Genomic DNA, 220,089 nt, shown 5'->3' with positions numbered 1-220,089 from the left:
CACTGTCTGCAGCCCAGCGGAACTATGTGGAGGATTCTGCACTGAAACTGGATATTATTCAAGGCTCTTCAGAAATTTTCCCCACTTCGCTTTTTAAATATGGACACAAGGGAAGGAAAACTGTATCTGAAAAATTTCACTGTCATCACTTGTAGGAGTGTTTTTTCTTTCGTTTTGCTGTAGCTGCACAGTATTTTTCTCCTTTGTAAAGCAGTTTTAAGATACACAGATGGAAAAGGGCACAAAGTGTGCGTTCACATTAAGTATTACTAGTTATTGTAGAGAGCTCATGACCTGGATGAATCTCCCAGGTGAGACCCTGACCTCACAGCAGTCAGTAATAACGCTCCACTGACATTGGGGGGTGAGATTCTGCTTTCAGGGCCTTACGGACAGTGTCAGCTTGGCAGTCTGCATCTGTTGCTGCACTGTGGGATGGAAGTCTTGATGCCAGGTCCTGTGTTCTGTTTATTCCAGTGGAAATTGGGTTTGGGGTTTCTTTGGTGATTTCCCAGCTAGATAATAAAGATGTAAAAGAATGGAAGCATGGCGTGAAAGCAAGCTGATGGTGTGATATTGTCGGTGTATCCTCTTTTCCAGAGATCCTATTTCTACAGAATCCACACTGAGCAAAAACCTAAGCAAACCTTAGCCTGACCTGCTTCTAAAAGCTGTGCACTCTTCCCACAAGCTCGTCGAGTGTCTTGTCTCAGACGTCCAGAAAATGAGCTTCCCCACTGCTGTCATATTGATATGTTAAGAAGGAGATTTTGTAAAATACTAAGAGAGTGAAAACCATACATGACTTTGTAAATTAAAAAACAGATCCGGTACTGTGTCTGAGCAAAAATAAATGAAGAAGCTAGTATAGGTCATCCTCACGCCAAGAGATACTGGAGGGCTAATCAGAGGACTACAGAAGACACCTAAGCTGTCATACTGTGAAACTGATGGATGTCGGGATTGTGTACATTCAGCTTTTGACCTTTCATTTGCATATTATGATGACTTTCTGTGTTGCCTATCACAGTGATGCAGGTATTCCCAAATCTGAGTAACAAACTAGAAATTCACAATGAACTGCAAGGGCTGCAGCAGTAATTAGTAAGATTCAATTTCCACCCTTCGCCTGTTTCACATTAAAGTCATTTTCCATTAGAGCCGTTTCTGTGGCAGTAGGTTAATTACCTTTTTTTTTTCTTCCCCTTTTCTAACAAGTTATTTCAAACAGCTAGGTAAATTATATGCACATTCCAATTCTACTTATTTACAGCACTGAATGGACAACTCCATAAATGTCTAGCTTAATTTTGCAGTGAATTATGGAGGCCACCCCAAGCTGTCCTATATTAGCCTCGACTCAAAAGCTGTGACAGTGATTGCTGAAAGGTTGTAAAGATTGAACAAGGTGTCATAAAAACACAACAGTGGCAATAAGAAATGTAAGTATTTATCGATAGCTGGACACCAGCTAGTGTGTGCAAGTACTGTATTGCATTCTATACATCTGTAATATTTCTCTACGTATGGCTCAATTCGGCTGCAGAAAACTTGAGACTACAGAAAACCTGACTCCAACTCTCAGCAGATCACTCCTCCTCAGAACTGCAACATTAATTTATAATGCTAAAAGTAAATAACTCATTGAAAAAAAATAGGTATTAACAATAGAAATATGTTTTGGTGGAGGCCAGGTAACAACCCACAGCAACACTCACAGTCTATGCAAAGAAACTGCCTGTTTAACATGTTAAAAATATGTGAATGCCTCATTTCTTATGCTCTTTCCTTAAGTATTTGTACACAGAGCTGGAGACAGGATACTAAACTAGACAGACCTTTGGTCTGACTCAGGTATGTGTGCTTGGACATAAACACCAAGGCATAAGCACACTTGGGCATAAACACAAATCATTCCCCTCTGCTTCCGGTTTGCATACCACTTGCTCACTCCCCATCCTGTTTACTATCTCTCACATGGACTAACCCTCACTCCCGCCCAAGTGTACATGTGTTTGACGGAGTTAACTGCTATTAGAAAGTTGTCTTTCATCAGGTCTTCCCAACCAGGAAGAGGGCAGTTAGACCAGGAGCTTATGGTCAACAAAAACAGTAATGGGAAAAACAAACAAGGCCAAAGTCAGGGTGTTGAGGACCTTGATGAGACTCGAGGCAGATGAGAAGTCAGGAACAGTGATCCAGAGGGTCTGTGCATGCTGTGTTCCTATTCCACAAGCAAAGAACCCAGCTCCTCACTTACCTTGGCCTTCCCTTCAGCCACTAAGCCAGAGGAGTGTTTCTCCCCAGAACATGTAGCTTAAATTAAGGAGGGGTATACAAATAGGAATTTTGGCTTCCAACAGCCCTTGGTGAAGGCAGAAGTACCTTCAGCACAGAGGAGGCAACTCTGCTGTTCTTGGTCCCAGCAAGGAGAGCAGCAGAGAAGAGGGGTGTTCCTGAGAAAAAGCTGAGGAGTGCCCTGTCCACAGGCACCAGGGCATGGGCAGTGCCTAGTCACATCTCCTGTGACGAGCCAAAGTGAATGAAAGTTATCCTCTCACATTGAGGAAAAAAAAATCACAGTATATATGCTTTGTCCACTTGTCAGTTGAAAAGGGCTATGTAAGCTGAATAGCTAGGAAGGCTATGGAGAAAAAAGCAAGAAAAAGGGGTATTTGTGCTTTTCAAAAAAAAGCCAGCTTCTATTCACCGCTTTTTGTGTGTTAGGTGTAAATGGTAGATTTATAGCCACACTGTCATGTAAAAGCCCCTGAAAGTCAGCCTCTTTTTTCCTAATATACCAAATGTCCTAAGAAATATGAAATGCAGTAATGAGTATCTAGCTCCAGCCCTGCTCTCCTGCTGCAAGCAAGCACTACTCTGCAAGAGCTAGAACGGTGCCTCCGCACACACAGACAAAAATCTGCAACATTAGAGACCAAACACCTCAATTTTGCTGGGCCTCTGAGTCATAATCCTTAATGAGGTACAAGCTGTGTAGCTACAGCTCCCTGAGCTGACATTAAGGAAAATAAACACTGCTCTGCCAGAAGCAGAGCTGAGGAAGCCCGATTTTCTATGGGCTTGCATCCTACAGCCCTACTCTCTCCTCTTCACGCAATATCTCCCGATTCCTTCCATACGTCACCTGTGGTTCACCCTTTCCCTCTTATTTCTCCAGCTCCCCTCACATCTGCTGATGTCCACCACCCCTGGATGTGCACATCCTACATCCGACCTCCTCCCCTGTCCCCATGGACCACCTAAGCCAAAGGCAGTTTTCCCTGTGGCCATCCCTAAGCCACAGCTGTGCTGGTGCCAAACACAACCTGCAGCTGCTGGTGCAAACTGCAAAGGGGAGCACATATGAAAACTTCAGCAGCTCTATGTTTTCAAGTTATTTCTTAAATTCGGATGAAAATGGTCAGTTTTGAGGGCAGAAGTGACAGACAGCGTGATCGCATGAGCTTTGCTTCCTCAGGAGATTCGTCCAGAAAGCACAAGAGGGTTTGCAGTTGTGGTCGTGCAACTGGGTGATGGCAAGGCCCAGGCCTGCGTGGTGTTATCCAGCCATTCTCTGACTTTCTTCTGCCTGCCTACTTTAAAGTTGAATGTAGGGACCCAGTCCTCAGAGCTCAGTGAGGTAAAAGCTGGGCTAATACCAGCGTTGATCATTTTCCCCAGATAATAATGAGGGATGCTGAAGCTCTTCCTGAGCTGGAGGCATCCCTGCCCTGCTGCAAGTCTCTGAGGGCTTATAATCCTGGCTGGGAGACTTTTATGACTTCAGGAGCATCACTGCTGCTCAGAGCATGAGCAAACTCAACTCACCTCAGTCTGCAAAAAGCCTATGTGGACACAGTCACCTGAGAGCTAGATTCGCAGAGCAGCTGCCGCCACTGCTGAAAACAGCAGTGATTGTCCTCAACCAGGCGAAAAAACTCAACCAATGAACTAACAAAAGAAACGAGACACAAAAAGCCCAGGGATTTCAGGAAACATCTTCTGGGAAGTGGTGAGGAAACCAAACGAACACAGCGTGTCCATCACCAAGCCAAAGTCACTCTTTTGTGGAGGTTTATAACAGGAATAAGTCTGGACTGAATGAAGCATGAATGGAAATGCATGTGCAAAGCACCAGAAAAACAGCATCACCAGGGTTAACGAAGCAGCCTCTGCCAGTACCCAAGGACCCACTGGCAGCAATGATATGCTAATGAAGATGTTGTTTATGCCAAGACCAGAAGGCCTGTGCTCGGATAAACCCACAGCTCTGATGATTCGTCAACAGAAGATCCCACTGGAGGAAAGCAACAAAATTACAGCGCCCTGCCTGTGCCATTCCTCTCGGTGGCACCTCTGAGATATCCCAAATGTGAAAACGCAAACAAAGCGTGGCAGATTTTGTTAAACTTTATGGAGGATGAAGTAAGCAAAACTGTGTCTTTTCCAACCTAGGTGATTCATTCTATGAGGCCAAAGGGCCATACCGTAACTGTTGGCCTCTAATCATCCCAAAACCTATTTGCCATCACCAATGAGGAGGAACTGCTGGCCCGTGTCTCTTTCTCTACATAACACACGAGCAACCCTTGGCCAGAACACTTGGGTTCACGCATCTCACTGCACACAGCTGGAACATGGTGTGAGTGTCAGTGGGTGAAATCAGTTGCATTTAGTATAAAAAGCTTTGCATTTCACTGAAATCTCACTTTGAGCTCTGCTGTGCTGATTTCCTGCATCTGAAAGCACAAAGACAAACAAATTAAAAAGAGTTCCAAATTCTGGCACCAAATGGAAACACAATCTATTGACCAGTTGACCCCCTCGCTTGTAGTGCTATGTTCTCCTAAATGATTACACTTACCAGCTAATTTTTAGTATTAACACTTATGTTTATGTATATCTGGAGGTATTTGAACAGGTAGAAAGGGTTTAAAAGTGGAAAGGGTTTTAAAATTGGCAGCTTTCCAAGATCATCTCCTTTATCTCCTGGGTCTTTTCTTCCACTTCTGCTGCTGCTTTATTGGAAGGAGTGGGCCGTATCCCCCGTTCCTAATTCTCCTCCCTAACTTCAGCTATAGACCACTATATCTGGGAAATGTCACAGTAATGAGGTAAATGATCCTTTTCTTCTAAGCATTTCCAACTTCTGCCTTCATCTAGTGACAACAGCAAAAAATGGATCTGCAAGAAACCAGATTTCCATCAAGATGACTGAAGCATCAGGCTGTGACCTGTCATATCCCTCTGAAACCTTCTCTTAATTGCTCTTCAAAGCAAGTGCTTCCTACAGAGTTCCTTCTTATGTTCAGTGCTCCTTTTTGCCCAGAGTCTGCCTAATGCTTAATGAAATCTCCAATACCCCGTGACAGTTATATACACAAAACTACCCCATTTCTTGGATTATGGATCATTTTTCTCCATTTAACAGGTGCAGAGTAATCCTAAATTCAATGTCTCTTCCTTATTTTTCAGGAATTTGAGATGCTCTGTTGGGGTCATTAGAGAAGAGCTACCATCCCATTGAGCAACTTACAATCTGGTAATGCAAGGTGTGAAAAGGCTTTTACTGCAAAGTGGGTAAAGCAGAGACATGACATAGGTGAAGGGGATGAAGGCATTTAGCAGGGGTCAGGCTGCTTGAGAACAAGTGGGAGATCTCCCCTCCCAGGACCCTCTGTGCTACGCCCAGCTGCTCACTAGAGCATTCCACAGCTCCCCGGGGTCTTCACTGCTCTTCCCTTCTCCACTCATGCCTTAGGGTGGTCCAAAACTAAGCGCCTTTTTCCTCTTTTGGGAAGAATTGAGCTGTCTCCCCATTCCTCCCTGTCCACTTGAAGAGCTTTACACCACGCACAGTCTGTGGTCCTTTTTTTGGAAATACTCATCTGTATACCTAAGCTAAGTTTTTTCCTTGCTGCCCAGTGGACTGTGATAGTGAGGATCTGAGCTGACACCTAGGCAGAAAATTCCCTGTGTGAATTCTTATTTGGAGGTTCGCTTAGGGGGAGCGGGAGAGGATTAAGCTTTATATCTATGCTGCAACCTCTTGTAAATATAAATAGTAGGAACAGGAAAAGAAAAACTCCTTATTTGATCCCAGCTTTTTCACAAACTTGTTTCGTGACTGCATGTAACTGGAGCCAACTGCTCCCCTATACCTACTGGTGGAAGGGACAAATAACACGTGTGGTATTTGGTTTGCAACCAGCATGAGCTTACTGAAATGGGACCACTCTGATTAACAAAAAGGCTGTCTAAATGCAAACGTATGGCTCACACTACTCAACAAGAAGAATTGTTTTATGGCATTGCTTGCCAGTTGCTTTACAGAGACAAGTTCTGGCTTTGAAAACTGCTGTCTCTGCTCACCAGTGGAGTATTCCTATCACAACAGTGGTAGGCCTTCCAGAAAGAACAGCAACTTTCACATTTCATCTTAAATATTTATGTATCTATGATAGCACATCATTTCTGTAGAAAATGTTGATACATATTATTAAACAAGGGTACAGCCAGGGCTCAGCTTGGCCAAGACTTTAAAGCGAACACCTCCACAAGCTGAAGGCCGCTCTACCTACTTTTATCTGAACCTGTATAAATTATGGAATAGTTCATCTGTATGATAGTGTTCTCATACTGAGTACATATCAGTACTGAGTTCTCATAATCCATATTAACCCTGCAGATCATGAGCCATCTGCGGTAACTACAGTACTTCCAGCTAAACAAAGATCTTTTTCCCTCCCCTGTTATCCATGCTTTATGGAAGGAAAAAAAACAATTTGTACTTCAGTAGTTTTCAGAAGATGAGAACTCCTCTGAGCCACAAACGACAGAACTGACACTCACATTTCTGGAAAAATAGGATGGATATACTTCTTACAACTGTTTTACAACATGTGTTAGCAAACCCACACAAGAGGAAGTTGCTTATTCTAAATATCAGAGACACGGTGTAGGCTTGCTAATACAATGAGAGTCTTGTCTTCTATGTGTGAGAGTTGTTTTTGTTTGTTTGTTTGCTTGTTTTAGATGCCATGTAACATTTGGACGCTACACAGAGAGGTCTGGGAAGAGTGTTTCTGCAGCTGAGTTGATAGCACTGCTATTGTAGAAATCACAGTTCATCTACAGAAAATCTATACAGCAGAAGGTCCATGACTTAGAGTAGCCAGAACATGCACATGGTCTGCCTCATTTCTCTTCACGTGCTATGAAGAGCAACAAGCTATCCCACGTAACTTTGCAACCCAAATGAGATTTTTAGACACTCACACTGGCTTTTCTCTCTTTTTTTTTTTTTAATTTTCATTAAAAGATTTCTTTACTCTTTGTGAAGAAAAAATACCCAAAACACCTGGGCAGGATTGCCACGAGGACTTCCGTTGCCAGCAAAGCTACAATGCATCTATTTCCCCTTCCTCCAATACTTTTTTCCAGTTACTTGAACACATAGCAATGCACATTTTTTATCTTACTTAAAAGAAAACCAACTCTTTCAGTTATTTTTTGTACTGCCTTGACACATTTTAGTACCAACCAGTGGCCTGTGCATGAGAGGTCTGAAACCACTGATTTATACAACTCATCCGTTTCACAGTTTGACCATTAAGACTATTAGAATGCTGTTTGGAGAGAATCTCTGCTAGCTTCTTGCACTTTTCTGAAGATAACAAATACTTGGATGCCCCAGCTATCATCAGCCTCTCAGGAAACTTTCACTTAAACCATCTGGATTTCATTTGTGATCAATTGAACTGGCATCTGGGTCTTGTCTTACCACAGAAAAATCATTACTCTTTGTATAATTACATTCTCTGTAGAGAAGATGAGTGTGTTTCCAGGTAAGAAAAATTAAGAGAGAGACATTATATTATCTCAGAGTGTTCTCTCCATTAAAGAGAATTTTATCTACTTTTAAATGCATCAGAAATTCACTAAAGCCTATAAAATAAGCATGGGAGGGGCTAGTTTTGTCATATAGATCAAAAACAAAAACAAACAAACAAAACCAGAAAACACAGCAGAGGCAGAACATATATGGTATTGCAGCTTATTGCAAAAACAAAACCAGAGCCACTTCTGCAAGCCTCAAGATCCTGCTGAGTTGTATAATGTCAAGTATCAGACACACCAGGCAGAAACCTTCAGACCCAGCAGGATCAGCTGCTCTGCTGTCCTATGAGTCAGGTGGGAGGAACTATGTCTGCTTTCCCCCACTTCTGGAAAAGGAAAAAGTATGATCACATTTGCCAGCATGTGAACGCCAACCATATAACTCCACAATTGCAGTGGTCATACAGATTGACGATGGCCCCTATAGCATATAGCTGTTCTGACAGCTATTTACTCTCCAGAGTTGTTTCAAAACTGATGAAAAGAAGTCAATTGGAACAACGATGTTACTTTTCTGCAAAGTTTTAAGAATCTTCCAGAAAGGGTTCCTGAAGCACAATGCCCTCAAAACCTGTGGCTCTCAGAAGAAATCCTTCTAGCATTTTAAAGTCACTTCTATGGGAGAGGGGGAAGCAAAGAAAGACAGACAGTTTGGAAATATCCTTTAATTGAAATTGTGCCAACCCACAGCTTGTGCCCAAGAGCAAAATTCTGTGCCTAAATGTGGGGTCACCTGTGACTGTAGGACCTCAGTCCCACCTCGCTTTTCCTCACCTGCAGGGCATGGCACTTCTCTCCTTTCTTTCCGTGCTGGTGTCACAGTGAGAGCAGGCAAGGTTTGTCCCAGACTGATGTTCAGCATTCTTAGGATGGACCTGTAAAAATTACTAGGAATTAGGAAAATGTTCTGGTTTCCCCTCAGCCCAAACCACTGCCTTCTCCCAGCTGGTCGCTGGCTGCCCTGGCAGTTCCCGTGCAGCTCCAAGGTCGCAGTTTTCCACCTGACACTTCCCCAGCACTTCCTGGCAATAAACATGCCGAGCAACTTCTAATCTGCTTTCTTCCAAGAAACAATAGTTTTCTACTCTCATTCCCGCTAGTCACCCTGCTTTTTCCCTATTTGCATTCATCACTGCTTCTACTGAGAACAAAAGCAAAATATTCATTTCATTTTGGTGACAAACTGGCTGTATTTATTTCCATCCTGCCCTCACTACATGACAGCCCCACTTCTTCATTTTCCTGGTGCTTCTTCATTTTCCCAGTGGCTGAAGTTTTTTTGTTGTTGTTGTTTCTGTGGTTTTTTGCTCTTTTTTATTACTATTTCTATTAATATTTTCAAAATCCATCTCAGTTCAATTCTTGGCAATTTTTACTTTCTTTTTGCACTTTGTTAACCTCACGACATCAGTCTTGCCATAGGCTGGATGTTTACTCTTAATATCTGTCCTGCAGCTCTTATTCCCCTCGTATGACCTTAGCCTTTTCTTAAATATTTTTACCTGTGAACTTGGTTCCAAACTCCACATTGTCATTAAATCAAAGAAGAAAATACTTGCAAGGCCTACTCTGCAATTAAGCTTTTATGCACACCAAAACAGCCAGCTTCACAAAGGTTGACCCTTTAAAATCAAAAGCACTGTTTACATGTCCCTTAGCATTACCCCTTCCTTTAATCTGAAGAAATCATTTGATCCAAAGTTGATTTCTAAAACCAGTACTTTCTAATATACTTATTTTTTACCAACTCAAAGCTTCAATAGATCAGCACATTTAATTTGTTCAGCAGCCATGTGGAAAAGAAGAGGTGGGTGTTCATTTCCCAGAATACCTGGATTCTACTATAAAAATGAGCATGTGCTCTAATCTGGAAGGTTAGACACAGTTCTCAGAAGGATTGATCCAGACGGTGTTAGGAAGCCCATTAGCTGCATCCAGGGCTAAAGTTGGGGATAACAGTCCCTTGAGTCTTCTCTAGTGAAGCTCCTAAAGTTATCTGGATGCTTTCCTCTTTCCCTAGGGCGATTTGGGTTCATGCATAGCACCATTTCTTGTTTCTGTACTTTCTGACCTGTTGCAGAATGTAAATTCTTTTCCTGTGCTCACCTCGGAAAGTGACAACACACACCTACACTGAGAGCATCATCCCAATAATTCATTTTCCAAGCGTCCCTAATTCCTGTCTCACATAGGGAGATTTTTTAAAATGCTTGTCAGACTCTTGCTGGGCCTATGAGGGCATCCTCTGAGGGTCAAAAAACCTGGAAACACACCTGCTTGCTCAAGACTAGGATTCATTTTTTGTCAACTTCTGAGGGTATAACAGAAGGATAGAAAGGTTCTTTTAGGAAGTTCGGAGCAGAAACAATTCTGCTTTTGGTCTCTAATCCTTTTGTAATTTTTCTCTTTTGTAGAGGGAAAAGAAGTGGTTTACTCTCTGTGAATTTTGCAAGGCTGACCTAGAAAGATTCTTGTTGCCCATAAGCATAATAAATAGACTTCTTATACTGTTATAATTGTGAAGATGTTTCAGGAAAAAATAAATAAATAAAATCTGGGCTACATACACCTCTGAATAATCACTGTAAACTTCATCTGAAACTAATTAATTCCCCTCTTCACTTTACAACTATTTTTCTTCAAGAGTTCTTTATGGCTTTGCATGATAGATTTAGGTTCCTCTAGTTTCCCTTGCATACAATTTCATACAAGCATTGAGGACTTCTTACCGTGTTAAAACAACTACATCAGTCCCATAACTGCTCTGGAAATGTAAAATAAAATCACTGGGCTGCAGGCAGTCCCACAGTTATGGAAGGAAAGCCTCCTTTTCAGAGTTACTTCTGTTTCTAGGCATCCCACAGTTTTCACTCCAGGTACACCTGGAGTCACGGGGTTCTTCTTAAGAGGCAGAACTGACATTCAAGAATTAGAGCCAAACTTAATTTAAATTATAGCCTGCAGTGTAGCTTGGGGACACAGCTGTTTCTGACTTCTCTTTACTCCTCTAATCATGCAGCAGTGTTATGTGGCTAATATTAGCCTCGTTAGAAGGCAGGAGTTCCAGTCAATGCCCGAAAATTTGTGTTTGGACTTGGACATGCCACAGAAATGCCTTCTGGTACTGAATGGCTCAAACCTGCCTTTCCACATGCTGAAGAGTGTCTTATTCCTCACTGAGCCATGCTGAAATGAGGAGGGGTACTGGACGAGTGAGGCATTTCTTACAATAAGAGAAATGAGAACAGGGAAGGGATAAGGGATGGATGCCGCTCCCCCCCGACACACACACAGAGCACTGTTTGACGAGTCAGGGTGGGGTTGATGCCTCCATACTGAAGATAGCCCCCTATCACTATTGTGCACATAGTTAAATGGTTATTCACATACCGTGATTACATCCCTCTCCCTGCAGGCAGGGCAACTTCCTTCTTTCTGAATGGAAACACAAGATTTGCTGCAATAAACAAACCTTGAGCTAGTATGCTTGTTGAATACAAACAACAAAAAAAAAAACATTTTTTTTCCCACTAGACTTTATTTTTTTTCCCACAGAAAAACAACAACAAAAAACATGACATTTTTGTTGTTTCTGTTGTAAAACCAGCAGCAGATTATAAACCTTCCAGCCACCCATGGAGAGCCCCTAGTGACTCATCAGTACCACAGGGCGGTACCTGCCTCACCCGCACAGCTGCCCAGGTGGTGAGGTTTGGCTCTCTGACGGGATAGCATTACAGAACCACAGACTGGTTTGGGTTGGAAGAGCCCTTAAAGACCATCTGGATACACCCCTCCTACCATGGGCCAGGCTGCCCAAAGCCCCATCCAGCCTGGCCTTGAGCACCTCCAGGGATGGGGCACCCACAGCTTCTCTGCGCAGCCTGTGCCAGCGCCTCACCACCCTCTGAGTGAAGAATTTCTTCCTTATATCTAATCTAAATCTTCTCTCTTTCAGTTTAAAACCTTTTACTCTTGTCTTGTCACTGCACTCCCTGACACAGAGTCCCTCCCCAGCTTTCCTGCAGGCCCCCTTTAGGCACTGGAAGGCCGCTGTAAGGTCTCCCCAGAGCCTTCTCTTCTCCAGGCTGAACAACCCCACCTCCCTCAGCCTGTTTTCACAGGAGAGGTGCTGCAGCCCTCTGAGCATCTTCATGGCTCTCCTCTGGACTCGTTCTAATACTTCCATGTCCTTCTTGTGCTGGGGCCCCAGAGCTGAACGCAGTGCCCCAGGTGGGGTCTCACAAGAGGGGCAGAATCACCTCCCTCGCCCTGCTGGCCACGCTGCTTTTGATGCAGCCCAGGATATGGTTGGCTTTCTGAGCAAGGACAGTGTCACACAGGTGACAGTCCCAGCCTCACTTTAGACATGCTTAATGCAACAGAGAGGGGTACAAAACCAGTTACAGCCAGGTCAAAAAGCTTGATCAGACACTATCAGGAGAGCCTGCAAGACAGGAACACGTTTTGGAGGAAGGGGCTGAGAAAGATGACCTAAATCCTGCCTTGAGCTGGAAGAGAGATTGGAGAGGAGAGGAGATAAATTTAATGAATACAGAAGATAACATCTAATGACCACACATGCCATCAGATGCTGTACTTTACATATGATCACAGGTTAGTATTCTTGCTTAATAAGAGTCATAAGCCACTGAACCTTAGCAGAAGCAATCAAAATGATCTCTAATTCTGGGGACAATAATCAACAAATGCTTGCTTAGAAATACTCTTGCAATTTATAGCTCCTTCCTTCAAAAATACGTTCTCTCCCAACTGTGCAGCGACTGCACTGAAAACACTTGGGCAAAAGCAGCAGTGGCAGCTGGAAGCCGCAGCGTCATTGACCCCATGCATCATGAATTCAGGGCAGCCACAGTGCTCTGCACAGCTCAACAATCCCAGCTAAAGCACCACTGAGCTACAAGAAGGGTAGAAAGCAGTCTCATGTTCTTTGCGATCATGTTAGGAGCGTGGGGGCAAGGCCCATTTGGCAGGGATGCTTTTGGGATGCCCTCACGTTTGGCTGCGGGTACCTGTTTGGAGCGAAGGGCCAACTAACGAGATTGCGCCTGAAAGGCAGGCTGCAGGACACTGCAACCGACTGATTTGGTAGCCATGAGTACATTGTCCCTACATTTTTGACTGTAAACTAGTTGTTAATCCACAAAACACCCTTGTGACAACTCATTTTCTTTAAGGAAGAGATTTCATCAGAAGCTTTGAGAAATCCAAGTACACTGTGTCTACTGGATTAACTTTATCTGCATGCACACTGATTCTATTCTCACCAAAAAAAAAAAAGGCAAAAAAAAAAAATACTAACAACAGACTTATGAGGCATAGTTTCCAAGCTGTGCCAGCTCATCCCCATTATTTTAAATTTGTCCATATGTCTACTAGTTCTCTTTTTTATAATGCCTCTCAAAAATACCCCTCAAATCAAAGTCAGATTTATGAGTATGCAGTTCCTTGGGTCCTCACAGGGGCCTGCTTAGAAGTGGGCATCACGTGTCCCACTCCTTCTAACCTTAAGCTTAATTAAAGCCAATTTAAGCGGTAAGTTCTTCACCACAGTTAATAGTTTGGCAGTATCGTATCAGAGCTGCTCTGGAGCTCCTGTGCGAGTGCCATCTGGTCCTGTTGATCTGTTGTTGTCCATTTTACTGGTTTGTTTTAAAAAGGCTTTTCATGTCAGTTCAGTATGAGACCTTTCCTCAGACTTGCCCAATTGAAGTTTTCAGGATGGTGATGCCACTGAACTCTGGAATTGGGGCAAACACCAACACGAGGATCCATTTGGCTTTCCTGCCACCACTTTGAGTCCCTTTTACTCTTTGGTCATTTATCAGCTATAGTGAGTTTCTTCCAGAGACCTTCTGTTTCTAACATGATGGAATTTTTTTTTATTATTAGCTCCATGCCTTTAGTGTGCTGCTACCAAGAATTTTCTTATTGCTTTCTTATGGTTTTATATTTCCTTTTACAGAACATGTATTCTCTTCTAATTTTCTCATTTGGAGGACATTCTCCTCTATTCTGAAAGATATCATTTTTTAATTCTGTTTTAATTTACTTTGCTCTTTATTTGTAACAACATAGAGAGCCTTTTTTCAACACATAATATATTCCTCCTCTGAATTTTCAACATATTTTTAAATGTGTCCATGTGTCTTTTAACTAAAGAAATTTAATTATATTAAATCAAAAAACAAATAGATACTTAAGGTTTAATTCTAAAAGGTTTTCTCATTTGTACATTTTTGTCCTTTTTGAAGCTCTACAAAGAGATCTTTGAGTATTTTAGTTCCTGTGGACTTGCTGAATTTGGGTGCATTGTGGTCTCTATGCTAAAACGGTATTTGCGTCCGTGGCGAACCTCTGCTCTCAGCTCAGGGTGACACCAGGAGCTGCTTTTTCTCAGCCATGCTCTCTGCACCGCTGCTGTAACAAGCAGTTATTTGTGGCATTTACAAATATAATCTCTGCCTCATACTTCCTCATAACATTTACCAGGCTGCGGGACATCACCGAGACCTCCGATTCCCTTTGTTCTCTGCCCTTTCACGCTTTCTAACTCCTCTCCCCGTTTCTCAGCCAAGGTCACCAGCCTGGTCACGCTGTTCAATATTCTTCCTTCAGGCGCGGTGTTTCAGGCCGCAGGGGCTCTCTGTTACCTGTGTGCCACAGATGACTGATTCACCCGGTTTGACTCCAAGCTCTTTTTCAACACGGTGTAGCACAACGTCACCGGCAGTTGCCTCATCAGCTGCAGCCTCGAGCTGTGCTGTCCCATGGCTCAGCTTATTTTCCACGTTGCTGCTATGTTCATTGCACCAATACCATCATTTAGAAGTCCTCCCGCTTTATTTTTTAGCCCCTGCCCATTTATTTTTTGGGCTTGAAGTTTAGAAAAGCCAGCACGTATCTGTTCCTGACTTTGACGATAGAGGTTTGGGGGTTTTATTCATGACTGCTCCTTGCTGCCTGCCTCATTAAATTAATCAGCTTCAGTCCTATCTTTTTCACGTTGTTGTTATTTTTCCCAAATATGGGTGTGATTGAGCACTGTACATGGTCAGGAAAGATCTTCGTGTAAATCGAGAGAGCTACAGGATGTTTGCTCACTGACATCTAAAAAAAAAATCTAGAGAGTACGCTGCCAGTGCCTGGCCCCTGCAGCATGATCTGTTACCCTCTTGTGCTATTATTTATTAATTAACAGCGCAGAGTTGTGCAAAATCAGTCCTGTCAAGAAGCAAACTAAGCAGGATAGCTTCTAAAAATGCTTGTGCTGAATCCTCAGAGGTGGCCTGTAATGAAAAGCATCTAACAAAGCACAGACCTATGCCAAGGTGCCTGTGCTCCCAGCTGCAGATCCCGAGAAAACCCGTGACTGCGATGGGGACGTGGGCAGGGGCTGAAGGTTTGACAGCTTCAGCCCTTCCCCTGAGCTGTGGTCACAGACCTGCTCCATCAGAAAATCCCCCTGCAGCTGTCTCACTGGAAAATAAAAAGAGCAAACTTCCAAGACACCATGCTTGACACCAGAGACATCGTCACAGCGCACTTGCTACGCTGTCAGATCCCATTACCCCAGGGAAAAAACCTATTATTTCCCGTTACAGGACCAAACCTACAGATTTTAACAGATTACTTTCACTACGGCAGCAGGAAATAGTGTTGAGCTCCTTCTGTCGTGTCTCAGCCTGCTGCAAGCCACAGTGAACGCGTGGCCATTACTCACCTCTTGCGAAACAGCAGCAGCAGCGAGCCTCCCCCTGGCCAGATGCCCACTAAGACAGGGCATTATACAGAATTGTAATGCCAGCCCCCCCCCACCCCCCCGCCAGATTTTCCATACCATGGAGAAAGCAAACCTTTTCGTGGGTCAGCTGCACATATATAACCTCCTCTAAATTATCTAGGTTGCTAGCTAGCCTCCACCAAATGCAGCGTGGGATGCAAAGAGCCCTGAGAAAGTCAGCGAGCATTCAGAGTGGTTGGACCACACGGGCACTGCTGTGGTTTTTCAGTGCTGGAGAAGCAAAGACAGCTCGTTGAGAGCTAGCCTAGGCGTGGTTGCATTGCACCCAGCTGAAGTGTGGGGGAACAGTCAGACTCGTTAGCATCACTGCTAAGCACCAGCCTGGGGCACAAGGAAGCTGAGCATCTTGTTCTTGCTTATGTCTTGTACAAACTCTGTGGGTGAAGGTCCGCAGGTTTGGTATGAGAGGTTGCCAAAGGAGGGAGTCTTGTGTCGGCGGCCCTGTTTTGGCAGCAGAACAGAGTCTTGAGGGCCACAGTGCCTGAGTGAAACCTTTTGCTTCATTATGTGTAAATGAAAATTAAAGGCAACACCCCTGAATACGATAATGAGCTTAATGAAGTACACGCTAAGCATATATGACTACAGTACTCAACTCTTCACCCAAATCATGCTAAACATCACCCCAGAGAGGGAACAGATAATGTTAGGATATAAAAGAGTGTTAGGAGATAGTAGGAAAAAAAAAAGTTAGTGTTAGGAAAAAAAAAAATCTGAATGAGGGAAAAAGAAGATCTGGGGGCGGGGGGGAGAAGAAATTGGAAACCTCAAGGAGGCAGTGAATGGACTGTGCTCTTTGTCCTCCACCAAAGCAAGGATGCCTTCCTGGTAAGCTCTGTGCCTTCACCCTTTTGTGAGGAATACCCAGGATAGCATTTTGCTAGCACTGTTACCATATATTAGCATTATTGCAGTAAGTGTATTTATCAACAGCAATTCCAAATCTGTTATGTCTGTTGCCTTATTAAATACGTTCTCCTTTGTGAAACTGTCTCAGTGGAAGCCGTTGGCAGGGCTCTGAAACAGGCAAACACCGGACTCTGGTAAGTCCCCTCTAACGCGACAAAGTGCAAGAGTGCTCTCCAACTAAGGCACACTCGATGGACATACAAGAGGAACGTGAGGGAAGTTGAGAGATGCTCAGAAAACACATCTGACTCTTGTCCTGGCAGACCAATGGTACACTTGTGGTCAAGTTCATTTTTGGCAAAAGAGACTTTGCAAAACTTTGCAAAACGTGAAATGGATTTGCATATAGTTGATGGGAACGATTCCCCATTTTGAGGAGAGGTATGGGGAGAAATGCATGAAAGGGCATGATGTTATAAACCGCCAAGATTAGATAAAGCTTACTGGCAAGTAAAATATCATGACTCAAAAAATCCATTCAAAAATTCAAAGGGTATCAACAGTACAGCTTGCTATGGAGAGTAAAGAGCTGACCTTGCACCTCCATGCCTTGTCCTTCCCCTCCAGTGATGAAGCAATTCCTCCTTCAGGTTCAGACACGTGCATGAGCTCCACAGCTTGTAAAACTACTTTAAAGTATAAAATCGGGCTGTGGAGGAAGATGTTTTAAAACAAAATAATTGAGCTAAGTTCTTCTCATTCCCCCAGTCGCATGTTGGAAATAACCCCCAGGAAGGTCCTCTCACAGAGCTCTTCTGGAGACGTTTTGCCCCCAGGATAGTCACGGCTTCAGGTAGGGAGGGAAGGGATGGACCCTTCTGTCAGCACAGAAGGAATACGCTCTGGGACCCCTGGTGGAACATGAGAGGATGCACTTTCTCCAGTTTTTTTGGCTTTCCTCTGTTCAGTGGTGAAACATCAACACCAGAGAGGGACTTCCCGAGATCCACAGCTGGGGGTGGTGGTGGGGTTAATGTTAGGGAAGTATTTATCTTCACTTCCCAAACCACCATCCTCCCAGGTGCCTCGTGCTGGCTGTCTTGGGAGGCTCCTTTGCATCTCCCTTTTTATTGGCAGGATATCTTGGCCAGTCGTAAGTACACCTTATTTGGAGTCTTCCAGTTATTATTTCTCATTAGTTTTTAATTTGAGAGAATCGGCTTACAGCCTCTTAAATGCTGTACTTGCTCTCTTGCTGGGTCTCATCTGATGCACTGATGGGTTGTGAAGACTTATTGATTTTTCTTTGCCATTTTGTTATATTATTCTCATACAATAGTAAAAAGATTAACTGTGATCAAGTGGCTAATGCAATTACCATGCTGGCAGAGGTAAGAGAAGCCAGGCTAGACCAAGAGAAAGCCATTCGGGAGCCACCAAAGGGGCTGGCTGAGGCACTGTTCCAGCTATTAACAGTTGCTTCTGAGGCTCCATCAGTGATGGGTGGGAGACACTGTGAAGATTTTTTAAATCTTGGAGTTTCATAACATACCTGTGGTTGTGGAGGGAGGGCATATCAAAAGTTTCTCAACAGTTGGGTGAGGCAACACCGCTGACACCAGGGAACACAGCAACCTCACATTCACCATTTGTGTGGGTAGAGGAGGGCTACTGGGCTGTTTCTTTATCTCTGAAACACCAATATACCCATCTCCTGATACTTAGGGAAGTCCTTTCCCATGCAGCCCTTGCACAGAACACAGAGTTAATCTGTAAATTAATTCCCAATTTGAGTTTATTTTGTTGTTGTTGTTGAAACAGCCCCAAACTCCACATAGCTCTTGCTCCATGCAGAACACAAAGGAAATGGCAAGGGGACATCCCATTTGGGACAAAGGAGATAAATTTGGGCAATTAAAATAGACATACCAACAAAGCCAGAATGAGGAAAGAGGAGGAAGAGACTTTTAGAGGGAGGCAAATAAGTAAGTAAGCATGCTGCAATAATTAAATTATTTGACCAAATAATGTTGTTTTTCCCAGACTAATTAGTATTCTGCTCACCTCAAGGAGCAGACCAAAAAATCTCTGACTCCAAGCTCATTTTGGTTATTTATATCATCATATTTTCAAGAGCACGCCAATTACAGCAGTTCTGCCACAGCCTTCATATTCCAGTGAAGCCCTGAAGAAGAGAAGCTGGCCAAAAGGGAGCATGACAAATCCTGTATCTTTTGCTCTGTTCAGCCTTATTAGTGGTGGGCGTATTTCATATCAGTAATTTTCAGAAATTAAGTATGTTTGGTCTAAGATGTGCAATGCAAAAGGGAATAAAACCTGTCCGCTTCATTTTGGCTCAGTCCCCGTCCTCCAGCTCTTGCTGCCCATAGCTAAGCCTACTTGAAGGCTGCCAAGCACAGCCGACAGTAAGCAACGCCAAAGCAGCTGCTCTAGAAATCTTGCTTCCCTGCTTCCTTTTTCATTTTCTTGCATATTCCCCACTTTTATAGAGGCTGGGGCTCAGAGCAGCTGCTCTGCGTGGCCAGCCACTGCACACTGGCTGTTGAAGCTCTGTCATTCAGATAAAACTGAAGGGAGCTGTGAGAAAGGTGGAAGTTTCTTTCTGATCCAAACCCCAAGTCCAAGCATGATGGAAACTGTCCTGAGAACATAACTGAAAGAAGCACTGCAGAGTTTTATGAACAAAAGCAGTGTTCAGCTTCATTTTATGAGCATCCTTACTCCTCTGAGAAAAAGCAGCAGATACTGTTGAGGGGCAGTAACCGTTTCTAAGAAGAAACATACTTTTTGCTTTTCCTAACTATTGCATATTTATATCAGTGATTTTAATAATACAAAAATGTGTTGGATGTATGTGGCGAAGTTTTGCTAGCAGGAGGTTTTGGTTATTAGCTGAGGTTAACGTACCACAAAAGGCAATGTGTTTTGCTGTAGGACCATTTAATTTAGGGTACATTCACTTTTTTTTTAGGTGTATTTTCTAAAAGGTGGGAAATGTGCACATGAACACACCTACAGCTTGTGAAAAGTTGCTTATCACGCCATGCATTGGAGGATAAATACGATTGTAAGAGCAGCATCATGACTATGAGGACAAGCACTGTCTCTCCTACTTACAGTGACCAGAGCACCCCCAAAACCTGACTGTGAGCACCTCTGTCAGGAGAGAGCTCTCCCAGGGAATGCCTAGTATAACGGGAACCTGAGAAGATAACCATGAAGTATGCAGAAGCAGTTCTCCAGATGTAATACTTGGCAACAGACTTTTTTTTCTTTTTACTGCATTTCAGCTCACTTTCAGCCCAGAAAATCATGTATTTCTTTCACCAAGTAATTGTTGATTTGATAGAGCTTCTTATGCTCACTTCATTCAGCATTTTGTGTGCTATTCATTTTAGAATGACACTCTTCTGTTCTTGGCAGATGGAGAATCCTGTAGTTGAATACTTCTGGATGTTATCCCAGGACTTTTTTTCTCCCTTTCTCGTTCCCCTTCTCTCCTACATCTCCCCCAGACTGAAGCAGGCTTTGCATAGATTTGGAGTGTTTTGAATTTCACAGTGTGTTTGAAAAATAAGAGTGACTCAAGGGATACAAAACATATGAAATGAAGTAATGTATTCAACTATAAAAATATGAAAGACAGTTCTTTCTTATGGAGCATCTACATTAATTTGGTTCAACAAATCACCAGTGGTTTCTGTATTCCAGCTATTCCCACAGACATGTTTCTGGAGATTCATTTTTGCTGCAGTGACAATGGCTCTAATCTCTTCCTTTTGTGTTAGGATCCAGCTTCTCATCTCTTACAGAGGAATATATCTCTAATGGACTCAGTGAAAAGAGCCTAAATTATCCCAGTTTAGCAGCTAGTCCAGCAGTTTATGGATCAGAGAAATAGCATTTTCTTCAGCTATTCCCACCCTTCCACCCCCATACACACACACCTTGTCTCTATAAATTTTCTTCTGGCAAATGTCTCCCTCTGACCACATTTTTAAAGTGACGAAATATTTCACACATACATATTATTGAATATACCTGTACCCATCTCAGATTTCCCAAGCCCATTTCCTCAGACATTCCTTCTGAATGTCTGTATTTCATGCACATTTTCAAATTAAAAGAAAAAAAAAAAGTTAAGAAACCATTTTCCCATCACCTCAACATACCTCACTTAATGACCTTCTCACTCAGTTCATTGAGGCGAATATTCGCTTCAGATTTCCTAAAGAGTTATTAGGGACAAACAATTTTTTTTTCTCCAGTTAACTGACTCTGAAAATAACAGCTTTTGCTTTCGCCTTTTGTTACAGAGAGATGCCATGACAGATCAACACATCTAGAAAAAAAATAAAACCAAGTAAGTGGGGAGGAAGGAAAGGATGTCCCAAAAGGACAAGGAACCAAGAAAACACTTTTTATCTGAACACAATATTTTTAATCGTGTTACAGCTATTCAGGAGCTCTAATTGGAGTGTCTTCACTGAGGGACTGCAACACACCATGCTTGTTTGACCTTCTAATGAATGCAAGCAATGCCCATCATCTACACTGGGAATCTTTCATGGCCAATCTTTCATCCGAGCAGCCTGACTACCCAGTTGGTGCCCAGTCAGTGCCCTTCCAGTGTCTTGGTCTCTTCTCCATGCCTTGAATGTCATCTACTTCTCCATCTCCCCAAGGAGGAATCCCACAGACTGGCCACAGGCATCAAACTGAGCCCCAGAAGCCTCCCAGATGTTACTTCAGTGGTGATCAATTGTTTGCCCCTTGTAGTGTTGACCAGATCTGACTGCAGGCTGAGTTTGGACCATCTGGCTTGCATGATATGATCATAATGCTGTCCTTAGCTATTAAAATCATACTGTGTAGATACTGAAAACAGTCCTATCAGCTTACACAATACGCTCTGCAGGGGCTCTGTGATTGCCACCAGCAACCTTCTCCTCCTACATACCAGACCCCCCAAAACACTAAAAATAAAAGGTTCTTAAAGTGAAATGAGTGCTATAACATCTTCTTGCAAGTAGGTACTCCCACACATTTGTGCAGTTTCTCCCTTCAGAAACGTGGTTTCTCTGAAAGGAGGTTCCTACTTGCCCCACAAACCGAGGATAGCCAAGACCCCAGCCTTTGCTTTTGTTCTTTTCCTTGTTCCCTGGTTCTCCCCAACAGGCTGGCTTCCTTTCCTTTCCCTGTGACTGGTTTGTCATGAACACATTGCCACAAAAACACAGAATGAACAGCAAAGAAAAGCTATTGCATATGACTGGGCCCTCTCCACCTTTCTGGAGCTGCACCAGGGGGTAGGAGTAAGGATAGAAGGAAAAGAAAGAAAAGGCAACAAATCAGAAGTTATCAATGATCATCACCTGAGGGAGCACAGGGAAATACAGAAAAGTGTCTGGCTCTTCAGAAGAGTATTCTTAAGCACACTGCAGGATGAACATGGCCTTCTCAAACGGAAGAAGAGAAGGCTCTGGGGAGACCTCATTGCAGCCTTTCAGTACTTAAAGGGGGCTTATAAAAAAGATGAAGAGTGACTTTTTACTTGGGCAGATAGTCATAGGACAAGAGGGAACAGTTTTAAACTAAAAGAGTGTAGGTTTAGATTAGATATAAGGAAGAAATTCTTCACTCAGAGGGTGGTGAGGCACTGAACAGGTTGCCCAGAGAAGCTGTGGGTGCCTCATCCCTGGAGGTGCTCAAGGCCAGGCTGGATGGGGCTTTGGGCAGCCTGGTCTGGTGGGAGGTGTCCCTGCCCGTGGCAGGGGGTGGAACCAGGTGGTCTTTAAGGTCCCTTCCAACCCAAACCAGTCTACGATTCTGTGTTTCTGTGACTCTAAATGCCTACACAAGCTGGGTAGAGGTAGGGGGGCTGGAAGGAGGACACTACAAGGGCAGCAATTACTAGGCATTGTGAGGAGAAAACAAATGTATTCTTTCCTCTCTATTTTTAAGTGTCAAATTCAGTAGTCTATAATTTAAAAAGGAGTATGTGCTGTACCATAAGGCCATTGGACAGCAGTGCTTTCCAAATGCACTGCCTCTGGGCAATAAGAGCCAAGGACAACTTCAATTATTTCTGACTTATCGGCCACAAGAGTCATAGTAAGGAAGAGTTGTGGAGTCACAGGAAACATATAGGTGGCATATGCTTATTATAACAAGATGTTATTGACCAAGGAAGCATATTCAGGAAGCAAGCCAAAAGCCGGCAGTCAGAGATATTGTGAATAAAAGGGGTGCGTTATCCAGCTCCCTGCGCTCAGCCGTGGCGTGCTGGCTTGGAACAGAAAGAATAACTCATTCATTTATAGAAAGCCATTGCAGGGTCCAAGACTGGGGAAAGGATGTGTAGAAAATAACTTGTGGCTATTTTAAACTTAATGGCTGGTTCCCCAGTTGCTGAGCAGCACGCTGATGAGAATGACCTTATGCCTGCTGCCTTCTGCCCACCAAGGAGCACAGCAGGGGAACCTCTGAGACCAAATAATTGTTTCCTTGAGCTCAGTGTTTCATGTCAAAAAGTAGCAACTCTAAAATCATTACGTAACCCTCCTGCTTATTCCTGCCTTTTAAATTTCTCCAAGCATCTTCATCTGCAGCTACTCCACTGATTTTAATGCTGGGAAAAGTTGTCGGAACAACTGTAGAGGATGACAACCTTGATACGTCTGGTGAGCAGTACCTGTGCAGTCTTCCTTGCAGAGCAAGATCAATGAGCTTCCCCAAAGACAGATGAGAGCCAGCAGAGCTAATGAGGGTGGCTCACTCCCTCTGCTCACGCACTTCTTCACTTCTTTCCTGAGATTAAAAAGAAGAATGGCACAGCGACTCTGATAAATGTGGTTTTCGTGCTGCCTTATTTGCTAATGGCAAAAGGCAAGAAGCTCAGCTCCTGGAGCTTCAGTTCCAGTGAAGCAGGCCCTTGGTTTGCTTTTTCCTATCAGGGAACTCCAATTTTTTAATTTTTATACTTCAGATAACAGTGTGGGAAATTTCTGGGAGCCATTTGAAATGCATATGGCTTCCATTTCACCTTGCTATACATTTTAGTAATGGGAAAGGGTATCAGGAAATAACCTATTCTCATACTTTGTAGAGTTTTCCCAGTTATGTGTATAAACACCCCTGTACCTGATCATTCAGTCTTGATCATTGTTTTGACCAGCGCCCACTGGAACCTGCCAGTTATGTGGGAACACCTCCACAGCCGTGCCTTTGCCTGCAGCTGTGGCTATTGACACTCATGCAGAGGTTCGTGATCAAGTCCCTGGAGAAATTCTCTCCTCTAGAAAACAAAAACATGCTGCTGTTGACTCAGAAGTTAGGAAATGGTTTTGAAAGGGTAATTTGATTTTCCATTTTTCCCATCTTTAAAAAAAAGTCCTCTCTCCTGATACGTATTTTTTAATCAGAGAAGTAGTTACCTTTTGTGTTGGTTATCACTTGCCAGGGTTGAATTTGAACTGATGAGAAGAGAGTAAAACACTTGATATCAGCTTACAGTGCATTTGAAAGATCATCTGTCCAAATGAACAACATGCGCACACCTGATATGATCAGTTCACATTTTAGAGCACATGTGAAAGTTAGTGTATATATTAATTATTTTGCACATTGCATAGAACATTCACATGCTTTGCATTATTTTCACAGCACCTGGTTTGTCATGCCTGACTTGACAAAAGACAACTTGTTCAATATTTAAATTATCTAGATAGTATTTTCCAGTAAACATACTGACCCATTCTCTGCTTTGTAGTGAGAATATTTGCTTTTTCCATAGAACAATTTTCTTTATGAAAATAATAATGTTTTATGTAAAATGCTTAGAGTTACTGGTTTCATTTCATAGAAATGTGCACACAAGTAAGATAAATGAATTAAAATGAACACAACTGTTAATACAGCAAGAATCAGGAAACATCTAGAGACCTGTACATGGGCACCATTGTATATTTTTGGGAAATATGAGAGGCAGCTACAGAAGTGACTTTAAAACTTACAGAACTTCATCAGGAATACAAGCTTTTGCACATCTCCTTAATCAGCCTAAAAGAGCAAGGATGTTGTAAGTGATCAGTGTATATCATAAGGTATTTTTGGTGGTAGGGAACTTTGTTTTGTATGGTGGATATTGTTTTATTTTGTTTAGTTAGCTCTCCTCCTAAGAAGAAATCATTTTGTACGTTGAAATACTTCAACAGGATTAAAATATAAATCATCAGGCTGGCCTTGTTAAATCCAATGGCAGATTTCCGAGCCAGATCATAACAGGACCAATATTTCATTTATAAATGGAAAATGAAATCCATTCAGCCTTCAGCAAGCTATAAAGCACCTCTGCTTTGTCTCTGGCATTTGTAGGGACCTAGAAGATAAAGAGAGTCCTTAGAAAGAAGAGCAGCAGTGAATCAGGTTTATGCTGTGTGGCAAAGCGATGAGCACCGCCTGCAAGCTCCAGGCTGCGCGCACAGCCGGGCTCGAAGCAGAGCAAATGATGCTTGCTCACCCTGCCTGGCTGGACTGCCAGCACACAGGGGTCTGCAGAGGGGTCCCGTAGGAGACCAGGGGCTCAGCATGAGCGGTGGGGTGGAAATCCACCTCGGGAAGCCTGGGCAGCCCCAAGTGATTAGGCGATGGGAAGCCTAGGGGGCTTTTTGGAAATACCATTCCTCAGGAGTTAAGCAAAACAGGTCTAGGCACAGCATTTGGTACCATGGCTTTGGCAACTTCGACGGCTGCTGGGGAAGAGAAAGGGAGAGGGGTGTATCTGGCAGAACAGGGGCACAGACAGTAGCAGCCCGGGTGAGGCTCGTTTCCCAGTTAGCAGTCATCTGTGGTTTTCTGCATCATTTTGATTTGCCAATGTATGGGCTGGGCTTTTAAAAATAATAAAATAAAATAAAATAAAATAAAATAAAATAAAATAAAATAAAATAAAATAAAATAAAATAAAATAAAATAAAATAAAATAAAATAAAATAAAGTTTGAGCACTCTGAATAGAAGACGTGTTATTAAAATATCACCGGAGGTCACAGAAAAAGCAGTTTCAAAGTTAAGCAGACTGTCCTGCTGCAAAAGCTTTCGGGTTTTGTAGCGCTGCCTCTGCAACTGTGACCGAGATACCGCTGGAGAGTGGCGTCTGTGGAGCTCGTTGTGAGCAGCTTGGCAGTAACACGTGGTTTCTGGCAGGTGAACAAAACCCTTGTGGTTGGCAGGCCTCTCTCAAGACTGTGGAAGTCGGGGATATAAAAAGAACACTGTTTTCAGATTAACCAGAGAGACAGGGCCACACTAGCGGACGCAGAGTCGGTCACTGCACGGTGCAGGAGGGATGCAGGAGGGATGCTGGCAGAAGCTGGCTGAGGTCCCTCATTCATTGCATCTGCTGCCTCTGTGGATCCAGAAGAAGGCAATCGAGGGCTACTACCAGAAAAGCAGAAAGCCTATGTGAATCTTCTGAAGTAGGTGATGTGATGTGAAACATGTTATGAGAGTACTTTTCATTTTATATACAGCTCTGCAACAAAACCTTTTACTTTAATCTTCTCGTTTCAAAGTGCCTGGGGTAAAAAACAGTCTCACCCAGGTAAAGCTTCAGTTTAAACCAATTTTATGGCAGCTCCATTGGGTATTTAGGTCCAGTTAATTCCATATAACGTGAGAAAATTTTCAGTAATGTCTGGATTCCCTTCTTTTTCCTGCAGGCACAGACACCAAGCTCAGCCTATGTTCTCACAATGAAAGTTCAGAGCAGGTTGAAACACAACCTGCAAAACTGTGAGGGAGGGGGCAGTCTCTGACTGAAAAAATATATATATATATTTTTTTTAATGTTAGCCTTTGCTCCAGTTGTACCCACAATCAGTTAATGGCAGCCCCCATCCTCAGCTGAAGAGCCCCTACTGAAAACTTCAAGACCCTCTTTTCCCCATGAGAGGGATATATCATTGTCTCTAAATCATTTATTTAATGGACATAAGAGGAAAGGCTTGGTTTTTCATCACTGAGCAAAGCAGAGCACTACTAGGCTTTTGGATTGATCTGTCTTCCTAGTCTTTTTTTATCATTAGTTTTGACTGAGGCACTCAGGTTACTCCAGTTGTGAGAAGAAACAGAGAACAGCATCTCATGAATTTGCTGTCAGTTTATTTGTTAACAAAACCACAAAAATCCCTGCTCTCCCAAAGAAATCAAGTTTTCCTGCAAGCCAGACTAAATCCCTTCTAGCCAGCGTCCTCTTCTTTGGGTCATAAAAGCTTCTTCAATCTCTATCAAACTCTTTCACACACTCATGTGAGCACTCTTACACATCCCACGTCCTGTGTAATATTCAGCTAAAAAAAAAGTCTACACAAAGCACTGGATTCCCAAGCATTTGTCTTTAGTAAGCCCATAATGCTGACCAAAAACAGTTTTGCACAGTAAGCTCTGAGGAGCAGCATTTGAATTCAGATTCAGGAACGTGTTCAATCTGTAGCAATGCTTTGAAGACAGAAGGTCTCAGCTCTCCTCCGTCCTTCTCTGTTAATGAGCACATGCATCAAGAGGCAGAGCGGTGGCCCATGCTACCTGCCGAACTGACTACTGCTGCTAATGAGCAGCCCTGATTAAAAGCTGTTCGTTTCTGTCTATAGCAGATCCTGGAAGTAAGATCCTTAAAGAAGATCCTGTAGTAAATTAGATTGCTAGTGAAATGATCATTAGAGTGTGTAGGTCGTTAAAGTCTGTTTGAAAGCTGCTATAATGGGGGTAGAGTTGAAAGTACTTTTAATTAATTTAGGGTGAAATAGTCCCTAGAATGTGGAAGTGATCTGTCACTATTTCCCCCAAATTATGCATCCAAGAAAAGGGCAAGAGTGGCATCAGGACTGATCAGATAACAAACAGCGGGAGGTAATTAGCTGCCCCAAATCTAAAGAGGAGGCAGCAGAGAACACCATGCACGTTCACATGAGTGCAGAAGGTATACAGGCGGTGACAGATGGGCTGCCTCTGCTCGGGTCACCACAGGCTCTGCAGTTCAAAGCACGTGAGTAACATTCGGAGCGCCAAACACCTCCCAGGGGCTGGATGGGGCTTGGATCACTTACCAACCCCTTGCATTGGCAAGAGCAATATGAAACAAGAGGCGTAAAACAATAACGAGCTGCACACCTTGTATCTGTAGGCACGACATAGATCTAAGGAGCATGGACAGCAGTAGCAGGGAGTCGTGCAAAACAAATTCAAAGCTTTAGAAAGCAGTCGGCGTGGGAGGTATCTCCAGTGAGTTGAAAACCGTCAAGGAAATGGTGGAGAGCTAGCTGCAGGAGAGGAGCACTGCCTGCCCCAGCTGCCCAGGACGAGTACTTCGTGGTGGAGTTGCATCTCACCCCACTGACTGTCCCCAGCACTGCCCACAGCACTGGCGTGGGCGAGGGAACCTTCTGCTTGCAAGGCAGCCAGGTAAGGGGGGGTTTTAACAGCTCGACTTGATGATCTTGGGGGTCTTTTCCAAGTTAAATGTGATTCTATGATTGATTCTAATGAGCTCCATAGGCATGCAAGGGAGAGAAACCAGAAAAACAGGGGCTAAAACTGACCCTTCATTCCTCAGGCCAACACTTTTGCCATGCTGGTCCGGTGCGCTGAGTTGGTATGGACTCCAGAAAAGCTCCTCGTGCACCACGTATGTTTGAGATCTGAGGGCAGTGTGATTAAAATGCATAGATTTTGACAGATCTGAATGAAGTGGGTAGCTGTATCTCGTGAGATAGCCTGGGGTTACAATGGAGTAGTCTGGGAACCTGCCTGAATGGTTAGCAGAGCGTTGTGTTGAGGAATGAGAAAGCAGCAACGTCTGTCCCCTTGCCTCTAAGGAGGCACCCCTGTCCTGCAGTTCTTTGCCCAGGTAACCCATTGGTCCTCCCAATCTTACAGAACAGCAGGAATTTACTTGCACTAATTATCTGGATATGTTTATAAGTTCTCTGCTATGGCTAGATAGTTGCAGGAAGCATCTAAGACCTTAAGAAATGCATCTATAAAATCAGATGCTTGGTTAATGAGGTCTTCAAGAAGCCCAGCTAACAGATAACAAGTTTAACTTTTAAGAGCACCAGTAACTAATTTATTTCTTTAACAAGCAGATACTAAATGAAAAAATCCCATTCTTGTTCTTTAACTCAAAGTCAGTAGCAGAAAAAGTAATGAAAGCAGATCGCAACACCTTTGCACATCTCAGTATTCAGTATGAATGCAAAGCAGGGAAGCAAGGAGGGAGGACAAGCAAGCATTGCAAGATTTGAAGCAGAATGAGGGGTGACTAGACACAGAGGAAAGTATGTGGAACAGATCAGACAAGACACTGCAGGAAACTTATCAAAGTATTTCAAAATTACAGTAGATAGGGTGATGGTGACTCATGGAGAGCAAGATCTGAGTGCTCCTAATGCGAATTACCAGCGGATGGAAAAAAATACATCCTCCAAAGGCAAAGCTGGTGGCACAGGGCAAGGAGCCCAGGGGGTGGGAGACCTGGGCAGTGCTGGGCTGAGCTGCAGAGACGAAGGCTCCCCATCGAGTTTCCCATAAAGGATGGGATGTCGGCCTGGCAAAAGGAGGTAAACACAGGTCTTGGGGCTCCTCATCAAATTTCCTTCTGTGGGTGGCTGGAGTGTGAGATGGCCAGAGCCAGGATCAGGTTGACAGGAATGTCTGGCAGATTGGCGGGGCCTCAAACAGTGAGAGGGCAGGTCAAATGATGAGGGGAGGAGGCCCTCGTGGAGGCCGGTTTAATTCATGACTTTTCCAACAGAGATAGAAACCAGTGCCAAACACTGGGCAGGGAGCAGACTGAGGTGAACACTGACCAAGCGGGACTGAGGCCTTTCTATTTTCACCTCTCTTTTAATAAAATAAAATAATAAAGAAATATGGTAAACTCATGACATGAACTACATACAAATCACCTTATTTATTTATTTATGTTAGGAAAACAAGTGTTAAGACTGAACAAGAAAGAGGAGAGCTGGTGGGGACAGAGTTGTCACTATGAAAGCATCTTGGAGAACCAGGGAGGTTCATCAGTGTGCCATCAATAGAAGTGTCTGTTGCGTGAGTGTAAGGGAGCAAGGCTGCACAGCATTGGTACCTTCAGGTGGTATTGCTAAATAACCTTGCAGAGCAATACTCCACATTCCTTCTCTGTCTTTTCGATGACCCTGTGTGGCAAGTGCCAGGTGGTTGTCCAAAGGAGGAATTTGACCCTAAGCTACAAGAAACAACCTGCACCATGAACAACTCTGCCCTGCATTTCTTTAAAACCACTGGGATTCAATTCCCAAGTTATTGTTTAGCTTGTCCCTTGCTCCTGGAGCAAGCATGGGACAAAAAGCACCCTTCACCTCAGCACACACCATGAGAGTTCAGTGAGGTAAGAGGTTTTGCTGCAGTCCCAAGGTCAGTATGAAACTGCTCCTGAACCGCTTGCATGTCTTTGAAAGTTTACTTAAACAGGGCACAGTGTCAGTAGGCTAGTCTAGAGGGGGTGAAGAGCTTTCCAGACCTGATAGCCCTCGGGGGATGGAATAACAGAGATTTCTGCCCACTGAGCATCACTTGGGAAGCACCTGAGCAGAACTGCTGCCTGCAGCTGCAACACTTTCAAGGGGCAGCGTTGGAGGTACCCTGCACATGTATGCACAGGCATTGCACCCTTGCAGCTCCTGCCTGCTCCATCCCCCCTCTCCAGGGCTTATAGAAGATTTCCCCAGGCTGATTCCACAGTCCTGAGGTGGAATAAGAGCCTTCAAGAAAAAGACAAAGAAAACCCCAGTCCTTTAAAAATGAATTAAGACCAAAATCAATTTATAATCATGAAGGTCGTGGGTTAATGCCTTGGATTATGAGTCACTTCATTTTGAAATGGAAACCACCATACATTTCTTCTCTCTCAGCCTTTCCTTGGCTCTTAGCAAGCCCACACAGAGTGTCAGTTAATTAAAACCACGCTTTGAGATGAAAAAAGGGTAAAAGGACTCTCCCAAATCCAAGCTCCATCTTCCTTCCCAGCTACACTGCAGCTCCGTCACTGTGCACAGCACGTGGAGCCACATGGTGCCCTCAAGGTCAGCACTTCAGGACAAGGTCCACGAACTGCTGAACAATCTGAATTTCTTGACTGCACAGCACCCTCGAGATGTGTGTTCCTGGAGTGCCACGGCAGGCACCATGTGTGTTTCGGGGTTTCCCATGTGGGATGCAGCTTCAAACAATTAAGCGCATGCTCTACTTGTCAAGGTTGTATTTTACAGAGAGCTCACTCAAGTGAGTTTTTTGCAAAGGACAGAAGGGGGAGCCTTTTACTTTATCATAATTTCTCCTGTTTTTCTGAATGTCTGTTATAACAACAACTTGGTATTTTTAGATGAATTTTGTATAGTCTTGGGCAGTCAGCTAGCTAGAGCCCTTTCAGTTTGTTTTCCCTTTGCTCTCCAGGACTGACAGAAGACCAAAGGATGAGAAGGGTTTATCAGTATCAGCTCAGCGTGACTATGCTGCTCTAATGATAACTTGAGAGTAAACCCTGGGCCCAGTCAGTAACACACACTAAGTTTTAAAGCATTTAGATTATCACTTGTGCTTGTTCACTTAAAATGTGCATTCACCACGGATTAACAAAAGTTAAGCAGTAACCAAACTGCAATAAAAGCACTCAACTTGGTCCACAGCCAAACCCTTTTTCTTCTGAGGTATGGGGACCTCTGGAGCCTTAAGGAGATTTGCTGCATGTTGATTCCATGAGGGGACAAATGTGTACCTATACACACACGTCACTGAGGTACATGAGTGCCCCAGAATCACTTGTACAGCTATGAGAGAAAAAATATACTAATTCCACAGAAAATTGGAGGCTGCAGAGTTGTTAAAGGAGAGTAAGAGGTGGTTAAAACACACACACACACCCCTCATATTGATGACAACCAGCTGGGCGCAGCAGCACAGAGAAATCATTGCCAGCAGGTTGGTCTGGCCTAGCCCCGGCGCTGTGCTAGCCCATCTTCCTTTAGTTGCTGTTCAGGTGAGGTAGATTTGAACGCTTGTGGTACCTCTGCACAGCCACCCCAGCACCAAACCCAAACAGCAGGGGCCTGCCTGGAGCCTCTGTCCCACAGCAGGCAGGTGTGTGTCCAGCTTGGTCCTGCTGGGTTCACAGGGTCATAGCATCACAGAAAGGTTTGTGTTGGAAGGGACCTTAAAGCCCACCCGGTTCCACCTCCTGCCACGGGCAGGGACCCCTCCCACCAGACCAGGCTGCCCAAAGCCCCATCCAGCCTGGCCTTGAGCACCTCCAGGGATGGGGCACCCACAGCTTCTCTGGGCAGCCCGTCCCAGTGCCTCACCACCCTAAGAGTTCCCTGCACACCATGACTGTGGCTAGCCACAAAATAGTTCTGGAGGTGATATGGGTGGCTGGAGTAAGCCTGGACACATCTGGGTGACAGGGGAGGTTGGTGGGGACTTTTGTTCTTTCACAGACTGAAAATAGGAGGATAATGCCTGAGCAAGTGTGCTGTGAAGCCACCAAAGGTGAGCAAACCCAGGATTTCCTTGAGAAAAAGAGGTTCACTCATGGGCTCCAAAATAAGGAGGGTGAGGGATGGTACCCCAGGCATGCCCTGACACCCCCAAATCCACCCCATTGACTGCCACATTTGCCCACCTGCTTGCAAATCCCTCATCTCTGTGACATTCAAGTGTTTTACACACAAGTGAGTTTACCTCGTAGTTCTTTACGACACAGAAATGTTATTCCCTCTCTACAGGGCAGAAGTATGGGGACGCAGAGATGGCACTGACTGCAGAAGATCACATAAATTTTACCTTCACTGGACCAGGACACTCTGCCTCTTTTCCGAAAGGATGCTGAAGAGCCTCCCATCGCATCTGGGATGCTGTGTGGTAGCTCATACACATGCTTAACTTCGTGGCGGGGAAGAACCACTAACTTCTTGTGGGAGTACTCATCAGCTTCAGTTCAAGCACCACCTGTTATTTTTTTATGAGACTTTGGTAGATGGGGATGACCTGGACATAGCCTTTTTACCACGAAGGAAAAAGCCCTGCCATTCCCACCTTTCCTAGATGAACGTGTGGCACAGGGGATGTTCAGCCAGAACAGCAGCACTGCCACCAAGTGCCGAGCCCGACCACACCGTTCACTCTATGGCATGATCAAGAAGTTACCAGCCCAGATGCAAGTGCAGTGCTACCATAAGAGACCAGGAAAAGGCAAACTATCTCATCTGTAGTATTTTCCAAAGCCATTAAATACATCACAGTAAAGGTCACTTCGTTTTGAACCCTTGAGAACAAAACTCAGTGTGGTTTTGTTTTGTTTTTAAGACTGTTTTTATTCTTATTTTTTTCCTCTCCATTTCATTTTTGTCTTTTTAACACTGCAGAGATTTTTCTTTTTAATTTTTCTTTTCCATTTCCTGTTTCCATTCCCTTTTGTCTGCACAAAGCAGGGGGCTCACTGTCAATGTCTTTATAGACCACCACAACTCCTGAAGAAAGAACCTTTACGCTGGGAGTTGAACCTATCCCAAGGCCTCCCAGCAAGCTCATAAGTTGCTGTGGGCTCAGCCAGGTGCTGAGAATGGTTTTCACCCATTTGTGCCTCACCTGAGCAGGTGAGCCTGGGAAGGTATGTGGCAGCTCCCCAGCTTGCTCTAGAGAAGGAAAACAAGCCTCTCAGAGATGCTTTGAAGTAACATCCCAATACTTTTTTTTTTTTTTTTTTAAGTCTGTGATGGATTTATTTAAAGAACTTTGCAGTCATTCTGACTGTTGTGGCTGTAATAAATCATAGAACCACCTAGGCTGGAAAAGTCCTTCAACATCATCGAGTCCAACCATCAACCTGACCTACTGAGTCCCGTCACTAAGCCATGCCCCTCAGTGCCACGTCCCCATGTCTCTCATAGTGCCTCCAGGGATGGGGGCTCCTCCACATCCCTGGGCAGCCCTCTCCAATGCTTGACCACCCTCTCCATGAAGAAATTCTTCCTAACATCCAATCTGAACCTCCAATAGTGCAACATGAGGCCGTTTCCTTGAGTTCTACTGCTTGCCACCTGAGAAAAGAGGCCAAAACCCACCTTGCTGCGACATCCTTTCAGGTAGTTGTGGAGACCAATGAGGTCTCCTCTCAGCCTCTTCTCCAAACTAAACACCCCAAATTCCTCAGTTGCTCCTCATGGGTCTTGTTTTCTCATCCCTTCAGCAGCTTCATTGCTCTTCTGTAAATGATACCACATGCTCGAGCTATTCATCTCTGCCTCCTCCTGGTGGGAGGGCAGACTCTAATGAAAGGCCCACCTTCAAAGCAAGTCACACCTGTGTGGGTTGGCTTCAGACCTGGTCATGCAGGGATCTCAGAGGCAGGGAAGGGACTTTGGCTGGTGAAGAAGGGAAAGCTCTCAGGCACGAGGCCAGGCGTCGCTGCGCGGCCCAGCAGCAGTGCCCTGGCTGAAGCCTGGGGCACCTGGCCTGATGTCCCGGTCCCCAGGGCCTGCGGGATGTTGCAGCCAGCCCTGAATTGCTCTCCCTCCAAACCCTTGCCCCTTCCTGCCCGTGCTGCTCCCGGCATCATGTGTCTCAGGGAATGGATGCAGCTCACAGAGCACCTGGAAAACAGTTGAAGCCTCTGGAATTACTCAATTCCAGGGAACAACGTCGGTGACCTCCAAAAAGGGGCCGTAGATTGCTGCGGTGTGTTTGCTCGTACTGACAAGGGCACCAGTTTTTCTGTGGTAGTAATTTAGCCAAACTTGGTTTAAATATTAAACACAAAACTTAACCTTTGCCAGCATTAGTAGTGTTGCTGTTTGGGGATTTTTTCACAGTCGGGCTGCTGGCTGGATCGAGGGTACAGCTTCACAAGCCAGCCGTAGGAGCACAGGATGGAGCTGCCGGGGGGGTTAGCGCCATCCCTGCACACACAGCACCTGGCACCCCTCTTGTGTTGTGTTTGAAACAAAGCTTACTTCCCAGAGGAAAAGGAGAAGAAAAGCCCACTGTGTTCCTAGGACAGGGACAAGCAGCCTGCTCCATGGAGAGGGCTCTGCTCCCACTGGCCGCTGTCCACTGCTGGGGCAGAGAGGTGAGGGATGCTGACGTCTTCATCTGCACCAGCACTCCTGGGGCTTGAATAGGATGAGCAGAAATCAAAGGCAGAACGGTGCCTTTATGTAGGAGCTAAATACCCTGTTCAATGCCAAGTTACAGAAGTATTCCTCCCTCTCCTGACAGAGTCACTTACCTCATCGCTTTTCCTCCTGTCATTTTGTTCCTTCTCTCTGCCTGGTCCCGTCACCACTCCTGAGTCCTGCCAGCTTCACTGCCTTCCCCTCTCCATTCAGACCGCTGAGATGATGAAAAATGTAGTTTCAAGACTAAGACATCAGCATGTGAACCCACAAGAGAGGAAGCACAGACAAAGCTTTTCACCTCTCAGCTCTCCAGGCTGGCTCAGGGAAGCACCTCACTGCACTGGTGACCTCTCGTGCACACACACCAGAGGCAGATGCTTCCTTTTCGAGGAGACGCGGGAGCTGAGTGTCTCGCATGGGACACACAAGTTCCCCAGGGGCAGTCACTTCCCCAAAGACCCCACAGAAGACCCCTGCTGCAGAAGAGGGGCCTGTGGCAGCTCTGCCAGATTGCCACAAGAGGAGGCACCGCTCTTCTGAAGGCCCTCCTCACTTATTCTGCTGCTAAAAAACACTACTAAGGACAAGAAGAATACAAAAGGGCTGCTGCTCATGGTAGGAGAGAGCCTCAGCTGGTACAGCAAGGACAACAGGGTTATAAAGGATGCTGGGTTAAGCGCTTCCCCTGATGTTTTAACATCGGTTTGTGTATCTTTTCCGTCCCATCCCTGGCTCTGCTCTCTGGAGCCAAGAGCTGGCAATGCAAACTGGGCCGTGGTCCCTTCGCCTCCCTGCTGCAACCGGCCCCCGATGCCACCAGCTGGAGGACACAGCCACGCTGGTCCAGTACATCTCTTCTGAAGGCTGTGCTGAAAGGCTGCTGCCAGCAATAAAGCCCATGTTGAAGCACGGGTTGGGGACAAGGTGAACAACCGCCCAGGCAGCGGTGACAACAGCTGCTGCAGGGGCAGCACCCGCTTCAGGGGGGATATTTCAGCAGGTCCCAGGAGTTAGGAAGGCTGAAATTCTCCGGCTGAGTTACACTGGTGATAGCATCTGCAATTAATGCACAGAGAGCACTTTCTAATACTTTGTTCTTTCCCATGATGTTGGATGTCACCAGATAATTAGCAAGGAGATGCCTTGATCATTCAAGAGCATACCTACACCTGTGATTAACATTGAAGTGTCTGGATTTGCTGTGTAAATCAAGCAGAACAAATCAAAGACCAAGACTAAAACAAGACAGGATCAGGAAGGGATGCGGCTGTTGTTGCAGCTCTCCTCCTGGACTGCTGTTGAAGAGATCCAACCCAGCAGACTTTCCCCTTCAGAGGCTGGTGGCAGCAGGCCAGGCGAGCAACGCACTCTGCTGCACCTCCTGAAGGAGAAAGGCAAACGGATCAGCAATGCTCTGCTGGATGGACGTAGGGCTTGGCTCCAGGTAACACAAGGGAGGTATTTGTGAGAGGGGGGCAAATGCCAGCATGTGAATCCCACAGTCCTGACCTCCAGGCAAGCCAGGCACTCCCAGTTACCTGGAGAAAGAGAAACATCACCAGCAGAAAAATAAATGAATAACCATTTAGGAAAGGAAATTAATTTTATTGAAAAAAAAAATTACATTTCACTTGTACACCATGAAAATATTGAGTCATGTATTATTTTCATCGGAAGAGGTTAAGACTTCCACAAGAAGACCACATTCTTTATTACAGTGTTACTCTACGAGATGAGGCTCTGGTGGCATCTGCACTGGGCATTTTCACTAAACAGTAGAGCAGGACTAAATGTGCTTTGGGCAAAAACCCTAAATATTGCCCTCTTCCAGGTGTTACTCACTGTTGAAGACACGACACTCATTTGGTCAATATTTAATAATTTTGAATTAGAGACAAATGTCGGTATTTCTCTAGTCACTTAGATCTTACAGAAATTCAGTTATCCCTCTCCTCCATTTTTAACAATCTTTATTCGTATTTCCCATTCAGCCAGCTAAAAGCATACTGAAATGGCATACATGATGTCACACCTCATATTTTGGTAAGAAAACAAGACTGAAAGGGCTACCTGGCACTAACAGTCCCAGTCCCTGGCAGTAAATTATAGCATCACGGGATGGCGCTCAGCTTTCCAGGACCTCTTTAAGCATCACATCTCCAGCAACAAACCCTACAGCTTCTTCCCTATCAAGGCATGTATTCACAGTGTCTATTGGGCACAGGAACACCGAACAGGAGCACCTGCCTGCAAGTTGTTTTCCAACGCCAGTTACTACAGGCATATCGCAAGAAGCACGCTGAGCTCCAAGCCACCTGTAACAGGCTGTATCACATCGCTTGGCAAGGCATCTTCTGAAAATCCCTTATGAACTAGAGACCTTTGGTGTCGTGTGATTTAAAAATAAATAACAATGCCACGTATATTCCCAGATAACCTGCATTACTTATTTATTTATTTGACTATTTGCTAAGAGTAAGATCCAGAGATCCAGACCTGGACAGTTCTGATACCATGCAAGTGCTGTGACAGCAGACTTTAAACTTTCTCCACCTGGATGTAAAGTACTATGTTCCCTAGTTGGGTAACTGCCTTATTATATGCTATTTTCTACCCTGCTAGGCATAAGTATCATATAGATGATACAAACGGTCACACCAAATCTAGAATGCGTTTGCACTATAACGGTTTTGTGGCACAGGGGATGGGCTGGACTGAGAACACCAAACTTGGATCACTACATCTGTAGCTCTTCTTTCAACTACTTAGCTGACAAGGACTTCTTTTCTTTACTGCTAACAGTGCAGCTTTGCAATTAGGCTCTGCTTAGCCAGCATCTCACTGTCTGGAAAAGAGGCAATCTTATTCTCCCCTCTTTTGTCCAGCTGTATCTTCCCAATCCCTGCCTTGCAGCAGCACAAACACTCATCTGTTCCCAGGATGAGAAAGTTCAGGGAGCTAAAGGAGCTGAAAGCTTCAGGTTTTTTGGCTGGATGAGCTCCCCGTTGGTTTAGCTTCTTCACTTCACTCATTATGGGGTCAGGCAAGGACTGGGGCCAGCAGAAGTGATGGGGGAAGAAAGTTAGGGTGCATTTGTATGGTGTAGCTGAGCTGGACAAGAGAAAGCTACCAGAGCAGCTGATGTTTCTGTACCTTTCCTTTCCAAAGAACAAGAAAGTAGCCTAAATCATCTGAACAATTCACGTGCAGATTCTCTTTCCCTACACAGACTATAGAAGAAGTTTAGGGAAATCTCACGGTGAAGCTAGGTTCCTAGAACGGAGAGGAGAATGAGTACCCTGCCACCTTACGCCACAGGCAGGAAAGCAGCGTGCTGCTCATCACGTGCTGTAAATTCAAAGTGCATAATCTGTGCTAAACCAGAGCTTTGGAACAGCATTCAGAAACAAACAGCCCAACAGCTTCAGAGCTTTCGTCTCCCACTCGCTCAGAGCAACACCTCCACATTTCCCCAGGGGCGGGTGCACTCTGCCACCACCATGGGTACGGTGCACCCACATGTTCCCAGGGGAGAAAAACACAGGCACAGCCAGAGAAGCACGCAAAACGCTGCTGTTCCCTTCCCTAGCCTCTCCCCCTGACAATGCATTATCCGTCTAAGTGATGCATCTTTTTGCTAACTCAGCAAGGCAGAACCAGTGCTTTTAACATACCCAGAACTTGGAAACTCTTGAGACAAAAACTTCTGATAAATTCTCGCCCCCTTTTTTTTGCAGCAGTGCTTTACTCAGACCCGTGGCGAGGATGCTGCCTGGTTTCTTAAAAAGAGACATCACTAAATATGCTCACAGATCACCAACTGTTGCGGTAAGAGCACATCGCTCAGCAGAAGGTCATACCCACAGACTGATTTATGTTGCAGACTCTTGTAGACTTTCTAGAGAATCCCCAAATGTCCAGCCACATAAATAAATAAATAAATAAATAGAATAAAATAAAATAAATAAATAAATTAGACTGAAGTGTATGCTTTAAGCCCTGCTCTCCCAGCCATAAGAAAAAAAATCAAGTACAGTAAGATAAAAAATAAATCGTGCTTTTGCTTCCAAACATGCTAGCAGCTTCCCTTGTGACTGAATGGGATTTTGTTGCTAACCGAACTCTTCTGAAAGCCAATGTATGTATCGAATTTAAATTCAGATACTTTCCTTAAATTCTTCATATTAGTACCGCTGACAGACTGGAGGAAAAAATTTTCATTTTCGCCCATTTAGCCTACTCATCTATCTGTTGCACTCATTCAGCACAAGCAATGAAGTTAGCTTGGCCAGCTTCATAAAATATGAACAAACTAGTGCAGTTCCAGTCTCTAGGCTTGCCTGTTTACATGTTGCTATTAAGGACTTGTGAGATTTCCCAGTCCTGTTTCATTAAATAAACAAATCCTTCACCTATTTTTAACCTGCCCTATATGTATTGGGTATATTATTCCAACTCAAAATCTAAATGCCAGGCTTGTCACCACTTACCTGATTTTGTAATGGATAAGGTAGCAATATTTAGGGTTTTCTTTTTGAACAATGGTATCTACCATCCTATTGCCTCTCTCTACAATCAAGCGTACAAGCCTTACTGCAGAAAGAATACAACTCGTAACTGCCAACCAGAAGATACACAAACACTACAAAAGCCTACAATTTCATTAGAAATTAAATCATTTGCTATTACACAGAACTTCATTGTTTTTCTGGCATAAAATTCATTGAATTACTACATACACCTCAAGGACAATCATTAAGATGTGTAAACATATAACAGGTTCACCTAGTTAGTACAAAGCACCACACAAACTTTAAATACATAGAAAGTTTGCTCATAAATATTTATTTAACAATTCGGCACTAAAAAAATATTACTTAAAAAGGCATCTTTTATTAAGTTCTCTTAGTTTGTCCAGGGCTGGTGGGGTTGTACTATCCCTACTTTATTACAGCCACCTGGCCCGCTTTCCATGCCATTTTACTTTTCTGGAAGAAAAGCCTATGTGTGGCTGGGACCCAAAGCTTCATCACAGTCTATAAAAATATAACTCTTTAAGACCTTCTGCTTACATCCTGAAGGCCTACACAGCCAGCCCCCAAATTCTGTTCCCCAACCTCACCGCACAGCAAATAAAGCTTCAACACACACACACATACACACACGCACAGAGTACATATATTACACCCCTCTACACACAGATTTTTCTAAATAGCAATGCAACCACAAGGGCAATAGGTAAGAAGTACACATGATTTCGGTGGTAACATATGGCACAGCCTTCTCATATTGCTGGTTTTCGCTTAATAATGTCTTAATAATGTGCTGCCTTATTCACTACTCTGCAAATTGTGTGTTTATTACTATTACTTGCATTGTAGAGGCACTGATTCAGGAACGAGTGCTTATCAAGGACCAGACTTGGGAGCATCCCATTTGCCTCAAGATCCACTGTTGCTGGAGCACCAAATGGGTGGCTGGTGGCTTTGGGGCTGTCACCTGGTACCAGTCTCAGTAAAGCTGATGGGAGCTTTCCCGGGTTGCTGAAAGCCAAACCACGTCCTTTTCCTTTCTGGAAAATGTGGAAACTGGCTTGGGCTCCTCCACCCCCACCCCGCCCCAAGATTGTACTGGCAATAGCAGCTACCTTGCATCCTGCATTCAACGCCCTGCCCTGGCAGTTTAGGGAACACCCCAAGTTTCTGACTGAACCCTTTGGATTTACCTTCAGCCTGCTCCTGCGCACAGGCATAAATTCAGTTTTACTCACTTATTTAGAGAGAAGAGCTATTTTCAGGGTTGTGATTGAACACCTCATAGTTTAGTTCCCATGGTTGACATGTCTTTAATTGATGTGTGTTAGAATGCCAGTGGGCTATGGAACTGCACAGCAGTAAGTTTTCCATTATCAAAAGCAAATGTCTTTCAAAAAGGACAGATCTTCTCTGAATAATTTTATCCTGGGACTCTAATAGGAGCTGAATGCCTAATCAATGAGTCAATAAGACTGCAATGGGATATGAAAGAAAGGGTTGTGTTTCAACTTACGAAGAGATACTTTGGTTTCAAAGTGACCAATATCTGTAACATTTCTCTCACAGCTTCTAAAGGCATTATTTAAATGGGCAAGGACCATGACTCAGGAGAAGTGGTTTTCTTTAGTACAAGCCTAACTTCTCCAGTGGGCATAGGCATCTGATGTGCCATCTTCTCCAATAACCAGTGCTCTCATTAAACTGGACACTTGCTCTCCTCCACTCGCAAACTGCCATAGCACATACAATGTAGAGCACTGATGGAAGCACTTGTTCTGACATGCAGAAACAGTTGTTTCCTGCTGTATACTCTTGTATGCTCTGATAAAAATTACTCTGTGTGAAGGGGTGTGCAGCTAAATTCTGCACAAGAAACAGACCTGGAAACAAACTGTGATCCTTATTTAATGCCCCTCTTCTCACGTGCTTTGCAAGAATAAAGAGCATGTCACAGAAAGGTCCTGCACAGGCAAGTACAAAGCATACAAGAGCTGTGGTCCAGACTGTCAGCAGTTGTTTTCCCATGAAACTTCTTAAAAGAAAATCTAAGACAAGGATGTTATTCTCTTCTACAGACCTACTTCCTTAAAACGAGGTGACTACTGAGCACAAATGTACCTTCTTTCATTAAATATCCATTCTCTGTACTAGGGTATAGCTAACTGAACCTTAATTACATCCACTTACTCGGCAAGACTATCAAACTGTTCTTGATTTGTTTAATTCTGAAATGATTAACATATTCAAAAATAGGACCTAACAATTTGTGTGTGCACAGTATATTAAATGTAGATGCTTTTATTACAATCTTCTTTGCCACATAGTTTAAAATAAAATATATCAATACAATCACCATAACAGTCTCAGACAACAAATTAACACCATCCAAACAAGATACAGTAAGATACTCCAAAAGGCAGTATGAGTAGCTGGAAACCTTGGTCCTCTGACTCTTTTGTACAGCACATTGATTATAGATTTTTCAATATAAATCAGCAAACAAACATTAAAGTTAACAATTTCATACTGCAGATTTCTAAAATGTTTATACCCAGTGTGAATAGCGTTGATTCTAGGACATCTTTATGCATGTGTCTCCCAAAGAGGTAAAAGGGAATTTAAATCATGTAGACTGTATCCGGGCCCAGAATAGAGTAGATTATTTGTAAACAAGTTTTGGTCTTTCCTGCACAATGGCTCCACAAGCGAGTGCACTTGCAGTAATCAAAATGGCTGACCACATACACAGAACAGTTCGCCCCAGAAAAAAGGATCCAACACAAATCACAGTAAGTGGAGAGAAGGAACAGTGGGGAAGCCAACTGGATGCAAACACAAGCCATTCACCACTCCCATGAGGACACACACTTTAGTGTCAGACGTGTACTTGACAGCTAACTTGATATGTACACGTGTCCTCCACACGTACACCTGGGAGTACAGACAGCAGTGAAGTAGGCATTCCCCAACCACACCAGTCTCAAGGCTGAGTGAGAGGCCTTGGACTGGTGGGTGACAAACACTCTTCGTGCTGTTAGGACAGTCATGGAAGCTTCTTTATAAGTTATTGACTCCACTCTCTGTGCTAAAGTGCTTTTTCTTCTGTAATCAGTTGGGACCTAAACTCATTTAGACTAACCATTTTTCTTTACCTAAGGATCTGCAAGTGGATCAGACAACCCTGATGAGTCTCCTCCAAGGCCTTATATAAATAGTGGGCAGCTGTCTAATACTGATACACTTTATAGCTGCACCGGGCAGTAGCTGTTCATACTCTACAGATATTACCTGCAGGAGGAGAGGTGGGAATGAAGGTTGGACATGACTGTTCTGAGTCTTTGAATTTTGTTCTGCAAGCATTATGAAAAAGTGCTGTATAACTCTGAACCAATAAAAACGCATCTCAGTATTACATATATATACCTTGACATTTAAAAAAGCCTGTTGTGACTACAAAATGTCAGCTACAGAATATATTTACAGGTATTTTTTGATGCTTGTTCCAGGCAAGAGATGTTAAGCACAATTCTTCACTGAATACATAAACCTGACCTAATTTAGATCAGGTCAGTGGGAGTTTAAAACAGATGCCACATGAACAACTCCCAGGGACTTAAGCAGAAGCAGCGAGCAGCCAACTGCTACAGAATCCAGCTAGTGCAAAATAGGAATTTTTGCGAATTGAGCACGTGAGTATTGTTATCTTTTTTTCTGAAGCTCCCCTTCCTTTATCCATCCTTTGTACAGTATGGCTATGTCACAGAAAGGTGTGAATTACTGGAGTGATCCTTCTTTCTTTGAAGACGTAGGGAGAGATCACAGCTGGCGCATATAAGCTGCTCCAGCAAACACTCCACTTTCTCTTTTATGGCAAGATCAAGGCTGATTATGGTTAACAGAGAAAACCTTCTTTGTAAGGTAACTTTGTGTTTCCTAAATTTCAAGCTTTTTACTTCAGAGAAAAGCAGCCCTGTCTTTCTTGCAATTCCCTTGTGAAAGTCTATTTTTTTTTAGTGCCAGAAACAATTGTGCTGTCTCACACTTACTAAAAGGGCTTTTCTGTAGTACAGACTTACAGCAGGTAAGGTTTCTTTGACAGCAAATTTTGACAGTGCATAGTTAATGCTGCTAAAAAAAATAATTAAAAGGCCAATTTTGATCTTCTTTCTCCTGTTGATCCTCTGACGTGAAGAATTCAAGAATCTTGATATTTGAATATCTCTGAGGATGGTGACTCCACAGCCTCTCTGGGAAACCTGTTCCAGTGTGCTCTCACCCTCACAGTGATTTATTTTTAAATGTTTAAGCGAAATTTCCTGTATTTCAGCTTGTGCCCACTGCCTCCCATCTTTCCATCAGGCATCACTGAGAAGAGTCTGGTTCCCTCTTCTTTACTCTTTCCCATAAGATGTAGACACACTGATAGTTCATGTCTTTTCACATGGTGGGTATCTGCCATGAGCTCATCTCTGTTACTGACTGCTAATTTTAGTGACTGTTCACATCACCAAAATTATTATTGCTAGGAAGTTATTTCATGGCAGTGGTCACTCTAAGCTGTGGCAGTAGAGTCATGTTTTGTAGGTCTTTTTCTTTTTCCTTAAAATTCTCAAGTCTTTTTTTTTTCATTTTTAACTTCAAACTCATGAGAGGAAATAAAAGTATTAGCTGTTGAGAGTGAAAGCTTGAGCTTTGCCTCTTATATTTGCTGCAAAATTTGTTCATCTCTTAAATTTCATTTGCTTCAGAGATACCAAAAACAAGGGATTTCAGAAGTGCATTGATTACAAAATCTTACTCTATTAAAAAATCTGCTGAGCTAAAAACAACTTTAAGGATAAAACACTCTTCTACTAGGTGAAGCCAATTAACTTTGTTACAATGGCAAAAAATCCACAAGATGGTGGGATAAGTGAAGTCTGCAGTGTCAAAAACAATCTTCAAACCAGCTCTACTGGGGACTCCCACTCTATGCAAGTGACACTATCCATTAGGCAGGTATAATGAGGAAGAGGCAGGAAAGGTATCCAGGAGAGACCCAAGAGTGAGTTTCCTGAGCCTACTCAGGTCATCAAGAAAAACTCAGAGCTGACCTTTTCTCTAACGAAAAATTGCTTCGTGTAACTGCAAGCCAAAATGCGGTTTCTGTCTATGCAATATCTGTCCATGCCATCTAAGACAAATAAAGCTCATCAGCAGAATTCTGATATAACAACACACTAGAGTTCCTCTTTGGAGAAGCTAAAACTTCAGTCCCATACAGAAATCAACAGGAAGTACAAGTGGTCAGTATTTGTCAGTGCGTCTGCCCTACTGGCATAAGATGTGGCTGAGACATACAAGATACTGAGATTAGTTAAGAATCCCATTTTGAAGGCTAATGAAGCAGAATTTTGAAATGAAAAAAATTTTGGTAGACAAACAATAACATTTCTGTGATCTCTCATCAAAGCAGGTTGCAGAGAATTACATTAAAAACAAACTTTGTGCGTTTCTCTGAATTTGGGAAAAAATATTTTATGCTTCCCTGAATATGCAACTTACTAAGCCATACCTATTACTGTTATCACGTTGCTTCATTGATAAGCCCGCCTATAGTGCTCACTATTGCTAAGTGGAAGTGCCCTACACAGTTTGTAAATACATCCATCCACCCATGAAGAACAAACTAGGGTAGTCATCTTTCAGAGTAGGAGCTGCTTTCGCTTTTGTCCTTAAAGAACAATTGTCCTTAGTTAAAAAACAAACAAAACATCAAGCCTGGCCTTGGAGGTAGAACTACAAACTTCTAATCAGTGCTACTGAAAAAAAGATACTCTTTTATTAATGAATATGTTTCAGATTTTTGGAAGAATATCAGGGGGGCACCTGTGGACATTAGAAATTAGCAGCCAGTACCTGCAAAAACTGAAACCGTGCAACTGTTCATAAGACAAGAAACAGGAGCAGTTATCAGTAACATGAATGACACCTCAAGGTCACTTCAGAGTACTTAAATGCCAAACATCTCCAAAGTACTCCTACACACAACCAGAAATTTGTGTGTAGTTTTAACCCTGCTTAGTTTCGTAGCAGCTGAGATACTGAACACCAGAGTAGGTAACCAGATCTCTCCAGGAAAAGGGAGCATGTAGCCAGCTCCATTGGCACTAAATGCTGTCTTGAAATATATTCTCCAGTTAGTCAAGCGTTCTGTTAGCAAATTCACATCTGAAGTCTTTGGCAAGGCAGGAACATTGTACTCTCTTGCCCTGGGTAATTACACAGACTAAGTGAATTTGACAGCCATTTTGATACCTGGTAATATGTGTCAATGCATACTAACTCTGTTTTGTTTTTGTTTTTAAAACTGAGCAAGGCCAGCACATATGTTTGAGAGTGGATATCTGCCTATGCTGGGCGCTATTTCATGAAAGTCAGGTTTCTGTCACAGATCTAAGGCAAATATTACAATTTACAGGAAAGAGATGAGGACATCAATACATTGTGCGTTATTGGAGACATACAGCCTTTATAACACAGTAGCTTTCACTATGATCTCTGGGTTTTCTATGTCCTTTTTGCTTTGGACCATTCTCAGTTCCAGATGGGCTGAGTTTGGTTTGTTTCCTTCTCCAGCTTGTGCTAAAAAGATGACATCAGAATGTCAGTATAAACAGCAGTATAAAAATTAACAAGTTGCATTGTCTGATACCCCATTATATTTTTTCTTCTCCACCCCAAACCCCCTTACTATCCCTGCTAAAGACTTCCAAAGTAGAAGATCAGCACTGTAATTTCTCAGCACCCCTGCTCTGCAGCACCTCTCTCCAGGAGAGGAACACATCTCTGCTGTCAATTACAAAGAGACAAAGACATGCTTTGGAAACCCACAATTTCCATCTGGATCTCCTTAAAAGTTGACAAACATGGGAACTCAAAGGTGGGAGAATTTGAAAAAAATCATTCTTCGCATGGCCAATACATCAAACAGACTATTACTAGTTGATAATCCCTTCTCAATGTTAAGCACATGCACTAAAAGGGAATGTGAGCGAGCTATACTTAAAGCAGGATCTCCTTTGCACGTGAAACTCAGTGTTTCCTCAAGTTGTTCCACCACTGCTTTGCAAAGCAGCTAAGCACCATCAGCGTAACTGTAGTCCCAGTGTAAGCTGAACAGTGACATCTTCAGTCTGGTGTTGTCAAAAACAGGGTTGGAGGACACAATAAAAATGCGTACTGACAACACTACCTAGCTCTCCTGTACATTCTCTAAATCCTCTGAGTGTTTCCACACTGAAGGATACCTTTCTGAGTCAGGAAACTCGGAAAGCTCTATAAATGTTTCTTCTGATGCAAATCCAAACAGAACAAGGGATCAAAGTTTGAATAAATTACCTTTTGCACTCTTAATGGTCCTTTGCAGAACATGTTGCATGGCTGACACAGTCTTTTCACATGCCACCTGCACATTAACATAATATATCCAGGTTGTAGTAAAATTTCAGCTGCTCAGTTTAATAGCAGTGCTTTTGAAATAATAATATTCAGGCAAACACAACTGGCAAGACACAAACAGGGTGACAACTATGTAAAGAAGAGTTTGGAAAAGTGGGTTTAGATTCTCTTAATTCTCCCAAAACAGGTATTAGAAATCATACACCCATATCAAGGACTCTGTGTGCATAAGGGAAAGAAATGGGATAGGGTAAATAGTTTTCAGTGTTTATTAAGTGAGGATAAAAAGATATTTACTAATGTACATGCAGTCTCTCTTTCTCTCTCTGAACATCTTATTTAGCAAAATTATATAACTGAAATGTAATCATCTGAAGTTGTACAAGATAAAATCTTGTAGGAAAATAAAAATTCTGTTTTTGTTTTAAATAATGTAATAGATTAAAAATAATAAAAAGAGGCAGTCTAAACTTGGAGACAAATGAAAAAACTCTCCCATACCTTCAAATTGTTTGGATGCTTATGTGTCCAGGCCAAAAGCATAGCAGCAAACAAGTCTCCTGTTCCAACAAAGACAGCATCCACTTTAGGAGATTCCACTCGAATTCTTTGCGTCATCTTGGTACCATCTGCATTAGCTACAACACAGTTAGACAGTTAAGTAACAGACCCAGCAACTAATATGATAGCATTTACCGTGATTTTAAAATGATAATCAGATTTGAATTCCTGTGTTATTTGGAATGTAAAGATGCTAAGGAGCATTGAAAACTTGTATCAATTCTATTTAGATGCGCAACCTTCCAAAAATTTGCTGAGTTGGGACAGCATTTACAATTTATATACTGTACATACTTCACTTAGGTGGGAACAGATGGCTGACACTTTCATGAAAGACTAAGAAAGACTAAGAGCAGTTCATTTAGACTGCAGCAGCAGCTTGCTCAGGAAACCACATATTTATGGAGACTGCTGAATCCTAGGTGGGGCATACCCAACCAGAATCTAGAGAGAACTTCGGGGTTTTATGGAGTCACGAGAGCAGCTATACACTGCAGCAGAGAGTATCTGATCCACGTGCCATACTGGAATCACCACTGGAATGACCCAGCATGTACCAAGTGCTAAGAAACACCAAGTGGTTCTTTGTGGAGTCTGGATGACATAACGAGAGTTGTCTTTTTTTTTTTTTTGGTCTCAGCAGTCCAGAATGTGATGCCCAGATTGATAACACATAGATGAACAATTATCAAAAAAGAAGAACGATTATGAAAACAAGATTATCCCACATAACTATGCCCTTTGCATGTAAAAAAAAATAAAATCCTGTGAGACTCCAAACACACAGTGAATCTTTGTGATGATACAGAAGGGGATGGAAAGAAGAAGTAGAAGGGCATTTTACAACCAATGCATCAGAGCAGAATAACCTATTAACAGGACAGTGTAATTTTTCATAAAAGCTACTAAACCATCCACAAGTTCTGTTTTATACCACTACTACTTGTCAGGAACACTATTAGGGGCTTTAGCAGCCCTGATCAATCTCACCTAGGACATACACCCATGCACCCTCTGCCCACTGGTCCAGGAGCTGCACAGAAACTCAGGCATGGGCACTAGCATCCTCTCCTGAGCTAGGTTGTAGGTGTACCAGCATCCAGTCCTGCTGTCCTGACTTACTGATTAGATTTCACGGATTAATCTCTGAACTGACCTGTTTCATCTCTCTTCAATGATCACTGGACTGTCAATGGGACCTGTGTTGCCATCACCACCCCATTCTCACTTTATTCAGATATGCTATGGTCACCCCCAGCTCCCAGCCTGTATTCCCTCTTGGAGAAACCCCATTCTTACTGCTCTCTGATGTTACTGTAGAAGAATTTCACTTAGGGAATTAAGCTCCTTCCATGCACTACATATGGATCTGATGAAACCACTTCTTCATAAAGAAGAAAATTCGTTTAAAAAAAAAAAAGTATATTTTAATGAAGCAGTTTGCAACTTACATTTTCTGTGGCTTCCCAGGGCAATCAGGTAGTCATTTCCTAGAGGTGCCTGTAGATCTGAGCTTGTGATCACCACAGTCTCTGGTCCCATGCCATGGAGCATATCCATTACCTTCCCATGTGCAAAAAGGAAGGAATCAGTGACTGCAGTGTGTGTTGATTAAACTTTGCATCATTCAGAGTACTAAGGATTTTTCTCAAGCACCTTATTTTGGTATCTTTTGTAAAGAGAAAGAACAGTTTCTACTCAAAGAACTCACTTGAATTAGGGGGGGTAGTTTGAAATAGAGGAATCAAAACATTCATATTTAAATGCACACACTTGTTAAAATACTCAAGAATCTGTTTGTATTATCTTTGGATGCTCCTCTGAAAAGAACACACTGTTTCAGATCTGACCAAAATTTTTGTCTGCATCACGTTTTCATGTATCAAAAGTAGTATCAAAAGAAGAGAACAAATATACAGATACATGCACTCAAACTGCCATCTTTAAACAGTTGCTAGAAAGCCAATAAATCCAAGCCATGATTTTTTTTTTTAGCTAAGACTTTAACAGTTAGCAAAAACAAAGAATTAAAGAGCTAAATCAAAGGCACAAGTGTCTGTCTTAATCTTTGCTTCTCATTGTTTCAAACCCAAAATGTACACCGTCATGTACCTTTGCAGATATATTTCCTCCACGTGTTCATCACTTAAAATCATTAATGCCTTAGTTCTGACATCACAATTGGTTGCTACAAAAGTGATTTTCATTTCACAGAAGAAAGAATGTCTTCAGTAATGAGTTTAGCATAAAACACTGATAAAATATTAATTCTTCCGGAAGAATTTAACTAAAAATCCTCTCAGGCTAGCTATGACTCATGAACAGCTGAATGATAAGGACTTGTATCTGCTGTTTTTTAATTCTCTATTACTTTTTTTCTAGTCTCAGCCTCTAAGTTTCTTCAGCTGTCAGATCTCTTTGCATAGATGTTGATTGGGTTTTAAAGAAGCAGCAAGTCCACCAGCATATGCTGACATAATCAACCTGTGAAGTAACATTAAACTCAATTTCACTTCTCATCCACAGTTCACCAAGGACCTAGTCACTGGTATTTCTAGTTGTAGGACTCAGCCCCTTCTACACCAAAAGTAGGTCATATTTAACTAGATGTTAGAAGACTTTATTGTCATCACTAGTTTTGCTGAAGAAATCAATGAATGCTTATCACCACGGAAACAGATGGCAGAATTCCTACCACCTCCAAAGGGGACAAACTGCAGTATGGATTATTACTTGGAAGGACAGACCTACCTATGATATGCAGCTGAAGAGACAAACACATTAAGATACAATATCCTGCATGCAACTGTTTTAAAATGTTTCTATTCCTAACAATAATTCCACCTTCTTACAGGGGATTTAAAAAAAAAAACAACATCATAAAGAAGAGCTAGCACACAGGAGTCGAAGAGACTGGCAGATAACTAACACCTAAAATTGTTTATAACATCCCACTCAAGCAGCTGTAATTTGCAAACCTAAAACTAAGAGATGCTCAGGTAACAGTGTTGTTTTCAAGACTGTGGTTCCATCAGCAAGGACAAGAATAGAAGAACAGAGTTACAGGTAGCAGTTTGTAGCGTGAAGTACAGTTCATAGCCCTCTCCCAGCACAGTGGAGTAATGTAAAACTGGTGTGGAAGGGAGAAATTAAAAGAGCTCAGATCTTTGGAACTGCTTTCTGCTGTGAAGAGATGGTAATCCACTGATGTTGCACGATATTGCTGAAGGAAAAAAAACAATAAACACCAGGGCTGACAGAGCCCAGTTACTCTCCAGGGTGCCAATGCAGCTGCTGTTTGTTTAAAGATTTTGTATTCTCTGAAGTTCAAAATCAAACTGGAAGAAATAACATCAGTCCATTATGAAAGCACTTGGCTAGTTAGCAAAACAAAGAGCTCAGTTCTTTTTAATAAACCAATAAAATCATATTTCTATTTCATCCTTCATCACCAAGCCCTGCAGCTTTTTACAGTTCTGCAGTTTGCATAAAAGGGTGAATCCTTACACCTCCATGCAGCACACTTGCAGACAGGCCATCTGTCATCCTTGTAGGATGATGACAGCAGCTGTCAGCACTCTGGATGTGTCCACCTTTCACCAGGAAGGACCTGAAGGCCATCACTCCCATTCAAGTTTCTCATCTATTCACTACTTTTGCAACCCAGGTCACGCGGCCTTTGAGTCAGTTTAAGAAAAAGAAACGAAACACCAGCAAACACTGCCAGGAAGAGATTCAGAGTGTATTCAGTCAATTTGCCTAAGAGTTTCCTAGTAAGATCTCTTCCTTGCAAACTGTCTCAATGGGAGTAAGAAATAGCGGTCCTAACACTCAGCACTGCTGCTGCATGACTAGGATGTGGACAGCAGAGGGAGCGACTTATGTGGGTTTCTAATGCCCTGGGTTATTTGGGGTTTTTCACCCCAACCACTGCATTTCCACACTGCTGACAGTGTGGTTATTTGTCAGGTGTGCTGCTGCTTGCCTTCTTCACTGCAGAAAACAAACTCACAGTGATCTGTTCATTACCACTACGTGCCTTTATTTGTAGTTCTTTCAGGAAGTTTCTTCAGAAGTCTGACGCAAGAACAGAAAGTGCTTTGCACACTGAGAGCACAAGCTTTAATGACAGACGGATAGCAAGGATAGAGGCTAAAGCGATTTCAAGGTTAAAGACAAATGATAGACATTGCAGGTAGAATTACAGAACGAGATCTTACGCAATCTATCCCTTACCTACTTACCTCTAAAGCGTCTTTTTCTGTGTGAATCTTCCTGCCAGTAAGTAACCTGAAAATGAAACACAAATCTTGAAAGAGCACATGTTCTCCAGGCAACAGCAGCTTTGTTTACTCTTTGAAAGGATGAAAGCTTGGACTGCATAATAGAGGCTTAAACAATCTGGTGGTTACAGAGTCTGCTGTACCAGACCGCTTTTCAAAGTTATGTGCACAGATACACAGTGCTTCTGAAGCAGGCTTGTATCAGTCCTAACCCATCTCCTATACCCAAAAGTTGCCTCACAAGTGTCTTCTCTCCATCTCCCATGTAGCTGCTCCCTCCCTTTAGGCGGAGAGTCTGTAATATATCATAACAGATTATCTCCTGACTAAAAAGAGTCACAGCTATGCAGACAGGGTGGGCATGGGGCATGCAGGTTTAAACTCCTAGGAGATATCACCATGGTGGTATTTCTAAATACAATTTTGGGGCTTTTGAGTCAAACTATTTCAGATTTGATATTCTGACATACAATACAAATTTTCTCAGGAATGGGTAAGAACAGGAGAAGGAAATGAAGTACTTTTTCAGCCTGCCCTAGATACAGGTCTCTGGAGACAGTAAGAAATAATCATGAAAATGAGAGACTGGAAAAAACAAGAGAATTCTGTTCCTCAAGTAACTCCCAGTTTCTTTTCTGCTTTCAGTATGGAACAATGGGAGGTTCGCTGAAAAGCACTACTTTAAAACAACAGCTAAAAAACAAAATCCAACATATACATACATACAGCACTGTACTGAGAAAAATGAAACAACAGATATCAGTCTGCCCTGTTTTTATCCTTGAGTTTATTTTGTTATAAAGGGAAATTAAGTACTTACTCAGCCTCGAACTGGTTAGGAGTAATTATATCAGCAACAGGTACAACTTTGTCCCTGTAGACTGGGAGGAGGTCTTTGGGCACATACTATGGAAGAAAAGATGGCATCAAATGTCATCAGCAGCCATATCAGATGTGGGAGTAACACTCTCCAGTCAACATAAAGCTACCAGTGTACTGATATCCAGCAGGAATTAAAGAGGCTGTGCATCCTCCAGCTGGTGACAGTGCTGCCAACAGCCCTTTTGTCACTGACAGCGATGGGAAGCATCACTAAGCAGGCCTAAACTGGTAGCATTTAAAGAAAGTGGTGTCTAGATGAAGAGCTTTTGGGTTCCCTCTTACCAAGATGACAGAGCAGCACGAGGAAATAAAGTGTCCGAACACAGGAACTCTTTTTCATGTCCTTACCTCCAAACTAAACTACTTTGTTGTTGTACCAATGGAACAAAAGTCCTTTGCTGCCTGAGTGTGCACCCACATTGATTGTGTCACACTTGTGGGACTTGAGGAACAAGTAACATTCATGCTATGTGTTATTTTATCCCCTCCTTTCAGTGCAATATTTCTGGGGTATGCTGTACATTAATATGCCAGAATGGGAATCAGATTCCACTTGCATGGTACAACTTAATTTATAAAGTAGTTAGATAAGTACATTAAAAACATTTGCTTGTGTTGTACACAAGTCTAACAAACCATCGCATACTTTGCTGACTGCAGACTCAGCTCATCCAGTAATGAGGGCCAACACTCCCCCTTCTGCTTTCCTGGTCCATCTCTATCACATCTTCTTCAGCTAAATACAGCCCATTAGCAAAGGGAGACTTGTTGTCTAAGCAGGTGACATACACTAAGATGTAGCAGGAGCCTACCAGTCTGTATGCTCTTCAAACTAGGAAGAAAGTTGAAAAGCATCAGCTGTTCTGGCATGTACTGGAGTTCAGCTAGGAGTTTGAGTTAAATTGCAGGACTCACTTCACCTTCTTATGTCTTATTGTAACTCTATTTAACAAAACCTTTATTAAAGTTCATAGTTTACAAGTGGCTGATACTCTTCATCAGCACCCCGTTTTCTAAACCAGCATTAATCCTTCTTTTCATCTATGTTTTAATTTTTATGTTAGGCTCATATGATGTGTAAGGCAGGGTGTATTTATACATGTTCCCATGTGCTACTATCTCCCATTCCAGTTATATCAGTGACAGATACAACCTTATCATGGTGTTGACCATCAGGTGCTACTGGAACATGCATCATATTGCTACTCAGCTCGCTCATGTTTTTATGGTGACATGATGATGTCCCAGGGACCCTGCCTTTAGACAGAAGTTCAAGACTAGATCACATCTAAATCAAACCATTTTAAATAATAATTTTATTACTTTTTATGGCAGGAATGAGCTGGTGGGTTGCATGTTGAATTTTCTCCTCTTTTTCCACCTATCTTGTCTTCCACCCAAAAGACATGGGAAGCTCCATAGTTATGACTTCTCCCCAGAGCCAAGGCTTTGCAAGGTGACTCTACAGCTACTAGATCTCTGCCTTGTTAGAAAAAGCTAAAGACAATAAATATTGCAATAGTCATAAAATGAAAGAATAAGACCACAAAAGCAATGGCAAATTTATTACTAAGTGCTATGCCATGTGATTTTTTATGAGCAGGTAAACTGTAAAAAGGTACAAGGACAAAGAGGAATTCACAGTGCATGACTATCTTAGGCAGAAGAAAATATAAAATATCATTATTGCTGATCTCTTCCCACATTGCACTTTCACTGCAACTATCTGCTAGTGTTGATTAAAAACAAATGTCTCTTTGTCAGTATGCAGTCTGGAACTGGCACACACGACCTTTCTGTCACTACCACAGCCCAATGCCTAACAGCTGCTGGATCTCACATGAAATAAGTCATCTTCATTTAGGTTCAAGTGGTAGGTCAATTTGTGTGATCGCTGACAATGTGAGCAAGGCTACCTGCCAAAACTGCTATCTTCACAGAAAATGAGAGAACTCCAGTGAAAAATGAAGGGGAAGAGGTGGATATTTTCCTGTGGACAGGGTCCGTACTCTACCTGTTCTCTCAGCAGAGAGAGTTAAAAATAAATCCTAGGGGTATACAACTATTATTCTCCCCAGATGATAAACTAATGATAAACAGGAACAAATGTAGTTGATGCTGGGATCCAAAGCCACACCGAGGTAAAGTAGCTTAGTCTTTGTGTTTAAAAATTAATAAATCTTTACACTTACACATTTATATAACAAAAAATCGCTATACAAAGAATCTAAACAACTAAGTACTAACCATGGAGCCTTCTCCATTCCACTTGTCACCCATCACTGGATCGCATACTGTAACAGAGAACAAATCTAGCTTTAGAGATGGGGGGCAGTCATAGAGGCCTTGGTGGGGGGTAAAAGTTTTAAGTAGCAGTAGCAGCTATGTTACAGCATTGTCCCTTGATAGCTCATACACTCACACAGTTCTTGCAGCATACTTAACCAACATCTTTTAATTGGTGGCTGAAAGAGTAAGGCAGGTGTAAAAGAAATCTTAAACAGGTATCAGAGGGCTGTAGTCACCCTCTGCTACCTGCTTCCATGTTGTTACATCTGAAAGCGATGAGGATGAGAGGGTCTGATCACTGGGACAGAAGAGGCTTCTGTTATGGAAAATGCACAGAGCCCTCACCTTCACTCCCCAGTCCAAAACTCTGGTGTAGTAATACAACTGTGGTGGGAAAGAAACACGGAAGAAGCTAATATTTGTGAAAAGAGACCTATTTTTACTTTAGTGTAAATATATACATGCAAAATGTTGTGTTGTACACATAAAAAGTACGTGTATTAAAATGAAACAAGAAGAAAATCCAGGCCAAAGTACATAAAGTCATACTTGATGTAGTATTGACACACATTTGGCACAGGTTCTGAATCATCTGCAATATTAACAATGTAGACTAAGTGCCCTGAGTTTCAAAGCAAGAACGGAAACAACCTAGGCTTCTACTTGAAAAAGAATACTGTTCACTGTGTTACAAGAGCTTTCAGCAAGATAAAAAAGAAATACAAATCCCAACATATCAAATCAATGTCCAATTGGTACTTAAGGAAGTTTCTATGAGCAACAAGAGAGATATTTGTTTTACATTTTAAAAGTATTTTCCTTACATTATGATCTGTTTATTAAATATGAAGGATCTTAGAAGCTTAGTCATGTTCCCATTATCTGACTACTTCCTTCCTGTTCTATACAGTTAGATATTTCTTTCTGTTCACACTCCAATACAGTTTTTAGTTTTCACTTGCTAGTACAAGACTGTGGAGACCCTGCCAATACAACAGCTTTACTACAGGCTAAAAAGCTATAAAAATCAAGCTCCTGGTGATATCTCTGCTACATTTTTCAAAATGAGAACTGTGCTTTATTAATTCCAAGTCCACTATCACACTATGCAGCATGCACCTTGTAAATCCTGTGAACCGTTCTAGATTCCTGACCACAGGGTTTATTGAACCTGAAGATGCCAAGCTCAAACTCTGATTCACAGCTCTTTATCCCAGTAAATCCCCACTGACTTTGCTGTGTTACTCTGAACTCTTGCTCAATTTAAGCCTACACCAATTGTATTCAAAAGTCCTGAAACACTCAGAGAGTCCAAAATGAAAAGAGGGGAATCTTTGCTCTTTGAGCACTCCTGGGTAATCTTAGCACCAGTAACCAGAATTAAAAATCTCTTTAAATTATTAAACTTACAAGGCACATTGGGACTGTTCATCTGGGGTGAAGAAGAAAACATGGCAAGGCTGGATGGGTGAGTCTATCCCGCTTTTGACTGACTTGGAAATCACGAAGAGGCTTCAGCTATCAGCACTTCCAGCCTATGCCTCAAAACTACAAACAGCAGCAGCCAGCTGGGATTTTACAAGACTTCCTTTGATACAATCACTCCTTAACGCACGCTCTCTTTTGGATGGCATAATGCAAGACATATACTGAAATGCGTAGTATCAGAAAGATAAAATCCAACTCCCTCAACACTTAAGCAATGTTGAAATGAAACTTCACTGGTGTCTCAGCTGGTCCCAGACAGATCTGAGCACAAAATGATTGTGAAATGCTGGGTAGCATCAGAACAACACTTTCATCCTAAAACATGAAAATGATGGGGACATACAACAACGGAGCAGAAAGAATTACAATTCACGTCCTTACCATACACTAGGTTTGAATTCTGTTGCTTCAACTCCTGGACAATATCCACCACCATTGCAAGAAATGATGTGTCCCTTGTATAACCTTTGTGAAAAAAAGACACCTTTAAAGTTAATTTTCCAATAATGTTTTGCTGGTGTGTCTATTTATTTATTTAGCATAGAAATTTTGCATACTTCTCATTCTTTGGATCCATGCATATGAAAAGAAAGGCATTTTAGTATTTTATTCAGGAATAATAGGTGAAAGAAAAGTCAAGACAGTCTCCACTACAAATACAACTTTAAAAATCCATTTGCTAAGTACATTATACATGAAGTGTTCATACAACTTCAAAATGTTTGAATATATATACAAAATAGTCAGGATGTGTTTCCATCACATTAATGCAAGGAAAATTAGTCTTGAACATTTCAGAGCAATGGCCAATATGCTAATAAAATTCCCAATCTTAGGCTTAGCAGTGAGATAAGCTGGAAATATGTTATTTTTACATCTCAAGGCCCTAAATACAATGTTAGCACTACAACATTCTAGTTTTAATCATCAATTTCTTTAATATATTTTTATTTATATATTTACTTATTGTATTTATTTTATGTATTAATTTTATTTATAACACATTAATTAATAAGTGCATTTTCATTTACTCTAGTTCATTTAATAGTATTATTCCAGCAAGGTAGCTTCTTCAACCCTTCAGCTTAGAAGTGCCCATTCTACTAATATATTTAAGAATACATTTTGGAGATTTCTTTTCAGTCATAAAATTGTTCAATTCTTACATGTTGAGGACAAATGGAAAAAGATTCCAAGCTTTTGGGCCAAAATGCTTTGTCTTATTTCCATTAAATGCTGATTATCATTGAAAAAAGACAAGCAAAGATTTTTGTTTTAAATGACCTGTCACAACAGACTGGCTTAAAAACCTATAAAGCCATATTATGAGTAACATTATTGATAGAGGTACTTCAAAAGCATTACAGAGAACTAGAGTTTATCTGGCACCTCAAATGCTCTACTGTAAATGAAACAAATATATGAAGACCTACAATTAAATGACAGTCACAAAAGTTAATGAAGTGTCATTTTATATAATCACCCTAAAGATAATCATTTCCATTTCAGCCAAGATACCTACAGTAATTAGACATGCAATTATAGTCAAATCCTAACTGCTGACAAATTAATTTAAGTGTTTGATTAATTATATCCAGGTCACTGGCGGTAGCAAAGTATGGCTGTGCAACATGGTGAATAACTGTTCCGGTTTGAAGAGAAAAAGCTGTCTTTTGGCCCTGAATGAAGAAAGCTGATTTTCAAGTTCAGCCATAACTCAATGCAAGAATACAGAGGGTGTTATTAGATCATAAGAAATGAATGTCATTTCCACCCATTCCTTCTCTTTCTCTACACTTCTCTGTGTCTATACTTTGTCTATACCAGCTACACTGAGCAAGTTTTTTAAAGAAACCAGAACAAAATACTGACCCATCTATACATCTATACCCACAAGTCATATTTTATAAGGCATTTAAATATTTTTTGTCTTCAAAATTTTCAAAAGATTTCAATTTTTCTTTCTACTGTTTTTAATCTCTTACATCTGTTTTGGCAGTTTAAGATGCTAATAGGAAAGGAGCTGGGGACTCTTCTAAGAGTTGAAAGTAGAATAAAGAAGGAACATTTCAGCAAAAAGAATATTCAAGCATTATTTACCAATGCTGTATAGTAACATCTCCTGAAAACTCCTACAATACAGTGAGCTTTTCCTGGAAATGTCCTCTGTGTGACATCTTTCAAGGAAACAAAGGATGTTCTTTCAGTTTGCAATTACAAAGAACCCGTTTATGCTGAAATTAATTTCTTAACCTTAGCTCAATCTATTTTCTTATTTAGTCTCCTTTACTTTGGAAAGATTCCCTGAAACAGAAGGGAAAATAACTTTTCAGTCATGCCATACCCTTCAAGCCAGAATGACTGCTTTGGGGTTATAATCCATCCAGTTAAACTCTCCAGTTTTCCTTTTGTATAAGGAGAGCGCTTTCCTACGTGTGGAATCTGTGAAATTAATTAAACCTGGCAATTTATTTCTGTTTACCTTTAAAAAGTGACAATTCACTGCAATAAAAAAAAAAGATACTGTAATCTAAACCAGATGCATAGCTCTCACTGAGGTGAAACCCCATAATTAATCTACACCAAAGAAGCAGGAATTGGATGAGAAGCAGTTTGTAATAGGAACTACTGATATAATCTCCCCATTCTATACAACGTTCTACAAGAAGCTTTCTTTGCCTATATATATAACACTTTCCACCTAGGAGTGCGTAAAGTCATTATGTCCTCCAGAACTGTATGCACTTGGGGAAGGTAAGAGGAGCTACGTAGCAATGAGAGCAAATCAAAAATTCATGACAGAGAGAAAAACAAAATCCACCCCTCCTTATGCTTTGCTCTGTATCCAAAGCACAATCCCTTGAAGATCAAGTAGAAGAAACAAGGACAGACAACTGCATATAACTCATTCTATTATACCACAGAGTGCTACTAATGCAAATTTAGGTGAAAGGGTTAAACCCATGTCTTCAGAATGATTTTAAAAATAATACTCTGACATTCCTTACCCTTTTTTTCTGTAGTCACTCCCAAAACATTAACTAAGTCTGTACAAGACTGGCCTGTACAAGTCTGTAAACTATACCAGAGGATCAATTTACCCACCCAATTACAACCTTCTGGCTGGAGAACACTGGCTGTTTCAAACTAAATAACATGAGCAGTCAGGTCTATAATATGCAATTGAAATCGCAGGACAAATCTAAGGAGGAAACATGTAATTGCTTGGTTTGGGATATGGAGGAATATGGTTTATATATCTCTACGCTCATTTTACTTTTCATGTGAACTCCAAAGAAACAAGCTCTTCTTACCTGTGAGTACATAATCATACTGGTTGACCTTGTTCAGCTTAAGTCCTTCATACAGTTCATGAAGTTCATCTGAATTTAACACCTGACCCTTCCAGTGTGCATAACCTGCAAAACAAAAGCCAGATAATTTTTCAAGAGCCAGGTTTTCTAATTAGGATCACAGAGATCAAACATATGGAGGAACATCATATGCATCAGGAGGCATTTCTAACTTTCTCTTCTGTAACGCACTACTGCTGAATGAAAGCTGCTGTTGGCAGAACAGTTCCATCCTCAACTTCTTCTTAGCATCTCTGTCTCCCAAAGGAACTGGTATCATTACTCTGGAGTTTCACATCGTCCATTTATCAGCACTTCAAGCAGAGTACACATAAGCTCTTGCAAGTTTTCACATGTAGCCTTTACAACTTTTCCTTTCCTGTTGGGAAGGGGACGAACATGTTTGAGACTTCACCGAGGTGAGGCTGCCAGTAAAATCTATTTTTGTTATGTTACATTATTACAGAAAAAAAAAGATTGACAGCAGGATGCCACATTTAATTATCAGCCATAAACTCTGGACTATGCAGAGCCCAGGTTTCACTCAGAAGAAAACAGGTTTGTAGGTATGGGCTTGTGGGGTCTATCTGAACACAGGTATGCAGCACTTTGACACCTGACATGGCTTTCACTGGCACCTGCGTATACCTAATAGAGTGACCACAGCAGAATAGCATCATGAGAAGTTCTCTAACTGTACAATTTCATCTGACAGAGTGCCTTCCAAAAATAGGACAATTTTAATGCTGAGAATGCTGGAAGAGGCAAACAAATATCAGAAAGACACTACAAAACAGACAAATAATATCCATACATTATCCTTGAAGGATCTCTAGGAATTATAAGCAAGTATTTTTGGCTGAGAAGTGGGTGGAAAGCAAAGTTATAGGGAAAAGCTGAAATGACTTCAGCAAACAACTGACCAAGCTCCAGGACAGCAAAATTGTTAATAAACAAATAAATAAATAAATAAATTTCACTGTCAGATGCTAAACATTTATTGAAAAATGTAAATGCACCTTTCACCTTTTCATCAAAGCCTGCCTATCTAGATGGCAGCCATCACTCCCTTGTATATATATATATATAAATGGCATTTCCTCCAGGACATTAGATGAGGTACCCAAAATTTAAATCTTCCAACCTTCATAAATTCAGGGTTTGTTAAAAAGTTCATCTTTTTATTAACCTGGATTACAAAAAGTGAAACGTTACACTAGTATCTTCTTTCACACCACCCTGTGAGGAGACGATGGTATTTTGTTTTAATTTCTGCGTTTGGAGTTAGAAAATTCTGTGATAAAAACTCCTGGCTTTGATTATCACTCTAAACTGTGTCATTAGAGTAACTGCCAAAAGGTGCCTAGAGCCTAGGATAAACACATTTTTCAGTTTTCGTTCTTACAAATGCAAATACACCCACAGCAGGGTGAGCAGATGGATCATTTTGCTCTCCTCATCTCACAAAGACCTAGTCCCTAAAACATGACTCTCTGCCAGCTGGTGAAGGGACTGACTCACATCAGCCACTCGGATTCTCTCCTTAGCAAATGCTTTTTTAAAAAGTCTTTGTGAAGAAAGGGAGAAAGTGGATTCCCACACGCAGACAGCAGTTCCGCTCCAGAATACAGTGATATTCAAAGCAGCAACGTCTTACACATAGGCATGCCCACATAGGCATGCCTCTAGCTCCAAGCATACAAGGAACCCTTGACTACAGATGACTCAAGCACTTGGCTTGCTTAGGCAACCGTTTGTACTGCCACATCATGGCTTTAGAGAGAAATAACCTGCCCTCTCCTCTTCGCTGAATCTAAACCTCTCTTAGCACTCAAAATCCAGTCCATACAGGGGCATGACACGGTCCTTTGTACTCCACTGTGCCCATAATTCATCAGTAAAGTTTAGCTTGTTTCCACAAACATGGAAACTCATTGGCCACATGAGGAGAGAGCGGTTTTCACCCAGAACCGAGGTCAGCCAGCAAAAGTGCTGCCATTCATCTTAGAGTACACACATACAGCCACACAAATCGCTGCAAATGCAGACAATTGTGATACTCTTGGAAGCCGTTCCTACAAAGCAACCCTGTCCATTCACTATTTAACTGTAAGTTACTCTTCCTATGTCAAGCTACCTTAAATAGTCAGTGTGCAGGGTCCATGTCACACTGATAATCCACTGAGGGAAAGAAATCAAGTATGGAAACAAAATGTCAGGTAGCAGCCTGCTTAGCTCAGGAACTGGGAAATTACCTAAAAGGGGCAGGGAGATTGTCTGAACAATGAGAATTGTCTCTAGCAGTGGCTTCCAAGGGTACCTAAAGGTCCTTTTTCAATCTGGTAACAAGTGCAATACAATCTAAAATGCAATCACACAACAGCTGGAGGAAAAAACGCCCTACAGGAGAACTCGGGGAAGCCCCAGCTCCTCAGACAGAAGAAAAAAGACAATGCCTTCACTGGATCTGCAGGGAACTGGGATTTCACTGGGAGCTGAATTATGTTTGAGAAGAGAGAAACGAAAATCAAAATTGACAGTGACGTGGAAACCACTCTAAGCCCTTTCCCCGGGGAATCTTCATATAACATGATGAATAAGGGCGAAATCCCATGACCCTGGTAGGGTCCGTGACCCTGATCTTACTCTCCTGGTAGAACCTAGAGCCAAAAAGCTTCTGCAGAGGGGCAGAAGAAAATGCCAGCTACTCATGTTTAAAAACGCTTTCAGTGACAGAAGAATGGACACCTTGGGGTCCCAGAAAGAGGGAGAGGGACTGCTCTGAAAGAGGAAAGGCCTGGGTAAGGTCTGGCAAAAACCCAGACAGATACTGTGAGGTCAAAAATACACTGCATTGCCCTGAACCCAAAGAGACTTAGCAGGGAATGCCAGCAGCAAGCTTCAACATCTTAAAGCCCAATGGCTTTAGGGAAAACCACCAGAGTGGTTGGAAGTAAGGATGATAATGAGGAATCACTGTCCTTCTTGGCTGGACATGAGGGCTTGGCTAGTGAGGAGCACATCTGAAGGCCCAGAATTGCACTGCAAGCCTTGCAAGACCTTAAGGAAATTCAGCTTAGTAATCCCTATGATTGCACCACTAAATATGCATATTTGGCAAACAGCAAGAGAAAATTGTAAATCTTCTGTTTAACTGCCCACTTGCTATAACCCCTGCTCTGTAATAGGAGCAGAGTGGCACTTAACACAAAAGTTCAAGGTCTCACAGTATCTGGCTACCTGCACACGTTATACAAAAACCACAGCCAAAAAAACTTTAGGATGAGTTTCAAGTTTGTACTTGGCAAAACAACTGCATCGCATTTGGAAACTACGCAGGTGGTTAGGTTTAGCAGCTGGATCAATCTATTAATCTTTTATCCGGGATGTTAAGGTCAGATTTTGGCTTGTATCTTCCACAAAGGAAGAAAGATGGGTCCTACTTCCTTCAGTTACAAAACCACTAAATAATTCTACTCAGTGCCAGAATAAGAGAGCAGAGAGAATGCTGCCAGTCACGATACAGCTCTCCAAAACTGCACTTGGCAAAACTGCATCTGGCTTGAGCTGACTGCATTAGTTTTCTGGATTAATAAAAATTTTAAACATATAAAAAATTTTAAACACATTAAACAAATTTTAAACACATAAAAATTTTAAACACATAGTTGAACATAAACCATTAAACATCTGTCTACCCCTTCTACTTATCTGTATTATAGCCTTTTATTGCAGTTAAATTTTATATGCTTGTTTTTAAACAGCTGAGGGAATGAAAAACATGTAAGATACGATGCTTCCTGCCTCTAAAATGATAAACTTCCCTCTAAAATGATAAACTTATTCATTAGTCTCTAAGCAAATGTCTTGCTTCACCTGTATCTTAAAGAATAAATAAGAGGGGCAGCTAACACTGCACCCAAGATACATTTACATACTTTTCTTTCTTGCCTTCTTCCAATGGTACTTTTTTTTTTTCCTTTGGAATGTATTTATAAGCTTCTTAATTACTTTCAAAAACAATGAGAAAAAGAACAGAAAAAAAATCCTAGGCATACCAGAAGGAAAACAAAACCAAACCAAATAAAACCAGTTAAGTATAGCAAGGCGTGTAAGATGTCTTTGTTCTCCAACGCGAAACATTCTGTTCTGAGGTTTGAGTTCTCCTGTGGTGCTCCCTGCAAATCTGTTCCGACGGGCTTCAATAACCAGTATTTTACATGGGGAAAAGGAAGAAAGATGTAGTGTTTAAGGCACATGGCGGGCAAGCAATCTGGTTTCAGCTGTGCCACAAAATTCACATGCAAACTCTGCAGATAACCTGGTCTAAAAACATTACTTAAATCTTCAGCTATCAGGAGGGCTTCAACAGAACTAGAAACAGAGTACCTAATTCCCCCCTGGACAGAACTAGAGGATTATTTACAGCTGGTCAATGTGGGAGGAAAATATTACCACTGTTAAGCAAAAGTGGGGCTTTTTTTCTTTTTGTCCCACACATCACAGGCGTGAATGAGTGCATATGGGTGGCAGACTGTGAAGAATCACATCAACAAGATATAATTATAATTTCTCATGTATCAGACCTACCAATCAATCCAACCACGCACTACACACCCACTAAGTGGAAGACAAAAATGTTTTGCTTTAAAAAAAAAAGGGGGGTGGGAACAGGCTATTTGTTCTGGAACAACTTAAAGGTAAGATTTAGATGGCTAAGTAAGCACATAATATGCTTATTATTAACAAAAATACAAATCACTTAAGAATTAAAGATGCACCCCCCAAAAATAAACAATGATGGAGTCAAAAAAAGACAACCTAGATTTTTATTTTTGCACATTAGGCAATGAGATGCTTTTGCAAACAAAACAGTAATAGAATAAAAAGCCCAAAATCTCTGTAGGTTGCATGACAGCTTTTTTTTTTTTATTTGTACAAGAAGCACGATGCCATTCAAGGGTGAGTCACTCTAATCATAGCGTAAAAGTTCCTCACCAAGCAATATGACAAACTGTTCTCCCAGGGGAGCTGACTTAAAACACATTTTCCGAATTTCAGGATTATCAGAGACTAAAGAAGGCTGAATTTTCTGAGCAGAAGTCAGCAGAAATAGCCCTGAGGTATCTTAATCATTTAAAAACAGGGCAAAAAAAGAGCTATAATGATTCACTGAAGAAGGCCTGTTAGTCATGAATTCTCCCTGTGTTTTATCTTTCGCTGACATGACCAAGTTTAAAGATGGAGATGAGGAAAGAAAGAAGGCCATGTCCAAACACCACGTCACACACTTTGCTACCTTTGCCCCCTCTGGCATGTTGCACTCTTTTAGAAACCAGCGTTCCCAGCTAGACTTTGAAGCACAAGTTTACTCTTCAGCTTTAATCATGACCACAGCAAAGTTTCTCATAAGATGTTGTTCTCCTAAGTAAATCACCAGTTTTCTTCCCAGCTTATCCAGCACATGATCCCTGTGTGTTGTGGCACTGCTCCAGACGCAAGTCACAGCCCAACACAGCACATCCTGTTCACTAGTCCCAGCAGTAGCACAGGCTGCACGTACATTGACTTGTGTGCAGGCATGCATAAATAAATGTTCAGGCTGGACAAAAGTCTCCGTGAGGACAGCACTGGATGTTCCTCTAGCACAGGGAACGTGCAAAGCCCTTTGGCTTTGCAAAACTGGGCTTAGAATCTACGACTTCAGAAAGGGTGGAAAAGATTTCATGGAAAAAGAGTGCTAGAAAACTAGACATGTCATAAAAGAGAATACATCCCCTTCCTTTCTTTTCCATTCCTTCTTTTTTCATCCAAATAACCAAAACTTCTAAATAGAACCTCCTTTTATTTACTCTTGACAAGTGCCAAGGACTTACTGTATTTTGATTTTCTTCTGAAAACTTTGTTTCCCAAAGTCAAGAGATTGTGCACCAGTCTTTGTTGTTTTGCTTTTTTTTTTTACCACATTTACTAAGACAATCAAGACTAAAGAAAAAAAACCAAACTGATAACATAACTCCTAAATTCCAGAAGACAAATTAAAAGTTCCAAATATTTTAAAGGCTTGTGATCTCAGAGACATTTTTAGTTTTTGGAGGTTCATTTAGGCCTTCTTAAAAATAAATAAATAAATAAATAAATAAATAAATTGCTAATTTATTGTTCCTTCTACAATCTTCATTGTCTGGTCATCCTACTGGTAATGTAATTTACCTACCTTTAGACACATTCAGTTTTTGGTCCAATATAAGCTCTATAAAGCTCTTTTAATGCCCTATGAAGTTGTTTTATTCTTAAAACTGAAAGCCAACAAATGACAGGTGCTAATCCATTTTCAGTTTTTAGTTATTACTTCAGGTGAAAAAAATGCTTAATTCCTGGACGATTACAACAGTTTTACCCAGCTATCAAAAATGAAACAAAAGAAAACAAAATAACAAAATCTCAAACTCCAAAACTAAATACATTAATGAAATAGGTTGATCAAAAGATCTCTCAAAGCATGATCAAACCTTTGTACTGTGCCAAAGGTTGCAAGCAGAATAAATAGCTTTTTGCCTGAGCCAGGAAGAACCCCCAAGTCTTTGTTTAATTATTACTTCTTTCATGCCTTTCCTCAACAAGAAGAGATGGCTTTCTACCTACCTTTGAAGTATTTGTTTCCTTTTTCCAGGGTGAAACCCTGCTGATATGAAATTCCTTCCATGATAGAAACATCTTACAAGCTTTTGAAAGCTGCCTGGAAATGAACATGCTAAGAGAGAACAGAGGCTTCCCGATCTGCTCTCTGTTCCTCTCTGTTCCAAAATTTAGCAGCTGATTAATACAGTTGTACCTCTAAGAGACTAGGATATTATCTAAGTATTTGTCTTTTTTTTTTTTTTGTCAGAAACCACTTTGCTCTTTTCTAAGTCACTGAAGTCAAGATTTGTTCCTTGATTTTACCTAGAGTACATCTCCCCTCAAACAATCTGCCACCACCATTAAAGTAGATGTGCCTTCATTGATTCAAAAATAGCAAGGCACTTGGAGCTCCTTTACAGGCGAAAAATTTTTTTAAATAAAGAAATTTCATCTTTCTTTTGAAAAATAAAGTTTTCTAGCACTATGCATATTAAAGAGTCATATTAAAGTATGAAGAAACATATTAAAGTATGATGCAAGTACATCATATTTTGTTCATGTTCAGGCTTAGGACTCAAGTAAAAATACACCCAAATGTATTAACACCTCATCCCTCCCTCCAAAATGTGATTTAAGGATAATTGCTCACCTTCTGGATGGGCACGAAGAGTGGGAATGTTTTGTTTAGCTCAGTATTATTCTGATGTTTGTGGTTGGTAATGTGATTATGAGCATCATAGGGCCATACAGTACAGAATGCAGTACTGAAGACTTCCCTGTTCACAGAACTGGCTGTGTAGCTGGCCGTAGTTATGTTATCTCACTGTCTGAGCTAATTATATTACTGCCTAATAAAAGAAACTCACACTCTGAAGTAGCAGAACAGGCCATTACCATGTCATATCATGCTCTAATCCCAAATCCACAGACTTCTGAGAGACTTGAAAATTACATTTATGTTTGATATCCTGAAAATGGGAGTGAAAGAGAACTCCTTTCCACTGTCATGTGATAAGCTGAGCCACACGTTGAGTACAGCTGAGTGATGGTGCGGTGGTGTCTTTAAGGTACATGTAAATATTTTACCTGTATGGTTTGAAAACTGGACTGAGTTCACAGTGTCAACTTCAAATCCCAAAACCTGTAATAAAACACAGCAATATTTCTTTTACTAATACAGCTTTGTCAATATGTTACTGGAATCACAAAACATAAGACAGCATTCTTATTTCTCACAGCACATTTAAAAATTTTTAGTGCTGTTTCACAGTGAAAGCTGAGTCAACATACATGCAACGTAAACAAACAATGCAGTACTTTAGCACAGAATGGAAAAAGTGACATTGGCAACAACACCAGAAAAACAGAGCCCTGAATCCTCAGGCAAGAGTTCATCTGGGGACAAGGATGGAGAGGTTGTCCCAGCAGCAATGACAGAAGCCATGAAGAAAGCCTTGGCTAGTTTTTCTTGGCAAGAAAAGCAGTCTGAATTTCAAGGTAATAAATGAATGCAAAATATGGAGGGAGGATGCTGCTCATATTTCAGAAAGCCAATCTTTCTAAAAAAAGGACAGAAGAATCCTTAAATGGGATCAATGTGATGAGCAATACTTGGATTTCACAAGTAGGTTCTTTACAGCTCAGTGCTAAGAGAATAGAAAGAAATCAGAGAGAATTAATTTGGGGAAAATTAGGCAATCAAAGGGAAAGAGCTTCTAAAAGGACAAACTAAAAAAAAAATAAATCCTAAAGCATGCTCCAAACCCATCTGCTACCTTGCATTACCAGCAATCCAAATACTGAAAGAAATAATTTGCTAGTGCAATCAACAAACACATTCCTGCTGCCCAAAAAGAGATAAATATTTTGAAAATAAGAACACCAAGTCAGGAGAAAACTAACGAGGATTATTAGCCTGATAATACCTGTTCAATAGAATTAGGGATTACTGTTCAAGCCATTTTTAGACATTTTTGTCTACAACCAGAGAAATTCTAATGCAACAGTGACATAACAGTCTGACATTTAATATTTGCTTTCACATCCTACTTGCTCTGAGTAAGAATTCTCCTCAAAAGAAGAGCTGCTATATATGGCTCAGTGAGTCATACCAGGAGATAACAGTAACGATGCATCACTGTTCATGATCCATTTTCAGGCAATTTGCTGAGGAGGGGGGAATGAATAAATGAGGCTTTTACCAGTCACGTTTTTCCCTGAGAAGCACATCTCTCTCTCTTTTCATCACGAAGGCAACCCCTTCACATGCATTAAAAACCTCTGTGTGTATTGTACCAGACACGAGATTTCCTCAGTGCTTGTACCTTCTCCCTCACATAAAGCCATTAAGTAACAAGCCCTTTATTTCAAACCCTGGGTCATTACAAGATGGAGGTATGTGCTGCAATGGATAGCTCCTTCTGCCTGCAGGCACTGCATTTCTGTCGTGCTACAGCTCAGTGTCTAAATGGGTCTTACTAAGTCTCTTACTGCAGTATTTAATAAAGCTTTCTGTTCATTCTTAACTAGGCAGCTAAGTAATCTTACAATAATGACAGACAGAATGGTGGGTTGTCTCAGCCTGATCAAGTTAAAATTAAATTCAGCTTCTACTCTTGCTCCAGTTTCTTGTTTCCTCTTGGTAGATTTTATTTTAAAGACCAAGGAATGAACGAGGTGAGAACATGGCAATACTACTACAACCTTAACCTTGATGTCTGCATGTGCATTTTTGTTTATTAATAGGAAACACATTTAAATTACTTATTTTAATTCACTTATTTAAAATCAATTCACTTTGGTTACTGTCTTATCTACACACAGAAACAAACCTACATTCATGTTTCTGAAGTAAATACATACATAAATGTCAGATAAATCGTCACCTCAGCACCTCCTCTTATTTTATAGGCAATCAAAATGCAGTAATTCAGCAAAAACTGCAGGTGAAATGGCAAATAACTATAAGGTTAGATCCATACAGCAGTTTTGCGGTGTTCAGTCAACAGAGCACAACTTCAAGCTGGTAATGGTTTATCATGGTTCACTGAAGTGTGCAGCTGTCTCTGTGCTTGGCTTGATAAATACGGCAGAAGCCACATACGTGCCACTTTGCCAGCTCCACCAGTGTGACAAATGCCTTTACTGACATACCTCACACCCGCTGATATACCGCGTTTCTACTGTTTCCTGAATTTCTTTGCGTTATCAGCCTGTTATGTACAAAAAATGACCCAACTTTGGATCTTAAAACACTCCCTGGTCTCTGTGTGTGTATATGCATGCATGTGTTCCTCTCACTTCTGTGTAAACAAGCTGAAGGAAATCACTCTGCTTGGATTTTGCCTATATCAGAACTAACACCTTCAGAAACTAGGCCCTGGAGCGTGCCCAGGGAAGGGCTACGAAGCTGGTGAAGGGCCTGGAGCACAAGTACTGTGAGGAGCGGCTGAGGGAGCTGGGGTTATTGCGTCTGAGGAAGAGGAAGCTCAGGGGAGACCTTATTGCTCTCTACAGCTACCTGAAAGGAAGGTGTGGGGAGCTGGGGGTCGGCCTCTTCTTGCAGGTAACTAGTGACAGGACTAGAGGAAATGGCCTCAAGTTGCGCCAGGGGAGGTTCAGGTTAGAAGTTAGGAGATATTTCTTCTCAGAAAGAGGGGTCAGGCATTGGAACGGGTTGCCCAGGGAGGTGGTGGAGTCACCGTCCCTGGGGGAGGTCAAGGAAAAGCTGGACGTGGTGCTTAGGGACATGGTTTAGTGGGTGACATTGGTGGTAGGGGGATGGTTGGACCAGATGATCTTAGAGGTCTTTTCCAACCTTAATGATTCTGTGATTCTATTTGATTAGTGTGAGGAGTGAACTTACTACGGAATGCACAACAATGCTTAATTTATTGCTTCCCATACGTGCTTGTAAATAGTGCGTACCTGGCGTTGCTTCCCCTGTCCCCCTCTAAGAAGGGTCCTATGGTGACAGTCCTGCCACCGGTTTTGGAAATGTGGGTTTCAGCAGATACTTTTCAAGTGTCCATGCTCCAGCTACCAGGGACACACATCTCCCACATTATCCTTATTCCCTTTTTCAGATGACCTGGCCTCTCACAGACCCTCCAGCAGAGATCACTTTCTGCTTTCCCTCACCTCCTTCTACTGTCAGTCTGTAAAAATATCATTTGCCCACAGAGCTGCAAATCCTGGGGGAATCTAAACCCACCGCCTGTTTGGGTAAGGATGATAAGCACATTTCAAAGGAAAAAGATAACTGAGTTCATCCCAAATCTCTCAGCCTCCAGTTTAAGCACGTCAGACTAAGTTCTTCTTAGTTAAGAAACTCAGGTTGCCTCTATCACGTCACATAGTGATGTTTACTTTGACACAGGTCTCAGAGGGAAATGGGCAATTCCAACATTTTTTTTAAAGTATCTTCACCAAAGGAGGCAGAACTGTTACATTTCTAAAATTAAATCACAAAACATCAAGAATAGAGGAGTCTTGTGTTTGGAAGGCATGGCTGGCAGAGCTGAATGACAGATTTCAGGAAAATATTTGGAAGATTAAATAAAATACACACACTGGAGCAGAATGCATTTCAAGAAAGAGCTGGCATGAAAAACATACTCCAACATTATGAATGAGATCCAATGAGGCTGAGCGCTTCCTCACAAATATCTGAAGGAAAGGGCCAAATGTCATCCAGTCCTGTCAGCCCCCAGTGCACAAAGAGCCCTTCCAGCCTCAGGAACAGCAGGTGCATCACCTGTGCAGCACCAGGTCTACAGATCTACAAGACGACACATCTCCCATGTAGCAAGGGGCTTCAAGAGAAAAATCAACACAATAGAAAGGAAGATACTTTAAAATACACAAACAACATTTTGAAATGTTGACTCTTTTTGGAAAAAAAAAGAACCAAAAGCCTCGCTTTCCTAAAAGCACAGAAGTAATTTAAACTTACATCCAAGCAAATAAAAAGACAAAAAAAAAAAGATTTCCCTGAAGTCCCAGATAGATAGAAAAGATCTTGTCGTATAAATATATACACAGTTAGTTCCCAGTTCTGGTTCACCTCCAAAAACGCAACCTTTTGGATTTGCCAATGTTAATGCATTTCTTGGTGAGATAGTTTTGTTTAAAATTTACTTTCTGTCTTCCTTTCCATTCTAAAAAACTTTTCAATCATATATATGCTGAACGATGCTATCCCCTCACTGCAAAGAGCTAGTAACAGAGACTGTTAGAAATGACAGATTAGAAAAATACTTTTCCTTCAAGAGGTAAAAGTTGTGCCTGTTGTGTAAGGGAGGATTGTCAAAACAAGAAAACTATTCTATGTTACAGAAAACGTGACCGTAGCAACAGAGATATTAAAGATTTTGAATGTAACATCTCAAATTCAGCTTTAATGATCGTTAAGCTTTGTTTTTATATTTGTATAAATCACATTATGTACCAATGGTCTGAAGACAAATACAAGCAACCATTTTAAACTCGTAATCCTATTTGCTATATGATTGGTAATATCACTTGAGACAGAAAACGGCTAACTTTCAAGATTAGCTGGGCTGCAGAGTAAATACTAATATAAATTCTCATTTAATAGTTTTATTTACTCTGAGGAATGCTTTTGAGAAATGATAAAAGCTGTTACCGTAGCTGTTTCTGCATAAAATCTGTATTGCAATTTTACCACGCTTTTCTGGAGAAAAAAAAAATTAAAAAAAAGTTTTCAAAAGTATCACGCTTCAAAGTATTCCAAACTTACCCTCTTCTCTCTTTGCATTCAGTTTGGAAAAAAAAAAAAAAAAAGAAAAGGAAGGAAGACAAATCTGTGTGTATCCACGTGTAAATGACACCAAATGTATCATCACCTGTTTCCCATCCTGAAGTTTTGGTTCTAAGGATAAAATCCAGCACAACGGTATGTTTACACGATTAACTATGCTGGCTTTGTCAGTAAAGACACTGTGTTCTTCATTATTAAACGAGCAAGGGACCAATTTGACTAGAATGCTTTAGTTTGTACTTAATTCAGACAATCTTAGAGAACAATGACCTAGTTCTGCTGGAATGAAATTCAATTAAAAATACCTCTCTATTTCGCAGCATAGTTTGTACGTGCCTTCAACGGTGTTTCATTTTACAGTCCAAAACTAAGAACACCAAGCAGTACTGCAACTCAAGTTGGAGGAAAAATCTGCAACAATGAGTGAAAGGCAGAAAGAAAAGCAGTGTGAGGGAAAAATAAAAGATTATATAAGACTATGTAAACTGCTTACACTTTTCTTCCATATTACTCATGTCCCCTAATAAATGTTCACAGGTTGCTACCTGTATTTCATGAAGCAAAACAGAGACCTCCACCCAAAGTCTCCAGTTTTTTCAAAGTTCCTGATTTTGGAAAATGTTAGTTTTACCGTACCAGACAAACACAGCAAAACCAATTTTTCCAAGTGATCCCATAAACCAGAAAGTTTGTAAACCACAAATCCAGAGAAAATATCAGAAGTCAGAGCTGTAAACCAAGCTCTGTCTATCATTCATGAAAATTCATTTGTTGTGAACATAAGGTAGCTTATTTCTTGTATGCACAATTAGAGCTTCATATCCAGATCTGAGTTACAAATGTGTCACTGGTGAAAATCTCGCTATACAAATTGTTTGTTCACAACTCTAAAAGGTGATTTTATTTCCAAGGGAAATGCAATTTGGCAAGAAAATGGCATTGGCTAAGGAGAAAGAAAGGACAAGATTCTGCTAAATAAATTCTGCTAACCAGACGCTCAAGCTAAGAGAGACTTTTGGACTCCACTTTTGAAAAGAGGATTTGACTTCAATGCACCTAGTTCTCCCCAAAATAAATTCAGCATTAACTCCCTTGCATATCAACTCTTCTAGTTTTAACTAGATATTCATGTTATACGGAAGGCTTATGGAAAAAGGATGAGACTTTCAACGAGCATTTAAATGATGAAAGGTAGATAACGCCCCGTCCTTTATGCCAATGTGTGGAAATGGACTGGTGAGTTAGAGCAAAGCAGCAGTAAATATTAATAATAGTGAGAAGGTTAACACAGATTAGACAAGCGAATCAAACCCATCCAGATAGAGCCTAAAAAGGTAGCTGGTGAGTTACGTGCAGAATTCCTAAGCACAGATTGAGATATGTAAACTCCTCTGTACTACTAATTTGCATTCCTGTACTGGCAAGATCTACACGCAGGTATATTTTCAGAAACAGTCGCTAAATTCAGCTGCTTTCCTACCTGATGGCTAAAAAACCTGGGATGCCTGGGAATGATTCACAAAGTCATAAAATCCAGGCAGATCTCACTGCTTTCACTTCATGACGGTGAGGTAACTCTCTCGCAAGTTAGCAAATAGTCTGACCCACTATGCTCCATGAAAATCACTTGCTTGAATGTAGAGTGATTGGCTCTGCAGAGAAAACACATTCTCGTGGAGACGCTGAGTAGCAAGGAAGCACCACAGATGGTAGGATGTGGTTTTAAACCGGTTCTAAAAGAGTATACTGTGTTCAAACATCTTAGCGTATGCACTCCTCCTCCTGGTCAAAACAAACTGCTAGTGCTACTAGAAGGTTTCTCATCTGTCTGGGCTCTTGATCAAGATACGCAAGTTGTAAAGCACAACAGGATCATCACAATCTAACCTCTAGATCTTGTAATTCCAAACCCTTTCTAACCATGGTGCTGCCTTTTTGAGAAGGAAGACATCTGGAGGACGTGGTCTATCAGCCTGCTATCTTAAACATAGCACTACTACAGATTTCAGTAATGGGAGTTGTGAAAAATAAATCCTGTTCCAAACACTGAATGTGTGCCTCCTTAAAGAATTAAAAATGCATGACTTCTTATAGCCCTGAGAACTGGTCAAGTGTTACGCTCATCTGAAACAATATTATCAGCAGACAGTGACAAAGTAATGGCACCATCACTCTGCAAACCCTCGTGCTTAAGCTAGCATCACTTGACCTCATATGCAACATGCCAGTGTCCCGTTCCTCACACACTTGCAAGCAAGCATACAGCTTGGAACAAGACACTGCTCCCTCCCTGACACCAAAGAACAGCTTGTGGAATTTATGACGTGCAAAATCAACCATCCTGCACTATACGTACTCCATCTGTGTGCTGTAAATGATCTGTACAGTACCATATAATACGTATGGTATTGTACTTCATTTTTCAGAACAGAGACCGTGCCACCTGCTGCTGCAACAACTACATCAGACTCAAAACCCCTCTATTTTTCCCCACAAATTCACGGCTTTTTATGAAAGCCTGCCAATATACTCAAAACAAAATGTAATGTTGAATTTTCAAAAGTTAATGGAAGCACATGACATACACACACACACTTTTTATTAAGCGTCAGAATGTGAAGTTTATGCCAACACAAACATCTTAACTATGACTGTGAATTTTAATTAACAAACACTTAATAATTACCTAATTACAGTCTTCCCTGCCTCCACAAATACAGCTGTCATAAGGAAATTCAACATTAAGGTGAGTTGGCATAAGGCACTTGAATAAACGGTCCTGAGCCAAAAAAGAAGCTAAAGGTAGATGGGTGCATGAGCAGAACGTGTGTGGTGCCCCATGCGAGGGGCCAGCACCTGAAAACCATTAAGCACGAGCCCATCAGAACCAAGATGTAAGCGCTGAGAGCAAAAGCTGCCCTGCTCAGGACTGCACAAGGCACGTCTCATTAACCTCAGAGGGCCTTTCTCTCACACAGCAATATAAAACCAAAGCCTAAAGAGCCCTGCTATATGATCATGCGTTCTTCCAGAGGCCCTCCCTCCTCATCCACATTTAGATCCCAGCTGGCTTTACTGCCATGAACAGGACACGCATACGGTTGTTCTACAGTTTTATAAGATTTCTATGCAAGCTTTATAGCATAAAGACATATTTAAACAAGTGGGGTTACAGAGTTTTAAGTAGACAGAATTTATGAAGAATTTTCAAGAAATCTTGTGGTGTGTCCTTAAACTGCTGGCTTTCAGCCGAATATGTGCATAATCCACAAACTGAATTTGCCAGTAATACCTGTGCTCTTTTACAAAATCACTCTACCACATAAACCAAAACCACGCCATTCCATTTTTTTAGATATATTAATACTGAGCTTAACTGAAAGTCATTAAAGCCATTAACAGCATTAATATTAATGCCACAGTTAAAATTACCCTGTCAAACTGGTTAATTGAGTTGGTTTTGTGTATTTTTTTTCCCTGCTAAGCAATGGCAGCACTACTTTCCAGTAAAAAAGTCTCTATACCAGGCCATGAAACATTCTTACGTATCCAATGTGTTACAAGTGGTTTGCATAGACGTGCTACAGTTTGGGACTTTATCTCATACAGCCATCCCTGTCATTCCAGTGAACATCATTTCTCCATTGTATTCCTTTAGACTTGGAGCAGAAACACAGTTTAAAAGGCTAAACTTCTGTCATCACATTAATTTGGAGCAGGAGAAAGAGAAAGGATTTTCCAGTTGCTGCTTGCACCTCTCACTGTCTGTGTGCCAGCTCTTTCACTTAATTGCACCTCCTTCCATTTGGTACAGAATCATAAAACATACATTGTACTGGATATGGGAAATCAGAACACAAATTCAGTTGGGGAAAAGGAACCTGGGGAAAAGAAAAGGCATGTCCTGGCAACTAGTGAAGCAGGCATAATGGCTGGCGTGGGTTGATAAAGTGAACTGAAATTGCTATTGACTAACCCAATCTTTTTTTCTCTTTCTGAGCTTTTAATAATCCATACCAAGTAGATAATGAGAACTCTGTAGGTATAATAGAGCCGTATTTTAGTACAACATTTGACAAGGCACTGCAAAGAAAAATCATTAAGACATTGGAGATACTGTTCCAAGATAAAAATACAAGAGCATATAAACTGGCTCAGAAACAGAGATGCTGGAGGTAATTGTTGATGATTCTTTAATCTGGAGCCAAGTACCAACAAGGCCACTTAAGATCCTGGGGTTAGAAACAGACCATCACAAAACGGACAATAAAAAATAAAGAAGTACAGCAGAAGACCTTGAGAAAAAGTTATTTCATAAAGGCAGGCACCAGAAACACAAGAAAGGCTATAACAGATATGAAAAGTAGTATTGGGATAGTCTCTGATACTCGTCAAAAAAGAGACTACTTTTAAATATACTTTAAAATAAAATACACTATGCAAAGACTAATGATACAAAAATACAAGTATATACAAATAAACTACCTGGTTAGAACTGTTCACCCTCACAGTAAGAAAAAAATCCCTAAAAAACCCCAAACCACCATGCCTTTCTCTACCTGAACCTCAACTCAACTTCTCGCATTCTCAGGTCAAACTTGATGCATCTTTTATACTGTTTTCTTCCCTTCCCAAGTTAGGTTTCCAGTTACAAAAGAATGCACACGAGAGGAAGCTAGGCATGAAGTAGCCTGGGATATTTTATATATGTTGTCACCGCATTTATTTGATAGTTCATTGTTTCTCTATGTCCACAAGTTCCCACGTTCAACAACTAAGCATGTGCCAGCCAAACAAGATGATCACTTCAGGTTGTCTTATTTCTGCTTCTGGAGCAACATCCCCTTTTCCCCTCTGACCAGCTGCATACCAACCTGCAGGATTTACAAGCTGACTTCAGCACTGCACATGACAGAGGACATACTGAAGACCGGAGCTGAAAATGAATGCCCCTTTCTTCTTCCAGAGCAGACTGCAATTTTTGTCGAAGTGCTCCGGCAAAAGCAGTACATGTGAATTGAGAATTCACAGATGGACAGATCTAGCTGTAAGATCAAGACCATCTGAACAGAAAAGACTGGAACAGCCTGAAACTGCAGTGAATTTGTTCTCAGATAGTTTATTCCCTGATTTTTCTAAACATGTTCACTACACAAGTGTGTACCTGAAACATAATCAGGCCAAATTCAAGAGAAGGATAATACTGCCTTAACGATGCCCCTTCAAATGAGCCTCAAAGACACAATAATGCTTCAGAGAAAATTCACCAGATCACTTAGTTTTTTACTTTCCACCCTGACAGATTGGTATGCATTGTTATCTACTCAATATAAGGTACTAAGAAGACAATATGATATGTCTCCAACAAAATTCCCTCTAAGCCATTTTGTCCAGCACTACCAAATTCCTTGTTCTACATCATCAGCATTTTTTCAATGGTTTAAATGAAATGCATCAGTTTAAGGAAGGAGATTTATCTATAGTTCATAGTAATTCTATATATAGCCAATTGCTTTGCAAGCAGTGCTTTACAGGAGTGTCCTCAGTTTATAGCACTGGTTCTTCAAAACCCTTACTAACTGCTGTGCCTTCTACATCCACGACCTTTTTGTTATAGTTGAATCACTTCAATCTACTGCAGTGGTAAACAGTGAATGACTCTGGAACTCTGGATCCTGGTTCAGGGAAGTTATTGCAGAAAGGGACCTGGTAATATGATGCCCAGTCCTTCTGGGCCTAATCTGGTCTTTGTGAGGTTTACATACTCAGGATCTGAAACAAGGTTCAGATACTTCATTATGTCTTCTAGGAGAGTGTCAGGTATAAAGCCATTATCCTCAGGCTCATACATTTGGAAAACACTTCTAGCTTGTTCTGAAGGACCTTTAGGAGCATCAAGGGCCATATCCTTGGCAAAAAATACTGTGAGGTGTGCTTCACTGCCAAGTATCCAGACGAAGAACTTTGGAGATTTCAAATAGGAGCCAACCTTACAATATCTCAGAGATTCCATCAATGTCAAAAAAACTACTGTTGCCTGTTCATGTATTCCAGAAAATTTCATTCAAGGTTACTCAAATACCCTCCTGTGTCTGCAAGTGCACAAGCCCATCAACATTACTCTACGCATTACACCAGTTCAGTTCAGGATCAGCCCAATTGCAGAGTCAAAGGATTTGTAGTACAGTTGCTCTGTTAACCTTCCTACACACAGGAGGTCATACTAGCCATCTGAGGTGGGGTCAAGTGATGGATCGGCAAGACACTGATTTATATGGGCTAAGGTAATGGAAGACAAGGAAATATCAGTCTGTTTACCCCCTTATTATTCCAGTAAAGAACAAACACACAAACAAAGGAGAATGTGGTGGTGCTTTGGGTATCTGACTGCCTTCCACCCAAGAAATACATTCTTCCCCTCCTTTCTTAGCCCCTCTTTACTATTAGGTAACAGTGACTTTTGATACTGACATCAGATAGAGCAGTTGCAGTTCATCTGTGAGTCACAGGACAAGGGGTAACAGTCTCAAGTTGAAAGAGGGTAGATTTAGATTAGATATTAGAAAGAATTCTTCACTGTGAGGGTGGTGAGGCACTGGCACAGGCTGCCCAGAGAAGCTGTGGATGCCCCATCCCTGGAGGTGCTCAAGGCCAGGCTGGATGGGGCTTTGGGCAGCCTGATCTGGTGGGAGGTGTCCCTGCCCATGGCAGGGGGTGGAACCGGGTGGTCCTTAAGGTCCCTTCCAACACAAACCATTCCGTGATTCTATGATCTGTGCTTCTGAAGAATACTAAAATCTGCAGGTTCACTGCAAATTTCATATTCATCATCTTCATGTTACTTCCTTCTACACTTGGATGCAATCTGACAAAAACATCATACTTGTCACTGCAAACTCTTGCCAACTGGAATCATGCACAATGTGCTACACAAGTAAGTTTACAAACACTGATTAGGAGAGGCAGACACACACAGCAGCAATAGGTCCAAGTGCTGAGGCATGGACTTAATCTCTTGCTGATTTTTGTGGTTGAGGTGTGTGCGGGTGTGATGCAACAACACATTACTTTCCTTTGATTTTTATTTAATGTTTAATCCTGTTGCTCGTATTTTGTACAGATAATTCTCCAACTGTCAGTCTGTTAACAATGCTTGGCAAGCATGTTGTGTGCATTCAAGGTGGAGGGTTGGAGCTATCTTGCAGGACAGGGATTTGTTTTACCCAGCACGTACGCTCTACTTGGCCTTCTTAAGTAGACTATGAACGGATCCCACTCTCCTACCACAATATCAGATGTTGAAGTGCAAGATAACAAATACTTGCAAAAACAGAACAGAACACGACTTCCTGAAAGAGGCATCATTTTTTTGTAAAGATCACAGCAAGGTCACCACGGGGACAGCATGAAGCTTCTAGAGAACAGCTGAAGGTCTCACCAGCTCCTTTGGAGCAAGCAGACGTCTGAAACAAGCGTACTTCGTGGAAGTTTCTTTTGGAGCCGATGCCAGGTGCAGGAGCCCGAGGCTTGTTCCTCCTCTGACGCCTCAGTTACACCAAAAGAACTGTCCATGGGGCCGTGCAGTGAACTGGATCAGGAAACTAGATCAATTTATAACCTGGATGGCTTCTCAGAGCAGTTTAACCACACGGTCTCACAAAATGACTTTCCTTGAAGAATTGAAGTGGATGGAGAAATAGTGCAGGTAGAAGAAGCAGCTGGTGTTGGTAAGGGAAGAGCGAGTTTCTAAAGCTGGCTTTGCTACTTACTCCAGCAGGTCATGAAACTATACCCTACAGGAACAGGTAACCTAACACTACTGAGTTGCCATATATTTATTTTGTCGTCGTATGAATGAGAAGCACAATATTACTTCCAGTAACTACAGTAAGAACATAAACAAAGACTCCTAATTTAAAGCTCCTGGCAATATTTGACTACAAAAGGAATGAGCTGTGGCACAGGTGGTAGCTTGTGCTGGTCCACAAACAGCATCAGTGAATAATTTCTGTGCTACAAGAAATACTATCCCTGCTGGCCTCAGTTCTGTTCATTTTCTAAACATTTTTTCTGTTTCTCTCAGCTGCTGAGAGTGTCTGATGGTTTCCACAGGTAACACAGCGCCAGGCACCTATGAGAAAGGTGGTGTATTCTGCCAGAGGAGTGAGAGTAACCACAGCGATGAGTAGGATGGATAGGAAAAGACTTCCCTCAGCCTGAACTTCTTCAGTAGTACTCATCACCCACAACAAATGCTGTAAAATACATGAAGTTACACAGATTTAGAATACATACATATATATATATATATATATATATATAAATTGACTAGATTTAGGCTAAACTGCTAAATGCATCACCATAAATTCTGGCATATAATTCTGCAAAAATAGTATCAGATTTTGAGAATTTAGCCAACATTTGTTTCTATTACAGCTCTTTTTTTTTTCTTCCCACTTTACAGAAGATGGGGAACAGAAATACCATGTGCAGGACGTACAAACAAGCACCGTAAGATTCAGGAAGAAAACTACGTGATTTAGTGTTAACATTAAATAAACTAACAAACAGAAGTAGAGCCCCATTGAGGTGAGCACCAAAGCAAATGAAATAGCTCTGTCATCCTTGCTTGAGATTTCCATATATCCTCTTCTGAGAAGTAAAATACTACTGGGCCCTACAGTGGGGAAAAGGGGAGCAACTGTGATCAGATTGGAAAGCTTCCACTGGTCAGGAATATCATTTACTTCTGCTTTCAGGAACCACTGCACCTACAGATCAGAAACTGCATCCCCAGCTTTTGTTCTGCCACAAGGCAAACTCTACCATTTTCAACACATGCTCTAGCACTAGCTAAAGCCACCACATTCCTCTGGCACAAAGTGCTTTGCATTCCTAAGAAAGTGAAGTAAAATCACTACGGAAGAATTTCTGCTGCTAGTAATGGCAGCCCAATCCAGGGGATATGCTTAAAACTTGCATAGGATGACAGAAGGTGAAGGGAGTTGCTTTTTAAATGAACCACTTAAGAGGTTTTGGTATAACAGGTCTCCCTTCTCCTTTATTCATAGTTGCTCCAGATGTTAGGAGAACTGCAGCTCAGAGTTGTCACAGATGAATTAGCATCAACACATACGAGTCCAGAACAAAGGCCTGAAAAATATCGGGTAGTTCAGCACAGCCAAATTTCAGCTCTGTAATACTTTTTGCTATGACAAGTTACCCCAGTGCTGCCAAGCCACAAGATGATGAACTAGTCTGGCTTCTGCTGGGACACGTATTATCCATCAACATGGAACTTCTTGGCATGTTTCAAGTGTTATGCTCATCAACAGTTTTCTTTGGTTGATTCATTACTTTCTCCTCTGTAGAGTACTACATGGATGCACGTGCTCCCACAGACAGTGATTTCAGAAGAACTGGCACGTTCTGTACCAGGGCTGCCGTCAGACTCCTCACATTAACCTTGCTTCACCAACTCAAGCCAGTTCTCCACACAACACAAACAACTGAAGTGGAACTTTCACTTGCGTTTTTTCTGTCTGAAGAGTCTAAAAATACCTGCCTGGCATGTGTTCAGTTGGCCATGGGTAATGCTGTATCCTCCATCTAAAATGACTAAAGAGGCTCCTCAAGGAAAGATGACCAGTATTTCGGGATGCAAACAGAAAAGATGAAAAGAGACAGCACTTTACTAAAAGGCAGATTTTAGAAAAGTGTCGGTAGCTCTGCACATCACCTGTTTTTCTCAGGTGTATCTTTCTACCATCTTCATATGTACAATTCAAGATTCATTTTATTACTCCAAATTATACTTTTATGTTTAATACACTTTGGTACATTTCAACTAATGTGTAAATGAAATTAACTTCAACTTGAAGCTCAATTTTTGCAGAAATGTGACCAATATTGACAGTTATCTGTCCTTGTTTGTTTATACAGGAAAAATATTCTCTCAACTGTTTCATTTGGAGCAGAAAAAAAGATATGATAACTGCAAATATTCAAACAATCAAAAAATCCAATCTTTAAGAACATAATGCCATTTCCTAATAAGAAATGCCTTAACCAAGTAAACACTTGCTACTGATTCTCTGCGTGAGTACATGATATTCTCCATACAAGCAGCGCAGATCCACCTCTAGGCAAGGTTTTCCAGTCCTTTTGTAAGATTTGCAGTTTCTTGAAGACTCCATTTTCCAAAGAAAGTGGGAAAACCAGGGGAAAGCAATTTTGCTTGCTGTGAAGTCAAATATTTGCATGTTCTTTTAGACACCAAATGGTCTTCATCTTTCCACTTCCTCATCTTTCCACTTTGCTATGTTGCGTTTGATCAAGAGATTACATTTATGTCAAAAAAAATCTACTAGCTCTTCACTATAGCACACATCACAGTGTAAATATTATGTCAAATATCAGCACATGTACCTCTATAGTTGCAATTTTCACAACGTACCATGAAAATGTTAGCGAACTATAATGATCAATTGCAGTAGATAATCTCCTTTTAAAAAGTTTAAAGCAGCAACTGGTAAACCGGCCCCAAACACACACTGCAAAATAAATTTTAATGCATCTTAAAATGCTTTTTTTCAGTTTTTCACCTGTAATATATAACTAACTGGTGTGAACATCCCTCAGCATTTCTGTATTTCCATGATAGACAAAAAGAACTACCAAGTCCTCTACATAAACTCTCCAGCAGAATGAATGGTAAGAGATTAATGACTTCTATTACGCAATCTGTAATGCTTTTTTTTGTGTGTGTTACACACTGTATAGGTTGAGTAATTAATGACGCACATAAACATTTTATTTCCCATTAACTGAAACTAAAATTAGCACCATCAGCTGTAAATGACAAACAGTTAACATTGAGATCATTTGATCGTTTCATTTGATTATTCATTTGAATTCAATGTACTTTTTTGGTTTTTTTTGTTTGTTTGTTTTAAACACTATTCCTAACACACTTTTAAGGCCAGAAAGTAAATTAATTTCACTTTCAGCTGTGGAACACTGAACAACCACAAGAAGTATTTTGCTATCTCCCTGATGTCAGACATTAGAAGAAGAAGAAGGAAACAATCCTTTATCAACTAAGTCAAATGATTTTGTCAGTGGAGAAGTTCAAATACTGTTGACAATACACAAAGCTTTTGTGCTTTCAAAATATGTCATTTCAGTTTCTAGAGATTCTTAGGGACAAAAAGGTTACTTAAGTGATTTGCACGAGCAGTTATGGATACTACCTCAGTCTTCAAGCAGTGTTGCGAGCTGAAAGAGTGCTCCCCCCCTTTTTTTCTTTCAAGGAGTTTTCCACTTTCTTGTCTTTTCTCAGTCCAGTCCGACTGTCTTTCCCTGCCAGCTTGCCATGCTGGTCTAACGTCCATCTCCTACAAACTTCTCAGAAGTTCATCAAAGCTCTCAGAGGACATCAGAGCTCCTACAGGGCGAGAGCCATCCTCTGTTCTTTATCTGCAAAGCAATGGCAAAGCTTTTTCCTAGAAATCCAAGCTGCCAGATGGAACCACCTTGTTGGGATCTTTTGGATTACAAGTCTTTTTCAGGGTCTCACTCTGAACATGGCCTTCACTGGATTTTTGCAACTAAATGTACTGACATTGACATATCAGGAAAATGCAGTTTACACAGATATGAATAAGCCTTCCTAAGGGAAGTGGCCTTTCTTTTTTTTTTTTTTTTTAAGCAAACAAACAAACAAAATACTTTGTATGACCCTTGATTACCTTACAGGAACATCAAGGCAAGGAAGCTTAATTTGAAGTATGAATCTAAAGCCGCAACTCTCGTTTCAGATGTGTAATTTAGGACAATTTTTCGACATTACAAATACAAAGTATATCTTTTATCTTTGGATTTACTTTTTGTTTAAGGGTTATTTTTTTCAGCCTTTGATCTGTAACAAAAATAAGGATGAGCCAGTAGGTACATTTCCCAGTATTATTATGTAAAGATCTTTGATTCATTCTTCTTCTGACTCACAGAATTAACGCAAAAGGAGTAGTTTTTGAAAAACAGAACAGTCACCTCTTCATCTCTGTCTCCCCCTCCTTCTGCAGATACTTCTGACTACATTGTTTCAAAAAAAAAGAAAAAAAAAAGCCTGATTTTTTTTTTTTTTTTGCTAAGGCACCAGATAATCATTAGAGATAGGTTTATAACGGTTTTGGTCTCAGCACGTGAAAGCACATTATACCCATGGCTGAACAATGCAAATTCAAGACTGCCCTTAAGTATCAAGGAAATTACCATCTGTGCTGGTCAAAGTTGTTCTCCCATCCTTTTTTACAATTAAGGAACTAAAAATGCAGCCCGAGTATCTGTGGAAGAGAACCATTGAGAACTAGTCTAAGAAGAATGAGAATTGCTTGTCCTTATTAATACCCACACAGAAAACTATTTACATTCTGCAGAGAAAAAAAAAAAGAAAGAAATCACTGAACAAATTTCAAAAGGCCTTCTTATTCTGTATCGGAGAAGCTGTTACTGTGGTGTCCTACGATTCAGAGAAGCCAATTTTGTCTTCCAGAGCTAAATAATGTACGGCATTTCTCCATGCTTTTAGCTCCATCTCCAAGGTACAAAAAGCAAGTCAAGAACTAAATACTCAAAGTAGAGACAAAACCTCCTTCTCAAAGTCTGTGAGTGTTAGAGCAGACAAAAACAAAACAAAACAAAAAAAACATAATCATGTTCCATTAGCGCAATCAAACACAAGGTAAGAAAAGAAAGCACAAACCCCCTTGGCTGTCATTGTTACTTACACAAAAACAAAACCCAACAGTCTCTGGCTTACAGACAGGAGCACAATCTCACCCAGAGGCCACCAAATGCTAATGTCCAGTGCTCAGGTGATATCGGCTGGGACTTTCTCTGGAGCCTTCCTTGTCCTTCCAAACCTCCTTCTGGAAACTCAGGGAGGCCCACAGGACTGAATGCACGGACTGAAATATTCATTCACAAGAGCCGATTTTGCGATGGGTGTAGTAGGTGAGCCTTAAATTCATCTGCCGACTGAGATGTTCCTGATGACCAGGAGGTACCTCTGCAGAACAGAGATGAGCTTGCCCTTGTGGATTCACCCAGCGGTTTGAGGCAGCCTCGCACACCCTGCCTGCCAGCACTGCACCCTCTGCTTACTGCCGTGTTCTACCTACGCTCTCTAGGTGAGGTAGCAAAGGTAATTCAAAATGAGAGTTAAAGTTAACAAGTAAGAGATCCCTCTAGGGAAGAAAACACATATGGTAAAAGTAACGTTGGATGGCATAGCGAATACACGTATTTTTATTTTATGTCATGAAAACTATGACAAGTCTTAGTCAAATAAGTGAAACATTCTTTGGTAGTCTAAAACCATTTACCTACTGACAGCAGCAACTCCCTAAGTTAATGTACATTTTACCACCCTTCCTCTCTCAAATGCTGGACAAACCTAAACCTGATACCAACGATGCTCAGGTTACATAACTGTGAAATAACTTATGACTATTTTAAAAATAATTCAGAACCACCATCAGAACTTTTAAAGGTAAATAACAACAAGCAGGCAAAAACTATTGAGACTTTTGATGAGGCAGAATTCAAAGCACAGCTGTGGACATTTCACCTCCTAGTATTTAACTACCTGGAAAATCTAAGCATGCATTTCCTCTAAGACCTAATAGTTAATCTCGAACCTCAAACTACATAAACAAATAATAGTATTCCATCCTGAAATGGTGTAAAGGGTTCTAGTATTTCTCACTCAGCTATGTTATTTCCATTAATACAACTCTCTGTTTTGCTGTGTTTGCTGTATAGAAAGAATTTACTACATACTGGACAGAGCAAGCCTTTCCATGCACCTTCTTTTTAAATACTATAGCTTTTAGTGCAAGCAAGCCTGATAAAGTATAAACAATTAGTTAAGAAAGGACGCTGAAAAGTTCTCTGCTGTGCACATTGCTACACTGGATTTTTCCAATAAATAATAACTTTAGATTTCCACCAAAGATCAAGACATTCAAACACAAGTGATCTTTTTGCAGAAGTCTGCAAACAGCAAGGGAAACCAACCTGTTTTCTGTTTGGATGCTGCTGTCCAAATGCAGATTCCTGAACTGCTCTTGTCAGGATTTCAGCCTGTCAGACAGTGTGCGCACACACATCTACATATATCTTGCCTGGCAAGCTCAGTGCTGATGAGCTCCAAAGGAAGCCTCATTTAACCATCATTGATTCAAAAGACCAAGGAAAACAAGAGAACAAAAAATAACATAACCATGCAGAAGATTTACACCCATCCTCAGAACTGGCATTAGGTCTCCTTGTTATATAAAAAGTTTAAATTAAGAGACTTAGGCTTATAATTCCTTTCCTTGGTTCAAAAAGTAAAAAACAAAAACCACCACCTTAAAAAAAAGAAAGCTTCATTTGGTGGCAACTTGCAACTTCTCTCCAATATTGTTCCACTAATGCCAGGGTTTAGGTAACTTTCTAGCAAGCACAACTTCATCAAGGGTCACCTACATACAAATTTCCAAGTGCAGCCTATAGTGGTAGGAGTTCAGTCACTTCCCAGATACCTTTCTCCTCCATTCCAGCAATTTCTTGTTAGGCTATACACTGAGGAACAACACACAGCGTAAGTCTGATAGCCTCCTAAGCAAAACCCAGCTAAAACATCAAAGGGCACTTTGTAACCGCTGTAGTATTTTATTGTGTCACAGTCCAGGAACTAAACACACTTTACAAGACCCAACTTGCCAAGTCATATGGAGGCCCACATGCCAGAGGAAGTCTGGGTATCAGACCAGTAAAGAGACCCTTTAACCCAGAATGAAAACAAAGACAACAGTTTAAGAGACTGGAGATTTCTGGAATAAGGAATATTGCGTGCCTTGCTGTCATTATAAAAATAGGTTGCGGAGGGGGGAGCATAATTTAGGGATCATTCCATTAGGAAAGGAGGGATAGCTGGCCTGCAGATCATGGCAGCCTTTCAGGCAGGGGGTCTCCACGTACACAGATTTCTCTACAATACGTGGACTTCATATGTACATCACCCTTGACCATATACTAATTTTCAAGAGACAATTGGATGATGATGATAAGGGGTTGAGACGCGTAACGTGTTGCAGGCCTGGTCTCAAGCACACCATTTATCAGAGTATACCATCTCCTGTGTCTAGTCAAGTGAGATTACACCACTGTTTGTTAAGCATGTACGAGGATAACCAGTGTCACAACACACTCTGTTCTGGCAATGAGATTCTTAGACAGCAAGCTGTGTACCCACGTTCCTGTCAAGGAACAAGGATCTCTTTATGATAAGGCTCCAGATTAGTTCCATATGATAAAGGCATTTCACAACAGAGAACAGCGAGACACACAAAGGCTTGTCTCAAAGCACACCAACGTTTTCCCACTGTCACCTAGGCTTTAGCAAACAATTCTATAATTTCTATAATGCTCTTGTATACATGGTCTGATTTTGGGGTGGTCCTGTGTGCAGCCAGAAGTTGGGCTCGATGTTCCTTGTGGGTCCTTTCCAACTCGGGATATTCTGTGATTCTGTAGCTCTGAAGTCAGCACATGACAGACACAAAGGGCAGGATCCACTTACACCCTCAACATCCTGGCCACGAAAGCCCCTGTATCTGGCCCAACCTCACGCTGTCCACTTAAGGACCACTTAAGGTCCTTCCATTCTACTGAGAGGTGAAGGACTTTCCAAGCTCCACCACATGCAAGGACTACAAGGGGCTTTCCTTTCTCCTCCTAGCACGTGTCACTGGCCACCAAGCCCAGCTCCCCATCCCTGCATGGGACACCCAAAGCACAGCTCTGTAACCCAGAAGCCCACAGCACGCAGAGCGGGCGGCGGAGCCACACACAGTTCTGTGATCCTGTCAATCACAGAACCACAGACTGGTTTGGGTTGGAAGGGACCTTAAAGACCATCTAATCCCAACCCCCCTGCCACGGGCAGGGACACCTCCCTCCAGACCAGGCTGCCCAAAGCCCCATCCAGCCTGGCCTTGAGCACCTCCAGGGATGGGGCACCCACAGCTTCTCTGCGCAGCCTGTTCACCTGCCTCACCGCCCTCACAGCACAGAATTTCCTCCTGATATATAACCCAAATCTGCCCCCTTTCAGTTTCAAGCCGTTAGAGGCCGCCAGGGCTCCCGAAGCTGCCGCCCTGCCGGCCGTTAACGGCCAGCGCCGGGACAACCGGCGGCAGCGGCGGGGGGAAGCAAGGACGGGGGGGGGACACAGGCGCCCGGCCGCCCCCAGACCTCCCCCCGCACCTGCCCGCCCCGCGGAGGAGGAGGAAGAGGAGGGGGAGGAAGAGGAGGAGCGGCGAGGCTCGCTCACCTGCAGGGGGAAGGTGGCCGCCTTGTTGCCCACGTAGCCGCGGACGACGTGGCTCTGGATGGAGAGCACCCGGCACTCGCGCTCCGGCTCCATTGCTGCTGCTGCTGCTGCCGCTGCTACCACTGCTGCCACTGCTGCCACTGCTGCCACTGCTCCCAGTGCTCCCGCTGCTGCCGCTGCTGCGCCTCCCGCCCGCGCCGGGCCGAGGTGGCGGCGCCGGGGGGGGCAGCGGCAGGAGCCGGAGCAGGAGCAGGAGGCGGAGCGCGGCCGTCACGCGCTCGCCCGCCCCCCTCCCTTGCCGTCCCCCCCCCTTCTCCCCGGGCGGCCGCGCTGTGGCGGAGGCGCGGCCGTCAGGCGATCGGCGCGGCCACCTAAGGGCCGCCTCCTGCAGCACTGCTGACAGAGCGGCGGCGGCTTGCCGCCCGCCCAGTGGCAGCCGCCCGCCCCCTTTCCTGTCACGCAGGGTCGCCCGGCGTCGCCCCGCGCTCGCCGCACGCTGCCCGTGGGCACCTCGACGCCCCACGCGTGTTGTCCGCACCCCTGGGTGCGTGAGCGAGCGGCGGGTGGCGTCCGCCGTTCCGCGCACCTGCCCCGCGCCGGCCGCCATGTGGTGTTGGCGCCCCGCCGTGCCCGCCCCGCAGTCGACGCCCCACCGGTGAGCTGTGAAGGCGGGGGCAGCCCACACGTCCCGCTTGCCCTGCGGCTCCTCAGGCATCCCAAAAGTGCTGTGGAACTGCTGACACCACAGGCTGACCCCACACGCAACACACCCTCATGGCGCGCTTGCCCAAGCTGTAGGCGCTCTGACAGACCACAGCGCTTGCAGTCAGTATTTGAAGTGAATGCGATGGTGTGTTATTGATACAGACAGACAAAAAATCTTTCAGAGTGCTGCCAAAGAGTAAAAGAAGATGTGTTGGCTGGCAAGTGCCACAATACATCAAAGCTCTGCGGAGATAGGGCTTGATAACGTGTTTGGGAACTTCATCTTCCTCTGACCATTTGTCATTACTGACTGATACGGGTTCAGTCAAAGATCACAGCAAGAAATCATGCCTGATGTCTCTTGTTCTTCTTAGTCTTAAAATGACTCTGGAAATGGCATGATTATTTGTCAGCAATATGAAATAATATTCTCCTCATCATAGGCAATTTGGTGGAAAATGAGGGAACATAGTGTTCTCTTTTGTCACTCCAGTTGCCGAACTTAGAGCTTGTTCTAGGCAGGCCTTACCACTTAACAGATTCTACTTTAGTTTGCAGTACCTTATTCAGTGTTTGACGACAGGATATGAAAGCTCTAAAAACAAACAAACAAACAAAAAATCTTTTCTTCGTGCTGGCTACTACTCACACTTGGATGAATAAACTGTCAGATGAATATTTGAGATATTAAAGGAGCTGAATTTAGCACAAAGAAGGAGAAAGTGCGTTGTTTCTAAAGCTTTAGTTAGTGTTACAGCGGAACTTAGATTCCAGCAGAGTTAAGGCTGAGACTTACATTTCCATCATCTATAAATTTAGGTGTTTTCTAATTTCAGAAATTAGTGCATCTCCTTGGAGTATAAGGTCAGAACAATGATTCAAGTTGGGGATGATCTGTGCCATGTATGCTCATGATACAGCAATCTGGGAAAACGTAACAAAACAGCATTTCACGAGGAGGTTGTCTCAGGGATACAGACCTGTGTGGCAAGTCAAGGGCATACAGTGGGATGTGATCTTCCTGAGTTTCTGGTCACCCATCTTCATTTTCCACCTCCAGGCTCCTTGCCTGCCTTCCTCCACTCAGTCACATCCCATATCCCTCATTCTGCAGTGTCCCAAGCCTTAATTATTCTCCTCTCATCATCTTAGTATTCCTAGAGCCAACACTGCTTTCCAGGTCTGTTAAACTCTTTCATATTTTCTTCCTTTTTTTTTTTTTCTGTGATAGACTTTCTTCTAATTTTTCATTGACTTGAGCTATTCTGACCTCCCCGATAACTCTGCCATCTCTCACCAGCATCTCTGCCATGTCTTCTTTCTTCCCATATTTTCCAAGTCCATGTCCTTGGCTATCTAGTCCCTGTTTCCACTTTTAACCTACCATCATTTTTTCTCGGCTTCCTGTCCTGCCTCAAACTCTTTGTCCCGTTCCCACTTGTACTCTCACCACCCACACTTATGCATGCCTCTCTGCGTGATGCATGTTCAGAGAACACAGCCTGCTTTGCAATACATGCCTGAACCTTTACACGCTGCCATCAGTTAACATGAAACCTACTTGTTCATTCAGCAACTTGTTCATTCAGCCTGAAGTGTAAACACTGTTTTTTCATTTCATAGCAATTGCTGCCTGTGTCCTACGCTTTTCAAGTGAGTGGCTATTGCTTCATATATTTGGAACAGATGGCATATGTGCCTTTGTTTTGCTGTTGTTAAAGCCTCCACAAACGCAACACAACAAATGCTGAAATGTTCTTATCCTGTGTTTTTCCATAGCTCTTGGAACACTGAAGAGTAACCTATCTTCTGCCTTCTTCTAGCTTGGAGGGCAATTGTTGGAATATAGATATTGTCCATTTTTTTCAGCTTTCCCTCCCTTCCCCAGCAATGGGGCGTAATACTCTGCTCTGACTGTGCAAGCATACAATACATACGGACTGTCATACATTCCTTTGGGGCATGACTGAAATTATCTTGTGGGTTCCACTGTATTGTCAGGGGAAACTGGGCCTCTGTAAAAACAGTTGTGCACTGACATTACTGATTTGTCTCTGTACTTTTTGTGCCTGCCCCGACTCTATCTTTCCCTTCGTGATAGTGATATACCGCTCAAAGATGCCAGGAAGCGTTCTGGCACTTACAGCTGTTCGTTCTAAAAACTGCCCAAGCACATCTGACATTCTCACTGGAGCACGTTCCTCCCCCAAGAAGGAAAGCACGCCTCATGCGTTTAGTAAGGCCTGTCTTTAGGTTTTGTACAGCAGCTACTCCTGCAGCTACTCGACCACGTAGTCAAAGCAAGGAATATGCTCAGGGAAGTCTCACGTAGCAGAGAACAGCTGATACTAGATGCTTGTGTACGTGAGTGAAGGAACTACAGTGTGGCAATGCTGAGGCCCTTGGTAGGAAGGCAGTGAGCATGCAAAGGCAGAGCTTTCAGCCTTCCTCTGCAGCTGCTGGCAGTGAAAGTGTGTTTGTTAGAGGGGAGCACATGCTGTTTCTACAAGCAAATGGAGAAACCCGTTCTATGCAGGATTACTGCATTCTTCTTAATATTCTGAAAGGAGTCTGAAAGACTCCTAACAGTCTTTATGCTTACCCCAGAGGAATATCTGAAGCCTCCCCTTATACTCTAAGCTGTAAGCGTGTATGTAATGAATTAAGCAGTGGAACTTGCATGCACCACCAGGCAAGTTAGCAAGGGAGAGACTCAACAGCGTGTGAGTATCAAGCACTCGGTTTTTCAAAAGATGGGGGAACCTACATGCCTGTTTGCTAAAAGAAAGTTATCACAAGCAAGACAAAAGACCACAAATCAGTTCTCTTTGTCCAGTAAACAGTTCATGCAAGTGTGAGCACCCAGTTTCTGAGCAGTGGTTTTCTGCAGATTTTGCCCTGCTTAGCCTGAGAAGGAGGCCCCTTCCTCAGGAAAATGAGTGTGTGTCACAGGAGACAGTAAAGCGAGGCCTCAAGTCCATAGTCATTGTGCATTCTGTCATGCTATCCTCAAACCTGTTCTGTTTGAAAAAAAAAAATAAATAAATAATAATAACTCCCAGGTACTCCTCCAAATCTGGGGGTTAATAGGACTATTCAAAGAGCAAATAACCATTCAATATGTGACAAGGGGTTTCATTAGAAGGAAAAGAAAAAAAGTCTAGATTAGATCAAATGTAGGCAAATAGAGAAGATATCCTAGGCTACTACAGATACTGCTGTGGTACTGCTGAGATGGCACCTTCTCAAGCTCCTGACCTTGTCACTGGATTTTGCATGGCATTTTATGCATGGAGATTTACTGTTTGTTGTTGTTTGCGTGTTTGCTTGTTTTAGGGTAACCCATCCCCTCAAACCAGTTCTGCTTGGTCAGAGCAGAATATTGTCCAGAAATAATGAATTTTGAGTTAGATGACGATCTTAATTTGATCAAGAGAGAGGACAGTCCAGAAGATAATGGTTTATCAAGAAATGGCAATGTTCCACAAATGTTCCTTTTTCTTTTTTATAGTCTCCTTCTACAGCTCTCCTCTTTCTCACATCTCCCTGCTTGTCTGCTTTGCCTGTCAATGCATGAAAAAGCAGAACACCTTGTGGCAGACCTAGGGCAATACACATGACAATTGGCCAGCCAGCAGTGAAAGAAGATACACATCTTTACCCACCCTCGTGGGCAGGCAGGACAAACATCTGTGTGGGCCATTTGTTGCACAGACTGCTGCCCTCTGATGTTTGTCTTGCTGTCCTCTGGAATTTCAGATGTCAGTGCATGAAGAAATTGTGAGATTACAGTGAATAACCAGTTTAACATGAGTCAACAATATCAGTATTGCAGTGAAGATAATCACCTTTTGGACTGCATAAACAAAAATATAGTCTGCAAGACTAGTCTGCAAGTAATCCTTGCCGCTTATTCAGCATGGTTAGGGTCTGATGGAGTGCTGTCAATTTTTATGTCCATAAAGGAGGGCTTACCTCCACTATGCAGAGGATTAGGAAAAGCACAGGAAGAGATTGCTTTGGAAGACTGTTGAATTTTATTCTTCAATTTGTATGCGTTTCATAACTAGTGAAAGAAATACCTTTTTAATGTTGGTAGCTATATTTAATTTGCCTTGGAATGGTGGACAGACTATGTCAGCTACCGTCTCCTGCAGTCCAGATTTTCTACATAAGCATAGTAGAAAAGATATGGGACTGCCAAGAAGAAGAAGCACTCAGCCTGATAAGAGATGCATGGAGAGAGGGTCTTAAATTAGATTTTGTAAATTATATATGGATTCTCCAAATCATAGGCCTTATCAGAAGACAAAGGTCGTGATTATGTAAAAATCATATCAGTAGCTTTTCCTTTTCTCAACAAGTCTTCAAGGCAGCAGAACTGGACCAGCACAGAGTATAACAGTGCGCTCCCTGATCAGAAGACCACCTGTATTTGATACTGATTTTTGCTGCTCAGTTGAACGTTTGCTAAGTCAGATTGCAAAGTACCAGTTTACGATTGGAACAGTAATAATAAAGTATTAGCAGCTTTTGCCTTAGGAGGGGACTGCCGTTCTTGTTTCAGACCAAATTTTCACTTGGCCTGTATTAAAATTATTAACTTTGTCAGGAATTGTCAATAATGGCAGAAAAGGAGCCATTTTTGCAGCAAAAGAAAGTAAATTATTAAAAATTGATCCCGCCATCAAGCTTATTCTGCAGGGGAGAATTAGAAAGGCCATGCCAAAGCATTTCACAGGCAAGTGAGGCTGCTGCCTCTAGGACAAAAAGAGCACCGGCGCCACTTTGCAGAAACCTCACATGAACTCGAACTGCAAACTAGCAGGGCTGACGTGCTTTCAGCTTTGGTGAAAAAACAGCCCACAGAAAAAAGGTTGGACTTAAATCCATATCGACTGCACTAGTGATTAGCACACAGAGAATAGCACTCACAGCACTCATTTCATCAGAATTGAGGCAAACAGTCCTGAGAGTGGGCAGTTAATGATGAAAGCGGTACATACAATTCTGTACTCCAGATCCAGTCATGGAAACTACTCGCTTACTGCCTTTGTAATTTTGCAGAATGAGGACCTAAATAATCCCTCCCACACCCCAGAGCAGTCTAGCCTTGTAGCAATTAAAAAAAAAAAGTCGTTTTTTATATTAAGAGAGGACAGTATCAGAAGAGCAAGAATGGATTATTGATTCTCATACACCTTTGATTCAACTCTGTTTTTTATCACAGACTTGCAGAAACTCCCTATATCCTGAGCATTTTCACAAAAAATATCTTCCCAATGGAGCCTGAGGGAGGAGATCATGAAATCTATCAGCCTCCAGCTGTCAGGCCCAGTCTGTCAATACGCACATGAACTGTTTTATGGAAGTGAAAGGAATAGCACACCAGGGGCCAGGTGTCAAGATGAGAGATGGGCCAGCAGTAACAAAGTTCTTAAAATGCTTGAGTACAAGTTGAACACTGTTTAGCACTGTATAGTATAGGACTCTTGATCCTCAACATCATCTCCTTCACGAGGATACTACTCCTGTTAAAAACAATGCAAGACCACTTTGTTGTGAAATTCTCAGCTGGAACACTCACTGTATTGGTACAAATCCCAGTTAACTGGACATAAATATTTCCACTGCTGCTGTTGTCTACGTTTTGTTTCCAGTGTCCACTTAACTCCATGGTTTGAGTTAACGGAAGGGAAGCAGAAGGCCTCTGTTGGTTTGCTAAGGGAGCTACAGCGCTGAGGGTCAGCTTGCATTTTTTTCCTGGATGCTCATGCTTACACCTTCAGGATCCATTCCCAGTGTGCTTAGTATCTACTACCTGACGTTGGGGAAAAGTAACTCGTATTATTAGGTGTTTAACCCTGGTTACCCCTTTTTATTGCTTTTGTAATCATTCGCCGGTGTTAGAGGTAACAGAGTAAGCGCACATACCTCTTTGCCAACAGCTGTAATATTTCCAGCAGCAGACCTAAACCCTGCTCTGGCAAGCAGCGAGGTGGGAGACACAAGCAGCTATGGTGCAATACAGTACGTGTGGCCACGATAATGGCACTAGAGAAATGCATGTGCTGTTTTCATTTTGCTTTTCTTTCCTTTTTAAGGTACATGGGGAAAAAGAGGGGAGGAAAAGGTGTTACTTCATTGCATTGAACGGTTTGATTTCACGGAGATTTCAGTATCTGATTTTTAACGTTTGACCTTGAAAATTGTTCGGTGTAGATTTTGGATCAGAGATGCCACGCTACATGAATGTGTTTTGTAAAGCCTGGTAAGAGCTGGAAAAGAACGAGGCCTTTCCTGCGCGTAGGAATAAACCTTGCAGTCACGAACTGCCTCTCTCAGCAGTTTGTCCCGTGTGCGTGTCTTGCGTCAGATGCTGTCGTCGTGCAGCCGTGAGTCACTTGCTTCAGACCCCACTGCTCCGGGAGAGCAGCTTGGCATCGCCGTGCCTCTTATTCCCCGGGGAAATGTGCACACGGAGCAGTGGGAAGTCAGGCCACCGCTGCGCTCCCAGCAGAACAGATTTGCATTCGAGTTCAAGCTGCAGGGAGTACATGGTATGTTGACTAATGCTGCCTCTGTTTCTAGCCCTGTTACCTGGGTAATGGCAATTTCACTTTGTTCATTTCCTTCAGCGGTTACAAAGAGATTTTCTACTTTAAATTAACCTTCAAAAGTCTGAACGAAATTCAGTAAGCTTGCAACCAAACTGCCTAATTTTTCCAACTAGCATCAGCTCACTAGCAAGATAGTGATAATAGTCAAATGAATACAAAATAAATAAATAAAAAGTAAAAGGAATAAAATCAAAACCTAAGACTACAGGCCATTGTAGGAACAATGCAGTTGTGTGCAAGCCACAGAATGTGGATTTAAGTTTCTGCAAAGGGAGAGCCAGAAAACACATCATCATTTTAAACACTTCAGACTCTTGCCTAAGTGAAAACAGGATGCTTCATACAAAGATTATTTATTTTGAGGGCCTTCCATCTTCCTAAAGTTGGCATTTTAGGATGGGAGGAGAAAAGACAGGACCTTTTATGTAAAAATTACCACCACCACATACTGAAAAACATCCAGCAAGATACTGGTAGCTTTCATAGCAAAGTTTTTTTTCCCTGTGACAACCTGCATTAAATACACTAAACTAATACAGAAAAGATTGAAGATTTCATGAGAAAAACTGTAAGTTGCCATCGGGTCCTGGGAGATTCATGAGCTGCCTATCATCAGCAGCAAGGCTCCGTGGCAAACTAGGATCATTGTCCATAGCTGGTTAGAAATAATCAGTAAAAATTATATGCAAGCCCAAAACATGGCAAGAGTCAACTGCAAATTCCTGTGCCTGGCATTTGTATTGTTTTCCTTAGTACTGTGCTCTATTGACTTAGAATAAAAATTCATCTATTCCACCCAAGGAGCTCGTTCACTGTGCTCTGAAGTATGTGTTTGTAGGGAGCGATAGGGTACTTTCTGCTCTTGGCAGGCAGCAGTGGTAGAGTTCAAGCCCTCAGTGGCCAATTTTGCAGCCTGTCAACATCAAACAGCATTTTGTTCCCTTTTCCATACAGAAAAAGAGCGTATTTCTAAGGAAGAAACACTGGGCGCTCTCTCCTTTCTGTCAGTCCACTTGGAGACAGTGCAGACCTCATGAATGATTCCTGTTCTTCCTTTCAAAGGGATTAATGACAGGGTGAGACTTGAGGGCTTTCTTTCCAGAAACAAAATTACTCCGTGGCAATACTCTGCAGAGACGAGTACGCATATTGGATTATACAAGTGTTCACAGTTTCAGCCTTCATTTTACTGCAAATATCTCCCAGATGTTTACCATAGTGTTAAAGCCAATGAAAACGTGGCTCCAGCATGGAATGAGATCTGCTCCCTACATTAAGAGACTGTGGGATTCATTTCCCTGCGGAGCTGAAGTCTTGGCACTTCCACGCTTTTCAACAGATCTGGATCAAAGAGGTAGGATTTAATCAGGGATTCTCTCCACATACACAATAGTTTGTGAAGAGCAAAACTACCTCAATGAGAGCTATTTTGGGATCATATCCTTCTCAGAGCAGGATCACAGAACGGTCAAGATTGGAGTCCAACCAAACCTTGATCAAACTAATGCTTTCAACTACAGAAAGAAATGCTAAGGAACTGAATGCCTGGGAATCTTAGTGGACTTAACAAAAAAAGGACGACTTCTCCCTTAAGATCTTGAACTCCAGTTTCAGTCTTTTTCCCTTCCAATGTATTTTTTTTTTCTGACTTTTTGTGCATATTTTTATGTTGAGCTTTGCATTCACTATCTGATTAGCCCTGTGAGTCTCCCTGGAAGGTCAACCAGAAGAAGAAACAGCGACTAACTTCAGCAACAAATATTGCAGGAACGCTAACAGGAGAGAGTTTCCAAGACTGAAGATCTTGTACATAGTAAAAAAAAAAATAAAAAAAATACAGTGAGCAAAATCCAAAACCTCCCAGAGCTTTATTTTTATTCTGCAAGACAAGCATCTGAAGGAGAAATGTAAACAAGGCACAGCTTAGCCTAGGGACTGTTACAGCATGTTACATGTTCTGTGTGAAACACTGTAAAATGCCCACAGCGAAGACATGGGAGGCTTTTTGTTGTCGTTGTTTAAAGCAACTCTGACTTTGGCTACTATATGCTGGTGTTGAATCCAAAACACTGTGTGGTAATTCAGAAAAACAGCATACAATCCTAAAGGAATGATGTCACCATTAAATGTTCTCGGTTTAACTCTCCACAAGGAATCCACGCACAATTGACTTGTAGGAAAGATATTAAGCCTGTTCTCATCTCCAGGAATAAACATTCAAGACTTCTTACGTAGGAAGGACTGACGAATCACACCACTGAAATACGAAAATGCTAAGGGAGTTGAGCCAGTATCAGAAAGGCAATATGGAGGTGTTAGAAACTGAAGTCTACCTCTCAGAAATAACATAAGCAGCACTACAGACCAGGGTCTGCTGCATGCTTTTCAAAGTCAATTTTTGTAAAATAATTTAACTTCCAAAATGAAATTAACTTAAACAGGGTTCTAAAACAGGTTTTGAAGGTTTCTTAAACTTTTTTTTTTAAACAAGTTCGCCCACAGGAAGGGTTGTTCCTATTGTTCTAGTTCTATTACAGACTATATTGATCTTCAAAGAGTTGCTGTATTTCTCCTCAACTTGCATGGTGAGAATCAAATGTAAGATACGCTTGTGTTTAAAAATCAGGGAAATCTGTTTTCAATTATATTTTAGTTTTACTAGTGCCACTGCTGTGGATCAGTCACTTTTCTTTGAATAATTTTTTGGCATTTCTGAAAATTCTGTGCCTCTCAAGAATACACAGCATTATTTCTTTGTATTTATCCTGCTCAAGTGCAGGACCTATCAGTTCCCAAAATGGAGACATAAAATACTGCGTAGGATTCTAGGTGTATGTAACACGTACTTCACTCTACTGCTTTTAATATGGAAACAGGTTTTAGGGCGCCCATCTCTTACCTACTTTGGTACCAGCACTATTATACTTTTGAAGTACACGTGCCATATTATTGCTTCTGTTACCAGTCTTAATTGTCAAGGACTGGTAGTGTTTGAGCTACTTTGATTCTTCTCAGCAATCATTCAGCTGCTGCTATCTTCTCTGTGGTGCAATCCCAAAGGTCAGTAGCTCAAGGTGTATGAACAGGTGTATCCTATCACAGCCCTACGTTACTTCTGGCAGTCTTCTTCATCACTTCTGGTTACTTCATACAGTATACAGTCATAACAAGAGAGAAAGCAGCGTGAACACAAGAAGAACTTCGTGCTTTCAAGCAGGCCCCATATCCCACCCCCCACATTTACAGATTTATCCAAAATACAATGTCCACAAGAAAAAAATGATTTATTGAACGAGACTAAATGATCTAATGCTTAGACACCAAATTTGCATTAACAATGCTGTTGCAGAGGTACATAAATGATGCACGGAACTTTTTAATGCATGTAATGAGTCTAAGCACAAGAAATACAAAAAAGGGCATTTGATGCCTTCCAAGTCACAAAGCTTTGATAGACTACAAAAGATCTTACATGCCCAACAATTCAAATATAGTTTCAACTTTTTACGTTACTGAATTTTGTGCTTTTGAGTTCTCTTGAAGCTATAAAGAATTATAAACTATTTGAGCTTAAGAAATGCAAAGCTCATCAGATTCGTAACATAAATGTAGATAACCATTATAAAATACTGTCTTTTAAAAGGTATGCCAGAAATGTATTTTAACTCAGAGTGAATGGCAGCTGTAGAATTGGAATAACTCTGAAAAAACTATGAAGAGACATCAAATAGGTTAGATCAGTTTTTCTTTTACTTTTTCTCCCCTATAGATACACCTCTCCTTACAGTGCCATTGTGACTGTGCAGTGGGTATCCCAGATGTTACATTTATCCATTTTTCTTCTTTTTGTCTTCAATGTTTATTGCAATTTTCACTATGCCGATATTTTGGGTAATTTACTCAATTTAACCCAACAATGCCAATGAAACTGAATTGACAGTGTTTGATTTTTGTTTGTAAAGTTGTCCTGAATGAAAATCTAGACACTGCTGAAGACAATACACACTCCACATGCATATGTACAAAACATTATATCAGCGTCATGGCACACCATTATGCATGAATCCCAACACACGATCACATCACTAAAATTTTAGCTAAAAAACTGACTGCCATTTCTGCCTGCTCCATTTAGTACTGTGGGCAACGGGGTATTTGAACAAGCAACAGGTTCAAAAGATTCAGAGCCAATTGAAAGAGATTCAGACAATCATTTAAATACATTTCCATAATAGGTTATATATAATAAACCAAACCCCAATGCACCCTGATCCTTGATTTACCTATGCAAACCAGATCCACCTACTGATTTTTTGCATCTCTATCCTAGGAGGAATATTGCATCTTCAACATACTGCATTAACAGCCATGCACATACAAATTCTTTTATGCATATTCCACAAATGACTTCTCACCCACAGTACACGATAAATGTACAACATACTTATTGTCTTGTCAGAAAATTGCATTATGCTAATAAACAATGACATTTTAAAGTAAGATTAACAATAATTGCTCGAACAGCAGATATTATCAATTTTATCAGATGTATTCTCCAGAGTTCTTTACTGATCTGTTAAACCAATAGAAACTTAAAAAAAAATCAGTCCTTCATTTATATGAGAAAAGACAAGAGCAAAATGACTTTCTAACACTCTGATGGTAGTACCACAAATTTATTGCAAGAACCAGCATGGATTAGAATCGAGCAACCGAGACCAACTAGCAATCTACAAGTACGCTAGTATTTTGAAGGAATTCTAGGTGAACTATGAAAGAGTGGTTTCAACCCAGCTGCTTATGGGGAGTAATCTGTCAGAGGACAATCAGCATCAAAGACTGTTAAAAAATAATATTTAAGTAAGCAAATATATTATGCCACAATGTTTAATTTTGCTGGCTGAAGCAGCCGAATGTTTATCAGTTATCATAAGACAAATTAATGAAGCAGGTCTACTCCCTCTCTTAAAGGATCCTGGAAGCAGCTGGTGGGAAGTTTCATGAACAGCTTTGTTCTGGCACCAGGTCGTGCTTTGAAACTGAACTCTAATGTAGAGATCTGCTGCAAAGCCTTTACTTTATTTGCATAAGCAAAACTTTCAAAGAAAGATTTCAAATCTTTCAACCGTATCAGAAGTTTACTTTTGTTTGCTCTCCCCTTCCTCACAGTTCCCCCTCAAAATACATTAATAGACTCTCAGAGAAGTACACCTCATTCTGTACCAAAGAAGCAAAGAAAAAAAATCAAAGCATGCACAGCAGTAGTAAGAAGTCCAAACAAAAACTTAATACAAGGAAATGCTGCAGAAAGAACTCTCTTCTGGTTCTATATCAAAGCCAAAACCAAACTGTTTGGGCTGTAGAGTTTCACCCTGTGTTGAGAGGCACCAAAAGTTTGAGAGATGTGTACCCTATAGCCAAGGATGCACTACGCTGATCTAGCTTTACTACAGTCAGAAGTTCATTCACTGAATGAGATCTGAGCTCTGGTGAAATGTGGTGACACCAGCTGCTAGAGAGGAAAACTAGGATCCTTGAGAGACCTTCAGGAAAGTCAGCACTGGGGGCGGAGGGAGACCACCTGGAGTTATCAAGGGTTTCTTTCATCTGAGAGCATTATTTTGGTTACAGTAGAGAGAAGAAGCCAGCTTACAATATATGACAAGTGTAAGTCAGCTTTGGCACTTGTGTTACTGAAAATAACATGATGAGTGTTCTCAGCTCTACAGGCAACCCACTGTGAAGGCTTATTTGTATCAGCGATCACTTGAGCAGCTAGGCATTCATCATTCCAGGAAAAGCTCGCTTACTTGGGTAAAGCTAAGCAAGTCCAGCTGGTATTAAGCAGAGACATGAGGTAATCATTATTTCTAGAAGAATCAACAGATGACAAGGTTGACGCAGGAAAAATGATGGGGTAAAACTTTAAATTACACAAACAACTAATAGGGTTAAAAATCTGTGTCTTTTTTCCTTTTTAAGCCCTATCCAGTGAGAGACAGTTTAACAGCATGAAGTGCAAGTTTCCTTTAACTGGCTCAAAAATTTCCCAGAACAATCTAACCCTCAACATTCCTTAATTAAATGAATGGGTCTCTTGGGAATTACATGGACAGAGACCAGACTTTTTGTAGACCACACCTGAGCAGAGACTGGATTTTGTTTCTTTTCTGTTAATAGAAAAAAACAAGTATTTCAAGATACAGCTGAAGTGGTGTCAAAATAGCAATGTCCCAGGTCACAACCAGAATCTTGTATATACAATTTATATTAACTTAAAAAAATAAACAAGTTCAAAATACCTCCAGAGAACGTTCTAGTTTAGCAAAATGTTCTGTACAAAAGTAGGCCACATCTATTGGTTTAAAAGAAGTCCACAGCAGTTGATTTCTTCTTAGCTGGAACAGTAAAGGGTTTCTTCAGCTTAGGTTCTCCTGTTGGGATACCTGCAGGTGACTTCAGCACTCCGTGACGGGGTTTCTGTTCAGGATTGAAAGCTACACGGGACAGTCCTTCTGGGCTCACCAAGATACTTTTGTCCGTCTTTTTAAATTCTGTTGAAAAACAAGCAAGCGCATTAAAAGCAATGCAGTTCCTGGGCCCAATCAATCAATTGTGGAATTGTCCAACCCTGAAAGTTTGCTTTAGATCTTTAAGTCCATCATTAAGGATCATGCAAGTCTAGCCTAAGACTTTGGTGGGAAAAGAGAAAGACGGTGGTGAAATGCATTTCTTGGCTGAGTCCCTTTGAGAATGGGGTCTGCCGCAATGCAGAGAGGCTGTGAACCATTCCCCAAAGTTTCACAGGCTGGAGACTTAGCCTACTCCTCAGAAACAAGCGTTCTATGTACCCCAAATACCCCGCATTCTTTTAAAGGATCACAATGGGTAAGTAGTGGTGCTATTCTTACATTTAAGCAGCACATCTCTAGAGATTCCTGGTTATCCCCTCTGCTAGTAGATACGCATTTTTGCTCTTTGTGCAGCTGTATTATATTAACATAAATACATATATCAAACCCCATTATTTTCCATTTGAACTTTGCCTATAGCACACATCAGAGTAAAAAAAGTAGCTGAATGAATACATGGAATAAGAAAATGTCTTGCTCCATAGCACAGAAGTTGGGAACAGGGAAAACTGTCTGCTTACATATGGGATCCAGAGCAGGACTGATATTTATCTACTCGTTACTATAATAAATCAGAGGCAAACAAAATAAAGCGAAGCTTTGCTGTAATACAGCCTGAGCTCATCATATCAACGCCTTTGTTCTACTAAACAGCACTTGGCAATGAAGAACGTGAAGTGTATCAGCTTCCTGAGAGGCTCCCTGCGTGACAGGAGGCCCAGGAAGGAGAGCTTGTCACTGCTGCACTGTTTTCAGTCTGGAAGGCTCCATCTGCATGTCAGTAAAGCAGCACTCTAGAATCACCCAAGTCTAGCACTTTGGGCAGAACGTCCTGAATTTCATCATCTCCTCTGGATGGGAACTTGAGGATGGTTTATAAACTGGTTCATGAACTGTACACAAGTATTTACACAAAAAGGGATGAGACCATGAGAGAGAGGGAGGGAGGGTACGTGAGTGTGTACGTAGGGGGAAGGGGGAAGCTTCCCCCTTCCTTGGCAACATGCGAGACTGTGGAGACACACGGATTAGACTCACCAGCAGTCATGTTTTTATTCAAGCCAAAGGTGACTTTTTTGGAGCCGGACGATTGCAGTTTATTCAACTATGAAGCAAAATAAAGACAGAAAATAAAATTAGACTTCTGAGGCAACAGTATGAATTCTTTTACCTCCATCCCCTCCAATTCTCTACCACTGAAATGCTGCCCTCTGCTATGCCAGCACCGATTTTCCAGCTAAAAGCAAACATTGCATTTGTAGAGAAGCGACATTCCCCCTAAGGTCCTTACATAATTCAATAACAAACAAGATTCTGTGTATTAAACACACTGGCTTCAATACGCCCATGCCTCAAAGTGCAAAGAGGGCTTGAAAAGATGTATGTTAATAAGGTTTAGAAAAGAAGGCAGTCTTTTGAAGCCCTGCACTGCTACCAGCTTCTGCAAGTGGGAAGAAATGGAGGCTCAGAGTCCCTTAGCACAACCAAAAGTCAGTTAACGCTTTCGTTTTCCCGTGAAAGGAGCAGGTTTAGAATGACAGCCTTCTAACAGAGAGGTATTTTTGAAATCAGTGCAGAAGGAAGAAGAGACTTTAAAGATGCCTACAACTCATTTTCTGAAACTCCTTGCAGACAGAGCCACGCATGGCTCCAGAAATGCAACAGTATTTCCAGGTTTATCTGATTGCGTCAGGAGATTAACACAGACTGGAAGAGACAGAATGAGTAAGGACTGCATGCACTTAGTTTGAGTGTGTGTTTTGGGAAGAAACCTGTGGCAAGACCTAGCTGCCATTTGTGAGATCACATTACCTGCATGGAGGTCCTGGTGGAAGAGATGGCGCTTTTGGCTTTCCTGAAGAATACCGGCTTTGGTAAAGTTGATTTTTCAAATTTTACAAAATCACTTCCTGGTTTTGCTTTCTTCTTCTTTAATGGTGCCAGAGCAGTGCTGCTTTCCTGTAAAGAAGGAAGGGAAAAAATCCTCTCAGTACAAAAGCACTGTACCTAACTATACCTAGTACAGCGATTGGTGCTCAGAGCTTACCACACATGGCTCTGTAAACTTTGCCACAGCTGAGAATGTGCTAGCTGGTACTCACACAAACCAATCATCCTGATTAACTCTCAGGAGCTAAGCTTACAGTTAACATGACTGCAAATAACTGGCTCTGCTCTGGAACATAAAGCTCATTGCATAGCAAGGAAAGTAGAACTTGTGAAACTTTCTGGCCCATGAGAATGCAAACAAAGCTTTTTTTTTTTTTCTTAACTGTGCATAAGGCTCCCTTACAAGCAACCCAGACCTCCTGCACCAAAGTGCTGATGGTGTCTTTTTTCTTGGCTTTAAGCTAAACCTCTTTAGAGGTACCTCATGGTGCCTCTAAATGGAAGAGATATGCAGCTAATGAACAAATTCACCTTTAGGCTGGGATAGAGACAAAAAAAAGCAGACTACGACATCTGTGAACACTCAAGAAATCCAGCAAGTGTATGTTGTTACTGGTTTGATGCCCTCCCCTCAGATTCATACTGAGTATTGCCATTTAAAGCAACCCTTCTCTCCAGCACAAGGCAATTCTCAAGACTTGTAATGGCAGTGCCACTAACAAAATGTACTGTTCCAGAGCCTTCCAGCCTGTCGTCTGTGGGCTACTGTGAAAGGAAAGTTCATCTGTGCTCTACAGCACCCTACAGACGTGAAATTCTTAAAACAGTTTCCACAGCACAGCTGCAGATTGTCTGGGGATACAGCTTCTGTTTGAAAGTCACTTCTGCTTTAGAAGTCTTTTAGCTTCTTTTAGCTTCCCAAATTCTGGAAACAACTGTGAACTAAGACTGAACTAAGGCTGAACTTGTTTGTTTGTGTTTTTCCTCCTCCTCCCTCTCAATATTTGAAGATTTTTTTTTTTAATATATAAATATGTCACTCAATTTCTGGGTAAGAGACCAATATTACCTTACTAAAACTAGGAAATAAAACAACATTTCTCAAGCAATGAAAAAAAAATGGCAAAGCCTGATTTCTTCCATATTTATATTTTTTAGCTTCACCCTGCTCACTTTTTATACCAGTACTCTCCTTCTCCTGAGTCAACTTGCAACATTTCTTTCATGACCCCCCCCCACCCAAAACACACAGACAGCTTCATGGATTGAGCAAGGAACAGCAAATTCTGTTGTTTCTTTGGAATTACACATAGGAAAACTGGCCCACTAGTTTGTGTGCTGACTGACCAATCAGCCAACAGACAAGTGCTGCCACCCTTTTTGCATTCTCATCTTTTTGCCAAAATGTGCCCTTCGTAAGCATGATGTACGCTCAACCACACCCAGTGCAAATGAATAAATAACCAGGGGGGGGAACAAAAACCAACAACCAAAGACCCACACCCTAATACTGCAAATCTCAGCTACATGAGCTTTTCAGACGAGCACCTAGCACAGGCTTTAATGCCATCGCATAAGAAGGCATAAGAATGTGGCAGGGGTGGAGATTCTGGGAGACCGGTCCTTTTGGTGACAGTACATAATGACATCGACATACAACCTGCTCATGAAGTCCCACACTCAGAAAGCTGAAGCCAGGCTTGAAAAGTAGCCTGGCAGTTTGTGAGGAAGGCTGGGCAGTGGGGTGGGGAGAGAGAGAGATCTACGTACCTCCTGTCTGCTCTTCTTGCACGCAGTCTCCAGAACTCCATTGGCTTCAACAGAGTTTAGCACCTCTTTTACTTTTCTCTTCTTTTTCAAGGTTGCTGCTTTCTGGTTGGAGACCTTCATCCCTTCCAAACTAACCAGCTTTGTCTTTTTCTTTAATTTGACCTTCTTGGAGAGTACAGATTCAGAGTCTGCATCCCTTGACAGCATCCCAGGCAAGCCCTCCTTGTTGGATTTCAGGCCGGTCTGCTGCAAAAAGGTATCCCCGTTGACCAAGACGGACTCTGCTTTTTGTTTCTTTTTCACAACCTTAGAAATTAATGGTGTGACAGACGGGCTGACATCCTCTGCCCCATTGGCGTTAGCTGGTCCATTCTGACACGCAGGCTTTACAGGAACATTCTGCACTTTTGGATTCGTTTTCTTTGACTGAGTCTTTCTACTCTGTTCTGCGTCAGTCTGACTGCTCTGCACAGAGGTGCTGTGCTTATCTCTGGTGTCAGTTGTTACATTTTTGGTCTCGTTCACCTCATTTACTAACAATTTCTTTTTCTTCCTTTCCTTGTTATTTTCTGACACATTTCCCTGGTTAAATACAATAGATACAGATGTTTCAGCCATTCCCTCCTCACAGTTTCCATCAGCTGTTCCAGAATCAGCACTTGGTCTGTCCCGCTTCTTCCTTTTTTTCCTCCTCTTCTGGTGAACTGATGTCTCCTGCGCACTTGAAGCCTCTTGTTCATCCTTCCCTGAGTCTACCCCAAAAGGAATACCATACAACACAGATGTGAAACAGATGTGAAACATAAGATGTGGAACTTAGAGCAACTGAGTTTTATTTAGTTATTCCCCCTGCCCGCCCCCCAACAGGAATAGCATTTTCCTGCTATCAACCATCACTACAGTTTTAATGTTACAGCTAATCAAGACATTGCATTCTCCCAACTCCTAGCCTAATTAATATTTTGCTGATCTCACCTTGTCACAGCTGATATCTAAGCCATTCCCTGTGGTAACATTGTTCTGTATAGTAATATCGCTAGAAAGAGTTATTAGCCTTCTGTTGGGCTTAATAGGCAGGTATCTCAGGTTCCGTAATTTGGTGAAATATTTTTGGGTACAAATTCAGCTTTTGTCATGTCAGTATAAGTCATGATGCTAGAGACACCTGCATGTGCTTCTTAGAAATTCTTCATCTTTCCAGGAGCACCCCCAGATTCCTATGTTTTAAGTTATCCGATTTCAAGAAGACTGTCATATTTGTTTTCCTACAGTAAATGGAACTGCTCAATGGAGTCATGCAAACAACTGCTCCCATTTCTGCTTTTGACCAAAACCGATGAGATCTTTGCCTCAAAATTCATAATAAAATTTCCACCCCTTTCAAAGTGACCTTAACTTCACACTTAACCTTCTCTGCAATACAATGCAAATCAGCGCATTCTGAAGAACAGCTTATGTCATCTTCGGAACAGCTCTGATACTTTGCCTAATTGCACAAGTGATTACAGATAGTCTCTCTTCCAAAGGTTGATCTTGCCTTACCTTTTACTTTTTCCAGATTGTTTTTCTCCGAAGGTTTGACAGCTTTTTTCTTTCGCCTTCCCCTGCTAAATGTATCATCATCTTCATCTGTAGAAACATCTTCAGGAAAATCTTCGGGGAAGATTCCTGTTGAGGATGAAGGATAAGGTATCTGAAAACTAACAGTATTCCTATGTTGCTGTACATATACAGCATAACTCCCAGAGAAAGAAAATCAACTCCCTGTTCCCCATTCAGGCCAAAAGAAAATCATACCAATGATTTTTATTTAAGTAAAAATAATCATTTTTGGAACAAAGCACAGGGCTGACCAAGCTGTGATGAGGATTTGGCCATCTCACCAAAAACATGCAATGTGTCTTAATGAAGTTAAAGGAAAAAAAAACAAAACACAACACTACAGTATCATAGAATGGAATCTCTTAGGTTGGAAAAGACCTCCAAGGTCATCAAGTCCAACCGTTAACCTAGCACTGCCAAGTCTACCACTAAACCATGTCCCTAAGCACCACATCTCCACATCTTCTGAATACCTCCAGGGATGGTGACTCAACCACTTCCCTGGGCAGCCTGTTCCAATGCCTCATAACCCTTTCAGTGAAAAAATTTCTCCTAGTATCCACCCTAAACCTCCTGTAGTGCAACCTGAGGCTATTTTCTCTTGTCCTTTCACTTATTGCTTGAAAGAAGAGACCGACCTCTACCCCGCTACAGCCTCCTTTGAGGTAGTTGCTGAGACCAATAAGGCCTCCCCTGAGCCCTCTTTTCTCTAAGCTAAATAACCCCATTTCCCTCAACTGCTCCTTGTAAAACTCGATCTCCAGATGCTTCACCAGCTTCATTGCCCTTCTTTGGGCACGAAATCCTTGACATACACATAAAAAGATTTGCAATACATATCGTATGGGGACCATTATGTATCATTTAATGGAAAGAAACTGTCTCTGTATGCTGCTCAGTCCTTACCTTCTGCTAAGTTCTGGAACCTGGAGGCGGGGAGGGAGGGAGAGAAGGAAAACAAAAGAGTATTATTGATTTAGTACCAATTATAGCACTAGAAGCATAGTGTCACCATACTTTATTATACTTTTGTCAAAATAAGAACAATGTATTTTACACAGGAAAACACAAGCGCTCATTCCAGAAGAGATGTGCCTCAGAAACCCAAAACCTGAAAGTTTTGAGAAAAGAGGAATTTAACACTTCTCCTGTACCATGTAACATTGTGTCATTCGCAATCCAATGTCATCTTGCAGTACAAAGCCACCCAGTGTAGATAAACAGCTGCAGCTAGCTGAGGTGTATTACCAATAAGGAACAGCTGCAGCTAGCTGAGGTGTATTACCAATAAGGAACAGCAGCACAGGCTTCAGGCACCCTATGCGTGTTATCCAGGGCTGTGAGATAAGCCTTCCCTTGTGACACTGTCACCAGGTCAAACTGAAGCGCGAGAAGGAAATGCACAGGCAGTGGAAGTAGGTACACGTGGCCTGGGAAGAGTACAAGGATGCTGTTCAGATACGCAGGGATGGGCTCAGGAAAGCCAAGGCACGGATGGAACTGAGCTTGGCAAGGGATGCAAAAAATAACAAGAAAAGGTTCCACAGGCACATTGCTCAGAAACGGAATGCCAAGGAGAGCGTGCCCCCTCTGAAAGATGAGAAGGGTGAACTGGTAATGACAGACATGGAGAAGGCTGAGGTACTCAACAACTTTGCCTCAGTCTTCACTATCAGTCAGGCTTCCCACGTCTCTTGTTTCCCTGAACGTGAAGATGAGGGCTGAGGGAGCAAAGTCCCTCCCACTGTAAGGTTAGAGATCACCTGATGAAACTGAACAAGTACAAGCCTATGGGGCCAGATGACATGCATCCCAGGGTTCTGATGGAATTGGCTGATAGAGCTGTCAAGCCTCTCTCCATCATATTTGAAAAGTCCTGGCAGTCAGGTGTAGTCCCTGGAGACTGGAAGGGAATCACCACCCTCATTTTTAAAAAAAGGTAGAAAGGAGGAACCAGGGAACTATAGATCAGTGAGTCTCACCTCTGTGCCTGGAAAGACTGTGGAACAAGATCCTCCTGGAAGCAGTGTCAAGGCACACGCAAGACAAAGAGGTGATTCTACACTAATGCACGCAGCATGGGTAACAAACAAGAGGAGCTGGAAGCCATCGTGCAGCAGGCAGGCTATGACTTGGTTGCCATCACGGAAACGTGGTGGGACCACTCTCATGACTGGAGTGCTGCAATGTCTGGCTATAGGCTCTTCAGAAGGGACAGGCAGCACAGAAGGGGTGGTGGTGTGGCTCTCTACATTAGAGAGTGTTTTGATGTTGTGGAACTTGAGGTTGGGAATGATAAGGTTGAGTCTCTGTGGGTTAGGATCAGCGGGAAGGCCGGCAAGGCAAGCATCCTGGTGGGGGTCTGTTACAGACTGCCAAACCAGGATGAGGAGACAGATGAGGACTTCTACAGGCAGCTGGCAGAAGCTGCGAAATCGTCAGCGCTCGTTCTCATGGGGAACTTCAACTTCCCAGACATATCCTGGAAGCACAACACAGCCCAGAGAAAGCAGTCTAGGAGGTTTCTGGAGAGCGTGGAAGATAGCTTCCTGACGCAGCTGGTTAGAGAGCCTACCAGGGGAGGTGCCCCCCTACACCTTCTGTTCACAAACAGTGATGGACTGGTGGGAGATGTGGTGGTCAAGAGCTGTCTTGGGCAGAGCGACCACGAAATGGTTCAGTTCTCTATTCTTGGAGAAGTCAGGAAAGGGACCAGTAAAACGGCTGTCTTGGACTTCCGGAGGGCTGACTTTGAGCTGCTCAGGACGCTGGTTGGCCGAGTCCCTTGGGAGGCGGTTCTGAAGGGCAGAGGAGTCCAGGAAGGCTGGGCGCTCCTCAAGAAGGAAATCGTGATGGCACAGGAGCGGTCCATCCCCACGTGTCCAAAGACGAGCCGGCGTGGAAGAAGACCGGCCTGGCTCAACAGAGAGTTGCGGCTTGTGCTTAGCAGAAAAAAGAGGGTTTATAATCTTTGGAAAAGAGGGCGGGCTACTCAAGAGGACTATAAGGATGTTGCGAGGCTGTGCAGGGACAAAATTAGAAAGGCCAAAGCTCATCTGGAGCTCAATCTGGCCTCTGCCGTTAAAGATAACAAAAAATGTTTTTACAAATACATCAACACAAAAAGGAGGACTAAGGAGAATCTCCATAATCTACCCTAAGGAGGGTAGACCCAGGGAACTATAGGCCTGTTAGTTTGACCTCAGTGCCAGGGAAGCTCATGGAGCAGATTATCTTGAGGGTCATCACGCGGCACTTGCAGGGCAAGCAGGTGATCAGGCCCAGTCAGCATGGGTTTATGAAAGGCAGGTCCTGCTTGACGAACCTGATCTCCTTCTATGACAAAGTGACGCGCTTGGTGGATAAGGGAAAGGCTGTGGATGTGGTCTAGCTTGACTTTAGTAAGGCTTTTGACACCGTTTCCCACAACATTCTCCTCAAGAAACTGGCTGCTCGTGGCTTGGAGTGATGTACGCTTCATTGGGTTAAAAACGGGCTGGATGGCCGGGCCCAAAGAGTTGTGATGAATGGAGCCAAATCCAATTGGAGGCCGGTCACTACTGGAGTCCCCCAGGGCTCAGTGCTGGGGCCGGTCCTCTTTAATATCTTTATCGATGACCTGGATGACGGGATTGAGTGCACCCTCAGTAAGTTTGCAGATGACACCAAGTTAGGTGCGTGTGTCGATCTGCTCGAGGGAAGGAAGGCTCTGCAGGAGGATCTGGATAGGCTGGACCGATGGGCTGAGGTCAACTGTATGAAGTTCAACAAGGCCAAGTGCCGGGTCCTGCACCTGGGGCACAACAACCCCAAGCAGCGCTACAGGCTGGGAGATGAGTGGTTGGAAAGCTGCCTGGCAGAGAAGGACCTGGGAGTATTGGTTGATAGTCAGCTGAATATGAGCCAGCAGTGTGCTCAGGTGGCCAAGAAGGCCAACAGCATCCTGGCTTGCATAAGAAGCAGTGTGGCCAGCAGGGCTAGGGAAGTGATTGTGCCCCTGTACTCGGCTCTGGTGAGGCCGCACCTCGAGTACTGTGTTCAGTTTTGGGCCCCTCGCTACAAGAAGGACATGGAGGTGCTCGAGAGAGTCCAGAGAAGGGCAATGAAGCTGGTGAGGGGTCTGGAGAACAAGTCTTACGAGGAGCGGCTGAGGGAGCTGGGGTTGTTCAGCCTGGAGAAGAGGAGGCTCAGGGGCAACCTTATCGCACTCCACAGGTACCTTAAAGGAGGCTGTAGCGAGGTGGGGGTTGGTCTGTTCTCCCACGTGCCTGGTGACAGGACGAGGGGGAACGGGCTAAAGTTGCGCCAGGGGAGGTTTAGGTTGGATATTAGGAAGAACTTCTTTACTGAAAGGGTTGTTAGGCATTGGAATGGGCTGCCCAGGGAGGTGGTGGAGTCACCATCCCTGGAGGTCTTTAAAAGACACTTAGATGTAGCCCTTAGTGATATGGTTTAGTGGAGGACTTGTTAGTGTTAGGTCAGAGGTTGGACTGGGTGATCTTGGAGGTCTCTTCCAACCTAAACAATTCTGTGTGATTCTGTGATTCGAGACAACCAGCACAGCTTCACCAACGGCAATTTGCGCCTGACCAGTCTGGTGGCCTTCTGTGATGGAGTGACTGCATCAGTTGACAAGTGAAGACCGACTGATGTCATCCTACCTGGGACTTCTGCAAGGCCTTTGACATGGTACCACGTGACATCCCAATCTCCAAATTGGAGAGGTATGGATCTGATGGGTGGACCATTCAGAAAATAAGAGTTGGCTTGAAGGTCACACCCAGAGAGTGGTGATCAACGGCTCTGCATCCAAGTGGAGGCTGGTAACAAGTGGTGTCCCTCAGGGGTCTGTCCTGGGACTGGTGCTGTTTAATACCTTTATTAATGACACGGACAGTGAGATTGAGTGTACCGTCAGCAAGTTTGCAGGTGACACGAAGCTGAGTGGTGCAGTCGATACAACAGAAGCAAGGGATGCCATCTAAAGGGTCCTGAACAAGCTTGAGAAGTGGGCCCACGTGAACTGCATGAGATTCAACAAGTCCAAATGCAAGGTGCTGCACCTGGGTCAGGGTAATCCCAGACAGGAGCACAGACTGGGAGAAGAACTCACAGAGAGCAGCCCTGAAGACAAAGACATGGGGGTTCTGGTGGATGAAAAGCTCGATATGAGCCAGCAGTGTGTGTCTGCAGCCCAGAAGGCCAACCGTATCCTGGGCTGCATCAAGAGAGGAGTGGACAGCAGATGAAGGGAGGTGACTGTCCCTCTCTGCTCTGCCCTTGTGAGGCCCCACTTGGAGTGCTGCGTCCAGGTCTGGGGCTCCCAGCACAAGAAGGATGTGGGGCTGGTAGAGCGAGTCCAGAGGAGGGCCACGAAGATGATCAGAGGGCTGGAGCACCTCTCCTATGAAGAAAGGCTGAGAGAGTTGGGGATGTTCAGCCTGAAGAAAAGACTCCAGGATGACCTCACTGCAGCTTTTCAGTACTTAAAGGGTGCTTTTAAGAAAGATTAAGAGCAACTTTTTGCTCAGATAATGACAGGACAAGGGGGAATGGTTTTAAACTAAAAGAGGGGAGATTAAGGTTAGAGATTAGGAAGAAATTCTTTACTCAGAGGGTGGTGAGGCACTGGAACAGGTTATCCAGAGAAGCTGTGGATGCCCCATCCCTGGACGTTTTCAAGGCCAGGTTGGACAGGGCTTTGGATAACCTGATCTAGTGGAAGGTGTCTCTGAGCATGGCAGGGGGGTTGGAACAAGGTTATCTTTAAGATCCCTTCTAACCCAAGCCATTCTGTGATTCTATGATGATTCTACGATTCAGGTCAAAAGAGGGTGAGTAGAAAATGAAGCAGAAGTTGCTTAGGACAAGGTAGCAGATGCGATGTGTATTTCAACAGAACTCACTTTCTGACCAGCTTGTACAGACGCTTTCTGTTACGCGTGGGTATATTTTTCTTGCTCGCCAGTTCGAAGAGTTTGTCAGCAACAGCCTTATAATCAAACTGTTGGAGGAAAGTAAGAGATTTTTTCTTAGTTGGCTTATCATGCAATGAAACTCACATTACTCAATAAAACTAACATTACCAACACTTCAAGTAGCGTACACATCCTTTAAACCCAAAGTAATTTTCTCTGTTGAAATTTACACCCCTTCTCACACGTATACTCACTTTTACAAATGGTTGCTTCTTTAACAGAGCAGTTGAACTCTGTATTGCTTCCCAAAACATTTCTAACCTTAATTCCTATTGATGAGAGAAGCCAACCAACTTCAAAACTCCCCAAAATATTTAAGTATCAGATTTAAACAATGACAAGTCCTAGTTCTTACTTAAAAGCCACAGATTCATGAAGAACATCCACCAAACACATTAAGGCAGATACTTCAAAAACATTACACTGCACTGGAAGGTCTTGAAAACACAGACTGCAACATGTTACTCTCTCTCTTACGCATCCCATCACCCATTACTTTTGCTCTTACTGTCAATAAAACTTATGCTGACTGCTTGACTGTTCATAGTGATTTGGCTTTTGCCACACATTCCTGAACTCTTGAAACAGGAAGGGAAGAGCAGAAGGTATGGTAGAGGGGAAGAAGGAATCAGAATTTCAACATGGATTTATTTCCTTATGAAGTACTCAGAGTACATTACATAAATACCAACGTACATTAGGGCAGAAGGGGATTAACATTTTTTAATATGTTTATCCAATTAAAACCCTTTATTTCAGTACTTCTTGAAAACAATCAAAGAAGAAAACAGGAAGAGTACTACTAAAACAGAAAGCAAGCAACAAACCTGAAGAACAGGCCCAATACTGTCATCAGCATTTTTGTAAACATCCTCTGTTTTTTCAGAGCTCTGCACTGATTTTTTTGAAAAGCATTTATCTGCTGCAATAAAAAAAGAATATTAATGTTTAGTTTGTAAAAACAGACATGCCAAGCACAGCTCTCATATACATGCATTTTTCTTCACACTATCTTGGAAATCTGTACTGATTTAAGTACTTTATGTCACCATTAATGCAATGGTTGTGTATTGCTTATCTGAGTGTTTTTGAGTTGTCTCTGTACTAAAGCATACCTGGATTGAAAACATTCCTGCTCAGCCTTTTTTTCCCTTTTCTAAACTTTAAGCCCTCAAAGGATGCCAAAAGAACATCTTCAAAAAAAGTTCTGAATATCTAAGAGCCAAAAGCCAGACCAGATTATCTCCCACTGTCGTGGAAAGCTGATTATTGTTTGGTTAAACCGAGACCGCTCACTTTTGTGACATGTTCTAGAGGAATCATTCTGTTTAACCTCATCTGAGGGGATCAAATCACAATTACCCTTACATCACCCTCAACACGTGCTTGAGGTTCAGAACAGAAATGTATTTCTAAGAAGCAGATTTTTTGTGATCCTAGTATTACCAAGGCCAGTTAGAATTCTCTCCTCACCTTTGGTTTTAAGCACCTCATCATTTCCGTGTTCACTGTCATCTTCAGACACGCCTTCCTCATCACTGCCACTACCCAGTTCTTTCATTAGGTCCTCAATGGCATAAGGGGACTGATCCACAATGACTTCAAAGATACCACCGGCTACAGCATACATTATGCTAGAACTGTATTAAAAGAGAGTAGAGATGAGAGTGGAAAGGCAGAAGCGTACCGACCCTCTCTTCTCACGTTCAAAAAAAATGGAAATTTGGGAGACATAGGGAAAATGTGTAAGAAGGAAGAAAGTAGAAGAGCATCTAGCCCTCCAGATAAGGAAAGTAAACCTGTTACTTCCTAAACAGCAGTCCTTTAAATCGAAATAATTATAGCTGAGTAGGTGTCCTGCCAATGTTCCCCTCTTAAATTTCACTGTGTTTATATACTACTTTACACTACATTGCAGCAACAGAGAAATCTAACTGGATCAGCTGCACCATGCATGTTAAAAACAAAACTAACCAACAGATGTTAGTGTTTTTTTTTTTTTTTTAATAAATCCATAGGGCTTATTTGTAACTTTGATAAACATCCGTTATCTTCAAAGGACTGCATACACAGTAAAATATCCTTCTTTCTCTACATTCTGAAGTTACACTGTGTATCTTCTTTAACCCATTTATTAGGATGCAGAGCATTGTTACAGAATTTCTTAATTCTTAAGAAATACTTATCCTTTCATTAAACTTACTCCTTTGATTTGGCAACAAACTTGCAGAAAGGTTCAATGAACTTGAGATTCTGGTCTGCTGTGAGCTGTATGATTAGAAAAAAATAATTAGCACAATAAATATTATACGTGCACACTGAAATTCCTTGAATGCTTGGTGTGGTGGGGGATCATCTTTAAGAAATTATGTCAGTCTTTCAGCACACTGTCTAATTCCAACCAACAGGAATATCCAGTGACTTTTTCTTACCACTGCTACTACCAACTTCCAGACACTCCCTGGAAGCATTATAAAAATGCTAACTGCTTTGCAAACTTTAACTTTCTGAGTAGAGGAAATATAATGAGGCTTCTTATTTCAAAAATGGAAAAATGAGGCCAAGAAACCTTAAACTGTTTAGTTCTCTTTCACAAAGAAAGCCTGCAGCGTAAACATGGGTAAGATCTGAGTTTCTCTTAACCTGCCAGCCTAGACCAAAACACTGTCAGTTACAATACTACTAAAGATAAAGACCCTTCCCTCAACTAAATTTATAAACACTGCCTGTGATTTCAAGTAGTCTACAAGTCTAAGTCCCCACGGTCACTTTAAGTGGCTTAGCCATGGATTGAGAGTTCTATTACTATGGAGCTGCAGACATTATTTATGCTCCAAGACCAGACACTTCTCTTGCAGAGACCTCCCTCTCACTCCACAATCTGGAACAACAAAAGCTGCAGGCAGGATAGCTTGTAATACTGACTGCAAAAGGATACTAGTGGAAAATTGCTGACACTTTCAGCCACTGCTATGGTATCAGATGCCATAAACGAGGATAAAAATGAGCCTGAAACTAAGTGCGGGGCAGCCGGCAGCTCAGCCTTGTAGACTAACAGGAGAAACACCCTTAAGAGAAGTCAGCAACAACAGCTGCAGCAACAGGCTTTCAGCTGCTGCAAAACTCTACAGCACCTACCAAAATTAAGGGCACCTGGAACAAAAGCAGGCAGCAATCCACAGCAGAGAAAGACAGTTGTCATCAGCAAAACAACTAGACGTAGAGTGTAACTTGCTCAATGCACAGGTCTGAAGGCAACAATAAAAAATAAACCAGACCTCTGAAAGCTTATTTTCTTCCTCTGCTTTGGTGTGTTAGAGAATCAGCCAAGAGCAGGCTTTATGTCAGTCTTTGTGAAAGCAAGGACTAGCAAACACGTTCATGCAAGGGAAAAGAATTTAAGTCCATTCTGTGAAACAAACAAACGAGAATGGTAAAACTCTTTGACTGCTATTTCCAACCTCAATTTGGAGCGGATATCAGTAGTCAGGAGCCTGAGAGAAACTACTATATTCTCACTTTCCACACTAATACACAAAAACTGTATTGCTTCTGAAGTGCTGAATGCCACAGTTGACATTAATCAGGAAGAAAATTAAAATGTATTTTCTAACCTCCTTCGCACCAACTTTAGCCAACTCTTGAAGATAGATATCAATTAAATGGAACTTTATTCCGCTGGGAGTATTGCTCTCTGGGTCCATAACTTCTTTCATCAATAGCTGCAGTAATAGATCTCTTAGACTACAAAAAAAAAAAGGAAAAAAGAAAGAGAGCAAGACATTCATATTCAATTGCTCAGATTGTTTGCTTTGAAAATAAACTCTAGCCATTCCCAGTTTTACCAGTTCTTAAGATGGCTGATCAACAGCCACAAGAAATAAATCCAGTGATCAATTTTCACATCTTAAAAACCAATTAAATAATCCATCCATAACTAGAACTCCTTACAGTCCAGACTATTTTGTAGCATCACAATCCACCACAGTTTGCTACAGTGGAAATGATGGTTTTAAAATTCACACTTTAACACGGACTGAACTTTACTATCCCATATGATTGATGGATAGGATGAAGGCTTCTGCCACTTGAGCAGGGCATTCCTAAAGCCCCAGCTGTCATATTCATCCTTGATGGGCAACACCTACCACCCCCCATTTTACAAGACAATTTTCATGTTGGTGCGCACCCAACAGTTAAATTTAACACCGATCCTTCTCAAACTCATTTCAGCTGTGCAGACTTTGCCAGCATTGAAGCATACTATCCACTGTCCCTTAGAGCAAAACATTTACACCAAAGAACAGATCGTAGGCCGTTAGGCGTAAAACGTCATCATCCCAAGAGCTCAAGCCAGAAGTGACTGAGCTGTAAGGGCTGTGGCTCTGTTCCATAACTAACTTCTGGACTACCAACAAATACTTCCCACTGCTGGAATCACAAGGCTCAAAAAGACATGCTATCACACCAAGTTGTGGGAAGTGTCGATCTGCTGGAGAGTAGGAAGGCCCTGCAGAGGGACCTGGACAGGATGGGTCGATGGGCAGGGGCCAAGGGGATGAGGTTCAACATGGCTAAGTGCTGGGTCCTGCACTTTGGCCACAACAACCCCATGCAGCGCTACAGGCCTGGGGCAGAGTGGCTGGAAAGCTGTGCAGAGGAAGGCCAACGGAGAAACGTGCTTCTTGAGCCCCCTCACTCTGCAAAGAGAGGAATTCATGATCTTCTCTTCCCACACTGCCGCACCTCATGGAGAAGGACCTCCAAGCCATACCTCCAGTGAAGCTGGAAAAAGGCAGGCTAAGTAATGACACTTTGTCAGAGATCACTCTGGGTGACCATGTCTCTGCCATGGAAATGCGTGTGGGAAAGAGTACTGGCTTTGTCAAGCCTCCTCCAATTCCTTCCTCCCACACTTTCTGTTCCTTCTTAAGGAGCACTTTTAGCTCTTCAACCTGTGGTCATCTACCCAATACAAAATTAAGGTAAAACAGAGGGGATGACAGGTAGTCAGCTTTACATTCCCTTTTATTTCCATGATATCACACCTACATGCATCTGCATTCCAGAAAGCATGAGAGATAAAGGATAAACTTGAAGTGCTTGATAGCCTAGCATTAAGAGACTTTAAAGCTCTTCATCAGTTTAAATGCATCTTAGAGATGCTCTAAACAGAGCAAGATAGCTGCAATTACTTGCCATTTGATAGGATATGGAAGAAATACAAATAAACTCGCTGATGTAACCTGGCTCCCTGTTGTATACAATTAAGTAGTAACTTCCAGTTCAGTCTCATAAAAAGGCAAGTCACCATGATTAAACAGAGTGGAAAAAAAAAAAAGACAGAGCCAGTGAGAAACATACTACAACCAAGAATAAATTCCTTTTCTGTGTTTTCAGGGATGCTAACTCAGTCTAATCTCTCCAGTGATGATGTTCCACTGCTAACTCTTTTGGCCAAGTGAAAAAGATCTGGCAAACCCCATCATATATCTGGAGGTTTTGTATTTCAAGGCTGCTTTTTTTCTGAACTATGTATCATAAGAGATCCAGAGAACAAATGAGCCTTAGTGCTAAGACTTCATGACAGCGCCATCTGCAGACAAAAAGGATCTATTAAATGTTAATAAGAAAAATTGGGTAACTTCTCTATGAAGAAATTACATTCAGAAGTCTGCTCACCTTTCATCCCAGCCATTTCTTTTCAGCACTTCGAAAGACTGCCTCAAAATCAGACGGATTAGCTGCAAAGTACAAAATCTTTTACACGCATTCATAAAGAAAAGAGTTGGTGTACTGTAATAGGAATGGATTTCTTTGTAAAGCTCTTCATAGTACAAGATGAAAAGCTTCCTCCCCCAAACATTGACAGACTTGTCTATTATGTCAAGCTACAGATGGATGCTGTGAGGCTCCAAAGACAATAAACTATTCTCACATAGCGAGCCCAGCAAAATCAATGACTGTCTCTACCATACAGCTTTCTCCCGCTCCATCACCCCGATTTCTTCATTAAGTGCTGCCAAATTAAAAAACCCACAACTTCAACAAGAGACAACAATAAAGACAGATTATAACAATAATCATTTAATTGACTGGAACCTTTCGCTAAGAGACAGCCACATGTAAACCAGCTACATTAAACTGGCTCAGAACACTTAACTGAAGTACCTGCTTTCTGCTAACACTGAGCAACAAAATACAACAGCAAATGTGCCTGCAATTAGCTTCTTTCAAATTAAAAGATTAACTTGATTTCATTCTTTTCAAAAGGCAGGTCTTTTAAGAGTGTTCTTTCACTGATTTTACTGTCTTTTAATATAGCGTTTCCTATAAAAAGAACTGATAGCTGAACTTACTACAGTGGTGGAAAGTTGGTGTTCTAGTGACAACTGCTTTTTTATACAGATTCATTAAAGTCTTTAAAGAGTCTGATCTAAATTATTGATGCTGATGCAGTGTCCACCTAGACAACATTAATACGTAGTGAGGGCACTTGCACAAGAAAATAGCTTCCTCCCTAAGAAGCTTTTCCCAATGAAAATCCATGAGAAGTATCACTGTTATAAAGGAAGGCAAGCAAAAAAGCACTCACGGCATGACAAATAATTACTTTAAGACCTTGGACAGTGACTGAAAGCCTTTAAAACGAGTGTCTTGCAATGCATCATGAAGATAGCCACTTGTTCTCTCTTACGATATACATAAATGCACGTGCAGACAAAGCTGTCTTCCAACACAACATCACCATTTACACCAGAAAAGATCCACAAGTGAGCTAATTAGTATTACCATATAATATTTATCAAGACGCAGATTGTCTATCCCATTCCATTCACGGCTCATAGTTTGCCAAAATGTTTGAATGAACAAGTGTCCTGTAAGAAAGTAAGAAAAAAAATCATCAGCATGTCTGGCACAAAAGTTTCTTTCGCTAACCTAAAAATCTCAAGAAATCACTTCAACATGAGGAAGAGATGTTTTTCCCAAGGGGTTTACCCAAGGACTGGGATAGAGCTAAGGGAAGATCTGTTTGAGATGAGTACAAGGACAAGCTGATTAAACTTCAGAAAAACAAGAAAGGCTCACAGCTACTTTCAAAGGCAAGTGCAACTACAGTGAGAATTGTAATAAAAGGAAGTTACTGAGCCTGAGCTTTTTATATGTACATTTTCTGTTATATATGCAAAAGTTAGAGCAAGATACCCATTCTGCACTCGTGTCTACCCATGCTAGTTTGGCACTGACCAAGCACTGTATTTCAAGTGCATTTTGTACACTTCACAGCTCATGAAATGAGGTTGGTTTTGAGTATGATATACCCAGAACAAGTAGATGCAGAATAGCAAAGTAAGGCAACAAGTATGCTTTGCCACACACCCTGCAAAATCTCACCTTTACTGCACTGGAGGTACAACCCTTCCCCTGCAATGATCGGAAACAAACTGCACCTGATCCAGGGCACAGATGCTCCACTTAGTGCAATCACACATACCAGCTGGACAACAAACAAAGGAAAAACAAGGAACCACCCGTATCTCGCTGTCTCTATTTTGGGACTGTGATAGCGGGTTCAAAATGAGTCAGATAATGAAATAGTACTTACGAGCCTCTGTATTCTGAATCACATGGATAAGCTGTGAGATATTATTTGCAAGTTCTTCCTAAAAGTAAATAAATACAGTTAGTAGAGCATGTTTCAGAGCTTGGTCTCCTCAATACACATTCAATGAGAAAATAGCAAGTATGAATATGACACAACATCCCTCAAAATTAAGAAAAATTCTCTTAACAGCTGCTTTCATACCGTAGCTGTCCTTCCACTGGGATTAGTCCTGTTTTAAGAGAGGAGTCAAAGCTATCAAGCCGTGTTAATTTATCAGGTATCTACACAAATCATCCTTTTGGCAGCAGACAGAACTAAATTGGGAGAATAATCCAGTGTATTTGAATTAACAAATAATATAAAATTTCAAGGGTACTGTTCTAATGTAAGTTAATTGTAGATGGAGCTTTCTGTACTATTTGTGAGATAAAACTTGCTCACACAAAGAGACAAGTGATTTTAAAACTGGTTAAGTGAGGTTACCAAGATTTGGTACTCCAAAGCTATTATCTTTTGAAAGCAGGTAGACGAACTGGAGAAGGAAGCAAAAACTGTAGTGGAGGAAGTGCCAGTGCCACCAAACTCTTCATAATATCAAAAGAAAAGGAAGTTTGAAACTTTTGAACTAGACTAACTGAAGGTTACACGTATGTTTAAGTTACGGTTAAGGGCAACCTGCTGCTACTGTTGTAGTCCCATCAAATCCATGTACTTCATAATTACATGTATTTCATTTGGAAGGAATACAGCTACACCTGCCTTGGGAAAGGGTGATTGCAAGCACCACGCCATTTAGGCTTCTGTTCATGTGGTGAGGATCACAGAATTGGTCACCTCTCCTGCACGTGCCACATATGAGCAGCAGGGGAAGAAAGAAAAGTGTGCAAGACTCACCACAGCCATTTTCACTATGGTAAATTAGTATGTTTTAGGAGACCCACTCAGGCAAATATAAAAGCAGTTACTATACCTGTAGCAGAGGTTTATCCTGCATCCACAAGCAATAGAACAGCCCCTTCCATATTTTTAGCAGTTCTTCCTGGCTGAAGCCACCTGTGGAATACAAGAAGATTGAATGAAAATGAAAAATCCACCAGATTTCCACCCACGTGCTTTCAAGCAGTAGTCTCTCTTCCCTGCTCTCCTTCACTTTTGTTATATTTTCTTAGCCAAATGTTGATTTCCACTGTAAGCAAACTAACTGGAAGGCCACTCGGCATAGTTTAGTCATTCCATGACTTTAGGCTTCTATCTTGTGCCAAAGTACCAAAGATTTCAAAGAAATCATAGATGAGATGTGGCTTCATTTGATAGCGTACGCTTCTGACAGTCAACAAATTTCCTCTACATTAAGATTCATAATCAAAACGCCTGAGCAACTATAAAGAAAATCTTTTCATTGCATTTAGTCTTGAGGTACAGTATCACCTGAATTTTAACAGCAAAGATTATTTTCACTACAGTGTAAAAATTCACATTGTAGCAAAAAGCACACATTACAGACAGAAAGTACTACCTGGAAAGAATGCTTTAAAAAACAATTAGAGATCCCAAATACGTTTCTGAGAATTAACATTTTGACAGCATACAAAGTAGCTGCAAAAACCTACTGGAGCTATTTTCAAGCTACGGCCTGTTGCTAGATCCAAATTGAGCGTGTTCTCCTGGAAACAAGTCATCTGAAAGCAATCATCACTACTGCACCACTCTTTACTCAGACAAAAAACTGTAAACATCTTAGTTAAATCATCTGCAGTCATGCTCAGTTAAAAAGAAAGGAAGTAGAGGTGGTGGAAGATATATGCAAAGTGCACCGGAGGAAACAGTATGCTTACTAGTATTAATAAGTTTAACCTGGATTTGTCAGTGATGTTAAGATTAAACATGATATCATTTGATTCACTGATTTAATATTCACTTAATAAATGTTATTTTTTTTTATGTTTAACAGATTCATGTGCTACATATATAGCAGTAAGAAGCAGGCTTAGCTTTGCACATAGCACTAACTCTATAGAAGCATCAGATATTAGGCTTATGCCCCAGGGATGTCAGCTTCTATCTATAAAGATGGCCCAAGAGACTTTGTCTAAGGAACACGGGCTTCCCACAGAGTTGCTTTTCAGACACTGAGAGCTTTTAACAGTGTCCTAGGCAATCCTTTGTCATCTTGACAAAGGACCCTGACCAAAACGTTCTAGAGCATGTTCCTTTTCCCAGTCACTCAAAAAGCACTTTTCAAGACTGGGTTTTCTATTCTTCCATTTTGCAAGCCCTGCTGTCACCATCCACTGCTGGCAAAGAATCATTCCGGCAAGGTTATTTTAAAATCTCAGCCTAAATGCAGTACGGAAAACTGAAGGCCTTCTTTATCTAAACGATACCTTGAGAAAGTTTGGTCTTCACGTCTGGACTGTAACTCTGTCCCTACATACAGTGTGGGAGCTTGCACTAGTAATCACTCATAAGCAGCCACTGAAGACATGCTACTTTAATGAAAGTCTTGTTAGCATTTCTGTTTGGGAGTTATTCCGGTTTGACAATGCTAGTTAAAATTGTTGATTTACTGTAGATAATCTCCAAGGACCTACACAAGCTTATTTCAGTGGGAATGGTATACTTACATAAATCCTTTACAGAACTGGGCTCAAGTAAATGCAGCTAGCGTTTAAGAACACCTCACAATCTTTCCTCTTTTAACATGTTTACTCTTACTATTCTTTCACCAATTAATTTACTGATTTCTCTATACGAGATATTAGATGATACAAGCAAATGTGACCCTCCAATCATCAGCCCAGCATAGCACATCTTTCCTCTTTCAAGGCATGGACTTTAACAACGAATTAACATGAAAAAAAAAATAAAATGAACACTTCCAAGGAATAACATGCTCATCCAAGCTCAACTGCACACATATAATGACTTCAGCCGTTCTATACCTTCTCCAGAAATTAACTTATTTAAAATCAAGTAAGGAAGGCTCTGCATCTTCAAAGTTTACCCAGCATGGCCTAGCATAGACCGTACTGAATAGTCCTCTGCTTGTGTTCTGTCTACCTGTGAAAGATCTGACTGAAGCGAATGTCAGCAGTAACTCTACCCACTCTTTGAAAAGTCAGCAAGCTCTCGATTGTTCGAGTTAAAGTGTCTAGCTGGGTTACCTGAAGTGTGACCCTTGTCTCTGGCAGAACCCTGCCTGGATATAAGCCTGCTCATTAATAACTTAATCTCTCTTCAACGTAATACTTTCTCTCCAAGTCTGAAAAAGTTAACTTAAAATTTAATATTACCAGCTTAAACAGTACCTAAGAGCAAGTCAATCTAAGAGCACTGGAAATTAAGTCACCTTGGTTTCCCAGTTGTTTGCATTTCATGGCGGGTTAACTTTAACATGCAAAAGGTTGACATTCCAACTCACGGTTTCCCCGTGTTAGTTTCCTAATAGTTTAAGACATTAGCTGAATATGCAACTTCTTCCCTCAGTTGGGGCGCTCCTCTCCACCTGGCCAACTACATCCACTAACTGAAGAGGAAGCCGTCCTTTGTGGTAAGATGCGTGGAGAAGCACTGAATATTTGGGTGTCATATCCAGCACAGGAAGTCTCCAGAGCTAAAAACAAATGGAAGCTTGAAAAATATGTGTGTGTGGGGGGGGGAATACCATGTGCACTCACTTGCTCTTACTCATCCCTAGGCATCCCCTAGGTCTCTGGTAACTGTCAGAAATGGGATGATGAGCTACTGGCCCCATGGCCTGGCCCAGTAAGGCTGGTCTTATGTGTTCTTCCCTCTGTCAAACACTGCTAATAGCTCAAATATTATTTGGAAAGGAATAAACAACATGTTCCCCAGTGTCTCTGCAAGGAATTAACTTAGGCTGAACCAGCCTTCCCGTTTAGCTCTTGGTGTGCCAGGTCTAGGCTGGTGCCCTCAAAGCCAAGGGGGGTGTCCGTGTGTGCCTCACGTACTGCATCCAGCTTGTGACACGGCGTGCTGGAAACAGCAATCCACGCGCATCGCAGAAGCTGTTGGACATCCCCACACCGTGCTCCTTGTCGCTCCACGGGGAAGGTTTACCGAACTGGGCCCACGCGTTCGCAGTCTGTCACCGTGCTGGTAAGCCTCCCGTGTGGGCAAGGAAAGGGTGCACAGAAGCACCTCCAGGCGCAGCCAGCTCCAGGACGGCCTGCCCGAAGCCACTAGGCACGGCTTACACAGGCCGCGGCCCGGCACGCCGCTGAAGGGTGCCCGCATCGGGTCCTGGGGCGGCCACGCGCGGCTCCACGTGGGCCAGCAAACCTTGCTAATACCACGAACGCAGGGCTACGAGACAACCCATACAACCTGAAGGAGAATTGGCTCCGGAACGGCTGCAGTTAAACAACCCAACGCTTCCCCAGCCCCTCAAAGCACTCCCTAAAAAAAAATATAAGATGAATAGAGGCGAAAAATAAACGAAAAAGGGAAAAACCACCCCAGGTCGCCACGCAGCGACCCCGGGCCGGCGGGGCAGGCCCGGCAGCGGCTCCCGCCCCCCGCACGCGTTCCCCCGGCCGCTGGCGGCGGGGCACGAGAGGCCGCCGAGCCCAGCCGAGCCGAGCCGAGCCGAGCCGAGCCGTGCCCATCCGTACCCTCGGGGCGCTGCGTGCGGCCGCTGAGGTACCCCCGCAGCTTCCTGACGGCGCGGTCCCGGATGCGCTTCTCGTTGGCGGCCAGCCGCTGAGCGAACTGCACCTCGGGCGCCGGCACGGCGGCGGGAGCCATGGCTCGGCCCGGCACGGCTCGGCCCGGCTCAGCCCGGCCCGCACGCTGCCAGCCGCGCGGTGACGGCCCGGCCCGGCCCGGCGCTTCCCTGTGGCGTCATCGCGGCGCCGCCGCACCGAGCGCTTTGAACCGTTTCCGCGCGAACCAACCCCGCCCCCCCCCTTTCCCCTTCCCGAACCCAGGCCAAATGCGGTTTTATTCATCATAAATGACGTCACGGGGATCCGGGGGATCCGGGCAGTGACGCGGTGTGACGTCACGCACCCCCCCCCCCGCTCTGCCATGCGGCGCCGCGCGGGCCTCGAGGGGGACGCGCAGGTAGCGCGGGTGCGGCGGGGAGGGGGGGGCCGCCATTTTGTGCTGGTAGCAGAGCGGGGCGGGGGGTGCTGAGGGGCTGCGGTACCAGAGGAAATAAAAACCGTCTGAAGTCCGTGTTTGCAGTGGGAACGATACACGGGGGTTTCCTCTGTGGTGTGCGTTTCATATGGCATTCCTGGTGCCTCCCAGCGTGTTTTGTGTGGACTTGGGTTCTGGTGGTAGCAAATTATGCTATTTTTCTGCTTCAGCCACGTTTTGAACACTACTGGCCTTTCTGGTCTTCGTATCAGTACAGGTGTTCACATGGCACTCCTTCACGGAGTCCTGTCGCCACATATGTCCTCCATACATTCTCGAGACCAAAACCAGTTGGTTTTCTGTGAATTGTGTGATGTGGTGGTACTTGGCCATACTTTGCCATAAGCACTTCCTAAATGCGACTTCCAAGTTAAAAACCTTCCTTCCATGCCTTCATTGTGGATCTGATGCCTCTGAAGAAAAAGAAAAGAGCAGAGTAGTAGCACTCAGAATAGTCAGGCATTGGGACGGGTTGCCCAGGGAGGTGGTGGAGTCACCGTCCCTGGGGGTGTTCAAGGAAAGGCTGGACGTGGTGCTTAGGGACATGGTTTAGTGGGTGACATTGGTGGTAGGGGGATGGTTGGACCAGGTGATCTTGGAGGTCTCTTCCAACCTTAATGATTCTGTGATTCTATGAAGTGGGAAGGCTGGAACTGGCCTGCTTTGTCCGTGCAAGTGTCTGGGCTTGAGAGAGCTAGGAAATAAAGTGGGCAAGAAGCAAATGTGTAAGAAAGTGGTTGACCTGAGGGAGTAGGGAAGTAGAAGGAGGACTGTAGAGGGTGGCTGGAAAGGATGGAAAGAAATGGCAGTCCCATTTTCTGTGGGACTGGAAGAGGTACCCGGTGGTAATGACCTCCATTAATCTTGGGCAGCTTGACTTGAGACGACTATGGGGATGGCATGCTTTGTACCTTTAGGAGATGGCTTCTTGCATTGTTCTGTGGTACCCTCTTCCCTCCTGAAGATGAGATAATCTACATAAAAGATCTTAATTTATGAGATCCGGAGCGTTCTCAAAAAGCAAAGCGGTGCATGGAGATGTATTTTTTGCTTTGTGAAAGCATAGTGGGTGCTTAATGTATTAGGCAAGGGAAGTTAAACCTTTGTTGGTGTGTGTATGGTAACCTTTTTAAGATACAGCAGCGGGCATATCTACATACATTGGAAACTGGAGTTTAGGAGTTTTTTATACAGAAATTTCTGTATCATTTTAAAATCAATTCACATTCTCTTGGACTTTGAGGTTACTTCATAGCGGTAGCCTGGCACAAGGGGAAATAGTAAACTTTTTTTTTTGTGTGTGTGTTTACTTGGGATTGAATTACTTTTATGTGGGATTAGATTGCAAATGGTTTTTGCTCCTTGCAAAAGGTGAATTATTTTGAAAAATATAATTTCTTCTGAAAGAGCAGTGGTAATTTGCCAAAGGTGACTGAGGACCTTGCAAATATTTGAGTTAATTAAAAACAGTTACAGTGTATGCTTTACAACAAAAACAATTGTCTCAAAACAATAGCTTAGCATATGTACAGCTGTTAACAGTTTCAAACACGTGAATGTTAATTTTTGCAACATTCTGAGGGACCTTGCACACATTTTAGGTGAAGAAACATGAAGAGAGGTAATATGGTTTGCTTCAGGCCAGAGTGGCAAAAATTGGATTACAGTCGTAGAGTTTCTATTCCAGAGTCTCATTTTAAATTATTACTGGCTAGTTCCTTTTTAAAATCAGGTTACGAATTTCTGAAATGCTGTGATACAGAACAAACTTTTTGTCTGAGAGAGAAGGAGTACTGCTGAGCAGCAGCGGTGTCTTTGTTGGTGGTTGGAGGGTTTTTGTGGTGTTCTGTGGGTATGGTTTTTGTGTGTGTGTTGTTTTTGTTGTTTGTTTGTGTTTCCCCAATTTCAGAAGGCTGAGACCAAAGAGGACTTCGTTAAAGTTAGAAGGAGTGATTTGGAAAGACTGACAACTGAGGTTATGCAATTGCGGGATTTCTTGCCCAAAATATTAAATGGGGATATCTTGTGGACATTCCAGAAACTGGATGCTGTTGAATCAAGTGAGTGGTACCATGTTGCAGTTTCTGTCAAAACTACTTAGAGTAAACTGGTTTTTGAATGGTTATAGAGTTTGTTGAGGTAATCCAGATTAAACTATAATGTTCAATGACTGCCTCATTAAATCAATGTGATTGTAATGAGGAAAATTAGAAACTATGTTAGAAATAATTAGACTTACATCAAATTAATCTTTAAAAATATTTTGCTGTGGACAAAAACATGCTTAATTCAGCCAGTAAAGGAAGCTGTATCAAAAAAAAAAAGTGATTCTTCTTTGAGAGAAGGAGTAAGTAGTCTGTTTTTCAAAATGTCTTCTAAGATGAAAAAAAACAGAAAACAAAAAAATGGTAAATAGCCACAGATAAGAAGTTAAATCTGACTGAAGAGATAATATTTTTGTATTTATCCTGTCTTGGTTTTAGCTTGGATATTTTTATGGACATAAATATAATAATAAAAAAAAAGTCGGAGACACTATTACAAAAGTCTTTTTACTGTTGTCCCCAGAGTCCAGTTGTTCTGTGTTAATTCTCTTTGCATTATTTTTCCAACAACTAAATCAATTCCAACATGACATCAGGACCAAATCTGAGCCAGATCCGTGCCTAGCATGTAGCTTACGTGCAGCAATACAATTTACTTGTTCTCCTAGGAATTGCTTTTGTCTGAAAAGACATGGGGCAAGTATTCAAATAGATTAGAAAGAGTGTATCTTCTGGAATACTAAGTGATTAATCAAAGATTAATTTGCAATGTCTAGCTAAGAACTCTGCCTTGATGCTGAGTCAGTTCTTGACTCCTGCTATGTGGGACTCCCTCAAACACCCAAGCAGCCAGACCAAGGAGGATCTATCTAGCAGGTCCCTACCCCCTGGTGTGGGTGTCCACATTCACAAGGCCTTCTGTTGTAGCCTTCTGAAATGACATCTTGGTGTATATCCTTTTAACCTCCCTTGAGAGTTTGACCCAGATGACTGAGGCTAAGGCGGTGGAGTACTGGAAGAGAAGCAGGGCTCTGGGCCTTACGCCAGAATGTTTGCTGTCTTGGTTAAGACAGATGTGGAACCACTTTTTGTAGGATCCTTTGGCTTCGGGTTGCTTTTCTGCTGTTAACTAATTCTTTACCGAGCTTTCTCAGTGAGAAGTACAGTGGAATACCTAGAAAACATCATGGCTCAAATGCTCATGTTCTCCAGCGGTTCCCCCTCTTCAGAACTGTGTGCTAAGCATTATAGCTTGCTGCAGTCACTGGCAGAACCTCAGTGCCAATGCTTTTCATCCTTTTCTCCTCCAAAGAAAGACTAAGATAAAGCCTGAAGGCCCATCTCTGATACCAAGTAGTATATTGAGGCCAAGTTTCCAGCTGTCTCCATGATCCACTCTTTGGAAGAATTTTTCCGTGCCATCAAATACCAATAGAGATGAGGAGACTGTACCACCTGTCCCTCTTGCTGCCAATCAAGACATCATCCATGTCACAAAAAGTAATGTAAGTTCTGGAAATGATCTGCGTTATTGTACAACATCAAGGACTGATTCCAGTTGGGTTAAGCATTCAAGATCCTCAGTTAGTCAGACCCTTGATTTACCCTTTTTTTTTTTCAGTGCTCAGTCTGAGGATTTCTCTCACTGATTGTTCTTACACTCCTTGTGCCAGGCATCAGGGTGACAGTGTCAGGGTCTTCTAGCTGCAGATTTGTGGTGTTGACACAGGGATTTTAAGGCTTTCTTCCAAATGTTCCTGGCTAACCAGTACTCTGTAGGCTCTTCAGCCCTGTAGACCTGAAGCTGAGTCAGTCTTCAGATTATCTCGAGTATATCCCCACAACAGAGACTTCTCTTCCAATTAATGATGTGGTTTGAATATTTATGCGGGCTTTTGCCACTGTTTTGCTCTACAGTTGGTCAAGTCAAGTGGTGATTTTTGCTACCGCACTCTGCCCCCACCTCTGTAGTGGCAGCATCATGCAATATAGCATGCTGATTTGGAACACGTGGTTCATGGGAGATGAGACATCGCAGGGACACCAGTGCAGCTGTTGGCAGTCTTGGAATTCCATTGCTTGTTGGCGTTCATCGTAATTGTACTCAGTTCTCCACTTGCCAGAGCTTTGAGAGCAGATCTCTGTTCCAGAAAATACCCTGGTGTGACCTATAGCATGGATGAGAATGAGCCCACCTGGACTGAAACGTGCCACTCATTTTGTCCTACCTAAAGCCTTGTTCTGCTTGTGAGCCTGCTGTTGCTCTCAGAGAAAAATGTCGCTTTTTCCCAAAATCAGGTTTACTACTGCAGTGGTAATGTTAGGTATTTCCTGTGTGTATAAAGATGTCATTTCGTATTTTTTGCTCATCCAAGTTGCTAGTGAAAGCTTTTTCTTCATTGCTTGAAGTAGACAGTCTCAGCCTCAAGATTTTAGTCTCTGGAGGGAAGGAACTTTTTTACTAGAGGGCTGGGACTTGCAGGCAGTGGGAGAACTGGTCAGACTTTGCTGGTGTGCTGGTGGTTATTCCGTCGTCCATTAAACTGCTGTATGTTAAGGGGCTGTCAAATGTTGGGACTGGTGCATCCAACCTTGAATTCACTTCAGAGCAAAGGATTGCACAGCAGGGAGAGTTGACTTGACATAATAGAGGAGTTTCCAGGAACAAGGCATAGCATAGTAGGTCTCTTTTTATCAACTTAAAACAATACCTTTTTTTTTTTTTTTTTCCTATAGAGGGTGGACCTAAGCCTCATTTCCCTTGACGTAAAACATCATGATACTCTGGAGTATAATACTTCCCCTTTTATCTGGAGGACGTTAAAAGATAACATGTAGTGCTGTATTGACACACAGTAGTTAATAGCATTCCCTTTCCTCTGGCTCAGTTTTGGTTCCAGGACCTTTGAAGCCTAGCAGTGAAGGATGCAGTATCTGTGCGTGCCTGCTGGCTGTGCTGCTGCTGAATTCAGGGCGGATCCATCCTCCCAAAGGCTGGAAGTGATTCTTTTCGTTCTGGAGAGCCTGTTCCCTTCCAGAGCCAGAGAGTTTCCCTGGGGGTTGGTTCCACTGGATGTACGCGACAAGGATGAAGAGGTTCTTGGTCTGCCATTGATAAGCAGAGTATGCCCTGCTCTGACTCCAGATGTCTTTCCCTCAAGTACTTAGGGCCCACATTCACATGGTAATAGGTTTGTGGGACTGGACTTTCTTCATCTGAGGGAAGAGAAAAAAAATTTCCTACCAGTAACCTGAGAAGTTCCTTAAAAATTCAGTCCATTCCCCTCTTCATTTTAATTATTTTCCTTTGAGTTGCAGGTTGAAAAGAATTGAATGCTTGGAGAACGTGCCCTGGCACATACATATTTCCTAGGAAATATTTTCCTTGCCTCTGTGGTTTCTGTTAAAAAGTCTTAGTGTGGTGGCTTACAATCACATGTGGGCTGAGGGAAATAAGTTCCACCTTTTTAGAAAAGCTGTTTGTAGCTACATTATCTTGTTTTATAGCTGCTACTCAAAGCAATGTGTGTGTATTTGAGGTTATAATATTTTGTCGATTAAGACAAAAAGAAAGAAATTTATTTCCAAATAAAGTAGAATTACTAAACACAATGCCAGAATACAACCTCTTTGGATAGTAAGGGCTGTATTTTTCTAATGTTATCTTTTTATGGTTTAATTTGATATGCTACTTGGTAAACACATTCAAAAATATCGACCACATATAAGGGGAAGTACATAAAGTGTGCTGAGCTATAAACTGAACGTTCATAATCAAGGGTGTGGAGCTTGAAGTGGTGTGTAACTTGTTTTTAAGCTAATAAAAAAATACAGTAGATGCTGTTCAGACGTTACTGCTTGGAATTACTTAAATGCGTTTCCTTTTTTTTCAGTATAAATACCAAGCACCCAGAACCATCGTTTTTAAAATAAAATACAATAGCTCTATATAAACCTCATTAATTGTTAAAAATATCCTTCAAAGTGATTTTTTTAAGACATTTTAAGACATTTGAAATATACTGCTTTGAACTTGACTTCCATTCACTGAAATAAAGCACCTAAATTGTCATGTGAAATACATGTGTATTACGTGACGTGATGACATCAGAGACTCATTTTTTAAAGGGAGTCAGTGATAAAATTTGTCACTGACAATGTTAAAATGGTTTATCATTTTTTATAATGCTTTATAACTGTTAATTTTTAAATACTTGAAAGAGCTGCACAATATTCTTACTATTCACATAATTTGTACATTGCATATTGACCAATCACTTTTGAATGATTGTGGTATTCTTTTTCTTAGATTTTCTCTATATTCACTGAATTCATTGAAGATACAGGACAGACTGTGAAAGCAGAACAAAAAAGTAGAAAACTGACTGCATTTAAAAAAATTCCTGGGGATGTGGAGCTCGGTTCCAGAACGGTATCTTACCAGCACACAGTATTTAGTAGATAGATGTGTTTCTTTCAGTCTTTCCCCGCTTTAAATCAGAAACATCATGTCCATTTAGTTTTTGTAGGAACTATGTGGCAAATTGCTATATGTCACTGTAGCCACTAGGAGGCGGCCTAACACAAGCAAATATTTAGCGCATCTGCATTTAGTGGATTCGTTTTTCTGTAGTGCAAGCCAGTTGGTCCTAACTTATTATTTCCTTTATTTAATTTATTCTATCACAGGCATGGAGAAAAAGGAGGAGGAACTAGAGCAGTTAAAAATGGATTGTGAACACTTCAGAGCCCGCCTGGAAGCAGCCCAGGCAGATTGCATGAGAGAGAAGAAGGTATATTTGTTGTCGGTATATTGATACCTGTATGCTTGAGCTTTGAGAACAAAAACAGTAGTGATCAATTTTCCATTTTCACGTCACATCGTCAGCCTGGAAAATAGTCTGGGATTTCTATTCACGTAGTTAGATGATGAGTAAGCTACTTACCTAGAAGTTCATTACCATTTGATGCATTTTTCCCTTGTTGAAAGGGAGAAAGGTCAATATTATAACAAGATAAAATATGACAAGATACCAAAACGGTATTCAACTTGTACAAATACAAGTACGGTGAACAGGCTGTCTGCCAGTTACATACATAACTCTTGCATAACTGCGTAGATCTCTCTAGCTTCCATATCCTGTGAGGTGTAGCTGTATGGGGTTGTGTTCTGGGCTTCTTGGTAGGGTTCTTCCTGATGTTTGGAATGTTAAAATCAACCATTATCAATTTGCCTCTATTAACGTGTTGAAGTAAAACAATGGGTATTTGGAAAGATTGTGGTGTACTTGGCATTGAAATGGTACTTCACAAAATCTTTTTTTTTTTTTTCAATTCAGTGTAACTATAACATATTTTCAGAGAGAAAAATAGAAGATAATGTAAGCCACACAATATAGAAAATGAAACTAGTTTCTTGTTTGGCTTGCTTGAAGCTGTGTACCTTTGTTTAGTTTTAATAGTCTTTCTCAGTGCACTTATTGATCCAACTGCCATGTACAGCTGTTAGTCAAAACAGAATTACAGTGCTCCTTTTGCTATGTCAATATTGTGTTTAGTGATTATTAGAGGAAAGTTGTTAACAATGAAGGAATAACCCAGACCATGACCTCTCAGACTGCAGGTCTTCCGTGAAGCCTTTTGGAGTCAAACAGGATCACATAGACTAGTGGCTTAATCTTTGAGAGGGATGTGTGAATCAGTGGTGATTATTTGCCTGTACAAGTTCACTTCCTTGGAACTGTGAGTTGTCTTCTGTAGTCAGCAGAATCTCATTTTGCTGGGGTTCTAGAGATAGCATCTGCCAGGTAGGGGGTTACACAAAGGCAGATGAGTCTACAGAAATGATTTCATTTTTGAAAAATAAATAAATGAAAAGATAAGACTTTCCGTTTTAGGGCATGTCTGTATGGAGAAGTCATTCTGGAATGAAGTTTGGTAGCTGGTATGATAGAATAGCTGTCTATTTGTATATTTCTTACTTCAAAAGAAGTATGTTCTGGAATAGCTGTTTTGCAATAGCTACTTAGTTTTGCTGTGGTTAGTTGTATAAGCACCCAGGATGAAATCTCTGTAGTATTTAATGCTGCTTAGATACTAATGTTTAATGTTGTTGTAGCTACTAAATAAGTGGGTCCCAACTTTTATGCATGTTAATGTTACAAAACGAATGGGAGGTGGTTTAGGTCTGTTATTTCTTTTGGATGAAACTCCTAGTTCAAGCATGGATAGTTTACTTAGAGTAGTTGTTCTGGTGTTCAAGATCAAAGCTCTTCCCTTCATATCTTTGCTGCAGAGCAGTATACATCAGTTGTCTAAATAGCTCCTGTCGTATGCCACAAAAGTCTGTTTGAGTGGATTGAGCTTATATACATCACAAAATCCTCTTCAGGATAAATGATGATGTTGTGTGTGTATATATATGTGGGGGTGTGCGTGTGATTTTTTGTTCCTGTTAATCATTTTGCACAGTGTTTTTCATTTGCTTGCTGTTCTGTTATAGGCATCCTTGTATATAGTTCCTGAATTATTTTCTACGTATTTATCTTCTGAAGGAAAAGGAAATGATTCACTGAAATGATCATAAAGTAAATGCCTTTTCTGGTTGAGCAGCGCCCTTTTCTTAGGGGGTCATAAATCAACATTCTGTTTTCCAAAATTTCTTTGCAGCGTTGTGTCGCTGATTAGGGAATTGCGGTGCTTTCTGAACCTGAGCAAAACCTGAAGTGCACGTGTTATTCTTGGCTAATGTCTTCCTTGCCTTTTTGTAGTTAGGTACTTAAGCACTGCTGTATTCTCGTGCCTTGACCATATCCTGAAGATGGTGGTGTTGCACAGCACAGTGATTGCTTCATGATGTGAACTCTCGGGAGTGTTGCTTCCAGCTAGGTTATTTGCTTTTGCAGGCTCTATTTGTCTTCTTGGCTCTTGAACGTACTATTTTGTTTTCCTTGCTTCGTACCTTTGTTCTGGTGTTGCTTTTGATATAATCAAAATTCTGGCATTTCTTGTGGTGGCTTTGCATCATTGTTGGGGGAATCTAACTATATGGTATGGCGGAGTTTTATGTCTCAGCATTGTTATAGAGGAATTAAGAGGTAAGAGACTTTTCGTGGCACTCCATGCCTAGGAAGTCAACAGCAAGTGTCAGCCTTTTGCATGTATTAAATTATAAGTTGAGAGAGAGTCCAGAGAGAAAATACACATAGCAACCTGCTTCATAAATTTCATTTGAACTTTACAAACTATACTCTGTGTGTTCCATTAGCAGCATGATAAAGCAAGTCAAATATGTCTGTCAGATGTGATATAGGAGGCTAGGTAGGTAATCGATGACAGACAGAAGACAAGCAGCTTTGTACTGGTAAATACCATGCTACATACATTTTTAGATGAGCTTACCTTTCTTTCATTCCAAACCATTGAGGTGAACCCCTAAAATGACAAGGTATTTATTTTAAAATCTCAATGGGAATACATGCTTGAAAGTTTTGTTGTGTTTGCTTACTTTCCAAAATGACATAGAAAAGATCCCTTCTCATTCCCCAGACTTCATCATGATAATCAGATATACGGGGAAGGCTGGGTTGAGGAGGGTGTTTTCTGAGCTGAATCTGAAAGTCACATACCCCAAAAATGGACAGAATGAGATGCAGAAGCTTCACTACCCTGTGACATTTTCTAGCAAGCCAGTGAGACATAGAATCATACCAAATCTCACGATATCTTCTGGCCAGCGTCCCATCTTATTGGAAGGAAGTACGAGCAAATTGAAACCGTGTCCTGGTTGTATTGCATTGCTCTGTGCTTTCTGCAAGCTCGCTCAGGTGACGGATGCATGGTAGAGCATGGGCTTTTCTGGTCCTAAGCCTGAAAGGCGCTCCAAACTTCAAACCTTAGGCTTGTTTTTCTAGGGACTCTGTCTCATTTTGCCACTGCTGTTCAGGAATGTGCCAATTGAAAGAAGTCGGAAGAGACAACAGGATTTATCCTAGATAGCCAATGTGGCAGAGTTGCTGGCTAAGACAGTCCATTTTGAAAAACAGTACAACTCTCTCTTCCTGTAAGATGTGCCCGTTATCTTTTGTAAGGTGGCTGGGAAGGCTGACCTCTGATGCCGAAATCCTTCCCTTTCTAGGAGACATGTAGCTATTTGCTTAGGAGTCGACTTTCCTATCAGGCTTCTCTAGGTGCCGCTCAGTCTGAGTGGGTCACTTGGTCTGACCTTGTGGACAGGCTTCTGGTTACTGTCAGCCTACGTGATATACATACGACTTAGACAGAGCTCAGGAGAGAAGGTCTGTATCTGCAACTGCTGTGAATTTGCCCCCTCTTTCATAGATGGCCCTGATGATGTTTCTTGTTCTGTCCTGTAGCCTAAAACACCCGGGCTGACATGAAGTGCAACCAAAATTTCCTTGTCCTGTTTCAGGAGAAACTAGACCTCCGGCAGCACCTGCATGAGGCTAAGCAGCAGCTCCTGCAGCAAGCAGAGTATTGCACAGAGATGGGTGCAGCGGTGTGCACCTTGCTGTGGGGTGTCTCTAGCAACGAGGAAGCTGTTAAAACCATCCTAGGAGGAGTAAGTATGGCAGGTGAACGCTTAGCAGTGGCAATGCTGTTGGGTATTTAAAAGAAGTACCTTGCTCTGTAACACGCTTTAATGTAGGGATATATCTCAGAAACTAGTTGGACAGTAAAAATGTTTTCTCATTTGTATATTTTTTGGGGAAAATCCATTTTCATTTAAGAAGCGCTGGAGCTATTTAGCAATATGTAGTGGGCTGGGAATAAGTGCAGTAATTAAATGTTATGTTATCAAACAAGGATTAACTGTTTTCCACCACACACTGTTAAACTGGAAGCAAGGCTACAGCTAGCACAGTGTAAATATCTTTGCAAGCTAATAATACTTGCACAAAAGACTTGCACTGTGCACAAGCAGCGGTTCCCATGCCAGCAGAAAGCTTGGAGGAGCCAATTCCATGGAAGAGAAGATACATCCATCAATTCTCAACTCCTTTAAATCTTCATCCTAATACTGTCTTTGTGCTACCTTAATATTTACGTGAGTCTTGGAGATTTAGAATGCCTAGCTGTTTCAAGTCTACTGAATCTTATTAAGTGATATTGTCTGGTGACTCGCCATCATTATTGGACTTGTGAAACAGTAGTGAAAGGGCACGCTTCCTACAAACAAAACACCAGTGCTGTAAATGACCACTTTTGTACAAGATGAGAGTAAAATTAGTAGAAGCCTTTTTGAAAACAGTCTTAAATATCAAAATAAAATAGAATTGATTAAAAACAAAACCGATACAGTGATCATGTGTAAGAATAAAAGGCCTTACTATGAAGATAGTAAGTAAAAATACTTTTTTTTATAAGTTTATTTGAAAGGCAGAATCGTTCTGCTGTAGTCATTCCTAACAATCATTAGTGCCCACTGAACTGCTGCACTTCTGGTAAAGGTCATAGTAAAATTTTTGGACATCATTTTCTTATGTTAGTGCACATAATGTGATAAGAAAGATGGCTGGGTTTGCAACAAGACTACTAGAAAAAACATAGAAGGATTACATGTCATTGCATCAACAACAGATTACAACTGACAGTGAGTCAGGTTATTAAAAGTTGATGGAGATTTGTCATAAAAAGTTTTTGGTTTGAGTTATTTTTGGACAAGCTGTGATGCCTGTAGCATCTTCCCCCTTCCCCTGAGAAAGTGCTATGAACTACAGAAATGTATAAGAACATCAGGAGTGCTTTCAAACTATTGCTCATATTTAACTGTGTGGGGAAGGGTGGCATCAATTCAAAATAATTTCGTGCCTTAGGGAACAATGTTCAGCTTTTTCAGTCATTGCACAGATACAGAAGTAAGTCTTTTGTACAGTTCTGTAATGCAGATTGACTGAAATGGTGTTTGTGACTAATAGAGTGTTCGTGTCCATACGGGTTAGGCAAGTCAAAACTCGAGCAGCAAATCTGAACTGTAGCACAAGTAGTTTGCAAGGCAATGGGAGAGAAATGCCTGGTGTTCCTACCCATGCTCAACATTTCTAGAGCTTGGAGAAGCATCCAGAGAAGCAGCATGAGAGACAGTTTTCAAGTGTGCCTACCTGCATGTGCCAAAGATGAAGTAAATTAATTCCCATGAAATTGTTCTAGTTGTCTTTCAAAAAAACTTCAGCTGGACATCCACATTACAGGGCTCTAACACTGAAACAGAAACTGAAGGTTTGATTTCAGAATGGCAGCAGGGTTTACTTCAGCATGAGAAATTTTGGATCCTACAAAGAGGTTGGCTATTTCAGTTATCTGCTATGGTGAAAAATGGCTTTGTGTTTTATGGCATGTTACCTGATGTTTTGATTCAGGATTTACTTGGAATGCAAAGGGTTCCTTAAATACCATTTGAGCTCAAGCACTTTAATGGCTGCTCTCAGAACTGCCCTTATCTCAGTGTCTTTGAGTGAGAGATTCTTCAGCTCCATGAAAACACTGTCAAGCTAATTAGACTGTGCAGAGTATGTAAGGTTCGCTATTTATAAACCTGACTGGTCTCTGCTTCAGCTTCTCAGACCTCCCCACTAGTTCAGGAATGGTTGTTTGGAAAGAAGAAGGCTCAGCAGAGAGGACACCAGTGGCACCTCAAGAGACTGACAAAAGATTTTGTTTGGTGTCTGTGCAACATACCAATTACTTGGTTTGCTTAGTACTCTGTTGTGTTGTCACGTGAATACACTTTTTTATAATAGCTTACACTAGTCTGCAATGGTAGGCTCTCTTCCTTCACTTTCTTTAACGTCCTTTGCTGCTTGAACAGTCATCACTGCTTATGTTAAAATGACCTTCTTGGAGGTACGTTGCCCATATAAGTATATAAAGTACATCCGGAGCAAGCAACGTGCATTTTTTCCCCTCTCTTTCCCCATGATCCCTTTATTCCTGTTGGTCTGGGACCACAATTTAATTTGTGAAGAAATGGAGTATTGGCTGACCCTGCCTTTTACTCCCTGTTGTTGAAATCACCCCACAGGAACTGTATTCCTTTCCTCCCAAAACATGTCTTTGATGTGGTCAGTGTGCAGCAATGGAGGAATAAATGAACGGTATCAGTAGATTTGTACATACTATGAAGACAGTGGTTTTGATAAAACACTGAATTTTTCAGTCACTTTGCAAAATGAATAGATGTTCCGGAATTTCACAAAATGATCGTAATTTCTAGGCACTTTCTTGAACTGTCTGGCTGTCTTAACTGGGTTGCTGCAGGAAATTACTAGAAGTTTCAGCTCTCTCATGAAACGACTAGCAAAATTATTAAATGCACTGGGAAATCTGGGCTTCCTGTTATGCTATTTTTTTTTACAAAAACCAGAATTCTCTGTGGGAAATAGTGTTTCAGCAATGTTTTACAGGTCAGAATTACTAATAAGCAGAAATGATTCTTTCAGTTCTTCTCTGTGGGTTCTGCCTGCACCTCTGACAAGGCTCTTTGATCCGCTCTGAGCTTTGTGCTGGTTGGTTGGTTCTTCAGCTGAGATACCCCAAAACAGAGCAGTATTCCTGCTGAGGTCTTGTGCTGCATGGGGAAGATTGCATCATGTAATTATGGGCTATACTTCTGACACTGCTGACTAAAATTCAACCTGTGACCCAGAAGAGACCTCAATTTCCTTTTCCAAAGAACTTCTGTGTAGCCTCTTGTTCTCCATCCTGTATTGAGCAATTCACGAATCCTTTTAGGATCCAATCAAATGCTTATTTACTGGGCATTTCATTGGTTTTCTTAGGAAATTCATGTCAAGCCACTAACTTAGGCAGCTGTCCAGTCTTCAGCTGGATAGGGTGTTGACCATGGCTGTTCTGAAATGTGAATATGAAACACCTCATGCAACTGCTGCAAAACAAAAAGATAACGTCCTCAGTTTTGAGACTAAGCATTAATTCTATTGTTTGATACATATTATTGTGGGTTTAGAAGGTCAATACACAATAGTATAGTTTTACAAATAAATGTAGTATTGAGTAGTTTCCCGTATTCTCCTGAGATAATGGTTTCTAATATTAGAGGATTAAACACATCACTTAGTGTGTGCCTGCTGTTTTCTGCTGTCTTGTGAGGTAACTGGATGTCTTAGTAATATTGCAGATTGTCCAGTTTACTGTAGCATCTAATAATCATTGTTGCTGTAGTGTGCATAATCCTTTTTTCTCCTCCGCACTTGCAGAGCAAAGCAGCAAAGTTTTTTACAATCACTGCACAGACTATGGAGAGCTTTGTGAAGTCATTAAGTGAAGACATGAAACAGCAGGATTTGGATTCTGATGAAAACCAGTTTGTGTTAGCTTTGGCAGGGATTGTAACAAGTGAGTTAATGTTCTCTCTCAAAATAGCATTCCGTAGGCACTGGGAATTTCCACATTGCCATATAGGTACTGCAATAATTACAGCTTTATGAAGTCAGGTATTTAGCCAGTGTTGGTATTTTGGTGACTTCCTATTCTTTTAAAGTTCTAACAGATTTTGTCACTCGGCAAGTCTGTGAGGAGTTGTACTTTCTGGAGCATAGTTCAGGATTAGATGTATAAAAACCATTCAGTTTTGAAAGTCCTTGAACTTCTGTTCAATCTCAGGTAAAACAAGGGCCATTTTACCCATCATGTGTACTCACCTTACTTTGTAAATGTCAAGCAGTATACTTTCTGAATCACCAGTAATGCTAACATCTTAGAGATGTACTAATCTCAAATTAATTGCAGATGATGCAGCCACCTCAAGGTATGTGTTCAGCATTTTCAAACTGTGGGAGAATTTTCTTGATGCCAGGTGGACTCCACTGTCTTCTAGATCTCCCAATTCCATGGTGCTAAGAAAAGTAAAAGTTAATAAACCTAACTTCCATAATTTCCATACTAAATACTTATTTTTAGAGTCAGGAAATAAGTAGGAAGCCACACATCTGTCTTAGTATGGCTGCCCTTGACTTGGAAGGCTATTAGAAATGGGGAAGATATGTCAGCTGCGTTTTTGTGAAATGGTGCAGCTCTCAAAATGGCATTAGGTAATGTCATGATGTAAGATAGATGAAACAATGGGTATTTATACAAGTAAGGGAATCGGGCATTAACAGCTTTTTTGAATGTGTGATTTTAGGTGTCGTGGTTCCATTAAAGATTATAATAAAGCACTGTATGTGGCACGTTGTGCCACTGTACCAAGTAAAGGTGTAATCCAGTTCTCTCTCATAGCTTCAAAGGAGGAAAAAGAAAAAAAAATCATAGCAAAAGTAATGTCTGAACAAAGAAAATGTTTAAAGGCTTGGATGGGGAAGGATGGTGGTGTTCTGCCTGAGCAGGAATCACTGTGATGGAATGAAATCTTGCCTCACAGAAGCTTATACAAATTTTTCCACTGAATTTGATAATGCCAAGATTTTTCTCTTTGTCTCTGTAATTTAGGAAAGGGGTTGCTGAAACTTCAGCATGATAAAGGTTGCTGGAAAATACCTCTTGCATATAAGGATGCCCTGAATTATGGGGCAAGCGTAAGGAAAAACATTTCAGGAAAATATGTTTTGGAGCAGTAGTTTCTGGAAATGTTTTGCCTTTTGGTTTGTGCATGAATATTGCAGTGCCTGCAGAGAAATAGAAAAAGAACTTTTGAGTAGACTTTCACAAGTGTTTCAGTTGTGTAATGTGCCAGGCACATTGGATTGACTGATTGTAAAACAATCTGCAATCTCATTTTTGTAAAACGGAACCTATGATGATCAGCTTTGCTTCATTCCCACATTACTTGCAGATGTCAGCTTAGAACTGCTTAAATCCAACATTTTGTTTCATGATTCACTGTGTTACTATTAGGATACTGGCCACCCTGAATAAATATTTGAATTATCAAAGCAGAATTATGAAGGAGTTTAATCAGTATCATTTGCTGCTTCAGTATTTGCTATGTAGATGGTTATAATTTGAAGTTTATATAGATGCCATAGTTCATTCTTCACAGCTGACATTTTTTTAGTTGTCCTTATAATTAGCATAAAACTTTGTTTGAAACATGAATTTTTATAGTAATGTTTTGTGTTCTCTCACAGATGTGGCTGCGCTGGCATGTGGCCGTGAGTTCCTGGTTACTTCAAGTCGTGAATTATTGGACACAATGGTGCAGCTCCTGGGAGACATGAAGCCTGGACTCTGTACAAAATTCAAAGTGTATGGTGACCTTTTTTTTCTTTCAAATGAAATGCATTACCTTACAGTGCAGATCACAGTGATTACAGCAGGCTTCCCACTCTCACATTATTTCCTTTCCTGGAGATCATAGAATTGTAGAATGGCTTGGGTTGGAAGGGACCTTAAAGACCAACTGGTTCCACCCCCCTGCCATGGGCAGGGACACCTCCCACCAGACCAGGTTGCCCAAAGCCCCATCCAGCCTGGCCTTGAGCACCTCCAGGGATGGGGCACCCACAGCTTCTCTGGGCAACTTGTTCACCTGCCTCACCACGCTCTGAGTAAAGAATTTCCTCCTAATATCTAAATCTGATGGTGACATAAGGAATAATGGTTGGAAAACTGTTTTCACAGCAGCATTCCTTGCATATGCACTAGGCTTGGCTGCAGTGCTAGCTTCAACCAGGATACCTGTCTCTTTGAAAGTCTCTTAAGCACTGTAATATTGTAGGGATGAGCAGGGATACACTCCTCTGGCTTACAAGAGGCTCATGTTTTGATAAGGAAGGTGTGAGGTCAAGCTTTAAATAATAACCGTGGTAAATGTGGACTCATTCCTTTCCAATATGAAGAAGACTGTAAAATTCTACATCTGCGTAGTGAACAAATGTGGTCTACTAAAAGCAAAAGTTAGTTTACTCTATCCTGCTTGAATAGCCAGAAGCACCATGCACTTAAATTTCTAAAAGGTGCTGCCTGTAAATGGACCTTGTGATACCAAGTTGTAAAGAAAAGGCCATAAGGCCATCTTACACCATTCAGACACTGGAAAAGTTGTACTTACCAGATGGTGGAGGAATGAAAAAAACTGTTGGCTTTTCCTTTTTTTTCTCAGAGCTGCTACAAGCTGAGGATATGTTGCTTGAAATTTTAAGCATATGTTGCATTAGCTTTAATCCAGTGCTATGATAATGTTTTCCAATGTTCCACAAAGCTAGCAATGTTTTTTGTTTTTTTTTTCTCTTACTCTGAACTTGTCATTTGATTAAAAAACAAACAATCAAAAAACAATGCTGTATTATGACATTACAGCAAATGCCAGAAATGAGATTTCTTCATGGCCTTGTCATGTAATGAAGGATCCTAATTTGCTCAAATGTTTTAGCACAAAATGTTTCCCTGTGTTTTGTCTTTACGTCCGTGGTCAGGTTTCCTTTTTGTCTGCAAGCTCCCTATATGTCTTGTTGGTGTTCAGTTCCTAAAACTCATTACTAACATTTACCTCTTCATTATCCTTTCTGGAGATTTTCTAGTCTCGCAGCCCAGAATAAAAGGTTATTTTGGGGGGTTTGTTTGTTTGTTTTTAAGTTGTTCGCTGCATGTGAGATTTTTTGGCTGCTTGTTGATCATAAATAATCAACATTTTCATAAGCAGACATGTCAGAAGAACTCTCTGCCATAAGGAACATAAGGTAGTACAAAGTGAAAGACAATCATGAGATAAAGATATGATAGTTAACAGAAATTGTAGTGAAATTTAAGAGTTATATATAGACAGACTCTGGAGTCATCATGAATTACGTTTATACACACCCATGCACACTCATATATACATACACACAGACAGATTTTCTCAACTATATCTCATGGATGGAAATATCCATTATTGTGGAAGGGCAATGTATTTCTCTTAAAACATCACCGTGGTGTTACATGGAAGGAAAGCATCAACTTAAAATGTAAGTAATAAAAGAGAAAAATTGGCTTCATATTTTCAAGGGTGTGCTTGTTCTTTGCTCAGTTTTCTTGCTTTAAAATTCTTTTTTAGCTTATATTTTCAAAAATATTTTTCTTTTCTGTGTGACAAATCAGGAGTTAATTTTAAACAGCAGTATCAAACACAAAGTAAACTGAAAAAGAATTCTCTTTTAGTTTTAGCAATCCTGTTTTACTTGTAACAGCATATAAATAAAACATCTACAGAGAAAAACTCATATATTCTAGCACTGCTACAATATCCATTCTAGTCTATGAGTATGTAGTAGGTGTAACCAAGAGATCTACATGAGTGCTAGGGCTGAAATCTCATGGGTTTCTTTGCCTTTCTGAAATAGCGGTGTGAAAGATTTCGGATTTTCTTTTCATTAGTATATGCTTTGTCCAACATTTTTAATTATTAGGCACTCAATAAACATTTACACAGTTGTTTGTATTAGATTGCTAAGAATCTTCAACTTTGCTTATGTAGTAATTGAAAGCAGACAGTAAAAAGATGTAGTTGTATGTACTAATCCCGTGTATTATCAATAAAAGAGAAAGGAGCTTAGCTGTGCTTTTAGTTCTAGATTTTAAAGAACGCATTGACAGATACAGTAGTACATGATGTTAATTAAATTTAGGCTTCCCTAAATATGAAGACTACAAAGTGCAAAACTAAAAAAAAAACTAAAAACCTTCCATGTTAACAAAAACCAGAAAGTATTGCTTATAAAGTAATTCTGTGTGTCAGGTTTCCTTCAATAAGAATAAATATTGCAAAAAATACTTATTGGAATGTGCAAGTACTAGAGGTGAAGCTGGTTTGAAGTGTCTGCAAAAGTTTCTACGTTGTGCCCACGTGAGCATGTTTAATTAGTAATAATATGCTGCTACTTCTGGGCTAGCCATTTAACATTGGCTTGTGGTATGGGTTAAGTCTTTTGCCACTCCAAACAGCAGCACCTTCCTGGATCACCACCACTGCTCTGTCTCTTTCGTCTGCACAAAGCAAACAACTAAGAGAAAAATACAAACACAGCAGCATCTTTTTAGGTCACTTTATTTCTAACTGCAAATGTCAAACAGATTAATGATGAAAGACATTGTCAAGAAATGTTACCACTTTCCATTATAAGGTATTGTCGTTTTGATCACTTTCATTCTGGCTGATTATATGTAATTATGACTGCAGGTCTTTGTCAATGCTTGGATTCTGGAACCCAAGCAGGAGCTGCAGGGGCGGTATGAAAAGGAATGTGTGGGCTTTACAAGCTGCAAATTCAGTTCCACAGCACCCTTCTCTGCTTATTGGTGGTCCCTGATGCAGTAGATTTAATAATCTACTATTCCTTCTTCCAACTACTTAAGAGCCTGGGTGATCAAGCTGATAATAGTGCAGCACATAATCTAACTCACACCTCTTCCGTTGCTGGCTAGACTGACTCGTGTTGCTTTCCATTCCTGCTGTCTGACGGTACTGTCAGAAATGTTGGTGATGGCATAGTAACTTAAGGCATGATCACTTGTTTGACTACAGGATGTGAGGTGTGAAGTCGATTAGGAACAACATTATTTCCCTCTTGCTTGGAAATGGTGACAGTACGGTAGCAGGCAGGTTTATCATAGGCATGAGAGATAGCAACAGCCAAGCTGGCCCCAGAACAGAGCAGAAAATTCCAGCCCATTCCTGTTTCTCTGCTATTGTTTTGTCTGCAACCCAGCAGCACGCTGTGGGTGGGTATGATGACATGTTCCGTAAATGTTGGAGGAGCTGTGCTCATTCCTCTTCCCTGTTCATTGTCCAGAAAACTGACTTGCGTGCTGTCATCTTTGGAAAATAAATGGAAATTCACAACATGAACCGTAGCAAATCATAAAATGCACTAATATCCTGTCTTCCCAGCTACTGCACAACTGCATAAAGGGCAGAGCAGGAGAGTATCGCCAGAAGGATGGATGAAAGCAGAACGCAGCTCAGCAGAAGCTGCAGGAGAAGGCTTAATACCAACAAAACCTTCTGCTTCGAGTATTAACAGTTGTTCTGGATAGCACTGGGAAGGGAGATGCATTTTGAACCCCAAGTTGCTGTACTTGTCCAAGAGTCTAAAGCAGCTAAAAAACAATGTTGGCCTGTGCACTTTATCTGCATAAACTGGCACAGCTGTCATTTCTGTCCGTAGCTTCCTGTGTCTTACAGCATCACCTCAGCACTGTTGTAGCTGAGGCTGAGGTGGCACCTATAGTCAACCCCACTTTTCTTAATGGTTTTCAGATTCTTCAAGTTAGTGACCATGTTGAAGCTTTTCTTGCTTGTAACAGCTTCAGTGGAAGCCTTCTTGGGAGAAGCTGGTGGGGTTGGCAGGCTAGAGCCACCCTTTTCACATGCAGAGCCTTCTCCAACAAATCTGGTTTCGACTCTGTAGAAAAATTGAGACTTTGGGTTAATTTATAACTTGTTTTGTATGCAGCCCTAAAAATGACTAGTGAACTTCCTTATTTAGGGGGCTGATAAATTAGGAAACGCAGTTTTTGGAAGCTTTTCAAAATGTGGTTAAAATTACTGTAGACTTGCTATGTGTATTTTTATTATGTGGTTTACACACTGATGTGCAGCGCAACTGTCAAGAACGGTGGTCTTGGTTTCTGTTTGTCAGAGGTGTCGAGGTAGATCTTTTTCAGTTCCCAAGTAAGTAACTGCTTTCTAGCTGCCAAACCGAAGACTTTCCGTGTTACCTGGAAGGCAGGATATTGGTTCTGTCCTTCTTCAACGTCAGTGACCATAATAAAAGACCAGAGGAAAAAAAAAAAAAAAAAAAAGGCTTTGAGTTTGCCCAAATGTCATTTGGAAACAAGGGTGTTGAAGAGGAGTGCCTTTTGGCCTGTGCTGTCATGTGTTGGGCTGTGCTAAGAAAAGAGCACAGTTTACGGCCAAATTGAATTCCGGTGTTGTTGACTTAAAACAAACGAAAAAAAAAAAAAAAAAGCCAGATCTCTTTCCACTTGTAAATTGGACGTAATCAATCTGGATTCCTGAAGGCAGAATAAATAGAAAAGCCCGTGATGACATTCTGAGGGATGAGCAGTTACTTCTTTTCACAGCAGGGTCTCCCTTCACAGTGCGGATTGCGTGGCCCTGCCTGGCTCCCCAAGGGCTTGGATGGATGCAGGGCGAGCCGTCTCTGCCCTTCACCCGCAGCAGAAAGGACAGGTCTAGCTTAGGAGGGAGCGTGCTAAGCTGAGTTATGACCACTTGTACTTCCCTTTTCCATCCATAGGGCCTGTCCCTTTTTTTCAAGTGCTTTTTAAGGCATAGTAACTTCCCCGACAGTGGGGAGAGAGCACGTTGGTGTTTGCTGTGCGTTGGCTGTGTACTGCATCTGTTCTCGCTTGCAGGACAAATAGGAGGATACTTGAAAGAGGGTGGCACAAGCAGTGTGTCTGTATTTCAGCTGACCGAAGGATCGGTGTCCATAAGGTGCATGCTGCACAACCCATGGAGCACGTACTTCTTTTTACGTTGTTTCTAGTACTCAATGTCCAACCTCTCTTTTTTGTGTTTCTTATTGGCCCTTTTATTTGTCAAGGCAGACAGCTGATTCGAGATGATTGTGTGCCAGTGGGGATTGTCACTACGAAACCTCTATTATAGAGCTTGTCTGGTCACATAAAGCCAAATCCTGGTGTTGCACGTTATATAATGCATCTTGCGGAGTTTGATGGGACTTTCTTACTGTCACATGGGATGTTTTTCCACATGAGCAAAATACATGATTTAACAGTAGAAACAAGGTTTTGCACAACATTGCTTATATAGCATTTGAGACTTGTTTCTGTTATCAAAGTGTAAGTTATTAGAATAGGCTTCTGCATCAATATGTGACGGGCGTAAATAGCAAAAGATGCAAAGAAATCAAAGAACATCACTTCTTTTTTCTTTCAATTTCAGGCTAATGCTAATGTCACTTTACAACGTGAGCATCAACTTGAAAGGCTTGAAGTACATCAGTGAAAGTCCAGGTTTTATTCCTTTGCTGTGGTGGCTATTGAATGGTAAGTTGTTCTGAGAACCTTGCAAATTGTGACTTTGGGAATTGTAGTTTGGGAATGGCTATTGCAAATACCAAAATAGATTTTTTTTATGTGTAACCTGATACATGTAAAGCTTTTGTCAGATTAAAAGTAAACAAAAAGGTCAGATAGAGGGAGATGTTCATTTCCCACCACATTTTTGGTGCTGTGTGTAATACTCCATTAATACAAAATTTATGGATGGTAGTATTAAAAATAGGAAATGGTGAAATTTTGTGAAGTGCTTTAAAAAAAGCCACCTGTGTTTTCATGTACCAACTTGAAAATAAAACCTGAGTGAAACTATATATCACTAACATTTAACAAAAGGAAATGTAACTGTGTTCTGAGACATTTTGGGGAAATAAGCCAATCTCTGGAGCTACACTCAGCCTGTGACAAAAGTGACCCCTTCTTCAGCTGAAGGCTGGCATTTTGCTCTAATAGGATTTGAGCTTGCCCGGCTTGAGTACTATTCCCAGCTTTGCCTTTGGTCAGTGCAGGACTTCAAGGACTTCTGTTGCCACTGTCAGCTACAAGACTGACATCAAGGCTCTGCTCTTTCAGAGGCTTCAAATCCCTGCGTAAGAGCCAGCAGAGATTGACGTTGGTAGCATGCGTTGGAATTTGGCTGGCAGCTGCGTGCACAGCTTGTCAGGGACAGTAAGGACAGCAGTAAGGACAGAGTCATGACACTGCCCTGCCTATGAACTGCTCCTGGAGTTTGCCCCGTCTTGGGTTTCTGAAGTTTCTGTGGTTTGTCCATGAGAAGATTTTGGTGTGCAGTTCATAGGATCGGAGAGGTTAGTCATCTTGGTTCTCTACTGCTGTGCAATACAAGAAGTAAATACAAAAGGTAGCTGAAGTGGCAGAGGTTGCATCTGCTTTTTCAAGGAACTAATTTAATATTGAAGTTTTTGAACAGCTTTGACTTGGGCTGGTAATCTGTAAGCTGTTCACCGTTCTCACAATTCCCTCAGCTATTTTAAAGAAAATGTAGGTACTCATACGTCTCACTAAACAACTTACTGCTTTGTACTGCCATAGGCTCACTCTGCTGTGACCTCAGAAAATTTGGTAATACTGGTAACACTGTTGAAAAACACCTGTCTGTTTTACAGTTTTTAATGTAGTTTGAGAAGAACCACGTTCTCAGAGAGAACTGAGTATATCAGCCTTTATTCTGCTATACGTAGAAATTTAACATACGTTAGTTCAGATTTTCTTTTACTTTATGTTCGGCTAATATATACGTAAGCTGTTGCTCTAGTAAAACAAACAACCAAACCAAAACCTCAAAAACCTTGTTATATATGAGTTCCTTGTTATGAGTTCCCAAGTGTGCCCTTCTAAATGTTGTGATAAGACAAGGAAGCTAATCTTGTTTGATGCAGTCTATTATTTGAAGAAGGCTCCCAGGTCGTATAACAGGATGAAACGGGGCACAGCTATAAATAATTTGCAGCTGTTAATGGCAATAAGAAATTGAAAAGCTACTCTATGTTTTGAAAGTGTTAATCACGTATGGCAGGGTGGTGGAAGGAAAAGATGGGCATGGCTAATTCCTTTACTTTTCGATAATAATTTTCTCCAGCTACAGCAAATGAGTAGGATTCTCAGATAAACTACATCTGCTGGTTCAGATTTTTGACTTCAGAGGAAGTCTGCTTACTGTCAAGGGAGATGGCTGACTAGTTTGTATATCAGATGAGAGGTCAGATCCAAGACCCAGTCTTGTTCCAGTCACTCTGTGTGAGATCTCTATCCTTTTCTCTACATTTAATCCATTTCTAAACTTTTCCAGTAGCTCCCTCCCACACGTGCTCCTCAGCTGTTTCTGTGGCCAGCATCTTCAGCTTCTGCTAGCCATGATTCAGCTTAGATACATCTGGAGTTGCTACAGCATAAGGTCTCGCAGTTTTTTCCGTACGAAAGAGCAGAGCAATGCACTCTGCTGTCAGGGTATCCTGTATACGCTGCCTTCCTGCAGGAAGCTTTTTCAAAGAGTGTTTTGGTTAAGGCTTATGAGATGATTCAGCTTTCCACGGTTCTCTAAGCTTTTATCAGCGTTCCCACTAAGAGAGGCCCCAGAAATCATCCTCTGACTTTTTTATTTTCAGAGAGTCATCCTGTTTGCTTTGCTGTCACCAAGCTACAAGTGCCTGTGACCTCATACTATACATCAGGGCCATTTTTCTCCCAGTTGCTTGTACACAGCTATTAAATCCCTCAATTCTTTCTCAGAATTTTCAGTCCCTTCCCAATACTCTCATCTCCCGAGGAAGAATGTCCTTCCCATCCAGCGAAGAAGAGAGCAACTAATAAATAACTTGACTCTCTTTATTCCCCCTTGCTGTACCTAAAGCAAAGAGGGGTTTGATTCAGGTTGTCTAGTAGGCTTTTCGAAATATGCCGTGACATTGAAGACATGGTTGGTAAAAGAAAGGAGGTAAACGTGATTAAGATTCCTGCTGGAGTAAGAATGTTAACAGCAAACTGGGTTTGTCTGTCCTGCTGCCTTTAGAAAATTTGGATGAGCCAGTCTGTCTTCATATTCACGAGGAAGAATTCTTAATAGCTCCTTCTGCTGGAGGCTATACTGAAAATAGGAGAAAAACAAATGTTTGACACACTTTTTTGAAGGTATTGCAGCTCTCTGTAGCCTTAGCACTTTGTGACATAGGCTATTCTCCTCCTCCCCCCTTTATGTACTGAAAGGTGAGCATCCTTTAATACACAACAGCGGTCACTGAAGAAAATAGTGCGGTAGCTATCTAGCTGTTCTATAGGTACTGGTGTTGCATAGGTATCACCTGTACCTACCTATACCTTCCCAGCCTGGCACCAGCATGAAACATGTGAATGAATGATGACTCAGATTTCTGTCTGCGGAGCAGCTTGTGGGATTAGTAGAGTTCTCTTCTTGTGGAGCACCATTTGTGTGTGGAGCAGCTGTTACTGTCTTGGAGAAAATAGGCAGCTTTAGTTTTCTCCATCTCCATCTGCCATCCCTGTGTTGGTATCTTGGCTAAAGGCTTTATGTAACTTTCAGATTTAAGGAAGCCCCGTCCTCAGCAGTAGAAAAAGATGTTATATAATTTTCTGTAGAAATCCACTTGCGATTTTTCAGTATTATTTTCTTCCAGTGCTTTACTTCTGTGGATGCAATGAGACTTTCAATCTGTAGTTCCCCAAGAGGTAGATTGGGACTTTCCTCTGCCAACGATCTTTCGAAGAGTAAGAAAATGCAGTCAGCTCAGGTGTTAATAGTAAATACTGTGTTTGTTTTTCATTTTTGATCATACAGAACATCTACAAACAAATATGTATGGGTAAGATTTGGTCTGGGCTCTTCTCTGCTTTGTTTTTTAAATAACCCATACCTCTGTTTTATTTTTCCCCTTTTTTCTTTTATTGCAGTTAAAAAAAATGTTCTTGTTGGATACATGAGAAAGGTGGAATTCAGAGGCAGTATGTCAGTGACATTTCCCATCCATAGCTGGGAAATTGCTCCAGGTACTTCATTAAACAGAAGACAAGAGACAAGGACTAATTTTAGACCTCTCCCTTCAGTTTCCTCCACAACAGTTCCATACGGAAATCTAACCTTGTTTATCCAAATTCTTTGCAAATGATGGGCTCCTTTATAAATGTCTATAGGAAGCACATTCTCATTTTGCTAATGCTGCCTGCAACCTTCAGTATTTGCTTTTCATGACTAACCCTGAAGGTTTCTAATGCCTTTCTTTTCTGTTTGAATTGCTTGTGGCTGTCAGAGTTTTTGAAAGTCAGGTTATTTGCATGGCAGCATGTTATTTAAAAGACATCTGGACAAACAGAGCCCCACTGTTTATAAATCAGTGTCTGTATTAAAACAAATTTTGGTTCATAAATCAAAACCTCAGTTACCAGTCTGTCAGGCTCTCAACAGTTTCATCGTCTCTGGGCTGTGAAACTACGCTAAAAAAGAGGATTGCCCTTCTTGCCCTTAAAGACCACATCCATTTTCTTGAATGCAAATATATCAGCTCTGACGCAGAAAGTCCTTGAACCACTGTTAGACGAGAGGCTGGAAGAGTGGCTAGAGGAGGTCTCACTAAACGCTTCCCCTTTTCCACGCTGTGCTCTGAGCGGCTGCTGCAAATGATGTTTGTCTAGATGGACCTCCAGCTGAGCCCCAAGTGGCTGTCCTTACCGTCTGAGCAGGAGTTCTTGACCAGGTCCTCAGAACTACTTAACAGCAGACTCGTGCAAGCTGATGTTCTCCTGAGGAGAAACTATTGTGAATATATGGAAGGAACCTTAGCTCTGGTAAATGCATCTGTCATTGTAAAGCACGAGTTTGGGCTGTTGTTCAGTAGCTACCGTGGGGATCCTTAGGAGCCCGAGTTAGGATTGATTGAAGCTGGGGAGCGCACCTAACAGCTCACCCAGGATCTGCCAGCTGCAGAGCAGCATCACTGCCAGCTCCTTTTCACTCTCGGCACCTTATGTAGCTGTCAGGCAACTTGGGACTGTGTTTGCTGCTTCAGTCTGGACTCCAGGAGTCTCTCTCAAGGATTTCCTTGATAAAAGCATGACAGGCGTGTATCTGTAGGAGAGTGGGGGATTCTGGTTAGCTGAACTCCTTGACTGATAGTGAGAGTAGTTTCTTGGCCAGGGAGCAGACTGAAGCAAGCCCAGCTGCTATACAGGAGCTGGGGGAAGGTATCTTGGAAAGAGGAAGTACATTTGTATCCGTAAGAATTGCAACAGCAAGCAAAACTCTTTTTTTTTTCTGCCATAGTGTTCTCCCTGCTCCTTCCCCACAAAGTGTCTTTATTGCAACACCTCTTGGCTCCTCAGACCTATCAGCATTATGAAAGTGTCCTGAAAACGCTGCATTGCTGCAGATATTAGCTCAGCTCCACCAGTGCTAGCAATGTAAGACCTTACACGGGGCAAGCTGTGGCCCTGTGTCCCTGTTAGACCTGCTGTGAACACAGGCAGTCTGACAGGTTCAGAAAAAGGAGAGGGGGAGGTTGCCCCTTTGTGCTAGAATCAGGCAGTGATTGAACTGAATTACACTAGCAGCAGCGGTGGGGAGCTGTTGAAATATTGCTGTCATACATAGGCATAGCTGTAAACTGCTTGCTGGTAATAAATCTTTTGTTCGGGTGGCCAGGGAATGGTATGGGCACGTGTAAATGGAGTTCACCCAGCTCAGAGGCAATTGTAGATAAGCTGTTTAGCATTGATGTAATGCAATTACTTAAATCCCGCTGTAGGGAACAGTTCATCTGGGAGCACGGTGCTAATGACAGATGTGACTAAAACCTGTCCGCGTTATCAGTTGCTTTTGTCAGTGACTGAAAGCCAGTGACATCAAACAGTAGTGCTGGCAGCTCAGAGAACGTCAGCGAACTCCAGCAGCTTCAATACCTTGTTAAAATGACATCAGCGTTTTATGAGGGTGGCAGGCTTACGCTCCACGTGTGATCCCCGACTGAGGCAAGCAGCTTGATTTCCTACCCTATTCCCCAGAAATAATGATTGTGGTTTTGAAGTTTCAGTGTAGGAGACGTGTGTGCTAGTTGTTGGGAGGTTGTGATGCAGTGATTTGATTGCAGCTGAAGCTTTTTATTTTTTTTCACCTTGTACAAACAAAATGTTACTCAGCTAGTGTAGAAATGACTAAATCTGGAAGCTATTGAAATGCACATAATGCTGAATAATGAAAATTCCTTACATTTCTTGTGAGCATTCTCTAGATGGGTCTTTCAGAAACAATCCCTAATGATATTGGAGAGGGAAGAGAAAGACTTCCAGGGTTATTTTTAAAAATCCTCTTAGGAAATGTGGTTATCTGTAGTAAGTACTCTTCTCAAAACCATATGTAATTTTAAGGGAGCATATTCCAAGGCATATGTATTTATTTAATTCAGAGCATCTCGGAACACATACTCAACAATGGAAATGAGAGGTTAAATGCATATTATGTCATCCTCTGGTGTAGGACCATTTCCTTCCTTTGCTGTGTGCCTGAGTGCCTAATGTGTTCTTCATTTGAGTGACTCAAGCTGTTGGGCTTCCCTGGCTGCTGTTGGAGATTCTTCCTAGAATCTCTTTGCTCTTACTGGAAAACATTCTTGCTAGTCAAGCTGGAAGTCATTTCCTGATCTCCTACAGATACTAATCTTATTACCTCCCCTGCTAACACATCTTCCTTGATCAATTCTTTACTTTCTACAGCCTTTAAACACTTGCAGATAATACTAATGTAGATGCCTGTAACAGCATTAATAATGGAGCACTTTTCATCCAGAGATTTACAACGTCTTACATGCATGAAGCTTCCCAGCAGCATTGCAAGTCACTAAAAGTATTAATGTCTTTATTTCATGGAGGGAAATCTCACACAGAGGAAGATTGTAATGAGCTACATAGATTTCACTTTGAAAAGCTTCTTTCTTCTTGGCTATTTGGGCTGTGTCATGTTACTGCTATTTCCAGCGAGGAATACTAAGTACAGAGAAAGGGCGCAGATGAAAAGTGCAGACTTTGAACATTATACCTGGAAAAAAAATACGAATTTAAAAAAAAAAGACTAGCAGGCATGAAGATAAAAATGGAAGAATCGGAAGGAAGAACTCAAGGCTTTTAGTCATGTTTTCATGAGGTCAGCATAAATCAGAAAACCAAAAACCTGCACACACATTTTTTTCAAACGGGTTTACTGAAGTGTTGCTGCCCAAGAAACCAACATAGTCTTGCTGTCTGTGAGGCTGTTACAGCATTTCTCCGTGAGAAGTTATGACTCCTTATCACTTCACAAAGCTCCACTTCTCCTCCAGCTACTGTTGGAGCTGATGATGGAGAGGAATTCTGTAGGGCCCTCAGCCCAGGAGCCAGCAGTAGCAGCAGCTGTGCTATGGGCACGGTCACTTCTGTGGGGTGTGCAGCACTAATTGTTGTTTCTGTTGTTTTTAAATACTGACTTGAATGACTAAAGTTGTCCAGTATGTCCAATGACTAAGATTCTTGTTGCACAGAAACTCAGGAAATGCGTGTTATTGGTTGGTTTGGGGCAGTTCCTGTGTCCTCTGATTATACCACGCTCTACATCTCTCAGGGGAAAGGCTTCTTAAGAGGTTTACACCTTAAATAGGGAAGAAGATATGGTAGAAAAGACCTCCGTATCTCATTTACTGATGGAAAATGGAGGAAGAGAGGTAATGGCTGGCTTGTGGGCGTAGATCAGATGTCACATTCTTTAATGCTGTACCTCAGCTTTGCGCCAATGGGAATTGCTTAAAAATTCCCATCTGAACAGATAGTTTCATGCTCAAAGCCATAGTCGTTTTTGCTGTCCATCTTACTCCATTTTCTCCCTTGGGTGCTTTCAGCATTTCCCCTTATGCTTTAATGAATAATTCTCCTTACTCCTTTTTCAGGCCGTTGGTGTAGTTATTAAATCAGCCAGCAAATAAAAGAATTTGCCTCAGCCCAAGCAACAGCGCTTAGCTTCAGTACCCGTTTCAATTTTGTGTAGACTGAATTAAACACTTGAAAGGTTGATACATCATTACCAAGAAAGTTTTGTAAAGATTAATATTTTATTGAGCTTTGAAGGAACCTGAAGGCTTATGTAAAACAAAATTAAAGGAAAGCGTGGTGATTTACTGCTGATTTGATTAGTTGGCCTGTTTGTTTCTTAACTCTGAGTAGCAATGGGATATAGCTTGTTGCGCGTTTAAATTGGACTGCATCCAACAGTACATCTTGGTTCCTGACTGAATAAATTCAAGTTGATAAACGCCCTCATTTATAACCTTTTCAAAATCTGAAAGGCAAGAGAAAGGTTTCTGGTTGTCTGCTGTCCCTCCGAAAGCTGCTGAGGAGGGCTTAGGTGTTTTTTTTTTCAGGTTCCTTCTGGAGCCCACCAGCCAGCACCACATGGCAGCTGCGAGTTACGGTCCTTCAGCTCTTCCCCGCCTACGTGGTGGGTCATGAGAAATGGCAGCATCGAACTTTAATGCTACTGTTTTTGGACTCACTTCTAATAAGCACTGGATTTTTTTTCCTCCCCCATGTTTAGACCCAGATACAGAAGTTTGTCTGCATGTTCTGCGGCTCCTCCAGTCCATGATTCTGGAGCCAGAAGTATTAGCCAAGTCAGCCTCTGAGATGCGTGATACTTTGCCATTTCAGCGCATCACCGCACTGACAAAGAGCCGCAATGCGGATCTGCAAGCACTTGCAAAAGAACTACTTGAAGATCTTAAAATACTTGAGTATGAAGCATAGAAAAGCTCTATGACACCAACTGCTTATGTCTTTCCTGTGTTTCTATAATGCAAGAGTTATTGGAAATGAGTCTTGACTGAAAAAAACTCAGCCTAAATTCCTCTGACAAAATCCCTTTCTGAAATTAGCTAACCCATGTAAAATAATGCTGAGGAAAATGTGTTGGGTTTTAACTGTCCAAATATGATCTTAGGTGATCTGGTAGAGACAGGAAAGACAGAAAGTTTGAGCAGAATTGTGTTGATAATGGGTTTCCAAAGTGATACAGGTTATGTTGTCTGTTTATCACATATAGGGAATAGAGTAGTCATCTCATACATGGATAATACCTTGTTTATTGCAGTGGTAAATAATCCTTTTGGTCCACCCTTAAGAATTATTGTACTGGAGGAAAACTTTGTTGCTTGTCATAATGTTGCTCGTGTCAGAATGCATCCCAAGTTCTAGTGTTATTGTTGTTATTTCTCCCCTCTCTTTCCATTTGAATAAAAGAAAACTCACATTCTATGGCATGTAATGGATTCTGTTTTCAAAATTCACATCAATCCACTGGACCAGCAAATCAACCCATTTTGTGGCTGCCAAGCATTCTAGAAATTGAGCCATTGTTTTTTTCAAAAGGCCTGAAAAAAAAGGGGATGAATTACTGTTGTTTGTGGTACCTCGATGTGCACTGAAGAGGCCAAATAAACTGCCTCTGTCAGGAGCAGCATTGCATTGCCTCAAAACTGTGTTGCTTGTTAGAGCCTCTTTGTATAACTTGGTTACCTCATTGGTGCATGCAGACATTTGCGTGCTTTGTATTGGTGGAATTTACACATTTATTTTAGAAAAAAATAGTGTCCATTTCTGTGATGACAGCCAGATAGGTGATGCTGTTTGAGGGAATAGCAAATGAGAAATGCAACGCTGTGGTAGCAACTTTTTTCACACTAAAGCTGTGGTACCTCAGCTGTGGATCCAACATACCAACAAAACTCAGTGTGAACTTCTTTTAATCCAGCTGTACAGAGAATACATAGGATTTAAATATTGTGATTGGCACATAGCTTTACAGGAAGACCATTGTAAGAAGTGTAGGTTAAGGTATAGGCACGAGAGCATTTCCCATTAGGCTTTTTGCAGAATGATGAATTTTTGCAGTTAGAAACGCCATATATTGGCTTCAAATCACTTGGAATAATTGTCTCAAATACTACAGATGGTAGCAGTCTGGTTTGGGACTATTTCATATGAAGGACAAGATACAGATCTCACATGCATGGAAGTGTTGCATGGGGTTCCACTGTGTCTGATTCGAGACTACATTGAACTTACCAGGCAACAATTTTTGGAAGGCTTTAAATCTTCTTTAAAGCATGCTTTCTTTGGATTTGTTTTCTTATCTTACCGTCCTAGCTGTACCTCATGGAGTTTAATCCTAAAGGGATCCGAGTGATAACCTATAATTTCCTGGAATATCAACTCATGAAAGCGTTCAATTTTAAGGAACACTAAAGGGCATCCGCTTTTCATTTAATGGCTATCTCTTCATGAGAATCTTTCATCAAACTTTTGGAAGCCAGTAAATACCAGAAAAAGAGGAAAGTAGTTCTGTGAGCAGAAGAACTGGTGAAACCTCATGTTCTACGGCTCTGAGATGCTTCTTGAGAACCTTCCTGTCCTTTCCAGCCCTTCCCCCTATGAAACCAAGTCCACCCAAGGGACTGCGTGGAGTGCACTTGAGGGTGACGTGGACACTCGTGGTCAGGTTAGTGACCTATGGCAGTGGGCTGGCTAGCTGCTGCCAAGGAGGGCGTACACTGCTCTGCCAGCTTAGCCCCCACAAAAGTTTTTGTTTAGGTCTTTGCTGCTGTTACCCTAGCAGCTCATGGAGCTTGAGGGAGCTTCTTTGGGAGGTCTTCTCCCTCTGTCAGGCTTGCCGGTTGCTGACTGACACGTGCAAATATTATGAAGAGGGACAAGCAATGAAGTTGCACCTAATCTCTGTATGAAATCAGGAAGCAAAACACTCAGGGCTGTTATTTTAATTGTGTGTTCACCAAAAACCTCGGGTGTGCTCAGCACTTACCAGCCACGTTAAAACAGGTGAGTCCGGACACTGCAGTTCTGCCCAGCAGGCTGCGCAGATCTAAAGATAAGTGTTTGACTGTCTCCCAGATGCCTTGTTTTTCAGGCACAGCTCGCCGGGACTGCTTCTTCAGAATCTCACCATCAGTGATCCACCTACCTTGAGAAAGTCCTTTTTCTGGTCTAAGGGCATCATTATGCAAGGCTGATAAATGAGGAAGAGTCACCCTGTCTGTGAAACATTTCCGAGTTGAACATGGGTGGTATATAGAACACAATATGACACTATATTGTCCTGCTATTGTTAAAGACCGTTTAAAATATGCATTATAAACCTTCGGTTTTAATTTTCTGTGAAGTTTGAGCCTGAAACTGTGGGCCACTAGGAAACTTTACTGGTTAAAACCAGAGTTTAATGTAGGCTTTGGAAATGGTGGCTTTAAAGCCTTTTTTTTTTTTCCCCTCTGTTTTCATCTGTTGGATGCTTTCTCTGGATCCTGTTGAAAAGTTTGGGGTTGTTCTGTATAGTAACTCATCAGCCACCTTACCAGCTTGCAGGAGACAAGGCAGTTCAGACTAAGCACTAGTTTCAGTAGCCCTGCTCAAAGTCCGGAGGTACTCCCTTAATGTCATTTCCTCCATTGCACAATCTCACAGTTTCAGTTGAACAAGAAAATGTGAGTTTGGTGTTGGACTGCGAAGATTATCAGAGTTGTTCCAGATCTACAGCGATATAGCTGAAGGAGGAATTTGACTCTTACGCTAAACCATCTCAAAAGATTAAAAATCTGTGTTAAAAATCTTTAGAAGATAACCCCTGTTTACTTCACAATATCAGCCGCACAATTAAAATTGAACTTTACTCCTCTGAGTTTTATGTACTGCGCACAAAGCTGCTGAAATTACGTCAGTTCACTGACACTCCGGGGAAATGCTCGCTTTTCATATTTGATGCTGATGATTGATTAGACGCAAAGGAAAAATGAGTGTGGAGCCTCTAAACATATTGTCTGTAAATTAAGGAATTTGTCTATGCAACGTACTGCCCCAGCAGTTGTTTGTGGAGGTCCTTAGGTAGGTTTTGAGCAGGAGCTGGCTGAGAAGGAACTGGAAAACCTCAGCAGAAGACAGTAAGAACCAGCCCGAAGGCAGACCTCTGGATTTCCCCAGAGGCTCCAAGCGGCAGGTACGGCAGCACGAGTGTCCTCTGAAGGGGCCTGCGGGATCTGGGATGAGAAGGGCAGCCAGCTGTCCCGTTCCTAAGGGAAAACGGTGTGTGGTTGCCTGCTGACGCTGGCCTGCTGCCAGGAACCTGCGACAAGGACGGTGGGTTAGTGCTCAAGACACCTCATCCCGTTGCGGCTGTTTAAGAGCGGGAAGTAGGTAGGAGGAGGAATGGCCGAGGGTGGTCATCTGGTCGCACGGCCACAAGTGAACTTTCGGATGATTGCATTTCATCTGGTTGCGCCAGCTCCTTTGGGTTAACATTTGCACTTGTGATATGCCGTGATTAGCAGAACTGGACGTCAGAATTGATAAGATTTTACAAGTCGTGCAAATGCTGGGTGATTCATCTCTTCTACTGCTTCCAGTCCGGAGGGATGCTGGCGGTGAGGAGAAGGGAGTTTTACTGGGGAACAAAGGACCTCTGTTTCCTCTGTTAACCTTGCCCAGTGCCTTTGCACACCACAAGGCAAGGGCTATGCAAGGAGCTGCTGCCACTTCCCTTCCAGTCACAGCACCACCAGGGAAGCTGCATCTGGACATGTCTGTGTTATTCTGGGCGTCATTTTCCTGCAAGAAATTCTGCAATTCCTTCTCCAATATACGAGTTCCAAGCTGCAGTTGGTAAAAGTCATCAGAAAAGTCTTGAGGTCGTACAGATTTTAACTTCTCCAATGCTTTATGGTGACCTTTACAACCTATAACTTGCTGGGTCAGAAACCTTAAAAAGACCTTGACCAAATTATAGTCCCACATGTAATTTATAGGACTATAATTTTTACTGTGGGCACGACTGCAGTTAAAGCACTTCTGATGCCAGGTGCTCAATCTCTTTGAAGGTGTGCTTTTCATTTTCCATGCTGTTTGGCTGCAGTCAGGAGAGGGCAGGGTTGGTGAGGGCCTCGACAAGGGCAGGGGGAGGGCAGGATATAACACAGCCTGCCTGGTTCCCAGCTGAATGGGGAAAGTCAGGTCCGACTGAGCTACTCAAGTGGCTTTCATGCCACTTGGGTGTCGCTTTGAACTAAGGCAGAGGAATGTGGCGGGTGTTAGAAAAGCAGGTGAGGTTTTTGAAGCTCTCTGCAGAGATATAAATGCCTTTTTTTCTTCTGTTGCTGTATTGCCACAGGTGTCAAGCAAAGTGTAAGAGTCATCCTGTATTAGCACAAAACAGAAAATTGAAAAAGCAGGAAAAAAAGCCCAGTACTTGACTCTGCACCCTTTTGTCCTGAGCAGTCTGGGGTGTCCAGAGTCAATTTCATAGCATCACAGAAGTGTTGAGGCTGGCAGGAATCCCTGGAGGCCACCTGCTCCAAGCCCTGCCCAAGCAGGGCCACCCAGTGCAGGATGCTCAGGGCCATGCCCAGGCGGCTTTTGGAGATCCCCAAGGAGGGAAACACTAAATTTCGAGGACACTTTGGCTTAGCCATCGCGTGTCTGAGAGCTGTTCAACACAACCAGCTCCTCAGTGCTCGCCAGTATACTGTAGCAGACTTACTGTCGTTGTCCCTGGCATTTTTACAGCTCTTTTGGGGCTCTTTGGGGCCTTTGGGGCACAAGGATGGGTCTTCAGGAGAACTTCTTCCTTTTGCTCAGCCTTTGCGTTTCCAGGAACTGCTGGAAGGAGGAAGAGGGCGGTGGGCATTCAAAGACCAAGAACAGTCAGCTCCGGGTCATTGTGGTGGGAGTCTGGATCTGTGCGTTCACTATAGGGTCAGGCCAGGAATACTCTTAGCATGTGCCAGAACATGTAAGGTGACACTACAGGGACGACGATGAAACAGGAACAGGGGGAAGGGTCTTCAGGCCGGCCCAGGAGGGAAGCAAAGCACGGGGGTGTTAAGGGGACAGCCGGTGGGTGCAGGTCCCCGCAGGGGCTGTAAGGCAGTACCCGTCCTGCTGACGATGCTCCCAGCAGGGCTTAATTGGTCTGGCGCAAGGGATGCAGCGAATGCAAAAGAGACATATTTTTGTGGGGGTGCCAGGCAGCTTCTGAGCTGAGCCAAGCTGCTGCCACAGCAGGGTGGGAGCTTTTAAACCTGGAAAGCTGCTCCTGGGGCCGGGTCTCGGTGGGTGTAAGTTGGCTTTGCCGCACCTCTGGCAGCTGATGCTGATCCTCCGTGCCTCGGAGGGAACCTCAGGGCAGCTCTCTGACGAAAGGACAGCTCAACACGCGGCTGAGCTGCCTGCAGCGTTTCAAGCCCAGCGCCCCTTGCCTCTGCAGCGTAAGTGACCACGAAAGTTCGTAAGAGGAGACTTAATCAGCCCAGGAGAGCTTAGGGAGGTCTGCAGCACGAGGCGAGGGACTCCTGCCGCACTACAAATGTGTGGCTGCGACCTGCTGCTTGGAAGCGGGCCCAGCGTGAGCGATAAAGGCAGCGAAGCCTCTGACGGCAGCGGCAGCAAGCAGAGCACGGAGGGGAGGGCGTGCGAGCAGATGCTTCTTGCTCCTGTCCCCGCAGCTGGGCTGGCTTTGCTCCGGCCTGGCGCACTGGCACAAGCAGCACTGGCAAGCAAACTGCCCAAGCTGCATGTTTTTTTTTTGTTGTTTTTTTTTTTCTTCTGGGGGGAGAGGGAATGGCCGAAATCCCCAGGGCCTCTTCTGTGCCAGAAAGTGATGCTAGCATTATACGAGATGCCTGCTCTGATTAAAATACCTGGGGTGATGGATGTGGGGTGGCGAGGAAAGGCCCCCCAGCCTGCCCTGCTTGCAGGTCCCCCGCCTTGCTGCCCCTGGAGATGTGCAGAGCTGCTCACAGCACCCGGCTTTGATCCGTGATGTGGTGCTGAGGTGGGCTCCTCAGAGGGTTGTGTGAGCCTCCCACAACCCCTGCCCCTGCGGTGGCTGTGTCCCACAGGGCACATCTGCCTGCGGCCGTCCTTGCAGCTCACACCACATTACCTTTGGCTTATGAGGAGCCAGGTAAAAACAGCCCAGTTTCAGACTTGCCTAAGAGCATCCCCAGAAGAATTTGCTCCTTTTTAAATGATACCGGATACAATGTGAATTGGGGCTGTGTGGAGGAGCTCTCCTTGCCTACAAACCTGCATTCTGTGGACATCACCTCCAATTTGCATGTGTAGGCGTGCCGGAGTGCTTGCAAGATCCCCAGTACATGCATACAGAATCATGTGCGCTCCTGTGACCGTCTTTTTGCGTTTTGCAGCTTGAAGGAGTGCAGCTGCATTTGGGGAGCTGCAGCTTCACACCGTGCCTGACACAAAGAAGAGCAGAGCTCTCCATGCACTTGGAAATTGTTCGGTAACAAGAAGCTACCGACAGCGATCGTTTCTCTTCCCAAACGTATAGCTTCTCTTCTTTTTGTTCCGGTAACAGTTCATTCCCGCAGAGCGATTTTCATTTTCATTACGACCCTGTTGCAGCAGAAACTTAATCTCCCTGAAACGAGAGCCGCCGAGTAGCAATGAGTCACCCTGGTTCCCGTAAGGAAGCCCCTTCAGGAAGCCTCTAGCAACGATGTCCTGCGCAGCCCTGATCAGCCGCTGAGCTATTCAGCCTTAACACTGCTGACAGGGTGTAATACTGCCCCGGAAACCTTCGGAGATTGCTTGTCAGACACAGCCGGGGCCTGACTGTGCCCAGGCAGCTTATCTAGCTGCAGACAGGTCTTGGGCGAGGAAGCCAAGGGAAAGGGGGTACCCTCTTGGCTATAAATGGCAGGGGACCAAAAGGTACGGGAGTCATTTCGTGAGCACCAGTGGCAACCTGGAACGCAGTCAGAAAAAATAAAGACCATCTCTGGGGATCGTGAAGCCAGGTGAGAAGCTGAGCTGCTAAAAACAATGGTGCTGCTGTGAGTGGCCTGGGGAGAGGGGAGGCGTCGAGGACAGGTTGCAAGCAGGGGGGCACAGTGAAACTAGTGTGCAAGTTGCCAAAGAGGAGGCAGCTTCCGAGCACTGCACAGAGCCTGTAATGAAAAGGGCTCAGTATCCCAGAAACCTTTGGCCCCAGAATGACAGGCATTTTTCAGGTGGCGATAGGGACACAGTACATTTGCCATTAAGTTTTAATTGTAATGGAGTATTCTGTAGTGATTGGTAGTTTCTGCTGTACAGGCTGCCTGCGGCATGCAGTGGCCTTCTGGAAACCTGCTCTCTTGTAAAGCTGCTACAAGAAGAACACAGAGGGACTGGAAAACATTTCTAAGGCACTGCTGGAATGCTGAAAAAAAAAATAAAAAATCATTGTTACACAAATTGAGCTTTCCTGTAGAAGTACTGCTACTAAATCATAGTTTTAGATCTTCATTTTAGTTTCCTTAGACACAAGAAGGTGGTATGTGTCTTGTGCTCCACTGGTGCTGAGGAAATGCAGGCCCTGTGGTTCCTGCTGGGGCCTGAGGCACGGCCCTCCGGGATGAGGTGAGGTGTAGCTGCTGGGATGCTCATCTGGGGCTCAGAAGAGAGGGATTGGGTTCCACGTGCAGCCACAGGCCTCCTGTGGGCCGAATTAGCCGAGGAGCTGAGTGTCTGGAGGAGCACCCCTAATTTCAGAGGGAGCATGCTGGAGGATTGGGTCCTCCAAGTTAGGTTTCTGCTTTGTTCTCTTCACGTGACTCCCCTCCCGTCTGCCTTAATCTGACCGCTGTTACGTGGGTTGCAGAAGTCTCTGGGACAAGTGTCTGAAGGGGCTGGTGGGCACCACGGGGCTGTCATCTCACTTGGCAGCCACAGGTGAGTCACGGTGACTGAGGCCTGTGAAGGCTGCTAAGAGGGCCCGTTGTCGCAAAGTCCTGCGAGTCCTTTCCAGCCCAGGAGATGTTGCTCCTGCCAGGTTGCAGAGGAGTCGATGGAGAAACAAGGCCCTGGTGCTCTGCTTGTGCCTGGCTGGGGGAGCAGTGGTCTGAATTTGGGCCGCGTCAGCTCTGGGGCCTCGCGCAGTGAAATCAGGATGGGGCCGCTGAGAGGGGCAGGCCCGGCATCGTGGGGAGGGCTAAAACTGGTGTTGCTGCTCTCACCACCATGAATTACGTGAAGGAGAAATACTCCGGCCCTGTGCTCCTCGCCCCTCCAGATGGGAGAGCACTAAGATCCTAAATGACTAAAGAAGAGGAAACGAAGAATTAAGCACGGCTTTCTGGATGCTTCCAAGGAAGACATAAGGGCAAAGGACGTCCTGGCACTGAGGGGAAGAGAAAAAAGAAACTTGTTTCCAAGGATTCAACCCTTAAGCACAGTGACGTAGATAGAAGGAGATTCTGTTTGTGGAGCAAGTGAGGAAGGAAATTAAAGACTGGGGAATGAAGAAGCAGCTCACCAGTGCTTTGGGGCAGGGCTAGGTGGTGGGCCTGTCCCTAGGGGAGCTTGTCTCCCAAAAGCAGAAGCCACCACCTGTGGCTGCTTCACCCGTGGTCCCCGGGCTGGGCTGTGAGGACGTCCATGTGTGTGCTCGTTCATCCTCCAGGCCTGGCTCCGTTCCCTCCCCTAGGGGCTGCGGGGCCGGATGCTTTTTGACTGTTAAATCCATTCATTCTTGAAGGGCTCTACTTCCTTGGAAAGTAAAATACATTCTCGAGAAGCGGGTGACCTAAGCTTTGGGGTATGTCTTGGAAACTGGAAAATGTCCCGTGTGCTTTGTTCCTGCTGCTAGTGGAAGCTCACAGAGGCTGGTTGGGTCTGTGGCACCGTTCTGGCTGCGGATCGTGGCACCTCCCAGATCTTCAGCCAAGCCCAGTACAACTCTTGCAGCCCTCTTCTCCTTGTGGGGTCTCAAAAAATGTCCTTCCTTCATTGCACGAGGCAGCCTCCCCACACCACAGAGCCTGCTGGTGGCTCGGACGGTGTATCTAGCGAGCTGACAGCAGGTTAGCTGCAGAGAGGCTGTCCCCGAAGGGCTGCGAATCCTGTCTTAACCAAGCAGGCTGGTGCTTCTGCTTCTCCGCATCAGCAATGAGCAGTTGCCGCAGGGGATAGAGCAGAACTGAGAAAGGAAAACAGCAGCGGCGGTGACCGGAGTGCTGCACGAAGCCTCCTGGCCTGCCTTGAACTACTGAGCCGGGCACCAGGAGCTGCCCAGGGTGGGCTGATGACCTCTGTCAGCTCCATGGCCAAATCCTGCAGAGAGGACAGGAGGCAGGCAGGTAGGTGCCATTTACCCTGACCCTCTCCAAGGGCTCACTGTGATTCCCATATTTCTCTACCTTGCAGGGGGTGGGTTGTTTTTAACTCTGGAAATCTCACTGTCCTTGAGTTCAGAGTGGCAGCCAGGGCCAAAGACCCAAAGGGACAAGGCAGAAGGTCTCCTAGGTGGGAATCTTTTCCCACATCTTGCCCTTTTGCTCCTCTCCACAAAGACAGGCACCTTCCCGTGTTCTGCCCTCTTTCAGGGATTAAGCACTAAAAATGCAGAGAGGCCTTTGTACTGAAAAAAGGCTGAAAACTGCTGTAGCTACTGGAATATGTCTGTTGTCAGCAGCACTAGACCCAATGCTCGTCTGATCTGGACTTCTGTGAAAAGGCACACAGAAAGTACCTTCAGTATCATGCAGATGATGCTATTGATTGCAGGGCTTTGGGTGCCTGAGCCTCGCTGGGAAGGGGGTGAGGACGAGATCGGTGCCAATAAAATGTTACCGAATTAGCACCATTTATGCATTGTTTAACAGATTTTCTGCACAAGGCCAGAACTAATTTGTAATTGAGCAGCGGAGGAGCTGTCTGCAGGCAGCTGGCTGGATTCAGGGGTGACTCAGCTCGCTACGCATGTGTTCCCTCAGATCCAGTCATTTCCCTCCTCCTGCTCAGCTTTTCTATCTTAAAATACATTAGAAGAAGTAACTGAAAGTACAGGCCTAGCACTATGATATGGGGTTTGGGTTTCCATGAACATCCCAGGTTTTCTTTTGGGAAAAGCAATGTGCAAAATCTGTAAAGAAAATAAAATGAAAAGTTGGATTAGGGGGTTTTTATTTCTCTGTTTGCATTTGTGGGGTAAGACTCACGATATGGAGCAAAAGCAGCGGTACAAAAGGACAGACACGGGAGTTTGCTGGTATAGAACTGAAGCAAAACATAACCTCAGTGTTGATGATGTTACTTTTCAGATGAGCAGCGTGGAAAGGCACTCCCAGGCAATTGCAAATGCTCTACACCTTATCTATCATGTATGCAGAGTCAACCCCACGCGTGAGCACAGCTAAGCAGATCTCCACCTGCATTCCTGCAGTACCAATGTTTCTGCATTTGCCCATGTGTGCCTGGAGCATATCTGGTGGCTCTTCGGGCTGAGATGCTCTACAGCTCTTTCTCTGGCAGTTAAAAGGAAATTTGTCCATCTCTCTAGGAAAAGATCAGGGAGAGCAGTGGGAGACTCTGAACACTTGATTGATTTCTTTCCACTCCTTCTCTGTGAAGGCAGGGAGCTCGGGAGACCTTTGCCTTTGGCCACACCATCTAGCAGAAGCTTCCCAGGCAGAGTCCTTCCCTGGGGAAAGCTGGGGTAAGAACAAAACTTGTGTAGCTGTGAAGAAGATCTCAAAGCCACCTTTTGATGGCCAGTGCGATTTTTCACAAGAGCTGGCTCCACAGAATTTTTTATTGTATTTTAAAATACATCCCTGCTCATGGGTGGAAGTGGGTTTCTTGCACCTGTATAAAGAAAAAGCCTCTTCCTGCAGGTTAGGAAGAACTTGAAAGCTTGTGTAGTGTACACCAGCATTTCAGCAGAGACGTTCCACTGATCTTTGCTCCAGCAGAACTAATATTTGCTTCATCTGTTTTGAAATGAATAAGAAATTCCAGCAGCTGCCATCTCAGAGGAGTAGTGCAGAAGGGTACGGTTAACATCCAGCATTGTATTGAGCTCCTGGGATTGCCAGGCAAGGAATCTCTCCACTAATGATGACATTTTTAAAAACACTCTGAAGGTTTGATCTTGGTCCCATTGGGCGTTTTGCCATAGATCTTAATGGCTCTGTGGCTGATCTCTTAATCTCTAATGCACCTGTGCAAACTTGACAGTTTATTGCAATTTCATGCTTTTTGGAAATCGTCTAACACTAATGCCATAAGAGAGATCAAATTTTAAGGTCATTAGCTCAGGATACAACAAATAAATAGTGAGAGAAAACAATCCGTAAATGTCATATTTGTTTAACACACAAAGTAGCTTCTGAAGAGCAGTTATCCTTATGTCTAGAGGCAGCACGAAAATTACATTCTGTGCCTAGGAAATGTGAATCTGAAGTGAAGAGTATAACATGGTTTGTAGTCTTCTCTATTCTATTCCCTTTCTCCTCATTGTTTCCCATGCATGCATCTGACTTATTCACCAATATATTCAAATCGCAGGACAGGATTCAATGCAAAAGACTTCAAGTTCTCCTGCAGCTGAGCTTTAGTAGCAGTGTGCTTTGCTTTGAGGATAAACACTGCTTTTTAGCTGCTATTCCCAACAGAAGGAACTGTGTTAAGTGGGAAGACTTATCCCTTCTCCCCGTCACTAGAAAAGACACAGGACACTTAAGGGTAACCTGAGGCAGAAACGGGTGAACACTTTATCATTGAATCATGTCTGTTCCAGCAATAGTTACACTTAAAACTGAGCTCCAAGCCTGCCAGTGGTTCACTTGCGTAGGCAAGCCTCAACCCATCACCAGAAATGCCATTAGGGTGGGAAAATCAGTAGAAAGACACACAAACATTCCTTCTGCTAGTGATTAGATAGGGGAACAAGACAAGTGAGGGGACTGTAAGCCTCCTGCCCTCCTGTGTCCCCGTAAGCTCTGCCTGATGGAGTGCCTTTGACAGATGGTGTGATGAGGAGAGGCCACCCACCCCCGCCACTGCTGGAAGATCAGCATCTGCCTGGCTCTTTGCCCCAGGTATTTCGGGGTCACTGATACATTTTAATTTGGTCTAGCTTCTCTTTAGGCTTCTCTTTAGGTGGTCTTCCAGATGTCCTGAAGAGGACCTCTGAAGATCAGATTAGTGGTGTCACCACAGCTTCAGTACACAGCGTAGTTTTGCCAGTAAAACCTCCTCCTGTGGCCCATATCACTCCAAGACAGGGTGTCCCCACCACATAAGCAGCTAGGGGCCCTGGCACACTCCTGACAGCCCATGAAGGTGCTCTTAGAAAAGACTTCTTCTGCCCTTCCCTGTGTACATAAAATCAGGGCATGGTATTGTGTTATGATTCCCCAAATGAGAGGCTTTGTCCTTCTCTGTCACCACCTCCCCTTCCTTGCCTTAATTCTCATCACAGGATACGCTCTCCAGCAGTCCTGGAGAGCTTGTGGGGAAGCACAGATTCACAGATCCAAAAGAAACCCCAGTTTCTTTCTGAGCAATCTTTTGGAAGATTTGAGAAGTCATTTACAGTGCCTTTCCCACGGGTGAAACCATTCGGGGGACCAAACCCTCAGCTCCTGAGATGGATATTTTGTAAAAAAGTCACCCTGCCCTACTTCAGGCATCCAGCTGAGCTGGTAGATTTGTCAGCTCTCCAAAGACTGAATGGAGCCCAAAGTGAGTCATTCAAAGCACCCAAGTGTTTCTTGGTTTATGCTGAGCATACAGGGCGTTGAACCTCCTAAAGCAGTGGGTGGAATAAGTAAGTGTGGTGTACAAGTTGGATGGGATGAAATACACATTCCTTTACGTGCTGCAGGAATGCCGGGCTATCAGCAAGCCCAGATAAACTTCAGTAATGGATAACTGTTACAAGATGTTGTGTCACACTTGGGTTAAGCATGACAAGAATTTCCCCAGTGTAAGAAGATGATGTTTGCTGGAAGTATGTACTTTTTTTTTTCTTTTTTTTTTTTCTTTTTTGCTTGCTTAAAATATTTGTTTATTCATTCCAGAGAAAGTTAACACTGTGAATTTACATTTTATAATGTAAATGTTAGTCTGCTAGGTAGTTTTTCTTTTTGGCAACATTTCTCTGAGTATTAGCAAAATGTTTAATGGTTGTTTCATTCATTACAATTTTATGTGTTTCCTTAACCTTGCAACTCAGCAGGGTGACGGGGCTCCAAGCGGGGCTTTGCTCTCTTTACGATGACGTCTTTTTGCTTCTATCAAGCCCAGTGACTCAATTTCAGTTGATTTGTACACCACAAGTTTCAGCCACGCTACGGTGTGGATGCAATTTAAAATAAAGAGAGACAAAACCAAGTGTGTATAGAAAAACTGTCGCTTTTGTCATGTGAGAGGATTTGGTGTCTTTGGTAGGGTGGAAATGTGAAGTGCCAGGATTTGCTTCTGAGTGGCAGGTGCAAGATGTCAGGAGCCTCCCAGGAGCTTACAGCCCGACACACTGCCGTAACTCACATCAGCAGTAATCCAGACATTCCTGCCCAAAACGTGCAAGCAATCAGCTCTACAGAAACAGCGAGAACGGCGTCTTCTGTGGACAGGTCCTTTTCACTCTGCAGCAGCTGTACCAGCCAGAATCACAACCCCTAAGCCAAAATCCCCTGTCTAGCTGTGAACACCGCCAGACACACTCAGGAAAGATGCTGAAGATCTGGGGAATGGGTATATCTGGGAGGGTTTGGGACACTTCTTCCTGAGCCCTCCTGTTTGCTGTCATCTGTGCTCTGAGGCATGAGTACTTCCCTTGGCCTTTGCCACGTGTTCCTTGGCCACCGCCCTATTTTTTGGCAGGAACATGCACTGCAGTGTCTCTCCTGCCCCATAACAAACCCCTACCATTGCTCCGGACCCCTCTTCTGTGCCACATTGCCCCGAGCAGGGCCTCGGTGAGGCTTGCCAGGAGGCACTCGCTCCCGGCCTGTGGTCCTCCCCCATCCCATGGCTGCATGGCCCCATCCCATGGTCTGGTGGTGGAGCCGCTCTCCCCTTTTTGGGCTTGTAGATGTTAATGAAGCTCATACTGATCCATCTCTCTTGTGGTATTGCAGGTGATAAGGAAGCTTATATGGATCCAGACGGAGGTGGGACAAGTCTGTGGAGAAAAATCCACTAGAGTGTCACCAGGCAGGTTGTAGGCCTCACAGCTGGCTCAGGAAATCCCTGAAACACAAGTGGCTGTAGGCTGGAAGTGCAGGTAGTAGCAGCATCAAATATAGTTGCCTTGTGCCCGGAGGGCCAGGGTTGCTCAGCAAGGCTGTGTTTTTGCCCTGCCACGTCTTCATCAGCACTGTGGGCTTCACCTGTTGGTGCCCTCAGCTCTCCACCTCCGCTTCGCACCAGGCTCACTTTCCTTCTGTTGTGCTGCCCGTCTGCTTTTGTCCACTGCTGTCAGACAGGTGGGACACCCGAGCTGGGTCAAAACCCACGGATGTTGTGTTATCATGTTTTGTAATTACTTCTCTGCTGAATCCATTGCCTAAGCCAGTCCAAAACTAGGCCCCACAGGCAGCGGTGCTACGTAGTGTGAGGGAATGACACCGGACAAGAAGGGAGGATTATGCTGATTGCCAGAGCCAGCATAGCTGCTGATGGCTTTGTATTGTGAAACCAGAGCCTGTTAGTCCTGGTGTTACTACGCCCACAGGAACCTTTACAGCTCAAGGCTCAGCTGATGGCAACAGCTCCCCGTTAAAGTGAGAAGCGTGCTAATTTGCAGCAGCAGCAACGAGTAATTGCAGAGAATACCCCGTGGCTCCAAATACTCCACATCAGTCTGACCGGGCCTGTGAACACACTGCTCTGCTGTGGCAATGAGATCTGTAGGCTGCTGGCGCTGTCATGCCTTTGTAGTCAAACAGGTACAGATCTGAAACACGTTTTCTTCTTTTCACAGTTATCATCGTCAGTAAAGCTCCAAATCTCTCCCCACCAAATCCAATGCTGGAGTTTTTCCAGGTTTGAATCCGTGGCTTTTAAAATCCCTGGGATGTTTTTGTATTTCTCTGTTAGGAAAAAAACAAAGGAATTATATAACTATATAGGTGTCTCTATATACCTATGTATGTATCTATATAGTTACATAACTGCTGAGAAGAGTAAGTCCTGCTATCTTACTGATATTAATCGAAAAAATAAATAAAAAAGGTTCCGTGCAGAGCAGCGAGCATATCAGCCGGGGAAATGCTGTTGTAAAGCAATAGTGGCCAGATTCCCCTGTGTGCTCTGATTGCTGTGCAGCTTTCCGGGAATTCAATGTAGCCCTAAACCCAGCTTAACTAGCTGCTCCGTGCCACGGCGGCTGCTCCAAGCGTGTAGCTGGACCTGTCGATTTGTCCCTGTATAAAGCAGAGATTTCTCAAACGCATAGTGCAGCCTCCTGCTGCTTATGAAGCCTTCCTCTGTGGCTTGTATAAGCCCAGCAATCAATGCATGATACACGGCAGCAATCGATACATCACTGTCTATTTCCCTACTGTACATCCACCCCTTTCCAGCCTGGCATCCTGCAATTCATTGACCCTCTGGGGTAAAATTTCCCTTTGGAAGTGGAGTGGCCTTCTGTATCACCAGCCACTCTGGAAACCTTAGAAATAGGTCTCTGGGGAAAAAGCTGGTGTGTACTTGAAGTATTTCTCATACCTGAAAATCCCAAACCAAGCCGCTCGTGCTGGCTTGCTTTCGCAGCCATGGCCCCAGCATAGGGGGGACAGGGTGGGGACTTGCTTCCTGGCCATGCTTTCCTAGCAGAATTATGGACCTACAGCAGAGACCTCATTTTCTCCAGATGACTCAGGAAATACCCTCCCCATCAGCTATTATTGCTTAAATAATAGGGAGGGAAGTGCAACTGACTTGAGCAATATCTGAGGTACTCCATAGGGCACATCCCAAATCTTGTATAGGGCAAGGCTGCTAAGACAGCTGATTATAATGTCACTCGGTGGGCGTATACGCTTCTCTTTGTGCCCCAGAGTGATGAGGTCATGTGGAAAAATACAGATACATATTTAGAAGTCGGCAAGCTGGTGAGCAGAAATATTACAGAATCTCTTCCTAAGCATGGGCCCGTGCTGCCAACGGTTGTGCATACATTTAACTTGAATAATAGGGCTTCTAGGTAGGAAAACATGTGTACAAATGTTTGCAGGATCAAAACCTTCAACGTTAAGTTTCCAGAAAGTCTAGTCCAGGAAGGGAAAAGCCTGTCGAGGGAGAGGTCTGCTGGGATTTGATTTATGAACAGGACATCCTGCTTAGTTCTGAGATCTTGCAGATACGATTCTAGTTGGACTGCTGGGTTATTGTGATGGCAAAGAAAAGGAGCTCACCCTCTCCCTTGCCTGCTAGAGGCCACTCCAACCTATCTGGGCATCGCATCAGTGCTACACATTTGGCATTCTTTATTGCATTTCATCACCGCTGTTTACTAAGTGATGTTAAAAATGCACGGCATGTGTCCAGCTCCGTGCAAGCAGACTGGCGTGCCTGTCGTTAATTAGCAAGCTGCATGCTGTCATTGGTGTAATGAAGCTCAGTGCTGGTTCCACGACCTAGCCACAGGAGAAGACTGTCCAGAAAGCTGGGGCAAAAGGTAGAGAGCTCTTAAGAGGATGCTTCCAGGCTCCTCTGCAGCTGCATCTACACAGGGTGCCATGGGGAAGAGAGAAAGGATCCACGTCATTCTCTGGTAGGAGATAAAAGACATGCTCTGGGGTGGTGATGTTGACACATCTTCCGTGGCCTCAACATGGTCACAACTCCGCGGTCACAACAAAGAGGCTTTAGAAAGCTGCTGTGCTCTCGGTGCCTTGGGTGCTCAGCTCAAACCGCGGAAGGGCAGGCTGCCACGGGCTGCCAGACTGTCCCCTGGCTTTGGATGGAGTTGCAGTACTCCAGCACCTCGAGCTACTTCTCTGCTGCACAATTACGTGGTGCCAGGGCACATTCCCAGACCTTACGGCTGAGTCATCTACACTCTTAAATTGTTAGGATCTCTGAAGCACGTCTGTGGTCCTTCAGATGTTTCCCAGGCATGGCTTGGAAGCCAGCAGGGCCTGGATACCCTTCTTGATAGGCATTTGAGGTGAAACTGCCTTGGTTTGACAGAGAAGAAAGCTCAATAGTCTGGATGTGGAATATCCCATCCCGGCCAGCCTCAGTGCCAGAGGACAGACCTGGGCATGTCTGATTCACCGTTACAGACATAGCCTTGGTGTCCCCAGCTGCCTCTCTTCAGGATAGAGGGCTCTTTTATTAAACAGGAGGGTTACAAAGGATTGTATAGTGCTCTAAAGGTCAGTGCTGCTGTTGACTGTTCAACTAAATATAATACAGTGTGGCTTGATGGGAGCTGGTAAGGAAGGAGGTGGGTAAACTCGCTCCTCTGGCTGCTTCCTCGTGTGTGAAGGAAGGAAGTGTCCGAATTAGAAATGGGCAAGCTGTGTTTACCTGTATTTCCTTCTAGCTACGACACTGACTAAGCTAACTTTTTACCTTGTTCCATTCCCTCCGTGTCCCTTATTCCCTCTTTCCTCTATCTGTCCCCGCGTCCCCACAAACTAACGTTGAATCTCATACTTTGTTGGGCATTGCAGAAAATCTCAAGCCCACCGCGTTGCCAGTGGACAAGTTGAGCACGCTGTCAGGAGTAATTCATCCAGCCGCAGATTAACAGAGGAGTCCTGCAGGCACAGTTTTCTCCCTACCTCATTACTTTGCCTCTGAGTGAATTCCTGCAGTTAATCTTTGTGCTTCGTCGTTTTGCTGGAAGTCATGGCACTTCATCTTTACCTCCAGAGACAGCGACACCAAACCAGAAACCCCATGCAGCTGACATGCAGCCACCTTGCAGAGCCTTAATGTATCTTCCAGCTGCTGATGTACAGGTAGCTGTGCCATCTCCAGGGCGAAGAACTTCTGCCAGGCTGGCTGCCCGCAGCTTTCCCTTGGAAATCCCCCATTTCTAACCTTGTAAGTAGCCCAGGAGGTATGTGAGGTTGCTAAAATTAAAATGGGAACAGGGCGCATGGTATGACAGCTGTGTGACCTTTGAATAAGTCATTAATCTAAGGGAGAAGCCCTGTGCTCCTGCCCCACAGCTGTTCCAGCATGGGCATGGCCCTCAAACACAGGGCTGTGGGTCTGGGAGGCGGCAGCTGGTCCATCTGTAAAGTGCTTTGTCCTGGTCTCTGCCCTGCCCCTTCCCCACATTTTTGCTCAGTTGTCCTGTCTCCTTTCCCCTCTCAGCTCTCCAGGGCCATGGCCCCAGCAGTGACCCCCTCTTTTAAGCAGTTTTGTGCTCAACTGGGCTTTCTTTTGCTCCCAGCTCCTGCGATTCTCTGCTGCCAGCTGTCTCACGCCAGCCTCCTCCGCAGCCAGCTGGGCCTGGTGACACCAAGCAGAGCCCCAGCGCCCAGCCTGCCCTCCCGCTGCTCGGGATTATTGTGCCCAAGCCCTGGGTAGGGCTGCTCGGACAAAAAAGAGGGCACAAGGTGAAACCCACCTTTGCTTTTTAAGCTCTGAACAGAGTTTCACACTGTGAAGTGGCATGGGGCAGGTGCTACCCCAAAAGCTGATGCACTAGCCGGAGGGTGGGTGAGAGGGCATGCTGTTGTTTTGGCACTGGAGGTAGGCAAATGAGGCACAGAAGGTTTCAGTCTCAAAGAGGGAGCCCATAGCAAATTTTGGGATGAAATTTTTCGTGGGGCTGGATCCAGCCCCAAGCAGGGCATCCTGGAGGAGCTGGCAGGGAGCAGTGGGCACTGGGACGGACACGTGGCAGCAGAGGAGCTGCCGCCTTTTTGCTCAGACAGAAGCGCTTTCAAGGTGACTTTGAAAGGGTCTGCAATATTTTGAGCAGTTTTTCCATGTCTGTCAGTGGAGACTCCAGAAATGAAGTGACATGCCTGATAGCAAGCCTCATGAGACAGATCCTCCGCCAGTGTAAATCAGCAGTCGTCCCCTGCTCCCATTTATTACTGCGCTCACTTATGGCCCGTGCTCCCAGCTGTCCTGCCAGGATGGCAAGAAGCAGTGGAACAAATCCAGGTGTAATTGCTTCTCGCAGAAAAAACTGCAAGGAAAGCAAGCTCACTTAGCGAGCATAAATCTAGGTCTGATAGTTTTCTTTTCCTTGAAGGAAAGCAGAGTTATGGTGCGAAGGCAGAAAGAAAGGAATGCCATAAAACAGGCGAACAAGGGTGGATGGGTTTGCCATCTCACGGCCTTTTTTTCCTACATCCTCTTGCCACATCACAGCTAGCATAATGGACTTGGAGAAAACCTGAGGGAATGGCTACATGAACTGCTTTCTAAAGAGCCCGGGCTAATACTCATCATTACTTTGTGTGGTTTTGTTTTTTTTTCACCAGTGCCACTCCATTGATTTTCACTGCAGTGACACAACTGTAAAACAGGCTTAATGTAGTGCAGAATCAGACCTTATGTACCTAAATTTGTTTTTCAGAACTGCTTTTCTTACAAGGAAGAAGCATACCCCCGACTTTAAAGGTAAGCTCCGTATGCTCACTGCAGCATGAAGATCTGTGGGTATAAATCCTGTTTAGATGACTTTATAAAGCACTGATGTACTCCACAGCACCAGGATTTAACCTTGGGATGTTCATTTTCTGTAATGTGATTAAGGAGCCTTTCCCCCTGCACAGCAGATATCTAAGCGGTTTTTTGTGTACGGAAGAGGAGCAATTGTCCGGCTTTACGCAAATGAGGCGCTACTTCAGTGCTTGCCCTGTGAAGATACTTCAGTTTCAATGGGCTTCAAGATTGCACTTTTGTGTTAAGTGGAGCTGTGATCTTTTTCCAATGAGTGTTGCTATGCAGGGCCAATTTGTGACGTCCATTATTCTAAAATAAGTAACTTCTGCACAGCAGAAATATGCTCCACTTGCACTGCTAATCTGTCTCTCACACAAAGGCGTGTTTGGAAGAAAAGTTATTTATTGCAAGTAATAAATGCAGGTTCTCAAAAGCATTTATAACTTAGTTTCCAGAGTCAAAGCGCTCCAGTTTGAAATAATTTCCTTTCAATTTTCTGTATTTTCAATCTCTTTCCTGGCTGTTTTAGACCATATATCGCACACTTAATTATTCTCCAAAGGAGAGTCTCAGCCATTGAAAATAGAATATACTTAGCAAAATTGCTCATGCCAGAGTCTGTCCTTCAGGTATCAACTATTGCGTGCTATAAGACAGAAAACCTGGCTCCATGTTAAATAAGCATGTCGCATTGAAGTCCCTAGCCTCACATGTGCAGGTTTTAGATCTCGTCTGTGTGGTTTCTCAAGTCTTCTCACCCATTGGCATGACAGTCCTCTGAATGTCCTCTGGTGGAGGATGGAAACTGCAGTTAACACTTACCCACTTTGGAATCAGAGCAGAGCTGGGGTGCTGTGGGATCGGAAAGCAGTTTGTCCGTATTTGTGTACAGGACATTTCCCTCTAGATAAGCTGCACCACTGTAAGAGCCGAGCTGTTGGAATTCTTCCCAAAAGAACCCAGAAACTTTCATTTCATTAGAAATCACGAGTTACTCCCTGTCCAGGGCTCCACTTTCTTGAGGCTAGAGGGCTTCATATGATTTTTATATGACTGTTCTCAGGAAGAGGAAATGAAAACATACCAGTATTTGGAACAGTTCATCAGGTTAGTTTGGGGTTTCTTTGTGGCTTTGGCCACGAGTTACCATGGGACCGGGAAGTGCAACTGAATAACTCCATGTCAGCAAAAAAAACGAGTGGTTTGCCCTCCTGTTGTGCTCCTGTGTGAGGCTCATTAGCGAGGCCGGCCCTTTCCCTGCAGCAGCAGCTGGCTGTGGATGTGCAGCTGCACAGCTCTGTGCCTTGGGCATGGGCTGACTGCAGCCTCGTGGTGTGAAGGGTTTGCATGGGGATGGAGCGCAGCTGCACCCCTCTCTTCTTCAATAATCGCAAACACATTTATAGCCGCCCAAGTGGGTATGGGAACAATTAGCAAAGTGGAAAAGAATGTTTACAGCAAATAATTCATCGGCTTAAAATCCCTACCTGTCTGGTGCGTTAGGAGGGGGTGAAACCACACGCATTCCTGTTGTCTCTGCCTTGGGAGGGCAGGCAGAGCTTACGGTTCAAAGAGGTCACACAAAATCACTGTGGCAGTGCTGGGAATACCTGCATTTCATTCTCAAACTCCTTCCAGTATTTCATCCATTCTGGCAGATGGTATTAGTCAAAAGAGGTTTCTCCTGTTCTCTGAGAGACCTTCTGCTTGACAGCTCTGTCCTCTGAGGAAACATTCATTCGCAACAAGTTTGGCTTGAATCAGTTTGGCTTGATTTTCATGTTTTCTTATAGCCCACAGCAAAACTTGTACCCCAGTGTCACTTGTTTCCACAAACATCCCTACAAAACGCAGGGCAAGCTGCGTTGGCTGCTCTCCACAGGGCTGGAGAACAGAAGACCCAGCCATACCAAGCAGTTCCTTAGCAAGGTGCAAAGTGCGTGCGAGACCCCAGCTCGGCAACTGAATTCACCAGGTATAAGCCGCCCACACATGCATCAGGCACGGGGCCGTATGCAGGGGGCTACAAGTAGCTGGTAGTACAACATGAGCTTGCACGTCCAGCCACTTACACGGCACTGGTGCATTGCTGCTGCAGCCTGTTTTAACTGGGCGATGGGTTGCATGGCTGGCATTTGTTATTGCAAAGTACAGCTGTGCTTACATTGCTTCTGGAGGAGGAGGAGTTCCTCCGGATGGCAGGGCTTTCTTGGGACCTTTCCTTCCCTATCAGCCAGGCTGCTGTAAGCAGCGTGTAAAGGGAGACTGCTAAAAGCCGTGAACTCATCTGAAAAGGCATGGCTTGCTTCTCTTTCACTTCCCTCCTCTGGACATGGCTCCAATATGAAGCTGATATTTATGTGTTTATAACGTATACTCACAGGGGTGGCTGGAAAACACTTCAGGCACTGCGATCTGGTCAGTGCTTGTCCCAGGAGTGGTTTGAATCCAGCCTCACACTCTCCCATGAATATCTGGAGGGCCGTTGGATTCTCTCGTGCTTATGAGGCTTGTCGATAACTCACCATAACTTTTTTTGGCTTGTTCTGGAAGCTGGCAATTGAGCTTTGCTTCCAGAAAGCTTGAGTTGTTACTCCTGGGTTTAGCTAGCAAATATAAACGAGGGTTCAAGTTAGTTTACTTATCCATAAAAGATACGCTTTATTTTTTACAGCTATATATACACGTGTGTGTGTGTTTGCGCACACACATAAAAAAGAAATATGGGCTGTTCCCTTGGCCTCATCCCACTTTCCATGAAAAGAGTGTTCCCCTGGAAGCTGTAGCCGTTCACGTCTCGCAATCTGCCACCTGTCAAAGCAATCTAAGATTTACTAGTGACAACTGAGTGCTAATGCCTGCCATCCTTGCCCTGCAAATAGCCCATGCATTCCCAGTCCCCTGGCTCTTACGTCAGCTCTCCTCCCCACGATTAGTTCAATCCCAGCCAGTCACCCAGTGGCCATTTGGAGTGATTCACTCTTAGAAGCGCATATCTTCGACACTCACTAAAACTTCAGGGGGAAAATGAGTCATTTCATGTTATAGAAAGTCATATCTTGCCCTCGGTATTTCTATGTATACATGAGCGATAATCATTTATTTTTAGATAAATTTCTCCAATATAAATGCTGCTTGCTTCGATAAAGGTCGCCTTGAGAGCCACATGCTAATATTCGGCTTATTGCACGAACGCTGCAATACATTATTTATTTATTCATTCACTCACTCATCCGCAGCAGTGCAGTGGGATGACAGGGAGCTATAGCAGGAGCTCATTGTTGGGAGTCAGCCTGGAGACAGGGCCCCTGTTGCTAGGCTTATCTGTTGAAATGTGCTTTCAATAGTGCAGTGAAATCATCTCCTCTCTGGCACTTTCTTGCTGGTTTAATCACTTGGGTCTGCCTCCTCGACTGTCCGGTGATGAGTGTTTTCAGGACTCAAGGTCAGAAAACGCTGGCTTTTCAGGGAGGACCGTCGGACCATGTCTTTGTCATGGTGTCCTGGAGAAGCCCGGGGCCTTGTTCGGTCTCGTCACCATCCCAACAAGCCAGCGTTGCACTTGTGGGTGGGCCTGGTGTTGGTCCGGGTGTTGTGTCGTGCCGGTGCCACCCGCAGCAGCTTTGTGTTGGGACCTGTGGCAGTTTGGGGTCCTGCCACTCCTGACATTGCACCGACGTATCTGAGCTGCCGTGCCCTCTGGACGGTAGGCCTCACTTTTCACACAACTCCCAGACACGGCAGAGCTCCTGCCCTGGGGCAGCTTGGTCTCACCTCGTCCAGTGTCCCCTGTGGAGGTTTATCCCTTGCCCCAGCAGTTCCCGAGGGACTGGAGCAAGCACAAAACCTCCACCGTCTCCTGAAGACATCTGTGGAGAAAGGAAGGGGATATCATCTGGACATGAGAGCCATGTCAGGGCCCTGCCGACCGGGAAGCAGGACAGCTTCCCACCATATTTAAACATCTTCAAGAAAAGGTCTCTTGAGTTTTATATGCATATGTGTGTTTATATTATAAATAATGTAAAAAATGGTGTTTAAAAATCCAGATGCATAGCTACGTGTCCCAGGGGGACGATTACTGAATTGTTGGTTTGTTCACTCCCAGGGAGGGGCAGTCAGTTGAGCTGCCTCATGTGCCAAGCTTGGCCCATGCCTTTCTCATTTGAGCCTCCTGCCCTGTGGCACACATCTGGGGGGAAATCCCAAGGCCTTTGCCCTTCCCCATGGATGTGTTCCTCTCCTCTCCTCTCCTCTCCTCTCCTCTCCTCTCCTCTCCTCTCCTCTCCTCTCCTCTCCTCTCCTCTCCTCTCCTCTCCTCTCCTCTCCTCTCCTCTCCTCTCCTCTCCTCTCCTCTCCTCTCCTCTCCTCTCCAGCCCAAGGACAGAAGCACAGCATAAAACACAGCCCAAAACGTGACTCTCCCTCCTCCCCATCCTCCAGCAGTTAAATATGATTTTGGATGTAAACTATCCAGATTAAAGAGATATCTGGGATATTTTACCATCATGCTGGCTCCCAAGTTCAGTAAACACTATAAATCACGGGGCCAGATACAGCTCTGACTGAACTTTCACATCAAACTTTAGCTGGATGTTGAAATAAGGTGACATACCGATTTCAAGAGTTCTGACTTATCCCCTATTGGTGTTTATGTAAAGAGAGTTCAATGCGTGGTCTTATCCCTGCATCCCGGAGATACTGCCAAATGTTTCTCAAAGCGATGTTTTCCTGCTCTGTCTTGTGCCGGTCAGCAAATCTCCAGGAGGAGAACGGGGCTCAGACAGCATCTGTGTAGGAGCTGTTTGAGCACCGATGTTATCATTTTGGCTCAGGGTGACAGAACAAAATTATCAGAAAACTAAGTAACAGGCTCATTGTCTGCTCTATTTGAAATCATTTCTGGCAAATAACCGTATCACAGGCAGAAGACCAGACGTCTTTGTGTGGCAGAACAGAGCTGTGTAATGAATACGCGCAGTAAGGATGTAGGACCCGAGTGAGAATCAAGTCTGCGAGACGTCTGTCTACTTACAGTCAGGCTTTCTTGCTCCCTGCAGAGAACAGATGGAAATCCAAGGGAAAAGACAGACAGTGTAAGATAGGAGAGGTGCGCCCCAGATCTGACATTCAGTAGTTTGACCATTTTTACTGCAGCAGCACAACACATTCTGAGCTGGCGTAGCAGAGGAAGTAAGGCGAGTGCTTTGCATACCTCCGTTAGGACATATTTATGTTTTATGTGACTGGATGACATTAAACAGTGGTTCTCATCTCTTTCTGTAGCTGTGAAAGCTGGCAGGGTTCATGCTTCACTAGACCTGCTGGAGTCAACACATCAGCGAGGATGTCTTTGTTGTTTGGCAGCCGTGGCCGAAGAAATTACCAAACCAGATGGAACCGTGCAGTGCCTCTTGGTATTTTCCCTGCCTGCGGCTCAGCTGCAAAACATGCTCTCCCATCCTGCTTCTCCTACGTTTTTGACAGAGACAAAAAACTTTTCGAGGCTTTTTAATGGCTCCATTCATAGTCTTCAATTTTTTTTAAATCCTTTGTCCTCACTTTGCTTGACCTTTGTACGGTGGAAGACTTTGGATTTTATCCTTCAGGTCCTAAAATCAAGCATGACAGCTTTTGGTTGAACAGTGCCCTGTTAGGACAGTTTTGCCTCTCTAGATGTAAAGACATCAAGAAATGGGGATTGCACAGTGTCCCTTGGTAATGAGCTCCTTGATTGATTGCTCTCACTATTAGATGCCTGCTAGCACAATGTTTTTCTGAATTCAGTTTCCATCTGCTTGTCTTACACCTCCCTCGCCTGCTTTGTTAAAAAACATCTCCACTTTATCCGGCTTCCTTGGCGAGGCACCTGGGCACTTGCCTTTGACTGGCAGAGTAGAAATCCTGACTGAGCTGTTAATCAATGTCCACCTGCAATGGGCATTAGACGGGGACCTCTAAAAAAACTAATTTCTTCCACATCCTTGGTGGTGGAGGATGTTCAGCATCTCTCAGGCAACCTGGGCACTCTGGATGATCCCTTCATGTAAATGCTGTTTACTGGCACGTGGGCATTCCTGTCCCTGCCAACCAAAGGGCTGTCGCGTTATATCAGCCATGTTAGGGGCTGCTTCTTGGCCACACAGCCGCCTCTTTGAAGGTAATTTGGGAACCCTGGGCATAGTGCAGAGGATTTGCTGGGGATAGTTTAATGGAGTCATATGAGGGAAATGAAAGGAGGGAAAGAGGACAGTACATGCCTAGAAATTATTCATGTTATTTATTTGTGGTGTTGCCTTTTTTTTTTTTTTAAATTAAAGCAACCCCTGACAGCCTTTTATTTACAAAGAAACATCATGTACTTATCAACAGCAGGAACACAGAACTGTTTGTTGAGCTGCGGCATTTTTAGCTCCTGCTCCCCTGCGCTGCTGATGAGACATTGAGAAATAGTTGTTTAGTGGCCTTAGAGTTGTGTAAATCATTTTAGTCAACAAACTTGGCTGCTCTTTCGAGTTAATGTGCCCTTAAAATGTAACAACATTAGACTATTTGTTTTTGCAACGTTAATCTAAGTACTTTTACTTATAAACAAGAAGCATCTACAAAAAGGAGTCTGCAAAGCACGGCACACAAGTCCAGAGTGTGCAACAGTGTGCCCTGCACAGTGCCAGCCCTTCCCGGGGAGATCACCGTCCTGCTGAACTCTGTGGAAGTGTTTCCATTCGCTTCAGCATAATCAAGATCTGGCACAGCAAGAAAACAAGCTCTGGGTGTCAGCACACTCTACCTCTCCCAGACGTACAGAGGTGCATTTTGGCCCTTTGACAGCGGACATTTTATAATTAAAAAAAAAAATATTTTATTCATGTAAATCACAAGTGGCTCCTTGAGTCCACAGAGAGAAAACGAAGATGCAGATCCCCACAGCTCTCCCATCAGGTCAGAGCCTCCTCTCTCCCATCAGTGAGAGCTACCTATGCCACGGAAGCATGTCAGCAGCTTTCCTGCTGTACAGAGTCTGTCTTGTATTTTGCAGCTTGAACTTCACTCTTTTTTCCTATTAAAGCCCTGCTGGGAGTATTCAGTCATGCAAAGTCGTTAAAGGCAGTGGCAAGGTTTCTTATTGACTTCAGTGGAGTTTGGATCGAGGCCATTTAATTAAGCCACAGAAAAACTGTTTTGCTGTCGTATCTTTTCCTGGTTTAACAATGTTACCCGGATAGGGTCGTATAACCTCCATCCTATGTGGCTAATAAAAATGGCAGCAAAAGCGGCTGGCTGAATAGCCAGTGCCTGAATAGTTGCTGAAAGGTTGTTGCTGTTATTGGTCGAATCGTTTGTTGCCACTTCAACACTTTTTTTTTCTTTCTTTTTGTTGGCAAAGCACCCTGTAACTTTCCCTTTTACTTGGGTGACTGAGCTTTGCCATCTGACATCGTGGCGACACAGGCTGCGTTTATACACCTCTGAAAGAACGGTCTTTGGATGAGCTGTACCCTGTTCCCCACCCGTCTTTTACCTCCGTTCTGCACACTGGACTTCTCTGGCAGGAACCACGAAGAGGCTGGTACGGGCCAGAGGAGAAGCTCCTGACCCTGACGTAAAAACTCACGCAGCCTCCTGTATTGTAGCTATCAGCTATCGTGGTCCCTGACTGCAGCTGGCTTCTCTCAAGTGCGTTTCCTCCACAGTGATAACAACCGGCTTCTGATATGAGGACTCAAACGCTTCAGAGGAGCCCCAGCTCCTCTTTGAAAAACACTCAGTATCGCTCCCTCCTCCTGCGACGCTCATCCCAGGTGTTGCTGAGCTCCCAGACACCCGGGCAGAGGCAGCCTGAGAAGAGACCTGCTCGCAAGCAAAGGGCCGCAGGAGGAGGAAGGAAAGACCTGGAGGACCTGTGACGTCCTCTCACACCTTGCACAGACGGTCTGCTTAGGGTTGCCTTCTGAGTCACCCTCTGCAGCACAAAGGCGCAAAGAGGCTTTTGGAGAGGCTTTTCCCTTGTGCCGCCAGCCTCGGTGAGCGGCCGGACCTCCTTCCTTTGGGGCCGCCTCCTCTCTGGGAGGATGTCTCGGGACTTTGGCTCCCGGAGCAGAGCAGGGAAACAAAAGCAGAAACCGAACAGGGAAATCTATTTCCCATGGAAAACCATCAGAAGGAAAGGTTGCCAAGCCCATCCCTACTGTCCCTCAGTGACTGTAAGGATGAGGATAAGGCAGTGAGTTTCGTGTGAGGAAAAATAAAGGCCAGAAGCTTGGGAGGACATCTGAGGGATGCCTTCAGATAAACAGCAGGTAGCGGAAAGGGGCGGGCATCACCTTAAATAATGCAGACTCCAGAGGAAGGAGAGAGAAAATTTGGAGAGGGGGTAACAGGGGCGACTGAGGGTGAAGGTGCTCAGAGCATGGACCGCTGGGGTGGACGTGGGGAAGAAGAGTGAGCAGCCCTTGCAAAGGAAACGGCACGAGGTGGATTAGCAACGGGCTGGATGCGGAGGGATGACTCAGTAGTGATGCCTCCACTAGGAGAGTGGCGAGGGGGAGTCTCGAAATGCTAGTGCAGGGAGGAAGAGGCCGGGCATAGGTGCAAGAAGGAAGGAGGAGAGAATGAATGCAATAAGACCTTCTGGTGGGAAAAAAAAAATAATAAAATAAAAAAATCTCCCTGCCCAAAACTGTAAGCAAATGAATTCAGAGCTATTCACGGCAATGACATCAATTCTTTGCTCCAGAAACAGCAATGGGAATAAGGGGAGAAAGTGGGAGGAAAAAGAGGAAATGAAGGAAATTAATTTTTGGCAGTAAAATTCATCATGAGCACTTAGGTATTTCTGGAAATGTTATTCCAAATTTCCCAAGCAGCGCGGGCCGTGGTTCAACGAGACGGTAAATCAGTTTTCAGGGCACTTAGCACCACTGCCCCCAGATCACACGAAGCAGCACGCTGCTGTTCTCAGTCCCCCCTCTGCTGCTTCGTGTTGAGCAGCCAGCGCGTTTCTGGATGGGCTGGCGCTGTTACGGCAGCGGGCTGCGTGCTCCGTCAGGTGCTGCGTGTCCTCCTGCAGCGGGCGCGGAGCCAGCGTGACGGAGCCAAGCCGTGCAGATGCTGGACCCTGCGTTGAAGATAATTCAACGAGCGAGCGTGGCCACTCCGGTTCACCGCCGTCCGGCCAGGGGAACGGCTGGCGCAGAGGGTTTTTTGGTGATGGGTTTTTTGGAAGCCTGTTGGTCCCCAGCTTTTGTTGAAATAAATGGGTTGGGAGATGGGGGTCTTCTGGAAACCCCACTGGGTGTCTTTAAAATGTTTCTCCGAGTGCCTGGTTCCCGTCGCCTCCACAGGCTCAAGCATCTCTTTACCCCGTGGCCATGCTTACCCGGGTTATCCCCTCCTGGGGATGCGTTTGTCTGGCAGCTTGTCCTCCAAGGGCTTCCCCGCACGCATGAGGAACGCAGCAGAGCCGCGGTGGTGCCTGAGCGCCATCCCTACCTGGCCAGCGTCCAGGGCTGTATGGGGCAGGAAAGTCCTCGTTTGCAGAGGCTGCAGCCCGTGCCCTGAAACCAGAAGTGACCTCCTGGCCTGCAAGAAGCGCTGTGGAGCCTGGCAGATGCTCACGTGGGGAAAGGAATTGCATCTTCAGCACCCAGCAGTGTGCGGGCAGCTTCAAGGCTTCCTTTGGCGATCCGTGGGTTTTGGAAATGGGCAGTACACTTTTTGGAGTGCTGTGCAAGCAGCAACGCGATCAAGGGCACCTTAGGGTAGAAGCTTAGCTGCTGCAAGAAGCTCCAAGGATGGCGTGGAGTACAGAGAAAGCACCTTCTTTTGAAGAATTTCCTGTCACGAATCTGAAAGGTTTCACACTTCCACAAGCCGAGGACCTTTAAAGAAGAATGTCAAGGCAGGAAAAGAAAGCCCCCCTAAATTGCTCTGGGAGGTGAGCCCGTAAGAGCCATCGCTGGTGCTACATCAACGTGACAGCACTGTAGGGTCAGGTGAGATCAGCCCTAATGGCATCCAACCGGGAGGACGCCTGGGGAGCTGGTGTGAAAGGAGCACTCTGAGCTACTCCTGCCTTCATCGGGGTCGGCCCCTGACAGCCAGGCACTGATTCAAAGAGCTTCCCTGCCCTGAATGGTCCTATAAATATATGTATTTTTTTTTAAAACAGTGAGGAAATGAATGGCCATGCTGAGGACTAAGTGCTCCTCACGCCTGACCTCAGGCACGCTGGCTTTGCCCCAGCCCGTGCCGCCTGCCGCCGAGGGCTCCTCTCCTGCTTTCTCCACGTGCTCCCCTCGCCCTTTCCCCCGCTCCCTTCTCCTCCCTCCTCTCCCCATGATGAAGCCATCCAAAACTCAGTTCCTGCTCTGGCATGGAGCAGGGAACAAGTGTTGAAATCCTGCTCCTTGCTTCTTTTCTCCGAAACGTAATTCTTGCTCGCTGGTCGCCTTATTCTCGGTATATCCCTGCTGGACCCCTCGCCCCTTTCCCCATTCCCAGCTGCTTGGAGATGTCCTTAAGGGACATGGAAGAAGACGTCAGTGCCAGAACAGCCTCCCAAGGGCTGGAAAAGGCCCTGAAGGCTCCTTGTTGGTGCCAGCTCCTCCCGGAGCAGCTGGAGCTGGCCGGCACGGGGCCAGGCACATCCCCTTTGTTCGCACCCACCAGCACAGGCTGCGGCTGATCCACGCGTGTGCACCCCACAAGCCTGCCCAGGGCTCCTGGGGAAACCCTTCAGTTGATGAAATGCTGTTCCTCATGTATTTTGTCTATTCCAACTCAGGATTTAAATACTGAAACAGATATCACAACAAATTTCAGCAGGATCTGTTCTTCTGGGTCTCAGCTTCTTCGCACCCCCAGCTGCTGTGTCCTCTAGAGCACGGCCATTTCCTTTGGGACCACACTTTGTGCCTTTTTTGATGTCTTTCTTTTGGACTCAGCCCGTGACAGGCTTTTAGCAAGATTCTTTCTTTGATAAGCTGTTTTGGCTTTTTTTCCATTGGGTTTTGCCCATGACAAAAGTGATTTACAATTGGGAATCCTTTTCTTGCCTGTTGTGTTTTTTTTTATCCTACGTTTCCTGCCTCTTGTCACCTTTATATTTAATTTCTGCTGGGCTGCCCTCTTTTATGTGTGCTTGCTGCTGCATCGGCCTCTTCAGTCAAGCTGACGTTCAGAAGTTTTGCTGGGAAAAAGCGATTATTTCCCAAACCAGGTTAGGTAGGCCAGGAAAAGCCACGTAGTAAGCAGAATTCGGACCCGCAGAAGAATACAGCTTATTTCATTCGGGGAAGACATTAAAATAAATCTTCCAAATCACCCCCTTCCACATAAAAGCTCAGCCTCCTTTAGGAGCCGTCGCTGACATAAATCAGGCAGCTTAGCTGCTGGTAGGGGCTCTGCAGAGCAGACAAGAGCTCCTCAGCACTCAGGCACAGCACCGTGTGCCTGCTGGTCTCTGTGAAGGAGCTCTTGCTGGCGGTGAAGGAGATTCCTCCCTCCCCTTTAACTATTCCTCCAAGAAAATGCTAATCTGAGTATGTTTTTAGAAGTGTGCTGTCTTTGCAAAGTCTAACATTTGGACAGATCTCTTCCTCTAAGGCAGGAGGTGACATTTTACTCATGAAACACTTCACGCAACCCTGTCTTTTCCTTAATGGCTTGCCATAAAACATGTTAATCGCTTGCAGAACTGCATTTCTGTCACCACTACAGCTAAGATGAACACGGCCCAGTGTCACGGTAATATAATGTTGTACCTGTCCTAAAACCAGACCTCAGAAAAAGTGTTAAAATATCTAACGGGCTGAGCAGGGTGCAGTAGGAGAGACGGGGCCTGCAGGAGCTCACCCGCTCAGACGGGAAGGTCATGATGATGGGGCCCAAAACTGGATGCTATGTGAAGCAGCCCTTCTGCAAGCTATCTCAAGCCCTGAGCGGAGGCTGGGCACTGCATAAAGGCTGCTGCTGTCGATATTTGGGTGCTGGAGAAGAGCCCAACTCTGTGGGTGCAGACCAAGCTCTGTCATTGCACCTCACTTCACCCAGCCTTTAAAGTGGGATAACAACAGCTGCTCATCTCCCAGCAAGATGGCGTTGGCTGTGTTTGGGTAATGTTTTAGGCAGGAAGTCTGAACACGCTTGGGGAAGCTCCGTTTAATTGCTTATGGACTTAAATATAGCGAGTGTTTGTTGTTGTTTTTTTTTTTTCCCAGTGTTCTTACTGCATCTGCTAGCCTGGAAAACCTGCCCCCCCCTCACATGCACTGGCAACAGGGGACTGGTCTTTGACTCACATGCACTGGCAACTGGTCTTTGACTCGCAAGGGTGCAAACCAGAAGCCTCTCCTTCAGCTGAGCGGAGGTGTGTGATTGCCAGCCCTTTGTAAGCGAGAGGACGCTCGCTGCAGACTGTTGTGATTTGCAGAGCAAAAACATAGAGCTTAGTCATCAAAAACCGGGGTTAGTCATCACGAGCAATCTACCTTCCTCTGAAAAATCTAAGGAGGGATAAAAGTTTGGTGAGGTTTACAGGGCATTAAAAAAAAAACCACGGCTACCACAATTGCCGGCATTAATTCTCATCAGGTAGCCTTCCTTCCCCGTTTGATGCAGAGACGTACAGTTTCATGTCTGTCGCCAAACGCTTTAGCTCTGGTGCCCATAAAAGGTTTCTGCTGTAACTGTCTTGTTATCGGACCATCAATGTCCTGACACTTCCTAGTGATTAATCCTGCGTTGAAATGAAATTGAGTTTCCATATATTTGGCAGAATGACCCCAGGACTTCCTATTTGGGGAATACAAAGAATAAGGCATCTGCAGCCTACAGGAAGCCAGAGTCCCTGATTTCCTGCAGAGGCAGAACAAGAACAAACAGGGAACACATATTTCACAGCGGCAGTCGAAAGCGCACGTAAGAGCCCTGGCGGCCCCCATGATGAAAACAATTAGAAGGGGGAACATCCCTGGTCCCGAAATTATTTGTGGGTGTTTTGTTACATACACAATATGCCATTAGAAAATGGTTGTAGTTCAAGTTAATGCTTTTTCCAGGTGACTATTAAACTTTCCCTCGGCATATGTCTTATGCTTTGCATCAGCAAGATTGTGCTTGTAAAGCAAGTGGGTTTTACATTGCTACTTGCTGCGCTAGGCTCTCTAAATCCCTTTGTGCTTAGGAAAACACGGTGACATTTTCTTTGACAGCTCTTTAAATGAGCCCGGCCAGATTCGGGCTGATGTAAACTCCAGCGAAAGGGGCAGGAGGAGGTGATAACGCAGCAAATGCTATCTGTCACCTAGGACCGGCTTGGAGTGGAAGGCACAGGGCAAAGTGGAGGCACCAGCCTGCCTTCTGGGGACGTGCAGCACAGCCTCCCGAGAAGAGAGGCACTGCTGCCTCTACAGAGCGACTTGGCGGCTCTACACCCACAAAATGAAACGCTTCAAAATGCTTCCAAATTGCTGGTTACGTCTTGCTCTAATGGGCATCATTGACTTAAAATTAGACCTCTATCTGAATAATACTTCTACCTGAATATATGCGCTTGTGTGCCTGCGTGTGTATTTATAAATGTGCGTGTGTGTGCACAGACAGAGAAAAACCTGTTCTGGCCACCCGCTACATCGTGGAGCTCATCTTGGTTGTTGTAGTGTATTTACTTAGCGTGTTGACAGAGCTTTTTCAGGTGTCTCGTGCTCCTTCAGCACGGCCAGTTTTCCCAGAGTCCATGGTTCTGTTGCTGGTTCTTCTCATAACAAATTGCCTTATTCCTATCCTACACAGGTGCCACATCACCACAACCTCTGTGCCTACGATTATCTTGCTTCCTACAGTTTTGCATCAGCAGAGCCCTTTTCAGTGCTTCCTCACCTGAACTGGAGTGAAAGATGGGAGACCTAGGTGCTGTGTGGTGTCAGGTTCGGTGTGCTTCCACGGGGAAAGGTTGGGGCTGCCCTCGTTCTGCAGGCAGAAAAGGAACAAGTGAGATTCCCTGGAAAGGTGCTTAACTCTGGGCGTTTTTAATAAACGTCTCTCTAGAAACAAAATGCAAACTTTTGCTCTCCTTTAAACCACGCCTTTGGAAGGCGGACTGGTTTTGAAGCTCTAAACCTGAGAGAAGACTCAGTTTCCCACAACAACATTTTTCTGAAAAGGCATCTTTAACTTCTTCCCTGAGATGTTCCCCTTGGAGCGGATATTTCTGTAGCTGATTTTTGAAAATATCAAATGCAAGAGAAATGCAGGTTGCGGCTCACAGGTCCTTACTAGGATGATATTGAGAAAATCGTGTTATATCAAGCACATCCCAAGATAAACGCAGAGCTTTTTGAGTGAACTAAGGACAAATTTATGCCACAAAATGCAGCTTGCCACTGAAATGCCAGAGGCAGTGGGAATCAAAGCTGGTCCGCCCATGTGACACAGGTCCTAGATGCAGTCTGGACATATTGACTTGGCCGCTGATTGGGGTTAACGAGCCCTTTTCTTAATTGATGCTCTTGTCATGTGGACTTGGTTTCCCCCTCAGTCTGGTAAAAGGCTCAAGGAGTACCTGCTTGTGCTGAAGTCTGGAGGGTGCTGGGGACACAGCCGGGAGCAAGAGCATCCGCAGTGCGAGACGGGATCCACAAGGCTCTCACGACACTCTTCTGCATCTGCAGGGAGCTGGGCTGCACGGCCTCGTCACTTTCTTCTCAGCTCCGAGTTTTACAAGGCACCATGTGTCCCTGTGTCTGGCAGAGGGCTAGCCGAGTGTCTCCCAGTTATTCTGGAATTGGAAAAGTACAGACACATTTGTGCAGTGCTGCCAGGCCCTGTGATTCTGTATGCCTTGCAATATTTGATTTTTGTGCTCTCAGCTTTTGCTCCCAGATGAATTTAATGGAATTCTTGTTTACATTAGCAAACAAGAAGGAAGAAAAAAAAAAAAAAAGAAAAAAAAAAGCACCCCAGGTGTCTGGTCTGCCTGGCAAAAAGGAGAGTGGGGACCCGTGACACAGGCCCGTGTCCCAGCTGTTAGCGCTGGGCTGGGACACGTCACCCCCCCTGAAAGCTGTGGTTCCATCACTGCACTATGGATATTGTCGTAAATAACCCCTGCTCGATAAATCAGACTATAAAATGACTGCTGTTCTCTCTCGCTGCAGTCCACCCCCGTCCGTGCATTATCTCATCATCCCTTTCTCTTACAATAATTGCGCTTCCCTGCTGACAGCTGCTGGTGGTTTTCCACTCTTCCAGGGGAAAGCCTTCAGGGAGAGTGCTCGGCGATCTTCCCTGGGGAGAGCCCGGTGGAGACACCAGGGATGCCCTGCAGGATCTTTCCCCAGCACACGTGGGGTGGTGGACAGGCCCCCAAGCTGCACGGTGTGGGAGCCACGGCTGCATGCCCCGTGCTGCACGGGATCTAGGCACCTCCACCATTGTCAGCAAGGGACAGCCCTTGCCCACCAGGATGGGCTAGGGCTCTCCACCATCCCTTCCAGGCTTGCTCCTCCATGTGTGTGAGTTACCACTCCAGATGACCTCCGTTAGCAAACCCTCTGAGCAGCCCCACGGCCAGGCACACCACCCCGGCTAACCCCAAACACGGCACCCTATCTTCCACAGCCCTGGGATCACCCTTATCACAGCAACACTTCATTTTTGGTCAAAGGGAGTGCTAGCCCTCATGGGGGCGCCTTGAAGACAGTGATTCTTTAAGGGAAAGGTTGCTGGTTTGCAACTATATACAAACTCAGATTATCTTCTTCAGCGAGTTTCTACTTTTATCTTTCTATTTCCTCTCAAAACCCACCGTTGTGAGTGAATCAGAGACACGAGGCAGATCTGGAGATGAAGAAGTCGTTCTGCTGCTGCCTCTCTTGGTCAAACACCATTCCTCCTCTGATCACATCAGTTGCCTCTCCTGCCTGTCTTGCTGGCACCAGGCTCTCCTGCTGGGGCTCCCAGGCTTCATGTGACGAGAAGCAGTAGCTACCTGTGGCACTGCTGTGGCTACTCTGTTTGCTTCTGTAAGCCGTAGGGTAGTAAAGCATCTCAAGATGCTGTTTCCGTGTGAGCAACTGGAAGTGGCTGTAAAGCTGCGTGTGGCTTTGATGAAATCCAGGCATCTGAGCTCCACTGCTTCACTTCTGAAAAGGGGTAACCCTGTGGAAGTTATCATCACCGGCTTCTAATGTGCATTGCAAATGGGAAATGCCGTATTCTTCTCAGTGGTGTGACTCTACTGATGTAATCATTAACAAAGAATTTCGTCAAAATCACTCTTGTGTTACAAAGGTGTGAGTGATCAGAGAATCCGCCTGATATGGCAGAAATGATAAAGTTTTCCTGATGCAGCACATAAAGAGCCAAGCGAGTATTGTCTTTCTTTACACCTTTTCTATCCCAACATAACTCCATTATTTCGACAATTACAGGAGGGGTGTGGATCTCCCGGGAGTAATTTCACCTTTATGGTTCTTGAAATTGATGACACATGTGCGTTTCCAGCAGCTCAGCTGTGACAGTTCAGCAAAAATTAGTTCTACACAGAGCTGATGAAACCGCACGTACAAGGGTCATTAACAGGCAGCGAGCAGTCAGTTCTTGTTTGCATAGTTTCAGAGACTGTTTGGAGTTGGAAACCCATAAATGAGTGATAAGATCCTTTGAGGAAAGAGATTGTTCAGCTTTCTATCCTTGGCCAATCTCAAGCCCGAGTGAGGACTGTGGTGGCAAGCAGCTTTCGCGGGGTATCTCCGGTTGGTCCCCTGCTTGGTGGCACAGAGGAGATCAGCCCAGAGGAAGGCCTGATCTTGTCGCAAGAGATATTTTCACCTCCCTCCTTGTTCCTCTCAGTCAGTCCCTCTTGCGTAGACTCTGTGACTGTATCTATTGTATTGATCTTATGCCCCTTGGGTCTGAAAAGAAGTTGGGATTTTCTGCTTACAGTTAGGAATGGGTGGATCACTTCAAAACTTTTATCCTAGAAAAATGCATTCCAGGAGCAAAAGACATTGCTGGATCTTGTGTGAGGTTTCATGCAGTTTATACAATGCCTGATACAAATAAAAAGTGTTTGAGTACAGAAACTTCTGGTCTGCACTGTAGGTTTGGCTGCTAGAGAGCCCTTCTGTGCTTCAAAGCTTTTCTAAGATGTCAAACATTTTGAGTTAATTAGGGTTAGGAGCTGTTTCGCTGTTTGAATTTCTGACAGCAGAGAGTTAAATAAAGCTTTGCTTACAAAGTCTTTCACTTAGAAATACACACAAAGCTGTTCAGTGTTAATTCCCACGTTTGCTTTAAGGCTTGCGGGAAGGCATTTTCTCTCTTCTCAATCTTTATGAAAGAGCTCCTCCAGGTCTTTATTTGCCTTTCTTTCACAGCAGAGTTTGTCTAGGCTTGGTGGGGATTGTGCTAGCTTTGCCATCAAGTCTGTAGGAAGACAAATAAAACACTTTCTAGGTGTGTGCCAGCTCCTCAGGATGATGGCTAACAGAGGGGTGGAGATTAAAATTTACTAGCGGTACTGGTATGATTTATGGGTTTGCAGCTGTCTTCTGGCAGAGCATTCAGAGAGAATATTAAGAAAGATGCAACACTTTCAAATTGAAAAAAAGGATCCAGGACTGTGATGTGAGTTAAATGATGGTGTCTTTGCCAGGTTTATCCCTGAATTTTTCACTAGCGCCATAAGAATTTTATGGAAAAGATCTACAGCCCTTCTTTATTATTAGGGAAAAGACACTAAAACTCAAAAAGAAAAATGCCTCCTGGGGAAATGTGAGTAAGCTCACTCCTCTATGCCATCTAACGGGTCAATCAGGATATCCTGGGCCTCTAAAACAGATACACTTTCTCTTCCCGTGGCCTACCATTTGGGACTGCAGAAAGGCAAGTCTCACTCCCACTCTAATGAAGTAAAGCACTCGGCTAGTCCCAGCTGGTGTCCCTCACCCCACCAGGAGGCTACGTGACCGCAGCCCAACACCTTGCGGGAAGCCTCCTCGAGGTAGTCCCCAGCGGCTCTGGCAGCTCCTCCTCTCTCCCGTGACCACATGCCAGCACGTGGCCTTTTGCACAAGCGGCTGCCACTCGTCCGTGCCTGCAGAAGGAGCTGCCCCATCCCTGCACCCTGCTGTGATTGCCACAGCGCAGGGTTTCCGCCAGGCAGGCCACTCGTCTGCTGCTGGAGGCTGCGCTCCAAGGGTTCCTGGTGGCTGAGAGCTCAGCCTCCTACAGCAGCCCCCAGACCTCGCCAGGCCATGGCCTCGGTCCCATGTATGGCTTACAAACCGGTTGTGACTGCTGAGGAGGTACAAGGGGATTTGCATGTCTCCTTTGAGACGTCTTTACCCCAAGGCGCTGCCTTGGTTGGGTTGGAGATCCAGGCTGTGACCTGGCATCTCCCGCTGACTGACCGGAGGCATCTGTCCCTGTCCCACCACATGAGAGGACATTTTCCGTCGTGTTTTGATCAGGCATTCCAAGGGCACTGTGGACAAAAAGAAGATGAGACAGAACTGGGGACCACATCAGCCGGTGAGTCACACAGGGGATATTTGAAACGGGTCGGCCCCCTCACTTACACATCCTGTCTGAGGGGCATGTTCAGCTCTTCACAAAGTGTCTGTCCCATGGTAAGGCAGGAGAACAAATTATGGGCACCCTGCTTTATCAGCCTTAGCCTTTTCAATCACGATGATCTAATTAAATGAGGTTTTCCAAGAAGCAGCTGATTTCCACAAAAAAAAAATAAATTACTGGAAGCCTGGCCCAGAAATGAGAAGTCACTCAAAGATGTGGCAGAGTGAATGCGTTGTCTGCAAATAAAGACTGTTTTCAGCTGGAATGTCCAGAACTAGTTCTTAAAATATTTAAATGGAATTTCAAGGATAAAGCTTAAGATTTTGCTAGGATGTAGAACATTCCTCCTCTGTTTGCCTTTTTATTTAAATAATCACTGAATGAGATACTAAGGTCTTGCCTCAACTGGAAAAAAATGCAGTAAAATGTTTTATATCAGAGTAGCAAAGCAGGCAGCTTTGAGCAGACACTACTATGTGACACTGGAGTCTTATATTGATCTAACTTATGCCTCTTGGGAATAGCTCACATTTAAAATGAAATCTAAAAGGTCATATTTTATACTGGAATAGGGGCACTTACATAGAGAAGAGATCATGGTGTAACTGCGCTGCATACCTGGCTGCTAATGCTATACCTACCTGCAGAACTTATGTTATATGTAACTGTTAGTACTTCCCTATGCGGACAAGGTCTTTGAGATTGCATGAAGGAGTAATTCCAGATTTAAATTTTGCCACAACCGCAGGCTTGAGGCTTCTTCATATGCGTAAGGGGTCAGGCCCTCATCTGGGGTAAGCTGATGCCACTCTATTGATTTCAGAAAAGCTAAACCAATTTACAGCAGATGAGAATCTGCTGCAGATTTCCCAGCTGCCCTATCAAAAATCTTCTCAGATCATTGACTGAGGGAAAAAAAAAAGGTCTCGCCTGATTTCAAAGAACATAATAGACCTTTAATTTAATTGGCTTAATTTTATTGGCAGCTATTGTATGATGAAATGAAAACAGATGATCTGAATGAACAAGGAAAGGTTAGATGGGAGTAACCCATTAGCAAATATCAGGGCATCATCCTATTGTCCTCATTTAATAAAGGAATGGGTCAGTAAGTACAATCATAAACATTTTTACATTTTAGTGAAGATTTATTTGACATCATTACTAGCAGAGATGGATTCTTGGAAGAGCAGATGATAAAACAGTCTAGCAGACGAGAAGCTAGCTCCTTTATCTGGCATGAAATGGCACATCTTTACAGATTGTCCTGTTTAATTTCACCTTTTATAGCAGCTGAGCTATTACTTCAGATTGCTGTGGGATATTTGATATTTTTTAACATTCCTTTGATCATTTTTCTTTACCTGCAGCTTCTACTGCCTGTTCTGAGTGACCTCTGCATAGATGTAACTTGATGTACATCATACTTGAGAGAGAAAGACTAAGAAAGGGAAATGAGTTTCTTCTCAAGAGTTTGATCCTGTGTAAAGCTTCAGGTCCAAAGTTTATGATCATTTAACATCCAACTGCATCAGTGCTCAGACAACACAGGATACAGCTCAGCTTGCCAGGACCTCCATGGGCATGTTATTGAACCATATTGTTGTGGTCACCATCCTGCTTCACTCCCAGGTCTCCCACCTTTCTCCCAGCCCTCAGCATTGCCTCTGGGTGCTGCTGAGCTCTGCCAATCGTTCTTGCCAGCTCCTGAATTAACAGGACCAGGCTGAACATGATGCGGGGCAGGTGGTGTCCCTGAGGAACTCCTGGAAGGGCCATCAAGGTGGGCAGTGGACATGGGGCACCATGGAGCGGGCCAACAAAGCAGTTTACCTGCAGTCTTTCAGGTCTGAAAGTGATGCATTGGTTTGGAAACCTGACCACCACGTTAGGCCTTTTCTCAAGAAGCAGCTTCTCCCAGTGCCTTCTCATCATGACATGTATTAAATGGTCCTACCTCACACGTTGCAAAACCAGGCTTTCAGCTGTCTGTGGCTTGCTGGAAGTCTGTCCAAACAGGATTTAAGAGCATCACTGAAATCTCATCCAAGGACAAGAGTACCCTGAGGGAGAGAACAAATATCACATGCTGTGGAATAAAGAAAATTCAGATCAGATGCAGGGAACAAAAGTGATTCCCCACTTAATTCTTTGCCTGCATAACTCGCCAGTGGTGGACACCATTTGTGCAGGAGCAGAGGAATTTTAAACAAAAGGCTGCCCAGACCTACCTTGAAAACAAAACTTTTGTGGATCCCTACCTGCAAATAAATGCTTTTAAAATAGTGTTTTCTTTACTTTAGCAGGACTTGGTGAGAGCTAAGAAATGTATGGATGCAGCTACTTTCTGTGTTTGTGCCTGCTGGGGGTAGATCAGGCCCCGGAGGCACAAGGCCTGCAGGCTCAGCCTTGCTGCAAAGATGAAAATGGCCGCCCCGACCTGGCTGGGGCAAGCCAGTGTCACACCAGCTCAGCACGGGGTGCCACCAAGCCCCAGAGGGGCTCCCCGAGGAGGACTTACCAGAAAGGGCCACCCTGTTATCAGGGGGGTCCTCTTTCCTGTCACAGCACCCCTGTGGGTCTGCCACGGGGCGGTGTGGAGACTGTTGGGGTTTCCGCTCTGATTCCTTCTCGCCACTCTCCCCATCTTCACTGAATTGCTCAAAGCTGGCTCTGCGCTTTCAAGGCACCGTCCCCAGCCGAGCCTGAGGGCCAAAAAGACACGTCTGCTATTGATAATAGAGAGTGTTACCGACATGGCAGTACAGTGACACCGCCTGAGCTGGGCTTGACCACCACAGAGCTGATGACGCAGCAGCAGTTTGTTTTTCTACTGCTCCTGCCCTTTCTCCCAGTGTGCTCCCCTTGGGCTCCAACTAAAAAGAGATGAATAAATGAAGATTATCCTGGGAAACCTTTCCTTGGTGAAATTTCTCATTTTTGTCCGCAAGAGACCCTCTTGCAGGTTTGAATTAGGGCAGTGCAGGATCAGGCCTGCTTGCCGAGGAGGGCGTCCTGGGCGCAGGGTGGGCTCCACAGAGGAAGGCTGTTCCCCACACTGCACCGCGGGATGGAGGAAAATCAGCTTGTATCTTAACATGTTTGGCCTGGCAGGCATTTCAAAGGCTTCTCCTCTGAATCAGGGCTGCAGGCACTGCCTACATTTCCTTTTCGCAGAAATTGGCAGGTTGAGCTATGCTAAATTCCCTAATCCTGTTTATCTGCTACCTCCTTCCCAAGAGGCACAAGGCTCCAGTGGCCTCTTTGAGCTTTCCTCTATGCAGTTACCAGAGTTATATTTGCCTGTTTGAAGGCCAAACACAGCCAGGACAAGGTAATGGCTGTCTGGGGCCCTTGGCACTCCAGAATTTGGCATATCATTGGGCAGTAATGAAGGCAAAAATGATAGCACTGTGCTCCTTTTTTTCTTTCCTGGAAAAATAAATTCCACAGCAAATTACTTGTGTCCAGGGCAGATGTTAGGCATGTAAAAATAACCCATTGCCCAGGCCTATGAGCAGCAAACTGATGACTTAAGGGAGGAGCTGGTCATGCTGTCCCTTGCCTTTCCCCTACTGCCCTGCTGGTGCCGTGCTGTCCTGATGGGACAGCAGGAGGGCTGGCTGGGCTGGGATGAGGCTGCAGGCAGTGGAGCCTAGGGAACCTCTTTTCTGGGCCATTATCTCGGTCTCGGTGCTGTTTGGTGTGGGGACGCTGCTCTGTGCTGTCCCATCTGCTGAACTTTGTATCCCCAAGGGGAAGCAGAAAATAAATTACGGCTGTCCTTAACCTTTGCACAGGGAAGTTCACTTCTGTGCTTGCCAGGGAAGAGCGCTGAGCTGGTCCTCAGGGTTTCTGCTCAAGGCCAGGTGCCCGCCGGGGCAGAGGGGCACTGGTGGGCGATGGGGCCTGGGTGGGCTGGTGGGAATGGGCCGGGTCACACAGACACCAAGTCAGGCACTGTGCCTCACGGGTGGAGGAAGAGCTTGGGCAAGAACAGCGTGAAGGAGGAGGAGCGAGGAAAAGTCTCCCTTGTGGGGCACTACACAAGCTCTGCGCCACGAGGAGTGATGCCCACCTCCAGGATCACCAGCCCTCCATGCAGCAGGTGGCTGTTGGCCAAGGCACGTGGAAGCTGCTGGGGCAGTGGTGTCTCACCCCTCTTCCCTCCTGGCCTACAGGAACTCTGTGCACGCATCCCTCACTCCATGAGCTCCTTAGCCAGGGTCCAAGTGAGGGAGCATGGGTGCTAAAAACTTAGCAAAGTTTGCGTGTGGGTATTGACTGGGCAGGGATCCTGGCTGGGTGTGATTCACCTTCCTTCCCCCTCAAGGGAGGTGCATTTGGGAACCTATCACCGGACTGGTAGCAGCTCTGCAAAACACTGACTGTCTTCTTGTGGGGCTAAATGAGGAGGCTACCTCAAGCACGTTTCTAAAATCAGCCTCTTTCTCTTATTTACGACATTATTTTGCGTAATGAGCGCTGCTCGTGAGCCTGTTCTCTGGGATGGCATACTGAAGGACCATATGTCACGGTTTGGACTGCCAGCACATCAACATTGCAATCATTTGCAGACTGTTTTATATTTCTTTGAGTTGGGAATCTGTGTAATTAGCTCCCCAGAACAGCCGGGGAGAGGAAATGCAGTCTGTTATTTAGGCAGAATTAACATCCTTGTTCTCCGTATTGTGATCCTTAGTTTCCTAGCGCTGCTGCCAGAGTGGTGAAGAGATCAGTGTTGAGATATTCGTTCCTTGATCCTGCCTTCCTTGCAAAACTATTTCTGCTGCTATGCTAGGCTCTCCTGAGGTTCCACGGACTGGTACAAGGCGTGCTGGTGCTGTAACTAATAAATGCGCACTGCAAGTTGCACTGAAAGATTTGTAGTCACCAGCAGAGTTTTCAGCAAAAGGAAAAGCCCCAAAACACTTATGCTCACCACAAGCACATCGTTTTGCTGCTGTTTACCACATTTTTCTCCAGCCTCCCAGCAGGGTCCTGCTAGAATATCCTACCCTTTGTGCTTCAGACCTGATAAATAAATCTTTACTGACCTGCTGTGGCAGAAGCCATCTATGAATATGATAGTGGGGAAAAGTTACATTATTTTAGTAGGTTAACAAGCCTGCTTGGGCTTCTTCCCTGTCAGCACTTGGCCTGCTGCCAGGCATGTGATTGTCGTGTTACGCTTTCCATTTCTATTCTGCCGCTTTATGCAGGCTGATTGTTAGCTCTGCTTATAAACAGCCAGAAAACAGGAGGAGAGCACTCTTGTGAAATAGCTCCCACTCTGCCCTGGGTGGAAAGGGGAGGCAGGTGTGTGCAGATCCGCTGGGGGGCGGATGGTTAGGGCTCGGGGCAGTGCCTCAGCACAAGCACTGACCTAACTCAAGGGCATCATTCGATGTACGTGCCTACAAAAGGAGAGCTTGCTTTGTGTCATTAAATAGAGTATGTCTCCCAAACACATTACTAGCAAGTGTTTCCAGTGCTCAGTTGGCCTCGATGTCTAAGACAACCTTGGCCAGAGTTTTTCCTGGTGCTGGGACACCTCCCTCTGTCTCTTTCTTCTTCACCCCTGCACTGGCTTGAGCACAAGTTCTCTGTTGCTTGGTAAATGGTGAGTTGAGGTCAAACAAAGAAGCGTGGCCAGCAGGCCAAGAGAGCTGATTCTTCCCCTCTGCTCTGCTCTTGTGAGACCCCACCTGGGGCACTGCGTTCAGCTCTGGGGCCCCCAGCACAAGAAGGACATGGAAGTATTAGAACAAGACCAGAGGAGGGCCACAAAGATGCTCAAGGGGCTGGAGCACCTCTCCTGTGAAGACAGGCTGAGGGATCTGGGGTTGTTCAGCCTGGAGAAGAGAAGGCTCTGGGGAGACATTATAGTGGCCGTCCAGTACCTAAAAGGGCCTGCAGGAAAGCTGGGGAGGGTTTCTTTGTCAGGGAGTGCAGCGATAGGACAAGGGGTAAAGGCTTTAAACTAAAAGAGGGTAGGTTTAGATTAGATATAAGGATGAAATTCTTTACTCAGAGGGCAGTGAGGCGCTGGGACGGGCTGCCCAGAGAAGCTGTGGGTGCCCCATCCCTGGAGGTGCTCAAGGCCAGGCTGGATGGGGCTTTGGGCAGCCTGGTCTGGTGGGAGGTGTCCCTGCCCATGGCAGGGGGGTGGAACCAGGTGGTCTTTAAGGTCCCTTCCAACCCAACCCAGTCTGTGGTCCTGTGGTTCCATGATTCTATGGTCCCTCAAGCACAAGTAGGATAAATCCTCTTCTCTGTCTAGCCAAGGCAGCTCTTACAGGAATGAAGCCATCTTTGATATTCCGCTCAGTAAATTCAATCAAAATTGGCCAGGAGGTTCAAAAGCTATTAAAGTCAGGGAGGAAGGGGATCAGAAGGGTTGTTCTGTTTCCATAAGAAAACAGGCAAGAAGGTGTGTGAGTTACAGAAAAGGAATGGAAATGATGAGGTGCAATATTAGCATGTTATAGCTTATCCTCCCTTCCATTTTCAGACAGCCTGGCTGGGTTTCGGTAGCTGGCCTGCAGCTGACCCTCTGACATTTAGCGTTTTGCTATATTGACAATGCTTCTGCAGATTTAATATCATTTTGGCCCCGCTCCTGCTGACACTGTGGCAGCAGCACTGGGCCCTGGATGTCGGCAGGCCCCACCTCTCCTTTTGCTTGTCTTTCTGCTGCATTTTGCCTCGCCAACCTCAGTGCCGGGTGGTTTGCTATGGATGCATTCAGCTCCTTTTCTCTCCCTTGTGTTGCCTGCTGTGTGTGGTTCATAATCCTGAGGTGTTTCACTCTGCCTTTGAGATACTTTTCTGTTCTCGCTGGTTGCCTGATTCAGTCCAGAGGTGGTTTGGGGAGCTTGAAGCAGTCATTTCTACTGCTCCTACAATTCCCTCCATCAGCCACCATCCTGGTTTTGGCCCACCTCTTTTCCATTTTGCTGCCACTTGACCACAAAAAAAGTTGTGGGTGGCTATACAACCAGCTAGCAGTTTGACTCCTGACAAGGCCCAGGAAAGAATTTGACTCCATTTTAGTCAGGAACGTGACTGATCAGTTTAACAGAAACAGGAATTGTTTGCTCTGACCCAGAAGACAGCATTGCGTTTGGAGGCTGGGTGGAAGGCAGGAAGACCTTGTGATGTGTTAATTTGCTCCATCAGAACCTGCTTGGATGGTTGCAAGGTTTTGATAAGATTTTGTGAACTGGGATGCCATTAATACCTACTGGTAGGTTGCCATGAGCCTGAAGGTTTTTTGTCTTCTGTCTTAAGTCTTTTAAGACAAATAAGTCTTTTGTGAAGTTGCTGTAATTCTGTGAATATACGTAAGAAAGGAGTTGATATTTTACCAAGAACACAAGGCCAACTCCAGCATGCTTCAGAATATGTGCAAATTAGTATAGAAAATAGATATTTGGGGTCCTAGAAGGGTATGCTTGTTTCTGGGCTTTTCCCCGGATGATACCCTTTACAGCCTGTTGGTTGTCTTGCTCTGCCAAGCAAAGAAGGCTGTGAGCACAGACTAGATAACAACTCGTTAATGCATTTGTTTTGTGGAAAAGACCCTTTGGCTTAGCAGCTAAAGTTCTCTCTCTTCCTTTGACTTCTGCTGGGGTAAGCCTGTGACTTTCTGCAATCATTTTTATCTGTCTGTCAAACATTGAACCTAGAAAGCATTACTGGAGAGCATTAATTAAGCTTTATCTAATCTCCAGCTAATGGTCAACAAACAGACTTTCTCATTACGGGTGTTCCTTGAGTTTACATGCTCCACAGCACGGCTTCTCCTCCTGGGCAGAAAGGTGTTCCCCGGTGATTTTGTGGTGCACGTTTTGGGAGAAATCCATCCCCTCCTTACAGTGTATTTGTGTCAACTGTAACATCTCTCTAAGCCTGTTTTCTCAGGAAATGTGGGTGCCAGAAAAGGTCTGTTCAGAGAGCACAACATCCTCCAAGCATCCACAGGGCCTGACACCTGAAGTAAAGTGCTTGTTTCATAAGATCTAGTCCTATTCTGCATTTTTAGATTTCCCTCCTTTCTGCATCCACTTGCCCAACCCGGTGCCTCTTTGAGGAGGGCATGGATTTCCATCTCCATCACACCCAAGCTGGAAAATGTTACTAAACCCCCGTCTTCCACGGTGTTGTTTAAACAGAGTTGTGGGTCTCTAGGACTGGTCAAGACTGGAGTTAGTTTGCTATTTTGCAGGCAGTGTAGGCCAGATGAACTTTTGAAGAGGAATTGAATGAAAGACAAGAAATTATGTAGTGACAAAACATATACACAGCATATGTACAGTGGCTGCCATACGTGTTTTCAATGGTTATCAAGCTGCTATGAAAATTGTTTTCATTAAAATGAAAACCCGCCAGGACATTATGTTTTCACAAAAAGATTCTTATTTTTTATTCCTGCGGCAGTCTCACCTGTTGGTCATACCTGAACCCATTCCAGCCTGATTGTAGGTCAAAGGGAGAGTTTTGAAGGATCTGGTTAACCCACGTCTTCTCATCATTTCTGTTTCAGTGAGACAAAGGCACCTAGACTTTTCCTGGTTCTAGAGCTAGAAGTTAGCAGCCCTGGTCCAGGAATAGGGATAGGGAGAAAATAAAAGGAAATGTGCAATAGAAGGGTGCTAAGAGATACTGAAGGGTGAGGGACACTGAAACCTCCAGGCTCAGCAGGAGGTACATCGCCTCCTTTCAAGGTGTTTTCACCCTTGAAATCTTCCATGGGAAGAAATGCAGAAGGAAAATCCTTTTCAAATGTACATGACAAGATGCCAGCAAGTGGCAGCAGCTCTCTGTGTGACAAAGAGACTGTCCACATCTCACATCAGCTGCTTGCTCAGCTGTTTGCCTGAAAACCGAGCAACAAAACACGTCCAAATCACAAGCTCTTCTGGCACTGCTGGAATAACAGCCCAGCACTGACCTGAGGGGCTTCAAGAGGTGAGCTGGAAGCTGCTGGAGGACTTCTGCTCTGGTCCCCTTGTGGAGAGGCCCAAGGGGACAGAGCAGTGCAGAGGAAAGGAGAAATGTGGGGTTTAGGAAACACGGAATTCCTTTTTTTTTTTTTTTTGCAGGAGGAGCCCCCATTGCTATTCTGGTTTCTCTGTGTCTTCAATCATCAAATGAAGCTTTTGTCTTTTGATAGGGCAAGGAGGAAAGTAATGTACAATAGCTGTTCTGACAGCCCGGCACACCCCACTTCAGTGGTTTAAAGCTTTCTTTGTACTGGATTTGTTCTTCTAGTGCTAATGACCAGGTTGCCATAAATAGGCACTAAATAGGTCTGGACACAGTAAAGGGAAGTGTAGGTCAACGTTAGCTCTTGTGTTGTCCTTCAGATCTCTGTATCAAAGACATTCACAAAGAAAGGGAAGGTGCATTTTCAAATTCTGCCCCTTTTAGATATCGAGGGGGAAACTGAGTCATGAAAAAGTGGCATGACTGCGAGTCACACAGCACTTTTCTTGTCAAAGCAGGATGGGGATGAGCAGAGACATGAGCTCCAAACAGCAAGGCATCACCCTATGGGGCAAAATTAAGCCCCCATTGAAACCGTAGGTTACTGGATGGGTGAGGGACACAAAGTCATCTCATGGAGGTTGGCAACTGGAAGGGCACAGCTCTCTGATTTTTAAGCCATGCACGCTAACTCGAACCAGATGGAGAGGACACAAATGTGACTGGTTGTATCCGTGGGGGCACTGCCAGGCACTGCCACTGTCTGCCAGCCCCCCGTGGGTCTACATTTAGCCTGCAGCAACTTAGGAAAGACCCAGAGGGGAGGAAAGAGCAAGAGAAGTTGTCCTGCAAGGGATGTCAGCTGCTATTCGCCACCCTCAGGGGGTCAAGCTCACTTTACATGGGTCTGGTGTTTGTGAAACACCCTGCGCCGGATGCCCAGACCCGGAGCACCCTGTTCCTCCCCTCTTTCTAAGAAACGAGCCCTCCCTCTCTGTGCTCCCTGCTCAGCACCTCCCTGCTGGGAATGCCACTGCTGCTGGGCACTTGGGTGACATCTGCCCTGCGTGGCGAGCAGCTGAGCCTGATCAAAGTTCTCCGGAGCAAGGCAGATGCGGTGTCACGTACAAAAACCCGCTTTCCAACTAGGGCAGGCTGGTGTGGAGCCCAGGGCATGACCTTTTCTGCGTGGCATGCTCCCATGTAATGTGACCGCGCTGCCAGGCGGCGTTGCGACAGGGCTTGCTGGCCTTTGAGTTGTGCAGGCGTCCGGGATGTTGCATTCCTCCCCCGGACCAAGAGACCGCTGGTAAACCACACCGGATGCCAACCAAACCGGGCTATTCTTCGTGTTATGTTGCTTCAGATGCAAGATTTTGACCTCAACTCACTTTTCTTTTTGAAAAGGGAGCTTGTTTCTTAGGGAAGACTGATTTGGTCCTGAGGTTTTGGGATAAATCTGGTATGAATCCACCCATTATTCTTTGGTGCTGCCCATCCTTCCCACCCGAACAGGGCAACTGCTGTAGTGGCTGGGCTACTCGTCTGTCAGCCAGGTAGGGAGTCTGAGCCACGTTCTGTGCTCCTGCGCAGCCTCTTGGGCAGCTGTCCCAGATCAGGGACGCTTCTGGGATGCAGGCTGTGTACCCAGTGTAAATCAGTTCACCACACACGGGTAAACAGCTCTGTCCTTTAGCACATCAGCTCAAGTGGGAGACAGTCCGGTGTGAAGCCCTTGCACTAAGATGAAATCACTTCTTTTCCAGTATCTCCCTTCACCCTAATCCTAATTATTCTGGCTTGAGCCTGTGCTAGCCTGTAAAGAGGGGGAGACGCCAAGAGGTGGAAAATCAGCTCTGAATCTGTTTCTGCTGCAAGAATCAGGTCCCTGGCTTCTCATCCTCAGCAGAGTTCTTGATAGTGATACAAAACAGCAACATTTCTTCCCCCTAATTGCCCTGCCTACACTTTGGACTGTAACAAAAACAGGTTTGCTTTGGGTGTTAGAGAAACAAGATGGAAATGACAGTGTCTTTGCTAGAAATTTAAAGGCAGGAGTATCCAGAAAACAGAGAGAGCAAGTCAACGCTTACTTTGAAGCTGCCTTCCAGAAAATTGAAGCCAAGAATTTAGGATTTGTAATTTCTTCAGTCAAATATAAATTCATGGACTCAATACAAAAAAAAAAAAAAAAGGGTAGGGGCCAGCTGAATAAAATAGCATGACTTTTGGAATCTAGATGGTCAAACAAAAGGATTCAGCGTTAGCATTCTGGTCCAAAAGCAATCAATGAATACAACGCTCTTTTTACTCAGGTGGCCAATTTCTACTATTTACATGTCTTACTTTCCAGTGTCAGCACAGCTCTTGGGAAAGGAATTGTGCTTTTTATTTTTGCTTCACATCGTTATCTAAATTGTATCTGCAGCTTTTTAGTTACCGGTGATAGCGATGGGTCTGTAAGTAGCCTGGCTTGACTCTGAGGTTGCAGGCAGGATTCGCAATGGTAGCACTTTGGAAAACCTTCCTTTTGACCTCCAGATGCAATTAGCTGTGGTATCAATGAGAGACGTACTCGGAACAAGCATCCCCTCCGAGAACAGCTGCAATGAACAAGCAGAAATTTCTGAGACAGCACAAGCTTGTAAACCCTTCCACAAGGCTGTTGAATGACAGCAGGTTGGAAGCATGTAATGAGAAGCACGGGTTCACTGACTAAGCATCCCTACAGGGACCGAGGCTTAATCCTCCCATAGGCTGTGCCCTCTCACCCCGCTCAGAAGCAGGAGGAATGACATGCTCTACAGGAATGACATAATTAAGAGTAAGGTTGATGTACTGCGAAATGTGAGCGACGCGGAGCTTGCCTTCTCGCTGACCTGCCTGGAGCAGGCCAGTCCATCAGCCAGGCCACTGTGCATAGTCCTTGGTTTGTCCCCAACCCCTTGCTCCTCTCGTTTGTGAGGCCAGCGAGGGCTGCCACGCAGCACGGTGCAGTACAGAGGCAGGTGGAGCTCACCTTGCCAAGTGCTCCTGCTCATATTGCATGCTGAGATGTCTCAGGTGAGGCTTCCTTTCCATACAGCTGCAATATGGAAGTCTTAACCCTAAAAAGAAACCGGAGCAAGGAGCTAGAAGGTAAGTCTGCTGTAAGTCGCAGCACAAGGTACTGTTCACTTGGCTGAGACAGCTCCTTCCCTTGGCCAGTGCTAGGAGCAGCCCGGGCTGAAAGGGGTTCAGGGTAGGCAGCTACAGGGAGAGCAAAGCCTTCACTAGACACCTCTGCAAATCCTTCCCTGGAAGGAGTCACAGCAGCGAGAATAAAGTTCCTGTGCATATGCAAGGCCGTTTCCCTCACAGTTAGCAGCTCAGGCTGTCACAGCTCTGCTGCAGGAGTTGCACGTGAGTGTGCCAAGGTCATCTGGAGAGCACATGCACAGCTACGAGGGAAGAGGGACAGGCTGCGTACTGATTTGTACAATCCGTGCTAAGAAAACTCTGTCAGCGTTTCACTGATGTTTTGATCCAGGCTGGGTCGTACGACACCACCTCCTGAGTATGTACCTGCATAACACCACAGGCCTTGCCCTGGCACCTCCTTGGCATCATCCTGGCATCACCCCTGCGTCACCTCAGCATCCCAGCAGCTGAAAACGACTGCACGGTCTCCCTGGCTGCTGGGGATATCCTGAGAGCTGAACAGCTGCCAGCTGCAGTGGGGTGCTGTGAATACCCCGTGCCAACCCCCCCTCCTGCCTCCCCCCTGCCTCTGCCCTCTGTGCTCTGTGGCGAGGGGGCTGCACGGCAGAGGGGGCACCGCTCACGTCTGTCTGGCAGCTTTGTAAGGAGAGGGCTGTGATGACCCCGCACATTCATCAGGCGCTTGTTTGCAGGCTGGTCCCATCTGCACTGCTTTTATTATTTTTTTTTTCCTCCCTCTGCTCGGCTCAGCCTGCTTCGGGAGAAGTGGCACGTAGGCACATACGTCCTTGCGCACACTATACTTGTATAAACTCCATCAGGAAGTCATCTGGCCAAACTTTCCAGGCGCTGCTTTTAACTCTTCCCTAGGCGGGCTCGTATTGGCGGCCTGGGGATTTCCAGGGAGCATGGCCACCAGTGTTCATCCTCTTGCTCTGTTTATTGATTCCCACCGCCGTCCTTCCTACAAGCCCCGAGCACGTGGCAGGGCAGCTTTGCACCCATCCTGCTCGGAGTTCCCACCAGAAAGCCGTCCTCCGCAGCTGCACGGGGCTTTGCAATAAAACCCTGCCTCGGCTTTCCTGCGGGGTGAGGTAGCAAAAGCCAGTTCCCAAAAAACATACCACGGCAGAGGCTGCCCTGGCAGGGCGGTAGGAAGGGGCGCTGGTGGGGCAAGGGTGTCTGCAGGGGCAATAAATGCAGCAGTTATTTCAGAAGTGTGTCCTCACCAGGCACATGAGCAGTGAATTAAGTTCTCACAGCCCTTAAATGTTTACTGTGGTCAGGGAAAGATAACAATAATAAAAAAAAAATTGGTAAGTGACCCCATCTTCAATGAGGACGTGTCTTGCTGTATGTCCCGCTCTGCACAGAGGCACAATTACACACCCACAGGCGCACATCAGCATGCATATAGACATCTCAGAGGTCTGAGAAAAACCCTGTGAGACTGTTCACATAGGGTAAAGGCTGCTATTCCTCCCCGTGATGTGTGGATGAGGAGATTTCCTAAATGCAAGATTTTTTTCCTTAAATGCAAGATTACAGTCATCCCGTTTTGTCGGTGCCTATTAACTGACCGTTGCCAGATTTCAGTGGCTCTTACAAGCTTTTGGAGCCTCCTGGAATTGCTGGAAATTGTATCCGGTGCAGATGGATATGGGATGGGGATGTCTGAGCTCGTTTGGCCAGCAGTGCCAGCCATATTTTGTCTCCATCTGACTTCGGTGTGAGTATGGAGCGTGTGTCAGCAGCATCTCTCTGCTGGAGAGGTGCCACCAATGGTGCTGTTGTCTCTCTTGACTTTCGCTGCCATAAAACAGCCCAGAAGTTGACTGTTTATGCATGAAGTTTTTCCTCAGCTCATAGGCATTTGGCTCTGGTTTGATGGGTATTCGTTCACCTTTTCTAGTGTTACAAAACTATAAGATGGTAAAATAGATTAAACGTGAAGCTCTTGATTATTTTCCTGGCTTCAAGGGAGTAATTCTGAAGAATTAACTTCATTAAAGTCCGTTCAGGTAGCCTGATGTTAACTTTGCCTTCTTTATCAGATTTCCAGGCTTCTGTGTGAGGCAGAGGGGTGTGCATTTGCACTCAGCCTTGCCGGGAGAGCTGCAGTATAGAAGGGAGTCAACTGCCAGAAATTCCCGAAAATCTAGGGATGACTTTTAGGGCAGACTCATCCTCTGCAGAGATGCTTCCCTTCTCGAACAGCTGCTCAGTGCACCACAGACAGCAAAGGAGCCCTCTGTTTCAGGCTCCTCCTGAAATTCATCAGATTCAGACCGCGGCTGCTCACTGCTAGGAGCTGGAGGTATTAATAGTGCTCCCCGCTCGGCTTCTCTCCTGCAGTCGGAGGAATCAATCAAGCTCTCACAATCCCTCAAGGAGGTGGGGAAGCTCTGAGAGCTGAGTAACATTCGGGCTTTTGACCACGCACGGTGTTCCCATTTCCTCTCCATTTGTGTCTTCAGATCTTTTGTCAACCTGTGTTATTCCTCCGTCTGTTCAGCTGGAGGTTCGTTAAGTGTAACTTTTGCCCCAAAATCTAGACTCAGCTCCCTGATCCTGGCAACTCATTGTACGCTGAGTCTTTGCGTGGTGAAGGAGAGAGGGAGGGTTGTTCAGAGGTGTCCTTACAGAAGTTGTGCTCCGTGCATGTGTGTATCTTTTCTGAGACAGGCAAAGCAAATCAGGCCCTGGAGTGACCTGGGTGGTGGTCCCAGCTCATTCCTGGGACTGATTTGCTTCGCCTGTCTCAGAAGTCCTGGGGACAGGTCAGGGCAGGGGTAAATCCCTCTAGCCGAGCTTTAGACGTAAGCCTAAAAGCAGGCTCATTTCTGTCTGCAGTCATACATAAACTCATTCTTGCCCTGCAGACCTCGGGGCAGGCTTCCAGAAAAGGCTTCCAGCGTGGCCAGCTTTGTGTGCAGAAGGTAACCTTATGGGCAGCCAGGAGAGAAGGTATCCTTGTGGGTACGTTTCCCCTCCTGTGACAGAGCCTTTAGGACTGAACGTCTGATATTTAGGAGGTGAAAGGATGAACAGTGCTAAGTCCTGACCTTGCTGTAACCTGTGGAGAAGCAACAAAGATTCCCTTTAACCATGTACTGCGTAAACAGCAAGGAATACACACGTAACAAAATTAGAAAGGAATCTGATAGATAGCCCCAAAGATAAATGCCACTTTAGGCAATGTTACTTCAAACTGTTGACCGAAGCACCATTCAGGGAGGAACTGTGAGATCTAAGTGCCTCTCTGCTTCTGGGCAGGATAAGGTGTCATGTAAAATGTGTTTTGTGTTCTTGTTTTATCTCCCTCTCTCCACTCTCCGCCAATGAGAACATGCACACCGAAAGCATTAAAAACAGACCACAGTGAGTTTGCTTCACCAGCACATCTCCACATCAAAGGCATCGCTGGAGTCTATTGATTCTGGCAGAATCGCAGAAACTGGCGATGTCGTTAGTGAGAAATCATGCACTCTTCTGTTGATTTCAGGCAAAGAAAAAAAGAAAAAAAAAAAAAAGCTCGACCATGTGCAGATATTCATGCTGCAAAGAGGCTGATAAATTGCAAAATGTTTCAGTTGTCTCCCTCAGTGCCAGTAAATAGACAAGGGTGCTTTTATTGACAAACGGCAGAGCTTTAGCTTACTTGATGTTACGAAAAGCTGCCCTATTTAACTTCTAAGTTTTGTTTTCACTGTTTGTGAATAACATGTGACAGCTCTTATCTGACCTATTGTTTACTTCCTATTTCTGAAGTGAATGCACCCCGTGCCAGTGAACTATGTTGGCACTCAGCGTGAATTTGCTCAAAAAGTGGGGAGTTTATCGATGATGCTGGGGCAGAACCCCAGATCAGGTCAGTGCCACCCTCTGGGAGCGGTCCAGGCAGATTCATCTCCAGTGCTGACGTACCATACTTGCAGTCTCCTTGGAAAATTGACTTCTGATCGAAAGATCCACCAACCACTTTGAGCAAAAGCACATTTCCCTTTTAATTTTGCCTAGTAAGTACGAAACCATTGCATTTGTATACTGCTTCACCACAGGGAGCAAAAGTTTCTGCTGAAAATAGCTCTGTGATATAAGACCTGTATTAACCTTGTGACTCAGAGCAAAACCTGGGGAAGACATAGATCAAACCTCACACTAGGAGGAACTGTTTCACACTCCTCCATTTTTGGTATTTGTACGCCTCTTTGACTCTTTCTTGTTTGCATCCTGCAAATGAAGGGCTTCCAAAACATCAAAGAGTTAAGGTGTTTTTAAAAGGTGTCTGCATGCAAGTAGAGGATGTGATTAATGCATGTCTGTTCCACAGGCTTGCTCTGTTCCGCTGGGGTATGAAGAAAGTTGCTGCTCACCAAGACAGTTGCAACCTCCCTGAGCACAAGTACAGCCACCACCGGATTGCTGCAATAGTTTGTGGGCTTTGCTTGGGGAGATGCGTGTGGCTTTACTGTGTTGACCCAAAGCAGCCCAGGCTGGTAAAACACTCCCATTGCACAAATGGCTAATATAACAGCTAATATAATGGCTGGCATTCACATTCCTCAGGTGTGGGCTCTGCTGGTGGTACGGCTCTTGCTGCTGGCTGCTGAGCCTATGGGCAGTGCTCTCCTCCTGCCTACCAAGGCACCGGTGCTCCTTCCCACTGCCTTGCTCATGAGCACTGGTCTTGACCTGCAGGACATCATGATGACCCAGCATCGCCTTCTCCGGGGGAAGAGTATCTGCCCGGGTATCTAATTATAGAGGGATGGAAAAATGCCCACAAAAGGTTGAGGATAAGTTTTCCAATACGTAGCACAAGAGTAATCAATACTTGCATCAATACTTAATTAATCTATGTGAAGTGGAACAGCTTCAGCAGGAGGGAATGAGATCGTCTCTTCCAAGCCCAGCGTGCTCTGCAGTGTCACGTGGGATGCGGAATGTGGGTTTAAATCCTTTTACTCGGACGTTTTAATTCTTGAACCCTTGGATAAGAGGATGCTGCTGCCAGGAAGGCTTTGAGAGGAGTGACCAACCCTTAGCTTATGAGAAGTAACACCTTAGTACCTCTGGAAACCTAACCCAAAGTCCTTAACCCCTCAGTAGAAATCCACTGGGATCAGCATGAGTCTTCTTTGACCTCAGGGAGCTTTCAGGCTGGCCTCTGGTGAAGGCATTTACCTCATGGCCACTACGTCAGGCCCTGGAGGTCCCGTACCCCGCCTTGTAAAGAACTGCAGTTTCAGCCAGAGGCTGCAGTGCTGCCCAAAGATCAGCCTCCATCAGTACATACTCCCTGCTGTCCCAGCGGCTGTTCAGCCAAGGTATTTGCAATGTTCCCTGTGAGATATTCATTTTCGGGCACCTCCCCACAGGGACATCAATGGTCTGACTCAGTGACATGGAAAGCTTGCTGGGAAGTGGGGGAGAGTTGTCCGCCACACACAAGCTGTGACATAAGTGGTGGGCAAGAAAAAAACAACTCCTCCTCTGTTGCAAGAGAGGTGAAGGTTTCAGCTCTTGGTTCCCCTAACGGTGACTAAGCTGTTCCCTCCATCCAGCCCCCAGCTACCAGTGAATGGAGAGACCGAGCAGCGCTGCGTATTCCTGTAAGCCAGCCGGCTTTCGGTAATCCCGTTTCGAGGCTTCTCAGAAGGCGTCTGTCAGTGTGTTGTTTTCACTAAATACATGGAGTGCAGATTAAGCTGCACTTAAGCATTTCATCCACCCTTTCTTTTCTTATTAAGCACTTCGCATAGGATTGGCAATCCCTTTGCTTAGCTGATGGGAAGGTGAGCGTGTCTCACTCTTAACTTCTGTTTGTACCTATGTTTAAAGTTTGGGTCTTGCTCCTGACCTGTGGTGTGCCTTAATACTCCTTTGCCTGAAACAGGATACTGCCAATACAGATTTTCACTTATGTAGATAATTAACGTTTTCAGGACACTTTGTTTTTTTACACAAAATCTCTCTAGTGTTAATGACAGCTCCGATTTTAAAGCACAGTACCTCCTCCTGCGTGCCTCAATCAAAACGGCTGCCCTGAGTCACATGCGTGCCCTGGGACAGGGGTGCCGACACATGGGCCCGTCCAGGAAAAGCCCTTCCAGAACGGCTCCAGGAACCACTTTTAAAAATCAAAAGAGCCTAAACCGGCTCCGGTGGTCTGTGTGGGTTCAGCGAATGACCCAGATGGAAGAGATGCCTACCACATTGACAACCCTTCTTAAATGATCTGTGCTTCTTAGCTTTTAATGGACCACGAGTGGTTCACGACTACCCTAGGTTTCTCTTCATCATGTTTCTCTAAACATGACGAAGGTTCATCAGATAGCTGAAATGCATTACAGGAAGGGGCTCAGACGTCGCCGTGATAAGCAAACATGAGAGCCTGCTCGGAACACAATAGAGGCTTCAGTTTGTTCCTAAATTATTCATCTTCCCCCCAGGAGCGGCATTTCAGCACTGCCTTGGGCGCTGAGGGAGCACGGCCTGTTCCCAGGAGGGCGGCCATCCCCTCCCTGCAGCACCTCCGGGTGGGATCGCAGCCCAGCTCGGCCCGGCCCCTGTGGCACAAGGCATCGCTGCCCAGCCGTGCTAGGGGGGTCCCCTCTCCACCGAGATAGTCAGAGATCCTTCAGCCAGCAGAGCAGGAGACAGAAAAGCTGGGCTGGTTTGCTAGCATAGAGCGGCAAGAGAGGAAAGGGGTTGAGAAATGAACAACTGCAATTACACTGGGGCATTTTTGTCAGAGATACTCATACCCATAACTGCTGTCTGTCACTGAACTGAACTGTATTTCCCCTTTGCTCACTGGGTCATGTTAAATATGCCCGGTCTGTGTCACCCTCTTGACAGACAGCATCGGAGAAGTTTTGGAGCACGTGGGGTGCCCAAGAGGCTGCAGGTAGTTGGAGCCCCACTGCGTGGGGATGCCCTGCGATGGGTCCTGGTGCTCAGCTTGGCCATGAAGGGGCTCTGGCTGCAAAGAAGGGCGTTACCAGACAAAGTAACTTGGGGAACCACCACAAAACCCAACAGGGAATAAATCGAGCCTCATGACATAGCTCTCCCATCACGAGACACCGTGACAGCAGCAAGGGAGAAATGGTAAGAGGAAGAAATACATGCATCCCCAACAACAGGACCCAGGAGAACAGGGCAGGAGGAAAGACACAGAGGGGGCAATGGGGCTCCACTTCATGCTGCTCCACTTCTCTTTCTTCTGTCGTGTGGCAATGCCGTTAATTAGGAAACGTGAATCTATGGCACTTTCCCACTGCCCCCTCCCCGGGGAGCTGTTGCAGCTCCCTGCAAGACCTCGTCTTTCTCAACAGATTTCCCTCCAGCCCCACACTTGCTAGTGCCGAGGGCTGTGGCAATCAAGCGATCGAGCACTCTCCCTGCCGGTGTTTTCTTCCCCGGGCTCGCGCTGACCCCCGGGGTTATCTGACAAGACTTCTGTCAGACGTCAGCCGGAGCAGGACTTGGCACGGAGACAGCGCCGCAATACAGGAAGGCGTTGCACTTGTGCTGCCGAAGGTGGAGAGCACAGCCCTGGCACCGATGGTGCTTCAAACCACCCGTGGCTGCGGTGCCTGATGGCACAAAGAGTTGCGGCTGCAGAGCTGCCAGTAGCAGCCGGGTGCCTGCTTCACCTCGCCTCATCTGCAGGGTGCGGGATGCTCTCTGGAGGAGCAGCTTCCCTCTGGTTTAACAGCCTCAAGGGACGGGCTGATTCACCCTGCTCTTGCAGCACGCGGTGCAGCAGGGAGGTTATTGGGCTGGGAGAGCCCTGCCGTGGGCTCGGCTCCCCGCTGCCCTGGCGGCTCGCTGTGCTGGTGTTGCAGCGAGGTGCTGAGTCACCGGCGTGGGCTCTGAACTCTGCCCCTGGATGTGGCGGGCAATGGCCAAATGTCACGCAGGAGCTTCGTGGAGCAGAGAGAGGGGTCATCCTCCCCGGATGCTCGCCCTGCATGAGTGCAGGGCTGGCTAGCTGCCTGGCACAGGGCATGCTTGACCGCGAGGCCCCAGCCCTGCACTCGAGAGGTGCGTGCAGACCACCCCAGGCAGATGGGGTGCTAGCTGGGGGGGTGGGGGACAGTCCCGATAAGGGAAGCCATAACCAGGAGCACTGGCTTCCACAGCAAGCTGCACAAAGCGAGCGCTCCCATCCCTGTGGATCCCACTGCTCTGTGGGCAGGTAGAGCTGCCACCTTGCCTGGTACCACGTCCGGGACCCCCTGGAGCAGTGGCTGCAGCCCCCAACCCCATGGGCCCACGGGACCCTCCTGGCCTGGCTGCTGGAAAATGAAATTTCAGTTCTGCTGGAAGCCTTCCAATTTCAACATTTATTTTTCTTCCTTGAAAGAAGGCAAAGGGGGAAGCGAGCAGGGGCAGGGGGGTTGGGGTGGGTTAGTTGCAGCGGCATGCAGCGGTCTCACCAATGAATCCTGACACTTTGTTTTTGTTCAGGCTTCTCAGAAATGCTTATTTGGGAACGGGGCAAATATTTCAAATGTCATATTTGGATGGAAAATGCCTTATCTAGTAATAATAGCTAACCTTCCTCCAGCCTGAGACGCCTGAAAAAAATCTCACTTGGCTCGGCTCCATGCAGCTGACGGCCGACCCCCTTCCAGCCCCATGGCCACAGGGGGCACGGGCTGGCCCCTCTGCGCCTGGGGTCCCTGCAGGTTGCCAAGAGGTTGCACTTGGAAAGGGGGCTTGTCCCCGCTGCTGGGAGGGCTAAAGGACATGCTGCAACTATCCTGCATGCTTTGGAAGCCCGGGTTTGAAAGCAGCAGTCCAGCTCTGCTTGATTAAACACTCACTGTGTTCCCAGGACTGGGCTGCTGCTCCTCAGATAACTGGGAGTAAATCACAGGCAATTAGCGATTTGTCTGAGGTGCTCCTTGACTCAGAGCCCTGTAGCGAAGTCCTACATTACTCATTAGACCACACATCCTCCTTCCTCTCCGGGTGGCATCCGAGCAGCCTCGTCAGGGTGGAGGGAGCACAGCAATGTCACTTCACGTTTATCTAGGAAAAAGTTTCCCACACTCCTTCGTGGCTCTTTTTGTTTTGATTCAGAGATTTTGTTTTTCTGAAGAGTTAAAATAAATCTCGAAATGCAGCAGCAGCACTTCTTTGAGCGCAGTGTTTGTTGCTAGATAATCCTTTGAGGGAAACATTAAAAAGTAGTGCAGCATATTTGTCACCAGTCCAGAGCTGGCTGAACAAGGCTGATCCAGTATTTAAAATGTGGTGTGACATTTATGCATGGCATAAAGCACTTGTGGTCACTCGGAGCTTGTGACCACTGCTTCTCTTCTTTCTGGACATGAACTCCTCCTCATGGCCTTTCTCTCCGACCCTTCAAGCTGTTATGGCAGTGGTAAAACTCAACTTTTGTTCTGCTCGCTCTGTGCTGCTCCAAAAGTGTGGGCTGACGGGACACCTCCCGACCCACTCTTCCTGCTGCTACCTGACCGCATCCGCTGGCCACATCAGCAGAACCTGACAAGCACTGAATCATGTCCCGGTCAGTGCCCAGCCCAGAATTTGGGAATCTGGGAAGAAAGGTTTATCCTTTCATGCTTTCTTTCTCTTTAAAGTCACTTTAAAGCAAATGCGTCTGTCTTTAAAAATGTGGTATTTTTGCAAAGCTTTTAAGATTGTTTTTATCTTTCCCTTTTTTCCCTTTTCTATTCAGTACCATCAAAAGTGACTGGAGTGACATTAATGGAAGTTAAACAGGGTCTTGACCTTCTCCAGAAGGTCTGAACCAGCACTTAGAGCCTCCACCTCACTGCACATTAGTGTGGTTTGAAAATGCCTCCTGTGCAATGGTCGGGATGCTCCCATCTACAGGGCTGTTTCCAAGAGAGCCCAGAAAATAGAACTCACTTTGCAGGAGGTGATTGGATATTTGTAGGTAAATGCATCCCTTTCCCCCACACCAGCTATTTTAAAGTGATCTAGTAAGCACCCAGAGAATTTCTTCTGCCTCACACAAGCCATGGGCTCTTAAACACTGACCTTGCTTTTACTTGGTACCTGCTTATTTGAGAATATTTTGACCTGCTCTTCCAGCAGCATGGGGTGGGATCATGAAATGATTTAATTAAGCCTGCAGTGGGCTCAGTGTATACCGAGTTAGCACTTTGTTTTGGGGTGCTACAGATCATTCAGACTGAGAAAGCCATACTGGTGAGTTCCACTTGGAGATGTCGCCTTTAAATCTCCACTGTATATCCATGCAGAGTGGTCTTATAGCCAAATGGTGTCCCAAAAGCTGATAGAGCAACTTCCTTGGCCACTGCACACATTTTTTGGATGTCTAAGTGCTAGGATTTCATTCCTTGAAGTCAGCGGAAAATCCTCCAGTGACTTACAAGGGATAGGAATTCTTAAGAAAATAATCCTTGCTGGAAAACCAACACTTCCCCTCCGCTATCACTGCTTGCTGACAGCAGGGGTGAGAGCAGTCTGGCAGACAAGGCTGCAGGAGGACTTCTCCTACACCTACCATGTCTGGTTACATTGCAGTCCTGTCTCCCCCACCACTGCTGTCCAGAACAGACGTAAAGAGTAGCAATTGCTGGGGGTGTTGGAGAACAAATCTGGACCAGAGCTCGAAGAAAGCCCACGTGTAACAGTTCTTCAAATCTGGCTTCCCTGGGTCATGTAGCACCGCTTACCGCACCTTACCTAGCTCCGTGCACGGGCGCTAGGAGGCTGGGTCACAGATGTCACCCAATGGAGATGTGTTATCTGGGACAGGCCTTTGCTGCCCCATCTGTTGATGCTTTCATGGTGGTTCTTCATTTTGAGTTTTCCTGGACCATCTTTGCATAGCTACTGCTTCTGTTCAGCCAGCTCTTCCCAATGCTGCTGTTCCTATCCCAAAAATAAGATGGGATGGGATGGGACGGGATGGGACAGAGCTGAGCATGCAGAGGAAGCCCAAGGTGTAGGTGGCATTGCCAGCAGCCACCACCCTCCTGCAAGGCTGAGGCACTGTATTTGGGAGGCAGCTCCCCAAGGAGCCCACCGTGGGGAAACCTCCTCTGGTGGACGGGATGTGTGAGGCTCATTTCAAAACGCCAAGAGAGCTGGTCCCAACTCTTTTCTGGGCTTGGCCATGGCCCATCCATGCCTACCACAACTCTGGCACTCGGGGCTTCCCTCTCTCAGGATAGGAGCAGCCCATGTGCACGGCATCATTAAGTCCTCTCCTTCCTCTGTGCTCCCTGATGGATGGCCAAGCACAGCATCGATTTGTAAGCTCATCCTACCCAACTCTCTCTGGATTATCCAGGGCGGGGCAGCTGCGGTCATCTTTTTCTCTGCTCCAGCCAAGCCAGCCCTCTTTCTCCATCCCTCCAATACCATCCCGCTCTCTTTCCTTCCACATTTGGTCAGCTCCTCACCCTGACATTTAAAGCTCTGGGCTGAGCGGCCTCTGCCCGCAACTCGGCTCATCTTTCCTCCCACTCTTCCCCTCTATGTGGGAGCACCAAGGGCTCATCTCTTCTTCCCCTCTCACCAGCTCCAGCTCCCACACACAATTCCCATTTCCCATCCTCCCGGGCTGATCCCTGTGGCCACAGGGGTCTCTGGCTTTCACCCACACAGCAACTCACCCGTCTTCCCCAGGCTGCACCAGACCTTGTCTCGCACAGCTTGCCTTTCACCTATGCTCTCTGCTCAATATTGTTTGTTCCTCTTTGGGGCCTTAGGACAAAAATATCTCCCCACCCAGGCAGCCTGTGCTGCCGGTCAGATTTCCTTGTGAGCTGTGTGAGCGGTGCTGTTTATGTGCTGGGTGAATACACCGACCCAATGGGAAAGAGCAGCCAGTTCCTGTGAAAGTGCTTGTGCTCAGTTCTCATATCATTGCTTTTCTACTTCTTTAAAAAAATAAAATAAATCCCATCAGTTTTATTCACAATTTCTGTCACAAACACATGCTCCCCCTGTGGTTGAGTGCAAGGGGTTGTTGTGGTGTTGCAACTCATTCAGAGAAAACTACCTGCCATAGAGAGTAAAATGAGCTGCAGGCTTCAAGGGTCACGGCCATAAATCCTGTAATCATCCCTTCATCTATCCCTGCCTCCCTCTCTTGTGTTTACTTTCTGGCTGAGACGGGCCAGGCATCGCCATGCCCCCATTCTGCTCCTGCTCCCAGGGCACTGCTGCTGCCTGGAGCTGGGGTCAGCTGGGCTGGAGGGGCCTTGTAGTTCTCGCAGCCAAAAATAAAAAATAAAAATGTGGAAATGAGCTTTGCACGGGATGAAGTACTTCTTTTGATCCTCAGCAAACACCCTGAGCTGTCTGTTTCCCTTCGGCTTCAGGTGCTCCTCACAAAATGGCGGCGGTGGTGGTGGTGCCACCTCCTGCTGGCCTGGGCCGAGGCCGCTTGCCCAAGATGTGGGAGATGCAGAGACAGGGGCTTCGTCTCCCTGGGGGAAACCCACATCTCCAGCTTCCTCCACAGCAGCCTGATCGCATCTCTGAACTGCCTCGGGGTGGGTTGCTCTCAGCAGTTCCACTTTCCACAGGCTCCTTGCATATTCAGCGAGCCAAGGAGGGGATGGCCAGGAGCTGAGAGACTTCCTGGTGTGGTGGGACACCCTGCCTCCACCACATGGACTGAGGGGCAGATGGGTTTCCCACAGTCCATCTCTTTTCCCCCAACCACAAAATGCTGCTGCTGCTGCGTCCCAATGGCTTTGTGATCCCTCCTGAAACGTCAGCTGCTGAGCAGGAGTTGCGTGGGCCGCAGCTGGTGGGGACTGTGTTTCTTGTGAATGAGCTATCAGCCAGAAGAAAAATAAAAAATAAAACTCTCCTGCCTTAATGAACTTAGAGACATGCCG

General features: G+C 44.0%; 3 protein-coding genes, 3 long non-coding RNA genes and 1 pseudogene across 14 annotated transcripts; 3 read left to right on the top strand and 4 right to left on the bottom strand.

The window, feature by feature from the left end:
- The first annotated feature begins 17,436 nt into the window (after window positions 1-17,436).
- Window positions 17,437-21,790, top strand: LOC310892640. Its single transcript, XR_014578281.1, has 4 exons — window positions 17,437-17,729; window positions 19,569-19,818; window positions 20,914-20,960; window positions 21,053-21,790. It is a non-coding gene; the product is annotated as an uncharacterized lncRNA (long non-coding RNA).
- A 5,579-nt stretch (window positions 21,791-27,369) lies between these two features.
- On the top strand, window positions 27,370-34,459 carry LOC310892642. The gene is made up of 2 exons (XR_014578283.1): window positions 27,370-28,059; window positions 32,421-34,459. It is a non-coding gene; the product is annotated as an uncharacterized lncRNA (long non-coding RNA).
- Window positions 34,460-41,609: 7,150 nt separating this feature from the next.
- On the bottom strand, window positions 41,610-89,159 carry PDXK (pyridoxal kinase). Of its 2 annotated transcripts, XM_083820679.1 has the most exons (11): window positions 88,430-88,688; window positions 67,353-67,407; window positions 59,604-59,708; window positions 56,671-56,754; window positions 54,760-54,806; window positions 52,451-52,536; window positions 51,592-51,637; window positions 48,799-48,910; window positions 47,288-47,424; window positions 46,727-46,793; window positions 41,610-45,970 (listed from the first exon to the last, which is right to left on the bottom strand). In XM_083820679.1, exons 1-11 carry the CDS (start codon window positions 88,520-88,522, stop codon window positions 45,858-45,860), a joined length of 945 nt encoding a protein of 314 aa, XP_083676805.1. In that variant the 5' UTR covers window positions 88,523-88,688; the 3' UTR covers window positions 41,610-45,857. The 2 variants fall into 2 exon arrangements, with proteins under 2 accessions (XP_083676805.1, XP_083676804.1); XM_083820678.1 differs by lacking the exon at window positions 67,353-67,407 and having other exon boundaries at window positions 88,430-89,159.
- On the bottom strand, window positions 67,427-88,421 carry LOC310892639 (ubiquitin carboxyl-terminal hydrolase MINDY-3-like; annotated as a pseudogene). Its single transcript, XR_014589217.1, has 2 exons — window positions 83,301-88,421; window positions 67,427-80,303 (listed from the first exon to the last, which is right to left on the bottom strand). The product of XR_014589217.1 is annotated as a ubiquitin carboxyl-terminal hydrolase MINDY-3-like (transcript).
- A 9,860-nt stretch (window positions 89,160-99,019) lies between the features above and the next one.
- On the bottom strand, window positions 99,020-126,006 carry RRP1B (ribosomal RNA processing 1B). Of its 2 annotated transcripts, none has more exons than XM_083820672.1 (16): window positions 125,867-126,006; window positions 122,203-122,285; window positions 121,233-121,290; window positions 120,419-120,504; window positions 119,309-119,370; window positions 117,241-117,370; window positions 115,830-115,894; window positions 115,100-115,266; window positions 114,454-114,548; window positions 113,555-113,652; window positions 108,555-108,574; window positions 107,589-107,714; window positions 106,047-106,798; window positions 104,199-104,345; window positions 103,425-103,491; window positions 99,020-102,308 (listed from the first exon to the last, which is right to left on the bottom strand). In XM_083820672.1, the coding sequence occupies exons 1-16, from the start codon at window positions 125,997-125,999 to the stop codon at window positions 102,118-102,120; spliced, it is 2,280 nt and encodes a 759-aa protein (XP_083676798.1). In that variant the 5' UTR covers window positions 126,000-126,006; the 3' UTR covers window positions 99,020-102,117. The 2 variants fall into 2 exon arrangements, with proteins under 2 accessions (XP_083676798.1, XP_083676799.1); XM_083820673.1 differs by having other exon boundaries at window positions 114,454-114,545.
- A 26-nt stretch (window positions 126,007-126,032) lies between these two features.
- HSF2BP (heat shock transcription factor 2 binding protein) lies at window positions 126,033-157,242 on the top strand. 4 transcript variants are annotated; one of them, XM_083820676.1, is made up of 9 exons: window positions 126,033-126,317; window positions 128,305-128,455; window positions 133,130-133,233; window positions 136,872-137,021; window positions 140,677-140,815; window positions 142,546-142,663; window positions 148,329-148,432; window positions 156,355-156,431; window positions 156,528-156,712. In XM_083820676.1, the coding sequence occupies exons 1-9, from the start codon at window positions 126,282-126,284 to the stop codon at window positions 156,576-156,578; spliced, it is 930 nt and encodes a 309-aa protein (XP_083676802.1). In that variant the 5' UTR covers window positions 126,033-126,281; the 3' UTR covers window positions 156,579-156,712. The 4 variants fall into 4 exon arrangements, with proteins under 4 accessions (XP_083676802.1, XP_083676803.1, XP_083676801.1 ...); XM_083820677.1 differs by lacking the exons at window positions 156,355-156,431; window positions 156,528-156,712 and adding an exon at window positions 155,884-156,306 and having other exon boundaries at window positions 126,036-126,317; XM_083820675.1 differs by lacking the exon at window positions 156,355-156,431 and having other exon boundaries at window positions 126,156-126,317; window positions 128,308-128,455; window positions 156,528-157,242.
- An 8,895-nt stretch (window positions 157,243-166,137) lies between these two features.
- LOC310892636 lies at window positions 166,138-194,957 on the bottom strand. Of its 3 annotated transcripts, none has more exons than XR_014578278.1 (3): window positions 190,307-194,957; window positions 177,913-180,294; window positions 166,138-171,873 (listed from the first exon to the last, which is right to left on the bottom strand). It is a non-coding gene; the product is annotated as an uncharacterized lncRNA (long non-coding RNA). The 3 variants fall into 3 exon arrangements; XR_014578279.1 differs by lacking the exon at window positions 166,138-171,873 and having other exon boundaries at window positions 176,340-180,294; window positions 190,307-190,396; window positions 190,989-194,957; XR_014578280.1 differs by lacking the exon at window positions 166,138-171,873 and having other exon boundaries at window positions 176,340-180,294; window positions 190,307-191,204; window positions 192,234-194,957.
- Window positions 194,958-220,089: the final 25,132 nt, after the last annotated feature.

Source organism: Anser anser, assembly GCF_964211835.1.
Source record: "Anser anser genome assembly, chromosome: 1".
NCBI lineage: Eukaryota > Metazoa > Chordata > Aves > Anseriformes > Anatidae > Anser > Anser anser.
Note: the sequence above shows the minus strand (reverse complement) of the source record. Positions and strands in the feature narration are given on the sequence as shown.

Bases quoted from the DNA above. Each gene is read 5' to 3' on its own strand.
- PDXK (XM_083820678.1), bottom strand. From the start codon at position 89,144: ATGCCTGAGGAGCCGCAGGGCAAGCGGGACGTGTGGGCTGCCCCCGCC. The intron at 56,755-59,603 runs GTAAGAAGAGCT...TTTTTCACAAAG, and splicing joins GTATGATTATGTACTCACAG to GTTATACAAGGGACACATCA. The intron at 46,794-47,287 runs GTATGGGAGAGT...GTTAATGTGCAG, and splicing joins AGCATCCAAACAATTTGAAG to GTGGCATGTGAAAAGACTGT.
- RRP1B (XM_083820672.1), bottom strand. From the start codon at position 125,999: ATGGCTCCCGCCGCCGTGCCGGCGCCCGAGGTGCAGTTCGCTCAGCGG. The intron at 119,371-120,418 runs GTAATACTAATT...TGTACTTTGCAG, and splicing joins GTCTTGATAAATATTATATG to CTAATCCGTCTGATTTTGAG. The intron at 115,267-115,829 runs GTAAGTTTAATG...CTTTTAATACAG, and splicing joins TTTGTTGCCAAATCAAAGGA to TTCTAGCATAATGTATGCTG.
- HSF2BP (XM_083820674.1), top strand. From the start codon at position 126,282: ATGCGGCGCCGCGCGGGCCTCGAGGGGGACGCGCAG. The intron at 128,456-133,129 runs GTGAGTGGTACC...ATTCTATCACAG, and splicing joins ACTGGATGCTGTTGAATCAA to GCATGGAGAAAAAGGAGGAG. The intron at 148,433-156,527 runs GTAAGTTGTTCT...CCCCATGTTTAG, and splicing joins GCTGTGGTGGCTATTGAATG to ACCCAGATACAGAAGTTTGT.